The 288358-nt window shown below is 39.3% G+C and overlaps 5 protein-coding genes across 11 annotated transcripts in view; 3 read left to right on the top strand and 2 right to left on the bottom strand.

Moving 5' to 3' along the window:
• The window catches only part of METAP2 (methionyl aminopeptidase 2), a 17433-nt gene extending 5072 nt beyond the window's left edge, over window positions 1-12361 (bottom strand). Inside the window, exons 1-7 of the mRNA XM_039704045.1 lie at window positions 12130-12361; window positions 11281-11382; window positions 7838-7900; window positions 7347-7449; window positions 1977-2138; window positions 131-312; window positions 1-48 (exon numbers count right to left, since the gene is read on the bottom strand). The exon at window positions 1-48 is cut by the window's left edge and continues 47 nt beyond it. Of these exons, the coding sequence (XP_039559979.1) occupies window positions 1-48; window positions 131-312; window positions 1977-2138; window positions 7347-7449; window positions 7838-7900; window positions 11281-11382; window positions 12130-12286 (817 nt within the window). The 5' untranslated portion in view covers window positions 12287-12361. The remainder of the gene's footprint in view (window positions 49-130; window positions 313-1976; window positions 2139-7346; window positions 7450-7837; window positions 7901-11280; window positions 11383-12129) is intronic.
• A 42419-nt stretch (window positions 12362-54780) lies between these two features.
• VEZT (vezatin, adherens junctions transmembrane protein) lies at window positions 54781-107912 on the bottom strand. 5 transcript variants are annotated; one of them, XM_039704171.1, is made up of 12 exons: window positions 107765-107912; window positions 93710-93844; window positions 88440-88529; window positions 86122-86297; window positions 83511-83786; window positions 78008-78157; window positions 73846-73993; window positions 70715-71046; window positions 69903-70096; window positions 65700-65800; window positions 64357-64564; window positions 54781-60446 (listed from the first exon to the last, which is right to left on the bottom strand). In XM_039704171.1, exons 1-12 carry the CDS (start codon window positions 107798-107800, stop codon window positions 59866-59868), a joined length of 2427 nt encoding a protein of 808 aa, XP_039560105.1. In that variant the 5' UTR covers window positions 107801-107912; the 3' UTR covers window positions 54781-59865. The 5 variants fall into 5 exon arrangements, with proteins under 5 accessions (XP_039560105.1, XP_039560106.1, XP_039560107.1 ...); XM_039704172.1 differs by having other exon boundaries at window positions 78008-78145; XM_039704175.1 differs by lacking the exon at window positions 54781-60446 and adding an exon at window positions 60486-61231 and having other exon boundaries at window positions 78008-78145.
• Window positions 107913-107993: 81 nt separating this feature from the next.
• FGD6 (FYVE, RhoGEF and PH domain containing 6) lies at window positions 107994-180653 on the top strand. Its single transcript, XM_039704170.1, has 21 exons — window positions 107994-108251; window positions 117561-119979; window positions 137117-137264; window positions 139971-140038; window positions 140132-140162; window positions 148598-148749; window positions 149500-149656; window positions 150319-150406; window positions 155939-155989; window positions 159004-159062; window positions 159217-159288; window positions 159815-159883; window positions 161429-161512; window positions 162760-162839; window positions 166875-166977; window positions 167472-167618; window positions 168471-168573; window positions 170770-170897; window positions 172493-172621; window positions 174874-175022; window positions 177525-180653. The coding sequence occupies exons 1-21, from the start codon at window positions 108239-108241 to the stop codon at window positions 177559-177561; spliced, it is 4287 nt and encodes a 1428-aa protein (XP_039560104.1). The 5' UTR covers window positions 107994-108238; the 3' UTR covers window positions 177562-180653.
• Window positions 180654-194186: 13533 nt separating this feature from the next.
• On the top strand, window positions 194187-231643 carry NR2C1 (nuclear receptor subfamily 2 group C member 1). 3 transcript variants are annotated; one of them, XM_039704075.1, is made up of 15 exons: window positions 194189-194263; window positions 197104-197179; window positions 201530-201637; window positions 206013-206243; window positions 209636-209717; window positions 211616-211795; window positions 213886-214033; window positions 214133-214223; window positions 215864-216048; window positions 219374-219536; window positions 221513-221634; window positions 224706-224845; window positions 226677-226814; window positions 230452-230557; window positions 231087-231643. In XM_039704075.1, exons 2-15 carry the CDS (start codon window positions 197126-197128, stop codon window positions 231259-231261), a joined length of 1923 nt encoding a protein of 640 aa, XP_039560009.1. In that variant the 5' UTR covers window positions 194189-194263; window positions 197104-197125; the 3' UTR covers window positions 231262-231643. The 3 variants fall into 3 exon arrangements, with proteins under 3 accessions (XP_039560011.1, XP_039560009.1, XP_039560010.1); XM_039704077.1 differs by lacking the exons at window positions 230452-230557; window positions 231087-231643 and adding an exon at window positions 227140-230389 and having other exon boundaries at window positions 194187-194263; XM_039704076.1 differs by lacking the exon at window positions 206013-206243 and having other exon boundaries at window positions 194191-194263.
• A 10789-nt stretch (window positions 231644-242432) lies between these two features.
• NDUFA12 (NADH:ubiquinone oxidoreductase subunit A12) lies at window positions 242433-255045 on the top strand. The gene is made up of 4 exons (XM_039703907.1): window positions 242433-242590; window positions 245714-245796; window positions 246777-246864; window positions 254768-255045. Exons 1-4 carry the CDS (start codon window positions 242502-242504, stop codon window positions 254946-254948), a joined length of 441 nt encoding a protein of 146 aa, XP_039559841.1. The 5' UTR covers window positions 242433-242501; the 3' UTR covers window positions 254949-255045.
• Window positions 255046-288358: the final 33313 nt, after the last annotated feature.

Genomic DNA, 288358 nt, shown 5'->3' with positions numbered 1-288358 from the left:
CATATTTTGGATTGAATGTGACTGTAAAAGCACAGTCAATAATACGACCTGAAATCAGCAGAAGTTAGTTAGCTTCATAGTATTTGCACTGAAGAACATTCTCAGTTTTATTTAATAAATGAAAACTAACCACTAATATGTGTTCCAAAATCTATTTTGCAAATATCATTGTACTGCAGGACTGTTGGATCTCCAGCATTGGGAGTGTAGTGGGCAGCACAATTATTCAGAGAACACCCCGTAGGAAATGCAAGACCTGCATTTAAACCATTTTCCTTTATCAGCTTACGTGAGCAGTCTTCTAGTTTTTCACTGAAAGCAGAGGGGAGGGAGAAGAAAAAAAAGAACAGGATTAGTATTTCTTATGATGACTTCAAATAAATCAATGCAAGAATAAAACCTCAGAAAAATACTAAAATAAATGTTTTTATATCAAATCAAGCTATTTGTATGCAAAGTAGACAGACAACCCTAGGCTGAAAAACAGGCACAACACAACCATCTTCAGCTCTTTGTGTTGTTTCCTCTACCTTTTCTTGGGCAAAAATGAGTCTTTCCCTATTGTTTTTAATTTAAAATATTTATCCTTACAAGCTACATTAACCCATCCTTCCTGAACAGCAGAGGTTAGACAACCAAAGTTTAGGCAGATTACATGCATTCTTTAAATTTACTGTAATTTAAAAGGAAGTGGGAAAAAGGAGGTAAAGCCTCTTATTTATTAAAAAAACTAATTATAAAAGGATTATAAAAGGAACTTTTTAAAAAAAAAAGAGTGGTAACTATGATAAAATAAAACCTTGTGAGACCAGCATTTGTGTTTTGGTTTTGTCTAATCTCAAGATGCTAGCTGCTGCAAATCCACAAATACACATCCAACGGTGCATTCTCCTTCAGTGTCAGTGAATGAGGTAAACTGCAGCTCACTGCAGTGCACCAAACTAATTTTAAGAAAGCCAGAGAAATATGAAAAATGAGAGCATATTTTAATCAGCAAGGCCCCACAGTCCAAGGTACTTTAGGAAGAACAGTAAAGTTTTGAGAAAATGACTGCTTAGAACAGCCAAACTGTATAATCCACTAAGACAGATTTGTTTCACCCAGACTAGTGAGCTGCCTTTCTTCTACTTTCCCTCATGGCACATTATGTCTTTCTGTTATCCTTGCACAGTTACCTTGGGGATCAGCTCTCATTAGCTTTCTTACTATCCTACTCTTGTCAGCACAGTCCTCAGTCACACCAGGCTGAAAGCACCTGATTTTGGAAGCTAAACTGTTCTGGATCAGTGCAGTACTTGGACAGTAGATATTCAATCTAGATAAACTGAAGGACAGAAAAAGTAATAGTTGGAAGAGTCACAAAATAATTTCCAGGCTAATTCTTTCTTTAAACTTAAATCAAATTCACATTCATCTGAATCTATCTGCTCAGTTATTTCTTACTGAGAATAATAAAAAACCCCACTGTGTTTCCACCAGAAACATCAGTCAGTCAGTGAAGACTAAACAGAGTCCAAAGCCTCCTGCCCTGGACTGAATACACAGCCATGCTGGTTTTATGCCTCCTTGCCCAGTCCCCGGCACAGGCTGCACCTCACTGCCCACATGGCATTTCATGACATTTCTGGCAAGCAGCAGCTGCAATGCTGCCATTGCTGCTTCTCCCAGCACTGCTGCAGAGCAGCAAAGGCACTGAAATCTAAATGAAGCATATAATCAAAGTAAGTGAACATCACGGAAAGCTTAGTTAAAATTCAGTATAATCCCAGACCCTGTAAGGCTGCAGAAGCTAAAAATGCAAGAAGAAACTTAAAGGAAATAATTTGAACAACACTGGTTGTGTACCTCAAACACAAATCTCCCCAACACTCATTACACAGTGAATTAAGCACACAAAACTGAGACTAAATCTCTTCTCCTCTGGAAAATGAAGAAAAATCTACAGCAGAGGTCTTCCAGAAGATGTGTGTCCTCACCAGATTTCTATCATTGTCATTCCAGGTTTTATCCAGCTCATAACGTATTTCCTCACTTGTCTGTGTGCCTCTGCAGCCTCCCGAAAATCATTCCAGATTTCCTCACTGGCTTGGTCTAGTGCTTTCTTTTCTTCACTAGTTATTCTCCAAGCAGCAGTTCGCCTTGAAAATAAAGGAAATGTTTCAGACAAGTTACTGTAATCACAGCAGTCATTACAACTTCTGTCTAAAGCCTGAAAAGTGTTTATTAACCAGTCAGGTCCACATTCCCCTGTGTAAGAAAAGATCCTGATTTATACAATTTTCAGAATAAAGGAAGCCTATTTTAAAAAAAAATCTATCAATACCACAGACTAGCAGCTGTGAAAGGCAGTAACATCCTACCAAAGGCCCAGAGAAGCAGGGTGCTTGAAGTATTCCCAAGTTTTCAAAGACACAGAACAGGCACATAGAATTCATATTAATGCCTGCAATTCCACCTTAAGTTTTGCTGTGCAAAAAAACTGCAACAGGCTCTACTCGTGCAAAAAGTTTATTTTTTTCACAATCTTATTCATTCAGACAGTGTTGTTCCTGCACAGAGATGAACCTCAGCACTGCAGTGTGGCTGCTTGGCCCACAAACTGTTGCTGACACAGGCAAGAAGCATCTTCAAAATTTAAGAGCTTGCAGTTCCAGCATTATTTTCAGTCACGCTCAGAATATTTAGGTAATAACACCTAACACAGTGCATGGTAAGTATGACACATGCCAGAATGTTACTTTCTAAATGGGCTGGATGGTGAATTAACATTTGTTACGGGAGAGCACCACTCACTCTGGCTCTTTGGTAGGTTCATGGAACAAATACATAAATATTTTTTAATACAGGATTAAGTATAAGATTAGTTTTGAATATATTCTGAATTATGCAAAAATCCAATGCAACAAAGGATCCATGAAAGCACACAAACAAGAACATAATTAAAGTACTCCAACAACAGTCAGAACTTAGCTAGAAGACTACTCTGACTACAAAGTAGAGATAACCCTTTAAATGGTGAAGCTGCAGCCACATAATAGTGCAAAAAACCCTAGTGATGCCTCAAAGATCTCTGTACATGCTGTGCAAGACAAAAACTACTAAGAACAATACACAGCTACACAGGCTGGCATGTGGGTCTTCAAAGAAAATGCGTGGTGGACAAGATGGACCAAAGATGCTGAAATACATTGATTTTCAAATTTAGAAATTAATGCAAATTAGTTGATTCTAAGCAAACAACTGAGTACACAGAGTGTAAAGGATTAGGTTTTGAAATCCAAAGGTGTAGCTTTTTACCTGTTTCATAGGTACATAACTTAGCTCCACTTCGAGTTTTCCTTACAGCCAAAAAACAGGTACAAGTGAACCAAGAGACTATGCCCTTGAGTTTTTCTGCATTTTGAACTAAGAATATATACTTGCATGTAAATTTATAAGTATATATATTTATACTGAACATTTTGAAAGAGTTGAAAAGATAAAGGAGGATAATAGGCTATTCTATAAATCTTTCTCAGGATGATCAGAGGATATGAAATATTTTGTATTTCCATTTTGTATTTCCTTTTGTTTCCATTGAACTTTCTGCTCTTTTTCAGATAAAAGTGCAAAGTAGAAATCCCACATTTACTTTCTGAGCAGTTTCTTGCTCCAATAGCAAGCATCACACACACACACTACTCTTACAATTTGCCTCAATCTGGCAAATTCTGCCAAAAAAAGAAAGCAACGTGCTGTAAAACCTGGGCCCCTGCACTGCCACTAGGAAACTGGACTTCTGCCAGCACAGAAGTCATTGAAGATGGAAAAGGTGCACTGCAGAAAAACACCGGGGACAGAGACTCAAAGATCCTTTCAGACTGTTCTGGATTCCAGCAGCAAACACCCCTTGGTAGCAAGAATTGCTGACAGGGTCTGGGCAGCTGCTCTGCCATCTGTCACAGACTTGAGTGCCAACTCCAGCAAACTGGCAGGAAGCCATCCTCACTCTGTCTTACTGTATTTCAGCATATAGTCACTTCACACAAGGCAACTGGGGGACAGAACTGCCTCTACATGTAAAAACACTGTATCAGACTCCAAGTGTTTTGCTGAAAAAGCTGCACTCCTGCCACCTGGGAGCTCAGGAAGGGATGCAACAACAAGAATTTCTGCTAGGGCCTGAGCACTTCAGGACACATGAAAAATCAGTTGGGCAGATGAAGGCCTCACACCAAACATCAAGTCCTCCCACAGGTACATGAGCTAACAAGCTTTTTTTTTCCCCTCTAATGTGCTGCCTGTGACATGTCAGCTGAAGAAATGCAAGTCTTGCTCCAAGCCATTTGGTCCAGCTTTTCACTCCAGTTCAGAGCATGCAGTTTTCACCAGTACAAATTTTTACAGGATCACACAGTGATTTAGGTTATAGTGATCAAAGAAACCTAGAAAAGAATTTCCCCAATTATCTTCACCAGATAATCCAGTCATGCTGGAGGGAAGGTATGCCATCCAGAGAGACCATTATAGGCATGAGAGGTGGGCCTGTGTGAACCTCATGAAGTTCAACAAGGCCAAGTGCAAGGTTCTGCACCCTGGGTCAGGACAATCCCCTCACAAATACAGGCTGGGTGAACAATGGATAGAGAGCAGCTCTGAGGAGAAGGATTTGGGGATGTTGGTGGACAAGAAGCTCCACATGAGCTAGCAATGGGCACTCAGAGCCCAGAAAGCCAAATCATAGACTGGGTTGCATCAAAAGCAGCGTGGCCAGCAGGTGAAGGAAGGTGATTCTGCCCCTCTACTCCATTCTTGTGAGACTCCACCTGCAGAGATACACTGAGCTCTGGGGCACCCAAGGTAAGAAAGATGTGGAGCTCTTTCAGTGAGTGTAGAGGAGGGCCGTGAAGATGATCATGGCTGTAAGCACCACTCCTGTGGAGACAGGCTGAGAATAGGTGGGGCCCTGCAGCCTGGAGAAGGCTCTGGGGAGACCTCACAGCACCTTCCAGAACCTGAAAGGGAGAGCTTTTTAACAAGGTCATGTAATGACAAGACAAGGGGTAATGGCTATAAATTGAAAGATGGTAGGTTTAGGTTAGAAGCTAGGGAGAAATCCTTTACTGTGAAGGTATTAAGGCACTGGAACAGGCTGCCCAGAAGAGTTGTGGAAGGTGTCCCTGTCTATGGCAGGCAGGGGGGTTGGAACTAGCTCAACATTAAGGTACCTTCTGAAGCAAACCAGTCAGTGACACTCTAACAGCAAAGAGACAGAAACAAGTAGGCAGGGTCAAGAATTCCTTAATTCTACTTTAACAAAATTGGTGTATCATGAAATACTGCTTATTTATTTTCTGCCTTCCCAGTTGTATCATTTCAAATTCCCACGTCTGCAAGAAAAGAACACAAAAAAACCCTCCAAAAAACTGGAGATATAAAAATGTTAAACCTGTTAGTCTGTTGTCTATGGAAGTATTGATTAACTGCTTTTTTTTAAGGCTGAAATTTGAATGACGCCCACTTCTAGCTGAACTTCTCACACAAAAGACATAATTGTGGGTTGATGAGAAGTAACTTTAGAAAGCACATGACATTAACAGTTAAGAATAGAAGTGCAACACTTAAAAAAAAAATCAAAGGCAAAACCCTCCTGACCTCAGCATGAATAAGACATGGCACAAAAATGCTCCACCAATATATAAAACGAAGGAATTACTCAGAATATGAAATATCCTGGCATTAATGTCAGCTACTAATTTAAGTAGTGGCTTATATTAGGAATTACTAAAGTAGCATAGTAAGATTTGAATATTTAAATTAGGAAGAAAACTAAGCACATATTTGCTTAAGCACATTACATGAGGAAACTATTTCAGGTTCCTCAGAAGCACATATTCTTCCTCCATAGCAGAACATCAGGTACAGAAAAGACGCCCCACTTAAATCCTGTTATGAAAGGAGGTTTGTTTTCATGGCTTTTGTCCTTTTTCTTTTCAATAAATAGTAGTTAAACCAGAGAAAATATTTTAATCTTAATATGTATTAGAGGTGTAAAAATAGTGTGTTATTTGTTAATAAACTACATGCTTAAGTTGTTTATTATCTAATTTCCTGGCTTACTTAAATCATTCTTATGAACATGACCCAGGTTAAGTATTTCACTCTTCTACATTAAAGAATCACTCCTGGATCAGCCTGTCAGGACTATCCTGTGCAAGAACTTCATCAGCATGCTGATCTTGGAAACTGTGCTCAAACTAAAGTAATGAAAAAGAAGACGCTTCCTTGAAAGCAAATTTTCATCTCAAAAATGAAACCATATTATCTGAACACAATTTATAGGGGATACTGGAAGCATTACTTCCCTTACTTATTTTACTTACATTTCATGAGAAATAGGCATTAACTTTAAATAACCAATAAAAACAACATTCCAGAGAACTTTCATTCTGAAGTAAAAGTCATTGAAAACTAGACAATGCTTTCAGACATACAAATATCTACCTATTCTCTCCCTTTGGTTTAAACTATTTTTTCAGAGCTTTGATTCAATATTTCCTGGGAAGTTTAAATGTTTTCAGTAATACCTGGTATTTTCATTCAAGTTTGCACACAATTCAAGCTAATTCTGGGCCATGCATCCTGTGTCTCTCCCAGGTAAAATTCGACCTTTCACAACACCTAACATAGCAAAAAAATCAGGAAAACTCATTCAAGTTGGTATGTCCTAGTTTCTAACAATGCACAAAGAAATACTAGTCTCCTGTAAAAACATAAGGGTGCAGAGCTCTGTTCCAGTGAGCCACCAGAAGTTGTTGTTTTAGTGCAGTTGCACATTATTCCCACATCACTATGAGTTACAAAAACAGGTGAGGTCACAATAACCACATGTTAATTCCAAGAGAGAGAAGCAAGGACAGAATATACCACGTAGGCTTTTAAATGAAATGGAGATGAAATGTCTCTACCAAAAAATAAGTAACTAAAACTTGGCATCTCAATGGCCACAAAACTGCTGCATAATAGTATCTCATCTCCCTTAATCTTAAACCTTCACTTACTTCTAATTCAGACAAGGTTTTTCTTACAAGCTGCCTACTGAAAGTCTGTCAGCACCCTGGGTCTCAAGGGCCTCATGCCTCACAGCAATTCTGCTATACTGGCTACACCTTAATTAAAAAGGGTAGGGAAAGACAAACATTTCTGGCCTGAAGACTGGTATTCATTGAGTTCCTTGATAATCCAGTTAAAGAAAAAAAGGGCAAAACCCAAAGTACATTACTCATTTTGTCCATTTAGTTGCACATTAATATTTTTTTCAGCACATCAAAATGAAAGCATTTATGTCTTAAGCTTAAAACACTCACCCATCTTGTGTTGGTGGATATTCACATTCTTCTCCCTTTGGGAATACATTGCTGGGAAATAGCTCACATATTGGAATAGAAGGTGGATCTGTCTGGACCTTAGCTGTTGATATAAGAAAGTGTTACACGTGGGACTCTGGAAAGACCAACCAGCTTATTTCAACCATAAAAGTTAAACAGCAGAAGTTATTTAAGATTCCCTTAACGAGGATCTGGGCTTCTACCAAGACAACATTGTATCACAACGCCCTCATATGACTTTATTTAGCCAATGCCCATGGCCAATAAATGCCCTCAACGTACCAGAAAAAAGACAACTTGCCCAGACTTAGCCTACAAATACAACCTGCACCCCTAAATTTGTTTCAGCTGCAAGAACAGCACTTGCACACACTTAACATCAAGTCTGTATTTTTGTCTAAATTTGTTTCAGCTGCAAGAACAGCACTTGCACACACTACCAAGTCTGTACTTTTGTGCTTGATACCTACGTCCTTTCTTCTTTTTCTTCTTCTTCTTTTTCCCAGTTGCTCCATCTCCTTCACCCTCTCCATCTATAGGAAAGAAAGTGCTCAGCTGAACATAAAATAATCTTAAAAGAACCAAAGTTTGAATAAAACACAAAAACATCTGGACTATCTGGAAACAAATGGATTAAAAGACAACATCCAGAAGCCAACAAACCATCAGCATTTTCAGTCCCTACACCAAACACAAACCTACGAAAATAGTTTTGAAAGTTGACAACAAACATATCACCAAACAGAGGAAAAAAGAGCTCAGGTAAAGTGTTTTCAGGAAGTCCTACTTCATATTCCTCTGTTCTCAATTCAGGCAAATAGATGCCTGGAATTGTTTAAGGACACAAGACAACTGCATTAGACACAAATGCTAACAAAAAGCTAGAAACTACTGCTTCCACCCCATCCTCTGATGCCTCAGCTAAAAGAACTTGCTGCGTCTGGGAAGGTAAAGACCCCAAAGAAGTAAAGATGAGGCCAGGGTAAATTTAATCTTGAGATAACAGGGAAGGTCACAAACAACACTCTCAGCAAAATCACTGAATGTGTGAGATACAAGGGTGGTCAAACACTGAACAGTTTTCCCAGAGAGGTGGAAGATGCCCCATCCCTGGAAACAGTCAGGGTCAGGCTGAATGGAGCTTGAGCAATGTGATCTGCCTGAAGGTGTCCCAGCTCATTGCAGGGGCTTGGACCAATGACCTTTAAAGGTCCCTTCCAACCCAAAACTTTCTGTGAATCTATACCAGTGGGAGGTTTCCAGGGAGCACAGCAGGTAAGCACCAAGAATCAGCCACACCATTTACAGTCACATCTGGGAGGCAACAACAACCCTGCAGACTTCACATCTGGCTACATCAAATCCCTACTTACTTCATACTCAGTATTTCAGGTGCTATCAGCTACCTAAACCTTCTGGTCCTAAACACAAATTCTTTTCAAAGTAGACAAGTGCTACTCATCTACATATTGAACATTTTCAACTACAGCAAGAAGTAAAATTAAAAGAACTTCTGGAATCAAGCCAAAGCATTCCATTTTGAGTGTATTTATCCAGAAGCTTGTATTTAAAAACCAAACCAAAACACTGACCACCTGCTCCAGTCACTAGATTTCAAGCCTCTCATGATGGTCAATATAATCACCAATTTTATGCCACGATGAGTGCTGTAATTCTGCAGCTGGGGCAAATTTCAGTAGTGTCATTCCCGCCCCTCCCCAGCTCATTTTGGCATTAAGTATCTTAAGTTTCTGTAAAAAATTGCAAATATCAATACTTTGTATCTATAACATACTCCCAACCTACCAGATTCTTCATTAATCTGTATTTCATAGGCAACCAAAAATCCTTACCAGTGCATATAAATTTCCTTAAAATGTGATAATTTTATCACATTTGTTTTGACCTTGAGCAGTGTCCAAACCATTCATAAAGAAATTAATTACACATACTCCAGTTCATTCACCAAGAGATTTCTGGATTATTTTTTCAAAGGCTAGGCCTAAACTGAAGAGAAAAAAAAACCCCCAGCATTTCTAAAATATTGTTGTTGTTGCTATCTGCGTATTGTAGCTTCTTCATACCTCACTGCACGTGAAACTGCCAGCTGCGAGCCAAACTAACCCTGTCTGTGCTTCCATGTCCTTGAGGACTGCTGCAGACTGACTGTGCTGCCAGAACACAGCTACTGCATCTACCAACACTCTCTGTCTTCAGGTTACTTAGCTGCTAAGGAAAATATTGTCACCAGGAAAGCAATTTTAGATCTTTGCAAAACAGAAGTCCAACCCTGTACCATTTTGGTATAAGCCATTTAATAATGTAGCACAGTATCATGCAAAAATGTTACATATCAGCATATTTTAACATGGCAAGGGAAATCCAAAGAGCACTTCCTAATCTCTCCTAGAGTTCAAAAGTTATAGTCTCTTTTTTGAGGCCACCCAGTTACATGCTTATCAAGGGAAAAAAAAAAAAAGGAAAAAGGGAGTAGGTATTTTATTGATTTTAATCTAATGCAGCATGTCTTATAACAACAATTCTGAAACAACACAATTAAGATGGTGAATAGTGAGATCCAGGAGAGTTTTGAAGCTGTCTTCAAAACACTTCAATTAGTTATAATTTTTCTGCAAAACTATCAGTTTTACAAAAAACACATCCAAGTCTAATATGTGAAAAAAAAGAGATTATTAATTCAATCATAGCATTGTTTTATGCTTTCTAATACTGTAGTACAATTACTAATACTGTAAAAAGGATAAGAGAACACAGCATTTGATCTGCAACTATCATTGTTATTTCTCCTGAGATAAACTCTAACTATTCTAATATTCAAATATATATTCCAAGACTTCTTTCCATTGTATACAGTTTTCACTACCCTCCTCAATACTTCTGCCCAAGTTGCAATGATGGCAAAGCACATACTGCATTAATTTTAACTCCATAACATGAAAGACACCATAAAACAAACCACAAGAATACACTTCTATGCAAAGTACCTGCATTAAACTTGATGCTGCAGATTGGTAATGGTCAAAGTCAAATTAGTGATTTAATACAACTCAGCACTCTGAGTTAATTTTTTAAAACTTCCATACCCAATTCATTAAAATTACATTCCAGAAGGACAAATTCCAGCAAGTGGACTAAGAAGATTTCTAAGCAGACTGCTCAAAGTGTTGATCCAACTTTATATGCTAATTCAGGAAAATGAAACTGAATTACCACTTTAAGAAATGTGTTTTCTTAAACATCCATTTCTGTTGAGAATCATCCTTCAAACCAAAGGAAATACAGCACCTTTATTGGATCTTCCTACAGAAAAGATGGACTTGGTCTGGATTTCAATACAGACACTTTCAAGGTTCTGGCTTAGAAAATCAGCCACATAGCACAAGCAACATCCAAAGTGTGTGTCTTGCTTATGTATTAATCTCCCCCAGTTCAATTTTAAGGAAAAATTATAATTACAGACGAGCAAGTTTCAAGTCACTGGTAAAGACTGTAAAACCCATTAATTAAAATAGTCCCCTAAAATTTTCTCTGTATGTTTTAAGCCAAGAATAAGAGACATAATTTGGAACATAAACATGTACTGGCCATGGTAATGCAAGTGAGAATGATTTACAGCTTACATTATCTCAAACTAAACATTCCCCTTCAGTAGGTAGATCCTTGAAAACACAAACCTTTAACAAAGCCTGTATTGCTGTTATTTGTATATGTACACCTGTGTGACAGCAAAACCACTGACAAAAAAGTAGAAACTACAGACAGTTGCATCTCACCTCTCCAAAAAGAAACCCAACCAATATCAAACCAAGACATCTGTAAACAGTCTGTTAAAAGGGAGTCTCGGAAGAAGCTGAAACTGGAAATGTTAATAGAAAATGTAATTTATACTTGCCATCATCATCATCATCTTTTTCTTTCTCCTCCAGGGCTTGCTTGTCCAATTGTTTTGCTACATCATCAAGAGCACCTTCCATTTCTTTATCATTTTCTTGTCCTGTTTGTAAAGTTAAAGTATGACTTACTGTAAAACATTAGCTCCACGTTAGTAAACAGCCCCCAAAGCTTTATAAAAACATTACGCTGCACTCACCCTACAGACAGCAGAGCACCTAATGCCTTTTCTGTCTTAAAGCAGCCTCAAAGTGCAAGGCTGTAGGACAGTACAGTGACAGGTAATATTAATGAAACCTACATATAAAGGTAGATTAGCCCGACACTTCCGACTCCTTTTTTCTGCCAGGGTAACTAATTCTTCTTCCCAAAGCAGCAGCCTGCTCTTATGAGATAATATGGGCGTGAAGTAGATAATTATAAACGCACAGCACGATCATGGCTAACTGATGGCCTGCTAAAACAAACCCAAACCATCGCGCCTTCACGCTATTTGCCCAGACTTGCTCCAGCTCTCTCCGAGAACTTGGGAGGGGTGCAGAGCCTCCATCAGGCGGCATGACTTTCACAGCGGCACTCTTACACCTACCGCCCTCGGGGCATAGGAGAGCGTGAGGGAAGCGGCGGCTCCTCCTGCTCACACCGGAGCGGGGAGGACACGCCGGCCCCACCGAACGGCAGCAGCATCCCCGGGCACGGCCAGCCCCTGCGAGCCGCGGGGATCCATCCCCCTTACCCACACCGCTGCCAGGGGCCGGACAGCGGCCTCGGAGCGCCCCGCAGCCGCACGCCGGGACCCCGGAGCCACCCACACCGCGCCCGTTCCCGCAGCGCCGGCCCGAGGCCCTACCCGCGGGGCCCGCTCTGCCCTTCTTCTTCTTCTTGCGCTTCTTCTTGGCGCCATCCTCGGCGCCGAGCCCGGCCGCGCCGTCCCTGTCCTCGGGCTCGGGCGGCAGCTCGCCGTTCAGGTGCTGCTCCCGCTCCTCCGCCCGCCCCACGCCCGCCATGTCGCCGCGGCCGCGCCGCCTCGCGCACGCAGCGAGCCGGGGAGAGCGGCGGGGCCGGCGCCACGCTGGAGGGGCGGGGCCTCAGCCGCGCACGCGCGCTTCAGCCGCCGGAGTGCGCGCGAGGGCCCGTGAGGGGGCGGGGGCGGGGCCGGTCCCCGCTGCGCCGAGAGATAAAAAATGGAAGGAAGAAATCTTCCAAAACCAACCCTTTCCCTCAGGAGGAACAGCTGCTACGTTCCCTTACAACGTGAGATTGCTAGGGCTTTACCGTTGGAGGGCACTGAGGAAGCGTGACTAACACGAGAGATAACTGGTGTACAGAAAGAAAATAATACAAGGGGAAAAAAAAAATCACTTGTTTCAAGTGACATAGAGCAAAAAAGGGAAGATTCTAATACATTAAAAAAGACCTTGCCTTGTCCCATTTCTACTACTCTGTAGAAAACCGAAGCAAAATGCCAAATTTGCCAGCGTCCACAAATGAAGTATTAAGTCAGCCCAATCCTTAGAATTCATTTACAAAGTTTATATTTTTCACAGATTTTCTACTAGTATATCCTTGCTGACTGAAAAATACTTTTCCTCCTTGGTATACTTGAACAGAACATGGTATAAGATAGTGCCAGTACAATTTATAACATATAAAGGTTAAAAACAGGCCTTGTGTTGCATAGCTATGTTTTAAGATGCTGCTGCAGGCGGGTCTTTGCTGGGGGAAACTGGTAATGCCTGGTTCCTCATGGGGCACAAATTCTGCCCCCTTGGCCCCGCCGAGCCTGGCTGGTTCCATCTGCCCCTTCCCTGGCTCATTCCCATGGGCATCTCCTCACTCCTGACCTGGTACAATTCCAGCAAGAACACAGCTCAGAAGGACTAGGCTAATGCTCCAGTACTGGTCAGAGTCCATCCTGCTCCAGGCAAGTGTGATTTCCATCCACTGCTCTCACACTGACGATGGATGACACGAAAGCATGGGCACTAATGCTGCCTAGAACATTCAGGATTTATTGCTTTCCACTCTAGTGTTCTAATTAGGTAGAAGCAGAATCTACAGAGCTGGTTTGGTTTGGGGTTTTATTGTGGATGGTGGCAGGAGAAAGGGGGAGCATCAATGATCAAATTCCCTGAATTCTCCATTTTGAGTCATCTTACATCTTCCTGTTTTATTGTAGCTGGGCACTGTAATGGTCCCAGGATATCTGACAGCAGTGATTTTGTGGTTTGCTTTAATCCATTAGTCTCTCATACATCAGACTGCTCTACCCCTTGTTCTAACCCCTCTAGTGCCTTTGAAAGCTTGAAAAAGAGTGATTGTGCTCCTGTTCCATTCGATCTGGTGTGTGCCAAAACAGGTTGCCAGGCCGTGGATTTTGTTGACTCCAGAAGTGAAGTGACAGATAAAGGAGTCCATAAAGTCTGCAGAAGCCCAGGGAAGACAGAAGGAGAGATATTGGCCAGAGATAGATAAAATAAAAATACATCTCTTGCAGAAGCTGCAAACATGAGATCTGGAAATGCATCAGAGGGAAAAAAATCACAAGCAGAATAAATGTTTCTGTGGTCAGCTGAACTAACAAAGGCAGTTTTCTCAGAGCCTTGTTCCTTTCCTCCCCAGAATGACTCTGGCACCATTCACAGTCACTGTGATACCCCAGCAGAGAGGGAGAGATGGCTTGTGCCCCGTGGTTCAGCAGTTTGGCCTGTCTCTGTTTATGTGGGACGTTTCTTTGAGCTGCTATTGTCTACTCAGCTGATGATTTTAGAAAGTGTGTCCTGGTGTCACTATGTTTGGGTGTGTTATTCCACCAATTTTGTCTGAAAATGAACCTTTGCATAAACCTTTTTTCTTTAAAAAAGTAGGCTGAAAGTAAATTGTAGAGTGGTGGCACACTTAACTCAGTATAGAATATAATAAACCCCAGCAGAGAGACAGCAAACTGTGAGTGAGCTAGAAGCAGCAGGATTAACCAATTGTCTGTGCAGTTTGAGATGGTGTTATTGGTGGTGTTGCACCCAGGCTGTGTTCATCAGGCTCTCAGGGAAGAGGGCACATTGGACAAAGCAAAGGTAAGCATTTTCCAGGTTATGCTACTTCCAGACCCAGAATTAGCACCATATATAAGAAAATATGGATAACTAAGAGGGGAATAGCATGATAACCAATGTGCAAAAATAGGAATGCTGTATAAAAAAATATGCAAAGTGGGAGTAAGAAGCTGGCCTGACTGCACTGACAAAGCAAACATTAATGTGAACAGGCTGACAACTGGTTCCACATTCCCCACCTGGCTGCTTTTAAAAGGAACCAAGCTCATGGATGCAGGGAGTGAGACACATCTTGTAGAATGCCCTTACCAGCTCAGAGTTTTTTGTCCTTCCTCTATTATTGCCAGTCATTTTGTTAAATGCTGTTGCTAGCATTTAATACACATTATATGAATGGGTGCTATTTTTCCCAATTGCATGCTGTACTAGACAGCATGATAAGGTGAAAGGCTGTAGGCCAGGAGAGACCTGTGAGTACTGCTTTTAGCTGGAGGTTTTTGTTTTCTCACTCTTTGTTTTTTGTAACCAACCTCCCAAACAAAGGCAGGCAGTGCTGGGGAATTAAGGGAAGGGCTGAATGCAGTCCAAAACATTGAGCAGGATTTGAAACACTTTCCTGAAAGGCAACATAAAGAGTCACCTCCAATTATTTTTCCTCTAAGGAGTCTGCTCCAATTGCACTATTTTCTGAGCAAAGTTATGATCTTCAGAAAACGACTTATTTTTTTAGGGCATGTTGTGTTTTATTTCGTGTTTTGTTTTCAAATCGTTTGTAAGTGTCAAGAAATGGCATGGAATGGAGTGGGGGAGCTGTCTCTGACAGCTGTGGTTTAATGCTGGAAAGAGGGTGTGCAAGGACAACTAGGGAGCAAGTGGCCTATATCAGCCCCCAGAAGAGTTGAACAGCGGGATGTTATATTTGTTTCTGTTTGTATTTCTGGGACTGATGCCATTATTTATGTGTTTATGACACTTCAATACTCTTTTTCCTAGCTGAGGGCCAAAACTCATAGTCCTTACTCAGCTGTAAAAATTCACTGAAGTCAATGGGAAAATTTTTATGACTAGAGGTTTAATATTAGGTCTAAATGCTGGAAGTAAAAAGGAAAGTATTTCCTGCATGAGAGCAAATATGTCTTATGGACACTAGAAGGAAAGATATTCCTTGTGACCCATTGCTAAAGAAAAAGGATTCTTGTACTTCCTCAGCCATCTCTAAAATTTTCTTATGACCTAGATGAAGTAGTGAGATCAAAATGGCAAAATCAGACAAAAAATTCACATTTAACTTTGTCCACTATGGTCTTTTTCCACATTCCTTAGTGACTGTTTTTTTGGGTTTTTTTTCCTTTTGAACATCAGTTAGATTACAGCCTGTCAGCTGTAATCCAAACGTACTGCCTTGCCTCAGCTGCTGTCCCAGCATCTGTGTCCCTTGGAGGACAGGACAGGTTTCAAGAGATGTATGCTTCTTCTGAAAAGATGCAAATTTCACCTCTCTGAGTGGTGAAAGTCACCGTGAGAAGCACAGTCTGCTGTGTGTACTCAGCCTGGGACAAAGCAAATGCTTCTCAGTTGCATGCTGTGAAATATGAAAGTAAGTCAGCTTATGGCCTTCTTTAGAGCTTACTTTAAAAGCTGCTTTTAAACGACAAGATTCATGTGAACAAAACAAGTCAGTGCCTCAGGAAGGCTCCTTAAATGTCTGTGACAAGGAGCTGTAGCATTAGGCAGGTATGCAGAAACATACATTCAGACATGCTGCAGTGAGCATCTCCCTGACTGCACATCTCTGTGCCTGTGCCTAGTCTTGGTAAGGGATGAAAGGCTACAGGGAGCCAAGATCCTAGACTGCTCTTTTAAAATATTTTTTGGTGTTTATGATGGAGTCATAAAAATTATTTTTTATAATAAAAACATCTTTCTTGATGTACTCACTCAGCCATAACTGCAGAAGTAGTCTTCTTTTTCAGATAACAAACTGAGACATTGTATAGCCTCAGAAATAATTGTAGGTTGTATTTCCTGAAAACCCTAGTTTAGAGTGGTATGAATTTAATTATCAGAAAGTTATATTTTGAACTTGATATTTGTAATCAATTTTATATAATTTAATGCACTGATATATTAATGTATTCCCATTCACACAGTGAAGGTTCTTTTCTTATCAGAAGAAAATTTTCAAGACCTCACACAGAAAGTAATTTAGCGTGAAAAGCACTAACAATTTCCCTTCCACAGCCAGCTGACCTAGCAGCTTTCCTTGGGGTTGCTCCACCCCTTCTTCATTCTGGGGAATAATGGAAGTAATGTTTACAGCTGCAGTGCTGGAGGCAGTACCTGTATATTTCTTTCACCATGTATTTTCTTTTACATCCAGGATAGTCTTCTATTTCACCTTCACACCTCCTCCCGTCTTAAATTGGAAACAGTCACTCATTTTTCATTTTGTAGATGAAAACTAGAGTGAAAGAGAAAGGCAAGAAACCAGAACTGTTCTTGTATTTCACTGTAGATCTTCCCCCTGGCTTTGCTGCTAAGTAATGGTGTGACACCATTAGTGGTGGGAGCAAGGAAGTTTCTGTCAACTACTTTTTCAAGGAAAGCTCAAAATTACCCCCAAGGCAGATGTGGCCAGGACAGAGCAGAAGAGATGAGGGAAGCACAGGGCCAGAACTGGCACTCTGCCATGCAGAGAGAGGGAAGTGGGAAGGTGACAGTGTCCTACATCTAACCCTACCTCCTTGAGCTGTGATACCTAATGTTCATTTCTGCTGTCAGCATTTCAGGAGTTTAATATATTCAACTTAAAAACTTTAAACAGTTTGTTACATAATGCCACAGAATAGCTTTGTCCTACTGTTTTGGCTTGGACTGAACAATAGCACGTTGCTGGGTGCAGAGCTCTGTGGATTTCATGAAATTCATGTCTTCTGACTAATGCAGTGGGAGCCAGTGTTCACAGCATTCCTCTGGGTGTGACTCCCCAGGATAACTAGGTTCAGATCTCATAATATATTCTTTAAACTGATATGTTTGTTCCAAGGACAGACCTTGTTTTGCTGAACTTGCTTTGGAATTTCAGAAATTTACTCCAGATTGTTTCAGTTTATGAACGTGTTTGTATGCATTCAAAGAGTGAAAGAAGCTACCATTGAGACTGGAAAGGGTAACTGTTTTTGTTTTTGTTTGTTTGAGTTTAGAGGCTTGAAGACTAAGACTTTTCTTGGTAAACTTTCTTTGTATTTTAGATTTTAAAACAAAAAAAATTGTTAAGAAATTTTCCATGTTGGCAGGCCTCTAATTATAATAAATATGGCCCTCTCAAAACCATAGAAAATCACAGTTAACAAAAACCCAACAGAAAATAGGATAGATAGAGTCAGTAGCTACTGGAGGAAACGTTTTTAGACACTCAAAGTTTTATTACATCGAAAAGTTCTTTACATGTAACATCTAAGAAAGGAAAATTTTGGATTTGTTTTGATTTTTTATTTGATTATCATTCTCTGGAGCAAGAGTAAATAATTTTACATGGGAGAGGAGAAATCAATAACCATGTTAAATGACATTGCATTGCAGTTCAGCAGGGATCCTGGTTTGGCAGTGGCTGCACTAAATCTCCTCATGCTGCTCTGCACAGGTGTTTCTAACCATGATCTAGGAGTGTCTTTTTCCTTGGGAGGAAATGTGGCGCAGTCTCAGCTGTGCAGGGGCACACTGCCAGCCTGTTCAGATATGTTGTGGCACCAAAGATAACCAGTTTGTTTTCTGGGCTTTTCAACTGGTACTAGTCTCACTGAATAATACAGCTGGTTTTTTCTCCTCAGCCCAATTCAAGGCAGGAGTGTGATCTGTACAGAGAAGCATACCAAAAGGCATGAAGATGCTTTCTTAAAGAGTGCTACAACAAGAAAAGAAAAATATCCAGTGGGGCACACTGCCAGCCTGTTCAGATATGTTGTGGCACCAAAGATAACCAGTTTGTTTTCTGGGGTTTTCAACTGGTACTAGTCTCACTGAATAATACAGCTGGTTTTTTCTCCTCAGCCCAATTCAAGGCAGGAGTGTGATCTGTACAGAGAAGCATACCAAAAGGCATGAAGATGCTTTCTTAAAGAGTGCTACAACAAGAAAATTAAAATCCAGTTTTATGATGTGTCCATGTGTAAAACCACTATGAAGGGCTCAAACCCAAGGATCTGCCCAACATCTTTGATCCCACAGGCAGATGAGAGCTCACCACTGAACATATGGAGTAAGGCCGTGGCTGCCAGCATATTGCAGGAACTTGGACAGAAATTGCAGCTCCTTGCTGGGTATGAGACTGGTGACATGCTAACCTGTTGCTGGAGGGAGCTCAGTGAGGGGATTGATTACCATAATTACCCACAAAGTCACTAGTGTACAAAAGTGTGGGAACCAGGTGAAGCCAAGTCTCAGAGGAGGTTGAAAGTGGTGCACTTGAATCCAAATGTACAGAGTGTGAAATCACTGCCATCTGAATAGAACAATGAAAAAGAAGCTTTGCTTTACCAGCCTGCACTTCAAAGGAAAAAAGAAAACCTGAGACGGCACCAAACATGTCTCTCGGAAGTAAAGGTAAGGTCATGCTGTGTAAATGTGCTGTGTTGTAATGTTTGGCCTCCAAAGGGTAGAAAGCACTTTCTGTTAAGTCTATACTCTCAGCTAGTTGCTTAATCCAACATGCTCCACTTTATAGCTTGTTATACTGCAGTTCTCTGCATAGCAGTGTTTTAGGACATGATGAAATAACTTTGCAGCTGAAGCAAGCGGTACAAACACTTAGAAGAACAAAGCCAGTGAAACTGGGCAATGTTTCAAACCATTTATCAAAGCATTTTTAGTCTCCTCTTTCAAGGTGAGTGATAGAGTCATAACATATTGCGCCAGCAAAAATATTTGCATCCAGAGCATTTCATTCAGCAAGTGTAAATAATCCTCAGTGCAGAACCACAGGTTGGGGTCAAGCCCATTCTAGCTCTCTAGGTGCTACTTCCTCTTTAAAAATATACAAAACAAAAAAAAACCCCAAAACACTTTTGGGTTTATGTTTTTGAAAGCAGACTCGCCCTTTAATATATGATCCTAAGCACTGCAATCTGTTTTCTTCCCATCTAGCTCCTGCTGTGCAAACTGATGCCAGTCAGGCACCCATCAGAATCAGCTTCTCACTCTCATCTGACATCTGTGAAGAAAGAGGTAAGAGTTATATGGCTCTTAGCAGAGGTGGTTAGAATTATGCAATACCTGAATAGCTATTCTGAATGTCTGAGTTATGGATTAGCATACTTCAGACATTCAGAATAGCTATTCAGAATGTAACTGAAGTATGGATTAGCATAAGGGAGAAATTGTCAATCAACAATTCTCCTTGAGTTTTGGATATAATTTTTTAAAAAATATCCAGTCTTTCTCTGATTCTCTCTGATCATCTGCCAACAAGGTTTTCTACAGAGCCACTGCAATCCACTACTCTTTGCTAGTAGAACACAGGGTCACTAACTGCTTTCAGATATTATATTAAGCCTTTTCCTACTGGAAAACATCTGATCACATATATTTGACATAATTCCACTTTTGCTCTGAATGAGAGAGCTAATGGACTAACTAAAATGTTCTTCACAAGGTATTATATCTTAGTTTAGTTCTGCCTAAAACATGGACAGATTTGATGATCTGAAGGGAAAAACTGCTTACTCTGCACTGATCTTTTAATTTCTTTAAGGACATTGCCATGTAAAAAAAAAAAAAAAAGAAAAGCATTTGTTCATTTTCTTCCTAATGCTGGCCATGAAGTTGGTCAGGTGCCACTGGGGCTGCAGAACTGAAATTCCTTGGCTGGTGAAGGTTAAAAGTGCTGCAGAGACATCCAGCATCCACGCATGGAGGATCAGCTCCCTAACCAAATAAATGGGCACTGAACAAATGATATCATTTCTTCTGTTGTTTTCTGAAAATGTGGCATCCACCTTTTTCTGGCCGTAACAAATAATTTCTGAAATGCTCTGGTGTAGAGTTGCATGCTCTTGGCATCTCTGTTTTGAGCTATTAAGTTTGCAAGAGTATTGATTCCACTCCTAGCTCTTGTGCTCACAGGCAGCCTCTTACTCTTGTGTGTCAGCAGTCTCAAGATTGTACACACTTCTTTTCAGCACTCTGCCAGTGCATCTGCAAGTGCACTGTATAGTCTGGCAGCTGCTGGAGTTCTCTTAGTCCCAGATGAACACCTAAAGGTTTGAGACAACAGCTTCCACTAACCTGTCCATACCCTTTCTTGTCTCTGGGGAGCTCCCATTTGCTTGGTCTGTCATCACAGGCTTATTTTCTTGATTTGGTAAAGGGAATGACCAGCAGCAGGTCATAGATTTCTGTGTCTACAACTCTTACCCACTAAGATCTTGTTTCTGAATAATTTATTAAGTAAAATATACCTGCCATAGTGCAGCTGCAACCACAGTTCTCGTATAGGACAGGCTCTAGACTTCTTCATGCTGCTTATATTTAAGCCTTCTATCATAGTACAAGATAGCCTTAACACCCTGGAGGATCCCCATACAGAACTGGCCAAGTGTTTAAAATATATGGTAGCTTCCAAATACATCATCCATTCTCTGATTACCAACTAGAGTGCTTAAATAGTATAAAGGAATGGAGGAAGTATAGGATAGTTAAGATTTACATTGCCTGATCAACTCTCCAAGGAGCAAACATTGAAATTTATAAAGCAGGCTTGGTTTAAATGAAAAAAAATCTTTGCTGATAAGTAATTATTAATTACTTACAAGTTATTACAGTTAACTTGTATAATTTTGTATCTGCAGCACAGTTTCTGAATTTCTATTGTTATATCTTGCTATTTAACTGACAGTTCCTGTACACTGGCAAAATTATAAACATATTCAGATTTAATCTTACGTGGACAATCATCATTCATAATAATAGGTTTAGTAGTAAGTGGCTTTATAAAATCAAGCAGTTTTCCATGGTGAAGTGTATATGCTACAATGTATTGTATATATAGTACACTGGCATATTATTCCTCATTAAATGGGGTATTATCAGTGCTTGACTCCTTGGGGAACTGAGTAGCCTGAAGTCCAAAAGATTAGATGCTGCAGCAAAACATGGAGTTCATATTTTTTGGCTGGCCTCTGTATATCACTTTCCAATTGCTTTGTAATATGTTTGCAAAGCCAAGAAAAAGAAGAGCAACAAAAAAACTTACTGTTCAGGGCTTGCACAGGAAACATCATATTTTCTAATTATTTAAATAAGTGCTGTTGCCTTCCCACCTATGGGACATACCATTGCCTGTTTTAGAGAACTGTCTGAAATTTGTCATTTACCCTCATGGAATCTGGATCCTGGCCTGCAATTGTTATAAGAAGAGCACAGAGCTCATCCAAACACTGAGAACACCTGAGACTGTCTGTGGTGCAGCTGCTCTGGGATCTTCCATATTACCACATTCCCCAAAGCTCTGCAGTCAGCTGCTTTAATCATCTCGTTGAAGATAACTTATATGGCACAAATAGATCATGAGGTCTCCCTACAAGCAGAGTGTTCCCTTTTATAGGACCTGAGCATGTTTGCAAGGATTTGCAGGCCCTGTTGGCCCATCAGGTTGGAAGTAAAATGCTGCTTCTGATTAGTGCTATATGCTGATGCTGTCCTGTGTTACTGCCATGAGAGTTGGCTTAGTGTTCTTAAATATTTATGCTTAGCCTGGTCAGCAAAAAGTTATACTGAGCAATATTTTCTGGCAAAATTGGAACAGCAAGAAAGATTGGCTTGAAAAAATAATTCACTTTGATTTTTATCAGCTGATGTTTTACCTAATTAGCTTACCTCAAAATTGATCAGCTTCTGTGTTCATTTTTTCCTTTGGTGGTTTTGTTTCCCTAATACTACTGTGATGACCTGCACATTTTTATAATTGCTTCAGGACCAGATAAAAGTACTGGAAGCATGTGCCCATATATACATGTAGAACAGTGCACATAGAGTGGCTGATTGAAAAAGATGTCAGTCAAAGGCAGGGCTAAATACATGCCTCCTAGGTTTGGGTTAGTTTAGCCAGCCTCAAACTCTCTCTGCTTCCTTCTCAAGATCAGTTGGGGTACTGAAATAGATATAAATTTGGCTGTTACGTAAAGAAATTTTAAGATATTTAAATTATTGTTCTTTCTTAGAAGGATGAAGTAAGCAATAGCAATGAAGAGCTGCACAGCAGGTATATGGAATATAAGATGGTGAAGGTGAAGTAAAAAAATCCAATAGACTTTCAAAGTTGACTGCTCCTCACATCAAAGGATCTCTGCTATGTTCCTGTGTAGGTCGGTGTGATTATTTCTGGTGCCAGCTTAACCACAGGCAACTTACATGATCTTGGACATCTTACTAGATCCCCTTGTGTCTGAGACTAATGTATTGAATAATATTTACCATCAATGTTTACAAAGCTCCTCAGGATTCTCACATGAAACACAATTTAAAAGATTGCAAAATCATATGATTCCCTGTAGAGAGGTCTTAAGGAAGGGTAATTATGAAACGAAACAGAAATCTGCCACTTAAGGCTGATACTGCTTGTGGAGGGAGTTGGGTGATCAGCAAGTTGTGATTAGTCAAGTGGGTGGATTTTGTCCTGAGGGCTCTGCTCATCTTCCATTTCTCCCAACCTGGTTGTTCAAGGAATGACATGGCTGGGTTAGTGGCTTCTCTTAGCTCTCTGCACCTGGACCCAATACCCAGGATACAGAGCTGATAGAGAGCGTTAGCTCCTGTGTCCTCTGCAGAGGCATGTAACAGAAGCCATAAAAGTGGAGAATAAGAACTCCTTGACTCTCCTTTTAGCTGTCCTCTGAGCATCTTGCTGTTTGCCAAAGCTCTGTAAACTCCCATGGGGTGTTTCTATAGCAGCATATTTAGCCCTTATCCAGGTCTGATGATAATTGGAACTTGCACCTCTTTTGGACATGGCAGTATCTGCCTTCCTAGCAGGCAGGGAAGTGCACTATGAGCACTTCCTTGAAGTTGAAAATTAGTTCAGAGAGCATGAAACTATACAAGGATATGAACAATGTGAACAATAATGGACATGAGAGAGGTGACATGTTGTGCAACCTAACTTTTTCTGCAGCCTGGAGTCATATTTTAGTTGAGTGTCTAACAATGGGCTGGGTTTATTTTGGTTGATTGGTTTTCATCTACCCTCTTCACTCAAAACCATAAAACTGGGCACAGTCTTTGATGGCCAGAATTTTTCTCAAACAGATGAATAGTCCATGGAGAGTTTGGCATTGTAGAATATTGACTTGGGAAGAGGAAAAACACCACTTCTGTCTTGTGTGCAAGTCAGATGGAGATGAAGGACCATGGAGAAGAAACAAGGAGGTGAAGGACCTTGTCCCCTCTACAAGTCTCTTCTACTAGCCAAATGCAGCCCCAAAGCACTGTGTTATCTAAATTGCTAAGCTAGATGGAAATAACTTTGAAAATTGAACTTTCCATTTGTTGTAAGGAGAGGATGCTCTTTGGCTTACTAGAAAATTTAAACATGCAAAGGAGACCAGCAGGCAATTGGGAGCCAGCCTTCTGGGTGCCTGGAATACGTGTCATGAGCTGCAGATGGATTTTTCATAGGGGCAAGTTGAAGGCACACTTTTGTCTCCTTCACCACTTCCTAGTGCCTCACAATGCAGTGAGGCACAGTGCATTATACAGGTCATAAAAAGAGCAGATGAAATGCTATTTGTTCTATGTATTCTTCAATCATAATTATGATTTTTCACATTAAAAATAATTGGCATAACTTAACAGAGAAAGTGAAGCTACTGACCTAACCCTGAAAAGTTTACTTGTAACAAGGAACTGACATTGGTGGGTGACCACCACCAAATACTTGTAGTTGTTTGGCTCCTCTAGTTAAATGCATCTGACTTCTAGTTAAATGCATCTGACCTCTTCCAGCTCTTTTTTCTAGTCTGTTTTTAATAAGGGTAGAAATTAAGTCTGCAATTGTCTTTTTGAGATCTAAGTAGATACCTTTTAAAAAAAGCCATTTAAATAAGTGTTGCTCATAGTTTTATATTTTCATTTTGGTTCTGTTTCTTTCACTGGGTTTCATTAATTCTCCTAGGTTTGTGTTAAGCCATCTTGCTAAAACAATTGCAATGATTTGTTTGGATGCTTATCCTTCTATACAGCTTTCTTCATTTTAAGGGTGGATCTCCTATCTAAAAGGGTCTGTTGTTAAACTGCAGGATGAACACTGATATTTTCTATATCCTCTGTGTCAATTTCAAATGCAGCTGTAAAAACAGATCCCTTCTTGTGGGAAAGCAAGCACACAGGTGATTTCTTCTGAAGATTCAGGCCCACCAGACCTTCTAAATTGAACATCAGCATTTTTCTTCTGGATAATGTTATCAGCAGCCATATTATTCTTAATAAATATTAAATATAGAGACATAAAAATGTTCCCAAAATGGCCAGCTGAGGGCTCACACATGCGTGACATCTACATGCCATTTGACCTTATTTTTTCTCTCTTTAAATTTTACAATAGATTTTTTAGTGTTTTAGAACTCCTAGGAATTTACTAGAATTGGAAATGGGATTAATATCACAGCATTTAACCACAGTTCATTTTTAATTTGAATTACTAAACCAAGAATTTAACTCAACTCTAGTCTGTATCACAGGGATAAAATTGATACCTTCCTCACAGGCCTGTACCATGAGGAAAGTCAGATGAAGGAGCAGATATGTGAAGTGACTCTTGCTCTTTAATTAAGGACTTGTAGATCAAAGAGAGCTTCTTGGATTTTGTGGCTTCACTGAGCTACACCAGGAAAAACAGGTTTTGTATTTCTGCTTGCTTACAGCAGCAGCATAACAGTGATGCTTAATCAGGAAGGAGGTCTGGTGACTAATATAAATGAATGGTCAGAGAATGGAAATGGCCTTGGGATGGCAAGCATGCCCAGCCAGGTATAGCACAGGTAAGATTTATTGCTTTACTTTTCTTGCTGTTCTTAAATTTTGTTTTTCTTTTGTTTTCAATTTCACATCTTCTGTCCTCTCGAAGGTGTCTTAATTGCAGGGAACACGATGCTTGTATTTCTTTAGCACGTCACAGAATCAGAGAATTTTTTGGGTTAGAAGCAACCTTAAAAATTGAATTCCAACCCTCCTGTCATGGGCAGGGACACCTTTCACTAGACCAGATTGCTCAGCCCCCTATCCAGCCCAGTCTTGGACTCTTCCAGGAATGGGACATCCACAACTTCTCTTGTCAGCCTGTTCTTTACAAAGAATACTTTACAAACATCTCTCTTGACAGCACCTACATGAGTGGGTATCTTTATTTCTGTTTTACTCAAGTAGCATCTTGTCAAGAAGAAGGAAAAGCAAATTGCCTGGAACTGTTTTAATTCAGAATCTCAAGAGAGGTCCATCCTCCCAGCTGGAAGCATCTTGTAAATGTCTTTTCTGAGCTTGGAAAAATGAACAGGGAAAATGAACCATTCCTTATTTTGCTTTTGGGCATATTCACTAGCAGGCAGTTGTTTGCCTTACTTCAGGCCTCATCCATTTTCCACAGAAGTCTGTGCAAAGGCTCTCACTGCTTTTTAGTTACCACAGCTGGTCCTAACATGCTGCAAGAATTCCAGAAACAGAGGTAGAACATTTGTGACCCTGGTCAGTAAGTGTGCCTTCAGGCATGGAGTTTGTAAACAAACCCATTATTTACAGGGGTTGGATCAGTGATTTTTTAAATTCCTATTATCCACTACAGAGCTACTGGCACCCTGCCTAGCAGTTTATACAAGGCCTACACAAGGCCCTGTCAGAATGACAGGTATCCAAACCTCTGCCCAGTTTTTTACTTGGCTCATATTACCAGGCTGGCAGCTGATATAAAGGAATAATTTCAAATAAATGGCAATAAAATTCTGAAGAGCTGCCATGACTGTTTCATATAGGCAAATATTCTTACTTGGACTTGTTTGGGTTTTTTTTCCCTGTAAACTGACTTTTGTTTATTCTGTAAAATCTGCAGGCATATTCAAATCTTCATGATACTCCAAAATACCATGCTGCATCTACAGTTTTGGTTTTTACTAAGTCTGCAAAATTGAAGGCATATAATTATTGAAAGCGTTTGTGTTATCAAATACAAATTACAGAATGTTACAGATCATAGAATTTAACAAATATATCAAATTAATTTGATGTTTTCAGAAGCTTTATATAAATGTTAATGAGTCTAGTAAAGCTGTTAGTTTTTGAACACAATATTTGAATGGATAGGAGTGTCAGAGGCTGGGAAAGGCTGATGCAAACTGACTTTTGGATTAAATAGCAACAGTTCCAAGACCCCTGCTTGGTGTCACCAGGGCATTTTTCATGGTCCATGTGCACAGACAGTGCTAAAGGCCTTAGTGCCCACAATTTTAAGAAAGAACTTTGTATGCACTAAGATATTACTTTTTTACTGGGGTCTAAACACTGTCCAAATCCTTCCCACTGTAGTTAAAGGGAAAGCAAGGACTGGAGCTTCCCAATTCTGTCCATGTCTGACTCCACAGCCTCTGCCTCAGAAGTGTACCTGGCTTGAGAGGTAGGAGAGGTCAGGTCTTCCTGCTATGCAGCACACCTTCCAAAACATGCACTGTCTCACTACATTTACTTTAGGCAGAAGTCATCAGACAAAGGTCTGGGAGCTGTCTCTGTCCACAGTTCTTAAACTACAAGCTAACTTTGCAGGATTTAAATGAGCATGAGAGCACTAAAACTTGTTTATAGACTTCAGCCTTGAGTAATTGATAATTTCCTCACCTATAACCAACTGTCTTGGATCACTCCTTGAGACTTCAGTCTGCTTCTTCCATGCAAACATATATATGAAAGCTTATTGGAGTCAGATAATCCTTTTTGCCCTTTAAAGTTAATGAATTCATCACAGTGAGGATTGCAGGGTGCTTTGCAATTAGCTCCCACAAGTAGCAACATGAAGGTGTTGTGCTCCTCTCTGGCAGCGCTGCTGGGTGTGGCTCTTCCAGTTTGAAGGGTTGGTGTGTTGTAACTGCTACAGGACTGCATTTTGTGAAGGACCTTTAAAAACATTATTTTCACTGCAAACTCTGGAATTGATGAGCTTTCCCATAAATACACCTCCCAGGTTTATTTCCTTTTAAATGTGCTAACTGCCTTGCCACTGACTGATGACATTAAGAGCTTCTAGAGATTAAATATAAACTCCTGTGGATTTATGCCAGTGTCCACCTACTACAGGTCTGACCCAAAGGGACAGTTATTTTTATGCAGTTAGGTTCCTATTCCTGCCTTTTTTCAGTCTAGTTTCCTTGATTATTTAATTATTCTCTAGTCACAATTTTTGGTTAAGTCTTTACCACCCTACATCCAGTATATTTAGGTGCAGCCAGAACACTGCTGAATATTGTTTTTTCCTCTGAAAGCATGGTTAAATATTATCTGTAGTTTATCTAGAATTCTCTGACCTGCCAGAGAAAATACTAAGAATACTGGCTGCCCATTCAGAGGTAGCTATAATTTATTGTGATGTAGAAGGTGAGTACTAAATGAGGTTCCAAGAAATCCTGATTGATACCTTTCTGGTCTTCACTTTCATGCAGCTTGCTGTCTGTCCATTTAGGTTAAATATCCAGGCAAAACTCTACACCTTTATGACACAGGCTGTCTTATAGTTAGATTGAAACATGCTTTGTTGAAATAGATTTTTTGAGTTATTTGCCTGTCAGGAAAAATATATTTATGGAACAGTTGGAAAAGCAGGAGAAATCTATGAACCAAGTAGAACAAAAATAGAATTCTGTTTGTTTAGATTTTATTTCCATCTTCCTGTTATGCATGAAACCATTTAGCCTAGAAAAGGTAAAAGCATGCATTGCATATAGGAAGCATGTATGCATCTTATTAATTTGAAGAGGAATTTTGATTTACTCCTGAACTTCTGGGAAATTCAGTTTTTCAGTTATTAAATGACACCTTGTAAGTTGTCCACAATGTGTAACAATTCCTGAAGCTACTACTAACACCACTATATTTAGCCAAAAAATCTCCCAACTTCTCATTTGCATAGCTTTCTGCTTGTATGGGTAAGGAAACAGTATAAATGAGGGAAGATAAACTAGTAAATGAACATATTCAAAATCTAACCTATATTCTATTTGTTTGGAAACAAAAATTCAGACTATATTTCGTAAGCTAAACTTTAGTTTTCTGAAGATGGATATGGAAGGTGATGTTTGCTTACATCATAATATTGTCTGTAGTTAGTGACATTTTAAGTACTTGTAACTGTTATTTCATGATAGATTAGCTTCACACACCAAAAATGCTCTAAACTTTGTGATAAATCAGAATTTGTCTTTGTTCTATGCCTTTTGTTTTTTATTAATGATCTTCCCTTTGAATTTTAAACAGTGGTTCTTACTTATAGTCAGAAAGACTCTCTCAATTAATATTCTTCTATTCCAAAAATCAAATAATCTTTTTTTTTTTATAGCAATAAAATAGCTTTACTTATAGTCAGAAAGACTCTCTCAATTAATATTCTTCTATTCCAAGAATCAAATAATCTTTTTTTTTATAGCAATAAAATAGCTCTAGGGTTTTTTTCAGTTGTCAGCAATCCAAACAGTCAAAGATAATACACAGCAAAACTCATAAGCCAGCAAATATTTAATTGCCTTACAATAAAACCAGTGAGTAACCGTAACAGGAATGATAAATCTTCTCTTTAAATTTACACATAGCTGGTGATTGTCTTTCTTCAAGAGGTGGATTCTAAGATTAGTACCTTTGGTTTTGGAGTCCCATTAGTGTCTGCTTCCACATCTGTCTGTGAGGGTTCTGCAGCCCAAGGACTCTCCCACACTAGACATGGTCATGATTATGAAGAGCTGGGCAGTAGGCAACTTAATTCATACCCTGCTCTGGGCTGCACCTTTAGATACCAGCTAATCCTTTGAATTCCCTCTGTCCTAAGGAAGCATAGCATAATCAGAGATCATTAAAACCAGATATATTGCCATTAGCAGTCATTTAGTAGTTCTTTGCATCCATAGTTTCTATTAGCAGAAAATACTTTCCTTCAAAACTGCTATTATTTGGACAAACTATTGGAAAAAATGAAATTTAGAGGAGATTAGAGTTCATGATGAGAAAATTCTTCTGATTCTTGGCTACATAGCCCTTAAGTATGTTTAGCCACAGAATCTTTGCATTATTTCTTCTGAAAGGACTTATATAAGATGTAATTCATAGATGTAAATCTGAAAAATATTATTATTTGCAGGATTTTAATTACTAGTCACACTGTCACATGGTAGAATCTCTAACATTTTTAGAGAATACAGAATCTTGGCATGCAAACCAAGATTTTGTTAAAGAGAAGCAATAAATAGTTATACTTTCTGTGATTCTGTAATTGTGTGATTAATGGTCACTATTAGCTCTCCATTTTGTATCACAGAGTAGATGAATTACATTTATAAGTGCAAAACCACTGTCAGTTCCCAAATCGAGGCCTACTTTGTCACTGCTTTTGGCAGTGGTGGTGTATTTTGGGAATTGGCTGCATACACCTTCAGATAATGTCTGACCTTCCTCTGCAGCTCTTAAGGAAGGGCATAATTCAGCCTGCAGATGCTCTCTCAATTACCTCAGGTATGCAGAGATCACAAGGGAAGAGGAAAGAGAACAAGCTCCCAAGTAAGAAACTCCTCTCCTTATAGATCAGATGTTCCTCCTCACAGCATGTAGTAGGCACCATACTCATATCCTGTCAGGTGAATGAGTGGGACAAGGAGAAGAGGTAAAATAACTGTTATCTCCCTGGTCACTAACTGGTCCTTTTCTGACTGCTTACTTATGCCACACAGTAAGAATTCATACTTTTTTTTCATGACTTGTTTTTATCAGTACTTCATACGACATTCTAAAAGCAACATCAACAATGAAGCTGCAGTTGTGAAGGTTTGGAAAAATGCCCATATTAGATCTTTAAATAGTATTTTAGCAAATATTTATACAAAAAATTTATACAAATTTTTTTTTTGTATTATTAGCCATTATATCACATAATGTGGTAGTTGCCTCCAGAAAACTGTATTTGAGAGCACTGCTTCTCTAAACCAGCACTTGTGAAGACACAAGCCCTATATATCTTGTGCTTGATTGATGCTCTGCCCTTTCAAGTGCCACCACCTGACAAGTGTAATATATAGAAAATCTGAGCATCAGACTTGCTTTCTCAGAGTTTGTTTAGAGTCATAGTCATACTTCTTTGTTTGCCTTTTTAAAGATGTGTAAGGGCAGCCAGAAAAACAGAGGGAATATTGTTTACAGCATCTTTCCTGAGTCCTTTCCTTTACAAGTACAAGATGGTCTATATTTGATTTTAAATAATCTGCTAGTCTCAGATGAATGTCTTTTCATCCAATCCATTAAAGCAAAGAGGTTTGCAATACCCTTGCCAATCCTCTGAAACCTGACTTCACCCAGACATGGAACATCTTGCTAATGCAAGTTGTTTATCTGTTTCATTTTGCCATTAAACCTTCCCTTACTTACTGTTGTTTTCTCATGCAGGCTTTCTGTTTTACTGAATAGTAAAATCAAATCAGAGAAACTGCCTCTGGCTGGGCTCCATGTAAATAAAAGAAGGAATGTGCTGTATGCTGTTAATTCAGAGTGAGAAATCTAAACTAAGGCTGGACAATGATGGTTCCAATGCAAGCACTGCTGGTAAGAGTTTACAAGCAGTTCATTTCTGCATATAGTTAAGTACTTCACCTGTTCCTCCAAGCCATTACACCATTGCATGGGGTGAATTGTGTGTGGGTAAGAGCAGTAGGAGCTTTTCAAACTTAAACAATCCTCAACTGTCCTTCGTGTTGTGTCTGCAGTTTCTTTTAAGAGAACAAGGTGACATGATTTCTCACTGCCTCTTTGGTGGCTCAAGGTTCCCTTGTGTCTTTGAGGCAAGTCTGCTTTTATTGATACCTTTCCTATGGGTGAATAGCAGCAGTGGTATTTTACAAACTCCACAATCTCTAAAAATGAGCAAAATTAAAGGAACAAGAGAGGAGTGAACAAGAGCAGAGTGGCAGGTGTTTATTGATGATGTCTTCATTGGAGGTGTAAAGATAAGGCTCTGGATTTTGGCATTCCTCTGCCTGCTTTACAGGACCAAACAACCTACAGAATCCCCCCATTTTACAATGGACTTCTTAAACAAATCAGTCTTCACCACACTTGTAAAAGACAAACAATGCCGACACACGTAGCACATTCAGATGAATATAAAATGAGTATACTACAATCACTGCCTGAGATAAGAAGTACCTATTAGACCTTCAAATAATTAGGGAGTAACCTTTGAAGTCTGCTCTTGGCTGCTACCAAAGCCCGCCTGGTTAGCTCATCTAGTTAAAGCACATCCTTCTTTCTCCTGTTGGCTGGATTTCAGAGGCTGTTTTGGCAGAAGCCAGGAGATCTGCAGCACTCCTGGTTGCATCAGGCCTTAAGAAACACCTGAAATGCTGAGATGACTGCACACCTTAAATAATAGGGGATAACTGGGCCTAGGCCTCTCATTTATAGAGACAATTTTCTGCTCCTCTTCAATCTGTACCTGATTTATTTGTTAATCTAACTTGGTAACACTCTCTCTGATACTTTATCTTTCTCATGGCAGGGACAAACTGTGGGTGACATCCCAGGGTGCTTAATCTACTGTGCTTCACAGAATTATGGGAAAGGAAGGAAAGATGTGCAGCTGAAGTAATCATCAGATTCCCTATCTGCCACACCTGGAGTATGATCACCTCACTGACAATCAAATGTCCACTAAGGAGCAGATCAAAACAGTCTGTCTCATCTTCAAAAACAAACAAGGACACTTGTGAAGAAAAAACATAGCAGCTATGTGCAGGAAGAACAAAATCAGTAAGTATGCCTTGTGCTGGGGGGGTTTTACCAGATGGTAGATAGTTTTCCAACACATGTTAAAAAACTTTAAAGAGGTTTTTTAAAAAATAATTCTATGTTTATCTGATTGCTAAACTGTCTATAAAGTTGTCTCACCAGAAATATCTAACTGACACCAATTCCACATATGTGCTCTACAGGAAATTAGGAAATTCATATTTTAAAAAAATTCCAGAAGAGAACAAAAGTTTAGGAAAAAAAATCCTATTTCTGAAACCTAGATATTACTTGAATCCATATCTTTGAAGACTGAGTAATTGCCATTCCTAGCTTAGATTAATTCCTCACATCATTCTCTTTTCTGAAACAGCTGAGGGAGTAACCCTGAACAATTGCTTAAGGTAAAGCAGGGCCCTAAAACCTGAGAACCCTGTGGCAGAGTACCAGGAATCTCTGTGGCATTGTGGGGCCCAAAGATTTGTAACCACAAGAAACTTTTGCTTCAGTTGAGCAGGAATCTGTCATTTGGTAGCAGTGTGAAAAAGTATCTTTTTGTTGCTATTGAAACATTTTGGTTTCCAGGAATCAGCACTTTCTAATAAAACTGAGTGAAAAACATTCCACACGGAAGCATGCTGCTAGAAAATTTCAAACCAGATCATTTTCCTTGCAGTATAAACTTAGTGAGCAGTCACTTAATAAAATACACCATCCTCCTTTCACATGGCCAAGTACTAAAGAAATACACAACACATAGTGTATTTGTGTAGGTAAGTCTGTATGTAGAAGGACTGGAAATATGAGTAAGTTTGGAAAGGCAGAAAAGCAAAAGATAAGTAATATGATGAACACTTTAAAATAAGGAATGGGATTTTTTTGGTGTCAATGTTCCCTGAATGGGAACATTGTTACCTGAAAATTTCTCAATGGGGTTAACAGTAGAAGTGGTAGTAGAGACTGAACAGGCATTTTTATCATCTTGGCACACAAGGCACAACAATAAACATCAGTGACTTCTGTATTCAAATATTCCACCTGCCACTAGATATGAGTGGAGCTGCACTGAAATTTAAATGTTAAGAGGATTTGAGTCTGCATGCAGCTTCAGTACCAATTAAGGCATTCAAATTACTTCCTTCACTGTTCTTATTTTCCCAGTTCTTGAGAAATTAGTTACACAACAACTATCATTTCTGATTTGCCTTTTGAAAGTTAGCATAGAAGTGACCTGGCCTTCATTGAGTCATTGAGGGAATTCCCATACATTTCAGCACTAACAGGACTTTTAGCCTAAGAATCAAGGGCTAAATCTTAATTAAATATCTACCTTTAAGAGGAAGAAAGTAAGGATGTTTTCAGGTGTAAATTTTCATATTTTTCCTTTCTCCTGAAAGCCTGACTTTGGGAAGTAAGTGGAAAAAACAGTTTGTGTATTGCCTCCTCAACTCACAGTGCGGGTCCTGTTGGTCCAGTTGACCCCTGGCCACTAATGGTAGGAGCATAAGATTTTGAAAGCCTGGGTTCCAGAGGGTTATGGCAAATCCATAAGAAAGTTGCACAGGTTCTAACTACCTCCCCTGTGCTTGCAACTATGAAGTCCAGCTTTATAAATCAGAGGAGCTGTTAATTCTACAAAGAGTTAAATAGATTAGCAAAAAGAAATTGAGACATTTAGAAGCCCCTGTCTTCAAACTTACAATGTAAAATAACCATTGCTATCTGATCTGAAAAAGAAATTTGAGTTCATAAGGGCTTATTTAGAAGGAATGTTACTAGTTTAATTGGTCAAGCAAAATTTACCACCTACTTAATTCGATATAATTGTACTTCCCTTATTGCTTCTGGGTTGTCTGGATTCTCTTCGCCCCCTCCCACATGATGTCCTGCAGGTGCATTTACAGATCATAAGGATTCCTTATTAGAAAAGAGACCTGACATAGCTCCTGGCAGGTTTTTGGGATGTTAAAACTGTTACAGTCATTATTTAACTTTCAGTGCCACTTCTGTGGTCTGGTTACAAATGGGTGACTGCGTTTTAAGAGCATTTGAGCTGTCAGGAGAGCAGAATGCTCATCTCTCCTCTTCAGGAGTACTGACTGCTTGACCCAGCAGCATCCACTCTTCTTTACCTGTGAGCAGTTCAGGAATTTCAATGCATCAGGTCATTCTCATTCCACCTGCATGGGGCAAGAAGCACAAGCCAGTTGCCGCAGTAATAGAAAAGGAATATAATTTATATGATCTAGTAATCTATATGCACTTAACCCCATTTCTGCTTCATCTCTGGCAAAAAGATGTACAGCACACAACAGCATGTTTTAGTCTTTAAAAAATAAGAAACCTATTTTCCAACATTGAGAAGTACGCTTTGCAAATCAGGAAAAAGTGTAAGATGGAACATGCACTGCTGTTAGTTTAAGCACATACTTGGTTTTCATACATGATCTGGAAACACTAGAATTTTTTTTGTAAGAGATTAATTTCTAGGTGATTTATTCCATTGAAGTTTTGCATGCAAGGTGTACATTGCATGTTGTGAAATACATTACTGTTGTAACACTGTGAGGAGAGGATTCTCCAGATCTTGTTCACCCCTGTTGACAAGCTGTTTACCTCTCTTGCAAGCTGTCATTAGGCTACAAAAATGCAATCGTGTTTTGCATTGCACAGAACTGCATTAAATTGGATTTTGATAATCCCCACACCTTTCTGTAAACACCAGCACAAACACTGTTTTGCTTGGTTTTTTTTAATTACTTTCTCCCTGTAGGGGAGAGCACCCACTAATTGTTGTTTGGTTATTCTTTGCTCAATTCTTACTAACGGAACATTCACTGCTTCCTGTCTTTGCTCTGTACATTTTAGTACCAGCCATGGCAGTAGAACAGAGGTACTTTTAAATCCTGTCATCTTTGCTACAGCAAAATTAAGGTTGTTTTTATCACTCAGGAATAAGCTATTCCTGCAGAAAGAAAAATTTCTCTACATGACACCTATCTGTGATCAACCTCTCTGTCCACTGGGTGACACCAGCAGCCTATCTGACATCTGCTAGCTGTGCATAGCACCACAGAACACATATCTGCAGGAGATTTAACCACAGAGCTTTTTTCTTGGTAACACTAGCAATATTGTCTTTCCTCTCTGGTGGAAAAGTGAGCTAAATTAATAGGAAAACTGAAATGCAGGAAAAATACTAAAATATCTTCCAAACCAACTACATGTAGTTTACAAGGTTGAAGGAGACAAAGTGAGAAAATACTCCATAAAATACACAATGAACTGAGGGCCTGTTGTACAAACTCATTAAGAGGACATGCTTTAATATGAATGATCCACAGCTGATGAAAATTATTGTGAACAGCTCTGAGTCTTAGGCAACAAATTACTGAGATGCAGTTTGATTCTGTCCCATGTTACCGTTTTTGCATTCCCATATGGAAATAATTTATCAGTTTTGAAAGAAAGATCATGATAACATGCAATTTTTTCTGGCTGATAAACTGATTAATCCTTAGAACAGCTTACAAACTACTTTTTGATACAAAGACATTCTCATATATGGGCAACATTTTAGTTTGGTTTTGCTGTTGTTTTGTCACTTTTACTTTTCTTTTAGCTGTAATTCACTGCTACAAAGATTAGCCGCCAGTACATGCTCGATTTTAGTCCTCCTCTGATACAGATAGAAACAAAAGATGCATGAGGAGTAAAACCTAAAACCTAATTAGACTGTCATCGTGGTCTTAATTGTTTTAAAAGCTGAATGGTGAAAACAAGGTGGCTGGTTCTTTTGCTTCAACAAGAAACTAACTGTTGTTTAAGGAAGAATGGAGTTTGTTTTTAGAAGGAATGTGTTAATAGTCCTTCCTGTCAACACTCCTAATGTCTCGCATATGGTAAATAATCAGCCCGGGAGCCTGTTTCACCTGGTAACCCCTCCTATGGCCTTTCAGCTGATAGAGTGAACATTCCGTACAAAAGGAGCTCTTCTTGCTGTTTCCAGGGGGGTATTCAACCCATCTTCAAACAATTCCCAGACAGACTCACCCAGCTGTTGCTGTGCTTAGCTGGAACTGCTCTTGCCTACCAAGAGCAGTAGCAGTTCAGAACAGTTTCCCAGGACTGGCTTGTTGTTACACTTGACCAAAGCTGTACTGCAGGATACCGACTTTCTCTGAGGATAGGGGAACACTAAGAAAACATGCCTGAAGTAGCAGCTCCAGCTCTCCTTGTGTTATTGCATACAGTAGTGACTTGCAAATACCAGAAGAAAGATAAGAAGCTTCAAATGCAGCTCTGCCAGAAGTCACAAGTTGGGAAGGGTCACAGTCATTCCAGAGCAGCTCAAAAGCAAAGTAGTAAATAATACTCAGAAGTTCTGGATTCTAAAATAGGCTATGGTACTTTTCTGTTGGACAACAGCACAGCCTCTGCTGAAGATCTGAGACTGGCCCAATTGCAGTTTAAAAGTAATAGTCGTAAAAAATGAAGTCATTACATTTAGGGTAGACTAAAATTCCCCTTTTCTGTATTTCTGAAAAATTTTTCATATGCCAGAGATGACAAAATTGATTGATCAGTTGGTCATGCTTGATTGTCTGGAATGTTCAATGCTTTTTACAGACAGCTCCAGAAGCATTGTGCAATACCAACTAATTGATAATCAGTTGGTGTATGAAATTAGTAGTCTGCTAGTCACTAAGTGCAGAGTAATTTACATGGGGAAAAAGATTCAGAATTATTCATAAAGATGCAAAATGGATACAATAGCTTTTAATACTGAAGTAAGAGTCTAAAACTCATTCATTGACTAATTCCTGAAAACTTTTGATCATTCTTTGTAATGCAAGCACAATGTTAGTTAAAGGGTAAACAAAACATTCTTGAGATTCTGGTACACAGCACGTGACTCTTCATCCCATCTCAATAAGGGATGTAAATATAGAATGGCTGTTCATATAATGAAGGACTAAATAAGGTAGCTTACAAAAGAGGCTAAGATGAGATAAGAGAGCTTTATAAAGCAAAAATGTTGTGGCAAAGGAATAAGAAATAATTATTGATTGTTGCTGAACACACAGACTGATCAGACGCACCAAGGAAGAGATAAACAGCAGATTTTAAACAAAAGGATGTTCTTTTTCTTACAGCACATCATTAAATTGTGGAACTCTTTGCCACAGGATGTTGCAGAGGCCAAGAGTGTAAGTGTGTTCAAAATGAAATTAGATACATTCCTGAGGGCTGGCTCTGTTGGCAACTGTGAAAAGTCATGGTGCAGACACAATTTTTGGTTGAGGAAACCCCTCAATTGTTAATCCCCTGGTAATTGAAGTCCACTGAATTGTTAAATGCTTATGGCTGATATGGATCACAAAAAGAAGGCTCTTCTTTTAAATGTTATTCCATTCCTCCCCCAGTTACCAGGCACTCACAGGGACAGGATGGTGGACAAGTTAAATGAGCCTTTGGTGTAATCCTGCATGTCTGTTTTTATACCAATATGTGCAAGGTTTTTGCTTTAAATGGAGTAAAATTTTAGGATTAGGGAGGAAAGTGCACAGAGTTCATGAGAAGAAGGTTCTTTACCTCTGAAGTCATCCTTGGCAACATATATCAAACAATTTTGTATATATTTTAATTTTTAAAGCCTTGAAGGAAAACTAATGTTCCCAGGAGGGGAATGTTTCCCTCAAACTGTGTAAAATATTAAAAACCTACTTAATTTTACATACTTTCTTCTGGAGGCAGATAACTAATTTCCTCTGGTCCTTGGAATTTCCTCAGATGATCAGGGAAGAAACCCTTCAAAATGAAACACAATTGTGTCTGTGTCTAATAATTTAAAAGGCTACCCTTAGTACACTTAGGACAGAGTCTATCCTTAATTTCCTACTAAAATTATTGTTCAGCTAAATAAATACAAATAAGTTTGAGAGAAGGAATTCATGGCCTCAAAAAAAAAGAAAGAATTAGGTTCGAGTTTTAATGAACATGTTAAGCAAGAAGGAAATGCTGTATGATATTAAACATTTGCCTTTAGACAGCTTTCCATGTAGTCTCTTAGATGCCTAAAGGAAATGGTTTTACAGAAGCATCACAATAACGTAGTTGCTCCCAGGGGCAGTTGTTTCTCCTGATTGTGGCATGTACTTCCTGCCATATGGACAATCCCACTCTCTCCCCCTGCCCCCATCTAAAGATCTTCAGCCAGGACTTAATTCCAGTGCTTTCAGAATGTTAGGGAGCTGTGTGTTTGAGGGGTAGGAGGCAGAAGGGAACCAACATTTTATTTATAGAAAGTGCCTTTTCAAAAGCATTGTTTGTGTTAAAATAACCACCAAACATTCCTTCACTTTTCTTTACCATAGGATTTCATTCCTCTTTTTTTCCAAAGTATAGTTGTGTAGTTTACAATTCGATAATCATTTGCCATTTGTGAAGAAATGACAAGGATAACGTATGAACCCTACAGTAATAAAACGTGGTGTGCTTACATGCATACACAGTGCTGTTCCAGTTTAAGAATGAACTTAAGCCAAGGTACCCCTTTCCCCATCAGTGCCAAACTGCATGGAACCATGAGAGCTGGCCGAGGGGCACTGGCATTAAATGATTACATTTCTAGATGTATAATCACCTCTGGATATGACTGACTCATCTCTAGCAGCACAATCCTCAACAACTGTATTTTCCAGTTCTGGAACATGTCAAACTGACACCATGATGTGATAGAGAGGGGAAAGCAACCTGAAATCTAACCCATATCCATGGGTCTGGAAACATGTTCCCATGCTAGAAGAAAGCAACAAGGGCTGTGAAAGTTACTGACACTTAGTGTTTACTTAGTGTAAGCACAGATGGATTTGGTCCATTAGTCCAGATTCTCCATTTATCTCAAACAATGACAGAGGCCTCTCCAGCAAGCAGCAGAGTGCCTGGTTTGTGCCACTGGCAACCTGCTAAGTGTGAAAACCAACCACAAGCTCACCCAATGTGTGAGGAAACTGGAAGAGGAAAAATGAACAGGAAACAAAGCAGGAAGAGGAGAAAGCTGCATTTGCCATTAGTGGTGAAATCCCCACACACCTACAAACAGGCAGTCTGTGGGGGAATCAGCCATCCAAGCATAGATGCAAAGCCTGGGATGAAGAGTAGGGGAATGCATGGGTTTTCTCCCCCATGATACGAATATGTACCAGACTCCCATAAAAGGTCATGTGAAACCAGTCAGGCTTTAACTAATCCCAAACTTCCCCATCCTTAGCCAGTGTTCTAGCAGCAGCTTTGAGATGGGAAACCTAACAAAAATTTCATTAAATCCACTGGTAACAAACCTAACAAAAATTTCATTAAATCCACTGGTTTAATGCCATTAAACCATTTTTCATTGCTGTTCCTACATGAGTCTAAGTTGAAAATATGGAGACAGCATAGTGATAAGGCACAGTACACATTTATAACTGGTTGTACCAGCCAAGCTAATTTTTCAGCATGAGGAACTTCATAGGTAAGGTTTTCGTGACACTTTTCCCTTGAAAAATAGAGTACTGCCTTGAAAAAGGTGAGCGAAAATTACACCAATTCATTTTATTTCAGCTGATTCTCAGGACCCAGAACTCTTAAAAGGAAGGCTAGGTTCTGTAATTGCATTTGCCTTCCAGCCTTGCCAGCTTCTTAAGTGCACTCATTGTGAGACAGGCTGAATGCTTTGAGCTGATTCAGCAGCTTATCAATAGCATGGAAGGAATTTGTGCAGTGAATGTGGACTTTTCTGGATTGAAGGGTTGAATGGGAGTCTTCTGAGAATATAATTCAAAATAGTTTCTGACATTTTTTGCTGCAGATAATCAAGATGACAGTGTTTTTATTTATTTTCCTCTAGTAAAAGTAATGCTTAAGAAATAAGCCCATGATGTGGAATCATCTATTTATACAGGGAACCTAGCAATACACCCAGTATTGTACAGTTTTACGGTTCACAAAAGGTATCTTGAAAAGGCCAGTCAGGAACTTAGAGGAAAATCTATGCTGCTTCTACTCTTGGTTTCTTTGATTAAGAAAGGCATTTTGTTTATTTTGTGGTGATAGTGTGCTTGTTTGCTTATAACCATTACATTTTTCACTATCTCATTCCAATTATTCAGCCAAGCGGCTATTAATCAATAACAAATTTTTGTTACTGTCATCCTACTGAACAGGCAGTTTGGTTTTCAGTTAGGCCTTTAGTTTAGGCAAACCTGTAATGACAGTTCTTTACTTTCTCCACAGTCTAGAAATAATCTGAAGAGGTCATCAAGCCTTGCTGTTTTTACCAGTACAAAATCAACTGTCAGTGGCATTACAGAGACAAGAGATGGTACAGTCTTACAGTGCTGTAGACATCTACAAAACAGACATTTAGACTTGAATTGACTTTCTAGAGTCCTTCACAGCCCCTGAAGGAAAACAGGTACTTTTGCTGTGGAATTTGTCTCCTTCCAATGTACAGTGGGAATGGGTCAAATGAATGACATGCTGGAAATGCCCGTTTCTCTCCTGAGGGATTCAGTCTCAGGTGAGTTGAAATCCACTCTCCGGTTAAGCGTTTTGTAAAGATTCAGTGATAGAGAAGCCACAATGTCTCTACTAAAATATATCTGAATGCTTTATTCTCTCATTGCTTGGCAGTTTTTCCTATCTGGTTTTAGTTCCTATAGTTAAAACCCATTCTTTCTTGCTCTGTTTACATAGACATGGAGAACAGACTGTTCTCTCTCTTTCTGTAGAAGGTCATATTTTTATGTCCTTTTCTGTCTCCCATAACTGTACTCCCTTACTCAGTCTTCATTGTCTGTATGCTAAACAAGCCCAGGTTATGCAACCCTTCTTTATTGGTCATATCTTCTGCAGCTCTGGCCATTCCCCTCACTTTCCTGCAGATTCATGCTGGTTGATACACGTTTGGCCACTCCAGCATTGCTGAACTTAAAAGTTATACTTTTTATTTCCCAGGTTAGATTGCTATTTGCACATTCCACAATGATTAAAAGTTGTATGCCATCATCACCAGCATCATCAGCACAGATAATCTATAATGTGAAAAGGACAGCTCAACCATCTTGTTTGTACATTACCAGCCCAAGAAGGGTGGTACTACAAACCCAAAGAGATAACAAAGCTTTCATTAAATGTATTTCAGCTATAGTGATTAAATTTAAATAAGTTTCAGCATGAGCAAATCTTTTTTAACTGAACATCTGAATGTGCATGCACATCCACATATATATTTGTCCAGTTGCCTCTCTAAGGGGCAGTTTGAATTAACAGAATTGTTTTTATGATAAGAGCATGTGAAGTTTGGTAATTCACATTAAATATTCCTCGACAGAAGGAAATTAACCTCAAGAATAACTGTCTCGGTCAAAAAACGCTAGGGAAAGAGAACTTGTGATAACTTGAAGACAGCCTTAATTGACTCCTTTTGTCAAAATGATGGAGAAGGGCACATAAGAGGAAAAGTACGGGGTGGGCTGAACTCACAAAACCCCTACTGTGCATTGCTTAATGTCTGCATTTAATATCTCAAAGCTCCCATTCTCCCAAAGGTTAAAAGAAATCAGGATGGAGATATGTATGCTCATAAAACCAACCTACTGTTGCCAACAATAAAACACTTTTTATTTTGACTTCTTTTTTTTTAATGATCTGACATATTACTGCATAGAAGTTCAGAATTGCATTAGTATTAAAGTTCATCTTTGACCTTTCACCTTTTTATGTGGAAGAATTAGTCAGGGAGAAAAAAATATGCCTCTTTGCCCTGGCTTGCTTATTATGACTCTCTCAAGAATTTCAGTCTGGGGCTATTTGCCAGAACTATGTTTAGCTCTGAGGGGAGAAAAAAAAATCTCCCCCCCTCTCCAAAATGCCACCATCCAAATTTATCTCTCAGCTTTTACTAAAGACCTGGGGTTTAAAACACTCTGGGTTAAATTTATCCCAGTAGGAGTAAAAGCTTTGCTATGCCAGTTTATACTTACTGAGAAAAGTTGACCTTGAGAGCTGCTTGCTAATGAATCTTCTTATAAGTTCCTGGTGTTTTAGAGGTGAAGGAAGCCAGAAAGGTGTCCTGTAGAAGGTAAAACTTTTACTTATGCCTTAAAATGCCAGCCTGTGATAGTCATATGTTACAGAAGGCTGTAATAAAGGTGACAGGAGTTTAAACAACACTGGAAAACTTTGACTGGTAACATTTTTGTACCATGCAAGCAAAGCAAAGCTTCAAGCATACTTGAATTTTATGCTTGAAGGCACAAAATGATTGCTTGTGGTGAAAAGAATAATGAAATTCCTCAATGTCATAACATCACAGAATCAACCAGGTGAATTGTAATGGAAAGGGTTACATTCCTCTGACAGCAATGATGATTGCCAGAGGCAGCCTTCTCATTCATATTCACTTAGAAAAGTTTCAATGGAGTGTGCATTCATGCATCAGATAATTTTTGGAACAGAGGTACCTACCTCTTCTATCAGCCTCTTCATTTTGTACATTTATGGACCCCATGTACCAGAGAACAGCAGTGCTGCTTGCAAAGCACTCTGTAGGCAATCCCACAGTGGCAAAGGTTGCTTCCCTGCTTGTTATCATTTCTTTCATTAGCCACACTGTCAGAGCTCTGAATGCAACAGCACAACCAATGTGCACCCCACCATGTTTTGGCAGTAGGATAATGCCCATGGTTATGGATAATGCCAGCATGGGAGCAGTGTTGGGGCTTCCTCATCCATGTGGCAGTGAATGGCTCAGTTGGACAGCACTACACGTAAGGATCAAGCCAGAGTGCAAATCCCTGGTGTGTGAAGCAGGGGCAGCAGGCTGGGTTGGAAGTCGCTGGGGGTTTCTTGTCATGTTCTCTGTGCTCCCACCATAGGCAAGGAAAGAACATGCAGAACTGAGGGAGAATGATAAGAGGGATAGAGAACTAAGAGACTGGATGATCTGTGTAAGGAAAAACATGATAGGGAAGGGCAGGGAAGGGGAAGTTATAGGAAGCAGGATGAGGCATTATCAAAAAGGAAAAAAAGCAGGGAGATAAACATAGTACAAGATATGAGGAAGAGAATGAAATAGGAATAGGAAAATCAAGACAGAGTCAGGAAAGTTAGAATAAATGAGTAAGAATTTGCCTCAAGGGAAAGAACACAGACATAAAAGGGTCCATGTAGCCAGAGAATCAGTAGCTGAAGCCAAGTGCTAGTTGTCATTTCCACTTGCTGCCGTACACTCAAAACTATACCCCAAGGAGAGCTTATAGGATTCCCTTTGTTAGGATGCTGACACAGCTCCCAGCAGTGAATTCAAACAAGAGGACAGGGAAATGAGGACATTTGCTATAATGTGACATGTATTATGTTGATGTAACTGTTCATCACTTCCAAATCTGTGCTGCTCTGAGTGCTGCTCTCACACAGGTAAATAAAGCTCTTCACAGTAATGAGACTAATGCTTCTCAGCTGAAAGAAAAATGTTTCAGAGTTGAGTAAAACATTGCTATAATAATTTTTTCCTATAAAACTGAAACATGCTTTTTTCCCCCCTCTCAATTACCCATAAGTAAAAGCAGTGTTTTATGTTACATTCATTACTGGTTGTATTACAGATTAACACATACTGGTATGAGTGAAAGATGAAGGAAATTCAGTGGTCCTCTGGATTTCCTTCCAGTGAACACTACATCCATTGTTGCTTGAATATGCATTACCCTGAAGTATTAATGGAGTCCTGCAAGCTGAGCTTCCCTGAAGTAAGCCAGAGGTTTCCAGTTGTTTAACACCAGGAACATCCCACAACACAAGCAGCTTTGGATAGTACAACAGCTTAAATGACCCTTACAGTTTCAAATTCAATTCATCCAATTTTCTCTGAAACAAAGGCTCCTTTACACTGCCAGAACAATGACATGGGCCTTCATGTCAGCATGAATCTGGCCCAACTATGTCACTGACCAAGAAAAGTCTATTGCTCTCACCTTCCTTCTTGTATCTAGTATTTCAGCAGGCTTTTCCTCAAGCCCGAAGTCTGACTTATCTATCATCCATCTGACATATCATCCATATGTTATATCTATCCATATGACATATCATCCATATGTTATATCTATCCATATGTTATATATGTGGAACAGTCTTTGCCATATGTTGGAAAATTATTTATCTTATTTGAACTTGCTCTGGTAATTTTGAATCTGAGGACATAGACTAGTGCGTGATACTGTGACTAAAACCCAAAGAGAATAGAAACACTCTAAAAATCCAGAAGGCTGCCTCCTCTCATTTGTTGACATCTTACTACAATATACATAATTAACTCAGTTTGTTTAAGAATTCTAGCACAAAACAAAATTTGGCTTTTAACTCATCTGCTTTGTTGAGAATGTCATGATGTGAGAGTAATCTATAAATACCAGCTTCAGGAAATATTCAGATGATTGAGATATCAGGAAATTCACTTCAGAATCAAAGTCAAGTTCAAAACTGTGGAAATAAAAGTAGGGAAAATTTTCTGGATCTTTCTGAACAGCCCTGAATTAGCTTTAATTTTCTAGAGAGAAAAAAATTACTAAAGTTTCAGATTTTGCCCACATTTTGAAAACTTATGGCTTTGAATATCAAGCATAGTTAATTACTATAGGTTTATAATCACTTGTCCAAATAACCTTGGTCACCTTTTTTCTCTAGAAAAGTTTCCTAAGAAATGCAGTATTTAAACAGGAAAGTTAATTGCTACCTACAAAAGTGTAGAAGCAGGATATCCTACTTTACTCCTTCTTGGTAAAATGATAAAACAGCAACAACAACAAATTAAAGCAAAAAAAATTGTTAACATATGAAGAGAAAACCCAAACAAACAGTTGTTTTTTTCCTATGTATAAGGTACTTTCCTGTGTTCATCTTCAAATACATTGTATTATGACACATTTAAACTGAAATGTTACCAGGATGGATGGTGGGTTTTGATGGTCATTGAAACAGCATGCAAAATGTTGTTTTGTGCACTCCCGTATGCTCTTTGGAAATTTTGGAAGGATCAGAAGAATCTGAGTTTTTAATTTTAATTCTTAAATAAAATAAAATAAAATACTTTATAAAAAAAGTCGTGAAAGGTGAAAGCTGAAAGCCATAATAAAGTAAGTCAGGCTACCTAACAATCCTCTTTGTTTTTCAATCTATCATCTTCATTTAGACTAAGAGGTTGCTCTTGCCAATTCAGCTTTTTTTTTTGTTCTCTTCTTTGGCAGATGTACATCCAAGGAAAGCTGCTCTTTGCCAACTCTATTATCATTTGGTACAGCCAGTCTACTAAAGACCTTAAAAATAGCTAAGACAAAGAGTGATTATCACATGGGTTACTTCCAAGTGATTTCACGTTCAGGTATTTTACTTTCCATCAGCATTGGTTTTAATAATTTCATTCTGAGACCTTTGGCTTCTTTGTTTAATTTCTTATATATAAAGCACTGTGACTCAGAGCAGCAAGTACAGCCATCTCAGTATCAAAGTACTTGGACATTTTTGGTGTGTTTACAAGTTCTCCATCTTGTATATTCCTTCCTGTCCCATTCCACAGTTTGGACTGTCTAAACCCAGCTGCTGAGTCACAGAATCTTTACTGGTGGTTACTGTCAAGGGGAAAACAAGAAAAGAGAGGAAGGTCCTGGGCTCATCCCCTGTTTATTTGTGCATGTCTGACCAAGACTTACTTGTATTATGGGCTGTTATATACACATTTTGGCACTAGTCATAAAAATTTAATTACAATTAAAGGAGCAATTACTTTTGCCAGCTGTCTTCTAGCAATTAGCTTCTTCATTGCATTAATAGTACAGGGAAGCTTTAGAAACATGATCTAGAGAAATAGCAGGAGATGGTCAAATACCTCACATCCTTATCCTGAGCATACAGCTCCTGGAGGGAGCATTCCCAGGAGCTAAAGCATGTCCTGCAATAGCTGGCTCTCTCACAGAAGTTTTCAAAGCAGAAATAAAGACAGGCAGGAAAAGGAAATAATTGCAACTTTTGGCTTTTGGAAACCATATATTCATTTTCAATTTAAAGCTGATGCAAGCCAGTAATCAAACTGAAACTTCAAGAGTGCCTGGAATGAATGCAAAGGTCACTGTTTTCCACTCTTGGTTTAACCAATACATCATGCAGGTGATGATGATGATGGTGGTGTTGATCTATTAAGCTATTGTCAATAGCTAAGAAGCAGGTGATAACAGTGACAACAAAGAACACAGAATACAGGCCAAAATTAATTGAGCAGTCTTTTGCTGAGCTGCACTCAGCTAGCTTAGACTGGTCCTGGAATGTCTCTTTCTTTGACTTCTTTTTAACTTAACAAAACAATATATTTCATTTATATCAAACAATGGCACATATTATAGTTGCAGTCCATTCATCTCTGAAGGGAGCTTGTCACTTCATGTGCACACAAAACAATTACTGGAGCAGTAGGGAAGTCAGGGATTAAATATAACAGATAATTAACAGTAGCATTTTCAAATATATTAATTACTGGCCAGTCATGCTTTCTCTCCAAGTCAAGCATTCTTGATTGAAGTCTGGACAGATCAGCTTTAGGCTGGGTGTTTTTGCAAACACTTCTGTGAGTGATTGAAAAGGCTGCAGTGGTCTATGGAATTCCCTGTGCTAATTCTTCTCTACACTAAAATTTTCCTTAATATTTTCCAATGTGGTATCATCCCTAAATGCAACTTCAGAAGCAAACAGCAAATGTATGCAGTTGCACAGACAGGCATTTGCCTAATCTAAACCTACAGATGACCCATGACAATGTGATCAAAACCAGCATGGTTATTCTACATGTGTGTTTCTGCTTCTTGCTACCACAACACCATGACAAGAAATCCTTAAATGGACTGGGACACTCCATGGGGTTCTTTCATGCACAGGTGCAACTGTGGCACAGGAATAGTTTTAATGAAGGAGAGGGTGACGAAGAGTCTGTGTGAAAACCAAGGCTAGGTGACATAGCTATTTCCACATACTCTACCATAATTATAAAGATGGTGCTAAAGATGAGCATCCTTAAGTTTCCAAGAGTAGAAGCTTCTGGTATTTTCCCATCTTGACAGCTGATTTCCTAACCTCAAAAATTGCTAGATACTCAACACACAGGTGCATGTGCATGTTCTGTTCACTTTCTTTCTTTCAATACCTTGGGCCTACTGTACAGGACCTTTGAACTCTTTCCTCCTGCATACCATTCTGAGGGGAAGAGAGCCTTTTGAGAGCTCCAGGTTAGGGAAGATACTGCACTGCTAAAAGGAATTAGCACCAGTGAAACACTGAAATTCTTGCTTTTTACTGGGAGGATGAATAAGCACTGTCTGTCCATTTCTCTATCTGTTCATGGAGTGATTTCTTGTGAGAGAGCATTTTCTTGTTTGTAAATCAGCTGTTTCTTTAATGGAAGTAAGCAAACAGGTCCTAACCTGCATTCATTTTTTTCCTCTTAATTTACCTGTAAGATAAATTAAGCATGGAGATGGCACAGATAACTGATTAACTTGATGGCCATATTTCTAGGAAAAAATAACCTCTTTCAAATCTCTCCTCAAAATTTCCTTCCCTCAGCAAGTCCACCAATATCTTAACGAATGTAAGCAGAAACATCCATCCACAAGAGTTATGGGCTTCATAATTCAGTACATTTTTTGTGTCTTGTCCATTTGTTTATACCTTGAGAGTCCCATTCCAGGTTTCTTCTTTACTATATTATAAAAGTACAGACTATGCTGCAAAATTAAGCTTAATACAATAAAGTGGATTATATGTTGGGATCAATGAAACAATATAATAGAAGTCTGAATGACTGGCTTTTTAGGACTGGTCTGGATCCACCTCAGGCTGGCCCACTGCACTAAATCTGGTTACTTGATATTGTGTGAGTACTTCAAATATGAAGCAGCACAGTAGAAGGATGAGAAGAACAGGTTTTAATGAGAGAAAGAAGAAATACAGCAATACAACTGATACAAAAAGTACACAATATAACACAAGAGTCTAATAAATTAGCAGAAAACTTGAGAAACAGGAAGAAAGTTTCAGATGGCTGAAGAAAGAGGCTTGCTCAAAAAGATACAATCTTAAGTCTTCACAGATATATATACATTCTTGGCAGTATAGGAAACATACAGTCCTAACATAGAAAATATTGACTGAAGTGGTAGTATCAATTCCTGAAGAATATTTGCATATTGTACATTATGAAGTATACACAGGCAATTAGCATTCAAGAAGTCTCCAAGTAAAGGAAAACTTTAAAGGATGTTCCTTTACTTTCCTTTACAGACATCTCCTTCTAACAGCAGCAATTTGATCTGTTCAGTATTCCATATGAAAACAAACACACAAACCTGAAAATAGCAAACAGTAAGCAAGACCTTTTGCACAACAAATTATGCACCAGTTTGGAAGCAAGAGTCAAAAGAAAAGAAAAAATACTCCTGCCTCACCTCTTGCCTTTCATTATCAAATTATTTCCCTTTTTCCCAGTAACCTTTTAAGCCTGCCTTCCTGGGGATGTGAATTAGGTGACAGTGGGTCATACCTAAGTGGGAAGAGGGGTAAATAGCTGTTAACCCTAAAACCAAATCAGGGAATGTTTACAGGGAGAGGTGTGCATCAGCCACAACTCCTAACAGCAGCAGAACAGCCTTTGAGAAGTTCTGATACAAAAGTCTAAGCATTACCAGGGAAAGAAAAAGCTCCAGATAAAAGGAGTGACTCTGTCCTGTTGCTGCTCTTTTGGCACTTCTGAGGCCTACAAAGGAAGTCTGTGCTTAGGAGTCACACACAACAGATAGAATAAATCTCCTGCAGAGCACCTAAGCCCCATTCCTGGATTAAAGATCTACCTGCTCCCTGTTGCTGCTCTTTTGGCACTTCTGAGGCCTACAAAGGAAGTCTGTGCTTAGGAGTCACACACAATAGATAGAATAAATCTCCTGCAGAACACCTAAGAAGCCCCATTCCTGGATTAAAGATTGACCTGCTCCCAGTGTCCTCAACTGACACATTATTTTCTTTCCAAAGCCCCACCTACACAGGCATTTGGGTGATGCTAAAAGGAGTTTTACCAACAGTTGTCACAGCACAGAAGTCTCTGAAGGATGGGGAAGGTACAACGAGAAGCATATGACACACAGAAAAACATTCTTTCTTCAGTCATCACTTACTCAGAAGAGAGTAACAAGTGCTCATTACTAAAGTGCTTGTACCAAGGAGTCAGCAAAAAATACTGCAGAAACCATTGCCAGGATTGCTTAAAATTAATTCCATCTTCAGGATGAAAGTGGAATTATAAATAAAATTCTGTACAAAAAATCAAGCAAAGTGCTCATACAGCATTTTTGCATCCCTGTATAAGCATTCTCTATTCCATTCAATCATTACTAACTGGAGGATGGATAAGCCACATCCAGTCTACCTAGGCAACTGTCAGGGATACAGGATAAAGAGAAAAATGATACAGGAATTAGTGAGGCAGAATTTTAATACAGATGCTGAAGAAATAATAGCAGCCAAAAAGTCTTTAAAAGTGGTTATAGCATTACACTTGAGGTAAAGCTACTTCTAAAACTGGGGAAACCCAGGCACAAATTTTAAAATGGCCTAAAAATAATCCTAATGATGTACACTATTAAATATGTAAAGAAGACTTCAGGTTCTGTGTATCCAGAAAAAGAATGGAGGTAAATGAAAGTACAAAAAAGAGAAACAAATTAATTTGGGAAAATACCATAGGCAGGAAACCCTATCACAACAAAAGGTCAGCATCCAGGAATGTCTTCCTGCTACTGCCTACATCCAACCCAGAACTGGAGTTCTTGGAGCCCTAGCACAGCCAGCCCCTAGGCTTCATTCCTGCTTTAGGGACCTGCTGATCTAAACCTCCTTGAGGCTGATCGAATGAACCCTGTTTAAAGCAGCATCAGCAACGGGCAGGGCAGGTGCAGGGGAGACTCCAGAACCAAAGCACACAGGTTTGCAGTGCAGTGGAAGGAAGGAGACTGACTTCACACAGAACTTAAAGGAAGAGATGCACAGATTGATTACACACAGCACAGAAAGCAGCAAGTCTTTCTGTGGAAATGAAACATAGATAAAATAGAGGCTTTTTTAAAAAAAGCTGCTGAAGACTACCAGTCTGGTGAGTGTTTCCTGTCTCCACATGGACAAGAAACTGTGGATCCTTCCCAGTGTCTGCAAACTTCAGAATGTATCATGTGATTTCCCTCTGTAGCCCTGCCAGAAGTCTTTTGCTGCAGTTTGTTTTTTTGAACATTTCCTCTTACATTTTAGCTCTCATTTATTAGCCAATTAAGCAGCAGCTTATCAAGATTCTTTTCTTTCCCTTCCCTGTGGTTCCTTGACAGTCTATGCTGCCTTTAGGCCCTGTTTTGGGAAATGTTAAGACTTAGCAGGCAGGAGATGTTGAGGAACATGTATTGTTTACATGTTTAAGACAGGGCAAATGGCCATACAGACACTCACAGCAGCTCAGGTGCAAAGACTTGATAAGTGAAAGCAAGTGAAGCAGCTTTTCTATAAAAAATGTAAAATCAGGTTTGAAATACTTCCACAGTTTGCTTGGTAGAATACAATTATTTTGCCTTTGGATAACCAGAATTAAGTTTTTGTTTACCTTTCAAGTAAGTAACTGCGTAGTTTGTTATGAAAAAAAATGCAAACTCTTTGCTAGACAAGCCTTGCAGTGGGATATGTGGCAATACACATTTACATAATGAAGGGGTGTGCATGTGTGTATATATTTATATGTATATATATGTGTGTGTATATATATCTCTACATCTGTATGTATACACACACACATATATATATTTATAAAGCTTATTCAAACCCATTAAATTAAGAAATAATTTGTTTATGCTCCTCAATAAAAATTCAAAATGGTTCAATTCAGGGAGACTTAGTAATACTTGTATTCTGAAAACACATGCTCTTTACCAGTGGGAAGGTTTAAGCACAACTGCTAGATCCCAGTGCTTCCTGAGCTCAGGATCAGGCAGCTGGGGAGATAAAGCACATTGACATAGCAGCTGGACAGTACATGTTCAGCCCCTACTGCTGAAAGCAGCAAACTTGTTTAGGGGAAGGCAGACTCAGCCATAACTGTGCCACCCTCCTGTGAGAAAGAACAAGTAAGGCTCATGTAATGAGGAACATGTGTTTGAGGGTCAGTCTTGCTGAGGAGGCATTAGCATCTTACAATCATTAAGGAGGGAAGGAAATTCCTGGGAGTGAATGTTCTGAAGTCCAGGAAGAAATAGGAGGCCAGGTTGAAATGTAGGTCAGAGCTTCCTGGAAGGAATGTCAGGAGAGACATTGCACCAGCCCTAAGAACCCTTCTGTTTATGAGTTTATGACTGAGAATGCACAGCAGCACCTTGGTGTGGATTCCCTCTAGCCTATAATTTCATAAAGTTTAGACAAAGGCCTCAGAACTGAAGGAAAAAAGTGGCCAAATTCCTCAGCAGTTGGCAAGAGAATACTGGAGAAGAGCTGAAGGCAGCTAAGAGGGAAGAGAGAGAGAATCAGAGAAAAGGACAGACTTAGTGAAAGCTGGAGCTTTGAAAGACACCTGCAGAGTCATTGCACGTAGCTCAGCACTCCTGTGGTCACCCACCTCAGGAGAACCCTTTGCAGAAGTGGTCAAACCAGAAGAGCTTCTCCAGGCCCCATCTTTTGCAGTTTGGAGTTTGGCCACTAATGTTTAAATTGTGGATAACTTACCTGGTGCATTACAGATAGTCCCATAGGTGAGAAATAAACTATAAAATCCTCCCCAATTGGTTTGTGTGGCCTATGAAAAGTGGGAAGGAAAACGTTCATGAGTGGGATTGCATATGGCAGGGATGCTGCAACAGAGGAAGACAGACAATAAATCCAAAATGCTTGTGAAGCATCCTGTTCCTATTTAGGTTTCTCTCAGCTCTGTTCTGTGATCACTGCAAGCTTTGCAGACCTCAAGCACACAGGTGCCTGCAGACCACCCGTGAACATCCACGCTGGGACATGAAAAGTTTGGACTGCAATGTCATACTGAGCAGTGCAGGAACAGCCAACATGAACTTGTTTAAATTTCACCAGCTGTGCCTTTGGATGAAAGATCTGCCGGACAGTTTGTACATTTCTGGCTTTCATCCCATAATACAGTTGGAGCCTATTATTATTATTGTTATTATTATTGAAACACAGATATCAAACATTATAAATAGCCTGCATTTATGGTGCTTCTATTGAGATCAAATGCATGTCAGTAATGGCTATTGAAGATATTATCAAACATTATAAATAGCCTGCATTTATGGTGCTTCTATTGAGATCAAATGTATGATTCTCTGTCAGTAATGGCTATGGAAGATACTAAGCAGTGACATTTTTCTTTTTGTTTGTTTAGGAATGGACCTTTCTTTAATAGCACAAAATAACGGAAAGGATTGGTCACTCTCTCTTTTGGAAATCTGAGATTATTTTCACTTCTCATCCATGCAGCTGGAAGGTCAGGAAGCAATATTTAAATATTAAGATTTGAGCACAAATCAAGCCAACTTATGACACTTATTTTCGGACCTTGTTATAGAATTGCAGTTATTTTTAAAATGTAACTTTAAAATGTTTTTCAGTAAGCCAGAATTATTTATAAGAGTCAATATGCATCAAAAGTGTGGTATAAATTTGAGCTGCTATACATTATTTCTGTTTTGGCTATATGCTCCCCATTATGGTGCCTGCCTTCTGTTTCAGTTCTCAAGTGAGAAAGTCAGTACACAACTCTAGATCTAGTTATTTCTGTTACAAACACATGTAAAAAGAATTTGTGTGCTATTTTAAAATCTGAACCTAAGTGGTGGTAAAGGGAGAAGACCATGTGTGTCAAAGGGTCCAGAAGGGTGAAATGAGTAAGTAGAGAAAAACATGCACAATAATTTCAGTTTTACTGGCAGTATCATAAACAGTTCCTAGAAACTTTGGGGAATAAGACACAAATGGTCTTTGGGCAGCCTAGGCCTCTAGGACAAAAGAAATAAAAATTAGTGAGGAAAATAATGAGTGGCATCATCCTCAGTAGGATTGAGGAAGCCAGCTGCAAGTTAAAGCACTGATGCAGTTCCAGTCCTATCCATGTCCTAGATCACTGAGTGCTTACAAAAGCCAGCCTAGAGGAGGGACTGGGATTTCATGGCCATGAAGTGATTTAAGCTGTCATAAAACTGCATCCTCTAAAGCAAACGTTAAACTGAAGGTCCATGAGACCTTTAAGATTTAAAGCTGAGAAGGTACAAGGGTCAAAATATGCTGATCACATGAAAGTATTCAAGTTTTGGTCCCATTCAACCCTTTTACAATAAGCCACTTTGTAACAGAGAAACCTTTTCCTTGTAAATTGTAGTCTTTTTCAGAATCCTGTGTCCGATACAGGAAGTGTAACATGGGCTAACAGCGCTCACCCTGTTGAGCCAAGTTCTGCTCTGATTAGCTGCCAATAACCTGAGCCACAGCACTGTGAAAGGGAAGGCAGCACATCAAGAACAGTTTCATATCCAGCTGCAGCTCAAGCCACATTGCTTTATCCACCTAGAAAAGAAAGTTCATGGGAGGTAGATTTCACCCCTTGCTATGACTGTGTCTTCCCACACACTACCATTACCTCTTATCTGATTTCTGCACAAATTTCCAAGTCAAATAAATCAAATGTATTTTTTAGCACTTAAAATCCCAGGTGGCAAAATAAACACATATACAGGAGGGAATTAAACATAAATGAGAACATGAATAAAGCACACCACCAAGCATTTTCAAAATTAGCCTTTGGTTGAGAGGCCTTTGGTTTGAGCTCTGATATCCATATATCCACTGCCATGTTTCTTGTTTGATAATATATTTTGCATCAGAGACCAAAAAAGCTCTGAAAAGTCAAATTGAAATTTAAACAAGTGTTGTTTGGCATCTTTAGTTTGTGTTAGACCAGGTGGCAGCTGTTGGGAGATCATTTTGTTTTAACAACTTTTTGTTTTGTTAGCAAAGAAAAACATTGTCCAGCCAAATCCTGCTGACAGTGAATAAATATTTCTCCTCCATCAGACCAAATATTTTCATTTTCCATCCTAACAGCTAAAGCTAAAAGATCTAAAAGGATTTTTCCTTCTATATGGAATCAAATATATTTGAATGGTTTGGTGTTTTATGGGAGGTGATTACTACTCTGTACTCTGCACTGCTGAGGTTAGTTGGGAGTACTGCACCACACTTTGGTCATTATACATCCAAAACTGGAGAGATTTGTAAGGAAAGCAAACAAAAGGCAGAAAACATTATTTCTGCAGAAGAACTGAGAAAAGTAGAACATCAAAGAATTTTGTTGAGAAATCTTCTCGTGTGTACAAGACAGTAATGATGACATGAAGATGATCACATACTGGCACTGGAACTAGGAATAATTGATCAAACATGAGGCTGAGCAAATCTATGGAGAAGGATTCCATCAGAACCTGTTAAGCTGACATCCACCATCACTGGGTCAAGAAGTCCCTGAGCCACAAATTGCTGAGGAATAGCCTGGAGAAGTATCACAACACAATAGTCTTCCCTCAGCATCTGTTTAGTCCCTGTCACAGACAAGATCCCAAAGCAGCCTGGGCCTTTACACTGACCAAGTGCCATTCTCACACTCTGCTCAGACGAGATAGTATGAAACCTGTTAATTCTGAAAAGCAATTAGCCCTGGGAACAAGCCACTTGCAGAACTACAGCAGTCATTCACAAAGAAGTTTAAAGTTCATGGGCAGTTTAGTGTACTTGTCCTCTTGTTTGTTAAAAAAAAATAGGAAAAAAAGAAGAAAGGGATAACCTACAAGATTACAGAATTCAGTGTGGGCAAACAACTCCACATAGTCCACCGTATAAATTAATGAGAAAGTTGCAGATTTTGCACTTCTGAAAAAACAGTTTCCAGTATTGTAACAAACAGTCACATGGAGACAGGTGTGCTCAGGACAAAGTCTGAAATCTCAGTAAAACTGGCTAATCTATCAGATTCCATCTTGCATTTAAAAATCTGAGGGCAAGATCCAGTGATATCCAGCAATCCTTTTCTGGGAGTAAAACTGTCTCATTTCTATGACTGATGGCAGAAGCCCTGACATTTGCAAATCTTGCCTGTAGTTGACAGAGGCACATGTAATTGCATTTGAAAGATGCTCTATTATCTGTAACTCTACATTTGCTTCACAGAATCACAGAATAATGAGGTTGGAAGAGACCTCTAAGATCATCAAGTCCAACCTATGCCCTGACATCTCAACTAGACTATAGCACCAAGTGCCATGTCCAGTCTTTTTTTAAACACATCCAGAGATGGTGATTCCACCACCTCCCTGGGAAGACAATTCCAGTGCTTTATTATTCTTTCAGTGAAAAATTTTTTCCTAATATCTAACCTATACCTTCCCTGACGTAGCTTGAGACTGTGTCCCCTTGTTCTGTCAGTTGCTGCCCGGTGGAAGAGACCGACCCCCACCTGTCTACAACCTCCCTTCAGGAAGTTGTAGAGAGCAATAAGGTCACCTCTAAGCCTCCTCTTCTCCAGGCTAAACAACCCCAGTTCCTTCAAACGTTCCTCGTAGGGCTTGTTTTCCAAGCCCCTCACCAGCCTCGTTGCTCTCCTCTGGACACGCTCAAGCATTCCATGACACAACCATTTAATTTCTGTTTTGAATACATACACTTACCAAAAGGGACAAGTTACCTACTTATCACAGATCTTTGCCTAGATTGAAGCCTTTACCTAGATCTTTAGCTGTAAAATGAAGTGATATAAAAAGATGTAGTGTTAAACTGCAATCCAAACCAAGAAGTAAATATTGTCTTTGGAGTGCTTTCCAGGTAGAAGGAGAGAAGAAATTATTTAACCCTATATAATTACTTGTTTCTTTACTTCACAGAACTACTAATTGGAAATGGGATAGGGAAAATGCATTTATTATTAGCTCTGCTCTTCACAAAGGATTTTGGTTGCTGATATTCTTTGTCATAACCCATAATTTAGTATGGACTTTCTACTAAATGTTTCAGAAAGTTACAAAGCTCTAAGAAGAAGAAGCAAATGTTCTGTTTTCACAAAAATCCCTATCTCGGGTAATGAGCCAAAGAACACAGAACTGAACTCAGACCTTGACATGCTCAATATATTAAGACAACTCATTAGAGCTAATGCACACTTCAGTGTGTTCATAAACATTATTTTAAAGGCAGTAATAAATTATGCAAAGAAATCTGTCAGGTTTGTAAAGAAACCTGCAGCATGTATATACAGTCATTTCAAATGACATAATTATGAGGAAATCTGGATCATAACAGAGCGTATGACATACACAGATGGAACCTGGTTATCAAATCAAGAGAAGTCAGGCTTTGTGTGCTGTACACTGTTAGCAGTATTTTTCTTCAGGGAGAATATTAAATAGATCAAAATAAATGACCTGATGGCTGTTTTATACAGAGGTGATGAGAGGCAGAGAAAACAAGTGAGTCCAGGTGTTCATATGGGCAACTTCTAAGACTGCATTAAGTAAGATCATAGAAATCAGTTAAATTGCTTGTAGAAAATCTATTTGTTCAAAGTAGGATCAGGACTTCCTCCAAAAAGTCATCGTTTGATCACAGCCATGTCTAATGTCAAGGCTGTAATTTCACACTACACCATCTTTGCCAATAATGTAAATGTGGGCAATCCTGAGTCTCAGGCCAGCAACACATGCTAATACAGCTGTTTTGAAGTCACTGCTGTTACTGCATCACTGCAATAAGAATGGTGAAAATCAAAAAAGCCTAAAAAGGGTAAATATTTCACCTGGGTGGACTCATGAACTGGTTTATAACATGGACACAAAACCCCGTGTTGACACATCTGCTGGATGAAAATGGAACAACTCATGATGGACAGGGCTTTTTTGGCCAGTTTCACTACCAAGACCAGCATATAATAAAACGGGGCCCCAAGAGAGCCACCAAAGTAGATCCTCCAGGATTTTTACTAAGAACTACAGCAAAGGAATAGAGATAGCAGCTTTTATAAATGTGAGATCTGTCACTGATTCCAGTACTAATGAAACTCAGGCTACTACTGACTTCATCTGAAACTGTGAGCACAGTGATAATTAATATCCTAAATCTGATTATATTTCCAGGTTGGTATCATAGCCATACGTACTGTAAACTACGATTTGGATCCCACAGAAAAAGATCAGGAGTACCCTTTCTGGGATACATAACATCAGATCATGAGATGATCTGATCATGGTGGATGAGTTAATGGAAAAATATTGATGGAAGATACATTTAGGCTGTCAGAACAATTAGCTAGGAACAAAAAATATCTGGGCACTTTGTGAGGATCTCAAGTCAAGAATGAGGAAGACTTCTTCAGAAGCATGAACAATGCTTCAAACACAATCTATCCAAAGCAGCTGTTCTAGACTTGGTAAAAAAAAAATTGCTTACCAAAGAGAAAATAAGTGTTTCATCATCTTAGCCTAATCTTTAGTTATAGAAGAATATACTCTACCACTAAGAGGAGGCTTATCTTCTGAATACACTATGAAAATCATCTTATTTCTTTTTCTACAACCTCCTTAAGACAGCAACCACTCAGCTTCCAGTCACTTACACAAAATAAAGGACACAGAACACAGTGTTACTGGTCAATGAAAAACGGCAACACATTCTCTTCCCAGAACCTGTGTGTGAGGGAGAAGACAGGCATTATACAGTGAAAGAACACTGTAAGTCATACTCCCTTCTCTATCAATTTCCCTCTTTACCATCTGTGAAAAAGTCCACATATTTCACAGTGTTCATGCAAAATCACTAATACAGGCCAGGGAGTTGAAAGAAAACCCTTGTTTTCTGATGTATCGTCAAGAGTTCCACCCTAACCTGCTGACCGGCGTTACCTTCCCCGCTCTCCATGACACCATCCTAGGAAAGATATTGCTCTGCACCACCAGCATCTAAAAAGCCCTTTACTCTACAGAATCTGCAAAGCTCAATTAATACTCTAAGTAACTGATGCAGTGTTTTGTCCTAGAAGTGTATCTGGGTCCAAGCAGAGTATTCCACACAAAGAAGTGGTGCTCTCGCCATTAGAGACACGGGAGCTTTGCTTCATTTTGTGTCTGAGAGCAAAGGGAAGAGAGGGCAATGAAACCATTAACCAGCTCCTCTGTGAGGTTAGCATCGGTTTCCTGCTCCTTGTAACACCACTACAGAGAAAAGAGCAACTGGTATAACCTCATACCAAACATCCAGACTTCATCATCAGTTAACTAAGTTACAGGAAACAAAATACACAACTATGTAATTCTCTCATGGATTCTTAATCCCACAGGTTAAAGTTGTGATCTAAGGAAAAGTGAGAGAACATTAGTGAAAAGCAAGTATGGTGTTCAAACAAAACAATGCATGTTGTTAAGCTCTCTTTAAGAAAATTACTTCAGGACATAAGCAAAAATGTACAATTGGTCATTATATCAAATCAAACAATTACATTAAGGTTCCGTTTACAAAAGGTTAACAAACAATTAATAGCTGGCTTAATAAATAGGTGTTTACTTCTCATCTCTGTCAATCCAATAGATAGCTTCTAGCTTTCTATAGTACTTTCCACTGGTGTGCTTATAACCTTCCCTAAAATTTACTTACAACATATTTCTCTAACATGGATTACAATTTATGGACATCATTTATTAACCCTTCATAAAATTCTAAATAAACCTTAATATGAAGTATGACTAACTTTATACTATTTCAGCCCCATACCCCAGGACACATGAAATACTAGCTCTTTCAAGTTTTTATTTAAAATTCTACATTTTAGCTGGGTGCCACATCACTAGTTGCAGAATCACAAATACCTATCATGGCTTAGCCAACACACTGCAGACACAAGAAGTGAAACAAAAGTGGTGGGGGAAGATCACAGGGAACAGTTCAGGTTCTTCCAAAAGAAATGTCCTGACTGTTTTTGTTGGAACAAACATGGATACCATGACAAAAGAATCAGAGAGCAAAAAAATGAAGTCTGTTGTAAATGAAAACATTGTTTTTCCTTCTTTTTAGAAATGACAAACTACAATATGTCATAATATAAATAAATAAAACAGAAAACACAAAGTTAAATTCCAACCCCTGTCACTAGGATCTTAAAAAGGGACAGCCATCTATTTCTTGGATGCAGCCCAAACTTCTCTTACCTGCAAATTTTCAATATACTTAGAAGTCTTATTTAGTGTATCAGTCTTAGGGAACATGATGTATTATATTTAGGTCTCCTTTTTTTCCCATCCAGTATTTTCACCTTCAACCCCCCACCTTTGTTCTTTTTCATCAAACTGCCTGCTGTTAGTTTAATAAAGTTCAGCTCAGACTTATACTTTTCCTTCACTTTCAGAGCCTCTCTCTTCATTTTCACAGTTCTCCACAAGGTCTTCATTCTCCTGTGTCTTTTCTTCTTCCTCCTCCTCCTCCTCCCCATCATCTCCAAAAGTCTCTTCCTGCATTGTAGTAAAAGTGAAAGATCTGGCAGCAACTTGCGCAGCCAGACCAGATGTGAAGTTAAAATCTGTTGATATGTGGAGCTGGGCCAGCCTATCCTTGATTTTTGAATGTAATGCATCCTTAGAGGGAGGCTGTGAAGCCTCTACTCCATCCACACTGCTTGGCTTGAGCTCTTCAGCATCCCCTTCACACTGATAATACATTCTTTCTTCAGCCCCCGTAGAAACATCTGTACCTGCAACACTGTCTTTGTTTTTCTCCATCTCAGGATCTTCATACAAATATTCTGTCCTGCTTTTATCAGCAGCATTCACTTCGGGATTAGAGTCTTTTTCTTCAGATTTATCACAACTTTGGCTGCAGTCCTGCTTTTCTGTATCTGAATTCATATGTGATTCCACATTATTTAGTAGCTTCAATGGTTCTACAGGAGACAAGGGTTTCACTGCAGCTTAAAAAGGGGGAAAAAATTAAATGATAACTAAAAGCAAGCTGCTATATATAAATAATTTATTTGCCTGAAAAGATGCAAGATTATAAGGGTTAAAATTACTTTAAAAAATCCCAAAACAACAGAAACACAACCCACACCAAAACGTAAAAAGTGTTTTCTAATCACAAAGCTGAAGTGAATTGTGATGGCTACTTGTAACTCTTCCTTAAAATCTGTGACGTGAAGAGACAGCACAAAATTGATGATGTTTAAAGCCAGCATCAAACACAGAGGATGTATTCAGTGTTAAAGCAAAACCCAAGTAAAACTACTGTAGTGCATACAGATTTAACTGTCTTCTTGTGAACAACAGTTTACCTAATCCACTAAAGACAGCTGGTATATGAAAAAGTCCTTATAGGCGATATCTTATCTCATAGAGCACAACATACAAACACAACACATATCCACACAGTCAGGTCAGGTGTCCTCACAAATAAAGTGTGGTTAATTTAGCCTCTCTTGAAGTTAGTAGCAGCAGCGAGTCCCATTGCCAGCAACGGGATGCTTGCCATGAAGTCTCTCCTCCCAGTGTTAAGGGTTAGTGTAACTCGGTACAATCACTCCTTGAAGAACAGGCGGCTTTCATTTTAAGAAAATGATAGAATGTCCATTTCCAAGTAACAGATTCCCTAAAGTAACTGCAGCAGCTCCATTATAGCAGCAGCACGAACATAAATGAGAGCGGCAACAGCAGATTCCCAAGTTGCATTTCCCTTTCTAATTCCATTCTGACTTTACCCCTGCAAGCAGAGATGAAAATAACTCTGGGAAATACACAAACTTTTCACGGGAAGCAAAATTGACGGTATTAGGATTTTTCAACCGCATCCTATTTCAGTAATATTAACTTTAGCTAGGTGAAGGCTGGCACATTGTTATGGTTGTCACATTGATAACTATTGTCAACAGCACACTGAAAGACTGTGGCACTGAATGGGTATTGTACTGTTTGCTTCAAAACCTTATATATCAAAAGAGCACTGCACCAGACTCATCTCAGTTGTTTATGGAGTAGTTCTTTCCCCGTCTTGTAAAAAATATGTTGCTACTTATTTCTGCACATTTGCTTGAAGAGACAGGAATATGCACAGTAATCTTATCATTTGCAAGCACACTTCTTGCCCACTTCCTCCAAAGAATACTTTGAAAGGCAAAATTTCTCAAAAAAAAAAAAAAAGATACTTGAGATTGGTAGCTGGCCAATTTGTGGAGTTGACAAATTAATAACCAGGGTGAAATGAATCAGTTTTGAGAGCATGGCTTTCCAAATCTGATAAACAGCTATATAACAACTGTTGTGTGGACAAGGTGGGAGAAGGGGAAACAGCTGGATACAACACAACCACCGACAGAATGAACTTTTTTGCAGGGGAGTGGTTAGGGAAAGGCTAGAAGTGATTTTGCAGCAGAAGAAAGTTGTTTTACAGTGTTTGACAAATCAAAATGAAGCTACTAAAAACTTAGCAGACCTTTTAAAAGCACTTCTATGTAGTGGCTCAACAGAAGGCCAAAGGACCAGAAACATAAGCTCACCTACACTCCCATAAACTACCTACTACCCAAACTGTAAGAAGTATTACCATGGTACTGGGCCTTGGAAAACCTGCTTTAGTCTAGTGCTCTGCTAAGATGATATTTTTTTCTTCTGGAATTCAACCTATCACCTCCAATTGACTTCATGCTGTGCTCTTAAGACATATCAGCTTGTTTGGAGCTGACCTCTTATGTGGAGACCCTCACCCCTCCTTAAACAAACCAAAAACCCCCATGTCCTTGTTAGGACAAGTCAGAATGGCTAGCTGGGTGCCTTCACTAACAGATTAAAGCCTTTGGATATTTCAGGATCTTTTTCCACGATAATCACGAGTTAGGAAAACACAGGATTTATGGAATTTGATTGTCCTGTAAAAGCAAGATTCAAGAGGACTATAGAAAAGTGGTATAATGGCCATCCATTGGCTTGGGCCAATGGAGACAAGAATATGAACCTTTCTGGGTTTCAATCTTCAGGATAAGGCAAGTCAGAAATGTGGAAAGTGCAGATCACATAAATGTCTCTTTAAGGACTGACTTATGTATGGATAAATTGCACCATGATATCATATTTACTGACTTGTGTTTATTTTGAAGAAATATTGAAGAATTTCCTTAAAAACCAGTAGATGTTATATCAGGTGTACGTATCAGTCTGTCAGATCAGACACACACAGTCTGAGCCAACAGAAGACAATATTAACTGCATTCTTGAACTGCCCTCATGTTTTCCACGAGTGTACAGGATGGAAATAATCGATGATTACTCCTATGCAGCTGGAGAAAATCATACTTTCTTTCCTCCTCACCCTTTTATCTCTAATCCTAAACCAATGTAATAGGAAAGGAAAAGGAACTAACATGAGCCACAAAGGCTTTCTGGTGAAGAGTTACTGCAAACTACAGGAGTGAGATGTCTCTTTCCAGCTATGGCCACAGATGGCCTGAGGATATGCTGAAATGTATTACCTGCTCAGGCCAAGTATTACCTGCTTAGGTAAGGAAATGTCCTAGGCAGGTTCTCCTGACAAAAACTCTTTCTGTAAGAGTTTCACTGGGTCTGTGAAGACTTATACTGGAGGTAGGATCACTTCTTCCTCTAACAGTTAGGAAATGAAGACTTGAAGAAATTTATGTGAAGAGTTGTATGATGTCTTATCTAACAGAAATACAGAAATCCTACTCCTGAGCAAACTCTGGTGCCAATTTGATGTCTCGGGTTTCTAACACAACTAGAAGAGAAATCATTACCAATGGTCAAGTGATCTCTTTTACCACAGTTGTAGCTTAATGGAAATAAAGAAGAAAATTGCTAAAACCAGATATTTTTGATAGTTTGATATCAAAAGAGACACTCTCACAAATAGGTATGGTCTGTTACTTTGTGCTCCTAGTAAATTACTGAAAATTTGCAATCCATGGTCATTTTTCTGGTAGACACTGTCAGAGGCAGAATCCTTGGATATGGTGCCAGACTTGAGGGTTATTTTGCGTAACATAGAACATGGAACTTTTTAGAAAGGTTTTCCTAATGTGTGTTTAAGAGGAAGAAATGAAAATAAGAAAAAGAAACTCCTGCCAATTTTAAAGAGAGTAGATCAAATAGCTCAAGCAGTGAGAGGAATCAAGTTTTAACAGACAAGCTGTCTTCTTAAGGCAAGAGAAATTTTCATATCCTGCTTTCAAGTGCAAGTGAATGGAGATATCCAGCAGTCTTCAGAATTAGTAAAGGCTAATTTGAAAGAACTCTTCTTCTTAGGTGGTTTGTGGGGTGTTTTGTTTTTGGTTTTTTTTTTGTGGTGGTTTTTTTTTGTTTTTGTGAACATATTCTGTATTCACTCCTCATGGAAACAAAAGCCAGTTTTATTATTTTATTTCTCTAATATTTCAAAGTCTAGCTCTTCAGTTTAACCTACATACTTTTGTATGTCCAGGATAATTTTTCTGCTGGTTTCTTTAAATTCTGAAAAGTAATTTACTTATGCACCCTGATAAAAAGTAGTATGTACTGGAAAGCCATGAAAGAAAGTCAGTTCAATCTGCATGGTTTATATCCTGACAGCTTTCTTTATGTCTTAATATTTTTGTGTGTTTAATATTTTAGCTCAGGGTTTTGTTTAAAGCCAAATTCTCACTTCTATGAGTTCATTTCAATATATAGTAAAATGATTGCTAAAATATAAAAAGATGGAATGGCAACTAAGACCACACAGCTCTATCAAAGACACTACTACAGCTAAGCACTGTCTGAATTCCAACATAGTCACAAATTCATTGCAAACAGACACTCATGTTTTTTAAAGAAGGAATTAATTTTCAAAAAAATGCTTACCATGTTCACTGAATAGTAGCTGTTTCCACTTCTGTCTTTCAATTTCTGAAGCTTTGAATCCCAGTACAGATTTCAATTCTTGTAACACCCTCTTGGATTCCTGTCTCTCTCGCTCTTGCCTCTCTCTTTCTTCTTGGGAGAAGCAGTAAAAATCTTCTCTTTTGTATTCATTATCTGTATCTGAATAATCAACATATGCTTCCAGTTCCTAAAGAAAGAAAGGAAGAAACTCTTGATCTTCACTGTCATGTGCACTCAATCCTACAATCTGATTCATAATCAAGTGATGTCAACACAAACCAACCACAGTAATAGGATGGAGCCCTGTTTGAGCAGAGCCAGTGCACCTGACCCTGCTCTTGGTGGTACCTGTATGATTTTGGAGCAAGTCCACTCACTAACAAGATTTACCTTCATACACAAATAGGATCAAGTGATATACCTTGAAAATGGGAGACCATTTCTCTGTAATTACAGGTGGAAATAAGCAATGCTGATGTGAGTTTATTTTTTTTTTTAAATTTATACTGTGACCAGTTCTTGGTAGTCATGCATCTTGTAATTTAACTTACATAAATCCTTATTAAGAGGATATAGAGAATAGCAAACTTCTCTTCCAATTTTAAATGTATTGGATTACAAGCATAAAAAAAACAGAGCAGCATTTTTATTATAACAAATTTTCAATAAAGTAATTAGTCCCAGCTTTTTGATATGGAAAAACAGCTAGAGAGAATATATGTGGGGGAGAACAAGGGAGGGACAGAGCAGAGCATGGGTGTTCACTGTGCTTTCAGGATGCATCTGCCATTCAGTTCTGGGATGGAGGAGGCCCACCTCTCTAAGACAGCCCAACCATCACCCAGGAGTTCCTCAAACCACACAAAATTATTCAGTGTTACAGTAAAAAGATATCAAAAAATGCAGAGACTAAGCAAACTGAAGGCAGGATGATTTGTGCTTGAGTTGTCACTTTTGCAGCTGTGTCAGTTTATCTAGCAAAACTAGGACTATTTCATATACTGCCTTTTAGCAACTCTCACTTTTTATTACTCTGACTTGTGTTGCTGCTCTCCTTTGGTCACTCATTTCTAATCATATATGTGAGAAATGAATACTAGTGCTCTTTTTTCCAGGATGGGGAATAGCTCCCCATGGAACAGCAAACGGAATGTACACAATTTTTTTCCACAAGTCCAATTTTGAAGTGGTACTGGCCACTTGTTTGTCTCAGCAAGACAACAAGGTCACTGCACAAGCAACTGAAAAAAAGAATGGATACAGCAAATAATCCCCAATTGTTATTTTAAATGTATTTTAAATAATCCTTTTTTTTTTTTTACCTGCTCTTCAGGGATTGGATCTTTGTTTTCTATGTATATGGCAGGCTGTGTTAAAGGTACTGTAGTATGCTGTTGGTTGTCACAGGAAACTTCAATTTTGCCTTTAGGGGAAAAAAGAAAAGGGATTTAAAAGAAATAAAATTGAGTATTGAATGTTTCTGACTCAGGCAGGGCCCAGGTATTTTCATAAGCAGGATTTGCATACATGAAAAAAATGGTGAGAAGGCTTGTTAGGTTACACTGAAACACTGTTAGACAGCACTTAAGTAACTTGGCTGTTTTTGTAGAAGCTGGATCCAATGGAACTTGTCCTGAAACACTTCAACTACCAAATCTCAGAAATTTTATAGACTTTGAAAACCTGCAGATGGCAAGCAAAATCAATAAAACCAGAGAAGAGACTTTCTTCGGAAGTTTAAAAAAAATTATAGGTAAAACAGCTTCAAATGACTGGAAAATATTGGAAGAAATAATTAAGGAAAGTTACAGGAAGGTATTTGCAAGGTAGCAAAGAGACTAATAACAGCCAGTGTGGATTTGTTGAAAATAGAAGATGTTAATTTTGCAATGCAGTAATAGGTCTCGCGTATAGAGAGAACCAAAGACATCCTGCATTTTGTTCACAGAAAGACTTTTCATGACATCTTTATAAGGAAAATGCAAAGGCCAAGAAAAGTTGCAATTAGGTGCATAGAACAGCCTCTTGGATCATCACAGCATGATTACCATTTTCAGACTGGAATACATTGAGTGAGGATTTGTCTCAAGTCCAATACTCTCCAATACTGCCAATGGGTGAAAGAGAGGTGTTGCATCTCATTAAATCTGCTGATTTGGGGATAATCTGCAAGAACACTGAAGGGCAGCACTAGAATAAAAAATAATATTGGAAAATCAGAGATACAACCCTGGCAGAAATGGATTTCCGACCCAGCAGTTTGGTGACAATGGCTGCAAACTTCTGTGCTTTGGAATAGCCAAATGCACAAATGCATCACAACTGACTGGGGAGCACCACTGAGAAAGAGGTGAGGAGCCTCACCACAACTCTACCCCACTGCAAGCAAAAAGCCAAACTACAAACTAGCACATACAAGCAACAGCACTGACTGTTAGACACATGAAATAACATTTCTACTGTGGCACTGATGGGGCTGTGGATGGAACATACTGCCCAGTCTGGGGCCCCTTCATTCAGGAACACAGTGGGCCAACTAGAGGGAACGTAGAGGAAAACACTGGAAATTATAAAGAGGACTAAATAAAGTACAGTCATCAGGGAAGAGCTGAAGCATAGGGAGTCATGTTGAGAAGACAGAAAGAAGATAATATAATATCTGAGAATGTAAGAACCATCAAGAGGAAATGGATTTCCATTGTGGGTGGATCAGAAGTACTGCTTTTAAATTGCAGCAAGAGGTACTTCTATTCAGTAAAAACATTCTACTGGTAATGGAATTAAGTGCTGGAGTAGATGCCTGGAAATGCTGTAAAATGTCTCTAAAGAGTTTTTTAGGAAGAGGTAAACAGCATTTACTCACAAATACTAATTTACCCTTGAGAAGGGAAATGGGTTGCCAAGCTCCACCTAACCCTATATGCCATTTCTAATCTATACACTGAACATTTAGGGATGGTGAGATTCCAGCAGAGTACCACAGCCTTGCTCTTATAAATATGTAAAAAAGTTGTGTACATTTGCAAAGATGGTTTAAAAGGAAAAAGGATAGAATTTAAACAGTTTGAGGGCCATTGTTTCAAAGATCACTAATACAATGCTGTAACTAGCCATAAAGAGTACTCCATTCTGTAATATTAGCAGTAGATTACTACATGCTTAAACTGTTGAATCTTTAAGTGATACATTTTATTAGTGATGAAAAAATGTGAAAGAATAAAGAAAAGAAGCTGAAAGTTCTAGGAAATTAGCAAAGATGTATATGTAGATGAATGATAGGTAGGTCCATTGTTGCCCAAGGAATTTAAATAGAGGTGATCTCCCTTAAGTGTGCTAAAGCTCCACTTGTTCTGAGGCTCTGCTCTGTACCTGACAGGATCAGTGAGTAAGTAAAGGCACTGATTCTAGAAATACACCAAATCATGTAAAGGAAGAAGCCAAAGTGCATTCCCTGAAGGAATGGTATGCTAACATATAAGATACATGTTGGTGTCACCACCAGCAACAGGCTGACAGGAGGCTGTGAGTGTCCAGTCTCTCTGGAGACTGAAAGGCTTTGCTTTGGCTGTTAAATGTACCTGTAAGAAACCAGCTCTGACATATAATGATTCAGGGCAAGAAGCATGTACTGCTTGTTGAAGGGGACTCACCTCTTTATACAGATGAACTGGCTGAACTAGTTAGTTGAACTAAACATCTATTGCAGCAGAAGTGCTCAGCATCCACTTGGACAAAATGTTCTAAGCCCATGGGGTTCTTGAAACAGCTCTTGTCAAAAGATTGATTTCGTTTTGGATAGTAATGCATAAATGTAAAAGCTGTGCTGAGCTGTTATATTTATTCAGCAGGAAGGTATCTTCTCCAAAGAGTTTTCAGAAAGTATTGGAAAAAAAAGAGAATTTATTGAAGTAATTTACATAACATGACTGACAGACCAGCTGTTAAAATCTGTAGGAAGACAGCAAAAAAGACTGAACTTGATTTCATGTACAGCTTGACAGGGTCAACTCACAGAAGCTGGATGGCTTAGAAATATAGAAGGAAAGTCAAATGTTGTCAGATAAAAATAGTTTTCAATGACCAAAATAATTTAAAGTAGCTCCTGTGGATTAGTTCAGTAAACTTGTTGCAAAATAGAAGTTCAATCCCAGCACATTTCCAGGAAAGCCAGTGGGCTAAAGTGAAGGATTATTTTAATTTTTATTTCCCACGCAATCCCTTCCTTCTAGATCACACACAAGGTTATTTTTGCACTGAACTTTAAAAGGAAGCAAGTTATAATAAAAACACCTGCTGTGAAATTTATACACAAAGTAAAAATAAAACTAAAATAACTAAAAATACTATGGTGTGTAGTCTAGAAAGAACTTTTAAGGAAAGGGGAAAAAGATCAGTGGAACTGCAGGTTGTGGAGGGTGTCAACAAAACGCAACAGGTCAACACATGCAAATATATCAGGCTACATCTAACATCCTCACAGGCTGTTTTACACAGCACTGAGGGGGAAGCTGTAAGACTGCACTATCAGGCAAAGTACAGGAGTTGGTTTATACCATGTCTGGACCTGCACAGAGCCTCCAAGAAGCCTCCCAGTGCTCCCAGTTCTGATGTAAACATGACCAAGCTTGGCCTGCCTGCCTCTAGGCCCACAGCAATATTTATCCATCTACTGGATATGCCACCCATACATCATTAAGAGCATAGTGCACTTCAGATTTGGATTTCTGCAGGTAACTTGCTGATACCCCAAGTTCCCCCTGACAATTTTCCTAGTGCAGTCTCCATTACCAGCATTTTTCAGATGCTGGGCTGTGCCTTCCTAGGACAGTAAAAATGCTCCTGGAAAAAAGAAAGATTAAAAATTACAGATTCAATTCTATGTCAGGAGAGCCTAAGTTCACTTCAGTTATTTAAGCTGGTTATGCTTCACAAGAACAGCATGGGCAGTACAGACACTAATGAGAGGGACAAGAAACAAAACGCTGGGATATGCTGCTCACAAAGACTTTTAAGAACACCAAAGGTCAGCTCACTCTCTTTGAGAGAGGAGGTAAATGGATATTGTATGCTCAACATGTCCTCCATGATTTGAAATGTTCCAGGAAATATGATTGTCAAAAAAGTCTCATGACAATGTTATTATAATTTCAATTAATGGCATCATTTTAAGGCAGTAAATAAATGAAGATCTTGAGGGCGATTCATTAAAATCCTACTCCTTCACAGGTGATTCACCCATCAAAGGCAAAAAGCCATGATCAGTCCACACCTGAAAATGTAACCATCCGAATCCACGGGTCTAACAGACTGAGTTAACATGGTTGCATTTTTTGCTGAAACAAAAGCTTCAAGGCCATCACAATGGAAAAGTCTGATGTAAGGACACAGTTTTTCAAAGTGTATGGTTTTAAGACCTTCTTTAGCTAAAATTCTGATATACAGGCTGAACACTGTCACTGATTCATTTGACCATTTCATCTCTGAAGTGTATCCCATTAGCTGATAAATTAATCTCTCACATTTACCTTTTTTATTTGGTTTTCTTCCACTCATTTTTTCCACCTGAGAAATGGCTTCTTCCCAGCAGCTGTTGCTTGCCTGGATATGAGGCTGAATAAACTTTAGTTTTTGTTCCAGAACCTGATGGGCTTCTGTTGTCAACTCGGGTGTCTCCTTAGTGCTAACAAGCTTTTCAAGCTCATCCTCAAGAATTATTACCCTAAGTAATGAGGAGACAAACAGCAGTAAGTATAAATAAATATTTCACCATTCTTTCCATTATTTAATATAATATACTGTTATTTCCTTCAAGTTTTAAGAACCCAACTCAGTCAATTCCTCAAAGATACCCCAACATTTTAAAATTAAAATATTTTTTCCTACATCAAGATACACTGTTTATCTGCAATTGTTATAGTAATTCTTATATGTAAGATTAAAGGAGCAGGACAGTCTCAGCTGTTTCTCCAAGGCAGTGACAAATCTTTAAGGATATTTACTAGTTAGTTACTATGAGCTGAATGTTCTTATAAAGCATTTGACATGTGGAAAAATCAATGGACGATAATTATGTTTTCATATTTTTTATAAGGGAGTCACAAAAGCAAAGCAAAATCTTAGTGCTGCTTATCTTCAAGTTTTCACCAGATACTCAAAGAGTACCCAGGAAAAATATCAGATTCCATAGTAAACCAAGGATCTTTGAGGCCATACTATGTAAATATATGGCTACGACTGCAAAGACTTTTTTGCTTGTACTTGGGGATACAAGCTGACAACCCAAAGAACTCCAAGTCCAAAGCCTTCTGCATGCTCTGTCATTCACGTGTAAACGTACTCATTGAGCAGGGCCTTGAGATGCAGCTGCAAGCTGCGCACCGCTGTCTGCAGGCTGTTCAGCTCCCTGCACTGCTGCTTGCTCCGGGCCGGCCACTGCAGGCCCGCCTGGTGCTGGGTTTCGAAGTAGCGGTAGAACTCGTAGCTCCTGCGGAGCTCCGCCAGGCAGGCGGCGTGCGTGTGAGGGAGGCCCTGGCTCACGTCGCGCAGCATGTGGTGAGGCAGCCGCTCCGGGGACACCGAGGGCTCGGGGCACGCGTTGGCCGGGGACAGCAGCAGCGCCAGCCTCCTGAAAAATTCTGAACTCTGCCCTACCCACAGCTGAAAGAGGACCTGCAAAACAGGGTAGGGTTAGCTCTGTGCACCTGGGAAGGCAGTCAGCTTCCAAAGTAAATGTACAGATACACCATGGGAAAACATTCCTTGGCCGGCAACAGGAACTTTGAAAAACTGCAAAAATCCGCTGACTGTTTTTGAAGGGTATTCCAGAGCACGTGAGGTTCAGATCTTGTGAACCTTAGGTGACTGTTAATTCCTTGATGAGGGATATTAAACGCAATTATGCTCGTAAAGTTGTCAGAGTCCCAAACCTCATATTCCGTCGGCCAGTTTCATTATTTGCTATAATCTCCACATACCCTACAGCTCGTAAAGGGCTGCCAAAATTCCAGCGGCAGCGAAGACATTTTTCCCTTTATAAGGCCAAGCTGTCATTTCTACAATCTAATAACTACTGCATTGCCCCACACCCAACCTTGAAACATGAGCTTAATTGCATTTTATTCAACAAAAAAATATTCTACATCTGAAGAAAGTTGAGCTGCTAACTTATTTCTTTTTTCAGCCAAAGTAAGAAATTCCACCAATACTACTAAGGAAGGAAAGACTTTTAAGAAATGGATTGATTCACAATGTTATATATGGTACAAAAGAGGCCAGTCCATCTGGGAGCAAGGCAGTCCAAGATTTCAATTTCTTGAGAACTTCCACTTCCAATGAAATGAAAAGAACTGTTTTCTTAGTTTAGAGAAGTTTGCTCAGTAGACCATGACAGTACAGCAGCACCTTTTATGTCTAAAATGAAAAGGAAAGGTTATGATACTTCTCTCTGCAATAATGGCCCTTATTAAAAGGGATCAGCTGTAGGTGATTATGAGGCACAGACTGAAAATTGTTCACAAGCATTCCAGACCAAGGAAGACAAAACACTGATTCATCATGTCAAAAAAACTGAGAAAGTATTCAAAATGAAAAAAGAAATCTCAATTTACAAAAGATGCTCATGAGAAAAAAGAATACATGAATGACATGAAATTAATTTGGGGTACACATGCAAGACTGATTTGGCTGGGTGCAAAAATACAAAGCAAACAAATGAGCAGCAATCACTCAAGTGTCTCTGAATGTGTGGTGCCCTGGATAAAAAATCAAAAGCTCATGCTGTAATAAGCACAAAAGAAGACCAATCTCTTCTACCAGACATAAATCACAGGCAGTAAAAAAGTAGCACACAGAAATAGTGGACTTCAGGAACTGATAGTAATAATCAAGAACCTACCTGAAAAAAGCACAACGAAAAGAGAAAAGGAAATTCCAGATGTATTTATGGTTACAAGCAGCTTGCTCTGTCATTAACTACTGATGCTCTTTGCTGACACAAAATATCCACCTGTCCTCAGCTTAAACTGGGAATTTTTTCTTAAGTGAAAAATTTTCACTCTTTAAATTGCTTTACGTCAAGGACAAGGTAGCAAAAAGACACATGCTACATTTGTCATATGGCTTAGCATGACCTGCATTTTAATAGAAAGACAAATTCTCCCAAAGGGGAGGAAAAACCCCTGAGGTCTGCACATACATCCAAGGCTCACCACACAAATGTGTCCCAAGGTTATCAAAGTATGTTATACCTACACAGGAATCTGCTTAGGACTGATGTATGTTAATTTAGCTTGGTTCAGCTATACCACACCCAGCCTACATTGCTGGCTGTTATGAGTTATCATAAATTGAGATTTACTAGTTTTTGTGAGCTTAAGTGTATCCAGAAAGCATCCTAACCAGTTTAACTAAAACAGAGTTCAGTTAAATTACTGCAAGTTGCAGGTAAACAAAGGCTTAGTTTACAAGCTTGGGCACCTCTGACTGGCTTCTTGTGCTTAGAAAGAAGTGGGTAAATGAGCAGGCTTACATGATTGCTATTAGAACTTCAGCTAATGAAATGCAAGAAAAAAAAATCCCAAAAGCTGCTATTTATTGTAGCTCTTAGCTTAAAGCTAATTAGACAAAGCCTCAAAGCTTAGTAATCACTATTACTGGTAGCATTTACTGTCAGAACAAAAGAAGTCAAGGTCTATAAATGAAGAGAATAAAAATACAACAAAAGCCAACCCCAGAGAAACACAGAAGTCATATAATAATGGAATTTTCCATTAAAAAGACAATGCTAAAGGGGAACTGCCCTGGCAGAGGGTCATTAGAGTATAGAAGGCTTGCAAATTAGATCTTCCTTCCAATTTGACTCATGCAAATAAAAAAACCCCTAACATCTCAAAATAGATAAAAAGGCCATTATATGGTTGTCACTCTGTTCAGTTAGAAGTTTTGCAAAGATCAAAGAACCACACTGGCTCATGGCAGCAGGGGTCCAAGCTTATGATTTCTGCTCCTCAGTGTGACTAAATGCAGCTACTCCCTTTGGCATTTACAACTAATTTGTGATTTTTGATGTCTCTCTTTTTATTCACATCAAGAGATTAGATAAAAAATGAATTAAGTACCAATCCAGAAATTATTTTATTCAGCTGGGATCAGGTGAAATCAGAGAGCAAAAAATGATGTTTAAGGGGATTGATCAAGCTGATTATAGAACACTGGCTTGAACTTCCATGATTTGCAGAAAAGTATCCTAATGTTGTATTGAGTAACTTCTCTTTCTCTACATGCACAAAGAAATCAGGTGGATGCTGATAAGTGTAGAAACACAGAATAAGAGCCCAACTGGTTGCACCTTACCCTCAATTCGGTGTGTTGCTACAGGCTAGGATGTACAAGCCACAGGACTTCAAGACAACAGAAAGATTTTGACCAGGAGCCTGCATGGATGCATTAAGCCCTTCTAGGAGAGCTTACCTTGAGTGCAGGCAGGCTGAAGCCATCAGTCAGATTGTGTGCCTCCTCTTCAGAGACCTGCTCTTCACTCAGTCCCAGACCCAGCTCCTTAAAGGGGACCACACAGATGTAGCTGGTCACGTTGTCGCTCTCCGAGTTCAGAGGGTAAGTTTAGCTGGAGTTAAGGTGGTAAACAAAGCCACTTTTGCATTAAACACACAGAAAAGGAAAGAAATACTTAATAAGGTTTCTCATTCCAGGCAATTTTTATGAAATCACATACTTGCATCCCAAATCCACCTGAATCCTGTTTCACAATCCTTATTTGAAGCACAAGTTTTAAAGGCTCTTTGAAGGATGGGAGATAAGAAACTGACAAAATACAAACATATAAAAAGAAACAAAGTAGATTGATGAAAAATCCCTGCATCCCTTTTGCATGAGTGAAACAGCTTATTTTCAAATATTGAGTTTCCAAGACATAGTTCATGTCAATCTTAAACCAGAAATTGACAGAGGAAAGAGAACAATTGTGCAATTTTAAGTTTTAAAGGTAGCCTGTACTAAGGTAGCCTAGACTGAACTCAGGATGTGAATTCACTGAGAGGTCTGTCTGTGGATGGACTGTTCAGAGGTCTTTACAGTAAAAGGTCTTTAACATTTCAGAGAGCTCTGTGAAGAACAGGAGCTCCCTGACTGTGTCATACCATTAACTTTATTGATTACATCACTGTAAAGACATTATGATTTTGGCAGGATGAGTGACAAACTGGTATCTATCAACACCACTCAGCACAATTAAAATCTGTCGGAAAAGAAATATTTCTAGTCATCAAAAATGCTTAAAAAGTAGGAAGCAAGCCAAATATAACTGATACCAGAAAAGAGAAAAAAAATTCATAGACTAGGGCAGCATTTATTTTAAAATAGCACTAATTCTAGGATAACCTCAGGCTGGGGAGGAACAGTTCCAGATTTTTGCATGTTTTCTGATAGTTACCCAGTCACAAAATAGTAAAATTCATTTAAAACAGAAATGTTAACTTATGTCCATAAGTACAAAATCACATCTGTTCCACAGAAATATGTATATATTTGTAAAGCATTAATGAAAAGTATGGTCTTAATTTAATATATTTGTTTTTCATTTATAGTTTGATCTAGAAACTGAATGCTCTCATCTCTTGCACATAAAGCCAATTAGAAGCACTTGTCTCTTGTCCATCTGATGTTTTTTCTGGGGGAAGCTACAAGTTCCATCCGCTTTCACTTTCACCCCCAAATCTTCCATGTGCTAAATTTTCATAGGATTGAACTTGCAAAACTGATTTGCTCAAGAGACTTTTACCAGTTAAGCAGAAGAACATTGTAGGAAAAAGTAATATTCTGTGTAAAGCAAAGTGTCCAGGATCTAAAAAACCACATTTCTCCCTGCTTTATTCCTAATGTCTTGAAAGGAAGAAGCCTATTAAGTGTTCAAACAAAACCCTGCAACGTAAATTAATTAGGATCAGAATATTACTGTTGTCACCATCTGCTGCCTCACATAAATGGTGTCTACTCTAAATTAACCTGACAGCATGCCCAGAAGAGGGAGCACATAGGATGAGGATGGTAACTCCATCAGAAATTGAAAAGTCAGGTCAAAATCCTTCAGGACCACTATCTTAGAAACTACTTGTACTCCTGGTTAGCCTTTTCCTGCAACATGGCATTTCCAACAGTATGAACACCACAAAAAGCAGTTTGGACACACAAGGATTCCTAAGCCATGCTAAAAAGAAATTCCAGGCAACATCTCAGATGTGAGGTTTGACCAAGGAGCCACTTACCCGTGCTGTGTCTCAGCCAGGGACTCCCCATGGCCTCCTGCACCTCCTGCCTTGCCCTCCTCTACTGCACCCTTCCACTCCCATTTCTATCTGACAGATGAAAGCAGAGAACTGACCCCATGCCCCCATTAGCTTCCTAAGGATCAAACATTTAGGAAGTTTAAACACATACACACCATCATATACAGGAACACACTTCCTTCGTGCACTTTGATCTTGTAGTATTTTTAGCCCTACTGAATTTTGTTAAAGCCAAAATACTAAAGCCTAACTATCTTAGATTAGTTAAATTTTTCTATGTCTCTCTTCATTCATCTGTTTAACTTACATGCCCTATTAGCTTGAAAGAAGAGAAGGCAATGCTACTTAATAATGAACTGTGAAATCCAGAATAAAATACCTGCACAGTGAATGTAACCTCTTATCATGTTAGACACTCTTATTTACCTATAGAAAAGCAAGAATGCTAATGTATCCCCGTATGTAACAATTTAACATTCATACTTTAGTCTTCAAAAGCACGTTCCCATCTGAAGGCCTAACAGGAGAGCCTCACAGGATTCCTGGGAAATCCAAGCTGCTCTTCTACAAATTCTCACCTGCTCTCCAGGGGTGAGCTAACTGATGAACTGGCTGGTCAAGGAAGAAACATTGTGCTGAAAAATGCCCAAGTGTCTCAGATATTTCAGTGTGGCAATTTAGGCTTTTACAATGTCAAACAAACCTTTTGTTTAGCTTACTTGTTTTCTTGCATGAACTTTCCCTCTCCCTAGTTAAAGTTATGGGTTTTTCTAACAGTTCATGATGCAATAACTAAACCTTTACAGAGCAGAAGCAACAAGTTTTTACAAGATTTACTACAGGAAAACTGCAAAAGTTCCTGTGCCCAATGCATCTCAAAGACAAAGAAGGCATTTTATATGCATTCCATTCTAATAGGGTAAGACATCACTCAGTTTAAAATACTACTATCCAATGTCTGGTTTTATCACTAACAAAAAAATAACACTATTTATGCCTTGACAACAAAGAACCACAACCTCACAACAAAGTCCAAGCTTTTAAAGTTTATGTGGTCCAATGCCCAAGTCCTACCTATCAAAATACTTCAGACCATTCTGCATCAGCTGAGGATGAGTTTATTAACATCAGCCAATAACATAAGCTACAAGATTTCCTCCATCCAGCTTGTACATAGCTACATCAGATTCCCATGATGCAGAACCCACAAGGCTCTTAAGAATAAAAGTTTAAGCAGCTAGCATGCCAAGGGAAGCACTGCCTGAGTCACCACAGAATTCAATGGAGGACAGTGCAGAGAGCTTTTGAACTGGTCTGCACGACATCCTGTAAGTACTTAACCCAAAGTGCCTAATTTATAGTTTAGGCTTTCAGCCATTGCATCCTGCTATAACCTTAGATTCTGAATTAAAAGACAAATACTCTTTTCTGTGGCATTTTGTTCTGTGATTTTGAGCAATGCACTCTTGCTGACATGAACAAATCAGAGTAAGAATGGTGTGAGAAAATGCTGAGATGTTTCTGCTAGTACCCAACCATCTCTCCACACAAAATGCAAGCAATATGACTTTCCCTCTCATTAAGTCACTGGTCTACCAAGTTTGACACAACTGCCTGGTATAAGGCCAAAATTTGACTGCATATTTTCTCTTCTACATGGGAACGAATTTTAATCAGGGCAAAATTATTTAACTGTACTCATTGAAGGCAGCTATCTAACTAAAAAAGGGTACATTAGCCACAAGCAAATACTGCTAAACTTCTAGTTCTACTGAATAGAAGTGAGAATGATAACATATCAAGTTTATCCAATTTGTATCACCATGAATAAAGCTGTGACCTAAAATTTTTAATTCTCTGTCACAGGTTCATCAGACTGATCTCCTTCTACCATACTTAAGACATACATTAAAAGAAAAGCTTAATTTGCTGCAGTTAATTTGGTAGGAGAAAACCAACTTACCTTTGAACACAGGGATGTTGAATGAAAGGCCATATTGTTCAGAGAAGAAGAATTATAAAACAAAATCTTGAAGGACTCTGAAACGCATCATCAGCACTTACACCAAAGCATGGGTGTCAATAATGATACAATGTTTTCAGTGCATTGAATCTTATCTCATCACACTGCACAGTACACAAAAACGCAAATTTTAAGCACGTTCCAAACCAAACACAAGCCCAAATTTACTAAGCTACCTTTTCTTTCCCTTGTTTAGATATGTAATTAGATACTGTATATTTCTAGACATCCTGACTCTCAACATTGGCCCAAGTGCAAGTAGGCAACCCGGACTGCCTGAGCTGGTGTGTTTTTACAGGAAGGATATTTTTTCAGCATGTACAGAGTGGCCAGTCTTGCAGCTCGGAAGTTGGCTCTGACGGAGCGGTACACGGCTTTGCGCAGGCCGATCAGGTGCTGGCTAGGATGCTGTCCAGCTTTATTAAATGGGCAAGCGGCACTGACCCTGTCAAGCAAACTTGAAAAGTAAAATGTGATACAACTGTACAGATGTCCTAAAGTATTTTTAAAGAACAGTACATCAGTTTTCCTATTTCATTATTTAGAAAGCTTTTTCAAATCACTCAGTAACTATGAGACTAAACTGTGATCTTATAAATGATATATTTAATCAAAATTTCAGACAACAGTCAGGATTCCTCAGTAAATAGCCTGAATTTATTCCCATCTGTGCCGTGGCAAAACTCCTGAACACATTTATTTTCTCTAAAATTTTCCAAAATGGCACAGTAATGGCAGACATGCCATAACATTATCTCAATCAGGATACAAAACTATTACAAGCCCACTGCCAGCTTTGAAAGGTTTAATTAACATGTATTTAACATATACCTCTTTATATACAAATCTATTTTTTCAATAATTTTTGCAGAAAAAAGGTGTCAACACATAGCTTTCCATACAAAACACTATATTTTTTTGACCTAGGTGAAGAAAAATATTATTTGAGAGGGCGACATAGATTTTATCATCATGCAATGAATGGCAGCTGTGTTTGTGAGAGTCTTGACAGGTAAACACATGACATGGATACACCACACAAGCATGTCAGAAAATACATTTGGTGTCTGACTATTCAGGTGAATATACCATTTAAAAGAAACAATGCCATTTGCCTATTAGAATATAACTCAGATTGGCTTTAGCACTTTAAGAAACCACCTCATCTGGAAATAAAATGAATTGTGATCTGGGTGAAGATTGAACAGATCTGTGGAACTTTAAGCTCCAGCTGTATCTTTTCATACACAACCTGCTGTCAAACCTGTGACTGAGACTCTGGAAACAGCTCTACTTGCTGGGACTGTTTTTAGTAGAATCAGCTCGGGAATGAACATGGTCTGGACCACAGGACAATCAGTTGTGGCTAATTGTTTGGGGACTGGAAGCCTGCTTCTGCTCTCACCCTTCCCAGGGCAGAGTGAAGAGGTGATGTCATGTGCAGCCACTAAAAAGGGGAAAGCACACAGGGTACCTGGTAAGCCTGAGGTGGGCTGTGGCATTGGTAACTATTTCTGTAGTCCATCTGACAAAAAAGCTGACCAAGTCAGCAGACTGACACTGCCAGGAAAAGGTCAGTCCTACTCCGTGTGCTTCACTGGACCATGCTGCACATTGGCTGGGAGGGGAAATAGCTTATGGCCTTCACTATCAGATATGAAAACCAGAGCAGCCCACCCAGTGAGCAAGGCTGGAACCATATATCAGCATGTTCAACACCATTAACACAAGGAGATTCATGCCAAATATTGCCATATATTGAATATGCTAGCTGAAATACAATATCAAATATCTGCATACCATTTTAAATTATGTGTTATTAAAGTGGTTTATATAACATCTCATAAATGACTTTACAATCTGAAATAATAAAAACCAAACTGTGTTTATTCCCATTTCTAAATGTAAATTTAAAATGCTAGCCTTGCTGTATCTTTCACAAGGGAACAAGCGTGTAATGCAGTACATGCCAATCTCTAACCTTTCCCTAGCTTTTGGAAGTAACAACTGGAAGTGTTTATGTATAAACTCTCACATTAGTTTGTAGACCTAAGCCCATGTGAATTGTCAGAAGAAAGCTCAAAGAAAAGGAGCAAATTTCTTCTACCATAAAATAGAGACAGGGATCTATGTTCTACTACAGTGATGCAGACTTTTCCAACTCCTATAGAGAACAAATATAGCATAACTCATGCACAGCATGTACTGCCAGTATTCAGCAAAACAATCTGCTTTCCTTCTGGAATGGATTGCTTCAGTGCTTTTTATTAAAAAATCCTTCCTTATTTGACTAATTTAAATAGAATCTATTGTATGTTTTTCTGTCAGGTATGTCATACCCCTAAATTCCTAGTGTTTCATTTATCTTCACAGATCACAGAATCGTTTGGGTTGGAAGGGAACATGAAGATCCTCTAATTCCAAACCCCCTGCCAAGGGCAGGGACACATTTCACCAGGCTCCTCAAAGCTCCATACAGCCTGGCCCTGAACACTTCCAGGGATGGGTAAGTCACCACTTCTCTGAACAATCTGTTCCTGTGTCCCACCACCCTCACAGTCAAGAATTTTTGTCCTAATATGTAATCTAAACCTGTCCTATTTCAATTTAAAGCCATTCCCCCTTGTCCTGTCACCACACACCCTTGTAAAAAGTTTATCTTCTATGTATTTTAATTGGACTTAAATGTTATCAGCTTTGCATATCAGCCACAAGTAGCAAGAAGCAAAGAAACTTGGTGGGTGAATTTCCCCTTTCCTACAGTTCCAAACCCATTTTACTGTATAGAACAACATATTTCTACATTAATTTTACAAGCCAAATCTTAAATTTGCTTTCAACTTTTAACAAGTTTATATAAACACATTAATAAAAATCTATTACTGCACTCCACCATGAAAGCAGTTCTCTAAAGATGCTAATATATATCCATATGTATTAAGTTCACAGAGCTTAATTCAAGTTTAAAATACAGTAAAAAGGGAGCATTTCGGAAAAGAAGTTAATTATTTTGGTGACAAGCAAGGGCATAAATGCTGCTTACTGCTGCAGTCTTTCATTGTGTATTCCTTCAGTTCTTGTTTTATGATGTACGAAACAATGGGCATACTTTCATTACTCTCCAGAAATTCCAGGCTGCAACCTGTGATCAGGCTTCATTTGGCTAATTGCAAATGAAGCAATTAGAAAGAAATACTGCCCTTCTGCCTGAGTACAGCACTGCCCTACCTTTGCTACATAATTTCTGTAATCCAAGCCACCCAGGTGAGGTCTCGGCCATCTCTGCATCACAGAGCTGGTACCACACAGAGATTCCAACAGAGCATTAAACACTTCCAAAGGCCATGCTGGAATCAGAATATCAAGTTGTCTTTGAGAGCAGCTAATGTAAGAGAAGCCTGACAGGACTACAGAACAGTTAAGATGGCAAGGGATCACTGGAGGCCATCTAATCCAAGCTCCCTGCTCAAGTTCTTCCTGATCTAATTCCTGTTCGAGTTCCTGTGGCTGCAGTCAGTTTTACTGGGAGGGGAACGAAAGCAAAAGGATGTTTGACTATCTGAGTACAGCAGGCACCACCACACAGTAATAAATCACCTAACCTATAGAGAACTGACCAAAACCTCATCAGTAATAATCTACCACTTAGATTAGTGACAGTAAGAGACAGTCCAGTATCAATTAATAAGGGGCAATTAGGGTAGAATAAAGCAAAGCCATAGATATTTCAATGGATGTGTAAATAAGCCTATGAGAACAGCAACGGATTGTGTCATGGGGAGGAAAACCAGCAGAGGATCACGAGGAACTTCAGGCCAAAGCTGCAGACCTAGACTTGCCCTGTCAGAGTTTGGCTAAGTACAACCAGTCAAAGCCTGAACTTGGCACTATTTAAATAACAGCTTCAGTATCTTTCCACTCACAATATGGTCAATGCCTATGCTGAATCAGCAGTACCTTAAAACAGCTGCACATGTAACACTGACCAGGATGCTGTACCTCATTGAAATCTCCTTCCTTCAAAGATGTAAAATAACACAAGAGGATATTCAGTAACTTTTCAAATACAACCATTTCTACTGCCATGAAACTCCTTTTGAAAAAGCACTAAGATTTGATAACCTTACTACAGCAGAAAATACTGAACTTTGTTCTGGTGGTTTACTGTAGAAAATTCTAGGGAAAAAAAAAGGGGAAAACTAGTATTTTGGATCATACTCAAAGAGGTACCCAAAGCAAAGAATTTCACATTGCCCTGTGCAGCAGCATCTCTTGCATATGTGGATGCAGGAAAGGACACTCTGGAGTTAGAAGTTCCTCTAGGCTAAACCAACCCAAAACTTTTACAGCACTGACTTCTTTACACTGTACAGTTGTTCCAGTGAGGATGCTGGCACAGTCAAACTTCTCCCACTCCATCCATATACCCAAGTCTTTTGAAAAGCTTGCCAAAGTTTCAACTAAAGAAGCTATTAGATCAAGTATCAGCTTAAAGACCAGTCTGTTTTTTGTTAATCTGTTATCTGAGATATGTAGTAAAAGAACAAGGCAGCAGCAATTTAGACATTGACCACAAGTTCGTTTGCTTAAACTTAGGCAAAATTCCAAATGTTTTTCTCATCTGTAATTTGGACAAGCCTGAACAATAATTTCTTTTAAGAACCCGTTTGCAAAGATAAGGCTGCCTATTGCTCAAGTATATGCTTCTTCAGCAAAATCCAGACCAAAACAAAAACCACATAGCTAGGCAGACTGAAGACATGCTTATGCATTCCAAAGGAGAATGAAACATTTCTTCAGTGAAATACACTGAAGGTATCTCAAGCTAAAAAATTAATCCAGAATTTTAAGTCTAAAGTTGCACACTTGCATGTAAGAACATGTGTCTGAATGTAGAATAGTTGGTCTGGCACAGATAAACATCTTGTTGCCCACAAGGGAACTTCTGAATTTTTTTTTGGAAAGAAGTTGACTGTATTTCAGGTGTTGGTGCTTCCCACCTTCTTTAGCCTTAAGCAGAATTGGCACACATGGATTCATCACAGGTGGTTACAATGTGAAAGCATCCACAGCAATGAGAGTACACAGAAACAGGCCTGTGGGCTTTGGAATCACTGCATACACTGAACACTTTCTGATGTCCTTTCACACAGCAAATCAGCAAAACTTATCAAATAACTACAAGAGCTAAATAATCAGAAACACTTTTGCATCCCTTAAGTGGAAGAGAGGCAAATTCAACAGTAAATAATTTAAGAATCTAAATGTTTCAACAACTGTATGCAAGAAAAAAAGACTAATGTTAACTTTACTTGAGGTGGGAAATGATGTTTGATGGTTTTTGCTGATTACTGTGTTCTCACTACTTCAGACATATTTGTTAAATAAAAATAGAATGGTTTTCATGTCATCCTGTTTTGTAAAATATGAATGATCACTTGCAGATCAGTTTATTTACATGAATTTGGTAATGTAAGATAAAAAATTCTAAATGTCTCTCCAAAATAGTTAACTTAGTTCAAAGTCCATTTGTTTATATATTTCATTGCTAGCAATGCGGAACATTTCAAAGGCACATGAGTTTTGTGAGACTTAATTCACCTTCAGGATGCGGGGTTTTAACACTGAGTTGTTAGAATTCATACTTTTAGTATGAATAGTAATTATACTACTTCATGTGAATTAAAACCTTTAAGTATTATGTTTTTCAGTAATTCCACGTGTTATGGGAGACAATGTAACAAGACAATTTTAGACGACAGCTGGTTTGTATGGATCTGTGCAGTAAGTAAAGCGAAATACAGACTCACAGGGTAAATCCTCTGGAAATCACTTCAGTCTCTTGAATGAGTCGTAGTGCTTTCCTCACGAGATTAGTAAAGGCCCGGCTGTTGGCCACTGTTTCTTCCAGCTGGACAGAGCATTTCCGCAGGGACATTTGCAGCCTGGCTGTCCTCCACGTGCCCCACGCCCTAGAGGCTGCATAGAGGAGCAGCAGGGGCCCGCACAGCAGCCATGACGATCCCTTCCACCACGAAGGAAACATGAGCAGCGCACTTACAAAGGCAAGGAGCAGCGAGACATCCCTGCAGAGAGACAGCACCACCAACCACACCTTACTGAGGGCAAACGGCTGGGAAAATTACCAACTTTTCAGTTACATTTGAGATTACACGATCTTACTTGTGGGGCTTTTATGTAGGTCCTGAAGGGAGCTGTAAACACTGAAAACTACCCCTTGTGACAGGTTTGGATGAATATGTACATGATATTACTTGGCTGGTAAACTGTAAGGAAACCTTTCTTCAGCTTTTTTACAGCATGAGTAGGAGAGTAATGTACCACTTTGAAAGGTTAGTTTCTCTTACACACTTACATGACTTTAAAAAAATAGAAAAGAAAATAAAAAAAAAAGAAAAAAACTGACTACTCAGCATTATAAACCAGGGTGTGTAGGAACTGTAATATCTGTACTTCCAGGTTCAAGAGTACAGTAGGGAAGGGCATGTTTCTTTTGGTAGCAAATTCCTCAATTAGTGCCAGCTGTATTTTTTCTAGAGGCTGACTCATTTAACTTGAACTCCAATGCACCACTAGTTTCTAACACAATTTTATAAAGATGGCTTGAATAGGCTTTTAAAAAAGTTTGGCACCTTTTGAAAATCCTTAAAGAATAGATTTCGTAGTATCTCAGTTACTTCTCAAAGATATTTTAAAACCCTATAAAGTTGTTACTTTCCGCTATAAAAATTCAACATAAATAAGTAACTGCTAGAAATACACCGTGTTTCATATATATCATTACACGGTTTTGTAAAATAATCACACTCTTCAGAGAGGTGGATGGGATACCAGCTTCAAGGTGCATTACAACTATACTTTTCCAGAATATTTTCAATGAATTTTTTTTTTTCCTTTACCCCTTAGAGCTGTGTATCCCACATTTAGGTTTGGAAGTATAGACTTGGAATATTTTTCCATTTCTAAAATAAGACACAATCTCTGGGTTTCTGTTTCCTGGACAGTTTTGTGGTCAAATTTCAACCAGCTTTACAAGTGTTAACTCTTTAAGGCTATTGGCTACTGATAGGTTTCAGTAAAAATCCAGGGTTAAAATATGCTAAATATGTAAGTACCTCTGAAAGGGACAGACACACAGTCTCTAACTTCCTTAGTACATTAAAAAATAAAGTCCCACAATTAAAATAAATCAAATCACAACAATTAAAGACTAGAAGGGATTTAACAGCTCACTTTGTTCATTTTCAGCTTCTGGTGGCTTAACCCAGATCAGCATGGACAGACCAAAGATGAAAATGGAGACTCCACAACCCATGTCATGGCTATTCCAACTCCTAAGTATCCTCAGAGTTCAAAAGACTTCCCTCAAGTCCCAGTTCGAATCACTGGGAGATTAATTGCATTATTCCTCCTCTTATGCTTCCCTTTTTTGAACAGAACAAATGATGAGTGATCTCCACCTTCTACATATCATAACCATCCCATAGATATCAGATCCTTTCCTGGAGTAGTACTGCATACCCAATTATTCATCACTTGGTGTTTCTTAACTTGACTTTTCCTTCCCAAGTGTAGCATTAAACTTTTATCTTTATTGAATTTTCTATCATTTTCAGGGTATTTCTCCAAGCTACTGTTGACCTCTGGTCTATGAAAACAGAAACTTGATGTCATCTGGAAGGTGAACAATATTCACAAATTTTGTAAGTGTACTTTATCAGCTGAAAGTTAAAGAAACTGAATAATGCTAAGACCAGAAACATCTGGTTCAAAAGTTCTCTTGTTTGACAGAGAGCATCAATATTGACACAACTTAAACAGTTGAGGTGTAACTGTGTAATTTTGTCTACTTTTTTAGTGTATGTATGGGAAAATAGCACTGGCCCATATTATGTGATATTTTTTCCTACTGATTACCACATTTCCAAGCAAGACACTGTCAGAACAACCACTGGCATTGTTATTTTTTAAATACAGGTGGTAGCTGTTCAGATACTGCTGCCTCACACACAACATATTTTATAAAGACCACACACCAAAATAAACACTTTTCAATTCAGTCTTCACACTCATGTCTCATTATCAAAATCACCTCTATATAGTTTCAGAAATTAATGAATTAATCAACTATGTTAGTTCCTCCTTCTAGAATATATTAGTCAGGGAGTATTCATTCATATTCATGTAGTTACCTCAGATTAAAATTCACTCTTTCAATAAAATGCCCAATGGAAAAAACATGCTTATTTAAAAATCTGGGGACTAGTCTAGTAGAATAAAGACCCAAGGATGTGAGAAAAAATATAGTTACTTTAATGTTGCATTTTATATCAAGAATGCACAATATAATTTTTGCTTGTTTCTCAGTGACTATAATGGTAGATATCCTCAATACAATACCAAATATTAGGAGTTGCTAGGGAGCGTAGCGTTGGAAGCTGTCTGTTTTCCTGTTGCTTACACTGCCCTGCAGACAGGATACTGGGGTCAAGGAATTCAATCAGTTCCACATCCTCCTGCAGCAGAACTTCCTGTTGCAGGATGGTACGGAGCGTGTCAAATCGAAATCCAACATCCTTACCACACACAAATGGGCAGGAGAAAAAACAGGCATCAGTAAAGAATATGCAAATTCTTAAAATTAAGTTAGCAGAACAAGGCAAACACCCACACACCCTACACTTTACTAACAACAATCTGTTCCCAGAGCAGGGAAATGTTTCAGATATATCACAAGTAGCTACTTTTTTATTAAACTTGTTTTGCTTTTAAAGCTCACACACTACCTAACAGTTCGGGCTAGCAGGATGCATCACTGACTTTGTGATCTGACCCAAAGAGTAACAATAACTGGAAACACGCCACAGATTATGCCAATGTATTTGCATAAGAATAAGAGAGGTACTGGATCTATTAGAAAAGCATTAAAAAAACTGAAAATACTTTTTTTAAAAAAAATGCTACGGCATCATTTATATCATTAACAAACAAACAAAACTTAAAGAGAGAAAGAGAGCTATTGCTAATTAGTCAACTGACGTCACTTGAGGACACTTAATAACAGTGCACGGGATTGACGCCCCGAGCCAAGGCAGTGGAGAACCCTCCTGCAGGATTCTGTACCTTTCCCAAGGGAACTCCATCCAAACATGAAACAGCATGGGGCTCGGAAGACCTCCCACCTGCTAAACCTCAGGCAAGCTTTGGGGAGTTACATAGTTGCAAATTTGATGCTATTAGCATTTGCTACTTTTGCCCCAACTATAGCTCTTGAAAACAAATATGGAGCTCTTGAAGACAAATAGAGCCATCAGAGAAGCCTCCTGAAATTTTTATTTGTATACTGCACCAAACCATAATTACTTCAAGTTAAGAATGTCATAACAAAACCCAACAAACACTGAACATGTGCATCCCTGAATTTAGCTAATTACAGGAGAGAAAAGAGAATATTTCTGAAAAGTCTCTAATAGAAACTTTTAACACAAGTGTGACATTTCACAGTACAAAATCTGTTCCATTCTGTCAGTGACAGAATGAGATTCTTTATGAAACCGTAAGATAGCTAGTTTAGAAATTTAATTCCATGCACAGATGTCACCTCAGATAACTTTCATTCTACTTTCAATGGAAAACATTTGTCTCAGGACTGTGTGCAAGAGGAAACTCTGCCCTCCTCCGACGCATCCTGTGTCATTTCAATACTCTACTGGAGTATGCAACAGGACAAACATGTTTTCCATGTTCTTCAGTTATGCCTCCATCTCAAGAAAGTAACACTAAAAATTGCTGTTAAGATAATACCCTCGATTCATAGGGGAAGAGGAAGGAAGCAAAAACTCAATCAAAGATCACTAATGAGAGATTTTCAGAGGAAATTATGTCCTCCTGAGATAAAGAAGAACTGACATACAGCAGAACTCTGTAAGAAATGGAAAATTCTAACTACTCATGTTGCTCAGCATTTTCTTTTGAAGCTCCATTTGAAGCCATCATCCCTACATCATAGTAGAAAAAAACAAACCAGAATTCTAGATTCTGGAACGGTCTGAAGTGACGTTTGCAAGCTATACTAGGAGCATGAAGGAGCTGGGTACAAGTAAAAGCAGATCTGAGACAAGCCCAGACTGGAAAGTGGTGCTGCAGAGAAAGAGCAAACAAAGTTTGCTCTGCCTTTCCCAAAAGCAGAAGCCCTGTAGAGAGCAGTGTAGAAACAAAGAGGGCAGGATGGGTCCAGGGGCAGTAGAGCTGCTCTGTGGTGGTGCTGTGCCTGAGCTAACAAGCTGAAGCAGAGGGTGAAGCAATATGCAGCTGAAGCTCTAGAACCTTCTGTCTTAGTGGTCTCTACGAGGCACTAGGCTGCAACACATGGACTTTTTCAGTCAGCACCTCCCCACTGCCTTCCACCAGAGGGGTAGCAACACTGCAATTAAACTCATTTCAGCTTTCAATAATTTCTTAAATTTCTCACATATTTTATTATCTTCCACATTTTGAACATCTTTAACCTGGCTACTGATACTGTTCCTGTGCTTTTGTGCCCAATTTGGCACAGTAACTGAAAACCAGAATTAGTACCATCTAAAGAATAAATAATACTCTTAGAGCCAAAACAAACAATACAGACCAAAGAAGTTATTCAAAGGATGACATATAGAGGAGAGGAAGACCTGTGGATTAGGAAAGGAAATGGAAAAATAAAAAAAGTGATCACTTACCAGTCGGTGAAGTATGTCATCGTTTTTCTTATACAGTGGAAAAGGAAACCAGCTTCTAAAAAACTCAACTAGTTTTGACAGGATGCCTTGCTGAAAGGAACAGAAATTATTCCAATTAAAAAAAAAACAAACCAAAAACCAAAGCCAAAGTTAAATAAATAACAGCAGACAAATCCTTTACTTCTGCATTTGATTTTCTTGTTAATTCAGACCCAAGTACCTGTAAGGAAGTTTCACTTACTGTGTCTGGCCTAACTTCAGAGTACTCTAAGAGAACATCTGCTTCCCGTCAGTTTGCTTGTGGACGGGAGAATAAAATAAAACCTTCAGTAATCCCACCTATTTGGAGCATAATGGATTGTTATGTTGTTCTGTTAAAAATAACTACAGCTAAGATTATATTGATCTCAAGTTGGCAGCTACTGCATTGATATGAAAGACCTTTTCTCTCCTGGGGGATAGAAGCCCAAAGGCCAAATAACTGACAGGCTGAAGAGAAGTGAAAGACCAGAACAGGGACAACATCTCCTCATCAGCCAACTGCATCCTGAGCACAACTCCAGAGGAGCTGTAAACAGAGACAGGAAGAGTGATGGTAAAAGGAGGAAATGCCCCAAAAACTCCCTGTCCACACCAGTGTGTACCAGCAGGTACTTTGTCTCTATGTTGCTTCCCACAAAACCTAAATCCACACTTTTGTCTGAGCTGTAAATGTAATTTCAGATGCCACTAATAGAGGGACTCCCTCTCAGTCATCACACATTCTACTCATGTATCTTCCTAAAACAAAATGCATGACAGATTATAATTGAATAGATGCATGGTTTTGCTTTAGTCTGCAGCCATTCAGAACAAAAAAGCACAGCTTTTGACATACCATTCTATCTACCTTCCTCAGACTGAACTGACAGGAAGTATTTTTCAAAATATTTAGTTATATATATATTTCATTAATTCTGAGGCCCTGTCTCAATCTTCAGACTGCTGACATGTAATACAATCAGGTAAAATGTGTCAAAAAAAATTAATTGTGAAGTGCTTACATTTTGTGGCATACTGTTTCAAAATAATTAAAAAAAAACCCCACGCAGATTCTAATAGCTCCATCTATAAAATGTGACAGCTTCTGTTTCTCCCTCTTGTTTGGTTTTTTTTTTCCCATTTTTTGTTCCCTTCTTGTTTGTATTTTTCTTGGTTTTCCCCCTGACTACAAGTGGGAAATAGAGCAACAGGAGCTCAGAGTTCTGTAGTTAACCTGTGATCAGCCTGGCACCCTTCTGGAAGGCAGTGCCACCAGTCTGGTGCAGCAAGGCAGGGCACAACAGCCTTAACATCAGGAACTGTTCCCTAAAGCCTTTATGCTTCAACAATTTTTGAAATAACTTACTTTGGTGCCCATTTAAGTAATCCAACTCAAGTTTTTCTTTACAAATGTCTCATCTTTCTGTGTACATTTAGATTTTGAGATCTATGCCACAAGGAAGTGTTTTTAGGTCAGTGAAGAGGCACACCAGTAACAGGGATCTGATAATGAGAGCTCTTCCCGAAACACTGACATCATTGTGGCTTAGTAGGAGGAGCTATCCCAGCAATTCACACTTGAGACTATGGAATAAATCCAAGTGATTGTATTTGCATGTTGCTCAAGGGCAATGACATAAGTCAGAAGAATATCACTAACTGCAGCACAAGATCATCCTTCAAATTTCTTGCAGAGCAGTGCAAAAGGAAATAAAATTTTCTAATTACAATCTGTAGAAAATTGAAATTAAATGAACAAAGGTTTTGCTCTGCATTTGAATTTCAGACAGGTATTTCACTGAAAAGTACTTTTCCCTGTACATGGAAAGCAGGGTACAGAAAGAGTAATCCGTTTAATTTAAGAATATGCTTCTTGAGTCCTATAATTTTCAACTGCTTCGCCTTTGTAAGTCTTTGGATTTTTATAATGAACATTTAAAGAGCTATACCAAGGATAGTTTTGCACTGCTACCACCTTACTAAACTAGACTGTGGAGTTACTGAAAAAAAATCTAGCATGCTACATAAACAATCTTTTAGTTTATTCTCCATGGTTTAGTTTGAAAATAAAGATCTGAGCTTGCATAAACACTCAACAGGCAAGTCAGTGCTTGAAAATACAAAACAAGACAACCCACTGTCTTGGCTGTGACCCAATACAGTACAGCACACATTGAATAATTCACATCCTTGGAATAGTGTCTCACAATCTGCATTCCCATTGGGAGTGTTACTGACAAGTAAAACTACCTTCACCAACACACAAGTCAGGTCATGTTGCCAATGCTTCCAGAGTATTCTTACAGCTTCAGAACAACACTCAGTCAAACTCTCTGTAAACTAAATAACAAAGATGCATAACTCCTAACATTTAAAAATATTAGCATAGTACATGCACATTTTAGGTAAATTAATTTGAATCTAAAAAATAATTCTAAGGACTATTTCTCTTTTGTAGAGAAATTCTTCTTTAGAAGATAATGCTACATGCTGAATACCACGCATTAAGTGTGTGGGCAGACCTAGGCAAAGGCAAAGGACTGGTCCCTCTGCCATTCCACATCAGATCACCTGCACAGCTACTTAGGGCTAGCCCCAGCACAACTCTTCGAAGTTGCCTCCAGCACCAGCTCTCTTCTAATGACAAAATATCATCATATCTAAGGTGGGACACGGTATGAGAGTATAATCAATTTAAACATTCAGATATGCACAGCAGTCTAGGAAAATAGCTGAGAAAGGAAAGATGTAAATGGGAAGTGATAAATTCTGTAAAGATCAAGCAAAATTACCCAAATGGGATTTAATTTCAGAAAAGAAGTCTCGGAGCTCTTACTAGCACTGCTTTTGAGTATCAAGTGATCATGGACCGGGACCATAGCTGTAACTCTCTCCAGAGATTGGCACAGCAAGGAACACTGCACCTACAATTCCTATGCTAAATCACATCTCCATAATCCTTCAGATGGGAGCTTGGCATTTCATCAGCCCCTAGAACACAACCTTAAAACACCTTTACAGCTTTTTAACTCACAGTTCATTAAGACCATAATCCAATTAAAAAAAGGCGAAAAAACCACCACCAAAACTACATGTCCCAAGAAGTATTTAAGATGTACTTCAAATACAGCTGGTGCCTCTGAGTTTCCTTAGGCCTGAACCACACGCTCTGCTTGGCAGGACAGCAAGACACAACAGAAATATTTCTGTCAGTCGCTAGGAACCTCTTTTTCTTCTCAGATTTGTTTTTTCAGTCTCTGAAGATCCCAAAGCAGACCTTTGCTGTGCCAAATTCTTGCTGCGTGTCACCTGCTTTCAGCTGCACAGGGTTCCCACTTGACTGAACACGAGAGGAGGAGACAATCTCAACTCAAAGCCAAAGCAATACTCCCAACTTTTACATTTTTATTTTAATGAAGTGTTTAAGGCATTTGAAAACTTGCTTTTCAGAACAGAAGGAAAGTGATATACACATCCTGGGAATCACTCAGTGTGGAACAGCATCTGCTCCCTGTAATCATAGTTACAACAAGTCTCAAGGAAGATCATTTTATATTATGACTGTGGGTAGGTACATATTCAGAAGACAGAAACCATTTATTTTCCAGATATTTTATCATTTCAGTAGACCAGGCCAGTGAAGGCCAAGAGAAGGGAAATAGTAACAGTCTCATGTAAAACTGAGGAAATGACTGGATAGGAATGCAAATTATTTGTCTGTATGTCATAAAAAATTGCAACAAAGCCTCAGATCCTCCTAAATCCAGTCTACTTTTCTAAATGTGTGGCCAGCTGTCTCTCCCTCATTTTCTTTCCTGTTAAGAAACCCTACCAAAATGGGACACAGAAATCAAATGACAAAAACAGACTTTCTGACATCAAATTACAAAAGAGAAGTGTTAACTCTTCCCAACTGGTACTGGAATTGCAGCAGGAAGAACCTCTGACAATTTATTACTAAAAATTACACATAGGTTTCTTCCTCATTTCTACTAAATATCCTTGTCTAGACAGAGATGAGACAATGTGAACATCACTTAGTGTTTGTAAGAAATGGACAGCCCATTTTCATACACCCACTCCCTTCAAGTTGCAAGGCAAACCATGAAAAATTACTTCTACATCTGACACAATACTGGATGAATTGCTGCCAACACAATAAAACTAAGTGTAAAATGCTTGAGGGGAAGGGAGGGGAAAAAAACAGAATACCTGAGGTTTTTAAAAGCAGTATATCTTAATACTTTTGAGGTTCTTAACCCCACAGCACTTTTGTATAAAATTCAGTGAAAATTATATACACAAACACAGTAGCATACTGATTTTCTGACTGCCACAAAAGTAACTATGCAAAATAATGTAGCTGACAGTCCATGCATTACTTCATAGTAACCAAGAGAGTGTCAACCAATGAAGTGTCATCCTATTTTTAATTAACTGTGAACAAATGTTAAAATTTAATAAATAAATAAATAAATAAATAAACGAACACTTAATCAAAGTCTTCCTACACTAAGTCAGAATAGGGATCTTCAGTGTAAGCATACCACAAACCAGCCATTAACTTTAAAGAGAAAACATATTTTCAGGAGATGTCTTGAGGGTTATGGTGAGTGCCAGCTGAGAATTTTGAAAAGCAAAAGTGGTAGACCTAATATTTCCATGAATACTTTTAGAGGTAGCTCAAAATAAAGAAAATGGTGATCTAAATCCTGATTTAAATTCAGCCTTGCTTTGTAACCAGTGATAGAAGCAATCACTATTAGAAATGCAATAGCTATCCACATCAAATATCTCATTCACATTGGTTACTGCATTTCTACTTCCCAGAAATCCTCTTTCTTAATATGTTTTGTCAAAGACAAAGCTATACTTAGCAACTGAATGCCTGGGAAGTGCTGGAAACTATAAATATTCTGTTCTAGAAAATTACAGGTTCTATTCCCAGAATGTCATGCTCAGCTAACATAATAAGATCCACTACATAAGATAATTTTGAACACTCAAAAATTATTTATCAAAGCTTCTTGCTTCCCCAGCTTACGTAAGTGCAAAGAAACACTCCAAACTACACTGATTAACCACAACTTCAAGATATGATAACGGGCTGAGGTTCATTGTCTGGGAGTTTTTGCCTTTGTGTTTTTAAATACAGGAAGTGATTTCTCTCTGTTCTGATTTCTCCTATTTGTGAAGCAATGCAGTTCTCTTGTGAGAAGATAAATACTCAGCAACAGGAGAGTGCTCACCTTCTGGGCAGCACGCAGAGTCTGCTCCCTTTGGCTTTCTGCAGCTGCACATTGCTCTGCCTTCTGTGACACCGAGGAACATACTTCAAAATCTGTGTGTCCCAAATCCTGCAGATATTGGTACAGTGGGGAATTCTGAAAAGGGAGTTATAAAAAGAAAAAGGAGAAATAAAAACAGTGTTAAAAATCATTCCGTGTTTCCCACAAAACGCAACTGTGAACTCAGCAACCACACAGCAAGTAAATAATGGATTGAGAAATGGAAAAAAAAAAATTAGAAGAAGGCTTCTGCTCTGTCCAAAGATGGTACTAGTATTCTGGCTTAAAAAAAATAAATTCCACAGTGCACAAACAAAAACCAACTCAACTTTAAAAATTGCTGCAAAACTAATGACTTACAGTCCTTAATAAAAGAGAAAAAGTATGGAATTCTGACCACCAGAGAATAGTGATATTTAGAATGATCAGATATTTATCTATATATCTGTGAAATATCTTCTTGTTATCTGCACTAGGTATCTAGATTTACTTAACTCTTATTTTTTCAGCTTACAACTACAAATATGGCAGTATCTAGGACACATTTGATAAAAGCAATACCTAGGATAACTCCAGTTCTCCAGTTCAGGACACATAAAGAGACTTAATTTTTAAGAGAAGCTCTCGGCAATCAGTCTGATACAGCCCAGTTAGACAGGGATTAATTTTGACCTCTGAAAAATTTTTTTAACAAGAGTATGCAAACACCAGCCAACTGTATAGAAAGAGCACCAACATCTAAAGTTAACATACTATCAACCAAAATACTGTATATAAAATGTAAAAACCTTACAGTAAATAATGCACAGTGGAGGCCTGCAGAAACAACCACCTACAGAACACCTACCACTAATTGTTTCACTGACTATCATTAACTTGCTGGTGCAAGTTGTGAAGGGGCCCACCTAACTCTGACTATGTATCAACACAGCCAAATCTAAAATGACTGCTTGCCATGAAATAAAACTTGGAAGCCTTCATGCATACCAGCTGAATAAATTAACTTGCTACCTTCAGGAATTTTGTTAACCCTATTTTTAATCCCTCTTATCTATTTAAGACATGCAAAATCATACTTGTGTTTACTCTGTTTCAGTTACTCACAACAGATTCAGCATCCAGTCATTACATGAAACTTAAATATTCATACCAACTCACAGGTACAGACAATCACACTCACCCACGATAACAATGATTGTGCAAAACACTAGGATAGGATAATGACTCATTTCCTTGTAAGAATATTTCCAGTGTGATGACACAATCCTGTGTTTTCTCCAAGTACCCCTCTTCCATGGTTGAGCACTTTTTCAAAATGCATCCAACTCTAATTAAACTGTGCCGTTCTGGACCAGCTGCTTCTCTCTAAGTAGAACATGCTATTTTACCAGAACTCCTTAATTAAAATGGAGAACACCTAACAGACTAGAATACTTGTTCTATTTAAGACCCCGTGAAATTCACTTAATAACTTCAAGACAGAACTGAGAATATGCACGGATATGCATAACCTTGTCTTCTTAAAATGGCTTTCATACAGAGCCAGGCTGTGCACTGCCAACACCTGGAACAACCTGCACACCTCCACACAAGAATTTCTAGGGTACCATGGAATTTTCCCCATTTAGATGAAGACACAAAGCAGTGGGTGAACAGAGATGTTTACTTCAAAAATCATAGTTATAAGGCTCGCTCCAGGCAGAACTTCAAGGAAATAATATCTAGGCTCTTGGCAAACCTGACCATCATCTTGACCATACATGCCATGAGCAAGGCCAGCCATCACTGTTCTTGTACTTTATTGGCACTCACCAACATACAGACAGCTGGCAAAATAACCCAAAAATAACAAGCAGTTTTTCTACTATTATCTCAGGCTGCACCTTTCTTTGGGGTCCATGATGAGATTAATTTTTTTAAAAGTTGATCAAGAAAACTGTATTGCCATTTAGATTAGTTCCATTTCCTCACAAAAATGGATGAAGGAAGGCAGAATGAGAGGTAGAGACAGACAGAGATTATCCACTGAAAACTGAATTATTTAAAATTTGGAAAGCTATCACTAGTAAGTGCAATATGGCATAGATGTAAGAATGCCCAATTCTTCTGGTTGCCTAGCTACGTTACAACCTTCCATCTAACTGTAATTAGATTTTCTACTCTACAGAAACATTAAAAAATACATAATCTCTCCAAACGTTAATGAAATTTCATACTTCAGCCCCTAGCTAGGAAGAATAATTTTATTTGTTCTTGTAATTAAGGTAGAATATTGGCACCTTACTAGTTTTACATTAATCCCTTCTGATTACCTCTTAGAAAGCTTTTACATGATCTCGTAATGGGTAAATTTACACTTTTTTATCCCTGTTCAGAACTGGAAATCAGTTTTCTGACCATTAGCTTTGGAAATAAAAATTAATTGAAATTTAATGTGAATATTATTCCTTTAGTTAGATAAGGGGTCTTGTCTTTCAGTTGGGTCTTCTCTTTCAGTTTCTCAGAATGTACTCAGGCTACAAAATCTTCCTCTAACAGATTTCTTTGGCTCCATATGCTTTGTCTCTTCCATTCTTTCTAAAATATTATAAGCAGAACTTACTTGCATATTGGAAGAATCCTGTATTTTTATAAACTTAAATGACCAAGAACTATGCTGTGACTAAAATTCCTTATGTAAGTAAAACCACCATTGTTCTCCTTTCTGAATCCATTAGAAGAATGCAAGATGTGGGTAAAGAAAGCAATGAATAAGAATTGGGTTGAGGCTCTTCTGAAATTATATTATTAGGAATCTTAACAAACTAATCAGAAACACCATCCATTAAGATTGAGGTCTCTTGTGTAGCACAGGCACCTTCACATTTTACTTAGAAAAATCTGAAGATTACACTCCTATTAGAAATACTACAGATGGCATAAATACATTAGTCTATGCTAACATAAACCCACACGATTTATTTATTTATTGTATTTCATTTCCTACTAGCCTGACACTTGCAAAGCTGTGTGGTCTGCATAACTCATAGTTGCCTATGATCAAAAGAAGAAAAAATGGAGGATGTTTCTACCAATCTAGAGATAATATCTCCCATGACATGTAAGTAATGTCTAGAAAATCCATTAAAGCAATTTTTAAAAGTCGAAGGGTAGATTTTATGTGTGGCCATTCATACAGAATTTCCAATATTATCAAGGAATAGAAAATTATTAATTATGCTACTATACAATTGCAATGTGATACCATTAAAATATCCTATTTTGTATACTGTGTTTCAGTACAAGAGACAGAAGTACTACACTTAATGCTTACAAAGCATGTTTCATCCTCACAAAGCTCTAAAAGCAATAATTAAATCTCATAATGTGTCTTATGTATCACAAATTATAGCTCTAAGTTTTTAGCTTAGATCCTTACTCAAACCTCTCACTCCTAAAAGCCTTCTTTTCCATAAAAAAGATTGCAGACCTGCACATGTTCTTGAACATGCACTTCTAAATGTGAGAAAAGTTCCTCAGTTTCAACTCATCCTATTGTTGTTCATCAGCACTGTCAGCTCAGCTGCTTTCACCTGCAAATATCATGATAATATCAAAAAATACACTTCTTGGTTGGGGAAAATAGGAGGCCTCTGCCTTGTTTCCTCAAAACGTCTTTGCCCAGAATTCATACATTCCTTTTTACAATGGTCCAACACTAAAAAGAAAAAAAAAGAACATCAGCTTTTACATTTCTGCATGTGATATAAGTAGCACACTTTTATTTCAATAAATTCAGGATACACCAGAAAGTTTATCCTTGCAAGCAGTAATAGGTGGTAATTAAAAAAAAAATTAGACCTGTGAGAAAGCTTTTACATTAGAATGCAAGTACACCAGAAAGTTTATCCTTGCAAGCAGTAATAGGTGGTAATTAAAAAAAAAAAATTAGACCTGTGAGAAAGTTTTACATTAGAATGCAAGGGACAAGTTTGTTTCAGTGGATGGCACAGAGAGGGAATTTTAAATACAAAATATCATCCTCCTATTAATACAGCATATTATTCTAGAGGAATCTATTCCAAGTACTTTTGAATTTTTACTTTTAACCACTCTCAACTTAGATAATAACTAGAATCATTAGTATTACTACCTTTTGACAGTCGGGTTTGTTTATTTATTTCTAGTTGTCTCTGGCAGAATGACATGGTAATGAATAATGTAAAAAGTAGAAAGGAAATTTAAAAAAATAATTAAGCTTATTCTAATGTTACCATCATACTATCAGTTACTGGTAGGAAATATTATCTAAAGTAATTGATACCAAAACAAGGTTTTCCAGCAATATGCTGTATTTATTTCAAAAGCTTCCTCCAAGCTGCTACTGCTTCTTATAAGTCACTTTCTGAGACACAGGAGACAGGGATTACATTTATGGCCAGTGCATTTTTAAAAATTATGTTAATTGTCCAAAATGAGTGCTGGAAATGAAACAGTTCCAGAACAGAGAGAAGACTAAAAGCCATTCTTCTTTGGTGTACTTTATACAGATTATATATGAAAAAACTTGTTAACAAGTGAAGTGAGATAGTCAGAAACAGCTGATGTACTGAGTAGGAACATGGTTTTTCAAAGTTTGAAGAAACAGTTTTCTATAGACTCAGCAGAGTCTAGAGAAAACAGCAACAAAAAAACCACTTATCTTTTCATGACTTTTCTAATTTGCTATAGTGATACTGCAAAGTCATTCAATTGTAACTATTTACAGTACAATACAGATTTATCTAAGCTCCTGTTAACAGAATCAAGAAAGAAAATCCTTTCCTCTTCATTCACAACTGCATGAGCATATTTATTTTAGATCCATACTGCTAAAAATTATTTCACTCACAAACATATATTTAATTAGAACTCCATTTTTCATTGCTGAAAGTGGTTGAGACTAATTCTAAACCCAAGATATATTTTTCAGGATTAAAGAACAGTCCACTAAATTACTGTGGGTCTTTAACAGTTCCCCAGTGCTTATTTTAATAGAGCATTGAGCTGGGTTAGGAAAAAACATCATCTAAAGTGAAGACTAAGCATTGTGTCTGCAATTATAAGACAGTAAAAATTTTTAAAAAATCAAAATCAAGGCAAACACTGAAATATAATCAAACATAACATCGCTTACTACTACGTGATGGAAAGGCTGTATTAATAGAAAATTCCCTAGCCTCAGAAAACACTTTGCTTTTGATAGATAAATACTCAAATACTTACATCTATTACAGCCTTGCAAGCACAGATACCACACTTAAATATTTGAGGCATTTTGTGTGTATTCTGAGAAAAACCTTTGCAAGCACATATCAGAGACTAAGACGCTCTTAGCTTTTATAGCCTTGTTAGAATAGCAGCTGAAAGTCAAAACCACACCCAATTATTTTTGCTGATGCATCATGAAGTAAATGACTCAGGATTTCTCCAATAAAGACACGGGCTTCCCTCACTCATGTTCTTTACTATGACACCATTTGCCACTTAGTAGCTAATTAAACAGATTAACCTTATAAGTAGTATTTAATGACTTTGAAAAAAGGCTTAAAGATCTCCTCTTAAAATATGGATGTTGTTCAAAGCTGAGGTTTCCACAACGTCAAAAATACTATGGAAGCTTAAGCCATTTCCAAAATAACTACAATTATGAATTATCAGTTTAAAATCCCAAAAGATTAAACATTTCTACCAGAATAAGAGCAAAGGCTAAGGTATGCTGAACAGGTGGCTAAACTCAGAACAAATTACCAGTATGGAAATCTTCCCCTCTCTCAAAACAGATCTGAAGAAGTTGAGCTAACACTCACAGACAGCGCGATCTTTGTCTCCTGGAAGAGCGTATTCCATTTTTCTCTTTGGTACTGCTGCCATGCACCTGACAGAATGTCGCCCACCTCCCCGTTTCTTTCTGCTTGTCCCTCCAGGATGATCCGAGATGAGGATGAGAAGAAGCTGTCAGTGTAACTGCACCTGTGTCCCTGCACAGAGGCATTTTCCTCACAGCATCAGCGGATGCAGTTTGAAACTTCCCAGGATCATGCGATTTCTCCTGACTAATGTGGCTTTCTAACTGGGAGGAGGGAGATGAAGATGACAGATTGCTAAAGGCTTTTAAAAAGATGCTGCTTGAAAGAATTATTGCACATTGATCTCATATTCAGCCATTAATAAGACTTTCCAAGCACTGGTGTTTAAAAGCCTTGGTCATATTCTCCTGGCTGGTAACCACCTCCCTCCTGAGCCCGGCTGACAAAGAGCCAGGCGCTGCTGACACGGCTGGTATTAGACAATGACTTCAAGGCAGCCAAAGAGGCATTTAGATTTCCTATTCTGCTCTCACTGCCACAGCAGCACAGACCTTGGTTCTCCAGCACTACTGTATCATCTGCTTTACAAGTAGGCTCTGACAACTACTTTAAAGCTATTAATCTATTACTGTTCCCAGATATTTTTTGATGCACAATATCTTGGCCAGTGTCAGAACTCGGTATGAGGGGGTGGCATGGGGCTGGGTCAGGGGAAGTTTGGGTTGGATATCAGGAGGGAATTTTTCACCTTGGGGGTGGCTGGGTACTGGAGCAGGCTTCTCAGAAAGGGGGCCATGGCATCAGGCCTGTATGAATTCAGGAAGTATTTGGAAAACGCTCTCAGAACTGTGATATGATTTTTGGGGTGTCCTGCATGGGGCCTGGAGTTGGGCTCAATGACCCAGCTGGGTCCCTTCCAACTCAGCATATTCTGTGATTCCATTATATGTACCTATTTTGCATAGACTCATGTGTCCTCAAGAGTTTGGGAAGTTTTACAGCCTGTGTATATTTCTGTATCACTGTATCTCTGACGTGGGAATTCTCTTTCCTTTGCATTGTACAGCAGGTGGCTGCACTTTACTGCTATCCTGGAAAAGCATTAGAAAAAAACCATTACATACTAGACAAAGCACTGAAATTCACCGAGAGCTCTGCACTGTTTACCCATTCAAAAGTGGACCTGCAAATGCAGGTGAAAAGCTGAGCAGGTCCTTTTTGACAGTGATAAAAAATACTGGAAAAACTGCAAGTAAAAGTGGTAAGCATGACTTTCCCTGAAGGACAAGGTAAGAAGCCAGCCAACTCTGCACCTGGAGTTTTGGGTGGGAAGTCACTCATCAGATTAGGCTGACGATACAGCAAGGCTGCTTTGCTTTATACCAGTCACTAACTCACAGATTTGCTCTTTCATTTACATTCAAAACTCAATTAATTAAACTAATGCATCTGACTAGTAAACTAGTGAAATATTTCTGACACATTTTTGAAACCTCTTTAAAACATTAGCTCCAAATAATCAACTTATCTACTACAGATCACATCAATTCTTACTCCTAATGACAACATGTGGCCACAGCTCTCTTCACAGAGAACAGCAGGCACAACAACACACTGTGCAAACGTCTTTATTGAAGAGAAAGGCATTCCAGAAACAAAAGACAGTCACATTATGAAGATTAAAAGAAAACTATACTGAGCAATTCTTTCTATACCAGTGTCTCAAGAAAGTTGATTCATGACCTGAAGCTATAAGAGTACTGCAGTATTAACTCTCTGTGCATGACTCCAGAGCAACTCATACAGAGGAGGATTAAAAAATAGACCTCAAAATTTACTCTGAATTATCATGTACTTTCATCTTAAAATTTTCTATTAAAAACAGTAACGCCAATATAGATTTACACACTATATGGTCCATGTAACACTTTAATCTATCTCTTCTGATATCCAGAAATGCTTGATGAGTTGACTTGGCCTCGGCAACAACCAGACTGTTCTTTACATAGTTTTAAGCTTGCACTTTATTTTATTTTCTCTGTGTATCACCTGCTCCCAGTCATGTGATGAAAAGGAGCACAGTGTGTCCTCCCCTTCAACTGAGCAAATTGCTGAGAAGTAAAATATCTGAAACAGCCCACTGGTCACCAGCCCAAGTGCTGGTACAGTACACTGCAATCCTCAGCACAGCCATCTCCCCAGGCTGCTCTCACATGGTCACTGTCATCTGCCATTGCCAGTGAGTACCACTTTAGAACACTGATGTTCTAATTTATACAGCTGAGTGGTGAGATGGAACAGGAAATAATCTGATAGGAAAAAAACTAGGACGGATTTTTTTTTCCTTAGCCAAGTCAGTTTGTCTAATCAGTCTCCTGAGCTATTGTGCAGCATCACCCACAAATCCAGGTGCCAGCATAAAGAAGAGGATGGGAATAAACTGTAAAAGAGGAGTGAAGCCCAAACACCTCTTCTGCCAACAGCCCACACTTCAGGCAGACAAAGCACAGTCCCAAAACCAGCTCATTAGAATGACAAGTGAACTGTGGCTTTGACGGAGTGTGTATTTAGAACTAGCTTTATATGAATGCATATGTAAAAAATAAGAGTACTACATCTCTAGTTCACCCAATATTCAGTGACAAAAATCCTTCTAAGAGAGCATTACTGACAGTACTGTTGAAGGTGCGTGAATGCTGGTTTTCAGCTTCTTTTTCCTAATGTGTGTTTGAGACATTATTTTTTAGAATTCAGCATTACAAGTCTGATGCTTGACAAAAAAACCCCATTATTTTCCAAGTCCTAAAGTTTTCAGGTTTTTGAAAGAAAGTGACTTAAAATTCTCATCACAACAATAAGTTTCTGAAGTTAGATTCCCTGGGGTTTTCATTTGTTTTTTTGTTTAATTTTTTAAACAAAATTATTTTAGAACAGTTTATTTAGGTGAAAAAAGCATTTGTGAAAACACGTGACTGAGTGTTTTGATAAAAGCTCAACCTTTTAAACATATGATTTGCAAGGGCTCAGATAAGGATTTGAACATTTAGTGATGCACCAGTATTCTAAGAAATACCATATTTTTGACATGTTTTACTATTGTAGGCATGTGGAGAACACATCAGCTAAAGGCTGTTCTGTATGCAGTGTATCATGCTGGGAAATGGTGCTGCTTCTTCCTAGGATCTCTTTGCAATCCAGAAATCTGTGGATCAGAACATTACATGCAGCCATCCTCTGTGCCCCTCAGCACAGCAGCATCTTGGTTTGATGCCTACAGAAGCAGTGATTTGTATGGCATTGCTCAATCTGGGACTTCTACTGGGCCAAACAATCCCAAATTTAAAAGTCTGGAGTTACAGTAATGATCAGATCCTCTAGATCTAGAATAAAACATTAGGTTCCACAGTGATACAACCATCATGACACACAGTCAGCTATTCTTTAACATGTTTTCTACTAGTACTGAAATAGCTAATGAATAGCAATATTAAGTAAATAATATGGACAAAACTGGTTGTAGGAATGGCACAAGACTCATGAATTAATTAAAACAATGTCTCAAGTGTGAAAATATTTCTTTCCTAATTAAAATTTTTAAAAATGGAGATTTTATGCCAATGAAATTAATTCAGTACTGCACAATTGTACATGTACATAATTCTGACACAAAGCCTTGTATTTCAAACACTACATATGCAAAAGCCCTTAAAAAATCTAAGGTGGTGGCAGTTTGATATTGTGTGCGTCAAATTCTGTATTTGTGTGCTCTGAGTAAGTTTCTTCTAAATACACAGAATTAAAACAAAAAACCTACAACCCCTCTACCAGAACTGCTCTGACACAGTAAGGATCACGTTCTGGGGTTTCAGCAATGGTCTGGGTGAAGCTGAAGGAAGGAGCATCTCACACATGAGGCGAGCCTGCGAGAGCTGGGACTGGTGAGCCTGGAGAACCTTCAGGGTGGGTCTCATATCCAAGAAAGACTGGAGAAATGGGCACTTTTCAGTGGTGCCCAGTAACAGGACCAGAGGCAATGGGCACAAACTGAAACACAAGAGGTTCCCTTTGAACATCAAGCAATTTTTTTGGTGTGAGAGTGACTGAGTTGCCCAGAGAGGTGGTGAGATCTCTCTCTACCCTTGAAGGTGACCGTCTGACCATGGCCCCAGGCCACTGATTCTACATGACCCTACTTGAGCAAGGTAGACCAGATGACCTCCAGAGGTCCCTTTCAATCTCAAACATTCTGTGGTTCTGCAAACACAGCTTGAATATCTATCCAAAGGTTAACAAAAAAAACCCAAAAAACCAAGCTTGCACAAACTCATTAAAATATAGGACAAATTACACAGCTGAAAACAGAAATTGGAAGCTGAAAATGCAGTATTTGGATCACCTTCATCCCAGTGTTCTGAAAGAATGGGCACAGGAGATAAAAGATGCAGCAGAAAGGATTTTTAATAAATCTATAAACTCAAAAGCAGAAAAAATCCAAGCATAGTGCCTATATTTAAAAGGAGAAAAAGCAATCAAGAATATGTCACATCTATGAATTTGATCAAAAGCCAGCATGCTACTGAGAATAATTATTCTTTCTTGCAAAATTCAAAGACAAAGAAGAAAACAAATGATCATCAAAGAAGATATCACATTGGTGCACCAGAGGTAGGTTGTACCAAACTTACTTGACATCTTTATTCGACAAGACAGCTAATTTTTACAGATAAAGAAAATGCAGGAAGTTTATGTCAACTTTTTACACTATGCTGTATAGTTATGGACTTTTGATACCGTGCCATACCAGTTAGGATAAAAAAGATGGGAAAGGAACCAAGTATGTTGATGGCAGAGATAACAGTAGTCTACACTGACTGGAAAGCCATTGGATCAGAAGGTTACTAATGGAGTTCATAAAGAATGAGTCTTTGGTCAAAGCTTTTGCATTTTTAAAAGCTTTGATATTTACCATAATTAAACTTATATCAAAAACCTTGCTAATGACATTTCCTGATAAGACCCAGTAGCATCATATATGCAGAAAAGGGTTGAAATATAATAGAAAATGAACGGGAAGACCTTAAGTGGGTATTGGTAATGGCATGCAATTTAACAGCAGACAACAACAGCAAGCCCTTACACAGAGGGACTAATAAAAACAAAACTCTGGAAGTTTTGGTAAAATCAAGGACACATACGAGTGGTTACCCTCTCATATTATATCTGAGTCAAACTCTACTCCCAGGGAAGCAGCACCAGGACAAGAGGGCACAGCCTCAAGCTGCACCAGGGGAGGTTCAGGTTGGACATCAGGAGAAATTCCTTAACAGAAACAGGACTTAAGCACTACTGCCCAGGTAGCTGGTGGAGTCACTATCCCTGGAGATGTTCAAGAAACAACAGGCCCATGGTCCTAGCTGATAAGGTGGTGATCAGTCAAAGGCTGGACTTGATCTCAGAGGTCTTTTCCAACCTAAATGTTTCTGTGATTTTGTAAATTCTAGAGACAGATAACTATATAAGACAATGGAAAATATTAGCTGATGTGCAAGGAGGAATGAAGTGGCCATGAATAAATTTCCAGTCAGAAATTAGGTGGCAGTTATAAATCATCTAAGTCCTGACACAGTCCCTCCACTGGCCTAATGATGCAGAAATTTAGCTAGTTTGAACAAGAAGCTTCTTTAATTCATACATTAAAAAAATAAAAAAAGAAGGAGATCACATTGTCCACACAACAATAAAAAAGCCTAACACAATTTCAGTCTCATACAAATACACAAAACGCTGGAAATTTGCAGAGGATTCCAAGATACACTGTGACTGCAGCATGATGGTCTTCCAGGTTTTGTAAAAAAACCTATCTCAAGCAACTTAACATCAATCTGTTATCTCATGACCTCCCTTAATAAATTCAGATAGACACTAATAAAGAACACAATTTATAGTTCCTCCATTGTTTAGTACAATCTGCTCTACACTGCCACGGTTTTTAATTTGTCATGCTGCTGGCTAGGCAAGCCCGGGCCCAATGTATCAGGGCACCTCTCTGTTTCTTGAGTTCTGTTCCTCCCCACTGTGCTTGTAGTATTTTAATTAGAAGAGCAACTGCTTGTAACAAATGCAAGAACTGAAGTGCTGGGACTGTTGAGTCAGTGAATAAAAATTGCTGGCTGCTGCAGACACTAATTTATAAATTGGATAGAATATGGCAGCATTTAGTGGACAGAGTAACTGCCCATCACTCACTATTGTTCAGTCCTGATGATCTGCAGTGGCATTTGAACTTGATGGAAAACACTGCTCTCCCACAGCAGGAATGTGGTGTTTGTGCTTCTTTGCCTTCACAGATAAATTAATGTAAAATATACTTGGATATGAGAAAAATTATTGGAAGCTCAAAATATTTATCAGCAGGCCATCAACTGTTTGATGCTGCAAAATTTTTAATGTGGACACCTGTTATTGATGTCTTCAGGGCCAGCTGGACAGAGCTATGACCCAAAAGGACATGCAAAAAATAGCCTGGGCATAACCATCATATGGAACACATGACATATACCCCATTTGCTTCCCCTCATCCTTTTGGGTATGAGGCACATGAAAGACCACTTCTTTCCTAATTGCACTTCTGTTAGCACATCACCACCCCTTATAACATCCATTGGTATCTTGCTGAAAGGAGCTCCTTATGCACAGAGAAAGCAGCTGCTCACAGGTATAACATCCATTGGTATCTTGCTGAAAGGAGCTGTTCCCAGCAACTAAGCTCTAAATGCTAAAAGCCTTCTTGCAGCAGTGATTGCTGAAGAACATGGGAAGTGACCTACTGAGGTGCAGAAAAAATGTAGCTGTTTACCAGAAATGGCAAATAATTAACAGGGAGAGTTAGGGGCCCAAGAAAACAAAAATTAAAAATACAAATATGTTGTAGCATTAACTACCCCAATACCTTTTGGCTCCTTGCCAATTCCCATCTCTGGCTCATGTGTGTGAAGTAGGCTCCTAATCCTCTGGGGAGCGTTCATTTTAGAATAGCAGGAACCCTGCTGAGTACTCGTGAAGATAATTTTGGTGTGTATTTCACAGTACCCATTTTTATGAGTTGGCAGCCCACCCAGTTTGTAGTCCAGCCAATCAGCCAACCCAAACAGCCTGTACTTGTCCTGCTGCTTCTTTTCTGATTTTATTATGATGTACCACAATATATGACAGATCTGTTACTGTGTCACTCAGCGTACCTGTGTGTATGGATGTACACATGCACACACTTGGTACAGTAAATGTATCCAAGAGCCTTTATTCGTGAGGGAAATCCTTGCCCAAGACACAAGGATAATAATGAAGAGCATACACAAGGAGATCTTTCACTCTCTGTGCAGCAGAATTTTTTCAATCAAAACAGTAGTTGCTGCATGAACTGAAGAACTGTGAAACTGTAAAACAAGTACTACTTTTAATGAAGATAGAAATTACGAGGGCAGGCATTATACTTATAAAATAAATTATCACCACAGATTTATAGTATGAAAGAAAGCAATTTAATGTATCAGCAACATAAACAATAACTCTTATCGTTAGGATCCAAGGCTGATCGTGGATAAACACAAAACTTTGTGGTATGGACCAAAGACTAAAGACATACTGCTTACACAGCTGAGAAAACAATAACTGCTTATGTAAGGAGTGTTTTGCATCCTGGTTGAAGGAGAAACCTGATTGCTATTATAATAATAACTAATTTCAAAGACAGCCTTTCTCTAGAACCACTTTGTACACCTGCAACACCAGGTGCGCCCTCCATTAAGATACTGTTACACTGACCTGCTGCAAACAGACCCGATTTTGTTACCAAACCGCAACAGCTGATATATTTAGCCACTGTTATTTCAACAAGGCCAAGATGATATTGTAGCTCTAACAAGAGGTGGTACAGCTAGGCAGGGTTTATGCATATCCAGTAATAACACAAACACTACGGCGATGAAGCGGTTCCAGTGCTGGCCGCACAGCTGCGGAAGGACGCCTTTAACGCGAGTGACCCCGGCTCAGAAGCAGAATTTTTTAGCTGTTGCCTCGCTCTGCGCTGACCCCGCAGTTCGGCCCGGCGCCCGCCGCCCCCGGGAGCCGCGGACGCAACGAGGGGCGAAGACACCCGGGCCCGGCCCGCGCCGGGTCGCCCCGCGCCCACCTCAAACACCACTTCTTCGTCGAACTCCGGTGTCATCCTTGCCCGCCATGCCACCCCCTCCTCGCGGGCACGCTGGGAAAGCGAGTCCGCCGTGCCGCCGACCGCCTAGCCCCGCCCCGCTGGGCGCCGCTTGGCGCCGGGAAGAACTACAGCTCCCAGAAAGCATAGCGAGAGCCCGATTTTGGGCGCTCTGTGGGCGGGGCTGACAGGGCGGGGCAGCGGGGACGGGGCGGGGCGAAGGCCCGGCAGGGGTGGCCAGTAGGGGGCGCGGGCGGGCGCTGTGTGAGGGCGCTCCGTGTGCCGCGGCCGCGGGGTGGGATGCGGCGGTGGCGGGCGGGGGGAGCTGCTCCTGCTCCGGCTGCTCCTCCGGCTGGGTGGCGGCGCGGGGGAACAATGGGCTCCTTCTCCTCGGCCCTCAGAGGGGCCGTGGCGTAAGGGACGAGGGGAAGCGCGGCTCCGCGCCTGGGGAGCACCATGAGCTCCGCCGGTGAGTGCCCGGGGAAACTTTGGGGAGCGGCGGTTTCCGCCCAGCCGGCGGCAGGCGGGGAGTCCGCGTGCCCCCGCGGCCGGACAGCCTCGCCTCGCTCGCCCCGCGGCGGCGGGACGCGGGGCTGAGGGGCTCTTGCCGCCGGACGGGAGCCGGAGCCGCCGGCGCGCTCCCTGTCCCGGCTGCGCCCTCGGCTCGCTCCGGGGGCAGCGCGGGGAGCGGTCGGAGCGGTGAGGGGCGCGCCCGGCTCGGGGCACTGCCCTCCCGGGGCACTGCCCTCCCGGGGTCCGCTGCGGGCTCCCCGCACCCCTCGGCACGTCCTGCCCGGGCTGGGGCTGAGCCGGTCCGCGCTCGCCGTCCCGAGCGGGTCCCTGCGCCGGGCTGAGCTCCCGGCGGGGAAACCTGCGGGGCCGGGCTGTGGCAGGAGAGCAGCGCCGGGGCTGGGCTGCCGCTCCGTCCGACTCCGCGGAGCTGCGAGGGTCTGCCCGCTGCGGCTCTGCTCCGGGATGTACCTGCCTTGGCCGGGGTCTTGCTCGCAGGAGCCCCTCGGGGCTGCTGGAAAGCGCTCGCTTCTGGCCTTTGCAGCTGCGGGTTGGAACTGACCTACTTCAGTGCTTTCCTTACCTTTCCTCCCCCGTTTCTTGACCGCTGCCAGTTTAACGACTAAAAGAGCTCCAAGGCAAATTCTTGGTTCAGAACAAGAGCACCCCGTGTTTAAGGGAATTGCTGCCGTTTATATTAGCTTGCACGGTGGTGTGCTAACTTAGCGCTTTTGTTCAGACATCTGTTAGAATAGTGGATTTCTTTCTTATCTGCCTGAAGACAAGAACAGGAGTCGTTTCTGCATTGAAAACATGTCGTGTAAATTATGATGTATTGGATGGAAACACAGCTAATTGTAGGGTTACACGGGAAGCAGCAAAGTGCTTCCTGTAGGATTGGGGTGGTTGTGGGTGTTCTAAAGAAAAGGCAATACACAGTTATCAAGCAAAAATATCAACCCAATTCTCAGTGTTTGCCTCTCAGGTATATCAACTTGTTACTGACTCAAGCATTAATTAAGTTATCCGAGCCCTCATAACTAAACAAAATTTACTGGAAAATGAAAAGCGATTTAATGCATCTTTCTGCTTCATTTCAAACATTTCCATTTTTTAATATGTTTGGCAGAACTAATTTTGTTTAGATTTTGAAAAGCATGTAATAAAGCAGGTTATCTCTGCTTACCCGGCTGCATTGTATGTTCCCGTTTTCAGCAGTGCCACTGGTTGTGCAGTTCACACTGATCTTTTAAGAGTTAAACAGCTGTGCACATAAATGTTAGGGGGTGCTCAAGAGCTGGGCTGTTAAAATTTGATACGGTACTAAGTTTCAGAAAGTTGGGTTGATTTTCAGTAGTGTACAGTGATTTCAGGACTTTTAGATCTTAGGTGGTGTGACTAAATCAGTTTTAAGTGTACAGTGTGGTGGTGTTTATGGGGAAGGTGAGGACAAAGGGGTTCTGGTGAACAAAGTAAGCAAAAGCTAAAAGGGATACTGAGGAATATCAGAAGAGAAAGTGGGACAGTTTCATGGCAAATCTAAATTTCGGCAAGTTTTTCAAGAGTGAGGCATAAAGAGTACTGGGGCAGAAAGAGGGAAGATGAGGGGTATTTAAGAGGGGATGAAGAGTATTTTGTGTGTGATGTATTATGTGAAGATAAAATGCATGGGGAACAGGTGAAACAAGATTAGAGATTCATGATCCTGCTGACAGCATCATGACAGCTTTTGACATTTCAGTTAAGGAGTTCCTAGGCATGGCATGAAAAGGCTGAAGACTGCCACAAGACAGTTCTGAAGGTTTACTGTCCCTCTCTTGTTATTGCTGCAGAACTTAGTGCCTGTAATATGTAGGCATTCTTTATAAAGCTATTGTTTATATAAAAACTTAACAACTCTTGTATTTGAATTTTGATCTATAGAATCTATTTCCTACATTGGAATTATTTGATTGTGAATTCAGTTCTTACTCTGGTTTGTGCTGTGTAGGGCAGTTTTCTGACAACGGGTTGGTATAAAGCATTTCTGTAAAAAAGTTACTGTGTTTGAAGGCTTCAGGTGGAACTTGAACTGCTAGAAATCTTTCCTTCAGTTTGACTTGAAGGGCCTAAGTGCCTCTCTTGGGTCTTCTTTTAATGTACCTTTAGGACAAAGCAACATGGTACACCATCATCTGTATTGCTTTAATTTTTTTAAAGTAGCATTTGCAGGTGTATGCTTGATAGGCAGGGCTTTCTCTAAGAGAAATACTGAGCTGCTTGAGGGGATTGTGGTGTGGGGAGAAACCTCAAACACAGCTTCTCCCCAAAGACAGAACTTCCAAAAGGTCTGAGATTGGTAACCCAGCCTTAACCTTGCTCCAGCTTACCTTCTGCCTTTCTAAATAATGCAGTGCATAGTCAATGTCTCGCTGTGTATCTTTTCTATTTCCTCTACAGAATTGTTTCAGTTACATCTCAGTCCAGAACTCCATGATGGAGTTCTGCCACAGCTGTTGCTTACAAATTTTAAAATATATATGGAAGTCTGGAATTGTTGCAGCTAAGGAACTATTGCACTTTTTAAAACTACTTCTATATAATTTGAAGGTTATCTCATTGTAGTGATCAACCCATATGCTGGTTTCAGTCTTCCCTTGCAGCTCTACTCCTGCCATTGCCTTCTCATGCATTGCACAAGATATATTTATATACACACTACATACATATGCCAATGAATGTCCATTTACTCGTTTTCTGCCTGAAAGTATTATGCTGGCTTCAAGTATGTGCTTTGCCTTTAAAAGGAGAAAACAAAAGCTCAGAGTTATGAGTTTGACATTTATTATTTCTTGCTGAAGAAACAGTCCTTATATGTGAATCTATAGAGCTTATTTAATGTGGGCAGAATGTATAGCTTAGGCTTGAAATTGGATTTGACAACAACAATGAGAAAAATGTATTTTAATGTCAGAAATGTAGTTCAAATGGAAAAAACATAGCAGGAACAGAATAAACAAAATCAACATGACTTTTCCAATCAAACTTCATTGCTTTCAAGGATTGAAAAAAAATGAGGCCTGCAGCGTTTAATGTCCCTTTAACCCTCGAACGTGTCAAGTCTCATTAGAGTTACTCAGCTCTGTCTCTGCATGTGATCTTAAAAGGTTGTTTATTCATCTCTTGTCCTTGCTCTGAAGTTATCCCTAACTTTCCTGGTTTATTTCAATAAGTCAGTGAACAGCCTAAGATTTTGAAGTGGATGTTTTCCTTTTGCAGTTTAATTAGGATGTTTTCTAAAACTAGTGGCTTGGAAACCACTAGTTTTCCCTTGTACTTTAAAAACTACATGTGTTATCTTCCGGGATGTTATGACTCAGTCCTTTTTTTGTTTCTTTTGAGCATTGTGGCACCTGAGAAAATCAGAGCCTCTCCATAATGAGAAAATAAATAAACATTTGCAGGAAATAAACTAATGATCTCACAATACTTTTTTGAGGTGTTTACCTAATGAAACTTTCTTTTTGTAACTGAAAACAAAGTAATTGACCTGAAAAGCCTTGTAGTGAGTCTTTAAAATTTAGGCTGCTGGAGAACAGGGGTTTTAGAATACTTTATCTGTTTCTTTTTGCAGTGTATTGAGTGCCAGTGCAATAATCTCTCAGCATATCCCAAACATAAGCAGTATCTTTCTCCCTGCATGTTCTTTAAAAGCCAGACTGGCTTTCTTGTTTCAAGACGGTGAGTTGTAGTGTTTTGTGCCCAAAATAGTCTCAGGAACATCAAACTGGCTGTTGGAGCAAGCTCTTCCTTCATGTGAGAAAAAGCAGCACATTGATCTCTTGGTAGGTACCCTCTGGGCATCCCATTATTTTCATATGTAGCCTACAGATGTGATTTGCTCTATCTGAGAATACAGTGCACATGTAAACAAGGTGCCACAAGAAAGCCAATGCTTATGTTTGCTCTGGGCCAGCTGCTCCGTGGTAGCTGTTTGAAGCCCTTTTCTTTTCCTAGTGTGTGTGTGAAATAGATTTGTCAAGTAGTATGTGAAATGTCTGTAACCTTATAGGTGAAAAGGAATAAACTGCCATATAAATTGTGTGGTAAGATAGGAGTATTCATATGACCAGCTTCTATAAAGTAGCTGATCTCTTAAATTCACACCTTTGCTTACCCTGTAGTAATTTGATTGTGTACCCTTTTCTTAAGCTTAGGCTGAGTTGCTGTCAAAATCTCATGCCACGCTGATTTATTGTTTTACTTTCTTCCTGCTGTTTTGTGGTTCAGAAGGGACATTGCTTTAGGGTAGGTTGCAGGATCTTGCCCAGGTGACTTGAGATAGTCCCATGGGGCATCCTGAATACCATGAGGGGAGCCTCTGTTCATGTGAAGCATTGTAAGCAAAGGAATATCAAATAATATCAGCTTGATAGTGCCTAGAACCATTTGTCCCCTTTTCATGGACAGGTGCAAGTTAACATGACTTGTTCCTTTCTTTTGTTGTTCCTAAATATGAAAGTTGTTAGCATGATCTCAAAGGAATTGGCATAAAAATTACCTGGGAAAAGCACTCCTTTAGCAACAGAAGGGTTTATTGCAGAAGGGGTAGTTCCATTTGATCGTTTGCCTCAGTTCACCTTCATATATCATTGTTTCTCCTTGTTGCTATGTAGGGCAGAGAAGAGAACAAGAGATAAGATTTTGAGAAGGATTTAAAACTGTGTAATAATAATACTTAAGATTGCATTATCTTATTGGCTTTTCTCTTCATTGTCATGATAGAGCATAGACACACAAGTGTTTTTAAGTGAGGTCCTCTGTTGTCAAATTCTGTCATCTGAAGAACAGAAATGGGCAGCACTTTGGGGTCAAAGGATTGAGAGTAGAAGTTGTTTCAGGATGTTCTCATCGTCCTCTGAAACAAATCAAAGGCAGAACAGGAGCACTTAGCAGTCAGGCAATAACAGGTGTTGGTCACAGAGGAGATCAGCAGGATGAGAACGGGTGTTGCTTTTTCCTCAGCATGCTGAAGGATGTAATTCACCAGAGGATGAATGTCTGTTTCTCTGCTGTGACCTGAAGCCAGGCAAAGAGCACGTGCATTGATCTGCACAGGTAGTGCTAATGGCAATTTGTTGTTAGAAAAAGAATGTCCTTTAAATCTACTTTTTCTAAGGGGGTTAGGTGTTGGTATTTTTAAGCACTTTTTTTTCTTCAGCACTGAGCATGGTATTGGCTGTTCCTGCATGAGCAGCAGATTTCCTGTTGGTGATGGCAGTATTGCTAGGCATTTTATTTATAGATTTCTTCCTTTGCATAGTCAAACAGGTTGGAGGCTATATCTTTGACAGTTTCTCTGGCTCCTAAACGTTTCATCTGTTTATGCAAATCAAATTTTATATTTCTACTCAGATTTGCATTTATTACTGGAATCCCTGGATGCAGGGATTCTCTTTGAGAAATGAGGTGGGAGTGGGGAAAATCGTAGTGATTCTCTAATTTCCTGAGTATGACAGGCTAGAGAATCCAATGTCTAGTCCAAAGTTCCCTCTGGAAATTCTACACATGTCAGAAAGTGAATTTAGGTTGCCTGTAAGTGTTTGTGGCTCCACCACAATACTAGGTGAGATATTTCTGTAGTTAATTATCCTTTAGGTTTCATAAGAATTTTAGAGCTTTGTTTCTAGTTTGAACATGTCAAACCTCAGTGGTCAGCTATGGAATCTCATCAGGGGTTAGGTGGGTTTTTTTTGGTTCTGAGGTTTTTTTTGTGATTCAAGAGCCATCTGTTACCCAAAACCTTTCACATGTGTGTAAGTATATATTCTATTACCATTTAGTTTTTAAATTCTTGGTTAAATTAACCAGGATGAGCTTCCTTGGGATTTGAAACATAATTTTTTAGACCTTGGATGCTTCTGTAGTTATTTCTGAGGTTGCTGGAAGGTGACATTGCATTTCACTAACAGTCTGGTAGGTGCTATGTACAGAAATATATTCAACTCCCTTCATCTTTTATGCTTAGCAGATTATTTACTGCTTAGGTTCAGACCTGCGTGGAGCTCTCGTAAAATAACTATGTACAATGATTTCCAAACTCTCTTCAATTTTTTTTCTCTCCTAAGCATAACCGACCGTCTCTGTCCTTAGGTGAATAGCTAGTTCCACATGGCACCAGGAAAAAGCCCACTGTCCAAACAACTAACTACCCCATGCATTTGCTCTATAACATTTCCTTGATTATATTTATTGGTTTTTTACCTTGCTTTTGCTTGCCATTTAGCAAAAGTCATTCTCATATGACTTCCAGTCATTCCTTACACCTTTATATATAACAGTTGCCTCCTACTTAGATTTTTTTTCTATTCTGGATGGAAAATTGTCCCTTTTAGAGCACTGATACGTAGAAATGTGTTTTTCATCCAACAGTGAATTGCATTAGTTTATAAGCAACTGAAGTTTAATTCTCAATTTCTAATGTCAATCTACTATACTTTCACCCTTGTCAGCTGCTGTAATTTTTTTCTGAGTAGTTCATTGCTTGTATTCTTCAGAAACTTAAAGATACTTTGTTGAGGAAAACTACTGGTATGCATTCCCTTCCTGGAGTCTTTCCTCTCACATCACATTTATGTTTGAAAGGGCTCTTCACCACATTCCTTTCTGATGGAGCACTTGACTGCAGATCTGTATTGATACCGAGACTGTAATGTGCCTGTTAATACATTGGGCCATATCTACTCTAGATGTAATGTGCAATCAGTTTAAAGCAGACAGTGGTGTCTTTATTATCCCACACAATTTGCTGGTCTCTTCTGTCTGTGAATGCTTTTTAACGTTGAAGTAATTTGAAAAATTCTAGTAGGCTTCAGAAATCACGTTGAATTGCACTTATTATCAGGAGTGAATTTTTCTGCTCTGTTCATTATCCAGGTTTCTTCCACTGACTTACAAACTGGTCTGTTTGTTTTGCTTTTCTTTACATTTTCATGGTTTTGTTTTAATAAAACCATGGAAGTTTTTGATAGTTTATATTCAGGTAATGGTGTCACATCATAACTTCGGGGTGTGCTCCCTAATAAATACTAGTTAAAAGCCGTGCAGAGTAATCTGGTTTGGTGGTATCCAAAATCTTAGGCACTCCCACAATAGAGAGAGAAACTTGCAAGGTTTATGAACTTCAGTTTGTGTGTGGGAAAAATAATCCACAGGATACTGCTTACCTAGCCAGTGTTTAATCTCCTGTATCTTTGTCAGTCTGTTTCTCTCACTGGGGCATCAGGAAGGGTTCCAAAGCAGCCTGTCTCTCTCCTGTTTCCAGGGAGCTTTAATAACTTGGTAAATATTACTGAACATGGCCCAGGTTACTACTGTGTTGTGTTCTATGACAATCTGGGCATGCCTTCTTTGTTTTTATGCTCTGGAACACCTGCTCCTTTATTGCCATCACTTCATATTCCAATTGCATAAACTGTTGACTTGTCTGCAAGTGAGTGTACAGCTCTTTTGCTGTTCAGGATCAGTAGTCACCCACCTAAAGAGTTAATTTTATTTTTTTCCTAGCAAATTGTTGATTCATCTCTCTGTGGGAAATTTCCCTTTAGAGGAGTTGCAGAAGGTGGGGATAGCCTTGGCAGTAAGTGGTACTTGGGTCACTGTTGACAATGGCTATAGGAAGTTGTACCTTTGGGAAGAAATTCTGGATTCCCTCTTGTAAAACTTCTTAAAAATTGTTTCTTCCATGAGACACATCAGAGACTCTGCCATCAGAGGTTTATCTCTTCACTAATATAATGGGAGCAAGGACAGGCATTCCAAGTGTGGGTACAGGCAGTCTGGGTACCATTTAGTGATTAATGTCCTGGAAAAACATGGTTTTACTGTTTCTGGCTCTCTCGTAGAGCAGTGCCTTGCTGTTTAGGAAATAGTTACAACTGAGGGCATCTGCCCCCTTTTTTAATTTTATTTTTTACCTATATAGATTTCCTTCAAGCAAACAAATCCCCACAAAACAAACCTAAACTTTGAAACTTCATTCTAATCTAAACTAGAGATTAAGATACAGTGCATATCTGTAGTAATAATGGTGGTAAAACACAACCAAACACCAAACCCACATTTCAAAGAGAACAATAAATCAATGCCCTACCCTATCTATTTGCATGTGAAACATTAACCAACATGTTTTCTTGAGGGTGTTATTTAACATGTATATGAATTACTGAGAGTATATTAAAATATTGATCAAAATAGGGGTAGTAAATACAGAGGTGATACATAAACAGCACGAGATACTAGTTTACTTTATAAATTTGCACATATCAAAAAACGCTCAAAGCTCTTAGAAATCTGAAAATGTTCCAGCATATGGAAATGAATTGGTCATAAATAATCTCCTGAAATATTCAAATGTTTCAGACATACTTAAAAAAAAAGCAACCACAACACAAAGCCAACAAAAAACCACTCAAACAACAGGATCAAAACTCCACAATCTCAAAGTTCCTCATGAGCTCCTTCTCCTGAGTGCTGTACACTCCCTGGGGTTTGTCATCTTGTTGTGCCAAATGGGTCATAATTCATAATAGTGGTGACTGTTTCTAGTTCACAGAAGTTGGGAAGAGTAGTTTTGTACAAGGCACAGAAATAGTGTTTTACAATAAAAAGGTACTGCCTTGCTACAAATTACTGCATTAAATTCATACCACAGACTAACTGAACTGTTGGTAGTGATATGCCAGTTTTGCAACTGGTACAGAAATTCATCTCAGTATTGTCTGAAGAGGAGAGGAAGGGAACGAGGAATTTTAGGTTACCCTTTTCTCAAAGTAGTGGAGGAAGGGACAGAACTGTCCTGGTTGCTATTCTGGCTGTCCTATTGTCTTTGTGGTTTATTATATGTGTGGCACTTAACATACTTGCAGCATTTTTAAATGGTATTACAGTTAAAACTGCAGAACCAGGCAAATCTGCTCTGCTTTTCTTGGCATCAGTCTTTAGCATGTGAGGGAGTACGTGTACTAATATTACGTTAAACTGTTTGTTTATGAAAAGACTTTGAAAACTTCCCTACCACTCCTTGATGTGTCTATTAAAACAAAGGCAGGCAACTAGTAAAGAAGTGGTGTAGGGAAGGAGGGCATGCTTTTAAGAGAAAAATGTATTCATTCACACATTGAGTTCCTGTAGATCACAAATGTTAGAAAGCTTTTAATGCTACTGCATTGCAGGTGAAGTTGTTCTTTGGGCAGTGGTGACTAAAGTCTTTGTTTTCCATCCTTCCTAGAAATTAAGAAGCCACCAGTGGCCCCCAAACCAAAATTTGTCCTAGGACACAAGGCAGCGCCTCCCCCTGTTGCACCGAAGCCTGATATTGTACTTTCTGGTGGGATACAAGCAGCAAGGAAAACCAAGCCAGCAATTGCACCCAAACCAAAGGTTCTCAAGAGCTCCTCCATCCCAGAAGTTAAACCTCCATTGTCTACACGAAAAAGCACAAAAAGCTTTGAGGAGCACAGGGAAGATTCTTCTCAAACTCTAGACCATTTGAACTATAAAAATGAAACCTCAGAAGGAAGTACTGGAAATACAGCATATATTCTACCTGTGTCACCTTGCAAATTTGAATGCTTTCATAAACTTGGAAATGGAGAGAGCACCTGTAAAACTCAGATAATTCTCGAGCACTTTGACACCTTAGAAAACATCAAGCTTGGTGAAAGAAATGCTCTGTCTCTGGGGGATAGTCACAATGAAAAATTGGCAAGTAGAAGTCAGGTGGTTTTGAAAGCCAGCATTTTGGAAGAGAAACTTAAGGATGTCCTAACTCATGGTGTGTTTCCTAACAGCAGTCCTGTGAGGCACAGGTATGCAGACAAATTTGACAAAGGGAATGGCAGCAGTTCCAAGAATGATGTTAAAATAGAGTTTATGGAACTTGTACAATCTTCGTCATCTTCTGAGGTAATTAAAGGGAAGCAACAAAATGCTGATGGTAAGATTGTTGCTGATGAGTTTCAGATGCCTGAAATTTGTCCTAGTTTGATTGAAAATAGTCACAGTTGTTCTTCCCCATTGGACAAGGAAACTCTAGAGAATGAAAATTTAAGCAGCAATAGGATGTTTTCAGGTGAAGTAGGGATGAAAGCAGATGCTGATAAAGCCTCCCCTGAAATATCTTCAGTTCTGAGCTTCAAAGTGCTTCCTATCCCTAAGCCAAGAAAGCCACGTGCTGCATGTCTAGTCCGTCAGGATGGCATAGACAGCACAGGAGAAGGAACAAAGGAACCATCTAATTCAGAGAAAGATTCTTATGGTGTTGTGGACCAAAGCTTTAAAAAGCCAGCAAGAATTAATGTCCTTGGTCAAAGTGTTTGTTATAATAATAATGCAGAAGTGTTTCATCCTGAAAAATGTGAGGTAACTCAAAGCAATGCAGAAAAAATGTCTCAGGTAAAGGAGCCTGCTGTCAAAGAGTCAGCTTCACAAAGTCTTTTGCCTCAGTTTTCACATGGAAGTCCTGATTTGGGGAGACATGTTGAATCTTCTTTAAATGCAGACCATAACTTCATGGAGGAGATAACAGATGACACCAGTATGCTAGATGCTGTGGACAGAAGGACTGACTTTGTCAGGTGTGATACCCTGTCCATGAGTTTGCCAAAGCAGCTCAAATTGGCAAGCAGTCAGCATTCACCTGCTGCCAGCAGCCTCCGTGTTTCCCCACAAAACTTGGAAAACAAAGAAGTTAAAACAAAGGATGAGAGTTCCCCAAAAGTTATTCCTAAGAAACCACAGAGGCATGGCCTTCCAGCTGCTGGCCTGCTGAAAAAAGCTGCTTCAGCAGAGCTTGTGGACAAAAGTTCTTACACCTCCAGTGAAGACAAATCAAACAGCCTTCTAGAAGGATCTCACTTTGCACATCCACGAGCCAAGGAGCAGGATGCACTTTCGTCTTGTGACATACCCAAACGTTCTTCTGAAAAACCCGTCTGGAAGTTACCTCATCCTATTCTTCCGTTTTCAGGAAATTCTGAATCATTGAAAACTGCCACCAGTTTCAGCCACTTGACTGTTGTGACGAAGCCTAGGGCCAAGTCTCTCTCTGCTGTGGACATGGACAGGACAGACAAGCCCTGCAAAGACCATCAGAAGAAAAATAGTTTGAAAAAGCTTCTGAACATGAAACTGTCGGTTTGCTTAAAGAAAAGTGACTTCCAAAAATTTCTGTCTAAAGGCAGCCAGTCAGTGGAGAGTGCTATTGCCAACCTTTCCAATGGGAATGGGTATGGAAACAACAGCAGTAATATAGGGTCTGTGGGCAGTGAAAGGAAAACTAAATCTGCCAAGGCACATTCCGTAGAAATAAGTAGTCCGTCATTACAGAAGAAGAGGCAGAGAAACAGAAGTCAGCCCGAGATGCGAAATAACCAAAGGCTGGAGTCTTTTGAAAGACATGGACTTGTGGGAGAGAATTTGTCCCAAATGCCTTTGAATTCTGTAACCAGCACTTGTGACCCGGAGTATGAGAATGTGCGTCACTATGAGGAAATACCTGAGTATGAGAACTTGCCTTTTGCTATGGGTGCTAGGAGAAATCTCTGCTCTGAATGGCAGAACTCCAGCAGCGTGGAAGACCAGAGCACTGACTTCTATGAAGTTGAGGAGCCTTGTGAAGCTACAAGCAGGCGTTGGAGACTTGACAGGTAAAATGACGAGAAAAGGGAAGTTAAACTGAGTAAAGCTGCATTGTAACTCTGTTGGTTGTATATATGTTTAAATGATAACTTGAGAGGCTGTACCTCTTCCATTAAATGTCAGCAGGACAGGTGTTCCTGTATATCTTTCTGTAGGTTTTTGTTGTTTAAAAACTCCTTGCACTTGGCAGTGAGTCAAAAGGAAAGAGAGGCTGTACCTCTTCCATTAAATGTCAGCAGGACAGGTGTTCCTGTATATCTTTCGGTAGGTTTTTGTTGTTTTAAAAACTCCTTGGACTTGGCAGTGAGTCAAAAGGAAAAGTAAGCTAGTTATTCCTCATATATTCCTCAAAATTTGGGAAACCTTTCCAGGTTTAATTAAAGCAAATCAAATACAGTCATTATTTGTATTCAAGAATACTTCAATGGGGAGGAATGAACCTTGCCAGTCTCACGATGAACTGGAATAACTATCCAAAGAGTGCATAGTTGCTGGGTTTGTAGGGGGGGTGAATATATTTTTAGATCTGTTGATAGAGCTGGGAAGAGCAGACAAGCTTTTGGTTATGCAAATTCTGTATCAGGTCTGGAAAGCTTTTTCGGGTATAGCAGAATCTACTGCCTCTCTAAATACAGTGAGTCTTCTGAATCTGTCTGTGCTCCCAGCAAAGGTGGTAGTGGTGCACAATTTCTGTGTGACTCATAGAACATTAGCGTGATGGGGTTTGGTAACTCTGCAGGTTGCTGCTGTGTTTCTTTAGCTCAGGAGGTAGTGGAGACAGATAGTGTCAGCAGATTCAAACAGGGATTGGACAGGCTCATAAATATGAGGAAACAGCCTCCATTTGCCCCAGGGAGGTTTAGAACTGATATTAAGAAAAATTTATCCACTGAAAGGATAGGTTAGGCACTGGAATAGACTACCAAAGGAAGTGGTGAAATCACTGTCCCTGGAAGTGTTCAAGAAATGTGTGTGACACTTGGGGACACAGTTTAGTGATGAACATGGCAGTGCTGGTTTAGCAGTTGGGCTGAGTGATCTTTGAGGTGTTTTCCAACCTTAATGATTTTGTGATTCTACATCCAAAATGGCTGCTAAATTGAATAGGCAGGAATAGTTCTTTTAATATTTGTATTGCTGTGATTGATGCTGGGAAGAGAAATGGGCCACAGGGAGTGGCCAGACTCGTGTGTTCTCCCTAAACAGCATCACTTAGTGTGCCTGTCAGTGTGGTAACAGGTAAAGCATCGCTTTGTCCCTACATGGTGTCGTGCAATTTCTTAACTTCAGCTGGTCAGTTTATCTCGCAGATCCTAAAGCTTTATCTCAAACCAGCAATAAGGATTTGAATTAAAAATGCCGCCTGTATATTTCAAAGTCCCCAGCAAACTTCTTCACACTATTGAGAACATATGTATAATGACAAGAATAAAAAAAATAGCTTCTAGATAGTCACATTTAACTTCATTTTTCACTGAGAGTTACTAAGCTTTGTTTCTTTGGATATGTGTATAGGAAACACATGTTCCAAAGAATCTGTGTTCTTATATAGGAAGAGACAAATATTTTAAGGGGCATCCTATGTTAATTGTTTTATAGCTAATATTATCAACATGGGTCTGTTTGTTGGGAAGGATGAAACCTTATAATGGAAAATAGGATTTCTAGTTACAGGCTAGGTACTGGTACATTCATTCAAGTGGTTGTTGAGTATATTTATAGTTTACAGCAGGGTGTTTCTTAGTTTTGTCTTTGGTATACTTTAATTTCCTGACAGAGTGTATGCTTTTTGTGTAAGTCTAATCTTTGAGTATCTTTCAAGGATTTTGACCACGCTCTCTTGGTATTTCCTCAATTTGGTGTACCTAAGAAGGGTGAGGGTACACCCTTCTTAGGTACACAAACTTGCATAAGGATGCATTTCATGTGTTTATGTGACTCATTTTGATTTGTGTTGTTTTGTTCTGAATGCAAGTGAATAGCTGTCTGCTTTAGGAAAAGGATAGTTTTGCTGTATGAAGCATAGTAGATGTGAGATTGCAGTTGCTCCTGAAGTGAAATTCTGTAGTTTCCTTATCTGACTAAATGTGTAAGATTTATTGTTATTCCCTGTCCACACAAACCTTCCCCAGTACCAATGGTGATATAAGGGTTTAAGTGGTCTCTCTGGCACAAGTACATCTGAAGCTGCTCCCTAAGCTGGATGTCCTTGGCTGGGTTTGTATTGTTTTTCTTTAAAAAGCACCCATAGAAAACAAGAACTAGAGCCATTTATGTGCTTCTTTTAAATCAAATTAAATAGTTGGAAGCTACCTTAGGAAACAAGTAATGCATGTAGTTACTTCAACAGATTTTAGAGAATAAAGAAATCCCTAGGGAAAAAAAGGGGACACAAGAGTACAGTAGTCTCCTGACCTGATCAGTGCTGCTGGGAGAGCAGGGATGAATATTCGTTTTGGCTCTGCCTTGGGAGGTGCAAGGGTCCTCGCCCAGACAGGCCAGGCAGGCAACTTCTCCAGTTCTCCCATCCAGTATTATCTCAAATCCTTTGAAGCTTCCTTATCAATGTTGTCTTACCCTTTCTGCATAGCTCTGTAAGAGCTTTTTATCATTTCCTGCGCCAGGCTGTATTATAGAACCAGTTAGAGAAACAGTGCTGCTGTTGTTACTGAAATAATTGCCTCTTGCATTTTCCCCAGCCTGTCAGAACATGCACTCAGCTCTTTTTCAGATTGTGGCACACAAATTCCTGTAATGCACTGCTAATGGGGATCTCAAAGCAAATTATGTAATGATTAAAACCAATGTATAAATGAGATTGTTCTTCTGAGAAATTCAGACCAGTAGCCCACCCTTCTAGTCATAATAGCACATTGAGTATATGAAGTCTGAATGCCAGTCTTGCCATTACCAGAAGAGTTCAATGGTGTCTTCAGCTCATGCTACGTTTCTTTCTGGAGGAAGAAATAAAATTTTGATAATGTACTCAATGCTTTGGTGGTTACAGCGGAATTTCCTCACAATCCCATCTGGTGAAACCAGTGTGCTTTAATGGAGAATGGTAATGGCTTTTGATGCTCTTATCTGAACTTCATATGTCACATTTAATTCAGCTATGTTTTGTTTGCTTGAGCCTTCCCAAGGGAATTACATGCAAGTGGCAGGCCTGGGTAATTAATGGTAGGTAGCAATTGTCAGGATTTCATTCCTGAGATATTTGATGTCAACCTCCTTTCTACTGAAAAGAGAAGGCTTGGCTTTGAAAGGAAGAGAGTCAGGGTCCTGATCTGGTGTATGAACCACTGAGGTGGAACAGGTGCTGCTGCTGAGAGTCAGAATGGATTAGGTTGTTGTTAAGTAGTTCAGGGGAATATTCTCAATAAAGTAAATAATGTCAGTAGCTTGGGAGCAGATAGTCTATATTTTGTTTCCACTATACAAAAAACAAGTCTTTCAAAGTGGTGTTTAAGGATTGTTTTTTTTTTGGTCTAGCCTACCTGTTTAACTGCCAATTTAAAATGGATAATTTAGACGAATGTGCATTTATGAGTACTCTATAAACAAAGTGAGTGAAGACTAGATGCTTTGAGATAGAAAGTGTGCTGTTAAGTGTAAAAAAAGTTTTAAATATCGTTATCCAGTCAGATAACACAGGAAATGCAGCTCTCTGGGATTGCTGAGTTTTGTGGGGTTTTTTTGTATGTTTGGGTTTTTGGTTTGTTTGTTTGTTTTGGGTTTTGTTTGTGGCCTTCCTTTTGGTATTACATTTTCCTATGCAAGACAGTTGTATTTTAGGTTGAGTGAGTCTACTCCTTCAGCTTTCAGGGAATAGCATGCTGTATTTACTGGCTACTTTTGACAGTGTTCCTTGAAGATTTTGCAAATGTACATGACTGCTAATTTATTTATCACTGTGTCATTGTCTTTCCAGCTAGGGCTTATCTTTGGAAAGGCCTGGAGAGGGGGGAGTACCATGTGACAACAATCCTTTATGATTTCAGTGCTGGTTTAATCAAATATTACTACATATTTTACCCACATCTACTGATTTAGAATAATCCATTGGTTTTCCAGAAATGAGCATGTCAATGCAAAATACAAGTTTAGTTTTCTGTACTCAATTCTGCTTTGGGGACTGAGTCCCCAGAGGTCAATTAAGTGTCCATGAAAATCTTCATGGAATATTGAATTTCATACTGAAATCTGCGTGGTTAAGCACTTTGCTTTGATACATATTCCTCTTTGATGTTGTGGTGGGGGTTTTTTGTATGTTTTGTGGGGGGTTTTTGTGTCTTTTTTGTTTGGTTTTTTTTTTTTTTTTGTAATTGCAAAATTCTCATTCAGAAACATTAAATAATAAAAGACGGCAAGATCTAAATAGCATCTAGAATATTGCAAGTTCAAATTCTTATGGTGAGATTTGAATGCACAAAAATACGTCTTAGGTATTGGATGTGTTACACCCGTGTCTTCTTTTTATTGAATTTTTTTGGAATGATATAACTTGCTGTTAAGTAGAGGCCCTATATGTAGAGATATATATTTTTAATTTTTCATCAGTTTCTCAAAGATTATTTTCTGATCTGAAGAAGGTTGGTTCCTTCGTCTGCATCAGCTCTGCAGTTTTGCCTCCTCTTCCAGTCCCCCGTGTGTCTAGTTGGCTTCTGCCTTCCTTGGATGTACAAAAAATTCTTTCTCTGCCATTGCCCTTCAGGTTTTAATGAAATAGCTTTGATAATGGCTATTTAGGTTTCCTTTCAGGCTTCATTATCCTTGGTCATGTGTTATCACTGGCTTTCTTTTTGTGTTGTGCTTCCTTGAGCCTGCCTTTCGTTTCCCCTCGGTCCTTTGTGGCCTCTGGCGGCTCGGAGGGTTTGTCACTCGGCGGTGTCCGCTCGCGGTGCCCAGGCTGACTGCACAGCCTCTCTGGCAGCCCCAGCCCCTGAGCTGGGAACAGATGGAATTGACAAAGCAATTCGTGCCTATCACATAAAAGGAATAAGCCGTTTTGCTGACTTGTCACTTTTTGCTCTTCTAGACCACGAAAAAACAAATTCTGTAATTGGTAGGCATGTCTAATCAGAGGTAGGCATGGAAATATTGGTGAGAAGTGGTAGTAGTACAGCTGCTTGGGAATATTGATGTTTGACATAAGGACTTAGGGGAAAATGCAAGTGCTGGGATCCTTGGGTCTGGAATTCCTCTATTTTGTATTGTCAAGTTAATTATTTTGTACCACAAGGGTGGCATGTCAAGCTATGTGGAAGGCTTGCGGTTATTTTTTTTTACTCAGGAGAGCATATGGACTGTTTTGGGTTTTCTTTTCTTTCTTTCCAAGAAACTTTATGTGAGTCAGTGTCTCCATGGTCTGCTTTTCCAGTAAGAGAAGTTTTCCTTAGCATTGGAGTGTCATTCAGTTATACAGCTTTGCAGTGTAGTCTGCTATGCAACCTGAAATAAAATGCATATACTGTAAGGAGAAAATAGGCACTCTGGCAAAATACTAAAATCTTCTTAAGCAAACTGGTAGAACTATGATGATACTTTCTCCCCTTGCTTCTCCCTCTTTTAAAATTTTTAAAATATCAGAATAAATAGAAACTTCATTAGAATCATGACACATTTGCATGACGATATGTTTCTGAGATGTGCTGATTTAATCTGTTTTGACAGTGAGAGAGATTCTGAGGTCTGGTTGTCTCCATCTTCAATAAGGGAGAGAAAGAAGTTGGAGAACTACATTTTTCCAATACTGTTATTCTGGTGTACAGTTCAGTCAGGAAAATATTTAAAATGTCTTATGACATTGAAGTAATTGTGAAGATCCCCAAGGTGGTAGTGAAAAACAATTTTTGTCTTTGATATTTTTTTAATCCCTCTTTTTAAGGGCTCCCTCTTGATTTTGGTAAAAGAAAGACATGGGGGAAGAAGGCTGGCACAGCCAGGGAAACTTCTGACAGAGTTGGAGGTGCAATAGCAAAAGTCTTGTAAGTGACCAGGTGGTATTAAAAGTGCTGCATAAAAACAGGTGTGGTTTCAATTCTCGATGTTATCTTTTTATTTCGCGTAGGTAGGGCTGGGTGTGCTTGTGAGTGTGAGAGGCAGTAAGATGGTGTCAGTGGTGATGAGGCAGGCAGTGCTGTGAGCACTGCCCAGCTGCTGGGTGAATCCTCATCTGCTCTCCAAAAATTTGGTGGCTACTTTGGTCAGTCTTGTCCAGTCTAGAAAATTACACCATATTAACCTTGATGCTCATGCAATCCACATTAAAAATGGCATTGAAAGAGCCATTTTGACGGTAAACTGTGCTATCCTTTGTTTCCCACTGCAGAAATGCTCATGACAGATAGCAAAAATGTCCAGACTTCTGTTGCCATTGCTGCCCCGGTACAATAGAAGGATGTCCTTGTCCTTCCGATGACGTTGGCCTGGGCTCAGCTGGAGGGTGGCTCGTGGGCCGTGGGGGAGCCCGAAGGAAGCACCAAGCTGCTGCGTCCCGTGGGCTCCTTCCCAGCCCCTGGTCGTGGCTAACCGGAACCCGAGTGTCACGCACTTTCGGAAATTAATCGGCAGGGCTTTATCTTTTTCTTTCCTCTTTTATTCCGTGTTTGTGTTTTTCCTAATTTTGGCATTTTTCATATGCATTTCCTTTTCTTAAAGGCGGAGGAAGCTAAGTTAACGCTGCATATTTGTCACCGATGGTGGCCTTTCTCCCCCGCCTCCACCGTGTGCGCTCTGTCTCCTTTTGCCAACCGTGATACAAATTAGCAAAATGTAGCTCTAGAGAATACATCAGATGCAGAGTGGAGAGTCAAATGTGATATGAGAATTGATGAAAGACCCATTTATATGTTCAACAGCAGCCTTTTCCTGTGGGTTATTTTCAGCATCAGCTCAGGAAATGTGCTTGCGGAGCTCTGTGGCACAGTGATATTCCAACTGCATTCTAATGTAATAGTACGTGTAAAACAGGAAGATTTTTAGGTGGCACAAAATAAGTGTGTAAAGAAAGTGATCAAAATATAAACTTAGTTTTTTATCTAAATGCCAACAGTGATATTAATATGCCACATTTACCCAGCATTTCTATTTGACCTAGTTAAAGATGTTTTAGTGAATACATTTACAAAACTGTGCAGCTGTGTTGTTTCAATGCACTAGATAAAATATAGGTAAAGAAATGCTGGTTTTATTTTAGATGCTAGAATCCAGTAAGTTTTATTTAGAAACATAAGGTTTATGCAAGTTTTAATTTTTCTTTGAAATATCTTTGTGCTTATGAAAAGCTACTACTCAAGCAGAATACTAAAGAATTCTTTAAGATGCATATAAATAAATATGCATCATTTTTTACCAAATCTACCATTTTGAAAGTTGCAACCTGAGCCTTATGGCTCAGTGATTTCAACTGCTCCGAGTTCACTTGGTTTTTTTGTTGTGGTTTTTTCCCAGTGGTGTTTGTGGGGGTGAGCTGTTCTGTACAGATTTTTAGATAAGATGAAAAATTTATAAAGAGTGTCCAAATCCCATTCTTCTAATTTGTGCAAGAGATTAGAGGAAGAAATAGCACAAGTCTAATCTTGCAAGCAGCTCAGTTATTCTTTACTTTTAGTCTGTTGCTCTTGACTAAACTATTTCATCCCCTCTTTTCTGACATAATGTCCAGGAAGCTGCATCAGCTCCCGTGCATGCAGAGTTGTGTGTTTAGGAACTAAGCCACTCCATTTTTGTTTCAGATCTAGGTCACTGCCTTTTGAGTAATCTGTTACTCAGCTTTCTTTTGTCATCTTCTCGATATCTGGTATGTAAAAATCTCAAGTGCAATAGGATGTGCATTATTTTTAAATTGAGTGAGCAACTGTTTGAAGAGAGATATTGGAGCCCTGATTCAGGAATAGTCATGCAAAAATCATAAAACTAATGCTGAGTCAATAGAGGAGATATTGGGTAGGGCCTTGCATTAACTCTGACTATGGTGAGCAGAAGTAGCTGTGCGTTGAAATGTCATTGTAGCTCTGGCAGGGTCAATTTTATTTGAAATGAATATTAACAGGGAGTTTTGTTCTCACTTGGTCAGAGTTTTCCCTTTCCTATTTGATACATTTGTTTTGACCTTTTTTTGTTACAATTACATTATAGTTTTCCAGAAGTCTATTTAGTGTGTGCTAGAGTTCTCTTGTGGTTTTTCCTTTTTTTTGTGTGTGTGACTGGAAAACGAAGTGTTGTTTTTATTCTGATCCTGCTGTCCTTTCCCAGTCTACTTCATCCCACTAGGGTCTGTTTTGTGAATTGAGGGAAGTTAGAATAAGAGGTCCTGATTGTGAATGAGTGCCATATTTTTCTGGTCCTTTTTCATATTGTTTTTGCCAGGAGCTTCTTCCAAAGGTCTTTCCCATGAGCATTGCAACTCTTCCTATGAAAAAAGAATTAATGATAGGGGAAGGCAAAAAGCTCTAAATTCTGCTGTAAATCTCTGTAAGGAGATAATTTGAGAGCTGTTCACACCTTTTTTAAACTGTGATTTCTAAAGTCATGCTGCAAAGTATGCTCATGACTGTAAATTCTCTTTACCTGCCCTGGGAGACAGGTAGTCCCTCACAGCATTTGGTGGTGATGGGAAGCAAGAGTGCAGGGACCCCTTTCCATTTACGTGCCAAGGGTTTAAGTCCTTAAGTTTTGCTGCGGTATTTCACTTTACAGTACCAGGGCTCAATACTGTCCCATTGTACCCTCCTAGATCATATTCTGCTACATTGGCATCATCTCTTTTTTGGCACCTTTGCTGGGTGGGTAAGATAAGTAAGACTCCTGGCCTAGGCTGCATTTCACTCTCATTTTTTGCTTCGTGGTCCAATATGCCCAAAGCAGAATGGAAAAGCAAAGGGACATGAAGACAACAGTGAGGGAGGAGATATTTTAGCTCTAATGATAGACAGTCACTGTTGTTCAGAAGGTCTGAAGTTCAGGTGACAGTGCTGAATTTATGACAGGTTAGGCTCCAGGTGCATCCAGAGTGATATTGAAATTAATCTTTATTCTTTCTAGACTGGCTTGTGAAAGGAGATGTGCTGGTGTTGATTTCTTCAGGCTGGTTGTAGAAGGAAGGTATTGCAGCAGAATGTAACTCATTCAAAAGGTGCAGTAATTGATGCCTTTACTAATCTTGCTGATCAATTATCCCATTATATATTTTCTTAAGCATTCCATAGAAGCCCACTTGTGATCTTGGGTAGTATTCATGATTATTTGTCAATCTGTCCTGCTTGTCCCGATGTCAGCTGTGCCTGGCTGTTCAGAAGCTGAGCTGTCCCACTGTGGGCACCAGTTTTCTTGCAGACTTTTAAAGTGAGACCTCTCTCTTTTTTATCCTCTTCTTTTTTAATGTGGCTTTGCTGTGGTGAGTGTAGAAACATCTGAAGCATGCATGTGTGTTTATGTTGAACTTTCCAGGGAACCGAGGAATTGTCAACAAACGGTCTCACTGAGGATGACTTTGGTGAGCACGGGAGGCTGCCTGTGGTGAGCCATCCTTGGGTGCTTCTGGCCTTAGGAGCTCACGTTTGCAAGTTGCAGCTAAATAAGGAGATCATTTGAGATTTGTTTGCATTGTTTTTTAAATTGTGCTTTTTAAAATTGTGCCATGGAAATATGGGCATGACTTTATTGATCACAGTGTGCCTGAAGTAGGCAGAATTACTGACAGAATGGAATGCACCTTTTTTTTTTTTTTTGGCTTAGAATGTGAGTCAGCTGTATTTTTCTTTCATCTCATTGAGGAAAGTAGTATGTGCTGTGTTGACCTGAGGATAACAAATGCTAAACCAAATGCTGCTGGCTGCAAATGCTGGGATAACCTGGTTCAAGCAAGTCAGGTGCAGAAGTTTGCAACTGCAATGTGCTCAGCCAAGTATAGAAGGAGCTGCCAGTGGCAGGAGCTAACAGCCCAAATGTCGTGGCAGCTCTCACAGTGTTTGTGATATCCTCCTTGACCAAAAGTCCCCAGTGTAACCAGTGAGTGCCAGAGGTAAGGACTGGGACAAAGAAGGTAGTTCTTGGTGTTTGTCCTGACAAGAGCAAACTCCTGGCATTTCCACATGGCCTCTCAGCAGCCAGCCCATTGCCCAGGAGGCAGCAGACATTTCCAAGTGGAAATGACTCTGAAAATACATTTCAAATAGATTGTATTGAGCTTTTCTTTTTGATAGTGTATTTTTGTCATCAAGATCCTGGCTTTTTGTAAAAAAAAATGCACACTAATGAGTGCATAGAGTACATATGATATTGTTTAAAATAATTCTGTTTCAATTATTGAAGTCTTTAAATTGATATTTGAAAAAGGAACCTGGAGTGCAGGAAGTATTTTCAGTTGTAGTTGCTCAGCTGGATGCTAGTAGTTTCTGTTTTCTAGCTGTGATTCTTGAGGAGTGTTTATAGTTGTAATTGAATCCTTAAAATTCCCTAACCAGCCTGGAGAGAGTATAGTACAACAGTGCTAAACAATGCAAATAGTCATGGATTCATTGGTTTAGTTTGTTTGCCCCTTATTTTGTGGTGTTTTTTATTTTAAAGACCATTGTAGAAGTCTGTTTCATTCCTTGTCATGCCACCTGTGGCAGGATCACTCACAGAAGGACTTGTGAATCTCACAGGCATGATCTATTTAGGTAGTCTTAAAAGATACAAAGAAAAAGAAGATCAAAATCCATTGTCATGTTCCTTGGGATCACACCAATAAAAATTCATGTCTGGTTGCCTTTTTTCTTGTTATTAGTCATAATAATAAGAACTTACTAATATAATTGACTTCTTACTGCAGAAGAACAAATGCATAACGTTAGTGCTGTTGTGTAAAATCATATTTGAGAGGGCACCGTGCTATCTTGCTCTCTTGCTGTGAAAAAGCACCATTTTTGGCAGAGAAGTTGAAGCCCAAGCAGCTTGGCTGCAATAAGGCAACCAGTCTCCAGAGCTGGCAGCCACATCAGCACTGCGAGAGAGGCAGCAGCATCCAGCAGCCTTTCTCACTGTCCACCACCCCTAGAGAAGAGAGATGTGATCTCAGCCTCGGCTTTTTCCACCTGTGAGTCTGTCATTAAAGCAGAGAGGTGACTGATGCTGTAAAGTAATCCCCCTGGCCTGGGCTGCATTTCATCTTCATTTGCTGCTTCATGGTCCAGTGTGCCTGAAGGAGAAATGAAAAGCAGGAGGACATGACAACGACAGGGGATGGGATATTTTTAGCTCTAATGGTAAAAGCCACTGTTGTTCATAGACTCTGATGTTCAAATGAGAGGTGAATATTAAGCTCCAGTTAAGCTCCAGGTGCATCTAGAGTGATATGAAATTAATCTTGTGCTTTCTACACTGGTTTGCTCGTGTTGACTTCTTCAGGCTGGTTGTGGGTGGGAGGTATTGCAGCAAAATGTAACTCATCCAAAAAGTGCTGTAATTTTACTAATCTTGCTGATCACTAATCTCTTCATGTGTTTTCTTAAACCTTCCACAGGAGCTCATGCATGATCTTGGTTGGCATCCTTTATTATCTTAGTGCTTTGCCAAGTATGCTTGCTTTCTAGAACTGATTTTCTTTTTCCAAAAACCTGCAGTAATTAAATAATAAAGACACTGGACTGTCTTTAAAAAGAAGCATTAAATAAAAGCAGAAGAAATTCACAAAACAAAACAAAAGGGTTATTAACCAAGCATTGATTTCACTTTTGCTTTGACTTTCCAGGAGCATCTTCTGTTGTTTGAGCACCCAAATCAGGGAATTACTTCCTAAATTGTTTTGGGATGTTAATTTCAGTTCTCTATTTACAGATATTCCTCGAAAGAGATTCTGATTTTAGATAGGACCAAACGAACATTACAATATTAGAACATTTTGTTTCTTCAGGTATTTTACTTCAGGCATTTTTCCAGAAGTGTACAACAAGAATTCATGGAGGGAAACAGTTGGTGAGGCATGCTTACAGCTACTGGGAGTATGAGGGGCTACGAAAAAAATGAAAATGTTATCAGCTATTGCCTACACAGAGATCCAGTGTGCTTTTAGGTCTTAAAAAACTAGCAGCTGAATATGCTTTAATAACTAAAATTGATTGCAGGGAATGGTGATGTTTAAAACTAAAAATGGATAAGCACTAATAATAGTTGCTTGCTGTCTGGGGAAAAATGAGGTGCAAGCAGCTGTGAAAAGATGGTGAAATGCTGTAATGATACTGAAAGGATTTGAGATGAAATATTACAATAGGGCATGTTAAGTTGCCCTCTGAAGTTCTGGTATGTATTTTTTAGTTCAGTAGGAACTTCAGTTTGTGTAAGTTTGCCTGCATGTTGAAAGGTTGCTTTAAAAATAAACAAACAAACATAAACACCCACAAAAACATGCAATAAAATACTGGAGAAAGAGGCAGAAGGATAAAGCAGAGTATACCGGAGACTCGTTTTAAAACAACAAAAGGATGAGAAGTGAAGAGTTTAGCAGAGTGCTGTGTGCAAGGCTCTGTTCATTCAGCATTCCCACGTATTTTATTACTTACTGAAAGTAGGAAAAAAGATCTAAAAATAATGAAGATCACAAGGAAATGTGTGTAAAGCAGTAGCGTGGATGAATCTATTTTAGCAAATACTTTGGAGCTGTGGAAACTTGCTTCTTAGTAGTTATGGTGATGCTAACACTTGAAGTCATTCCAATATACTATAAAATACTTAATGTTGGAGCATTCCATGGCAGAGAATCTTTCTGAATGATCTCAGTCAACCTTAGAGTACTATTTGCCTTCTAAAGGAGTTGGAAACTGAGACTGGAATGTTAATTGTGACCTCAGGCTATAGTGCCCTACGGAGGGTCCAAATCAACAGTGTCTGAAAGTGAAGCCACAGGTATATTTGAAGCTTCTATTTTAAGACAAACTCATCTGAACTAGTCTTGGTCATCTCTTGAAGACAATAAGTGGTTTTTATGCTGAGTCCCAGTGGTAATAGTCTGATGGCAATTATAAAATTTTGACAGTTTATCTTGCTGTATGTCTTGCTAGGTCCAACATGTTTTATTTCATTAGTATTTTACTATTGCAGTAGGAAAATACAGCACAGCATAAATGCATCATCCCACAAGCCGCTCATTCCAAGGCAAACGACTGATTCCTTCATTTTATGTGTGAAATAAAAAAGCCCCACATCTATATTTAGATAACTTGCTCATGAGATATGGCAAGATGTTCTTACTCAGTGCACAGCACAGTGAGTTGGCAGGGCTGGTGTTTCACATGACTGATAATGCAGAAGTTTCTAAGGGTATTGCTGTGGGTAGGACAAAGAATCGTGATGAAGAGGGAACAAGATAGAGACAGTTCACAGTATCCCTAGAATACCTATCAGAAGAGCCACTTAAAATAAGCCTTACTGCATGCCTATGGTATTTTGAAAAAAGGGCATTAATATGTGCTAGAAAAGACTCTGTTTATTTAAAGATTTACTACAATTTCCAAAGGCAGTTAAAGTGCAAGGGATTTCACTTTATCCAGAGATAACTTTAAGAGAACCATACATACACTTATGTCATAGATGACTTCAGAGGTAAAAGTACAGAAAAGAGTAATCAGTCAGTACAGATCTGCTTTCTGTTTCACCAGAAAAGCCACAGCATTACCATGAAAGGTTAAGGTGTAATGTTTGAGGGGAATTGCATGTTCTTCAGCACCTGGCTGATAAACACAAATGAACACAGTAACTCTGTCCCCATTTTTTATGAAGAGGACACAACTGCAGATATCACCACGAAGGTATCTACCCCTGGCTCCAGTATTGCATCCTATCCCTGGACTGATGGCTTCTTTGATTCTGGAAAATAGCTGAGTGTGAACTGACTCTTGATCATTAATCATCTAATCATCCAATGTGTTCTTTCTTTAAAAAGCAAAGGGAAAAAGTATTAAAAATACCACTAAAAAACCCCTCAACAAGATGTATCATGTGGAAGAACCGGAGTGCTGTGAACTGAGCAAATACAGGATATCATCTAATCATCCAATGTGTTCTTTCTTCAAAAAGCAAAGAAGGGAAAAAGTATTAAAAATACCACCAAAAAAACCCCCAACAAGATGTATCATGTGGAAGAACCGGAGTGCTGTGAACTGAGCAAATACAGGATAAAAGTGGAGTAGATACTGTATGTAAGATTTTATACATGGTTCTCTCAGCTGTCATAGCTTCCTGTACATGAGTAGTATGGGCATATGCACCACAAGGGCCAGAAAAGGAGCTTGCTGCTTAAACATTGTGATTTCTAGGAAGGAAAAAAATGTATACAGTGAGTGGCTGTCATTTGTGGACACTTACTACACATCCTAAATTATCACTAGTTAATTATTAAAATTTTAAAGTTTTTTTTTACTGAAACTTTCTATTAAAAAAGCTGATTAATCTTGTGTTTAGAAAATGCTTCACACAGCACAAGCCAGCTAGTTTGTTCTTCATCCTTCAGTGGTGAGGGGGATTGTGTTTGTGCCAGTAAAACACAGCTTCACCTGGAAGTTTTCTTATTTCTGACTTCCAAAAGGGTAGATTTTCTAAAATTTCTAAGTTTTGGCATAGCTGCCATGAAAAGTTTAAATGAAAAATGACAACAAAGTCTGTGAGTGGGCATCCAGTAGAATATGCTCAGGCAAAAGAATGGTGATGTCACAGGTGTGAAAACAATGTTTTCTTGATGAGAAGGAATCTCAGTTAAAGGAAATGAAAATGGCAATTAAAATAAATATTAAGGATAGGAAAAAGGGCAATAAAATGTCTATTAACAAAAATAGACATGAATGAATAATGAACTAAAAAGTGTATTCCAGTGTGGTCAGAGATAAAGCACTTAATATATTTTGCAGTAGGGGAAGAAATAGCCTTGGTCAGAGATAGATTCAGTGACAGATGTGGATAGTAAGGCTGAGTAATTTAGTAAAGGAAGGAACAGCAGTAATTTCTGTTCCAGGTTTTGACTAAAGCTGGGGCATATATCTACCTCATGTCATGCTACTGATGTAATAAAGATGTTTGTGTTTGTCATAAAAAAAGAATATGAGATGGCATCTGCTAAAATAAATATTCTCAGCTGACTGTGATTTATACAAACTAGACAAGGAGTTTTCTGAATTCAGAAGTTAATGAATAACTGCAGAAATCCTAGTTTCCTGCTAGCATGATTCCAGGAAAAGCTCCAGTAAAAAGCTGCTTTTTGGCCTTCCTGAAACTTCTGGAGATGCTGTGGGAGCTGTCCCTGGCATACCATATGCTGTTGTCATCAGCACTCATCTCTCTGGTGGCTGCTATCACCCTGCATGAAGCTGATAATTTCCAAACCCAATTAAAGGGGTGTCTCTGCACCCAGGGTGCTGCAGTCTTGGCTCAGGACCTTGTTGAACTCCGTAATGACCTTACAGTCGCCTTCCTTCCCCCGCCCCATTTGGTTCTGGGAGACAGTAACTGCTTGGGAGTTTCCCAAGTCCTTCCTGTGTTGCCGTAATAGAACCAAGTTATTTTAATCTTCTCTGTGTCTTCATGGCTGACCAAGGTCTGTCCACAGGCCAGCTAATCTTTATCTCCAAGTACATTTCTATTTGTGATCAGCATTTTTGTGTTGGTTTGTTTGTTTTTAACTGTATCTTGAGCATTGTGTAATAATGCTCAAACACTTTGCTGCAGCAGAATCCCCTTCCTTGACCTGCTGGGTTCTCTTGCTGAGGGTGCCCTCAGTCCCTCTGTTTAACAGTGCCAGCCCCAATACTGAACCCAGGCCCTGAGGAATACTTCTGCTTTTCAGGTTGCTAGCAGACACCTCCCACGGGATCCACGGCGACAGGTTTTCTTTCTGGTAGCAATCACAGATAGAGCTGGCAAGTCTGACTAGTTACCCTCCATCTCTGCTTTCCTCTGACTTAAAGCAAGGAGAAAAACAATCATAACTATACCTTGCCTCGGGAGGCAGGGGCCAGGTATATGAAGTGTGTAGCCCTGGCAGTTGTTGACTGTATAAAATTAGGTGTTGGTCAATCCAGTGAGATCTCAGCTGGCTGCAGCAGCTCGTGAACAAGGTTTCCTGGATTTGCTTTTTGTTGTGCAGGATAGCTAATCAGTTTTGGTTCATGTCAAAATAAATCTGTGGCATCCCAGCATCTTTTTTCAGACCTTGAACACAGATTATGTAATTTTTAGATAGCTTTAAGGTAATTGAAAATTATTAGATATTTTTAAGGATTAAAAGTAGGAACCCAGAGATTTGGTGTGTTTCCATGTAACCTTCCAAAAACTTAAGGCTGTTTCCTCTAGTCTGTTTTCCTATCTATCTTTCCCTACCCCCTATTTTATTTTCTTCTAGAATTGCATTTCTTAAATCTCTACTGAAGTTGTCAAGGCTAGTTAGAGGAAGGAGATTTTGTGCCTGTCTCATGCAATTCCTGTATTGCAAACATGGCTGAAGCTAATAAAAAGAGACCTCTACAGTGATTGTACAGCAGCAGAACAAGGTTGTTTTATAGCTTTGACAGCTCTCCAGAAGTGTCTGTTTCTGGGGGATGGGTGTTCTTAATCCCAAAAGATTCTGCTTTCTTGCTTTTATGAAGAATTGAGGGACAGGATGGTTATGATATTGCTGTCACTGATGCAGTTGTTTAGCACATACAGGCCTGTTTCCCAATGCATGTATACATGCATCTAGAATTTCACAAGGAAAGCTCCAGTGTGAGTACCATATCTGGAACAAGACCTGCTGCTGGGGGATAGAGGATAGCAAAATGGCTATGATCTTTCTTTATCCTGCACACAGTACAAATGTTGCTCTTTACATGGACACAGCAATAAGGGAATAGATTTATCAAGCTTCGTTGTTAGGCAAACTCTGATGGACATGAATAATATAAATACTCCAAAGGTATGTGGCTTTTGCTTGCTGTCAATGAGCATTGTATCAATACTAGCATATTGACATAAAATGTTGCAGAGTTATGAGTCCACTGTGGAAAAGCCTCCAACTGTTATAATCTTCAGACTACCCACTACTGTTTTCAGGTGTCTGATACCAAGTAGATAATTTATTGGGGTGAAATAGAAAGCTCTTTACATAAATGAAGTATGATGTATATATTTTAATATTAGGTCCTTAGGAGAACACCATGATCATCCCAATGTGGTAATGGGAGATCTTCAGTCAGATGAAGAAGATATCATGAACAGTTCTGATGAAGATGATGACACAAATTCTGATTCCAGTAAAGGGGAGACTGATGTTCAAGAAGATAAACAGGTATCTTTTTATCTTTATCTTCTGAAGCTATTTCTAACTCTTGCAGTATTTCATTAGTTATAAAGTGTTGGGATATTTTCAAATGTAAACCACTTGTTGTGGTTGAGGTCTGACCTGCTGTTACCTTCTGTGAGTGCTAGCTTGGAGGGATTTTCCTTATTTTAATTTTGTTTCTTCTTCAAATGAGGAGCAGGAAGACAATGTTAACTACTCTGAATGAAATGAAGTCATGAGGATCCCGTCCCTCCCTTTGGGGGATACCCATGCTCTTGCTTCTCAGCCCTGGACGCCCTGGAACCAGCCTGCCTGCAGACCAGTGCCTCTCCTCAGCACCAGTCCCGGCAGCTGTTTCCTTTGATAGTAGTTATATCTGCTTCCTTTCTTTAAAAATAATTAAAAACCAAACCAAAACAAAAACAAAGCCCCAACAAGACAAACAGAAAAAGCCAATGAAACTTTTTAATGCTGGAAGAGAACACTTGGCATGTTGGCCTGAATATTGTTAAACCAAATGAGAGGACTAAATTGGGAAAGGGAAAGAGTCAAGGGAAAACCCTGTTCCTGTGAAACTAAACAAGACTTTACCTGTACAGAAGCTAACTTACCTTGCGTGCCTCTACAAATGCCCTCAGCCTTTCACAAGGGAGTTTTACGGGAAAGTGTCCCCATTAGGAGGGTTCTCAGGCAGGTTTTATGGTGTAATTCATTGCTTGCTGTGAGGCATCTGCTGCCGCTTGCTTCAGCTGCCTGCGGCACGTGCGGCCGGCAGCTGGGAATTCACAACCAACTTCCTCAGAGCAGAGCAGCTGCAGGGGAGAATGAAGCAGTCTCTGCATCGGTCATCAGCTGGGCTTGTTTTATTTTTCCTTACTGCAAGCATCTGGCTGTTTTGATGCTTGATATCTGTTAGGGGACTTACAGGGCTTCTTTCCAGTGTTGTGCCGGAGAGCCTTATTTGTATCCCTTTGGTTCCCCCATTAGAGATTCTCAGAGCCAGAGTATCTTTGAGCAAATGCAAAGTGGCTCTTTCAGCACCAGCTGGTATGTGAAAAGTCTTTTAAATGGGGTTGAAAACAGACCGTGATATTTCATTTTGTAATTGTTTAGCAGTAGCATCTTGTCCTCAAAATACTAATTTTCATCTAATTTGCAACTGACACATCTACAGTGATGGCAGATACCTTGCTCTGCATAATTGACTTACTTGTGAATTCAGTCTTGCAGGGAGTGTGTCAGCCATGCTTTCTAAATAGGCACAGAGGCCTGAGAATAGGTGTTACAGTCTCTCCTGAATGTGATTGACCCACACTGGATAGATCTCAGTGTTCTTTGGAAATAAGTTTAATTTCATATGTAAAATTCCAGATCTGTGTGCAGATGTCTGTCTATATAGTATATAAAATAAATAATGTCTTTTGCACATATCTGGTGCTATACAAAATTATTTAATTTAGAAATTAATTTTATTGTGGTAATTAGGTGTAGTGTCATTTAAATTCCAATGGAAAAATTAAATTTAGATTTATTTTTTTATTTTGAATATAACTATATGATTAAAACCAATCTATGAGTACTGTCTGTTCCATGGTTTGTTTTCCAGCACTTGGGACTAATTTATATGTTTCAAGAAGAACTAAATCTTCAGAGAAATCTTGTAACATTAGTGGTTATGAACCAAAGTTTTGTGGATAAAATGCCACTGATGCCTGATTTTCTAGATAAATTGTTCAGTGCCCATATTGTACTACCACACTCAATACAGCCTTTCCAGGACTTACACACTTGAGCTGTGTATCCTGTTATGTTTTAGGGCTCCTCAGCCTCTCTTTCTTTGCAGCCCATTAAAATGAAAGCCTGACTGTGCAATAGATGTGGTGACAGCTGGCAGCAGAGAAGCATATGGCAAACCATGAGAGCTGTTTTGGAGAAAGGTGTTCCATCTGAGGGAAATCATACATGGAAGTTATGCTGCGTAGCAAACACATTTGCATCCCAGTGCCTGCTCCATTTGCTTTGTTATACCTATTACCTCTATCTGAGATTGAACAGTGCCACTGGTTTTTTGGAAGCCAAATGTGCATGTGAGACCCAAAATCATCTCCACAGTGTTTCAGGCAGATGACAAGGCTTACATATCTGCATCTTTGGAGTACAGTTGTTCTGTATTCCAGCAGCTCCATTAGTTGTCAGAAACTGGCTATTCTCTTCAATGTGATTTTTTTCTTTTTTTTTTTTTTCCTCCTGTCGTCTTGTTTTTCACTAAAGAAAATGTGTATGTCTTTTAAGATGCTCCTGAAACACATTTGAGATCACTGCAAATATTACTGTGGCTCTATTAATCAGTAAAAAAGACTCAAGTAAGATAGAAATACTACCTGTACTTTAGTACTTTTGCTAAACCAGTAATTGTTGTTTGCTAGAACTTCATTCATTATGGGCTTCAGTGCTTCCTGTAATAATTAAAAGAAAAGGCTGAAAGGCTGCTCCTAGCTAATATTGTTGTTTCCAGATAGAGGCTAAATTGATTTTCTCATAGATCCTGAAAACCAGAAGGTGTCAAAGCCAAGAGATTTCAAAGCACTATGAAGTGTTTTTCTTAGAAGTAACTATCAAATAATTACATTGAATTTAAGGAACTAATAGCTGGAAATGATCTTTATGACAGTTTTAGTAGGTGCTTAGTGTAACATGTGATTTTATTTGCAGGGTAAGGCAGCTGGAAAGAAAACAAAGGTTTACCACATTGCCAAGGAGATCATGAGCTCAGAGAAGGTGTAAGTGTCAATGCTATACTTAATAACTACTCAATTTATTTTAATTGGGCAATTAAAATGTAACTGTTTGCTTTTTTCTTGCTTTTCTGATAGGTTTGTGGATGTGCTAAAGCTCTTACACATTGTAAGTACTTAAAAATAAAGCAGTTTCCTCTTCTATTTGTTTAATCTATTAAAGTTTTATATTTAGGCTTTATGGTAGTGACTGTGCCTTTTTTCTGCTGCATCTACGTATTCAAAATATAAAAAATAATCTAATTAAGCTGTACTTTAATGTTTCATATTTTACATAATAGATGAATATTTTGGTCGTTCCTTCTGGATCTCCTTAATAATTTATGCAGTTTCCAGCTGAGTGTGGGTATTGAATACTGAAAATTTAATATATATCAATTTATGTTAATCAGAATCATATTTATAAGCCAGCTTGTACTGGCTTATAAATATGTACATGGCACCAAAAATAAAGATTTTTGTTAGAAGAACTCCTTAAATGGTGGAGGGGGGCAGGAACAATTTATTTTAGACATGGTACATTAAAATGGTACACTCTTGAGTAATCCAATTAATAGCTAATAGCTCTAATGGTGCATCCATCACCATGGCAGTGTGTTTTAGTGAGGCTGCAGCTCCCTGACAGACATTTGCTTTCTGGTAACACCTGTGATTGTAGTACCTGCAATGTGCTGTACACAGCCAGGAGTAAGTATTTAATCTGTGTTTGTGCAGATCAGTCATCTGTAAAACATGCGGTGTTGAAGGTGATAATAGGAAATTAATGAAGACTTTTTTTTTTCTCTATTTTGTGTGTTTTCTGTCAAGTTTGAAATGATATGTGTTTGTACCATTTTGTCACTCTATTAAGTGCAAACATAGTGGTTTTTTCCTTGGGCAATAGAAGTGGTTATATTGCAAACAGATGCATTGGTCTGCCTCAGTCCCCTGAGAAGTGTGTTCTGTGAAACTGGGAACAAAGACTCTTATAGATGGTTGTATACAGTCCTGTAATACAGGGATTTTTTTTCAGGGAACAAAAAGCTCACCACATCTTTTGCTGATTCCCCTTTTGCTTTCCTTCTGGTAACTGTTTTTCTGATTCTGTTCGAGCTTGGCTTTTATTAGCTGGCTCAGTCAGTTACAGCCAATATAGAATTTATATTCAACATGGTTTCTAATGCAGAACTCAAACTTAAATAGCGGTAAAAGAAAGAGAGTTGTCCTAGGCAAGTTTTAAGCTATGTAATTTTAAATTATCATATTTTTCAGACATTTAAATTATTTGTTAAAGGTGTCTTTGCTTTTCAGTGTACCATATTTTTAGGCAATATGTGCAGTACTGGAAGAAAGCTATTGGTAAGGAGGATGCAGGCAAGCAGAAGAATAATGTGAAAAAGGGAAGAGTAGAAGGCTTAGGAAGTTCTGGGGATAAATTTAAAGCTGTCCCCACAGTGTAGATGTGCAGTGGTGTAGGATGTGTTTGCTTTTCCTTTAATGGATAATTTGCAACTCTGTTCATGACAGTCTACTGGTTTCTAGCTGCCAAATAAAAACTATTGGAAATGTTTTTGTTGGCTAGCAATGACAATCAACATGTATTCAGCCTGGCCTAACAGGGAGGATGCTAGGTTGGGAGTTTAGGAAATACTTTGTCCTTAATTTGTCAGTTGGGCTGCAGCAGGAACCTTGGTGAGTGTCCTTGTCAGAGAGGGCACTGGTTTTGAGGCTCTGTGTGTGGGCATTCTTCATTAAATAAAAACTGCCATAGCTGAGAAAGGTTGCAGACACCCAGATTTTTGTTTCCACAGAGTGGTATGCCTGAGGATTTGTTTGTTTTTCGCACACAGTATTAAATCAGTTGATTTAATAATACATGGATAATATTTTAATGTTGATAAAATGATCCTTTTGATTTCATGTGCACTGACCACTTTGGTTTACTACCTGCCAGTCAAGCAACCTCCGACAAATTTCTGAATTAGAACTTAGATTCTCCCTAGACTGGGCTCTTTTACCCAGAGTAAAGATTTGGCTTATGGAGGGATGCTCCATACCTTCTGAGCCATCTATTAGTGGTTTTCCACGTGAAATTTCATGACCAATTCCATTAGCAATGATCTGAAATGAATAATACTCTCTTCAGCATATTTTACCAATGTCAGCTAAATGCATCACATGGCGCCAAGAAAAAGGAGTGTTGATGTAAGAAAAAGCTCTTTAATTTGCTTCATCTTAGAGCCTTTGAAGTGGAATCTAAAGCAGTCGAGGAGGTAGGAATGTGACTGCAAACTAGTTACAAGTACCACTGAAATTTTTTAGCTTTTTTTTCTATTATGTTGACAAAGTCAAGTTAGGTGGAGCAACTCTTCCAAGATACCAGAGTGCCAGCCTGTGTGGACCCTGTGGCACACTACAAGTACATCTAACTGCTTCTGTTGAAGACACACTGCAAAATTATATAAACACTTGGTGATACTTCTGTAAATACTAAACAAGCTGGTCATAACAGAGATAAGGGACTCACCTGGCTTTGCACACAGTCTCAAACAGACCCAGCAAATGGGGTTGCTTGATGATGTAATCAAACATTAGATGTAATCTTGAATTCTCTGTATTTCTGTTACTGTGTTAGTGCTCTTTTAGGGTGAGATTCCAGTAAAATACTTTTAGAAACTCCTGAAAACAGAGGAGCTTAAATCAAACTAGCTCTTCTGTATGCATGTTTATGAGATGGTTCATGCATTGCCTCCTGAGAGTGAACCAGGGTTGAGAATGTGGGAGAAGTACTATTTTTTTCTAAGGACACTTGCAGAAAAAAGAAACCGTGAACTGGGTGTAAAACACAAGGTGACATAAGAGAAACAAGCTTATCACTTCTTTCTGAGTTGCCCTGTGCCTAAAAAACACCCAGTGTTCCTGGAAAAAGGAGTAAGGCAGGATTGGTGCCCTTTGTTCTTCTTTGTTATGGGATTCTTTGGAGATGGTTTGCTTTGCATGAGTGAGAGGACCTCCTCAGCAGCGTCCTCTACTGTGAGGCTAAGCTGTCTGGTTTATTTGTTGTCTTTTTTTTTTTTTTTTTTTGGTACATTTTTGTTCTGAATTTTGTTCTTTTGTCAAAACTCTCCACTCTTTTTGTTTTTCCACTCTTTTTGATTCTGCTTCCTCCCTGCTGCTGTTGTATATGCAGCAAGGCTTCTAGTCCAGCAGAGGAACTTGGTTTTGTGAGGTTACTCCTTCCAATGCAAGGCTTAGTGTGTAACTTTTTGCTGTGTGAAAAGAAAAGCTTAGTCCTGTGGGCTTTTGCCTGAGCCTTTAAATCTGTGCTCCTGACTTAGACCCCTGTTCTCTCCATATTTGGACTCTGAGCCCAAGTAGGAGCCTGTCAGCAGGCACCTCTTAGCATTTCTGCAGCCACAAGATCAAGCTCTTATTGCAGAAGGCAGATAAGAGGTGAAGCATAGTTTTCTATTGTGTGTCCTTCCAGAGACACAAGCGTGAAAATTCTGGTTTAATGTTACCATTTTTCAGAAGAAAATGGCAAAATTCTGTATACAAAAACTACATATAGTTTTATATATATATAGATATAAACTGATGTCTGTTGTAGCCAAGCCTTTTGAAAAATAATTTGTGGTAGATTTGGAAGAAGAATGTAATGGAAAATAAAATAGCTATGGCCTTTGGAGCAAAGTTCTGACCTCGGGTCCTGGCTTACAACTGACGTACTGTTAGACCATGAAAAATTCTCTCAACATCCAACTCCTTTTCCTCCATCTGCAAAATTTCAATATTTGACCAGTCTGAGGTGAATATGTTGATAAATGTTTGGTCTCTGAAGTACTTTAGAATTGCTAAGACACTTGACAATGAGTTGGAACTACTGAGGTGAATATGTTGATAAATGTTTGGTCTCTGAAGTACTTCAGAATTGTAAGACACTTGACAATGAGTTGGAATTGTAGTCCTGTTACTAAGAAGACTAATAAAATAGTTTTAGTTTAGAAGGAAATATTGTTCTACTACCCAGCCTATTGCCTGAAATAGCATTCTGGGAATATGCCACAGTCAAAGCATTGATTATTGTAAAAAATCAAATACATTATTTTGTTAAAGGCTTATAAATTATTTTATTACCTGAGACAAAAGGTGTGGAATTGTGTGGCAGCTTTCCAAAAGTAATGGCATATGTTTGAAAAATATGATCCACACTGACTCATAGTCTTGATGAACTATAGTTGCTGTAGTTTAACTTAGCAGTTTATGGCAAATTGTCTGACTCTAGCTAGGAGTGCCTATTTATATTTTAAATGATCTATTTGTGAAATCTTCTGTAGCTGTATTGCTAAGCAGTCATGTTTACAGTTTGTCACATCTAGCAGCCTGGCTGTTGTGAAACTTCCTCCTCTTCCCTCCTCCTTCGCCATAGGACGTCTGTATGTGTGTGTATTCCTTGAAAAGCACCCAAATGAAAACATGCTTCTTTTCCTTAAATTAAACTGATATTTGAGCTGTCTGCAGGTGGGGAGTTGTTCTTCAGTGTTATGTTCTGGTGGGAGAACAGATCTAAGATGAATATTGGTTGAAGCGTGAGGAATAGAATATGTGACTATGTTTAGATTATGTAATACTTTCTCTTCCTGTTAAATTGGCAAGAAATTTTAATTTCCCCCATCTGAAATTATCTTCATTCAACTGTTAGGTACCTGAAGGTGCACTTGACCCAGTCAGCAGCTGACAAGATTTTAGTGCTCAGTACCACTTTTGCTTTACAGCTAAAATTGTCCTTAGCTCCTTAGACTCACACAGGCAGTTCACTGCAGGCTGGGAATCCGCTGATGGGAAGAACTGAGGGATTGTGAGTCAGGGCCTTTGCAGAGGGGAAGTGCCTGGGCTGATTGCAGATGATTCAGAACAGGGTCAGAATTATCAGACATCACAGCCTCTTTGCTTGTTTAAGGAAGCTGGAGTGAAGGAGTGGTGTGAGGAAACAAAAGCAGTCATGATGGTAACCTCCTCAAATATTGTTTAAAAACTCCACAGCTATAAGGGGAGTGTATACCAACAGGATAAATAGAATTTCCTACACATTTTCAAGTTGGAAGTGTTTTATCAGACAAGAATTCAGCAACAGTATGTGCTCAGAAGCCTTTAATATGCCTAGACTGGGTTTTCATGTGGATAAGTACCCAGTGGGAGGCTGTCTTAGCCTAGCATAGACTAAAACTGTTTCTGGTTTGGAAAGAAAGTTCTTTCCAAGGATGGCAAGGTGTGCTGTTCTCTTGAAGGAGCTGTGTGAAAACAATTACCTTTACCTAATCAGTAAAAAGTGATATCAGAAGATTGTTATTGGACCAGAATATAAAGAATATTATGTAAAACTAGAAACTGTAAACCAGCATTTCAGAAAATGTACAGTAGCCTCCCCACTTCTGAAAGGGAAAAAAAAAGTCCTGGTAAGAAGCTGGGGTGATTGATTATAACTAGCATAATATTTTGGGTTTTGTCATGCAGCATATGAACCACGTCTAGAGTTGCAAATGTTTTTCAGTGAAATAAGCACGTTAATTTCAAAGTGTGGCAAGTTGGTTTTTGGAATTTTTTTTATTTTCTTTTTTAGGGATTTTTTTTTGATGAGTAAGATTTCAGTATTTGAAAGATACTTTTTTAATTAGAAAATCTGTCTTTAACATTAACTTTGTAAAGGATTGCTGCATTGCTTCAAACAGAATAATTTCTAGGACAACCTAGGTGATTGCCTTTGAACAGGCTGATGAAAGCAGTGCTCTTCAGCAGTTTTAAATAGGACAATGTGCTAAATATGTTTGTAATATAAATCACATCATGCAGGCATGTACAGATATCAGAGCAATGTATATATTATTTGCAAGAGCAATTCTGCTTTTATTTAGCAGTGAACTGATTTAGATTTAGAGGGAGCTAGGTGCTGGTACTTTACTTTTACTGCAGTTTCTAATTTCTAAGTCATTCACCTACTTGCATTAAAAGTTGTCATCTGAATGCTTTCCACCCCTTGAGGTGAATTTCAGCGTTTAGTTTGTAAATTAGCTATTTTATATTTGGTAATTAAAACAGACCTGATCTATGTTTTGTCCTTTTGGATATGAAATCACTTTCTCAGAAGGCCAGTACCTTCAAGTGTAAACACTGGTAATTCCAGCCTTGTTACATTTGTTTTTCTTTTCCCACCCCCAATCCCCAGGCATGTGCTCTCTGCATTCAACTCTTGAGTTTATCTCAAGATGAACTTGGCATGACAGTTACTTCACACCCACTGCCAGGTTAAAAATAAATCTTAATATGATTACAGTGACAAATGCATAGTCAGTAATGAAGATAATTTAAAAAATATAACAGAAAGAACATTGAAATTTATCTCTTGTTGTTTCACAGGCTTTCGACATTTGAAAGGTTCACATTATCTTTTTTCCCTGTATTTCCTCTCTGCAGCACTTCCTCAGTTTACTCAGTTGTGGAAGGGGATACAGGGGGTGATGAAGTAAAGTTTTGGTTGGCTGTTTCAATGATAGAGCCTTTCATGGCATAATCTATAAACCATAATGAAGCTGATGGACTTTGGGTGAAGCGAGTTGAAAAACCAAATCTGTGTTTGGAAAACGCCCTGCAGACTCTTTGAATGCTGTATCTGGAAGTTAAATAAATGCTCTTAACTACAGCTGACGTTCCTGTGTTATCTAGTGGTGCCTAAACCTGGCTCCCTGCTCTCCTTTTGTTGTTTGGTCAGGGGAAAGCCTGGATTGTTGATTACAGTACAGACAAAGCTGCTTTGCTTTTCATCAAGTCCCTTTATGACATTCAAACAAAATTCTTGTCTCATCCTATGGCAAAATACATAGAGTACATTGTGTGTGCATACAATTGGGGGCGGGGGAAGAATATTATCATAATATGATGATGCATTTTGCATGAAGCTCTCCAGAATGCCTCATTTGAGCTTTTGCCATTGTAATTCCATGTATCATTTCAGTGTTAAGCAATGCCCCAGGGTCAGAAAAACCTATAAGATGCAGCTGGTAGTTAACCTATGTGTCACTAGTCTGCACAGAGGATGTAGACCAGAACATTTCCATATGAATAACGCCATCTGTTTTTTAACTCCCTTTCATTTAGTTCTCAGCCTTCCCCAGTTACAGCCAGTGCCCTGTATCTCATTTCAGTTTCTTGTCAGAACTGCCCAGTCACAGCCTTTGTGACCCAGAGGGTCAAAAAGCAAGAAAGCGTGTCTGGAGCTCACGTTGCCAGAGCTGACGTAATGAAGAGGGAGAGCAGGGGAAAGTTGAGGCTTCAGTTTGAGAGACCCTAAATAGTGCCAGATGCTGGACTGATGGGATAGCTAATAAGAGCTGTAGTAGTAGATGTACAGATGGGGAAAAGGGGATAATTTTTTTTTTTTCCTCAACCTGAGGACCCTACAGGTTTCCAAAGATAGGCATGGACTCCATGCACACTTAAAATATAACTTATTACTGTGCTTAGAACATTTTGTTGGTTACTTTTTTCCAAGATACCTGGAGATCATGCATGTGATATTAGGTTTCATTAACCACAAACCCCAAAAGAGCTGTTTAATTCTCTTTTTGCCCAAATGTAAGTGATTACTATTGTCACAGTAATACATAACACTACCTAATTTATATTTTCTTTTTTGTCAGTTAAGACAGTGTTGTTTTTCAAGTGAAATGCTAGATTGCTGAACTTTTTGAAAGGTTTGTTTGTTTGTGAATAGGGAAAATTCCCTGAATTATGGATACTGAGTATCTGTCTTGGCAATGCTGATTTGTGTGGGATCACGATTTTAAATTTGAATAGTTTAATGAGGACCAATGAGCCTCAGCTGTGTCCTGTTGGGAGCTGGTTATAGCATAAAAATGCTGTAAGATCCTTCAAGAGTAAGTAGGATGCTCCTCCTCCCTTGTAAATGTCTCAAAGGTACCAGTCAGTGTTGGCTTTGATCATTGCCAACATTTGAAATCTTGTGATTCCCATGTTGTTATGGTATCTTATCATTAGATGTTAATTTCCCTGTATATAGAAGAGCTGCTACATACAGTAATTTTTTTACCCTAGTTTTTGCCCTCCAAAATGGCATTTGTAGATGTGTTATGAGCACTAGGATGGTTTTTAAGTAAGGTGATTGTATTACTATGATTGTATTAGCTGATATGATAATTTTATTTTTTGACTTGCAGATACAAGCCTTGTTTAGCCCACCTTAGTGTCCTTTAAAGTAATTCTAACACATTTCTTAAGGGCTTGTTGTAAAAATAATGAACAACTTCTATATTATGCATACAGGACCAAGAAAGTAAAGTTCCAGTGTCAAACCAAAAGGATTAAGGCAGTCCCAGGGGAGTAAATGGAAGCTGCAGGAAAACAGCCCAGATGGTACCTGCCTTGCCTTTGGTAATAGGGAGCAGTGCCTGGGATGTCTGTGATGAGAACTCGTGGAGCACTCTGTGTTGGTGCTTTGAGGGCTGTTCACTCATGGCAAGGGGGGTTTCTGTCCTCTTTGTACTCCGGCAGGATTTCAGGGATGCTGTGGCACATGCCTCCAGGCAACTTGGAAAGCCAGTGATTGAGGACAGAATCCTGAATCAGATCCTCTACTACCTACCTCAGCTCTACGAACTCAATCGGGACCTCCTGAGGGAATTGGAAGAGCGATTATCTCACTGGTGACTATCAATAAAGGGATTCCACTCCTTTGATGTTGAAATTTATCTGGGGGGCTTATGTGACTTCATGTGATCATGGTTTGACTCTTGTTTGTGTTTCTTGTGCCTTCTTGAATGTACTTTGAATGTATAGGAGATTATTTTTCATTTAGATGTGCTTTTGTGCCATTTAGATGCATCCCAAAAGGTCCAGAAGGCATGCCAATACATTTTTGTAGCAACCACAGTTTTTATTTGAAATTTCATTTTTAATTGAAGTTTCTGGGCCCTGCCATGAGCATGATAAGTGCACTGATTTAATCAGGGAAAAAGGAGGCTGTTCTGAAGACTGGTTTGCATTTTAGAGGTTTAGATCTACTTATCAGGCACAGCACTGATTGACAGCCACAGTCCCCTTGAACACTATCCTCAGTTACCACTGGTGGGTGGAGCTATACAAAACCCACTGACAAAGGCACTGCAGTGGGTAAGGACTATTCTCACCTTGAACTAAAGCGTTGGAACAGTTCAAGACCATTTTTAAAAGACTGTATATTAAGTGGTTGTCATCTAACACTAGTGTGTTGATGTGTGCCTAGTAAGGTGTTTCAGAATAGCAACTGAGATGATTACCTATCTGCTGTAAACTTTTTGTTCAGAACACAAACTAGCACATCTTACTCTGAAAAAAAGAGATGTTTTGCTGTAGGGTTAAGATTATGCTATTTTTAGCTAAAATTGCATCTTTTTTGTTGTTGTTGTTGTTTCTAGGCTTGAGCATCAAAGAATTGCTGATATATTTGTTAAAAAGGGTCCCTACCTAAAGATGTATTCAACTTACATCAAAGAATTTGATAAAAATGTTGCATTATTAGATGAACAGTGTAAGAAGAATGCAGGATTTGCATCAGTAGTCAAAGACTTCGAGGTATTGTATTCTTTTTTAAGCTGTATCCTGTTTTGTGACTTTTTAGCAGTTGCAGTCCTTCACTGGGCTTTAGAAACTGTCCTTAATTTGTTTATGTTTTGGTGATGGGGTTTTTTCCTGCAGTCTTGTCTTAAAACAGGAAGAAGACAAGAGGCCTTTTGACTTACTTAATGTTTCAGATTCAGATTATTTTGAATGCAAACTCAAGATAATTAGCATTCTTGAAGCATGGATCTTTTAATTCTGTGTTGTCTTTAGAGGTGTGGTTTAATTAAAATTTCTGCAAGTGAGCACTCCTGTCTTCTCTGCCTTTTTGTCCTAATGAACACTGATAGCGATCACAAAGGAGCATGTTGCCCTTGCTGTCCTGTTTCCTTTATTTCTGGGAAGCCTCACCTCTCTTCCTCCTAGGTCAAAGCCCCCGTTTTGAATCTACAGAATATGAGTGCTTACTAGTGTCTTTCACACACAGGTAACTTCACATGCAGTCTTCCACATGGAAATGCTTGCTCTGTAGTGTGGTGCTTAACACTGTGGCAGTATCACTTTTCAAAGATAAAAAGCTTATCCAGTATAATCAGTAGTTGTTTGGAGGCATGTTTTCTTTTGCTGGAACCTTTGACTGCTGTGGAATTGTTATTTGTTTTGGGTGTTTCTTTCAGATGAGCCCCCGCTGTGCTAGTCTGGCCCTCAAGCACTATCTGCTCAAGCCAGTTCAGAGGATTCCCCAATACAGGCTTCTGTTGACAGGTACAGTCAAGCTTTTTCTGCAGGCTTCAGAAGCCAGTCTTCACATGCCCCAGGACACCTGTTTTCAGGCAGTTGTATCCATCTGTAAAGTGTGTTTATCTGACTTCAGATATGGGAGGCTTTTTTAAAACATGTCACAGTATGTGAAGCTCTTTTTAAAACATGGCATGGGTTTAGAGGCTTTTCTTGCTAATATTAATTGTGGTGAGATACACGAGCAAAAGTCCTTACGTTTCCAGCACTGTGGTGTGTTTTGATGGTAGATTCAGCAGTACATAGAAAACATGAAACCTGTGATGGTTTTTACTTGAATCTGTGGTAATAGAAGCCTGTAATTTCCTCAGAGGGTTGGAATGCTCCTCTTCTGCTTTGGATTTTGCTTTTTTGGTTTTTTGGGGTGATGGGGGTTTAACAAATGAAAAAGGCTGTATGGAGAATTGGAGCAAGGAGAAGAAAGATATCTATGCAACTGTGAACTTTTGTAAGTAGCTTCTCCGTTTCTTCCCCACCCAGGTGTTTTGTCTGTAAAATCGATTCTCTTTTAAAGGCAAAACACATGTTTTTAGTGCACACCAGTAAGTGCTTAAGACTTGCTAGCAGAGCCAGCTGAGGAGCTGATTTGTAGCTGGGAAATCTGGGCTCTGTACCCTGTTCTGGCACTGGTGTGTTTGGGTGGCCTTGAGCAAGTCATGTCCATGATGCAGTGGGGCTTTTTGTCTGGAAAGGGAGGGCAATGACAGAGGCCTGCTTTGTGAAGTATTTTGAGATGTGTTTGTTGTTAGAGGGGGATGGCTCCTGTAAGGATTTGGAAATACTTAAGGCATTGTTTTTGAGAGCCGTTGCTTCTTGATGAGCAATTTAAAAATAACCTCTGTTTATGTAGTAACTGCAAAATAAAATGCTCCGTGACCTTTTTTTTCTGGCTCTGTAGCAGCTCATTGGCATTTCCCCAGCATGTACTTAGACTAGTGATGCTGTGGCAAATTTAAGTGTTATAGAGCAGTTTCCAAGTTATTAACATTGACTTTTTCATTTTAATTATCTCATTAAACTCAAGGTGTTGAAAAAAGGGGGAGAACTCTTATAAAATGGAATACTCTGTATGTGAAAACCTTAATACTTAATTGATGATACTTAATTGATGAAATCAACCCATAAAATGGCATTTGGGGAGTTGCTTTATTTTAAAAGGATACTCATTTAGGGAATGGTATAGTTTGTTATACACTTCAAAGTCAGTGGAGCCTTGGGTAAGTTGAAAGGTTTTAATTGAAACAGAGTTTAGTTCAATAGAGGATCAGGATGGAGCAAATGCCATTGTCATTATACACAGTAGAGTGAGAGATGTCAGGGATGGATGGCATTGAAACAAAACTCACATGTTGAAGGGGAATTCCTTGCGATGATGAGCTGTCATTGTGGCTGGGACAGAATGTTTTAGACCTGAAAAAAGCCTCATCCTGTGCTGATGGGGGTCCCCAGTCTGCAGACCTTACTTATTGTGGCTGCCCGGCTTTAAATACACCTGCAAATGCTGCTGAAAGGAATGGGATAGTCATGCTGGTGGCAAATTTAGAAACATAATTTTCTCTTGTTCTGTGTGAACAATAAAAGAGATCAGGCCAAGAATTTAATTATGCTGGAGCTGGAGAGTGATATTTTGGATCTGTTTCATTTTCAGCCTGTTCAGTCATTCATGCATGCATGTTGCCCTTGAGTTCTGACTCTTCCATGTCTCTGTGGATGACCCATCTGCTTAGTTACCTTCCAACAGCTCTGTGTGATACTGAGCAATGCCTCTATAAACTTGTGCTATATGAACATCTGGAGGACATGCAAAACATTTGTATCTTTTGTTGCAGTGCGTGAGATATAGCAATGGAGCAACTGCCTAGGCTGGAGGTGGGGGGGATCTGTGGAGAAGAGGGTGAGAGCAGCAGAATGAAAATAATCCAGGAAATGAAGCTGTCAGGCCTGAGTCAGCAGGGATTTCTTCCTATTTAGATGTTCTGTGTCAGTGGGACAGCTTTGTACTGGTAACCTGCTGCTACTCGGTCACATCACAAGATTGTTGCGGTGCTTTGAAGTGGAGTTACTTCTGTGCTAACAAAAGCAGGAGCAGGTGGACTCATAAAGCAGCCAAGGAGATGAACAGTTCAGCACTGTTTCTGTTTAATTATACAGCTTCTCTAGTCCAGTAAGCTGACTTCCACTTCTTCATATAGTAGCCCTGAGTGCTGTACAGTAAATATTAGATAGCTCATGGGGGAGGCTAATCAAAGACCTCTGATTTCTAAGAGAAATGAAGGAGGTGATTCTCTTCTCCCGAAAACCTCTAATTTGAGTAGATTACTTGAGACTGTGCAATATGAACAGGCTCTTGATTGTCATAGGATAAGCCTCTCTCCTCTTTTTCACAGCATAAGGTTGGCAGAGAGTGTCTTTTATTATCCTTGACTGGGTTATAGTGAGGGGAGGCTGAGTGGGATGAAAAATTAGCCTTTTTGCACTCTGCAGTTTTGCAGGTTGGAAATAGCGTTGTCAGACTCAAGGCCAATTACATGTTGTGGAATAATTGCTTTGAGTTTAAATGAATTACGTTAGACAACCCTAGACAAAAAGTAGTTAATGACGCAGAAGATAATTTTAAGCAGAAGAAGTGATAGCCACTTCCCCCAGCAAGTGGGAAGAGAGAACTGGGAGCTGCTGTCAGGTAGAAGTAAGCAAACAGAAATTTTCATCACAAAACAGTACTAGTGTGATTTTATGTTTATTTTTGCTGTGCTTTGGGGTATCCAGCAGAATTAAGAATGTCTGAAGGTACAGTTAAGGTCTTTCTAGTCTGAACAATGAAAGCTCATTTCAGAAGGGATTTTTTTTTTTTTCAAAGACATTAGATGCCATTTTAGTTCAATATCTGACTTCTGTATTTATTTCATCTAGGAGTACTTTTGCAAAAATTCTACTGCAACATTTTTCATGTCTGTGAAATCAGCTTGTCTGTATGGTTTATGCCAGTACCTCCAGAAGGCTGTTGCAAGCACAGAATTTCCAGTGTGTATTCATAGAAGAGACTAAAAATATCTGTTCTGATGCTTCTCTGAAGCTGAGTTTTAGCTGTGAACTGAGGTCCACTTACCCGATAAAGGGAGTACTAAGATGAAAATTACCTATTTATCACTTTCAGGATTTTACAGTTGTTTTATTGGCTGCTGCAGTTTTGTAAGACAAAGGCTGCCTTCCGTTTTAAATACATAATTTTCAATGAATGCAGTTATGTTAAAATCTTGATTTTACCTCTTTTAGTCACCAATTATAGTATTTAAAATGCTAGAAAGTGCACATCCAAAAATGGGTTTGAGTGGTGGTGTTTTGGGAAACATGTTATAAAGCATGAATATGCCAAGAAATAATTAGTTCCCATCTTGGGTCTCTCGTTTTATGTTTCCACTGCAATTACTTTGGATGTTAAATTGGACGCCTTCATGTACCAGGGACAGTGTCTTAGAGTGCCAGCTGTACATTTGTAGATGAGGAAATTATACCCACCTTACCTCTTGTTCCCAGCCTGTAGAGGTGAGTGTGTGGTTTGGGAGCCTTATTTCTGTATGAGCTGTAGGGACTCATTTTTTATACTGGGAGATTCCCATTGGAGTCTTTTGTGCTGGCTCCAATGAAGATCAAGTTGCAATTGTAAAGCTTTAATTTGTTGGCTTAATGGTGGAGTCTAAAGAGTGCTCTGCCTCAGCAATATGGCACAGCTCCAACTTGAGAGACCACCCATCCACAGGCAGGGCAGGAGAGGGCAACTGGTGTTGTATCTGTGACAGGTTCCTTCAGGTTAAACCAAATTAAACCCAGTGTGAACTCTTCCCAGTTCCTTTCAAAATACCTCCTGTTAAATTTTTTCCTCCCCCTCATATGAGCCTCTTACCAGAACAACCCAAGGTGAAGCAAGATTAACTTTTTTTTTAAATGGAGTATATGACCACCTAAACACTGCATTGGAATGGCTGGTAGCTACTACAGCACAAGATTTTGAAGGACATGAAGGATACAATATTGATGGACTACAGCAGACAAAGTTTTGGTCCAGGTCAGACTTGTCTTAAAAGATCACATGCTAACCAAAGCCTGCTAATGATCCAGCAGAACTCTGACTAGAGCAGAAAGCTGTGAGTGTTCCCATGGCCCAGCCAATCATGCTTCCCAGAGCTCCCTCCCTGCCTCCCAGCCGGTTCTTCTTCCTGCGCCCCAACCTGCTCTTCATGCTTCTCCCTTGGATCCTCCCTTAGGTCTCTGCCAAACAATAAAATGTCAGTGCCAAATGTTTCTCTTCCTGTAGTTCTGTTTTTCTCAAAGCTTTCATTAACTGTGACAAGTTCTCTCACTTTTTGTAACAATTCTACTGCAGAAACATGTTTCATAATTTCCTTTTAATTTTGTGCATAAGGAAAAGATTACAATACACTGAATGGTCTCTGAGGGGCAACCATGAAGCAAGACATCTTATGAAGGCAGGAACAATTGGCTCCTGATCCTTTTTGAATGAAAGAATGAATTTGGGTAGGGCAAGCATATGGGAGTTGAATTGTTTCACTCCTACATGAAGCTTGTACAACTGAGAAGCTAAAATGGAGTGCTTTCTACATTACATGTAATTAGTTTTCATTAGATCTGCCAGAATATTAATATTTCATTTAAAAGGTAATTATAAATCAGTATTTTTTGCTTTTATCAATCTAATGTGTATCTCTTGGAATGTTTCTCTTTTGGTTTCTTTTCATTTTAAGAAGTTCAGAGCTAATAGAGAGTATATGATTGACGTTTTACTGAGGATATATATTAATCGTTGACAGGGTATTGCACTTTTTGATGAACTAGACACTCAGCCAGGGAATGGAAAGTCGAGGGGGATGTTTTCATGTATAGTCATACATTTGGAGTTAATTTTAGCAAAATAAAATAGATTTTAAAACTACCAAGACTTTAATGGATCGAGGGTGCCATCTCGTGGTTGAACTACATGTGTCATTGAAAACTGAAAATGCCAGTTTGAACATTGAGGGAAGTATATTGGTTTTATTACCGGAAAATGTTAATCATCATCAGATCTTCTGTAGTGGACTACTTTTTTTATTAGCTCCTATAGATTAGTTTTGGTGTTCAGACAAATATCTATAATCTTCAAAAGTTTTTTACATCAGCTTAAATGTAAATGATTGCAAGTATGTACCAATTTTTCAATTGCTTGATTTTTTTTCTGGAATAATGTATACAACATATCACTTTTCACTGGAGAAGACCACTGTTTCAGTAACCTGTCTCTTTGCTGATATACTTTCATTATGGAAATGCTAGTTTTCACTTTGCTATTACCTTGACAGATTTAAAAGATGAAGTAGTAGATCTTTGTCAATTAAGTAGTAGATCTGAACAGCAGATTTCCAGGAAAAAGATGGGGCTTACTACTTTTTGGTGTTGTTTATTTATTTAACAAAACTATCTCTATATTATTTTTTCTTTATACAGATTATTTAAAGAATCTTTTAGAAGAATCTGCAGACTATAGGGATACTCAAGGTAAATGTCTCTTTGAAGAAATATCAGCATATGTATCAATGTTTCAAGATTTTAAATGCAAAATGCTAAGTCAGTAATAGAAATATTTTCTATTTAGTTCTAAGTTTCTCAGCAGAGACACTAAAAGATTGCAAGCTTGTGTTTCAGAAAAGTTTGGAGCTGTCAGTCATATCAGCTCATGCTTGAATTGAAACCAAGAGATAAGAGTGAAGTTCCACAGGCAGTTTAAACAGATATTTTAGGCACTGCCATTGAAAGAGACAGTCTCTTGCATCTGTAGACATTTAATAGGCAGCATGCTCTCTCTATCTATGAGCCTTTCTGGCCTCCTCCTCTCTCTTTATGCCAGGAAAAGCATCCATGTGGCAGAAGTGAGCAAGACCAAGGAGCTGCCATGGGTAATATTTTACCTGAGCAGTTCTGCAGTTTGAGTTGTCAGAAACTGCACAAACACACATTACCTACACAGGTTTTTGCCTGCATGTGAGGAGAAAGGAAATCAGAGGAAATGAGAAGTCATTGGTGATGAGAACTGGACCACACATTTCATAGTAGTGCAGGATTGAGGTGGTTTAACTCGAGCACATCAATGCACTGCACATTCAGGCTGTTTCCATTTCAGAGTATGCCTCAGCAGTACAAAAAACGCTCCCAGTCAATGTCTCCATTTCATTTGCATGAGATCCTGTCACATTTGTGCAAGTCCATTACCTTTAGAAGAGTTGTGCAGATGTAGTTGATTGAACTGCAATAAATTATCAACTTCAATGCACTGAGCCAAGTTTGCTTTGTCTGCTGGTTTAACACCATGAAATATATGAGTAAATATATTTCTTAGGACATTTAGACATATTTGAATATGTTGGAGATACAAGCCAAAAATATTTTAACTTCTGGCTCTTCAAGAGATAGAAAAGTTCATCTTGCACTTCTTATGGCTGTGAACAGAATAACACTGCATATTAAACAGCTGACCACTTGAAAAGAGAGCAACCTAAATATATAGTTCACTTTTTTTGTGATTTCTTGAGCTTCTCTGGTTTTTGTAGTTGTATTTTTCACAGTGTTTTTCTCTCCCTTCTTATATCAAAGAAAGAAGATTAAGCTAAGTTATAACAATGACTAAGTGTTAATTTGACATTTGACATATTTGGTAGTCCATCTTAGAATTTGGGTGAAAAATGAAAGTCTAATCTTTAGTCACTAAGATCTTTCTTGTAATAATTAAGTTTATCTTCTAACTTTGCTTAGTTGTTTAATTTCACTGCAGAGCCTGGGAGTGAAGGGTAGGAGTGGAGAGGGAGACTAGGTTTGGTTGTAATTAGTACTCTTGGAAAAAAAAAAATAGCACAATTCTTCTTGCTGACCTTCATTTGAATACATTACTTCAGCTAAGTGGTATAAGTGGAATGCTCTTCCCTGCCAAAAAGCAGTTTGTTTATGGACTTTGACCCTATAGATTATTTTATGTTGTTGTTTAGATTCATTTAGTCCTGACTGTATAAATAGTCCTGAGATCCTGGAACTTCCCCTTCTCTAGCCAGCAAATTTTATAATTTTCTCTAAAATTCTTCAATCTTTCTTGAAGTCAATAAATAAAATTTTAAGGTTTTAATATATATAGTAACTGAGAGGTGAAGGAAAGTATAACAGAGAGAATCAGGTGCTCATTCCTGTCTTTGTAAATTTAGCTACATTTCCCTTCATCTTTTTTCATGTGGGTGGGAGCTGGGGAGGGTTCTGCCTGAAGCAGCTCCAGCATTACCTAGAAAGGGACCACCAGCTACATTTCAACAGGCTTGCTTGGTTCCATGACATCTGTATCTCAATTTAAATTTTAATCAAATGCTTGATATGTGCTGTGTATCTCAGCTGTTTGACTCTGCTGGCATCGCCTTGGTTTGTGACAATCTTTTACAAAAATTCTCCTTCAAGTGGCTTAGGAGGAGCTTTTTGTTCATGTCTGTTTAGTTTCTTATATGGCTTCATGAGCTTCTGAATCTTTTAGTTCAGAAAGCTCTGTCTTTTAACATACTTCCTTTTTGAATATGAGTCAACAATAAGGAAAGTGTATGCATTCTACAGTACTAATACTCTAATGATTAGCTAGGAAAAAACCCCAAGGCCTTGGTTTTACCTGGTTTGGTAGGCTTCTCTGTGGACTTTTAGTCAAATTTATTTCTTTCTTTGAAGTGCTTGACTTTAATTCAGTTACTCAGAAGGTGCTAAATACTTTAGAGACTACATTTCAGCGCAACAGTTGTTCTAGCTTTCTGTTAAGTGTCATGTTTCTAACTTAAGTAAATTGCAGGTTTTTGGATACGATCCTTGTATGGGATGAATTCTTGGACTTGGACTGAACACTTACTGTGTTCACATAATAATTTTATATAAATGCTTTTTGCACTTACACCTTAGAATATTTTACAGTTGAGTTACTGGTTATTAAATATCAGTATTTAATAAAATTGCTCATATTTGGTAACTTTTTCCCAGATATTTATTTTTCTTTTGGTATTACAAGTTCAAAATTTAGAAATTTGAACTTTGCTGTTATTTTGAGCAGCAGCAAAACTAAGAGCAGAAGACAGAAATGACAAAGATTTATATAATTTTTCTAGGTAGTCTCCCATGAATGGCAGTGATGGCATTTGGGTAAAATGGCACAAACTTAGTCCCTATAGAGTCTCTGTTAAAATGTTGTTAACTTTCCTGCTGTAAATATAGTAACTAATGTGTTGTGTGAGAAACTGGAATTTAGCTTTGCCTATGTTTTGAGCAACTTTAAGAAATAATTGACACTGTTGGTTGAAGCAATGACTTGCTAGGGCATACTTACTAAACCATGATCCAAAGGCTCTGGGATTTTTGGCAAGTGCTCCTGAATGCAGTGTCTGTACAATAAGATCCTTCAGTCTTGGAATGATGTGGAAATGCAGTATGGTATCTGTGCTTTACAGGATACCAATGCTGACTGGTCTGTATAACCAAAACATCATTCCTTCATCTTTCAGATGCTTTAGCTGTTGTTATAGAAGTTGCAAACCATGCCAATGACATTATGAAGCAGGGAGTAAGTATTTTGCCATATGAAGCTGATTGATTACAGCTTTTTCTCTTTCTCTCTGTATCTCTATCTCTCTCTTTCTCTCTCTCTTTTTTTTTCCTTAAAAAAAAATCATGAATGCAAGGGCAAGTACTTACCTTCTGCTTTTTTCCCCTCACAGGATAACTTTCAGAAACTCATGCAGATCCAATATAGTTTAAATGGACACCATGAGATTGTGCAGCCAGGAAGGGTAAGTGCCCCACATGGCATTCAGCAGATTGCAGTGAAAGTGAAGATGATATTCAAGCAAAGACTGATGCTGGAATACACAAAGAAGAAATTTGTCCATTGCTTCATTATTAGGTTCTACCAGTCAAATGAATACTGGTGCTCCTTATGTGGGCTTTTTTTAGATGCTTATCTGACAAAAACTTAGAATTTTTAGAATATGATTCCTTGCCAGATCTTGCAGGCAGGTTTTTGTCCTCAAGCTTAACCCTCTATTTTTCATGGTTTCACGTGCAGCATGGAAAACTAATGCAGTATTCCACACTCACTTTTAGAGAAACATACGGATAAACAGCTTTTCTCAGAAAGGGAACCCTGAATCCCAAAACTTGTGCAGCACTTCTAGTGCAGTAATAATAATAATAATTATAATAATTATAATAATTATAATAATAACAACAATAATAATATTTATAAAAAAGTCAGCTCATCTGCATGGCTTGTGCCCTAAAAAGCTAGGTTTTGCATTTCTTGTTTTAATTTACTAGGTCTTTTTGAAAGAGGGAACACTGATGAAGCTATCACGCAAGGTCATGCAGCCAAGAATGTTTTTTCTGGTAAGATGCTATGTATGTTGCTATGTACCTGATCCTAGTGTAATTTTTAGTGGTTAAAACATTACACTGTAAATATAACTGATAACTGCAGGTAGTAGAAAAAATTACCAATTGTTGCTGTTCTATTCAGTTAGTTCTAATGTACAGATATTATCTGTGGCACTAATTTTAATGGAAAATCACTAAAGCATAATATTTTGAACAATGCTCATTTAAAATCTGAGAGCTTTCATGAGAAGACTTTATCTGTGGTACTGTGGAAGGTGGCACAGTTACTCCATCCCTCTTAGCTGTACCGGATTTTAAAACCTACAACTCTTGTCACTGCTTCTGCACCGTTCCCTCCCTCCTTTCCTTCCTCCCGTCTCCCTCCTCCTCTCTCCTTCCCCTCGCAGGAGCCCACGTGCATCCTGAGCAGAGCACTGGGTGGAAGTTAAGTACTGGGTTCTTTTCCTGTCTCTGCTACTGCTTTGTTTTGAAACTTCTGTGCATCTCTGAAGTTTCTGTTTCCACTTGAACCTTTTGTTTATCTCTTCTATTTAGACAGTAAAGCAGCTGCTATCCTGTAATTTATGGCATTATTGGCCCACAGTCCTGGCTGAATTCTGTCTTGTAGTTACCCTGATATGAAGACATATTTTCCTAGGCAGTCCTGGAGTGTGTATTATACCAGTTACCAAAATACCCTCAAAAATGTGGTGCTATCTCAAGCTTCACAAACTAGATATTGCTGATTTCAGTGTCTCTATTTTGGATTTTCTCTGTTTTGTTTTATGGGGCAAGGGCTTTGTTTGGTTTGGGGCTTTTCATAGATATAAATGGTACAGGCTAGCATTCATACCATTAGATGCAGTGATTTTTCCATTTATCATATTGTGAAGATTTAGTAATCATTTGAAAAATTTGGCTATTTTGCGAAGAATCACATAGGAAAAACTTAAGAGACACTTCAGGTTTTGGTATTTGTTTATGTGTAGTAAATGAAGTTTAGATCCATGTGTTGAACAGCACAGAAAATAAAAAAAACCCTTGGTTACTGTTCAGTAAGTGCACTCAACGAGTCCAAGTCTGGAAGAACAGGAAATAAACAGTAGATGCACTTTAAACTGTAAAATTCACAAGGTATGGTTAAGTTTGTCCTTAAAAATTGCTAATCTATTCTGCTATCTCCTAGTTCCTGGATTGCTTTGATTTGTTTGAATGGTTAATTCTAGTATCCTTTTAAAGTAGTTTGCTATACTGTATACCTGTGCACATGAGAAACATTTTTGTCCCTTTTGACAGCCTGTTATTTGACATTCGTGCACTGTTTACTCATGTGCCAAATGTATATTTACACAAGGAGGATATAAATAGATATCTATTGTTCTCTAAATTCATACATAAAAATGTTTCTTGGATTCTAAGTGGAATAATAGGAAGTAGAGGATACTCTTCTGGACAGTTATCTCAGTGCTGTAGGAATTCTGTACTTCCAGTAAAATCCATCTGAAATTATCTGTCTTTTAACAAACTTTAGTCATTAAAAAGCATTCTGTATTACAGTTCAATGACGCCCTGTTGTACACTACTCCAGTTCAGTCAGGGATGTATAAACTCAACAACATGCTGTCGTTGGCTGGAATGAAGGTGAGTCACTTGTAAAAGTGAGCCTTTCTCCAAATCTGCCTAAACTCAGGCCTTCACATTTTGAAAATGCAACTGTGTTTACTGTTGGCAAGAGATATTAAATATGCTTATATTGTTCCAGAGCAATCCTACAGGCTTAACCTTTTTGCATAATGTGGCCTGTGGGATTGCTATCTAGGTTTCCCTAAATATTCTCTTACCACAGGATCATCTTGGCTGCATTTCACTGCAGACAGTATGTCCTAGTCTGGAATAGTCTGCCTACTAATTTTTTGTATTGTATTTTGTTTAGACTACCTCACTTTTGTCTTTTAACTGCTTTTTCATTGCTGACACCCAGAGATTAGGTATCTTTGCCTGATAAAATCCTGGTGGATCAGCTCTCTCTGGTTTATAGATTTGCTAACTGTGAGGGAAGATACGACCTTTCTTCCTGAGCCCCTGTGAAAAGCATCAAAGTTAAGCCTTGAGCCCTGCTGGGTAATGATAAGGGACATGCATGCAATATAATGACTCAGTCACTGACATGACTACAAATCATTGCCTTGGGAATCATTGTCTCCAGTCCTGTCCAAAAAAATCACCAAGTCAAGTTGCAGTGTAGATCTGGTACTCAAATCCAAAGTTTTGTAGGTAGAGCTACAAAATCTCTTTTTCCAGCAGATGTCTTGCAGTGGCTCAGACCCACTCTTGATTTTTAATCCCCCTTAAGTTTGAAATTTGGTGGCTCAGAAGGATCAACAGGGTAGTGCAGCCCATGCCCACTCTGGGGTACACCAGTGGGCTACGTCTCATCCTGCAGTGCCTTTTTTGTCCAGTTGCAGGAGGTGCTCGAGGCAACATGACTGGGCCTGTGTGGAAGGTGTCTGACAGCTCTTGAGCTTCATTCCCCTGTACATCTCCAGTGCTTGTTTGAGGGCCAGTGAAACAAAAGGATGGGCTACATGTAATCTTAGTGTAGCTGGGCCCTCTGGACTGGTGTATGATTTCCTAACAGCTCTTGAGCTTCATTCCCCTGTACATCTCCAGTGCTTGTTTGAGGGCCAGTAAATAAAAGGATGGGCTGCATGTAATCTTAGTGTAGCTGGACCCTCTGGACTGGTGTATGATTTCCTGTTTCTGAGTATTTTCTCTTCAGTGTTCCCCTTCTGCAATAAAAATGTAAGAGATTTTCCAGGAATTAAAGTTAAAGCAATGACAAAAGTACCATTTCAGTTTGAATAAGAAGTTTTCTCTTTTGGCTGAAGGTTAAGAAGCCAACCCAGGAAGCATATCAGAATGAACTGAACATTGAAAGCGTAGAGAGATCCTTCATTCTTTCAGCAAGGTAAATCTTTCAAATAAACAATAATTTTAAAACTGTGTGTTTTCAAACAGGCCACACAAGCTTTTTAAAGCTTGTTTTGCACTTAATGTAATGAACAGTTACTCTTGGCTACAGTGATTACAGAATAGAGGGAATCAGTAAATCAGAGTGAATAAAACCATTGTTTGGTTCCTCTTTTTCACCTTAGCTACACCTTCAGAAACTTCCAAGTAAATTGAAATACTGTCCTTGCATGGCCTTTCCTTGAGAGGGTTTTAATTTACTTCATTTTAAGCTTTGCTTTTCAGTTCTTCTAAAATTACTGATATGCTCTATGTTACCAAATTCTCTAAGTAACAGCAAAAGGATATATGGTCACTGAGCCAGCTCTGGTCACCTTCACTGAGATGCCTTTAGCAAGGGCCTGGTTTTGTGATTGTTGTTTTTATAGTGCTTGAGTTGAAGTTTTATGTGTTCTGACATTTGTGACAGTGCTGATACCGATGAAGAAAGACACGTTTTCTCTTTTATTTAGCAAAGCTGAGCAAGAGCAGACTGCTGCTTTTTGTGTGACCTTGTAAATACTGACATGAGAATGCACAAAGATAGCAGTATCTGTAGCTGAGGGGTAGACCAAGGTTAACATTGTCAAAGAAGCCAAAGGAAGTAGCTCAACTGTCAGAGCAGTAGTTATTTATAACAGCACACTTGAAATGGGTAATTCTGTATTTCTTCAATGAATTTAAAAGTTTCCTATAGGTCTTCTGCACACTGAGGAAAAATAATGCATTCCACAGTGTAGGGTAGGGTTCTGCTCCAGTGTAACATGAACAGCTCTGTGCTACTTAGGTGCCTTGGTGACTGGATGTCACACAGACACACAAAGGCATTCAGGGCATGACAGCAGGCAATGAGGATTTATCTCTGCTTGACTTGAAACAGTGTTTCACTTTTATTTCAGTTGTTCTAAAAAAATGTAAAAGAATAATTGGAACTTCTGAAAATGTTATCATCTCAGCATACAAGCTACCTATTTTCTACAAAACAAGATAGACTAGTCTTTCTGATGAACTGATTAAATGGTAGATTAAAAGCAGCTCCTGGGAAAGATGTGCTGGTCCATAGGGGAAAACCCCTATATATAACATGGTCATCAAATTTGGCATAGTTTGTGACATACTTTTGTCTTAACCTTGAAATTGGTGGAATTAACCTCATGTTGCCAACTGACACTGTTACAATTTGGTTATTTTTGTTTTAGTGTTGATGTTGCATCTTTGGGAGCATTCAGCTCTGTTATTTTTATACTTGCTGGGAGCCCTGCTTGTGCAGGTGCCCTAAGTTGGACAGCAGGGACAGAGAGGTTGCATTTGCATGGCATGAAGGAGGTGCTGGAGGCTCCAGATGTAAATGACAGTTTTCAGATTGTTTTCTGTCTGTCACCAGAATTGGGCCTGTTGTGTTGTAGGAGGGAAGCAATTGAAAAACACTGCCAGCAGCAGGTGCTTGCATATATTTTCCCCAATCAGCTATGTTTTTCCTATTGATAAATATTCTAAATGTGAAGAGAATTCACATCTTGTCAGCCCAGGCTACATCTTCCTTTGCATGATGCCTCATTCTAACAGCTTGTCAGGTCCTATATGGTAAAAAAAATACCTTAATTTCAAAACTGTTCAAATTAGTCTTAAAGACACTGGAGACAAATTTCACTTCCAGGGTTTTTTTTTTCCAAATAATAAGCATTATGTGGAGTCTACACCAAAGAAGAGGTTCTGAAATGATCCTGGGAGCAGAGACAAGGAAGTGAAAAATTAAGCTGGTGAAAAATTGCTAGTAATAAAAAGAGGCAAGTTAATACAAATATAGATTAATGCCTAGCAAGAGTCTATCACTTCAGGTTTAGTCTTACTGACTGCATTAGTATTGTGTTTTAGCTAGTCTAGGCTGAGGTTTCAGTTTTCCTGGGATATCTGTAGGAATGTGAATTGGTTTTCATAGTACAATGCAGTGTTGTACTAGAAATCTCTTCATCAGAAAAGCAAGTTAGTGCATCTGCATGATACAGCACTGGACAGAAGTAAAGCTTTGGTCCTGGCAACAACACTCATGGCAGCCTGACGTGGTCTGGCCCCTGAATAAGGCTGGTGAAGAGCTACCCCAGGCAGACAGAGCTGCATCCCTTCCCATCCTACCTAAGGATGGTCAGGCAAGACTGGCTCAGCTGGGAGAGGTGCCCTAAGGCTCTGATCCTGGAAACAAGAGGGACACATTTCCCCAGTGCCCTCCTGGGGCCACTGAGCTGTTTAGCTCCAGTGAGCAGCTGGATGTGTGCCCCCAGCACATGCATTTGTCAGTGGGAGCCATTGCAGGGGTTTTCTGTAATCCATTTGAGGCTTTTCACTGTGATGTTAAATCTCAAATAAATAAAAATAATAATGTTTTAAAAAGCCAAGAAGCAATTTTAGTAGACTAAATCACTTTTTTAAGGATGCAGCAAATAGTGGCCCTGCAGCAGGGAAAGCAGTACAGCTGGGCAGCTCTGGGGGAGGGCTGGAGTGACAGCAGAAGAAAGTGCTGATTTTGCTGCAGCACACCATTGCATCAATTCCACTGCCAGTGGCACCACCTTTGCTCTCCCATTCTGAAGGATTGTAAACAATCCTAAATCTAAACAATCCTAAAGGCTTCCACTAGCAAACCTATGAAGCATGAGGTTCCTGGTAAAATATTAGGGTGTAGTTCATTGTGCAAGCCACTGCATACAGAGCACTCCCCACATGATGAGGATGATGGTAGTGCATAATCTCCAAAACCTGTGCCATCTTTCAAGTTAATTAACTAATACAGTTACAGGAATCTAATTAAATTTAACCAGATTTTGAAAAAGCCAAAGGAGTTGATTAGAGTTCTGAATATTCTGTAGTTAATGCAGACCAGTTGTGCTTTCTGGATGAGGAAGCAAAGGTAAATAGAATGAACAAAATGTTCCAGTCAGAATGTGAGATGTTGGGACAGACATTAATACATTGCTTTGACCTTGCATGTATCTTATTTCCTCTCCTTTTGTTCTGATTTTGTTGCTGTGTGTGCTAGATGTTTTTTCTTTTGCTTGTGCCTCACAGGCTTCCTGTGTGTTTACTTTAGCAGATTTGTCCTCTCTGATCTGTATAGTACTCAGTTTCATCCCATTCAAATCCCCCATTCAAAATATTTTTCTTAAAGTTCCAAAGATGATAAAAGCTTCCAAATTCACCTACAAAACCATTAAATAATAATTGGCATTAGATACCTTATCTGTGTAAGTCATTGCTTACCTCTTCCCTAACTTTCCTTTCTATATATTTGTGTTCAATTCCTCGGCTTAAACAAATTAATTCCTTGCACTTCATTAGTGATTCACTACCAGCTATGGGATAGAGATGGACTAAACTTACCTGTCTGTCTCTTTGAGTTAGCTCATCCAATGGAAACTTTTTGGAAAAAAAGTTATTATTTGAAAGTAGCACGACCTGGTAGGAGCAAATAGTTAGGAGCACAAGGCAGGAGAAGAGTCAGTGTGGTTTTATCTGACAGAGGCTTGGAGTTGTACAGGGTTAGGTATAACAAGCTGCACTCTGAGATAGAAGGAAGTGGGGACAAAAAAGGCTTGCTGAAATTTCAGGTTGCCTTCAACATGGAAGGCCCATGCCTTTGTTCTAGGAGCATAATTTAAACAAGTATTATTCAGGCTATTCAAGGGTCTGGGGAGGAGGGGGTAGCAATGACAGACAAGCCTTGAAAGAATCACAGGAATTTTGGATGGAGGAAAGGGAAGGAGGGAATCCACGTGACAACAGACAAAGAAATCTTCTTTAGTATTAGTCAACATAAATAACTAACACCATGCCAAAGGTTAAAAAATAATGCCAGGTTGCAGCAGGAGTTGTAGATATTTTATAAACTGAAGTTGCAAGACAGTTACTCCAATGTGCACTAAGACTGGAATTCTAATCAACACTTTCTTCTTAGAATGTTAATAATAATAAATTGCTTTTGTGGGTTTTTCTCTAACAGTTCTGCTACAGAAAGAGATGAGTGGTTAGAAGCTATCTCCAAGTCGATTGACGAATATACAAAAAAGAGAATCACATTTAATCCGAGCAAAAGTCTTGAAGAGGTACATCCCACCATTATTGTTGGTTTGTTCCCTTTTTGAATATAAAGTTTCCTGACAGGTGCTTAGAGAAACAAGAGGTATTCCATGACAAATAATAAAGCAGGATGGTAAATAATTGAACAGATGGTAGAACAGAATATTTCATAGTGTTATCTACTTCATAAATTTAAAATTATTTTCTTCCAAAAAAACCCATCAATGTTCACAGCTCTCTGTAGCCTTGTGCACAGAAAGATGAAATGAAAAGGTTTATTTTAAAATAAAGCAGCTGTTGATCCAAGTAGGCTGGTAAAGCTTGAAAGTCATTAAATGCATCTCTGTTGTCAGGCTTGCATTATAATGGTCACTGATGAAATAGTAGATAACATTTGAGACCACGACAGTTTATCAGAGACAGCTTTCCAACACCATTAGCACTGTCTTATAATTACTGATGAATATTGGTTGTATTTCTCCTCACTGAATGTCGTGCTATTGTGCCTATGTTCTCTCAGGCAGATGCAGAGAAACAGGAAGAGGACAGTCCTCTGGGATCAAAGGCTCCCATCTGGATCCCTGACACGAGAGCCACGATGTGCATGATCTGTACGAGTGAATTCACGCTGACATGGAGGAGGCACCACTGCAGGGCGTGTGGGAAGGTTGGGTGATTTTGAGGTTACCTTTTCAGTTGGTCATTCAGGTTCCTTGTGGAACCTTCAGGTGGAGCCTTATCACCCCAACCACTCTTCTAAGCAACCCTGTACTGTGACACAATTTTGTGGGTTGGAACCAACATGTTGGGGTTGGTGGTTTGGGGACTGGGGTTTGGGTTTTTTTGACAGGTGTTATGACAGACCAAATTCAAACTTCAACATGCTACATGTTAGTTATTTTGCATTCTGGAGTGCTATTTATGGTTATTTTGCAATTACATAATACCCACAAATGTTAGCTGAAATGAAGTGTCTTCTAATTTTCATAAGATAAATAATGGTTTTTGATTTTAAGTTAGTACCAACCTTCTTTTATATTTACACTTACGAAAGCTATATCTAATAAACTTTATCTTTCTTCTTTTAATCCAGTGGGAATACAAAATTAGAATGCAATGCAGTTGAGAATCTGCATTGTAAAGAAATCATCAAGAGAGCAATAGCTTTTTTACGATTTCAAAAACTTTATGCTTGAAACAGTTCAATAACACAGTAAGCTTGTTCTATTTTAATGGATGATTAACGTTGGCTTATTGACTCCTAATTCACTGATTTTTAAATTTAATTTTTAATTTTTATCATTTAAATTTTTATCATTTAGAGGAGGAAAAGACAGCATGTTGGGCATAAAGACAAGGGGAAAAGCCAAGATCTTAAAACATTTGCACTGTAAAATAATGCCTGTTTGAAGTTTTTATGGGCTTAAAAGTGCTGAAGTGAATATCTTTGGGTATTTGGTGATTTACAGGGGCACATCATGTACAATAATGCTTTTATCTGTTTCTACCTTGTTTCCAGATTGTCTGTCAAGCTTGTTCATCAAACAAACATGGCTTAGACTATATGAAAAACCAGCCAGCTAGAGTATGTGATCATTGCTTCAGGGAGCTACAAAAGCAAGGTAAAGAAAACCTTCACAAACTGTGTCTTACTTTTGTGGCCTTTATACCATGGTATGCGTGTGCCTCATCTTTACTGCTAGGTTTGAGTACTTAATTCTGCTTGTGCCTGAAAAATGATAGGCACATTCTAAGATTCTGAGATTCTAAGCCGAGTACTTAATTCTGCTTGTGCCTGAAAAATGATAGGCACCTGAGATTCTAAGCTAAACAAGCTTCTGTGGAGCAAGTTAGGAAATGAATTTGCAGTACATTGGCTCTTTCTTCCAGAAACATGTGTGTCTTTACCCTGTGGTAATGACATGTAACTTATGTTGCTTTGCTTTTGAGGTAACAAGTGATAGATTGCTTTTCATTAATCACAGGGTACAAGTGTACATTAGAGTCCTACCACTTTATCCTGACCTCCCAGGGCTTCATGTGTACTTTTACACTCTGTAACTTGTATGTCTGTAAACCATTTTTGCCAGCTAAGCTGCTGAGATGGCTAAAGTTCTGGAGTTCTGTAGAGACAAAGGCCCTAATCTTTCTGAAGCTGAGTCTCTTCAGTTCTATAAACTGACCTCAAGCCACTTTCAAACCTCAGCTCATATAGAATTCAAGAATTTTACATATCTGCACCTCATTTCTGAAAACAAACTCCTAACCATTGCCTACTGAAAACTGGCAATACAGAATTCAAAATAAAACACCACAGCTAGAGCAGTTTTCACTGGAACACTTTCAGAGAATGTGGTGCCTAGTGGAAGACAATGGCTGGATAGCCTAATGGTAATAACATTTGCTTAGAGAGGAGGTCCAGGCTCAGTGTCCTCATCCTGAGAAAACTCTAGTACATCTCTTTGAAGAAGTTTCTTATCATTTTCTGCAGAAACAAGCGTAAAATCAATGGAAGCACTTCCCAGTGAGATGGGAATCCAGTCCCATCTCACAAGACTTGCTGTGAACTAAGTGAAATACTCAAGTATAAAGTACACAAATGAGCTGTAGACAGACTGAAAGCTTTCTGGTCCCCTTCCCTCAACAGAGGCTCCAGTGTGACACAAGCTCTCTGGGGTATCAGGAAATCTGTGGTGCCCGGTGAAATGCTAAAGCTCTGGATCCCAGGGGGTGACATTTCTAATGGGGGTGCAGAAAGCAGCATGGATAATCCAGTCCAGTGTGACACAAGCTCTCTGGGGTATCAGGAAATCTGTGGTGAAATGATAAAGCTCTGGATCCCGGGGAGTGACATTTCTAATGGGAGTGTAGAAAGCAGCATGGATAATCCAGAAATGACAGTGGGAGCCTGCAGTGATGGGAAGGGCTCTGTCTGAAGCACCTGCAGGTGTCTGTGCTGGGCACTAGAGGCTGCTGTGCTGCAGGCCATTGCAGCTGCCTGAAGCTGGGAAGAGGGCTGGGGAGCAGGTGCACTGCAGCTGGCAGCCACATTGTTCTTCTGCTCTTCTCATTATCTCAGAGCCTCACCGAGTTCAGGGCCAACTCTAGAAGTAGACTTTATGAAACCACTCATTCCTAGTGCAGCTGTATCTGCTCTTCTCATTATCTCAGAGCCTCACCGAGTTCAGGGCCAACTCTAGTGAAACCACTCATTCCAAGTGCAGCTGTAAAAAAAAGTGGTGGCTGTTGCTAGAAAAAGGCGTTTTGAAGAGGTGAAGTGTTGCATAAGTCTTCCAAGAGAGATAAGTAACTGCCTGTGGCAGTGGAGAAAGACAGCACATACTGGGAAATGGGAATGTCCAGAAGTGTATGTGTGCTGGAAGAGGAACATCACTCTTGAAAAAGGTTGAGAAGTTAACAGGTGTAGAGAATTGAAAGATAAAGTACAGAAAACATAGAGGACAGCTGCAAAAATTTGCTGAGATTTTGAAGACTTAATTTTCACCCTCTTTATGAGCAAAGGAAGTTCAACATCCAGAAAACAGACTTTGAAACAAACAAGACCAATTTGTTTAGTTTTAAACTTCTTGTGGTTTTTTCAGTATGATTGTGATTTGGGGGATTCTAACTCATGGTGTTTATGACAACACTAAAAAGTTAATTCAGTGCTGAATTTAACATGATTAGGTGTTACTGTTGTAACCCTGTAATCTGAATAAAAATGCCATCTGCTCTTAAGAAGAAGAGTCCAAGATATTAATTGCTTGTGTTTAGTCATCTGTGACATGAAATCAATATATTAATTCTGTGCATTTTAGATAACCAGTGCACTCCCAAGAGCGGATCCCCAGTCAACCATAAATCTCCATCAAGTGCCTTGTCAACGGTATTGCAAAGTATTCCCTCTGGAAGAAAGCAGAAAAAAATTCCTGCAGCCCTCAAAGAAGTAAGCATTGGTCAAAAGTGGTACCTTCTTGGTATTATATCATCAGTATTAAGAGAGGGGGAAAAATCCTTATTTTAACCATCTTACCTAGAATCAAGAGTCAAAATATGTCTCTGAGGTTTGGGCCTTAGTTTTAAATAGGCAGGGATATGAACAATGAAGCACTGTGTAAACTGCATAAACACCTGTGAGACTGTGATTCAGAGCTATAGTTAAAATTGTAATTTCTTTCTTGCTTCTCTGTGTTTTCCCCGAATTGTGATTTATCACTGTACCAACAGTCAATGACAAGATTCCTACACCAACTCAGCTCTTGGTTTATGATTAGGAAGGGTAGAGTAACCATACTTACTGTAGGTCTTGGGAATGGGAGGAAGTGATTTTTCAGCAGGTTTGCTGATGACACCAAGCCGTGTGTTGCAGTCCACACACCAGAGGGAAGAGATTCCATCCAGAGGAACCTGGATAGGCATGAGAGATGGGTCTATGTGAACATCACAAAAGTCAACAAGTCCAAGCCAAAGGTCCTGCATGTTTGTCAGGGAAATCCCAAGCACAAATACAGGCTGAGTGGAGAAGGGATTGATGCCAGCCTTGGACAGAAAGAGCTGGGGCTGTTTGTGGGTTAAAAGATCGACATAAATTGACAATTTGCCCTTGCAGCCCAGAAAACCAGCTGTGTCCTGGGCTGCATCCAAAGCAGCGTGGCCAGCAGGGTGAGGGAGGAGATTCTGCCCCTCTGCTCTGCTCTGGTGAGACCCCACCTGCAGTATAACTGTAGGGTCCCCAGTGTAAGAAGGACATAGACCTGCTGGAATGGGTGCAGAGGAGGGCTACTAAGTTAAGGGGGTGCTGAAGCACCTCTCCTAACAGAACAGGCTGAGAGACTTGGGATTGTTCAGTCTGGAGAAGAGAAGGCTCCAGGGAGATTTTGGAGCATCCTTCCAGTACCAGAAAAGGGGCCTACAAGAAAGCTGGAGAGAGACTTTTTACAAGGGCATCATGTAGTGCTAGGACAAGGGGGACCCTTCATAAGTTGAAGGAGGGTGGGTTTAAATTAGATACCAGGAAGAAATTCTTTACTATAAAGGTGGTGAGGAAATGGAACGGGTTACCCAAAAAGAGGCTGTGTATGGACTCTCCATCCCTGGAAGTGTTCAAGACCAGACTAGATGGGGCTTTAAGCCATCTAAGCTCTAAGGGAAGGTGTCCCTTCCCATGACAGAGGAGTTGAAATGACATAATCTTTAAGATCTCTTCAAAGCCAAACCACTCTGATTCCATGATTCTTCTTACATAGGAGTCTGTGTTCTCCAGCTATATGTTTTCCTCAGCATTTCAGCTCTCTCTTGTCCTGTTGTATCCAACTTGAGTTCCAACCTTCATTTACTAGAAACCTCTCTTCCAGACCAGATAGATGGTAGCAGGCAAAGTAATTTTTCTTTCATCCACCTGAGTTAGTTAGCAACATTAACCTGAGATCGGGTAAGAATTTCAGTCTCTGACAGGCAGGGCTCTGGAAATTTGTTAAAAAAAAAATCTGTGCTGTGAAATCTTATTAGGGTTTGTTGATTCTTTTTTTTTTTCCTCTTCAGGTTTCAGCAAATACAGAAGATTCTACAATGAGTGGCTACCTACACAGATCTAAGGGCAGTAAGAAACCATGGAAACACCTGTGGTTTGTTATAAAAAATAAGGTGCTATACACATATGCTGCCAGTGAGGTAAGAGAACACATATTAGAAACTAAATATCCAATGATAAACATTGTAACAAAGTTGTTTATTCTTATGATCTAGAAAAAAGAGTTATAAAATTAGATCACCTTACACTATTTGGTCTGACTGTGATGCAGTATTTTGAAGAGGCCTAGTGAGCTCGATATCACAATACATTAATATAGCTATGTTGTCTCTGATTCTAGATCTAGCTTTGAGTACCTCTTCATTGCACACCATTGCTCAGTTGTAGGTATTTTCTGAGTCAATTGAATACATGGGAGATCTCTTTGCATGCATCACAGTACTAGTGGCAAAGGCAACATTATAAAAGTATCTTGAACGATCTTGTTCTGCAGTTCCATAAGGTATTTTGAATGCTTACAGAAGGAGTAAACTAAATCTCTTCTCCTGAAACTGTTTTCTTCAGCCTGGAGTTGTTATTTGATGTAAAAGAAATGCATCTTATGTAATGGCATTTGCTTTTTTATTTACAATGTGTAGTCCTATTGCAATGTGGAATAACCTCTAACATAAGTATATATGTATGGTACATATATATGGTATCCCAACATGTGCTGAGGATGTATTTTATTGCATCTTAGAATGTTTTCTAACATATATGGATGTATGGATCTTGGGCTTCAGGTTTTTGTATTGTTTGTTATAGTTTACTACTAGCTTTCAAGACCAAAATATTCAAAGCATCTGTTTTAAGGTATTGCTATCCCTCACTTTCTTTCAAAATGTAAAGCTCAATCTATCCTGGCCATGTAAAAGAATTATCCTTCTTCACTCCACACCACCCCTACTCTAGTTATTTCCTGGTTTGTGCTCAGATTTGTTCCTGGATTGTTCCTGCCAACCTTTATTTGAGAACTTCTGAATTATGTCTAAAACCTGTGATGTTGTTTCCACTACAGCATTGGCAGTACTAAAAATAAAACCCAACCCAGGTAGATCTAAAAACAGCTTGTAGAAAACAATTACTTTTGCATCAATTAGAAAATAATTTCAGAGCATTGTGTCTCTTATGGCCTTTGCAAAGGAAACTTTGGCAGAGGTAAATAAGGAGCAAAGTCTGTGACAGTCACATTAAATTTTCTTTTGCTTTGTTCCTCTGAGATACCAACCTTACAGAGTAGCTTCAGTTTGCAGTTCACAATCACAAAATTAACTCTTTCCTATTTTCTTCAACTGAGGAATATCCATCCTTAGTTTTCATCTTGGTGAGCCATTGCAGGAGACATTATTTAGAGAGTCTAAAGGGAAGGTGTGGTGTTGCCTTGGCCACTTAAGCTACTTATATTTGTTCCAAGTGATAGAAAGATCAATGGTAAAGAAATCACCTATTAGTGGTATGAAGACCTGAGACAGTAAAACAGATTGTTCAGTCTTATGTGACTCTTTTCCAATATCAAGAAATGCTGCTGTCACAGGACACTTCTGTTTCACTGTAGAGGCAATTACCAAAGTCTTCACCTGATGTGTCAGTGTTTATGTAAATTTGGGAGATGCTAGCTTTATTTTTTCTTCTGTTCATAAGCATTGCAGGACCTTGTCCTCAATGCCTTCCACAATTTTGGAACTTGCACAGGATAGAAATACTGCTTTTTTTCTTTCCAAGTATTCTGTGTATTGCATTCATTAATAAAAAGACGAGAGTATTAAAAAAAAAGTAACTGAGGTAAATGGGGAAGTCTCTTTTCTAGTCAACAATTAGTGAACACTCAGCAACATGTTTTCCCCTATCCTTTAATTTCCAGCAAAAGATAGTGAGATAAGTTTAGCCATTTGAAGTTTGGATTTTGACTTCAGTGCTTGGGAGCACCGTTTGCCTCTGTAGCTCCTCCTTTTAGCATACTGAGTGCAGTTAAGAGCATCCCACTTCACTTCTGAGCTTGCTGGAGAGAGCCCTGGGCTTGATGGGCCTCTGCTCTGCTGCCAGGTGGTGGCTGATCTGTTGATACAAGAAGTCCTTGCCAGGCAGAATGATGGCACCATGCAGTGAAAGCCAAGGTAGATGCTATCAGGGAAATGAAAAGAGGATCAGTGATGTCAAAGTCTGTGAGGTTTTATTTCCTGTCCCCTGACTCATGCCTGGAGAATATAAAAAGCAGCATTCTGTGCGTGTATGTTTATAACAATTTATTGTATTGCCTGCTGCAGTGGTATGGTGTATGAAATCTAAATGCATGCCTCAGTATGTCTTATAAGCTCTAATTTTGTATTTTTTCCTTTTTTTCCCTATTACATAGGATGTGGCAGCATTAGAGAGCCAGCCTTTACTTGGATTCACCGTCAGTGAAGTAAAAGGTGAAAACTCAGAGTCTAGAGTGTTCCATTTACTGCACAAAAACACTTTATTTTACATATTCAAGGCAGATGATCCCCATTCAGCTCAAAAGTAAGAAACTATTTGAATTCATTTCTGTTACATATTTCTAGAAAATTCAGAAGTAGTGAATGTTAATATTCGCAGATTAAGCATATATATAAAAGATCTATGTTATATCATAAGTAAATGAAAGTTTTAAATTACTTAAACACAAGGTTCTGGTTTCATTAGGGCTTCTGAAATGAAGGAAGCAGACTCTCTTCTGCAAAAGACCGAGTGTAGAATGAGAAAGTCAAAGACAGAATAAGAAACCTTTCTTTTTCCTTGTCCATTCCTCTCACCCTGGTCTACTCAGGTGAAAATTGAATGTTACCTTTGGATAAATCCAGAAGATGTTTTTAATAATTAACTGATATGCTTCTTTTTTGATTTCACCTGTTCATATTAGTTAATCAATATATGGCAGTGAAAAATAAAGCGACATTAAACTTGGGGGCCAAGGTTTGAAGTGTGTGAGCTGATCCCCATGGGCACCTTGGCATGCACTCAGACCAGGAGCTGGCATTCAAAGAGCATTCAAGATGTTTCATTTCAAGTCCTGTGTGAACTTGGAGTCATACTTATCAAGCTATGTATTATGTCAGCTTCATGTAAAATAACCTGGAAGCTTGGTCATTAACCAGTAGGAAACATTAATAACATGATATATAAAGTAAACTAGGAACAAGCAGAGAAGGAATACATGTAAGCTATCTTTCTTACATGCCTCTCTTATCTGACTGGTTTCACTGCAGTTTCCCCAAAGGAATTTTACATTATTAAATAGATTTGATGCATTTACAAGTCCATTATTAGTACTTAGACATTCAAATAGATGCAGGTTTCATTTTCTGCAAATAGGAACATTCTAAAAACAAAGAAGGTATCCAATACAAAGAAAATTTTCAACAGCTGAGAACGTGCTTAATGACACTTCTCTACAAAAGAAAATCTGGAAGTCTTTATTTGATTTTTGGGAGTATTTTGTGCAGATGTGCATAAATGTTTCTTTGTTAATTAAGATGCTATCCTGTTGTTTCCCCTGTGTCCTCATTTGTACTATATAAAACGAACAAAAAACCCCCCAGGCATTCAATAGGTTTATTTTTCTACTCAGACAATGGCTTTTCTCATCAGAAGAAAGCTTGAAATTGAACATAGTGTATTTTAGGAATAACATTAAGTACTTTGAATTTCAAGCTTTCTCCAAGTATTTAATATCCCTAGGAGATTTATGCTGAACCATCAGAATAAATGCTGCTTTTACAGCATTAAAAGGAAAAACAAAAACATGCTGTTGGTCTGTTTGCATCAGTGGACACTATTTTCTCCTGATAGTACCAAAGAAATACCTGATCTCTTTGTCTAAGTACAGTAATAAATTTTAACAGATGGTTACATTTCAATGTGGTTTTAAGTTCCAGTTCTGTGTTCAGTGCTTAAGCTGTTTATGAATTTATTTCTTTTTTGCATTTGTATTCTACTTAAGATGGTTTTAATGTATACACAACAGTAGAAAATACAAAAAATATTACTAAAAAATAAGATAGATGTTTGAGCTGTGTGCAGACATGCGTGAGCACTAATACATGATTAATATGTTCATGCCAAAAGCTTGAATTCAAAGAACATGCACACAGTTACAAAATTAAATGCTCAGGGCAAAGAAGAGCCAGCATCTGTGACTATGTTTAGATACCCTGTGAATACCAAGACAGTTTGAATTTCCATGATAAAGATAATTACAGTCTTTGTTTCATTCAGTTCTTCCAAGATTTGCACTCAGGAAAAAAATGCTCATTATGTGGGCCTCTTACTTTTACATACAAACAGTTCATCCCTCACTCAGAAAACAGAACTATTTGGTTCTGTAGCATTGGAGTGCTTCAGGAACATTAATTTTTGCATTCTTGAGAAGCTGAGGATGTTTATTACCCTCCTAACAAGTAGGAAAAGAAACCATGGCTATAGGGAATAAAAGTATATGAATATTAACTTTGAATTTCCTGTCTGAGAAACCTTGGATCAGCTGTTAGGGACTTCCCCCTGTGCCCTCTTGCCCTTCCCTGCCTTTCCATGTGCCATGTGCCCTCCTCCCTCAGCCCCCCAGTCCTGGCCTTTTACCTGCTGCAGAAGCAGAGAGCAGGGTTATGCCCATGGCTGCCTCAGGTACAGCCTTGTCCTGATTCCTCCCAGATCACGTTTGCAGTGAAAAAGAGAAGGGAGTATTGGGGATTTTAAAAGGTATGCAGAACCTTGGCATGGCCTACTTTTTGAGCATTTGATTTCCCAGCTTCACCTATGCTTTGTGCATGTTATTTCAGTATAGGAGAGGTACAAAAAAAAGCTTCTATGGGATGGCCTGGACCAGGCAGCTGTGTGTGTTTGGACTCATTGGATAGGTTTTGGTGTTTGCACTCACAGACCAACTGGATGTATGATGTTCCTTCTTGTGTGAATCTGCAGCTCGTGACAGGATTGAGATTTATTCTTTTATCAGCTACTTCCTAACAGTGTTTAATTTTCCAACAGGTGGATAGAAGCTTTTCAAGAAGGCACTGTATTATAGCAGTGTCAGCATTGTGTCTGCAAGTTTAAAGGAAAATATCTAAGGATGGTGATAAAACACCTACAGCAACTGTTCAAAGAAACAGAATCCTGCCATCGCAACCTATACAAAATTGTATATTTGTCAGGATTAGGAGTTGTTGCATTTTTAGTGTAAAATAATATTTTTCTAAAGAATTGTATGTATTTCTGTGTTGATACAAAATGTGTTATTTATTAAATTCCAGTGTTTACTTAAATGGGCAGAATTATTTCTGCATTGAAGTCCAAAGTGTCCTCAGAATGGCAGATTGTTGGTCAACAGATTCATAAACTTTGTGCTTTATTAAAAAAAAACACCCACAAACCAGACTTGTTGCAGTTGTACATTTCCTCGTGATTTGTGTATAGGTTCTTGAGTTGCTGATGTTCACTTTGCAATTTAGCAAGAACAGATTGGTATAGGAATTTCACAGATTTGGGATCTTTGTTGACTATGTAAGCTCCTTTGTGAGAAGTTGTCTGATATTGATGCTCCTTTCCTTGAATGGCAGTTGAAATCTTGCATACCAGTACATTAAAACAGTACAACAAATTCTGTGTCACAAAAACAAAATACGGTTCAATTATTAAAAAACAGAAAAGGGAAAAATATTTTAAAAAACAGTTTGCAATTACAGGGATAAGGCACTAGAGCTGTTACAGTACTACAGATGCCAAGGAGACTAAGTGAGTTATTTTCCAGCAATTGCAAGATGAATTGTCTTTTTATGTTTCCAGTAATAATTCAAACAGAGTAAAAATACATTTTTGATAATCAAAAATGAGATATCTTATTTGTTTCAAAACTTCATGTCAAATGAGTTCTGTACACAGTATGAAACACTGTATTGTATAAATTATTGTTCAAAGAACAGTAAACAAATATGTGCACCCTTCTCTCTGAAAATTTTAAAACTATTTTATGTTTAAATATTATGTTTAAACTGGAATTGCCATACCAAGACAGCAGAGCTTTTTTAGTGCAGAAGGCATTGAAAATGCATACCATTCTTTGAAATACCTTTTGTTTACAATATGATTTGTTCTGTTTGACACTTTAAAATAGAATTCAGCTTTTGGTGTTTGGGTTTTGGGATTTTTTTCTTAAAGAAAATCATTGGTATACCTCATTAGGAAATACTTACTGATTCTGGTGCATTTATTCTATTTAACTTCTAAAAAATGTTAACACTGTAATAGTATAAATGGAACTAGAACTATGAAACCCACATGAAAGGAAGCCATTTTTATGTCAAATGCAATGCATATGTAATCAGTTAATTTTACTGTATGAAATACTTGTTATAGTCCCCTGAATCAAGCTACTTGTGGTGACAAAAATGAGAGCAATTAACTTTTAATTTATTGTTTGAATTCCACGTTAATATCTATTCTGTGGCCTCACAGCAGAAAGAAAAGAGATGGTAGAATAGTTAATATTCATCACAAAAAGGCCAAGCATGAAAATGCAAACCAAAATTCTCTTATTCCCTCAATATATTTCAAGGTCAGGTCCAAGATACTAACAGAGCTCTGAAGAAGCTTCATTTCCAAGAGCTTCTCTAAAGTTAGTAGTGGGCTTGGAAATTGAATTCTTAATATTAATTATACAAGAAATGTCATTGACTTCCAGCATTTCAGTAGAGTACCTTATGAATCGGACTTAAGGCTGCAGATCTGACATCCCTCAGGAATGCAAGAGATTTGACCAGATAGTGTTGGAAATGCAGTAGGAGTCTTATCAAAGCCTTTATGCTCTTTTATTTTTATACAAATGTGCTAAATGAATACTTTTCTCTTGTTATATTCACAGGGCTTTTACTTAATTTTCAAAACAACTGCTGACTGAAGCTAAGTAAATTATTACCATGTCTCTTCAGGGTGATTTCTGACATATTTTCTACTGTATCCAAAACAAAACTGGTATCAATATAACATGGATGTGATGTGTCTCTTCCAGTTTATAGTATCAAAGGGAAGAGCTTCTTCATATTTTCATAGGGCCTGCACACCAATGAAGGTGGTAAGTCATGAAGCAGGAAATGAATCAGAAATTCGGCTAGAAGCAAGCTAGTTTAATTTCAGTGTATGCTTTGATATTTTCCCTGCTGCAGAACAGAGCAATAAAAGTCAAAAACACACTGAGTAAGGTGCCCAAGTTCTGCTTCATGTGGTGTCAAACTACCTCTAGAGAATTTGGTGCAGAGGGAGAAAATAGTTTAAAGTGTTCTGTGGAAATCAGAGGACTTCTTCCAGAAGTGGTTGATCAATCAAAAAATTTGTGACATAAATTGGAACAGAGCCTTATAAAAAGTAGTATACATATTGCAGTCACATTCTGTGTGAAATAAATTGTCTTTCTAAACGTGTTTGAATATTTCTTTTCCTCGCTCCTGCATTAGTGCTTTGTGTCATATGAAGAACCCACAACACAAGCATTTTCATAACATTTTCAGATGGTTGCTTTTCAAACTTGCCCTATTTCCCCAGATCACCTCTCAATTTGATTCATTACCATCAAAAGTAAAATATTCACGTCTTGATTTGGCTAAACACTAAAACAAGATCAGAAGTTTTTAGACACTTGCTACCTCTTCTTATAAAAATCTATAGTTTGTAATCAACTTAAGATTGGTTAGTAGAACATGAGACAAACACTAGCATTGAATATTAGTTCTAACATTTTTATTCATAGATAAATTAAAGCTTCTAGGATCTTGAATTCTCATTAACTTAAAACTGTGTGCCCAAAGGACTTAAAACAATCTAAGCGGCTGTGGAACATATTTTACTAAATATTTTGTGCATGGAAACTCAATTACTCAACGATGTTTATTACATCATAAAGTAAAGAGATGTCTGGAAAGACACATTCAGTGCATTTGTTTCCTGTAACTGCTGTCCCCTATTTACCATCCAAATAGGATTTTATTTGGAGCAGTCCTAAATCATACTGTCTAAATGGAAGAATAGAATTTTTATTTTGTAATTTAGTTTAAAAAAACAGTTTAAAGTTGTAAATATTCCTGTGGATATTCATCATTTTTGTATAAATAAATTCACATTATTTGAGTCTGCATCTTTTCTTTTAATACTTTCAGGTATTATGTAATTTGTGTGTTCAATGATTTTCAAACAGCAGAATTTGTTGCTGTTACCTGCACATCACTCTTACTTTAAAAATCATCCCAGAGAATTAAAGGGGTTAAGTCTGTGTGAAGGTCAGATGAAGGGTGTTACATTAATAAATCCTTTTGCAAAAATGTAGTTCTGCTGTGTCAGTCAAAGTATGCCTGAATCACAGCTTCTGTTGGCCTTGGGTCCTGCACGTGGGTCAGAACAGCCCCAGCAGGCTTGGGGCAGGCAGAGTGTCTGGGAAAGGACCTGGGGGTGCTGCTCAACAGCAGCTGAAACTGAGCCAGCAGTGCCAAGAAGGCAATGGCATCCTGGCCTGGGTCAGCAGTGCTGTGGCCAGCAGGGCCAGCGCAGTGACTGTCCCCGTGCACTCGGCACTGGTGAGGCCACACCTCAAATGCCACATTCAGTTCTGGGCCCCTCACTGCAAGGAAGGCTCTAAGGTGCTGGAGCATGTCCAGAGAAGGGCAAGGGAGCTGGGGAAGGGCGGCTGAGGGAGCTGGGGGTGTCCAGTCTGCAGAAAAGGAGCCTTGGGAAGACCTTGCTGATCTCTTCAGCACCTGAAAGGAGGCTGTAGCCACGTGCTCAGCTTCTTCTCTCAAATAACAAGGAACAGGACAAGAGGAAATGGCTCCAAGTTGCAACAGGGGAGGTTTAGATTAAATACTAGGAAAAACTCTTCATCCGAAGGGTTGCCAAGCGCTGGCACAGACTGCCCTGGGAAGCAGAGGACTCACCATCCCTGGGGGTATTCAAAAGGTGGGCACATGTGGCACTTTGGGACATGGTTTAAGTGGTGGACTTAGAAGTTGCTGGGCTAAAAGTTTGGCTCAATGATTATCTTAGAGGTCTTTTCCAACCTAAATGATTCTTTAATTCTATAAGTATTTTAGCAGAGCATGTAAGGGAGAGATTTTTCTGTCAGGTTAGTTATGCTGCTTCCTTATATATGTTTGAAAGCAGTTTTTTGAAAATTTGCAGTAATAGCAGAAAAGGTTTTGCTTCTCTGTGTGTTGTTGATAGGGATGTATCTCTTGCAATCCTGTCTGACACAGCTACAGAGGCAAGTATGAATTGGGTCACTTGCTAAAAAAAACCAACAAAGTATGTTTTACAGGTTACAGTGACATTTCTGCTGTACAGAGGATATCAGAATACTTGGCTTAAATAAGATTTGGTGCAAATTACTTGGCATTTGTTAAATCAAACTGTGCTAAGCCCCGTCATTTAGAAACTAGATGTGCAGCTCAAGCTAGTTTGGGAAGTGACAAGTGCTATAAATTGAGAGTGCTGCAACATTTGACACTTAAAGGAATTGCTTAGCAAGTTAATTTTTCTGACTTAAAAATTCTTCACTGAGTTAATTTGCATTTGATGTTTGGGAACGTCTTTGATCAAAAAGCAAAATACTATGCTTGCAAATACTGACTGAACTAGTGATCTTGAGCTAGGGTTGATAGATACAAGTGCAGCTGTGGGACTGGGAGTGGAAAGAAAAGAGTAAAGGAATTTATAAGATAAGAGCATGCATAATTTTATTAATGTTAACACATAAATTTACTTGTATTCTTTGGCGTTTTTTTCCTATCGCTGCTCAGATGTTGATGCTTATGTCATTTGATTCAGTAGAAATTGCATTAAATTTTTTAAATTATTTTCAGATCATGAAATTGCACATACAGCCCCGGTGACCTAAATGATCTTGAAGTTGCTGCTGATCTCTGACCACAGCTTGACCATCTTCATTGAACAGGTAAAAGAGGAACAAGGGAAAGGCTGTATTTTAAGTACAAAACTCTTACTTAAAATCAAGGTAATTTAAAATAATTAGCATAAACTAAGTAAGTAGCTAACACAACTTTGGTCCAAACAGACGTTGAGCCAGAGCCAGAGCAGCAGCTGTGGCACTGGCCCAGCAGGAGCAGGCACTCATTGGCAGCCAGGCCATTGCCTACCCAAGAGCTGTCCAGGGCACTGCTGACATTTAAGGATGGAACTTGCGTCTGCCATGCAGGCAAAGCGCAGCTCTTTCAGACTCAGCTGGCTGAGCTGCTACAGTGACTGTGCAGGGCACTGTGTGTGCCTCCATCATGCCGCACGTTTCAAACCCAACCTGCCAGAGCTGCCCGTGGCTCTGCCTCAGCCAGGAGAGCCCACCAAGCTCCCCAAAGCTGTGCCGGGCACCTGTGATGTTCAGCGCTGCCTGGTCCCATTTCTCTGCAGGGAACTGCAGTGGGGGTTTGGAGATCTGTGCTCTCCACTCGATGGGCAGAACACAAGAACTGTGTTCAGTTTTGGACCCCTCACACTAAAAGGAGCATCCAGAGAAGGTCAATAAGGCTCATGAAGGGTCTTGAAAACATGCTTAATGAGGAAGGCTTGAGGGAGCTGGGTTTGTTTAGTCTCAGGAGGAGGAGGAGGCTTAGGGAGCCCCCCATGGCTCTCTCACAACTACCTGTAACAAGGCTAGAGTGAGGGGACGGACTGGTCTCTTCTACCGTGCCTATAGTGAGAAAGCCAAAGTGGCTTTAAGCGGTCCCAGCAGAGATTTCCAGATTAGAAAAAATTCTGGTTTCCGCTCGGGTGATGGGGCACTGGAACAGGCTGCCCAGGGGCGTCGGAGTCACCATGCCTGGAGGTGTCTGAAGAGGCGCCTGGATCTGGCGGTGGGTGGGTGGCGTGCTTTAGGTGTTACGGTGGCAGCAGCGCTGCCTGCACTGGGCGATCTCCAAGCTCTGTTCCAACCGCGGTGACCGTGTGCCCGCACGGCCCTGCCCGCTCGGCTGCGGGCCCGCTCCGCTCCCGGGCGGCCCCGCGCCCCCCGACCTTTCACCTACAGGAACCGCTTGCGTGTCCCGCCGCCCCGCATCCGGGCGGCGCCGCTTCCCGCGGGAGCCGGGCAGAGGAGCCGCGGGGGGAGGCGGCGGCGGGCGATGGCGATGCCCCCTCACGCTGGGCCCCGGCCCGCGCAGCCATTTTGTGCGGAGCGCCGCGGCGGGGGCGGGCACGGCGCTGGCTCCGCGAACCGGCGGGCAGGGGAGATGCGAGGGCTGAGGGGCACGGAGGGACCCCGGCGTTGCGTTGCAGCTTGGCCTCGATGCATCTCCCGAGTCCCGCGCCTCAGCATTCCCGGGGGTGACCCTGAGCTCCCCCGAGCCCCCCAGGCACTCTCTGCCTGCCGGCGGCATCACCCGCTCCTCTTGTGTATCCCTGGAGGCTCTCTGGGTTTATTCGGGTTAAGGTGGAATGTCCTGAGCAACACCCGGTATTGTTTTCTTTGGGTCAGATGACCCTGTCTCTGTTCCTGTCGCTGGGTAGAGTATTTCTTCTAAGCTGCGGACTTGGTGGAGTCTTTATTTTTTCTTTGTTGCCGTGTATTGCTTTAAGTGTAAGAAGCACGGCCTCATTCCCCAGGATGCGCTTACATTTGCAGGTTGTGGAGGGAATAGAGGAGATGCCTTGTGTTGTGCAGGTGTATTTACGCAACAGAAGAGGGAAAAAAAAGTCTTGATAGGGTTTCACCACACACTGAGTGTGTGGATATGATTCTTGAAAAACCAAGTTAGGCATTCATTCTTACGTGAAATCTCTGATTTGAAGCTCCTGGTGTCAGCAGAATGGACTTGGAAAAGTGCTGTAGCAGGAAGAGCTGCATCCACACTTGTCATGGAAAAATAAGATGGGGAAAAAATAAAGGTAGTTTTCTGTAGGACAGCTTCCTGGTTTTGGAATCAGCATTATATAAGTAGAAATAGAAGTTTCTCATCAGTGGGAAAGCATCACAATTTCTGTGCCAGTTCAGACAGTATTCATCTGGTGACTCTTTATAATTTTGTATGGGTTTTTCTGTAAGTTATTGTTCTGAATATAATTCTGTGACTGTTTTCCCCACCCCCTTTAGTCCATGATTGGCAGCTGTGGCATGAGATAGCCAGCAGAGCATTTAGCCCATGGCTTGTTGCTTGCTGTACAACTTTACTCAGGGCCAGTTGTTCAAGTCAAGTCTTAAGGTCTGTGAAATGTTTGCCTGCTTCCGTCTGTAGCTCTTTCTCCAGAGATCCTGCTGAAGCTGTCTTATCACAGGACTAAGTATCTGCATGTGATGGTGGTCAGCTGTGTGTGTGCACGTGTGTGATAGTGCAGGGAAGGTAACTGAGGTCACCCGGAGGGCTGTGCAGTCCTCAGCTGCTTCTGTGCTTCCTGTGCACTGCTCTGAATGGTCTTGCTAAGTCTGCTGCATTCTGCAACAAATCCAGATGCTTGTTACAGGAAGAAGCTCACAGTAGATAAATTAGCTAGCTTTAACTCTTCTCCTCAATTATTATTAATATTTCTGGTTTTCTTACTGGTTGTATTTTCTTGTTAAACATACTCTTGAAGGGAACAAGTTTCACAGGAGTTCTGATATCTTTAAGAATAGTTATATCCCAGGTGGGATAGGAGGGTTTTTTGTTTGGGGTTTTCATGGTTCTGGTGCTTTTTTAAAGCCTGCCTTAATTTTTCAGTTTAAGGTTCTTAACCTGTGAAGAGAAAGCCCTAAGCAGCATGTGTAACTCTGAAGCTGACATTGTTTTGGGGGAAAAGGGCTTGAACTGGATGACCTCCAGAAGTACCTTTCAACATTAATTATTTCATGATTATATTGTTATTAAAGGTCAGGGGGAGCAGACAGGTGTGCAGGGAACCAAAACTAAACAAAACCCCACTGATATTGTAGTGTGCAGTTACATAGCTCACCTGTGAAATACAGCTACAGAATGCTTATAGCTAATGTGGTAGTCCAGTGAAAAGTGACTTTGATCCATAAGGTGAAATCTCATATTTGCAATAGTAAGATTAGTTTGTTCCCTATGCTTATACTCAATTTTTGCTTTAATTTATTGTGTGCTTATTATATTCTGTAATTAAAGTTTGTGCGGACAGTGAATTTGCTGGAGTTTCCTCGGAGTGAAGGAAAGCAGTCTCCCTGAAGGAAGTAATTTCTGGCTAATGTTTGGGTCAAAAAAACCTGAAAAAAAGCAGTACCTCCAGTTTAAATAAGTAGTTTAACAGTATGTAAGGACTGGAGTGGTGTCACATCTTAACTTGTCCATGCTTGTTCTGCTGCTGGACAAAGTGGCTCTCAGCTGGCAGGTGCTGCAGCTGGTACAGGGCGTGTGTCTGTCTGTCTGTCTGTCCTGCTTCAGCAGCCGTCCTGGCTTAAGCACCTTTGCTAACCTGAGTTATTTTGGCTGATGGAGATCAGGGAGCCTGTGGTGGGTTTAGCATCCCCTGTGGAGCAGCAGTAATCTGCTGGGGAGGGTTACCCACAGCTCTCTGCTGCTTGTCACACACAGGCTGCAGTGGGCACCAGCAGTGACCATCAGGGGAAACTGACCTGTAACTGCTTTACTTTCTGGCAAAGTTTTTACTACTTTTTTTTTTTCCCTCCTCGGTGGTGTTTCAAGCTGCTTTTAGAACTTCAAACTTGTGCCTGTACATTACTGGGATAAAGTAACCTGCTGCAAAATAGAATTATAAATTCTATAAATTATATAAAACTGCAAAGGTACAGTTAATTAAATTCTTCTCCTGTGTATGCAAACCTGTCCATATTTTTACCCTTCAGTCATCAGCTTTTAATTCCAGAGATCACTGCATTACTTGCCAAAATCTTAAATCAGCAAAAGATTTATTTTTTCTAAAACCAAACTCCTTAAAATTCCAGTTCTCTGAGACCAGAAGATGGCTTGTGCTGCCTGAGTCCCATGTATCTGATGATGCAGTGCTGCATCATTGTAAGATTTTGTAAGGAAATACGTTCCTTCCTGAAGATCATGGTCTAAGAACTGCCTTTCTGTATCAATATTTAGATTCATTTTGTTGACTTTGCCAGGCCTTCTCTAAAAGGCTGTTTACATTTGTTTAACTTAAATTGCTTTTGTTCAACTTGGTAGTAAGCCAGGCTGGACTAAGCTCAGTATTTGAGTGCCTTTGTCAGAAGTTAAAGTGGAAACTTGAAAAATATAAACCACCAAAGAACTAAAGCCAAACCCTCTGCTATTGTCATATGAGCCCTCATAAACAGTTATTTAATTCCAAATAAGTTGAGGTTACTGTTTATAATTTAGCAGTAACTTTGTGGTGTGACAACTACCCTATTTAGTGTGGTAATGTGTTTCCTTTGAAATCTTAGCAGGACAATGTGTCAACATGATTCTTAATTTGATTTAATGTGAAGATTTTTTTTCAGAGTGCCTTTAGTGTTTATAGGAATTGAAAAAATCCCAAACTAAACAAAAAAAAATTGACAAAAAATTGACAAACACACACTCACACCCTCTTAACAAAATCTAACCCTGTGTAGTTGATAATGAAGGAAAAAATACAGGGAATCACAAAATTACTTGAATTGGAAGGGAACATAAAGATCATTCAGTTCCAACCACTCTGCCATGGGCAGGGATGCCATGCTCTACATTAGTTTGCTCAGAGCCCCATCAAACCTGCCCTTGAATGTTTCCAGGGATGGGGCATTCACAGCTTCACTGGACAACCTGTTCCTGTCCCTCACCCTCACAGTAAAGAATTTAATATCTAACCTAACCTGCTCTCTTTCAGTTTGAAGCCATTCCCCCTTGGCCTGTCACTACATACCCTTGTAAGAAGTCCCTCTCCATCTTTCTTGTAGGGTCCCTTCAGGTACTGGAAGGCTGCAGCTGGGTCACCCTAAGCCTTCTCTTTTCCAAGCTGAGCAATTCCAATTCTGTCAGACTTCCATCATAAGAGAAGTGTGCCATCCCTCTCATCATCTCAGTGCCCTCTGGACTCCCTCCAACAGCTCCATGTCCTTCCTGTGCTGGGACCCCCGAGCTGGATGCAGCCCTGCAGGTGGGGTCTCACAGGAGCAGAGGGCCAGAATCCCTTCCCACAACTTGCTGACCACGTGTTTTTGGATGCAGCCCCAGGACATGTTTGGTTTTCTGGGCTGCCAGTCCACATTGTTGTGTCCAGCCTCTCAACCAAGAGAGCCCTCAAGACCTTGGCAGGGCTGCTCTTGATAGTTCATCCCCCAGAACATTTTACATGGGACAGTGTGAACAGTGATTTACTGGAAGGATGTGTGAGAAGCTCAGTTTGTTGTATGAGGGTTTTGCTTCTTTGTTTGGGTTTTTGTTTTGTTTTTCCTTTTAGTCTGAAGGAAGCTTCCATGGATATGCAGATGTGCAAGTTTGTAAGGGTTGTCATATTAGTAGTATTGTTGGGGAGATTTGCTGATTGCTGTAGAGTATCTTCATGTATCAACTACCTCATCTGTGGCTGTAGTTCAGTTTGAATACTCCAAATGGTCATCTTGCATAACACCTCAATGGGCAATTTGGCATTATGGATAAACTGGTGTAACATTGTGGGCTTTTTCCAAAAAGAAGTGGTCTTGATTCTGGTTCTACTTGCTTTTCCTGTGTTGTGTGTAACAATTGTTAGGTGCAGGGTGAATAAAGTCAGAAGATGAGTTTACAGCTATACAACCATGAAGGCAAATGCAGAGTGGAACAAAGCCAGCAGCGGGGCTACCTCTCATGAGATACTGTAATTGTACCATGGAGAAGGTATTGCTCCAAGTGTTTGGAAAGAAGGGTTTGCCCTTGCTGTGACATGTTAGGGTGATCTGTGGCAGCTGCAGTGTACCTGGCTGAACCTAATCCAGTGAATGGGGAAGTCTTCAGTCAGGTGAGCTTCCTGGTCCTGGCTCATGGTGCAGCATCAGCTCTGGTGTAGGGAATTAGTTTGGGGTTTTTTTCTCATTTTTTTCCTTTTGCAGGCTTCAGGTAGAGATGCAGGCCATGGCTGACAGTACACAGGGCAGGTTACCTGATGAAGTGGCTATCTCCTTACCTAGCTCTGGCATGTAGCCAGTGCTCCTGTGAGCAGAGTCCACTTGCAGACAGGCCTTGCCTTTGCTCCTCCTTTTTCCAGTTGGTTGTGGGACTAGTGAGCTAAGTCAGCTCGCCTGTAGCTGATGGGGCAGGTTCTAGAGATACCATGATGAAAGAAGCAGAAGCCAAGGCCTAGAAGTGGGACTATCCCTTTGGTGGCCCATATTGTAAAAAGGATTTGTTAGTCAACTGAAAATGTATCCTAGTGATTCTGTTTTCTCATGTTTCCTCCCAGTGTAGCACTTGCTTACAAGAAAAGGTAGTGAGAGCACTGATTTTAAATTAATTGCACAGGCATGCCTGCAAATGCATCTCTTTCTGTATTGCTCTGTGCATTTTAATTACTCCCTTATGCTTTTGCAAGCATCTCATTTTCCCTTGTTTGCCTGCAGGTCCAGCTGCTTCAGTTTTGTGTTGTTACTTACCCCTTATATATGCACTGTCTAAATCTTGGTCTCATGTGAATTTAAAAAACAGTATCTAACTGGGTGTCAAGGGTTACATAAATATTCCTCAGTACAATAATAAAGAGACTATTACTCCTTTAAATCTGCCAACTGTTCCACCCTCTTGAACAGTGTGGTTTATAGAATAGCTCAAGAATATAATAGCTCATTTAGCTTGCTGTGTCCTATTACTCCTTTAAATCTGCCAACTGTTCCACCCTCTTGAACAGTGTGGTTTATAGAACAATAATTCAAGAATAGCTCATTTAGCTTGCTGTGTTCATTGAGCTTTTCCTGTATGAAGCACTGAACACAGTAGCATCATTTGTTTCACAAATGTGTTTGAATTCCTTGGTTTAATTTATTATCTGTAAAGCATTGTAGAAAACTGCTCTAACATATAAAGAAATCTTGGAGGGGTCTTTAACTTATTTAAGCACTAACTCAGGCACATTTAATCATAGAGGAATTGTTAAGTGCATTCTATTTCATGTGTAGGAGTTTATTAAACAACTTTAGCACAGGCTATGCTGAATTCTTAATTAGTATATGATTAGTTTGCTAATGGAAGCGAGGACTAGTTTCCATTTTGAGGTACAGAGTACCTGTAAGCCCTATGTCGTGACCTGAGCTAAAATCCTTAGTTGACTTTGAGGTATATTGGAATCATTCACTACTGAGGCAGTATGACTAGAGAAAGCGATTTTCCTCTTTCAGTTGGTTTTCTGTTATATTACCTTCTTGAGCTTTCCTAAAAAGTCATGTTGACCTTCCTGTATTTCACTGTGTCGTGGTTTAACCCCAGGCAGCCACTTGCTCGCTCGCCCACCAGTGGGAGTGGGGAGAGAATTGGAAAGATAAAAGCTGGAAAACTTATGGGTTGAGATAAGGACAGTTCTATAGGGAAAGCCAAAGCCACACAGACAAGCAAAGTGAAACAAGTAATAATTCACTTATCCAGTTGACAGGCAGGTGTTCAGCCATCTCCAGGGCAGGTTGCTGGCTGAATATCCGATGTGATGGCAGGGCCCTGTCATGCACAGTGCCTACTTGGGAAGGTAAATGCCATTGCTCCGTCTCCTCCTTCCTCTTCCCATTTTGTATACTGAGCATGATGTCACATGGTATAGAATATTCCTGTGGTCACCTGTCCTGGCTGTGTCTGCCACCCAACTCCCATGTACCTCCAACTTCCTCACCAGTGTGGCAGCACAAAAAGCAGAAAAGCTCTTGGCTGTGTGTAAGCACTGCAAGAAATAACAAAAACATCTCTGTATTATCAGCCCTGTGTTCATGACAAATCCAAAACAGCCCCATACCACCTACTGCAATGAAAGTTAGCTTTCCCCCAGCCAAAATCAGCACACGGATAAAAGAGCAAAAAGTAAAGTTCACAGTAACTTCTGCAGTCATAACTAGTTAGTGTACTTGTACCTCTAACGTATCTAGAACATACTTGTGTAACTTCATTAATTTAACATGTTGATTTCATTTAGGAAAGACCCCTGTATTAAGACACATTCCATACATTGTAATTAGAAGAATCATCATTCATCATCATTATAGAGTCAGACTGGTTTAACAGTGCCAGCAGGGTAAATGAAACTACTAAAATTTTACAGACATTGTTTTTGTACCAGTAAAACTGGTCAGGGGTATGTGGTACTTTTTTTCAAAGTAAATTGAAGATCTTTGGAATGGACAGAATTTTCTCACATTGGGATTTCATGCTATTGTGGTTTGTTCTTACTCATTTAAAGGACATTACATCAGTATCAAGGCACTTGATAGTGGACCAGCTATACCAACTGTGTAATATAATAAAATGAGAGGTGCTGTCTTTTATATCAAATTGAGCATTGAAATCTAAATAAATATACTTCCTGGTACTACTTTTAAAGTCCTTAGTTTACAAAGGTATAATATTTAAAAATACTATTAATAGGAGCCTCCTACTAGGACAATTGAAGTTGTGTAACCTTTGTCCCCGGAGAAGGTTAAGTTAAATGGTGATGTCTTCTGGGTATAACTTTGCTGTAGTAGTGGAGAGGTCAGTGCTTCTGAGTACCAGCCCTCAAAATTGCTGTCTGCTCTCATGGGAATGTTTCCTGACCCATTTCAGTTGAAGTAAGCCTGAAATACTTTAAAAAGTAAGTATTTCATAAATTATTTTGACTAAAACCTTGAGAAAACTCTGGCACATAAAAGCTGAGGAGGAAGTAGAGACGAGGGGTTTAATTGGAGCAAGCTAATGAAAGTTTCCCAGTGCCATGGTGGCCTAGAGAGTGCTTGTCTTAAGGAGCAGTGGGACACCATTGGGCTTGATGATGCCAGATTCAGCACCACCCTGCTTGTACTGATGATAGTGATGCATTTAAAAATAATTCAGTCTTGTCAAGAAGGCTCACTAACTCATTTACTAGGGACATAAACTAGCAATATGTAACTTACAGACAAAAAGATTTGGTAGCATTTTGAGCCTGAAGATGGAACAGAAAAGTGATAAATACATTTTAATGCATTTAAGAGGAAGTCTAATGCCTGCCTTCTGTCAAAATGCCTGCTTTTAGATGCTGCTTCTAGTGGATGGGGGATTGAGCTTTTGTAAGGAAAGGAGACAGATATATAATTCTGTTTATTATTTTTTCAAATGTTTTTGAAACAGCTTCATTTTTTATTTAATTATGTGGCAAGTAATGCTGTCAAACACTCAAGGAATAAATTGAGTACAAGTGTAGTGATCATCCTTGTAAAGCAGGTCTAATCAGTATTAAGTACAGATGCTGATATTTGTGTTACTCTGTACCTAGAGTCAGCAGAAGCAAAACTTTTCTGTACTATCTTCTGAGCAGAGGATTTTTCCCTGTTCCCAGAAATAAGAAAATAAACAAAATGATCATCATAGACTAGGGGTATACCAAGCTGCCAAACTATAATGTATTGTACATTTGCAGAGACAGCAGTCTAATGATATTGACAGTCTTAATATTGTTAATTTGACATAGTTGTCAACAACACATCTTTTTAAAGGAAAATTTTAGAAAGGTTATGTTTGTTTTGTAGGTTTACAGTGTCAGATTATAATGGTAGAAAGTTGTAGAAGGAAGTAAGAGAACCTGTGACAATGTCAGTGGCTAAATGGCCATGGGACAAAGCACTTCTTACCACTTCAGTTTTCAGGAATTTTGTGGTAAAAGTAAAGGCAAGGATCTTCGTCTGATGTGAAAAAGGGAAACCAGTAGGGCAGTTGAGTAATACTTGTTGTAGGCAGCTGTAGGCTTGCTGGTTGAAACAGCAGCAATTGAAAATACTTTTTGCAGGAGTATTCAAAGTGAGATAGAAATGAGGTAAAAATTATTTGGGCAATGTTTGTAAACACAGCGTAATGTTTGTGTGTTGGCAGGAGCCTTGGTTCTCCTTTCTTTCTTGTAGTCATAATATAACTAATATGTTACAGTTGTTTTAACTCTTGGACATTATAAAGCAGTTCCTGGTAAACACAGCGTAATGTTTGTGTGTTGGCAGGAGCCTTGGTTCTCCTTTCTCTCTTGTAGTCAAAATATAACTAATATTGTTACAGTTGTTTTTACTCTTGAACATTATAAAGCAGTTCCTAGAAGCTTTTCTATGTTGTGGTGTCTGGTCTTGTCGAATTCCAGGTTTCCTCCTTTCAATGTTTTAGATAACTTTAGAAAGGAGGCAAAAATGTGATTATCGGTCTTAAACATCTGAATAAAATCTGTTTTATTGTGATTTGTCTCATTCATTTTGAAAGGAGAAGAGAGTGTTCTAAGAAAAAACCTGACAATTAATTGACTCCATCTGCTTCTTTCCTATACTAGCAATAAACATTTCTCATATGTGGGCTGCCGTGTCCTTTGAGTGTGTGTGGTGTGGTTTGACAAGCATGGAAAAGAGCATTTCTGAAAGCAAGAAGATTCACATTAGATGAGAACACCTTGAAGATCACTTCTGATATTGAAGATCAAAACCCAGGCTGATGATACTTACAATCATTAAGATTGAATTCAGCTATTAACCCAGCACCCCTGTGGTTACCACTAGGCCTGGTGCTGTACACTTCTAGGGCTGGCAATTCCAACACTTCCCTGGGCAGTCTGTGCCAATGCCTCACTACTCTTTCAGTGAAGAAATTTTTCCTAGTATCTAATCTAAACCTCTCCTTGTACAACTTCACTCCTTTCAGGTGCTTGTAGAGATCAGGAAGTTTCTGCTGTGTCTCCTTTTCTCCAAGCTGAACATCCCTACCCCCTTCAGCCACTCCTCAGCCAAGTTATGCTCCAGCTTCATTGCCCTTCTCTGGAAGTGCTTCAGCACCTCAGAGTCTTTCTTGCATGTGGCATTTGAGGTGTGGCCTCACCAGTGCTGGGTACAGGGGGATGGTCATTGCCTTGGTCCTGCTGGTGCTGATCAGCATTGCTGATCCAGGCCAGGATGCTGTTGGCCTTCTTGACTACCTGGGCACATGCTGGCTTGTATTCATCTGCTGTTGAGCAGCATCCCCAGGCCTCAGCCCATTGATCCAGCCTGGCCAGATGCCTCTGCAGAGCCTTCCTGCCTTCCAGCAGGTCAGCACTCCTGCCCAGCTTAGTGATATCTGCCAACTTGGCGAGGGTGCCCTCAATCTCCTCATCTAGATCTTTGATAAGGATGCTAGAGAGGGCTGATCCCAGTACTGAGTCCTGGGGAACACCACTGGTGTTTGACCACCACTCTGGGCCCAGCCCAGCCAGTTTTCTACCCAGGGAACCCTGGTCAAGCCATGAGCTGCCAGTTTGTTCAGGAGAGTGCTGGGGCAGATGGTGTCAGAGGCTTTGCTAAGCTCTGGGTAGACAACATCCATGGCCTTTCCTTCATCCCCCAAGTAATTTTCTTTGCTGGGAAAGGAAGGTTATGAGGTGTTTAAGGAACATTTCTCAATTTCAGGTAGCTTTGAATTTAGAATATATTTAATATTTCATGTGAAACAATTCAGCCACTGAGAATGTTGGCTGGAGTAACTCAGGAAAATAAGCTTTTAAAAACATGAAAAACGTGCTGAGTTTTAAAATTTACATAATAGAAGAAAAACAGCTGAAGCAGTTTTTTTCTGCTTAATTCCTTGCAGGGATATGTAAGGAGTGATGTAGCATACCTGATGTGAAGTCTAACACAGATACCTTAGGTAAGCAAAATAAGAACTACAAAGCCTTTTACAGCTGTCCCAAAGTTAGCTGAGGATTTGTGGATAGTGATGACCTGTCCTGCTCCCCTGTCCCCAGAGCAAGATGAACAGCCTAACACATAGCTGCTCCTGAGAGGGGGGACCTTGCTTCTTGCTCACGTGCCTGTGGGCTTGTCTGACTCCAGAGTGACCTGTGTCAGCCAGCTGGCTGGTCCAAAAGCAATGGGTACAGTTTCATGGTGCAGTTCAACTGAATTACCTACTTCCCATCAATAACAAATGGAATGGAGGTTTGCCTTCTCCTTGAATCTTCCTTCTTTTCCTCCCTCTCTTGACTTATAACAACATATTCTTCCTCCTGGCTGCAATAGAATGAATCTGACTGCAAAAGAAATTAAGTTCTTTGTGCTCACCTATTTGATGTTTGGTGCATTTCTGCTAGCTGAGTTTTCTCTCCTTTTAGTGAGTTGAATTTTCCTGCTGTGGAATCAGGACCACTGCAGCTTGGTCAGGGTGAGCAGGACCTCCTTCCTGGGAGAGCTGTAAATTCTGTTCAAACTGCTTTTGAAATTACTCCTTGACTCAGCAAATAAGAAAGAAGTTTCTGATAGTTCAGTTGCTTGAACTGATTTCTCAGGCATTATGTGTATGCTAGCACATGAAGAGATGAAATTCTAAGCCAAAAATGGAAGATGGGATAGGAATGCCTATTTCAGCTCTCCATATCTGCAACATGATCTACAACATGAGATGTTGTCTAAGAGTTTATACTTGAAATATTGAAGCTGATTTTTTTCACTGTTATACATGCTCTTCAGAGCAAAGTTACATGGTTTATTGGAGGTGATTTCCATTAAGATATTTTAGTACAGAGTACTGGTGTTACAAATACTGGTTTCATCAGTGCCCTTTGGTTTAGAGATCGCTGAGTTAAATAAAGCAACAACACACAAAAGAACCTACTTCTGAGTGTTTATGCAAATTGAAAGTGCAAGTGTCCAAATATAAAACACCATGTGAGTAATATATAAATTCTTGTCAATAATAGTGAATACATTCCTTTTCCATTGTGTGCATGCAAGCCATGCTCAAACTCAGGTGATTTGTGTAGCTTTGACAGCTGGTTCTGCATCCATAAGTTGAACCACTTTGTGCTTGTTCCAGACAGCATGAAGAGGCAGGACAGGTTCAACCTTTTCTCCAGGTTCCTCTTCATCATAAGAGTTCAGTCTTGATTGTGTACTTGATGTCCTTTGTTCATGCAAGTGCAGTTCAGATGAGTCTCTTTTAGATAAGTTTGAATACATATGTATTCCTACACTGCTTTGCTCCAAGGTGAAACACGTCAGTTTAAATCACTTTCAGTCTCCAAGCTAAGCTGTTTTACTTAGCTCACATCTTGACTGTGAGGGCAGATTTAACCAGCTGATGCCAATTAATACCTCAAAGTGATTCTTTGTTATTGTGTAATGAAGTAGCACTCATTTCTGGCACTCTGTGTCAACAGTACAATATTTTATTGCTAGTATTTTATTTAAAAGAAGAAAACATTGATAAGACACTGCTTGCCTTGAAAATTCCAAGCGCTCTTTGAATAGTGATTGTGCTGCAGCTCACTGGATGCACAAGTGGGCTAACAGAGTGCTCCTGCAAGGATGCTGACACCTAGATCTTCCTAGGAGATACTGCTTTTCAGCATAAGCTTCAGTATCATATCTCTCTATGCATGCCTGTTATCTTTTGTCATAATTTAACTAATAATGCAGCATGCTAGTGAGTGATTAAGAATGATCTACAGTGCACAAATATTTCTGTGTTTCCCCTTTCACACATTAATTAGGTTTTAGTATACCAGGAACTCCAAGGCCTGCAGTTCTTGCTCTAGTCAAAAAATGTTTCTCTTTCAAATTTTAAGAACAGAATTAGTTTGAGTTAAATCTGAGTTAAAAGTGAGTTAATTTTTTTATTTGCATGGCTCATTGGGGTGGTTTCGAGTTTCATTGAGGAGTAGGTAATTCCTAGGAGTTCCAGGAAAGTTAAAGAATGAAAAACAGTATTAGTGTAAGAGTAGTGTCTTTGTTCATACAAGAGGTAGATATTGCAGAGTTTTTAATTCACTTTTGTCAGTAAAATTGTTTATATAGTGCTTTATAATTTGTAAATGTTCCTTTTAAGTACTGACTAGTGAATATTTGTATATCAATAATATAATACATAACGTATGCCTCGACAAGTAAACAAGGCATGCATCTGAATCCTTTGTACTGCATTAATGTAGCAGTGTCTGTTAAACCCCATGAAGTTCTCATGAAGTTTTGGGCTTGTGCTGTAGCTGCAGTATTGATAACGAAACAGCATCCTGGTTTTTTTAACACTTATCTTCTGTGTCCCAAGTACTGCTGCCTCTTAGTTACAAAATTGACCTTCAAGCACTCCTGTTAATACTAAAAAATCTGTATGAGTCCAGAAGTTAGATTTGCCCTTCTTGATTTGCATTAACAAAAGCTGTCTGTGTTCCAGTTCTTTAAGATGTTAAACATGGACCTGCTGATGTCATGGTCAGTAATAGACTTCTGTTCTCACAGTGATTTTATTATATTGTTGCTTGTTGGAAAAGCAGAAGAGGAAAATAGGAAGTCTCTGTGAGTTATTTAAATAAAACAATACAAAGTTTTCAAATAGCAAATTATTTCTTTTTATAGTATAAGCAAAACTTTAAATTCTGCAGGGATGTCATCTTCATAAAACTGTGAACGCACTTACATGAACTATATTTTCCCCAGAATATTTTTACTTTTGAAGCTACAGATGTTAAGCATCTTCTTTCCTTTCTTTGACAGGAAATTCTGGTGATTAAAGATCATGGCAACCATAGAGGAACTGGCCCATCAAATTTTTGAACAGCAAATGGGAGAGGTACATAAATTTTGAGTCCTATTTAAGAGAAATTGAATAATAAAATGCACAGGCTGATACGTAGAAGCCCAAATCACAAAAGAAAATTTTTGGTACAGACAAGGCTTCTGGACACTTCCCTCAGAAGGCAGAAGAACCTGTTATGTCCATTTTAAAGTTACACTGCAAACCCTTTTGTGCCAAAGCTCGCCCCACAGAAATTAAGAACAATCTATCAGTGTTTCCAGTAAGTCACTAGCCTTTCAGCTTGTGCAGCCTGCAGTGGTTTTCAGAGAGCCATCTGGTTGTGTAATTGCTTTACTCACTTTTAGTTTAAAAAGTCAGGACACAGCTTTTACTTTACAACTATGCAATTACTTCATTTGTCTTTTTTTTTTTCCCACTGGTAAAGTTTTGCCATGTTCTTCACTTTCAGATATATGTGCTTGTTATGTATCAAAAGATCGAGCTCCTGTTTCTGCAGATTTCTAGTTTTGCTTCTCTGACATAGACTTATTTCTCAAGTAATTTTATTTCCTCTCAGCATTGATTTCAGATGGAAAGGTTGGAGTGGGGGATGGGATGGTTAATTCTACTCTGAATAAATTCTTGCAGCTTTTATTTTTGCAGCACCTGAGTGTTGCTAAGGCTGTCTCAAAAGGACATAAGTGGTTTATGGGATGTGTGGTGTTTGCTTGTTATTACTTGTCCTCTTTATTAGGTGAGAACACGTGTTCAATGCAGTTTTGTTTTGGAACTATAATTCTTTGTTGAGGTCTAAATAGGGCTGTATTTCCTGTTTAAATCTGTTTGGTTTTGACAGTACAAGGCTAGTCAAAGCTAGCTGAAGTGTACATTCCACTCAGGGGATGGTGTGATGAGGGTGTTTAGCCTCTGGGGGTTGTTTCTCAATTCCTTAATGTGATTCTAGGAGACACTGAGCTGACTTAGTATCTCAGTACCATGGGAGAGAGAGGGTCCTTTTTCTGTTTCTTTCCTTATTAATTTCACCACCACCAGCAAGCTAATAATCCAGCCAAAACAAGTGGAAGGTTTTCTGCTGGGTTAGTGTAGAGTAGGGTCTGGGAGGCTCCAATGACTACCAGAGCCAGCACAAAGAAATGGCTGGTAGCCAAAGGAAGGCAGGGGAGAAAACAGGGACAGTGAAGGTGCAGTGCTGCAGAGAGCTGTAGCTGTTCTTGTTCATGGTGAAATCACAGCTCTACAGTTTTCATGGCTGTTGTTTTGTCAGCAGTGTAGATTAGGATTTGTCCTTTGGCAAGGTATTACTGTGTCTGAGACGGTCACACCGTATTTGGCAGCAGTGCAGCTCAACCATTCCCCAGTCCTCACTTAGCCTCTTATTCTCATGCTATGCTAGTCCTGTTCATGTAAGCTCTGTGTGTCATCATCTGGTGGACAAAACTAGGAAAAAAATTAATGACAGCATGGGGGGAGGAAGGTCATCTCCCTGTTGGTTGTGATCAGTGTCCTTATTATGTACAAGGTGCGGCCCACGGCACATGGTTGGAAGGACTGAAAAGCATCCCCGAGGGCAGTGCAAACTGGGACTCCTTAACCCAAAATTATTGTCAAAGGTGCATGCCATGCATGAATGTGCTGCCTGAAAGGTGGAATCAGCAAGGAAAGCAGTCTCACAGGAGCCTCCATGCAATAACTTACAGCCTGTAGGTAGGCAGGAATGTAATTGCTTGGTGGCATTCCTAATCACTGAAAAATCATAGTTTAAGAGAGCTTCAGCAGTATTTTTGCTGGCATTTATAATACTATTGAATGTTGAAGTAGTTTTAATTGAATTTAGAAGAAAAATTTACATGAGTAGAACCTGAAAGGAAAAAGACCTGAAAGGAAGAAGTGTTCCACTATTGAAGAGAATGGAAATGCTTCTGTGTCTCATTGAAATAATGATCAGCAGAGTTTTGTACATAGATTTTGATTTTTTATAATATTAATTGTTGTTGTTCATGAAGCATTTTAAATCACAAAATTACAACAACAATTTGACAATGGTGTTCACAAATGTGCTTTTGTTAATTTAGGACTTTGTGCATGAAAGGAAAGCATTGAAGCAATATATAACCCTGTCTATATGGAGCATTGTGCAGTGACTGTCGTTGCTCACATTCTGCCATCTGCTAGTCATCTTTTTCTCAGTGCAAGATAATTTCTATTTCTATATCAAGACCACATTTCTTGAATCATGTAGAGAAGCTACCTGCCAAGAGCATTCTTCTTTCTTTAATTTCTGCCTGGGTGCACTAAGTATATGGTTGTTCATTTCCACAGTCCTGCCAGTTTGCTGTAACAGAGGAAGGCTATATCGTTGTTGAAACAGTCTGTAACACACATAAAAAGTACAATTTTTAACAAATTTTGCGGTTACTCTTATCAATATTAACTGAAATAAAAAACCTTGTATTCTGTATAGAAGTAAAACTGTCAAGCCGACATTTTGTGGGGTTAAAAAGTAGTTGTACATGTGGATCATGACATCTTAAGGGAGCAAATGTAAAGCAGTTCTATAATATATAGCTTATTTTTTAAAGCAAAGGTAAATGCACATAAAACTTTAATCACTTCTGAATCATCATGTGTACTGTCAATTTGAGTGGCTGATGCAGAACTTCAGTGTTTGAAAGTACCGCTTTTGAACTGAAAATGCTGCAGGTTAATGAACAGGGTTTTTTGTCCTTTACTTAAGTAAAGAAGCAGATGAATTGTTTAAAAGTACTTGTACTCAGAAAAATTGGCTATTTTTAGAAAGCAGTGTCCAGAAATGGCTCAGCAGTAGTCTGACAAGCATTTCTTTTGGTGGTGCTGGCAGTTTAAGTAATCTCCCCAGCAGATTAGCCTCACTCATTTGCTCTGATGCATCTGCTTCTGAGCATTGTGGAGACTGGATTGAAGAAGATCTGGGAAGACCTGTGCTAAGAATAGCCTTTGTTTGCTGGGCTGCTTTTCAGCCTGCATCGGTGTCCTGTTCCAGATCACAGAATGACTACCCAGCCAGCTTTACCTACCACACTGAGGGGAGAGGAGCAAGTCGATTATGAGACTGCTACCAAAAGCAGCAACTTTTTTGGCAAAATTTCAAAATCAACGTAGGCTGATGGGAGCTTGTATTTCTGCTAGAAGGGGAAGTCTTACCCTCCACCCCATCCCTCTGTCATACTGACCTCGAGCTGCATGCTGTGGCCTGCTTTTGTCTGCTGGTACAAGCATTTAGATGATGGTATGGTTGCAAGATTAGGAAGCTGATCCAGGAGGAACAAAAAGCCTCACAAACTGTTATGAAGCAGTACCTTTACTGCAATATACATATATATTCTCTGTATTAATTGGGAGGGGCAGAAGGACAATCAGGTGCAGAGGAGTATTTGTATAATGATGTGATACTGGGAATTACTGGTAATAGAGATTTGCAGGATGTTACAGGCAGTTTTGTGAATAGCCAAAAAGTTTTGGAGTTACCTGGGAATTTAAGACAAAAATTTCAATTTGAAGGTGTCTGTAAACTCTGTGAAAATAAGTTCTCTTAGTAGTGCAAAAAATCTGGCCTTTCTGATTGACCCTCTACAAATAGCAGCTGTCCTTTATTTTTTTTTTTTTGACAGATAATGTAATGAATAACAGAATACTTTCCACCATATGACATTGGCTGTAGGCTGTGAAGAATTTTTAAAATACTGGTAATTGTTGAAACTCTTCCATGAATTGTGTTTGAGAGCATTCATGCAGAGATTTTAATATAAGATACACTGTTTGCAATTATTAGTTTTCCCTACCTTTGTTAATAGTTCCCCAGTATAGAATTCTTTAATGGAAAATCAGAATTGAAACTGCTGATTGCTGTGGTTCCATACAAAAACCCCTTCTGTCACTTCAAGTGAGTCATTAAAGTGAATTTATTGCAACATAGCACAGCTATGGTGGTAGGTATTGTGTCTCATGAACATCATCAGTAGTAAATATTCAGTTCAGTTGACATACATGGACTTGTCAACAGTTAATTGCTTTACTTAAAGTGTTTGTAAATTTCACATTGGAAAGTATTTCAAAATGCATGGACTTGTCAACAGTTAATTGCTTTACTTAAAGTGTTTTAAATTTCACTTTGGAAGGTATTTAGAAATAGGTTTAAATCAGAATTTTCTAATTAGAAAAATTAAGGTGTTGACTTAGATTATAGGCATTTGCATTTTTTTATAGAATAAGAGTGACAGACTTTCCGTGGCCATGTTCAGAGAAATTGGAAGTTGATGAAACCTGCAGGTTTAATCCATTAAGGTAGTGGATCCATTAAAATAATATATCTGTTGTCAGTCCATTACATTTGTCTCTTCTTCCTAGGTTACACATTCCCAGGAAGGCGGTACACAAACACTAATGGATGGGACACCACAACGAATACAGATTGTCCCTGCAGATTCGGGCCTCTCTTTATCACAACGCATACAGGTATGCTGCATCTGGTGCATTTTAAAAGCAGAGATCAGCTGTTTGCTTCTGCCAGTTTCCACATGCAGTTCTGTTTTGTTTTCATCTGGTTGTTTGCTTTAATGTAAATATTCAGCCCCACATGGCAGAGACCCTTTCTGTATAAATGGGAACAAAACATCATTCTAGTCTTTCCTCTCTTTGTCCTCTTTTTCTTTTTCCCTTGTAAGAATTTTAACATTACAAAAATCCTAAATCACTGAACAGAAAAATACTTTTTGCAAGTGAAGCCATTCCTTGAAAGTTGAATATTTTGTCTATTTGGTAGTTCAACTAAGTTGCAGGATTTCTACATTTTTGGAGCAGAACTGGGGAGGGAAATACTGCATTGTATCTTTGAAGTAATGAAAAAGTGCAGAGAAACTTAATGTCTGAGAACAATACTGATTTTTGGTTGTCCCAACCCACGTTGTATGTCTTGGTATTATAATCCATAACCTGGCCAAGTAATAACCTCTAGTTGAAGTGAGGGTAGTGAAGTTTTTGTTAATGTAGGTACTTAAATCAACACAGAAATGTGTTTATGGAGACGTAGGAACATTTGGGGAATGGAATTTTAAGTTTTATGCCTTAGAAGTCAGTGCAAGTCAGTTTTCCTTTTTTTAATTTTCAATGTAGAGAAAAATATTAACTGCAGAATAAATGTAAAAAATATTCTCAGATACATGTTGTTCATACAAAAGCACACATTTAAGTGAGCCAGCTGCTAGTATAATCTTGGCTGCTTTTTCTTTTACCAGCTTCACTGTAAACATTGTCCTCTGTTTTTCTCCTGTTTTGGTGCTTTATGTTCAAGCTTTCAACCTTCCAAGGCTCTTCACACCACTCTCCCATACATTATAGGGCTTTTTTAGATTTATTATCCCCCAGCCTGTCTGTTACCAATCCGGTAGGTCTTCATTCTTTCAGCTGCCTCTGCTCCGTCTCTACACTATGTGCACAGATGTACTTTTTATTAATTAATTTGTGCTCATCCATTAAACACCATTTTGTCTTCAAAAAGGACAGTAAGCTGTCAGCAACTTTGGTTGTTGTCTCTTGATGTGTGTGGAACAACACTCAGTCAAAACACTCATCCTTCCTGCAAGAGACATCTACAAACATATCACTAACTTAGTAATAAAAATTTTGCTCGGAGAAGAATTTATGTGGAGAGCAAAGTAGTTTGTAGGAATAAATGTATCTCTGTGAAATGTCTGCCATAAATGCTACATTGAATAATTTTTAGTATATATTTTCAATCAATATTTTTTCCTCTGTTATTATTAAATGCACCTAATTATCTGAAACAATGAAATAGAAAATCTTCAGTAGAAGGTTCTTTAAAACATGTTTCATTAGTCACTCTTCTTAAGGAATGCTAGCATTTCTTCTGGGAGAAAAGTTAAATATTATATTTGTTCAACAAGCATTCTGCACAAAATTGCACCTGTTATAAACAGATGTATTAGTTGTCTGTGTTTAGACATTTTCTTTTTTGTAACATAGGAACACACAGTTACTGAGATGTTTAATTTATTGAAATGATGTTCAAATGGAAATCGAAACTTGATAACAAACAAGGTTTTAAAGCAATAAAGGAAAATAATATCTTCCATTATCATCAGAGTGCTTATATGAAATTCATGAGGGTAGTGTATTTTTTATGCAGTCAATCTTGAATTTATATATTATTTTATAATATTATTCTTCTAGCAATATTGAGTTTCAGATTATTAAGAGAGATAATGTGTTGTCACTGATTCATGGTCAAAAGATAAGTGTTTTTCCTCTTCCCTCTGACTATTTTTTCTCTTACCTTGACATTTGGGTATTGCAGGTTGTGCTATGGTGAGCTGCTCCACTTTTCAGTATCCCCATTGAATGTAGGTGGAGGTTTTGCAGGTGTATGGCTATAAGAGGTCAGCTGCAGCCAAGAACATGCTTAACTGTTTAAACTGCTTTCTCTTATGCCTCTGTCAGTTGTCAGATGCTTGTCAGGTGCAGAAATCACTTGTGCAGGTTGAATGGCTTTGTAAGGATATTAATGTAGCACTGTACCTACTATGTAATGCATTAAAAACTGCCTGGACATCCTTCTAGAATTGCAGAAACCCGTTTGAAGACTGGGACTCTATTTGTTAAATAGAAGGTGAAGTGAATTGGGTGAAGTATCAGTGGTTCTTCTGCCTACTGTCCTACCATATTTATCTACAAGTACTGTATGTTCTTTTAATTACACAGCTGGGCTGCAGTAGGAAAAAACATAACTTATTATATATGTCCCAAAAATAATTTCAGCTGTAGTTGAAGTTTCTGTCTTTACTGTTTGGGACATGCTGGTTTTGAGTATACATTTTATTAACCTAACTAGATGGAGTATGTACATTTTTTGGGGTACTCACAGTTGTGCTTTTTAGATTTGATAGGGAGACAGATTTTAGTTAAGAGTATCTTTCAAAGAGCAGGTCTGGAAATTCAAAAGGAGCACAGAGTTCTGTTTGGCTTTTGCACCCTGTTGAGCATAATATACATTGGATTTCTCCTAATCCTGATACAATAGATGCTTGGAAAGAAGGGGAGTGGAATATCAGCTACTTTGGAAATAGCCAAAAATTACACAGGAGGAATAAAGACTGTAAATGAAGGAAAGTGAACAAAGAAAAGGAAATTAAGGAATGAAAGAAGTGAGAAGGGCAAGGAAGTTGGCCTTCTAAAAGAATATAGAACTAACATAAAGGAACTTAAAGAAGAAATAATGGTCTGCTGTAGCCATATGTGGTCCCAGACATGAGGATATATGAAAGAACTGAACAGAAAATTTATCATGTCAATAATTATTGTCATGGTTTAGCATTGTCTTCTCATCCTACACCCAAAATCCCATGATAATTTTTGTTCTTTAGCATTTAGAATTTTATCATTTTACCTGCACTTTTATCTTAGATATGCTTTTAATCATATTTTGCAGAGAAAAAGATTGAATTTTGATCCATTAAAATGTTAAGAGCACAAGGCCACCTGAAGGAAACACATTAGTTTTGTGCAATGGAATTCATGGTTTCTGAATATTTGAAAGTGGCAATACTGTGTTATAACTGCTGAAATTGGTTACTCATCACTGCTTATCTTTTTAAAATGTAAACTATATACAGGTATTGAGCATTTAGAGAAAGTAATAAGCCTGTTGTGAAGGTGCAAGAGCAAGGCTGATAAAAAATTCATGTGAAATTATGCCTCGTTCAGTTTCTTTGTACCATGGTTCTCCACGTAGGAAATACAATTAATATTGGCACCCCAGTTACAGGGAAGAAGTTATGGTAAATATTAGACAACTAAATAAATGTCATCTGTAATAAAAATAAAATTAATATCTGTAATATGAGTGTTAGGTATGTGTAGCTAAACATAAATGATTGTCTGCAGTTTAGAAAACAAGTTAATAGGAGCTATTTTATTGATCTGTAATTCAAAATAGTTTGCAGGAAACAGTCTTTGTAGAATAATTCTCCTTAGTCTCCAGAATAAACCAGGCATTTTTCCGTATACACATTTTTAAGGAGATATGCAGTGAGATTTCTAAAGTGAGATTTATAATGGAATATATATAGAATCTTGATTATTTTCTCTGAGGATTATAATCTTCTAACAAAGTTGCAGAAAGTAGAGGATTATTTAATAAAATTCTGCTGTATTTGTGCTTGAAAATAGGGATAAAATGGAAAAAAACCCATCCTGTAGATCTGTTCTTTTTCCTTAAAAAAAATAAAAAAGGCGGGGAAGGAGATTCTGTTTCACTAATTTATTTAGAAATGTATGTGTAAAAAAAGTTCCCCACAAAGTGAAGTCTAAAATGTATATGCAGGTGCGACAATATAGTTGCTATTCCTGCTGTTTGCTGCTTACTTTTTCACTTGGACATGTCCGTTTGTGGTTGTAAGAAGTTTTTTGTTAAGTAACCAAACCTTGGAGGTGCTGCAGACACTGCATGTAGAGAGCAGTGAATTCAAGAATTAAGATTTCTTATAACCCGATGGGTCTTAGGGCTCAGCTACAGACATGCCTTGAGTTCTGGAAGTTAGAATTGCCAAGAGTTTCAGTAGTGTTGTTAAAACATTTGTCAGTTGCAGAAATTGAGTATGAACTCAGGTTTTGACTTCAAATGCCCTTGACTGAAATGTGTTTCAAATACAGTGAAAATCTAAGTTTTTGCCTGAGTTTAATTTGCTCTTGTGTGAAGGAGGGGAAGATGATCCTGCTTCTCAAGTGTGAAAGGCAAAATCCCATTTTCTTCAAGTGCCCGGATTGGGTCCAAAAAGTTAAATCACCATAACAATTGAGATAAATGTATTATTAGATTGTCACAGATCAGCAGACGGGCCAGAAGATTCAGATTGTTACATCACTTGATCAGAGCTCAGCAGGCAAGCAGTTCATCTTAACAAATCATGATGGCTCTACCCCAAGCAAGGTGATCCTTGCCAGACAAGATTCCACTCCAGGAAAAGTTATCCTAGCAACTCCAGATGCTGCAGGTGTCAACCAACTGTTTTTTGCATCCCCTGATATATCTGCACAACACATCCAGGTAGATAATCCACTTTATTTGATATTTTTCATTCAAATGGGATAAGAAAAGATGTTTATTTCCAAATAACTCTGTGTGGGTTCTCCCTTTTGTTTTTTTTTAAAGTATAATTTTCCTTGCACTACGACTCACTGTGGATACTTAAAAATTATGAAAAAGCATTTTTAAGTAAATTTCTTGCTTTTAAAATTTATATGTTGGCTCATGACATTAGGAAGAATACAATTATTTTTATTGTCATTTCCAGATTCTGCCATGCCAACAGTCCTTTATTTCTGCTTGTTAACTGTCCATCTGTTTTCATGTATTGTTGAAAAACATTCACTTTTCTCCATTGTCCTTCTTGCTTAACATTTCCCTTTGCTCATTTTCCTTTTTGCTCACTGTTACAGCTGCCATTCAGCTGTGTGCATTGTAGTCCACAGCAGTGCTCAGGCTATTTAGTGGGGCAATACATTACTTCATGGGGGTGAGGAAATAACACTAATGATTTTGGGTTTACTAATATGATATTGTAACTAGGCAGGGTTGTAACTCCCTTAGCTGGCCCCCAGTGCACCTTACTCCCATGCACATTATATGTGCCACTTCCATGGTTGCCACCCTCCAACTTCCAAGCTTTCTGTCCCACATCCTCAGCCCCCACAGGCAGGGATGGGATGGCACTGATGTGAAGAATGTCAAAAACATGCAAGAAGAGTTGGGAGATGTGACCTCTTTCGGCATGAAGGAGGAGGAGGTTACTGCACTCCAGCCAAAGCACAGTTACTGCATGTGTTCCACCCAGACACATTTATGCTACAATAAAGTGGTAAGCCAGACTACATTCAGATAGCTGCAGTCCATTTAGTCCCATATCAAACACTTAAACATTGTGACCATAAACAGCTGCTTAAGGAAAAATGTTAAAAGATGGCCAAGGAAATAATGATCTTTTTGAGCATATCCTTTTATTTCCATTAGCTAATGATACAGAGGAACCTCCTGATTTGGAGACTGCAGTTAGACCATCATGTTTGATAGCTGCTATTAAAGTTAAACTACCTTTTTTTGTTATTTATATAGACCATGTAAGCTTTATTCTGTATAATAGCCTATGGGGTGCCAAGAATATGATAGATTATTTCACCATCTGAGAGAATTGTCTAATTAGGTGTCTCTTGCAGTAAAAGATACTATTAAAGATTTGTGTGGGGGTTTATAGATCACTACAAAATCCTCTTTTAAGCAATTTTTTTTCAGCTGCAGACCCTTAAACTGTTCAGTTTGTGCTCTTCTGTGAACCAGTCCACTGACTGACTACCCACATGTTGTGTAAGGTTGAAAGAATCTCTGTATTATATAATACTACTGGCTTTGAAATTCACAGTTCTTTGCAAATGGACACCTGGGTCCTTGCTCCAAATTTGATTACTGTGACTAGGGGACCAGTAGCAAAAGCCAATCCTATTGAGAGGCATTGAAGCATGCTTAGTGTTATCATACACTTTTTAGGAAAGCCTCAAGAACATATAAACTAGTGGGATATGAGTAGTCCACATAAAAATTATTTTCAAAGACAGCTTAAGGGATGAGAAGTGTGCCACACTGGTTTATAAGGCAAAATTCAGGAAAAGAGGAAATCTGTAAAAAAAATTGAAAGCTGTAGTTGTGATTGTATCATTTGGACAAAGTAGGTCATTTTGAGAAGCAACAGGGTATTCTGTCACTCCAGTTAAATTGTTTTGTTGTCCACTGATATGTATGGGTAGAGATTTCCTTTGTCCATTTAAAAGTTCATGAAATACAGAGTACCATTCATTTGCTGTTCACCTGCATCCCTTTGGGATCTTTTGTATTTTCTCAAATGATCTTTTCATCTCCAATGTCACCTGTTTTCCTCTTCTTCTTCTTCTTCTGTAGCCTTCACTTGAAATGCCCATTTGTTTGTTCTGCCAAAAACCTCTCTGTAATTGCATCTTATCTTTACATTGTCTCATTTGGCAAGACCCTTTATCCCATCATTTTAACTTCAGTGGCTCTTTTTCATATCAATAATAAGTTTTTATTTTTCATGGTCAAGGTTAGTTAATAAGTTCTCTGAGTCTTGGGTTTTTATCTCCTCATGGGCCGATTCTGTAGTCCTTCCTTATGTGGAACTTCCCATTTCAGTGCAGCTTTAATTTATAGAAGGACTTAGAATTTATATTTTCTATAATATCATGAAAATACATGATGTTAATACTTGAAATTTGGAAGGATCAATAGGTTAATATTCTCTTAACTCATCATCTTATTTTTCTTAAAAAGTTGGTGTTTTTTTGAAGAAAACATACGAGATGAATCTCAGAGACTGTATTGGTATCAAGGCTAACTAGAAAGAAGTATGCTTGTTAAACTTTCCTACATACATCGTCTGTACTGTATTCCAAACTCTAAAAAGCACAATTTCTAAATTTTCTCTGTGGAAGAGAGAGTACTTTCTGTTTTGGTTGGTTCCCTTTTTATCAGAGGTCCTGTTCTGAACCTGCAAAGCAAGAATGAAGAGTCTGGCTTCCCTTTAAGGCACAGTAGAAGTTAAAAACTCTTCAAGCTTCTAAACTATATTCTCTTTTGAATGAGAAGAACATTTTTTTCTTTTCTATGTCAAGATGATGTTTGGTTGTTACTTATGATTTATGTGTTCCTTTTTACATGGAATTTTTGCTGTGTTTTGTTTATGTTGTGGTGGGATAGTTTTCAAAGATTAAGTGAAATGTTCTAGTGCCTGCCCTGTAGTACTGGGATTCTAAAATTATGTGCTTAACAAAGCTTTACAGGTGCCAAAGACAAATGACTGAGACAAGAGAAGAATATTTTAAAAATGTCAAACTGTCACTGAAAGCCAAGCTATATACCAGTCAGAAGTTAAAGGTTGTGTCCAGAGTACATTTACTTTTGGTCCATGTTTATGTGTATTATAAAAAAAGAAGTTAATAAACCTCTGTATAGGTCTAGTAGCCTTTGCAAGGATTTTTTTTTGTTCCATCTGTTTAAGTGCTTCCATCTCTTTTGTACTATTGATAAGCCATTAGTATATAAATATAAAATTGAACAAATAGTAAGAGTATGCAGATGCTAAAAGTTTTTCAAATTGTCCGTCCATTTTGCAGAAGTATTATTTAGAGAAATGAAATCTTGAATTCTTCTCAAAAGCATTATAAATAAAACTTGTTCCCTCCTAAAAGGGAGCACAGTGGCATGGCAGGTAGTGACTTTGTGTCTCTGAAGACCATTAGATGGAATCAAGAAAAAAAGGTACTTTGTAGATTTAGTGCCCTATCTTAGACAAAATAACAAAAGCATGAGATATATTTTACTATTTCTAGATGGTAAGAAAATTAAAAATTAAATTCTTTCACACTTTGTTTCAGATATTAACGGACAACTCCCCCAGTGAACAGGGCCTAAATAAAGTGTTTGATCTGTGTGTTGTGTGTGGAGACAAAGCATCAGGTATTTGGTTTTTCTCTTTCTTTTTTTTAAGGTGGTGCAATTTTATAAAAGCAGTTTAAAATTCTTCTGAAGCTGTGTAACAGTTTGCATGCATATACGTGTATAAATTTCTATACATGCAGTGGAGAATTTCACTCAGTGGTACTCTAGTATCCATGGATAGAATTTATTGTTGTTTTACATAGAATCATAGAATATACTGAGTTGGAAGGGAAACTCAGGGGTCAATGAAGTCCAGCTCTTGGCCCTGCACAGGACACCCCAAGAGTCACAACCTGTGCCAGACAGAGCGCATTGTCCACACCCTTCTTGAGCTCTGTCAGGCTGGTGCTGTGACCACTTCTCTGGGGAGCCTGTGCCAGTGCCCAGCCACTCTCTGGGTGAAGAACCTTTTTCCTCACATATAGCCTAAAATCTCCCTGACCAGCTTCATGCCATTCCCTTGGGTCCTGGCACCAGAGGGAGAAGGTCAGTGCCTGCTCATCCATTTCCCCTTGTGAGGAACCTGCAGACCACTATGAGCTCTCCCTTTAGCAGGGAGCAAACCTGCTAGAAAGTAAAATGTATTAATTTATTTTTTTTTAATTGGAAAAGTTTAACATAAAAAATACAGTTGCTAGAGCTCTAAATACTTGTCAGATCTCACCCATCTCAAGGAAATTTCTGCCAAACTTAAGGCAAAGATCTGATTGGTGTGTTCTGATTGTTAAAACTTCTCTGACTCCCCAGTGGAGGGCTGGAGTCTCCCTTGAGGGGCTGGAGTTCCAAGGAGGTTTTCCTCCTGTGCTGGCCTTGGAATATTGGGCAGTGGTAATGACTTTGGGGAGAGTGCCATGTTCCTCTGAGCAGCTGCAGGTTTTGGGGAGCCTCCCATGTGACAAGCACTGTCATGGAAACTGCTTTGCAGGCACTTCCAAGCTGCAATCCAGAATGAATATTCATAACCCAGCTGCCACTAAAATGTTTCAGACAATATTCTTTTAATACATATGATGCCTTTGAAATTTCACATTTTAGTAGTGGTAAAAAGGTTGTGATAAAGGAATCTAGAAAACCTGTCAGAATTTCTAGAAACTTCAGGAAAGAACCTTGAAGTTTTTTCTCCTAAATTAGGTCATATTTTGATTTGTTTTGTAATGTGCCATAGGTATTTCAAGGATAAATTAAAATTGTTGCAACTGCTAAGCATGCCTTCATCAATTCTTTTTCTTAATGTTTATATTTTATGCAAAATCAAAATAATTTACTTCTAAAAATAATTGTAAAACTTACTTTTTGTAGTATATCTTAGAAATTTTTATATTAGTTCAGCAAGAAGACTTGCAGAACTGGTCTTCAAAAAAAAATGGTACTTATTCTAGATTATTCTTTCATTGATGTTTTACTGCAAGAAGCACAGACATACCATTACCCTGTGAGGGAAATGAAAATAAAGCTTTGAAGTGATTGCCTTATGCTGTCAAATGCCATGTTTGCACTTTCCATGGTTGCGTTAGATTTAAAGCATACAGTTTCAACAGCTGAAATTGTAATAAGAAATCACTGGAAAATTACTAGAGAAATCTGTAAATTAATTTTTTTTTTTTGCTATGTTCTCACTAGCCTGTTTTCTTAGCCTTTTTTAACATTGCTGTCAACAGATAGGGAAATAATTTAAGAAGCAATTTGCCTGTTTGTAAAATCCTGTTTAAGTGGTTTGAACTAGAAAAATGGTTCACTTACTTTTTTATGTTGTTTTATTGCCCCAATATATTTTAAGATCTGCAACCCGTGAGGAAAACCAAGTGTTCTTTTTCTGGGTAAAATAGCTAATGCTTTGTCTTTAATAAATGTCAAGTCTAAAACATTCATATGATACTGTAAAATTAATGTCATATTTTCTGTTACTTTGTAACTAGGGCGTCATTATGGAGCAGTAACCTGTGAGGGATGCAAAGGGTTCTTTAAGAGGAGTATACGGAAGAATTTGGTTTATTCCTGCCGAGGAACGAAGGACTGCGTCATCAACAAACACCACCGGAATCGCTGTCAGTACTGTAGGCTGCAGAGATGCATTGCCTTTGGGATGAAACAAGACTGTAAGTCTGAATAAGAGCAATCTACTTCACCTGGCAGCTGCTTCCTGCTGCAAAAGATATGCTTTGTGTAGTTGCAAATGGTTATCTTGGTTATATATTTTAAAATCGTTGTATCTTCTTCCTTTATAGCAAGTTTGGTGTATCAGAAATATTAAATGCTTTCAGGTGTTTGCTTTAAAAGCTTAATAAACTCCATCTCATGTGATGAAAGTGAATGAATTCACTTGAATGAATTCACTAAATTCCTACATGGCAAATATCAAACATGTCTGCATTTTTTTTTTGTGCAGTTCAGGTTTTTTATATGTAAAATAAGGTACTCAACTTTTTGAACTCTATCTTCCTTTCAGTTTTTCCACAACTGAGGTTGCTATTCACTTTTGGCAAAGCTCTGCAGAGACAGTTATTCACAAGGCAGAGATCCACAGTGATCTAAAGTTCAGTTCTTACCAATTCCCGCAGATTCAAAGTTCCTTTCTAGCTTTCCATACATTAGATGTAGTGGTAGTGCAATATCACAGCAGTATCAGAATACTAAATACACAGAAAATCACACAAAACTCAAATTCTTCAGACCTAATACTGTGACAGATTCCGAGTTCCTTTCTAGCTTTCCATACATTAGATGTAGTGGTAGTGCAATATCAGCAGTATCAGAACACCAAATATACAGAAAATCACACAAAACATAAATTCTTCAGACCTAATACTGTGACCCTGTTGTAGTACATACAGTATTGGTCTTGTTCTCTGTCATCCTGCACTTATTTTACTGACCCTCTTGAACTTCTGTGAACATTTTCCTCCTTACAGCCCTGCTTCTGCCAGCAGAAATCAGTAACACAGAGGAAATTAATTCAGAAAGGGAGGAAAAGCTGGGGAGTGAAAGTGGATCTTTACCCTCTAGTTCAGCTGGCAGGAAGTAAGAAAAGGCCCCTCCACAGAAGACATCTTAAGCAGAACAAAATCACTGGGCTTAGGGATCAGAAGGCAGGAAAATAATCTCTTGTCACAGGGGAATACTGAGTGGGAGAGAGGATTGTTGGTGATAAGAAGTCTCATTCCTCAGTGGGGTGGGGAAAGGAAAGGAAAGAAAACCTAATATGGTCTTGGACTGTAGCTCCCTCAGTGAGGGTTATTTGTTCCTTGAAGAAGCCTTGGCCTTTTCTCAGCAAAGTGAGACCCTGCTACTAAGCACAGCATTTCCAAAGGAGGATTAAATACTTGCCTCCATCACCACCCTTCAAAGCACTATTTATGGGTTGCAGGCTGACTTCAATAGCATTGTCAATACTTAACATTACAACATTTGGGGTTTAAGATACTTTTCAGGGTAAACAATGGAATATCATCACAGTCAACTGCTATCTTGAAAATTTTTAATTTTTTATCTGAAGTTACACATTTTTCACATTTCCACATTTTCCCCATAGGGGGTAATACTATAAGTTTAATTTGAATGTTCAAAGCAAGGTGATACATCTATAGGCTAAAGCTCCAGTTCATTCCACCTTGTTTCACTGAGTCATTCAAATTAAAAAATCCACTTCTTTGAAGTCATTAACTTGTGGGCCAGGGTCTTGCCCAGATTTATCTTAAATGGTCTAAACTCAACTTTGTGAATGTACCTTTCCCTCTGTATTGTCTGAGGTCCTAACTCAAGAAGCTTCTTTAAATGAATGAAGTTACAGGAGTTCAACACAGACCCAAAATCCATGGAAAAATGTACATGAGTCCTTTACAAAGGAAGTGAGAATGTGAGATAGTGAAACTGAGAGAATGAGAAGCTTTAAGCTGCCACTTTGAGTCAAATTAAAAATGAGGGATGTCTCCCTTAATTTTAACTTAAAAATGTTGCATATGTTCCATGTCAGACTTTGACTACTACATCATTTCTCTTAGAACTCATCGAGTTGGCGTGCTGGTTTCTTCCAACTTGTTAGCTTGTTGGTTATGGGATATGTTTAATATATATATATTAGCTATTTTTTCAGGATTATCATTAAAAACAAATATTAAATAAAGAAAAAAAGTATTATTTCTTATTCTGTAATTCAGGATGATTTAATAGTTGGGTATTATTTCTGTAGCTGTACAGTGTGAGAGGAAACCAATTGAAGTGTCAAGAGAAAAATCTTCCAACTGTGCAGCTTCTACAGAAAAGATCTACATTCGGAAAGATCTTCGTAGTCCATTAGCTGCAACCCCAACTTTTGTAACAGACAATGAAACAGCAAGGTATGTAAATTGTATTCAAAAGTGGCTATCTTTGTCTTCTGAAAAAAAAATTGAATTTTAAAATTAATCAAAATTAAAACTTGTGCTGTTTTCTGTCAGATCAACGGGTTTACTGGAATCAGGAATGTTTGTTAACATTCATCCATCTGCAATAAAAAGTGAACCTACTGTGCTGATGACTCCAGATAAGGTATGTGATGATATGACTGATATAAGTAGAGCTAATTGCTGTAATTGTATATGTAAGGAGAGAAAGGTGTTCTATTTGGTTAAATTAATTTTTAAAACACTCCTTTACAACATTCACCACTGTTACAAACGCCTTCTCTTTACAAGAATCCTCTTAGCCTCACACAGTAAAAAACCACAACAAAGTAAATGCCCTTCCTTCTCATTTTTAGGAGCATTAAGGGCATTATTATTTTAATTTTTATTTTGGGATAATCCTGACACTTGGCTCACTCTTTTGTACAAATAAAGTGAGGTGTTCCCAAAACTTCTCATGGCTCTGTCACATGGCTCTTGGATTTTTTTTCTCCTGAATCACTATTTTTTTAGCAAAGCTGATAAGACCTATCTCATCAACAATTTTATTTATGAGCTGGTTTTCCTTTGTTTCCATTTTGTTCCACTTACTGATCCACTAAGGCCATGTGGTAGCTTTTTCAGGTATGCACAGTAGGAAGCATTTGTGTTTTTCTAGCTGATACTAAATTACCTCGTGTGGGAGAGTGGCTTGTAAGAGAATGGAGACAGTGTTGCAGGTAGTCTTGCCCCTGATAAGCTGCAGCTGTGTAAGAGAGGTGACAGACCAGCATTGAAGAAGAATCATGGTCTGCTGATGGGTATTGACCACTCACAGAGGAGTAAAAGGGCAGGCAGGTGTTATGCATGTGAGAAAAAAGGTATAAAGAGTTCGGAGGAGAGAGGTGTTGTTGGCACTAGCAGGTTGAGCTGTGAGAGGAAGGTGTCTGTATTGCTTGTGGGCTTGTTAGAGAGAGAAGGTATGAAGGCTTTAATGAACTGCAGATGCTTACTACTATATTTGGTGCTAGTCTTTTGAGTCCTCTGTCCATCAGGGGAAGATTTTAGATAACAAGGGCCTGACGCTGGTGTCAGTTGTGTGACCACCGTCAGATCGGTGCCCTGTTTTAGGGCTGAGTGACAACAAACCCTGTGTGAGGAGTGGCCAACAACACCCTCATGCTGTTTTTATGCATCTTGCTTTGCTTGCTCTGTGGTGTTAGCAGCAGCATGCTTGTCTGTAATAATGTACTTTTTTTTGCTGGGACAGAGTGGGACACATCTTATTGCCTCTCTGAGCTGCTAGCCAGTACTGGATCACTTTTTTTCTTTGCAGTTTAACAAAGACGTAAACACCAAAAAGGCTACAGCATAATTATTTTTATGCTTGTTTATAAAGATGACTTTTCATGCATTCCTTCTCATTCTTCTAACTTTTTACTACTGACTCATTTACATGTTGAAGGAAGATGCTAAAAATACAATCTAGAGCAGTCTTATATTCCTGGTGATAGACTAGTGCATAGAGATGTGAAATCTTTCTGCACCTGCTTACCATCAGTAGTATTCTCTCTGAAAGAAATAGATAGCTATTACTTTTACAAGTAAATGTCAAAATAGTCCATATTTTAGATACAGTGTAATGTTTGATTGCTGTATTGTGGTTACCCATGTATTAAAAACACTTTTCTTACAAGTATTTCTTTGTGTATGCTCTATTCTTCATTTATGTGAAAGCTGGTCTCTTCTCTTGCAGGTTAACTGCTGCCAATTATCTGAGAATTAAAAGCTGTTCTTTACCCTTAGGTAGAAGCATGTCAAGGAGATTTAAGTACACTGGCAAATGTGGTGACTTCACTAGCAAATCTCAGTAAATGTAAAGATGTGTCACAAAGCAGTACAGAGCTATCCATGATCGAAAATTTGAGTAATGGAGATGCATCATTATCTGAGCTCAAGCAAGAAGAACAATCTAGTAGTGATGTTACAAGGTAAGGCATGTTACACTTAAAAATACTTCATTTTCGAGAGAAAGACTGTCAATTCAGACCAGGCAATTAGTTAAATCATCACAATGCAGGAAATTTTTCTGCTTTAAAAGCAATAGTGATATCAGCATAAGCTCATGTAGAAGGTAAATATTGTAAGATTCTTCCAAGTGAAATGAAAAGAAAGTTCCATTAGGGAAAGAAATCCTTTTAGTTGTTTGTACTTGAAATTAATTTCAGTATAAATGTTACAGCTGATTTTCTTACTTTTTGATTGGCCATACTAAGGTAGACCTTCATTAGGTCTTGTACTATAGTCTTAGTACTTTGCATCATCCTGGAAAACTTGTTCTTAAGAGATCTCATCTGTGTTAAGTGCCTGTAACTATTAATCACCTTAAAAGCTTGAAAAACATATTCCTCCTATGCAAGAGAAGTTACAGAATTCTCACTACCAATATTAATACATTCACTGAATATCTTACAAACTCATGTTTTGCACTGGTTTTAACTGAGCCCTTGTGATGAGCATATGTGTAAGATGTATATACTGAGCATTCAGTTTTTCCATCAATCACAATCCTGTTCTTCCTTGGTTGTTATCTCATGCAAGCTTCTGACTGCTGTCCCAGCAATATTCTTTTACACACCACCTACATTTTACATTCTGTTCTGAAAGTCAGTGTGGAGTAAATTGGTTAAGGGGAAAAAGGTGGGCGTGTAGTGGCTGAAATATCTGATTTCCCCTGTGGTCTCTACTGCTTTGTGTAATTGCAAGCAGATTACTTTTTTTTTGCTCCTTTCTTTATATACTGCTTAGAAAGTCATTCTGATTCTTATAGATGCTGATTTGGGCCTTTGCTGTGTCCTCCTAGGTAAATGTTAGAGTATGCCATGTAAGCAGTATTGTTGCATGTGCTGATAGCCATCATTCAGTACTATGGCTGTTCAAAGAGATGTAGTAATCTTCCATTTGCTGTGACTTCCATTTGCTTATTTTTACCAACTTCAGAGTTTCTGTTCAGTTCTAAAAGTCTGTCTATGAAAAAGCATCTGGTTCTATCAGCCAGAGAGCTTGAAAGAGCTCTGACTTGATGTACTCTTGTCAACTAGGTTACCTAATAGCTGTACATTGGGGAGGTTCAAGTAAACATTGCTGTGACAGGAAAGCTGTTATTCCAAGAGAAAGTAAAAAATTTCTCTGAATTACTGAGTTCCCTGTCAGACCCTATGCCAGCATGATCTAACAAATGCAGCTGTTTATGGAGGAAGAAGAGTTTAAGGGACTTCAGAGAGCACATTTAATCCATCCATGCTTTTTATCTATTTTATTCATTGCTTGCAGTAGTTATAATTTCAGTTTTGCTGGCACAGACTACAGCTTTTGCTGCAGGCACTCCTTTGCTTTTATATTGTAATCTTATGTGCCTTGTCCTCTAATGCTTCATGGTATTATTTCTTTACAGTTTATCTGCAGTCTTATATATCTGTTGATGATTGAGTCTGACAAAAAGAGAACCAAAATTATCTGTAGCAAAGGATATCAATGCCATGTATTTTAATCTTGATTATGCCTTGTTTTCTCACTTTGTGTGCTAGATTTCCATAGCTCCCAGGCAAGCTTTGTTCTGGATTCTCCTTTTTGTGGTGTTTTACCTTACAGACATTGCTCATGTTGGGGCTTTGTATAGGAAAGGACTCATTACTGAGCCACAAGGAAGCAAAGCTGCTGCTGACTTCTGCTGGCTTACTACTGGCACTTTGAGATAGGAGGGAGAACAGTTCTTTGAAAACAACATTGAAGAGTGACTTGGGAGGAAAGTGTCATGGGTAACAAGTGTACATGCCCACACTATTTTTCTAGCACTCTTCACCCTGTGCTAGAATAAATACAGGATAGTGACAGGTGCATATGACATTTACCTTTTGGGGAAAGGGGAAGTCTTGTTCTTCTCCTAAATTTCTGTTCCTGCCACATGAAGAACCCTACAGAGATCCTGTTGTTTCTTTAAAAGCAGCTGTCAGTGAGCTGCTGTGTTTGCCTATCTACCTAAGACTGCAAAGTGAATTGTGGAAGACCTGAAACTCAGTTCTTCTAGCAGGAGTCCATAGTAGTTTCTAGAGCTGAGCCTTCCCTTTGTGCATACCAGAGACAGAAGATGGCCCAGGTGTGTCTGTACAGTCCTCTTGTGTGTGCCCCAGTCACCCTGATGTGCATACATCAAGGTGCACAGGCTAGTGAGGACCAAAAATTAGTTTGTTTACCATCCCAAGCCTTGAGGCAGTGTCAGCAGCTCTTTCACAGTAATATTTCATTTGGTTGTGTGTAGTTATGTTAAACAGCTCCTTTTTTTCTTTTTTTTTTTCTTTTTTTTTTTTTTAGCATGATATTAAATTCATGTAGCTAAAGAGTGTGGGGGTAGAGAAGCTGGCCAAGTTCTATCCCAGATTTTGGCATTAAATCAGTGATTTTAGATTCCGTGGTAATAAACATATCTATAAATTGAGAATGAGCTCTATGTACAATCTGATAATCAGCTTCTGTAAAGTTTTCTGGCCTCAGTTCATAAGTTTTTCATGCAATACTGTATAGAAATGTTGCTGTTCCCAGGATATGTCATATGTCTGTAGGCAGTGATCAAGTTTGTATTTGTGATTGAAGGTGTGTCATTTGTAGTTCTCAGGTGTATTTATGAGCAGAAAAACAACACGTGTTATCAAGCAGACAAATATTGAGCAATACATCTATGCTTGTCCTGACATCTGCCCTCTAGCATTTGTGCTTGTGAAAGCCAAGAGTCACTGCCATGCAGTAGAGGGTACTAAGGGTTGTATTGAAACCATGGGAGTGCTTTCTCTTACATATTTTGAAGCAGTCTTTTCCAATTAAGTTGAAAAATCTAACTCATTACTTAACAAAAAAGAATCTTACTCTGTTTGTGCTTCATAGCAGTAAAAGACTGAAAAATTTATACATGAGCTAAGTGACTTTAACAGCAGTCTGGTGATCATGTCCTCAAAACACTCATGTCAGTGCTCTCAGTGAACATCACTAAAGAGATCTTGAAAAGCAAACTGTGATTCAGCAGCACAACCAATATGTCAAAACTGTGAATTTGTTGGCAACTAGTGTAAACAGGCTCTGCTGCTAATTTTTGTTTCAGAGTTCAATGGAATGTCAGGAAAAGCATGCTACTGACTTTTATTTTCCAAACCTCATTCTTTGAAGCAGACTTCTACATACAGATTTCAGACTTGTGCAGGTTCCTCTTAAATTGAAACGGTCTCTAAAGTGAAATTTTCTTTTTGTTTGTTTGTTATCTTACAGGGCATTTGATACTCTTGCAAAAGCATTAAATCCAGGAGAGAGTGCAGCATGCCAGAACTCTGAAAGTGTTGACACCAGTGCACAGCTGCTTGGTGGAGAAACCAGCATGAACATCGTTGAAATAGAGGGGCCACTTCTCAGTGATGCACATGTAGCATTTAGGGTACTGAATACTTTCTACTGTTGACTGTTTACAACTGTTTTGGCATAGTGATGTACAATAATGATCTGGCTAAGCTTTATTTTGAATTTCTTAGAGGAGTATTTGTTCAGGTATTGGCATTAATTTCCAAGTAATGAACTGCTTTTGTTCACTGGTTAATTCTTTATTTGGGAGAAAGTTCTGCACTCTGCAGTGGTTTAGCTGCACTGCTTATTTTATAGCTTCTTACCTTAAAAATACTGGGTAAGCCATACAAAATGATTTACAAAGACAAAGTTTTTGCCTGAAGCAAAGTCAGCATCCACATTCTCATTTGGGAGAAAGTTCTGCACTCTGCAGTGGTTTAGCTGCACTGCTTATTTTATAGTTTCTTACCTTAAAAATACAGGGTAAGCCATACAAAATGATTTGCAAAGAAAAGTTTTTGCATGAAACAAAGTCAGCATCCACATTCTGAGTTGTTAATGGGTGGATCTGATGCAATATGCAACTGGATTTTGAGACCTTTAAGTGTATTTGTCAGTTTCTTGTTTGTGTAGATACTCTATTTTAGCATGGTAGTAATTGACTTAAATACAGTTGCTGTGTTAGTTAGCCATATATTTTCTGGATTTATTTTTCATTTTACAAGCTTGCAGGAATTCCTTGAATTCCTTATATTTTTTTTTATCACCTTATTTATCATGGACAAATCAAAAAGCTTGGTCATCTGAAAACTTATTAACAGGCGTCTGGTTAAACTTTACCCCTCTTACCAGGATCTGTTTTGATCATTCAAATGAATATCTCTAATGCAAATGTCAGCTTTTTTTTTTTTAATTGCATTATCCAAAACATTATATTAAAAAAATATCAATTTCTGAAGACAGAATTACTAGGAATTCCTTGAATTCCTTATATTTTTTTTTATCACCTTATTTTTCATGGACAAATCAAAAAGCTTGGTCATCTGAAAAGTTGTTAACAGGCGTCTGGTTGAACTTCACCCCTCTTACCAGCATCTCTTTTGATCATTCAAATGAATATCTCTAATGCAAATGTCAGCTTTTTTTTTTTTAAATTGCATTAGCCAAAACATTATATTAAAAAAATATTAATTTCTGAAGACAGAATTACTGGACAAATCAAAAAGCTTGGTCATCTGAAAACTTATTAACAGGCGTCTGGTTAAACTTTACCCCTCTTACCAGGATCTGTTTTGATCATTCAAATGAATATCTCTAATGCAAATGTCAGCTTTTTTTTTTTTAATTGCATTATCCAAAACATTATATTAAAAAAATATCAATTTCTGAAGACAGAATTACTATCTTCAGACAGTATTACAATATTCTAAGCTATTTTGGGTGGAATCTCTTTCTTCACATATGCAGGTAACATCACTGATTTTACTTACTGACCTTGTGAACATCCTTTCTGATATATGTTGGTTATATTTTTTGGACTTGGGAGCAGCTGTGTATTGGGTATTTTGCACAAACGTCGAAAGATTTCTCTTGTATTTCTTTGTAAAATATTAATTAAAAGTAAAAAAAAAAAGTTTTGTGAAAGGGAATTCTCTCTCTCTCACACACACTCTCTTTCTCTCCAGGAGTTGTCACTCCTCTGATGTTAGCAAGTTCATTCCAGTTACAATGATTCTTCTCTCTTATTCTTTGAGAATGTTTCAGAAGTTGAGTTTTGAGATTTTCCATCTCCAGTTGTCCCAGACATGAATGTCTGTCTGCAAATCAAACTTTGTCTTTTTTGTTGCTGTGTAGTTCTTTAACTCACAGAGTGTAATGGTGTGGCTAATAATGCAAAAGGGAGTCATTCCATTTTGTTGGGATTATACCTTTTTATTTAAAGAACAATTTTATTATTTCACTTAACAGCAACTCAAAGGACTGATTTCTTCCTAAACATATTATGAAGAAAGTAAAATAACTATCTTACACTTTCTTCTTTCTTTTTTTCTTCCTACTTTTGTTTTGCAGCTCACCATGCCTTCTCCTATGCCTGATTATCTCAATGTTCACTATATCTGCGAGTCTGCCTCCAGGTTGCTTTTCTTGTCCATGCACTGGGCACGTTCCATTCCATCTTTCCAAGCTTTGGGGTAAGTGTTCTGTTTATTCACTTACATTGTGCATATGTGCTTTGGAATTTTTGAGTTTTGCTGTCTTCTTCAGGGACTTGTAAAAAAATAAAACTACAAATTAAAATTGTTATAAACCTTAATTGTAAAATAAATTTTCTGAATTAAAACTACTCTCACTTTGAGTCCAAATTCAGGACTTTGGTTGGGTTTTGTAAGAAAAAGGAGTGGATTTAAAACAATTGAATGCCTACCCACTGCTGCTTCTCAAATATATTTTGAGAAACTAGGAATTTCTATCAGCTTCTTAATAGCTACAGCTCTTGTGCTACATCCTGATGCGTATCAGGCAATCACCAAAAAGAAGCTCCTGTCTGAATCCACAAAATCTATCCTTATAAGGTGATTTACTCCTTGCTTTTAATAACCTACACGAAGAAAATTATTAGCTAGATTCAGCAGACATTCAGAATAAAGTTGTCTAATTTCAAAAGATTTTCCAAAAATAAATGGCTTCTGTAACTAAAAGGTAATTCTAACTGTTCTTTTTAGAGTTTGTTTAGAGTCCTGCTTCTCCATAAGAATTCATTGTATCACTTAAGTTCAGTTTTGTAGTCCATTGCTGATCATCATGAAAAATTATGTCCAAACTGCATGGGAAAAACTGATTTATATAATATTCAGAAGTAATTTTATGAAGATGCAGCAAACAAATAAAGATACTGTATCAGCTCTGACACAAATGGTGAATAAATCATGATAGTTTGTTCTCATTTGCAGTGTTTCTGTTTAATTTATATCAAAACAGCCTGTGACTGTGGCAGCAAAGAGAATTCCTTTTTAAAATGAAGGATTGTCCCCTTTTCCAGGAAAGCTGTCAAAGCAGGATGATCTGTGATTACCATTTATGTTTACTCAGATGCTTCAACCAAATGATTCTACAGTTTTTAAGAAAAGATACTGTATTGTGTGTAATTAAGCCTGTGTGTTGGAGAAGGAGAAAGGAATATTGTATCAAGTTAAAGAATAGTAGGGGTAAAAAAATAGGTAAATATGATGTTTTATTCTGGTAGAAATTTTTGACCTGCAGAATTACAAAAGGCATAGCAAATAAACATAGTATGTTATGTCAAAAATTTTTTGTTACAGAGAGACAACTGCAAATTAGTACAAATTGGTATTCTAACAAAAAATGGAAATTGCTTCTTAAAAATAAAATGTAGTACAGAAGGCCTCTCTCCAAAAAGATTTAGTGAGAAAAATCTGCACCTGCTCTTTTTATCTGTTATTTCACAATATATTTTTCTGGTTAAAAAATATGGAGGAGTAAGCTGCCATAAGAGTGATAATATTCACCTGTAATAGCATTTATAGACCCAGTCAAGATCATGGGCAACAGTATGTAAATAACATAAATTCAGGTTTTCTTTGAAGCATCTAAAATGCAACCTGTTTTCAATTGGAGGTTTATTTGAAATTAATGCAGCCTTTATAATTGGAGTACATTATATCCTATAATTTTGACTTTCAGAAGGGTGACTCATTTCACTTTTAAACTGAAGAGAAATTCATGGAGCATGATGAGTAATGGTTTTATAAGGAAGATGGATAATTGTACCCAGGTTGTTTCTTCCTCAGGCAACATTCTCCTTTAGTCACAGCAGGATAGTTGCCTTTGACCTAATGATGAAGTTAATGATGCCAGATATTGATTAGCTCATCTTCCTGCAGGGCCATCTTTGTTTGCAAGAGAGTTTCCTACTGAAACCTTCACCAAGCTGCTTACAGCCTCTTAGTTTTGTGAGGCTGTGTAAGGAAACTTAAGAACTGGTTCTGGTGTAACTTTGATCAGCCATAAAGATGCTGTAGATGATGTGTTTATCTACACACACACAGGAGTAGCCAGTACACCCTGTTTTCAGTGGTGCTCAGCACAGTCCCTTTGATTGTGTTAAAGGAGATGAACAAAGATGTGACAAATACGTGCAGAAGCTGCATGTACAGTATCCTATCTACCATAACAAGAACTTGATCCAAATGAAAATATTGCTCTCAGTAAGCTCTGTAATCCAGTTAAGGACAAGTCTGTGTTCACCAGTCATTTGACATCTTAGTATTGCACTAAATCATCAGAACTGTTCCTGAAGATAATATCTGAATTCTTCAAAAATCTGTTCCTCTGTATTTTTGTAGTTGAAATCCTAGCTTTAACATGCTTTTCTTCTTAGATAGATCTTGTACTTCTTTTAAATTTCTATTATTTGTATTCACTGCCTAAAACTGTGAAACGTTGTACCTGAATTTGACTCCTCTCTGGTGGGATTTACTTTTTAAGGTACTGAGCTCTTGTTAAGCTCTGTGAGTTAGAGATGCTTGGCATAACTGAAAGTTGGGTTACTAATACAAAAGTGGCTGAATATGAATTGATGTATTTTATTTTAAGCTGCAGCAAATAAATCCTTATGACTGGTATTTATACTTTGAAGTCTGTATTTCAAACCTTATTCCAAACTTGAAAGGGATGCAGAAAGTAGCAGTCAGGAAGCTCAGAAGCTTGATCACACATGTTCCATTTCATCTGTATCTTCAATTAAAAAATTATACCAACCTGTCAGTTTTCAAGTGAAAAAAACCCGTGAGTCTGTTCTGCATCCACAATACAGGAACAGTGCTGTCTTTCTTTTTGTCCATGCATATAAATGTTGTCCCAAATCCTAAGAAAACTAGCATGATGGAGTACACTGTGGCAGTTATCATTTACTGTAACTTCAGCTTGCTTTTGTTATAGAAATCGATCTCCTTTTAGGTCATTTAAACAAAAATGTATTGCTTTACAAAAGTCACTTTAAACAAGGTGTTTTAATTCTAGCATGCAAAGAAAAATTATAAACAAAAATGTATTGCTTTACAAAAGTCACTTTATTAAACAAGGTGTTTTAATTCTAACATGCAAAGAAAAATTACGCAGAACTTCATTTTGGTGTTGGTTGTAATGATTGAATTAGATTAATGTTTTATGAAGTGTTATTCAAATTTTTTAAAAGTGAATGCAAATGGCCCTGGTTATATTAAATTATTGTGCTTTTTAATAGACAGGATAACAGCATATCATTAGTAAAAGCCTGCTGGAATGAACTTTTTACGCTTGGTCTAGCACAATGCTCACAAGTTATGAATGTGGCAACGATCTTAGCTGCTTTTGTTAATCACCTTCAAGGCAGTTTACAGCAAGGTAAGGTGTATACTGTGCACATGCCAGACTTGGGGAATTACTTGATATTTTTTAAGTTTTGAAATGTGCAGAAGCTCTTTATTTATCCTTCAGTTGTTATTGTAAATTTACGGTTTAAAGAATTGCATGTTGGTATTGAAACAAAATTATACTAGCAACTACAGTCCACAAGATAGAATTTTTTAGCAATTTTGCAAAAGTCACCTATGATAATATTTAACTCCAAATAAAAAAAAAACAACACTTTTGTGTGTGTGTGTGTATTATATTGTTTAATAGTATCCTCTTGTCTGTTAATATCATCAGCCCAAATTAGGAATATTTTGGGCAGCATCAATGTTAAGAACACAAGAGTACTATGAATATGATTCCTCTGTATGAAAGATACAAAGTCAAGAATGACCCACCTGTCCTTGTTCTTCATAGCTGTAACACAAAGCAGCTGAATGCCAGCTTGGTGATACAGTTCCTTTAGATAACTTGGCTTGTTGACTTCTGTATATCAGTTTTAGTCTACATGGAAGTCTTCAACAGATCTCTAATAAGTACACTTTGTTCCTTGCTAATCCTATGTCCTGCATCTTTGGCATATTTTTCATTCAAATGAAAGACATATCAGTTGGCCTCTTTAATTCTGTTCTGAGCTGGAAGGGAGTTTTAGCTAAAAGCTTTGTTGTCCTTGTGGATACTCACAAGGTTATCATCACTAAAAGCTATCCAGTCAATAATAGTATAGTCTTCATGTGTTCATAGTCATAACACATTATTCATAAGTTAGGTGCTCATGGAAGAATCAAAGCATTTTCAGATTTAACTGAATTTTTGAGTTGTTTGCTGTTAGGGGTATGAAAATTCACTGTTGTTGATGCTATGCAAATGCAGATTGGTAAACTAGAAAAAAACAGCCTACCAGACTATAGATGTTTTCATCTTCTTTTATGATAAGGTAATTAAAGAATTATTTCCAAGGGGTTTTCGTGATTTAAAAACATCCACAAGATCCTCCTGTAAATAACAATAGCTTAAAACAAACTGATCAAATCATGAGATGTACTGGATCAGCTAAAGATACTAACAAATCTGTGATTGTCTCTAGCAGATAAAAATGGAATCTGGAAATTTTTGGTCTATGTAATATTTAAAGTATGTTTACCCAGAAAGGATATTGTAGTAATTTGTCATGTTTTTATCATTATTACAAATACGTATTTCTACCATTTAAATTGGGAGTCCAGGTTGACTGCAAGAACCAGTTATGAAGTCTGCCAGCTGCAGTATCTCAAGAGATACCAAGTTTGTGGAGTCTAGGGACTCTAGGTTGATGGGTTATGGAGGGGATGGAGTTTTCAGGCTGCTTTGCTATTGCTGACTCAAGGGGAGCAGCTCTGCACCAGCCACATTCCCCTCAGTGTCAGTCAGGGAAGGTGTGTGGTACACCTTTCCCAGCAGTGACATGGTCTCTGACTGAACAACCCACGAAGCTGGACACTGTCCTTCCATGTGGCACATGAGCCTTAGGCACAGGTCAGCACTAGCAGTGTATGCTTTACTTAGAAGTAGTCTCTTCCTTCCTTGATCATTTCAAGCTCTAGTCCATGTCTGATAACTGGAAGCATTAGCAGGAAGATCCTAATTGGAAGAGGTGAAAAAATAGAGTTAATACTCTGTAATTGCTGGTGTCAAGATTATTCAAACCTAACAGGAATTTATAGATGGCATAGATTTCCCATTGTTTGAATCTAATAAAATAATTATTTTTGAAATTCCAGTGTGACCACATTTTTGCATGTGTGTTAACTTGGGAATTTTTGTTATGTGTGTCTTGATTTAGAGAAATTGCCAACAGACAGAGGAAGGCTAGTAATGGAGCATGTCTTCAAATTGCAAGAGTTTTGTAACAGCATGGTTAAACTGTGTCTAGATGGATATGAATATGCATATTTGAAAGCAATTGTCCTCTTCAGTCCTGGTATGTAATTATTCCAAATGTAACATTTTAATCTGTGCTGTTTGTTGCCACATACCTGTTTCATTATATGCATTATATTACTGCCTCATTTGTTGAGGAATCTTGGAAGGTTTGTAAAGAGTGTAGGAAGAGGAGGGTTAATCTTCTAATGTAAACAACTGAATGTTGCTTTGGGGACATTTTTTTCAGGGGGGGACTTTGATTCTTTTTATTTGTAGATTTTATTTCTTGGCAGTGCCACTCATGCTTTTCGTTGTTTTGGTTTTGGGGTTTTTTTTCTTTTCATTTATTTATTTATTACTTTTAATTCTGTGCCTCCTTTCAGGGATACATTTTCTGAAGACCTGCAGTTTGATTTTCTGAAGTGTTGCTCTTGCACATCCAGATGAGATAGTTTTTCATATATTAAAATCCCAACTTCAGTCTATCTGGGCATCAGTTCTCACATTCAGAATTACAGAAACATCACCTCTCCCCCACAGAGACAATGCATATAGCATTTCTGGCAAATGAGCACCACAAACATTCACTTATGTTATTATTTCTGTCTTCTAAACAAGTATTTACCTAATGTACTCTCAGCAGCATTACTAGACAGACATTAGACAGTGGAGATAATATAACTTTATTTCCCTTCTGGGTGATTAGTTTACAATAGGGAGGAAAGAGTCCTCTGGTTATGGTAGATACTTACTGGGTAATTGCATTGTGTCCCTTATGCCTGGATGTAGAAAGTTACAAAATTAATTTTCTTACTTGGAAGTTGCAGAATTAACTTTTCACAAAAGGTATTTAGATATTTTATCAGCATCCTGCAGGCCTTAGGTTCATCATTCATAATTGGGATTTAATACAAAGCCAAATAAAGACTTTTATCAAAAGAAAATGTGCAAATCTCAAGTACTTCCTCTGTCTCCAAGAGTTTTTCACTCTCACATTTAGAAAGTAAGTCTTTGGTTACTCCATTTCGCATTAGAAGGTGTTAAAAGCACCAGCAGCTTCCTTCATCCTTGTTGCTCTGCCTTTTGAAGATGTTGATGTCCTGTAAAAAGGATTAGAGCAGATGTTAAAATGCTTACAGAATCTTAATGACCCCTGTCAGTAGTGTAGGACATGGAGGAGATCTGGGTAGTTGGTTCTTTAGACTTATTAGATCCAAGAAGAACTTTCTTTTTGCATTCACTTGCAGTTCACCCTTACATAGAAAAACTAGTTGAGGTGAGAAAATCTTTTAGAATTTGGACACTTCTAAAATGTAAATTTTAAGCAGGTTTTCTAATATATAGAATTAGTATATTATGAGGTTCTTGCTTTGCAGTTTCCCTCAGATTTGCATGATATTTTTTACTAGGTATATACTACTATGTAGTATCTACCTAGTAAAAGATATATGTAGTATCTATCTCGTAAAAGTGGCAGCATTATCAGGAATTCATGGTATTCATCAAAGAGCACAAACAAAACCCTGCATCTCTTCCATTGCTACCTATATATATAAAACTTTATATTGCAGTAATGGAAGACTTCTGAGATGAAAGACATTCATGCAAATAAAAGGTGGTATAAGTAGAGTCAGAATCCTTGAGAAAAGATGACAAATATCCAGAGGGATTCCTATTGTGATATTTTTTCTATTGTGGATCACTAAGGAAAATCAGATCCTGGGTGTTTTACTCTAAGACATAATCCTGCTGTCAGTCCTTCTGACCAGGAGAGTCTTGCATGGTTTTATGTGTTTGCTTGTATAGCTCACAGTATCACTGAGACAGTTTCAGTTTCCTGATAAGCAGGACTCGCCATTAAACCCACTTGGTTTAAACACAGTACTAAACATGCTTGAAAATCTTGGCAGTTTTCCTTTTCTGCTGAGGATTGAACAGTTGCAAATACACCATTATTACAGAAGAGACATTCTCTAAGTGGATGGTAGGAGGGTGTCTGCTGGTTTAATTTTAATAAATAAGACTTGCAGGAGATACAATTCTCCTCCAAGTGTTCTTAACGCAAACAATCCTTTTCATGGCATTCCTCTACAAAAACTGGTAGAGGTTATGTCAAGGAAGAAACAAAATTATGGGAGACTACCTCAAGTCCATTTTTTTGGAATTATGTCCACTAGGATTTATGATAGAATCCTCTATCATAAATAGAGGCCTGTGTGGAAAGGTTCCTTCTTGAGGAACCTTACACTTGCAAAGTAGTATTTACCTATTAGTTTAGTCTGAAGTTCATCTCCTTCCAGTTATATTTGACAACACAAAAGGTAGAAGGAAAAATACCTTGGGAAAATACTCTAGTTCAGTCACATGATTGAGAGAAATTTTCTTTAGCTGATGTTTTCAAATTCACATTACTAATGACTAGTTGCTTTAATGGCAATGTGTTGTCAGAACTCTTGATCCTTGAGCCGTATAACAAAATCTTTGTACATGTGAAAGTCATGCTTGGTACCTTGAACAGAAGGGATGTCCTGGCAATGACTCACAGGCCAGAAATTTAAAATGGCATGGGTTTTACTGCTGTACAGCAGGATGGGGCTGGGCTGTGCATGCAGCAGAGCCCTAAGGTAAGAACATCTCCTTTAGTAGGCCCTGGTGATTCAGCTGTGCCAAGCCAGCTGTTTGATGGCCACAAGACAGCCTTGGGCAGAGAGATTAGTACAAAGGGTGTGACAAGAAGACTTGGCATCTTTCTAAATGGCTGCAAGTGTACAAGCAGTCTTCTTCAAACTGTTCCAGAAGTTGACTTCTTGCTGTGTTCCTGACATGGCTCTAAAAGCAGCAGCACAAAGTGATGCATTTTGCACATCAACTCTAACTCTTCATCTACGTGATTTGTCATGCTAGTGACAGTAAAATTTTTACATTCAGATAGATGGATAATAAAATGACAGACCATGTAGAGAGTTCAGAATTACTGCATAATAATTTCCAAGAGTGACTTGGCAGTTAGGTTGATGTCCTTTCATTTTAGCAACACTTATATTTCAAGTAAGTTCAAGTCACTGCTAAAAAATATAATTAGCACATTTGAAATTTTTGCACCAGATAGGTTTGTATGTAGCAGACTGTTCTTTCTCAAGTATGTGAATTAAAAAAGCATTTGGACAGTGCTCTCAGGCACACAGTGTGATTCTTAGAGTGTCATGTGCAGGCCCAGGAGTTGAACTTGATACTGATAGGTCCCTTCTAACTCAGCATATTCTATGGTTCACTACTGTTTTCTACAAGTCTTAGGTAGTTCACAGCTTTTTATTCTGCTTCTTCCACTGATCTTAATTTTATACTTCACATTTCACCCAAATATTATTTGTGCATCCAATGTTCCAGGAAGTGTCAGTGTGTTGAAACAATCCAGTGTTTTACTGCTACACAGAGAACAGAGCTATCATCAAGATTAACATAAACATTGCAAGCACTGAATTTATTTGAACTCTTTCATATGTCTGATTTTATTATGGAAAGTTAAGTAAAATATAAATGTAAAGAAAGAAAAATATAAGCAGGTAAAGTAGTGTCTACCACTAAAGCTGAAGTTACTGCAGCTACCACTTAATTATATCAGTATATTGGCAACTGGATAGTCTGTATGGATGTTCTGTAGAACAGGTGCAACAAAGAAGTTTTTTTTTTTTCAGATCACCCAGGTCTAGAAAATGTGGTACAGATTGAGAAATTTCAAGAGAAAGCTTACATGGAGTTCCAGGACTATGTAACAAAGGCGTATCCGGATGATACTTACAGGTCTGTAAACTAAGATGCTTACTTGATTAATTGTCTTTTCAGAGTCTGAAAACTGATTTGTACAGTCTTTCATGTAATAGATACATACGTTTTCTTCTTACTTCATTACAATTAAGGAATTACCTTTAGAGCACTTGAAATATTATGCATATGGTCATACATATTATGTGTAGTATTTTTCATCTCATTATTAATTTCTAAAATTAAATATCCAAAATAAATATTAGTAACATTCAATTTGAATTGCATCCGTTTGGAATAGTTCCTCATTTAGTCTTAAATCCAAACATACATAGTACCTGTAGTTCACAGGCATTTGTACATTTTCTGTACTGTTCAAGGCATGACTAAACATAAATTTAATGCTATACTGATTTAAATAGTTAAGCCTTTCATAAACTCAATATAGCAAACTTTGACCAGTAGTGTCCCTTGTCATATTTTTTCTATTCTTTTGCTGATAATATCATAGAGAACAACACCAGAATCTGTGATCTAAGTAACACTTCCCACCAAATTTGTTTTCCAGACTATCTAGACTTCTTCTCCGATTGCCCGCTCTTAGGCTGATGAGTGCTGCCATCACTGAAGAGCTGTTCTTTGCAGGACTGATTGGAAATGTTCAGATTGACAGCATCATCCCATACATTCTGCGAATGGAGACAGCAGACTACAACTCTCAGATCATAGGGCATGGTGTGTAAAAGTAGCAGTCCAGGATTCTCTACCATGGCAGTCATGGTGATGTAAATGCATACCCTGTCTCCAAGAGATGGTCATAAGCCTTCCAATGCACCTTTCCAAAGAAGGCTCATATTCCTCCTTTCCAGTACACTTGGGAAATGTGGTGGAGTGTATTAGGATATAGGATCCCTTCCTGTTCTTCATCTGTCTTCAAGGACTTGTAAATTAACTTGATATCTGAAGAAGGTCAAGAATTGTCCCTCCTATTTTTGTAGGTAGACGGACTTGGAATATTTGTTTATGAAGTTCAGGCTTATGAGGAAACGGAAGAAGCTTTGATTAAACTAAGGTATCTCAACTTAGTTTGATGTTTTAGACAAATAAATTAACTTTCCTCTCTGAGTTTTGTTTTCAGTGTTTTGCTGCTAGTTATTTTTCACATATCAAATGGAAAATACATAATCAAACATCCTGAAAGGCCAGTTTTCATGCAGACAAGACCCAGCTTAGTTTTGGCTGTTGTTTTGAAGAGTGATTTGTTTCCTGCTGAATTAAACACTGGATACCATACCCCAAGTGCAGGGAAATAGAGGACGTTCACATTTAAAAATATTCTGGTGTTAACATTGATGCAGCTGATCAAAAGACAAGGAGCAAAGAGTCAGTAGTGACTGTTTTGTAGGTGCAACAGAATACTATATTCTAACAATAATGTGGTAGACATCAGCTGTTTCATACTATGAAAAACTAACAGAGAAGTGTATACTGCAGGCATTCAAAGACAGCATACTCCTGCTTTTTCTGGTCTCTGAGCTTTTTCACACTACCCCTCCCTCCTTCATACTCAGTGCTCAGTGATGCAGGCATTCTAGATGCCTCTTGGCTTTTGTCCATGACTTTTATTTTTTGTTATGGTTAGCCCTTAGGTATGCAATTCTCTTTTCCAACCAGTCCTCTATGATTGCTTTTCAAATTTGAGTTTGTCAAATCCAATGCCCTTCCATATGGGAACACAGCCTCTGCTGCTTTTCCTTTCATCATTAGAAATGGGCCTATAGATACTCCATGCATGGTGCCTGAATCACACTCCACAGCTCCATCTAAGGATGAGTTTAAATGCTCTTCTCTCTTGAGGATGTGACTCATGGGACAAGTAACCCTGTCAGTGTGGTTGCTTCTTGCTTCCTTTTGCAACAGAAGTAATGCACCCCTGGCATGTTTATTTCCTGCTGCTTAAAATGAGAGAAGTATCCTAGTGAAAATGGTCTTCTTTAGATATCAGTATTTAGGATTTCCTGAATCCTGAGTCAAGGCCGAGTTTGATTTAGCATGACCCCTTTCTTTCTCTGGCAGAACTGAGTGAGGAAGAGCCTGACCCAAACAAGAAACACATGCCTGCACTAAAAATTGCCAGAAGATCAGATTAAATGGAGGCCTTTGCCCCCTCTGCAGTGGCAGTTCCAAGGCCACCCTAACACCAAGAGACTACAAGATCAGGGTTGGGTTATAAAGTTCTTGAGTTCTGTATTTTTTTCTCAACATCTGAGGATCACTACCAGACAACTTGAGAACTGCCTCTGACACTGAATTTCCATGTTCTTCTCAGTTCTTCTAACTGAGCCGCTTGGATCTTTCTCTATCCAAGCTCCATAATTGGAGACTGTATCACAGAATCACAGAATCAGATGATGATTGAGCTTGAAAGAGGCCTTAAAAATCACCTAGTTCCAGCCACCTCTGTGGACAGGGACATCTTCCACTAAACCAGGGTGCTCAGAGCCCCAGTCAACCTTGCACTGAAGGTGCAACCTTGCACTTCCAGGGATGGGGCATTCACAGCTTCTCTGGACAACCTGTTGCAGTCTCTTACCACCCCTACAGTAACACATTTCTTAATATCTAATCTAACCTGCTCTCTTTCAGTTTGAAGCCATTCTCCTTTGGCCTGTCACTACATGCTCTTTATCACACCACTCAGCTTGGTGTCATCAGCAAATCTGCGGAGGGTGCACTCGACTTCTTCATCTATGTCATTAATGAAGATGACACTTCTTGATACGGACCCCACATGTCACTAATGTCCCTTGGGATTCTGAGCCACTGAACACTATGCTCTGGTTAGCGGACCCCACATGTCACTAATGTCCCTTGGGATTCTGAGCCACTGAACACTACCCTCTAGTTGTGACTATCCATCTACTTTCTTACTCATCTAACAGTCCACCCATCAAATCCATCTCTCCAGCTCAGAAAGAATGTTGTGGAGGACCATACCTCACAATTGGTCATATCGAATCCCACAGATCAAAGCACTTAGCACTGAGGACCCCTGATAGCATGGAACAGTGTGTGTGGGCCTTTGCTGTGCCTTTTCTGTGTTGGAACTGGCCACGGCAGCTCATGAGCACTTCGCATGTTACACCTTTTGAAGGTTGTAGGGTTCTAGTTCTTTATCTGTGTTTCCTGGAGAGCTGTATGAAAATGACTGTCCTGTGCCTCAGGAGGTGTGCATCTCATCAGCAGAGTTTATGGAAATACAAAGGACTGTTGCTGCCAACCTGCTGTGCTTGTTCTCTCCCCATGGGTTAGAGGCCCATTTTTGATTTGTAGGTCCAAATTGCAGATGGGAGGTTGATCATTCTCCAGTTCAGCTCTCCTCAGAAATTCTGACCCTGCTTTCTAGTCCCTTGCTATCCCTAACCCACTTCTGGCCCTAGCAGGCAAGGAGATTTACAGTCCTCTATGTTAAAAGTTTAAAGGAAACTGACAATATATTACTCCTGAATATATTGGGGGTAGTTTTCCATGCATTCCACTACTCTTGGAAGAGTTTTACTCTAATATTCTCCAGATTTATGAAAACCAGGTAATAGCAAGATGGAAATAAAAACCTGCTTTCCTTTGTAATGCAGTACGCTATGCAAATCTCTCTCACATCCTTGAAGAAATTTTTCACTCCATAGCTTGAGCTTCAGGTGTAATAGGGAGTTCTTTGTTTAGATCTGACAAAAAGGTTCAGCTGATGCAGCCTTTCATGTGGTACTCCAGCTTTGGAAACAGCTGAGAAAATATCAGTGTATCTACAGGTGTAAATTTTTAGTAATTGGATCTCTTAGTTCAGCCATCTTTACTGCTTGAAGGGACCTTGAAAGATCTTTCATTCCAACCTTTCATGGGAACAGGACCCCAGAAGAAACTATCTAGTACCTGTCCAATCACATCTTGCAGTGATTGATTGCTCTCAGCACAAGAAATGTCTATTAAATCAAGATTTTCAAGACTTCTTAAGGAGAGTGGCCTTGCACCAATGTGAGCCACTCCCTTAATATTCTAGGGTGGATTTCTTCTGAGCCCATGGATTTCTGTGGGTTGAGCCCTTGCAAGAAGCTGCAGACCAGCTGTGCACCTCCATGGTGACACATGCACTGCTGTAGATACTGGATCTGGTGCTCTGTGGTCCAGCTGTGCTGGTAAAGATGGAAGTACAGAAGATACTGAGAAGCTCTGCCTTATCAGCATGACTAGTGAGTAGCTTCCCTGCCTAATTAGGTAATGGCTCTGTATCTTCCCTGTGCTTTTGCTTACTACTCACATATGTGTAGAAACCTTGTTATTCTTGACATCTTTGGCCAATTTTAGTTCTATGTGAGCCTTAGCATTCTTGACCACATTTCTGTGTGCCCTGGAAAGGTTTTTACAGTCCTTGATGGGTATTCAGCTGCTTTTCCTTAGCTAGTATGTGTATTTTCTTTCTTTCTTTTTTTTTCTTTTTTTTCCTTTTTTTAAATTTCAACTGGAGCACTGTTTTGGAGAGGGTGTCCTCAGAACCTGATTTTCTGTGGATTCCTGTCCTTGTTTTCTCTTTGTGCCCTAGTCTGTTTGAATGCCAGGTAACTTCAGTTACACATGGACTGCAACTACCATGGACTGCTGGGTCAAGACTAAGTGCTTAGGATGTGTTAACTCATAAGCACAGAAACCTTGGTCATGTTTCACATGAGGTTGTTTAAATTCAGGTGTTTGTATATTGTGGGGGCCAAAAAAACCCCTGCATTTTATGATGTTGGATACCTCTAACATTTGGACCTCTAAAGAGCCAAAGTGCATACATACCACACATAGCAAACAGCTCTGGCTACTGGTAAGTGACCTTTTCCCCCCCAAAGTTTTACATTTTTCTGATAATAAATTTTCAAGATTGATGTAAAGGCAGAGTGCAGCTCATCTATGCTGCCTGCCAAGTAATCTGTCTTGTCTTTATGATGATCTAAAATATGCATCCCATACAGGAGGTTGTTGTTTCAGTGTTACTGACTTTGCTCAGCAAGATCTTCATTAATTATTTCAGATTATTTCATTAATCATTCTTAAACTATGAATTCATCATTTTGATAAGTAATGAGGCATAATGGGGTTTTCTCAGGAATGGAAGCTTTAAAACAGGTAAATACAGGAATCAACATGGTTTTTCCTTATTCATCCATGTTAATCATTACAGTGCTCTAAGAAGAATGCATCAGCTCATGGAAAAACCAAACTGTGAAGTTCTGGGTTTGTTCTTTCAGTTACTTTAAGATAACTGCTTCTAAATTAAATGAAATATATCAAGTTACCTTCAACTGAGACCCTCAGTGTTTCTAACAGTTATTTTTTATGATTGCATGATCTCACATTACCACCTGTGTGATTTATTGTCATTTCTAGTCTTATGAATGATTATTCCTTGGTACTGAATGAGAGACTGACTAATATTACTGGGTTCTGTCAGTACCACTGTCAATACAATAACAAAAATGTGACTATTGAAGCTTAATCCACCATGGATATTAAACTATTTCATTGTTTTTCTGATTTCATTTCAACCTTAAATTACTTGTCAACTTTTTGATCTTTACAAGCCTTGAAAGTTTTCAGAACCCATCAGGATTTAACCAAATTGTGACCTTTACCCACCAAAAACTCTTTGCCAATGAAAGGAGAAGTTTAGTTTCAACAGCTTTAAATTTTCAATGTTGACAGCAAGAAAAATAATTTTAATATAAATCACATGAAAGGAAAAACAGTTTTATATGTTTTAGAATCCTATAACTTACAGAAAATAGTACTGTTACACATAATAAGCTTACTAGTTCAAATATTTTTCATGAAACTGTATGTTGCACACATGTATGTGGGTTTAGGTTGCTTGTTTCATACTGCTAAAGTTCCTAGTGCAGATAATTGTTATATTTTAAACTTTTTTCAAGAGTTCCTTCATTTGCAATACCTTTCGTAGTTACAAACCTATCTGTCCATACATTTATTCTTGTTGTGTGATCTTCAGGGTCAGTGAAAGTCAGTCTGTTGTTTTTGAAACTTGTCCTGTGCATTTTGTTCAGCCTTTGTGGTTTGCTAGTACATCAGTTTCAGTGTAAGCAATACAGTATCACTGTATCTGTCTTGCTGTTGTATTTAAAAAATCACTTTAAATGTCTTGAAACCCGGCTAAATTAGAAAACTCTATTTTGGATGTATTTTTAAAAATAAATTGTACATTTCTATTATAGAGAACAATTGCAATATCCTATTATTTGTTAGTGTTTTTTACAGATTGTATGGACCTAGAACACTGTATATGATTACAAATAGTTTGTGGATCTTTCACATTTTTATTATACAGTGGAGTATTCTCAGTTATATTCAGTCTCTGGGATTTGTGGTAGCTGCAATATCTTGCTGTTTGCTAACCTTTTTGCAATTAACCCTTTGTTTCCATGCTTACTACTTTCTGGTCTATGCATTTGACAATTAATAATTTATTGTAAAATTTAATTTACTAGTGTTTTGGTTTATAAAATGCTGTATGGAAATATGTATTGTAATGAACCCTGGTCATGGATCTTTATGTCATATAATGCAATAATGGATATTTGGAAATTAGTATTTGATTCATTATGGATCAGTTTTAGGTTGAAAGTTACAGTATGGTTGAACAAAGCATTTTTTCTTTTGAAAGAAACAGACTTCAGATGTTCAAGTAAACTTATCTCAATTTTAAATACTACTGGATAAATAATGAATTTATTGATGCTTAAAATTGCGAAATCAGCACAAGCTTTGGTTCTGTTTCAGAACTGATTTCTCAATGATAATTTTAAAAGTGTAAGGTTTTTAGTTGTCACCTTCTATTATAAATGAATGTGGCATTTGCATGTCCAGATAACCCAGAACATTATCCCAAATGAAAAACTAATTGCCATTCTTTCAATGTTTAAATTCTGAAATGTTTTTATCATTAAGTAAATTAACTGACACACTGAAGAGAAAATGTAAGGTGCACTGGTAAAAGATAAAGTTTGGATAATGCAATGAGTTTACTAATTATGAGAGCTGGAAATAAGCATTTAGAGTCTCTTTCTCAAGAAATTTTACTCCAGCTTCTATCTTGCCTCTGTTTTGAAGACTTAACCTTTCTTGGTACTTAGAATCACAGAATGGTTTGGGTTAGAATGTTGGAAAGAGTCTTAAATATCCTGTAGATCTAACCCCTGCCATGGGCAGGGACATCTCCCACTAGACCAGATTGCTCAAAGCCCCATCCAGCCTGGCCTCGAAGACTTCCAGGGATGGGGCATCCACAGCTTCTCTGGACAACCTGTTCCAATGTCCACTACACTTATCATACAGAATTTCGTAAAATCATAGAACCATTAAGGTTGGAAAAGACCTCTTGGACCATTGAGTCCAACTGTTTCATCCTTGTGTCCAATCTAAATCTGCCCTCCTGCAGTTTCAAACCATTGCCCCTTGTCCTATCACTACAGGCCCCAATGTCTTTCTCCATCTCTCTTGTAGGCCTCCTTTAATTATTAAAAGTTCACTAGAAGCTCTCCTCAGAGCCTTCTCTAGGCTGAACAACCCCAGTTCTCTGTCTGTCTTCATGGGAGAGGGGCTTAAGCCCTCTGACCATTTTTGTGGCCCTCTTTTGGATCCTCTGACTTCTACAGGGCCCTGTTCCCAGTCAGTCTGCTAATGAACTGCTCTTTCTTCTGCTAGTAACTTTCCACAGCCTTTTGGCCACTTCTGTGGCATTTGACTTTTTCTGTCAACAAACATCCCTAGCACCCAGGCTTGCCTTAGCTCCTAATACCTCTGTCAAATAACTCCAAAGAATATTTCTATTTAATCATAGAGTCCATCTATGATGAGCTGCTTTGTTTTTCTTCCCATGTGTACCAAGTCTTGTGTTAATACATGCTGTGGATGGCCTTACCCTTGCCCTGATACACAATGGCTAATAGAGAATACAATTTTCTCTTAGGTGAATCTTTATGAGAAGAAGTCAGGGTTGTGCATTTGGCTTGAATGTAAGAGCCAGTTGTGCCCTCAGAGGCACTGTGTTGCAGGTGCAAGTCATTTGGACTGCTGGAGCATCACCACCTTCAAGTATCAATATCTGGATGCTTAAGGTGTTCATGGCTGTTGATACTGGTTGAACAAATGCATTTCCTGATTACTTTTTAAATAACTGGGTCTTGTAGTAATGCTTGCCCAAATATATTTTCAAGTTAACTCTGCTTGGATTAAGGGGCGATGGTGAGGTGCTGATCAGGAGACAGGAATATTTGTGTTCTGTGTGAAATGGTAGGGGAAGAGTGATGTTATGGGAATGCTTTTAGCTAAACTGTGGTGGATTTGCCTGTGACAACACAGAAACCAGAAGGAACTGCTCCACTGTGGGTTCTTCTGAGCTAATACAGTGCATTTCACTCAGCAGAAGTGTCTGCTGGACATCCAGAGACCCAAACTGCCATGCTCTGAACCTCCTGGCAATGCCAACTCCCCAGACAAGAAAGTTGGTTGGCAAGAGACATGTGGGCAGCCAACACCTGTGGCTCTGGTCCTTTGCAGACCTGCACTCCAGTCCCTTCCCATAAGCTGTTCATGAGGTGTCTGAGCTCCTTTGTGATTACTTCAGTTCCCCTCCATCCCAGGGTTTTGCCAGGGAGCAAACTGAACAGCCACGTAGTTTGGCTAATGAAGGCTCCCCGAGGAACAGCTCCAAAAGGAATTTTCTTTCACTCTGTAACCAGGAGAATTTTGCCACTGGAAAATCAAAGATGAAGGTAGAGTTACTGCTGGAGAAATAACCCAGACACTTCCCACAAAGGAGCAGGTGTTTTCTAAAAGTGCCAGTAAATTTATTATTCTAGGGCTTTGGAGAGCGAAACTGTTCTCACAGTTTACATATTGAAATGTTTTTGAAAATGGTAAAGTATGTGCTTTTTTGGTAACATTTCACTTAGTTCCAGACTATGATGTTATCTTCTAATTTTTTCAATCAATAAGACCCAAGTGAAAAAAACTTCTTCCAGTGTGTTTTTGGGAAATATATATGGATGATAAGACTAAAAAAATGTTTTAGTGAAAGCATTAGAGATTTCACTGTTTAGACTAAAGTGAGAGACACTATGGTTAGAGACTGGATTAGATTATTATTGGACACTGAATTGTGGAGATTTGTGTTGTGGATTGGACTTTGCTTCTGGAATTCTGCAGTTTCAGAAGGATGGGGCAGGAACAAGAGCATAGTATGCACTTATTTCTTAGTCTTTCTTACGTTGGATTTTTCTCTTAATTAAGAAAAGGATTTCCATTTTTTGTTGCCAATGGATGTTCCACAGTTGTGAACCACTGCATAGTAAATTGACATGCCTTTCCATACTAAGAGCAGAGGAAATGGCAGTGGAATAGGCAAATGTAATAAAACAAGTTCTTCTAACGTAAAATGTAAACACTAAATTATTCTGTAGATCAGTTGACTTTTGCACTTTCTGAGAATATATGAACTTCAGATTTTCAAGATCCGTTGTACCACTGAATAAAGCTCTTTAAAACTCAGCTGTGTAGGATTCAGTGAGATGGTTTAGGTGTGCTAACAAAATGAAGGGAAGCTACATGTGATCCTTTGAGTCATTCAGAAAACAGATTTGTTTATTTTTGAAAAAAAAGTTGTTTGTTATGCCCTGTTAGGAAAGAAGCCAGTTACTTGTGTTCAGACTTGAGAGGGGTTTTTTTTAGGCTTGAAAAAGAGTCCTGGTGTTATTTTGTGACATGTACTTGAACTAGAGGAGAAAAAACAAGGCAGCATTAAATATATTTAGCAAGAGTTTTTGAGGCAGTGAGGTTCAGCGTGCTAATTTTAGGGTAAAAAAAAGCAACATCTAACAAGAGTCTTAAGTTTAAAAACGCTGGGAATTAAATATTTCCTATGGGTGCATGAGTTTGACAAGCACCTTGAGTGACAAGACAGCATTTCAGTGCTGTCTCCTAAAGATGTCCCAGTAAATCCTTAGGAAGACATACTTGCATTTGCATTCCACTGTATTTAACTGTGACATTTGCACCAAGTTCGGGGAGAATTTTTGAACACAGTAGTCAGATTCTCTTTTTCATGCACAGTGACACATTAGCAGAAGCAGTTTGAGCAGATGTGATGGGACTTCAGCAGTTATGAGGTAATGAAATCCTCAGTGGAGATTTCACTTGACTAAAGTAATGGAGAAAATAATACAAAAAAACATTAAATGCAATTCAAAAAAGATGCTGTAAAATGTTCCTGCTACTAAGAAAGTATTCCCCACAAAATCTTCTGTAGCATCAAAGTCACATTAAGAAGCTGATCCATTCTTCCAGCTTTGTGTCACAATGCCTTGTCCTCCACAGAGGACACTGTCTCAGACAAAGAACCATGGTGCCACATAGGTCAGTGAAGTGATCCAGATAATTTTAATTATTTTTGGGGAAAATCCACAACAAAAAACTACATTATTTCACTGCCAGCAGAGAATATGCTCATGGAATTATACTTGCAGTCAGTGAAAACTATCCCAGTTATATTAATCAGGAATAGGCTTAGAAACTGGCATAAGTGTTGAACCTATGTTCAATGTTTCCAAAGTTGGCTTCCTAATTTAAACTATACTTCTTTCATGTTTTACACTCAATCATCAGTAGTTTATATCAAAAGAATGTTTTTTGTGGATGAAGTTAAAGACAGTGAGTGAATTCTGACTGTAAATGTTCCTCCCTGGTTTTATGCCTGCTAATGTACACTTACCTGACCAAATTTTAATACATTTAATAAATTTTCTAAGACTTTGGACTGTGGAAATGCAAATGACCTGCCACAAGTATACTGAAGCCTAAGACTTGTCACAAAAGAGATGCTGTCATTCGAGCACAGACCACAGGACCTGCAGGGCCTATGTTTTGTGTTTGAAAACAAAACCACTTGTGTTAAAACTACTAAGTTTTGAGTGGAAACTCAGACCACTAGACTTTACATTGAAATGGATATATTTCCACACTGTGAACTTGGCTAACACAGGTTTTTCTCATTCTCCTTTCAAGTTTAGCACTACCTACTGAATCTTTCACTGCAGCTCCTCTGCTTTGTCCCTTCCCAAAGCCCAGTTCTGACAGTGACAGTGACCAGCAGCTCGGCGTCTCTGTGTTTGACAGCTGGTCTCTGCTCATCAGCCAGCACAGGGTGCAGCACAGATGATGTGTTTGCCAGGTGCTTTTCCAAGTCCTGCCTGCTCTGACAAAGTATAATGGGTCTGTTTTGCCTGCCCTGTGTAGCAGTAGCCTGGTGAAGGTCAGGAACAGCATTTCTGCACCTTGCCTGCTCGGCCTTGTAGCAACAGTAGTGAGGTTCTGCCAACATCCACAGGGCAACCAAAGGTCTTTCCTGGGGCTGGTGCAGAACCAGGAGAAGGCACTGGGACAAGATGGAGAGTTGGAGGGTACACATGGATGAGATGATAGGTACACATTCCTTGGTGGCTGCCAGGGTTGGGAAAAGCCAGGAGACAAGACTGATCAGCTCTCCTCTGGCCATGGCCCACAGTTTGCACACAGTCAGATGTCACCCGCCCTGCCCCTTGATTCCTGGACTCCTCACTGCCAAGTCTTGGTAACTTTTCTTACCGCACATCTGTGACCTCTGTGAAATAAGGGACTGTCAGCAGACATTTCTATTATAAAGAGGCTTCCCTCCCTATCCTTAAGTTCTTTGTATCTTGCCGACTTCACGTGTAAGCAGTAGGCGATAGTGACACTGCAGACGGGGGCGGAGCCGCAGTGGCCCACGGCAGCCCCTTCCCGGCCCGTGCGCAAGGCCCGCCGCCGGATCTCGCTGCCGGTTCCGTTTCCGTCGCTGCCGCCGCGGGCGGCGGGGCGGGAGGCGGGGCGGCGGGAGGCGGCGGCCCGCCCCACCATGGCGGAGTACGTGCAGGTGCTGAGGCGGGCGCTGAAGCACATCGGCGGCCACGGCGGCGCCCGCGGCGCCATCCTGCAGCTGCTCAGGTAACGCGGCACCGGCGGCGGGGCCTCCCCGCTGCGCCGCCGCCGCCCGCGGGCCGGGCGGGCCGCGGGAGGAGCCCGCTGCGCTCCGCCGAGGGCGGCGTGTCCCGCCGGCAGCGGGCGCTGGGCTCAGAGCGGTCCCCGCAGGGCCCGCGGCCGCTTTCTCTTCTCGAGCACCTTGCGGGGCTCCTGGGCGCCGCTGGGCTGCCGGTGTTGCCGGGCCGGTTGTCCGGGTGTCCAGCCGCAGTCCTGCTGCCACAGCCGTGTCTGTGCTGCCGCTGCGCTCAGTGCTTCTGTGTACGCCACCGTGCCCTTTGCTCTGGGTCACCTCCGGCTGGCAGCCGCTTTCTCGAGCAGTACAAATCTGGAAGCCGTGGGTGTGCTGAAATCCCGTGGTCTAAAGCAAGAGAATTCCTTCATCTGCCTTACTGGCTCTTCTCATTCGCTTCAGACTGCAGATCACATCTGCTCTTTGGCAGTGGGTTGTCACCGCTGACCTTTGCTCAGCTTTGGATGCCCTCCAGCCCCAGCAGCATTTAGTGCAAAATAAGCTGCAGACTTTGTTTCCATTCGTGTCTGAGTACTTTATTCCCCAACTACAGAACCTTGCACTTGTCCACGTTAAACTTTCTCCTGTTTTTTCTCTCACTCCCATCTCAACTCTTTCTTGTGACAAGTATTTTGAATTGTGATACCATATGCTTGAAGCTGCTCCCAAATAGGAGTGCCAGGTTTACCAAGGTACTATTTTTTCATTCAGATCCTTGATGAAATGGAGGGTGGAAGTCTAAATGTGTGTGATCCAAATTCAGCATGTCAGTAACCTTTGTTTATAGTTATATAACTATAATATATAGTTAGTTTATATAGTTAGTCCTGGAGAAGTATTAGGACGCATCCAGTCAATGTTTTAGGCCTGACCACATGCTAAAACGCCTTTTTAAAATAAATACTGGGAAGTCAGGGATATGGGATAAGGGTGATTTGCAAATGTAAAATATCCTGCTATATATTAAGGGCTTTCTTATCTTAGAACAAACAAGCCAAGTTTTCTGAGCCTTCCTGATGGCTTTCCCCTGCCCATACACATCATTATGGCCCTTTTTCTGTTACTTCTTGTGGCTTAAATTGATCTGTTTTGAGGAGTTGAACATAGCATTTTACACAGGTGCTGATCAGGCCTCATCAGTATTTTCATATTGTGGCTTTGGTCCCTGTTGAGCAGTAAGACAATACATGGTTTCCCTGGCTACTGCTTTGCTGCTATTATAATTACTGTTTTCTGTCACACACCTACCCCCCTCCCTCCCCCAGCCTGTTTCCTCCACTTTGTTTTTCTTCTCAGGCCGTAGCCATTACTCTGACAGTTCTCAAGAAGAAATGGAGCTGGGGAAATGAAGGTGTGGAAGACTTTGAGTGTTAGGTGTCATCAGAGTGCCTCCTCCTAAGCACAGCTTAATAAATATCTCCTCAGAGATCTTTTGTGAATCTGAGATTTCGGGCTGTGTTGACACCTTTCTACCACACAGAAAAGAGGGCAGACAAGACTGGAGGCAGTGCTGTCCTTCTTTTCCTCCAGAAAGCTGAAGTTAGGTGTGCTAGGTGGGGAGGCACGGCCAGTCCTCATAACCACACCAACCACAAACAGCTGCTGCTTCCTGCTCACCTTTCAAGCCATTAAATCATCTCTCCCAGCTCAAGGAATGGGTTTGGTGTTTGAAGGAAGAGTTATCAAGGTGTTCTTTTTTGAAACAGTTGATTTTAAGAAGTAATCACTGGTAACTAGAAAAAAAAATTCACCTAAGTCAGGAGATTCACTGAATTTCCTTGCTTTTCTCTGTATGTTGTCCACTGAAGCAGCTGCCGAAGATTTATGTGCTATGAAGTCAAATTACTATGAGCCTTTGTGGCTAGAAACATTCTCCTTACTTAAAATTCAAAATTGGTTCAAAAATATTCTCAGGAAGCCATAAATATGTTTTAGTGTCTGATATTGGTATTCAGGGCATGCAGTCAGGACAAGGGCATAACAACACTTGCAAGACAGGGAGGGGAAAAAGGGAGAGCAGCAGTGGAATGGCTCTTCTTTTTCTGAAGCTGGGAACTCAGGCTTCTGTAGTTGAGCCAGAGATCTTTGAATGTTTCAGATGCATGTGTGAGAGAATTTCTCCCACAGAGGTTTAAAATGAGGACTTGCTGGAATGATTGTCACTTTCAGGCACCCTGGGAGAAAAGACAACAAAAAACCTTAATCTGAGCACATTCCTCCTCTCACTTGGGATTGAGTTGAGAGTGTCCATAATACTACAAACAACTGTCCTTTGAGAGGAAACTTTTCCCTGTCTAATGCTCTCTGGCATGAATGTCAGTGAAAAAAAAAAGCAAAATTGCAAATATATAGGTAGAAGAGCACTTTGATTAATTTTAAGGTTTTATCACTAGAATGTAAATCATAGGCTCAGTTTAATGATTGATTTCTACAATAATGTTAAAATATGTTCTCTATAAAGAGTTGAAACTCGTATATACATTATCTGGGTCAGTGTAAGTCCCACAGAGTTGCAGGGTGAATGCATGGATCTTTAACCATTATACAAAAGCAAGAAAGTAACAATTATAATTTATGGTTAGGATGTATTGGCTTGGCAACCAGCTTCAATGGCCTAAAATATTATTGCTTTTCCCCTGTTGGAGGTTGCTGCCCACACAGACGTGAGATCTCTTGTGCTGCTTTCCAGTGCTGACCACTTCCAGTGGCAATTCAGGCTGAAATAGTAGCTGCTGGTAGCTGAGAAGGATGGTAACATTTCCTACTAACTGGATTAGCATGTGCCTCTGGGACTCCCACAGTATTTAAGGTTTTGTGGGTGTTAAAGTGTTACATTGTAGAGTTACTTTATCTTCTAATATAATGAGCTGTTAAATAAGTGAGAGTCCCTGAAAGTCTTTTTGTACAGTTTTTATCATCCTGTCAGTGATTGTTTTGCAATCCATAAGCTTGAATAGTTTTTTTCAAAAAAATCTTTGCATATATGTGTACAGATTTTTACTAACCCTGAAGGAACCTCTGTCACAATTTCATTCTGAGAGGACGCCAACTGAAACTGTTGTTTTGATAATTTACAGGGTCAATGATTTGAAGACTGGTAATCTGATAGGAATTGACAAATATGGAAACAAATACTATGAAGACAAAAGAAACTTCTTTGGTACGTGTGCTGATGTGAACACCTCCCAGCCAGCTGTGCAGCTCCCACATAGCTTGTGTGCTTTCTGCTAGTGAAATGCAACTTGTTGCCTGCATGACTTCCCTGCACTTGTCTTAGACTTACAGAAATGCCTTGACAGCTTCTATTTCTCTGTTGCATCTGTTGTTTCTCTCTTTGCAAAATTCATCTGCAAACAATCAATCTGAAACAATGAATATGGGATAAATATAAGCCAGTCATATGGTCTCCGTGTAGGTAAAGCTGTATGATAATGTGATTGCCAGCTGAATTTGGTCCTTGGCTGGTAGTTTAACAGGTGGGGAAAGAAGGAGAACTACATTTAAAACTGCCTCACAGCTTTACTCACTTGCATGATAACTTCAGGGCAAAGAGCACAGGCTGGCTTAAACTTACTATTACCTTGAGTAATGGGATTTTAAATGAAGCTTCTAGAGTACTTAAAAGGCAGCACCTAAAGCAACCCAGGTGATGCATAAGCAATTGACACAGTGGTCAGGCCAAGCTAACTGCTGACTCTGGGTTAACTTGGAGTATAACCAGGGAAAGCACTTGCTGGTTAACATTGCTTGGTAGTTTTGTGTAGCTGAAATTTAGTTTAGTCTTAGGTTATCAGTGGCAATATCCTTTTGGAAAAGACTCCTCATACATAACAGAGGAAAAAAAACCCTCAAACCTGTTGCTCTGCCTGAAAATTTTGTATATTCCTCTTTCCTATTATTTGTACAATAGCCAATATTTCCTTCCTTATGAGGGTGTTAGATTCAGTCATCTCAAACTACAGTAACAGTGGAAATACAGAAAACTTGGAAAATAGAAGCTGTGCTGGTTTAAAAATAAGTGCCCATTATGGTAGATACTATCAATCAAAATGTTTTTCCTTGGTTTTCCTGAATTTCTCCTTTATAAGCAAATAATTTATTCTTTTGTGCTAATATGATATTTCTGTTTGTTTACTTAAGGTCGGCACAGATGGGTTGTATATACTGATGAAATGAATGGCAAAAATACCTTTTGGGAAGTTGATGGAAGCATGGTGCCCCCTGAATGGTAAACTATTTAGCTTAATAATGTGGACAGATACCATTTGTGTAATTGCTTTATATTTTCTTATATTACAAAGCAGAAGATGAAACAAAAAAGGTTTCATGGTCATAGCTGCCTTGTCTATGACCAGAGGATTTCAGACTTGTCGCTTCTAATATTGAGCTGCATTCATGTTTATTGCTCACTGTCCTGGCAGAGGCACTCGCTGCTTTTTGGACTGAGAAAAGCATTTTGCCAGCCAGATTGAGCAGGTCAAGACAGTCTTCTAATTTTCTATATTACTTGTGATTCCCTGTTAATGGTTTGGCAAAGCCTTGGGCCACCAGAAGTAAAATATTTGTTATTGCCATCATAAGCAAGAACCAAAGGAACATATGGCAGTGGTGGAACAACGCTCCTTAACCCACAGCCACTAACAGCATAATTGTTTCAATTTATATACACTGATGTGGTAGTAAACATTAAAGTGCCAGGATGCTCCATATGTTGACTGCTACTTGACTATAATTTTTATTGTGGTTTTGTTTTCTGTTCATGGATTTCAGTAATAATTCTGTACAGTCTTGAGTTCCAGAAGGTCTCTGGCCACAGCTGTTGACCCTTTTTTCTTTTCCTAGTAAAGTAACAGTGTATACTGGTAAAAACAATCTCTGTGTAATTTTTAAGGAACAGGAATAGCACTTCAGCCACAAAGCAGCAAAAGGTGACATCAAGCGAGAAGCATTTGGGTAGACTGAGCAAACACTGCTTTTTATTACTCCTGTGACAAATGCTCTGTGCAAAGGCTGGGATTGATTATAAAATCTCCTGAACTGTGGCTCTCGCTGGAACATTTGAGGAATGTGTGGGTAGACTCTCTAGCTGGTCAATTCTGTTTCAAGCTCTCCCAGCCTTGTATTATGTTTGATGTGGTTAATGCTTTTTTCTGTCTTATTTGGTAAGAACTGAATGGCATTGTTTTTGGAAGTGACATTAGAATCTCCAGCACCAGGATGTTTGTGTCTTGCTCTCTGCATAACTCTGGTTCTGGTTGTTATCCACTATTAGACTGTGCTGGGATTTAAGATTTTCTTTATTTTGAGGCACAAGTTTTGTTTCACACTGGTTTTGGTTTTTATTTTGGTTTTTTTCCTTTGTTTATGGGATATTTGTTGCCTCATTACAGACCTCAGTAAAGGGTTTCTTCCTGAGAAAAGTGATGTTTCAAGAGTTAAGTAGCTTGTTTACTTCACAGAAATTAATGAGTTAGAAAAACTTGTTTTCCTATCTCTGTGGAAAAAATTCCTTTAAAAGAAGCAGTAAAGATTTCATTATTTTCCAGACTGGTGAGTGTAATGAGGCACAAAAATGGTGAACAGTCTTGTGTTCCAAAGTATTTTTGTCAGGAAACCTAGTTGTGCAGTACCAGTCAGGTTTGTGGATTTGGGCTTTTTTTGGAGCAGGGGGGATAAGGAGGGGGATGGTGTTTCTTGCTAATAAATTTATATTCCCCATGATAAGATATGTTTATTCTTATGTAGGAATCCTAGCTTTGTGACACATCTAAATCACTGATGTGTATTTCCATACAGCTTAGAGTCATCTTTAAAAAACATTTTGACTGGAAATAAATGCTGTCTTATAAGACTTTTTAAAAAATTTAATCTGGTGCTATACTGCTTTAAGTTTTTAACATGGCATAGACTTCTGAATTGAGACTGACAATATTTTGTACAAGCTGCTGTCAATGTAACACTGGAGTTGTGCAACAGGTAATGAATGAGTGGTTATTTTGGACTCAGAAATTTGCTGGAAATAAATTAAACAGTGTGAAATTACTTATATTAACAAAGAAAGTAATCCATAGTATAATAGGATGATGTATGTTCACCATCCTTTGCTCAGCTGGGAAGTATTTAACTACTGCTGCTAGAGGTGGGTGTGATCTGAATGCTTCTTCTAAACACTGATGGTTTTGCTCTGGAATTCAGTTAATTTAGCTCAGCTCAGTTTTGTGGGTATGCTGTTGTTTCCTTTCTTGCAGTAAGTTCTGTGCCCTCAGGATTGTAGAATGTGAATGATTGTTCAAGTACAATCAAGTGAAGCTCATGTATGATGAACTGGAAAAGTGCATTTTGGTATGTTAAAAAGTTCTGGAAACAACTGGAAGAAAATACTACTCTTTACCTTTTCTCAGATACTAGAGAAAAAGAAAAAGCAGCAAGAAAATCACTTTATATGTAAATAACATTGTAATACCATTTTAGGAGCTACTGAGTATTTTCAGTGTTCTGAAATAATTGATGTAATGTCTTTTGACAATGGATGTACTGAAATTGTACAGTCTAAAGGAAATCAGAGTGTTGTTTTGACATATGTCTACTCTCCAGGGAATCGAGACTGTTGCTTTTAAAAAATGTTTCCACACTAGAATATGTAGGCTTGTGATGTATTCTGATTAATTGTTATTTCATTTCTTTTTTACTCTGTTTTTTTTTGTTTTGTTTTGGTTTTGTTTTTTTTTTTGTCTCCAACATCCAGATGTTGGTATCTACTTTGTTGGAAACAAGTTAATTAGATTTTTTTTTTTAATTCTTTTTTTTTTTTCTTTTTTTTTTTTTTTTTTTTTTGTTTTGTTTTTGGCTTTTTTTTGTCTCCAACATCCAAGTGTTGGTATCTACTTTGTTGGAGACAAGTTAATTAGATTTTTAAAAAAAAATTCTTTAATATGTGCCTTGGGAATGATGAATATTAATCTTCTTGCAATGCTTTACAAGATATTTTGACTTTTTTTTCCCTACACAAATTAATCTTTTTGACTTTTAGACAGTGAGAGAAACCAAATCCTTATTTTGTCTCTTAGTAGTCAGTGTTGTTTGCAGGAACTCAGTGCTTCCATTTTTGAGCACACTGATCGGGTGTGCTGTGTGCACATATAAACAATGGAAGTTAAATCCGTTTATAGCAGTGCCTGTGGGGACTCTGTTTAGTGTTTTCATGGGTGTCTCCATTGCAGCATCACTAATCCTTGCCCTATGTTTAAGCTATTTGTTTATTGGATTTCTGGTGTATTGTACTTTGGTTTGCATTTTGGCCAAATACTTTGAACAAACAAATTGACAACTGGTACAAGGGTACATACTAATTAAATTGCTCTTTCAGTATGATCCTGTGGGGAAAGAAGTGCTGCAATTTGAGAATAGTTTTTCCTTTTGTAAGGACACTTCATTTTGCCAGGACTGTCCTGTATATTTGTGGTGTCTGTCCTGTACTTTGAGGTTTATTTCCTGATGATGCAAATCTGACATCTTTGGAAGGAGCTCCAGGAGTGTTTACTTCATACAGTGAAGTATTGCAAATTTACCTTCAGTTTAACAGTCTGCATCCTCTTTAGTTGATCTGACAGGGAGAAATGTAGCACCTCAAGCTTTAAGTGCCAGCACACAAGAAAATGTAAGGAAATTTGCAATTCTCCTGTAAAAATGCTGCTTTTCAATTTTGCCTTCAAGGAAAACAAAACAGAAAGATTGAACAGAAAAAGAAGGGATTGAAAAAATTTTCATCCTTCTAGTAGCTTCACAATAAAGCTGTAGGGTTTTATAGCTTAATTAAATGCTAATTTGGTGTTTTCAGGTAAATTGGATGCCATCTCATTGCTGTGGTGTAGAAACTTGCAAGAGAAATTAAAGTTATCTCCCGTGGTAAACAAATAAACACATTTTATATTCCTTTTTCCTTCTCTGCCCTATGACCTGAACCCACATCTTCATTTCTCTTGTCTCACTGCAGCATAGTTACCGTGTGGCAAAAAGTGGATGTTAGCAAGTTGGCAAACATGGTGAGCTGGCACAGGCTGTGCCTGAACCTTGCAGATGCACATATGGTAGTGGCTGCTGAGTTTGTGTAGCATCAGTTTGTGTTTGACAGCTTGTACATCATATAATTGGCTCCAGTCCCTTGTAGCTTCAGTTTGAAATCTACTTGCTTTTAAATATTTGTTAAAACTTTGGAAAAATTCTACATAGTCTTGAGAGCTTTTGAAGATACTTTGAGGTGTCTTTTATCCATTTATGCAAGAGAAAGTGCAAAGGCTTTGCTGGCCTCAGTCTGCTTCCTAGTGACTGTTCACTGATTCAGGAAGCTGCTTCAGCCTCTTCAGGGCTGCTTGCATCTCCTGATTTTTCTGTACTCTGTGCAAGTTGTCTGCTTCATTGTGGGCTTTCAGTCATTAATGGCTTTTGAATCTTTTTTTTTTCCACAATAGATTTATAGGCAGTGTTTGTATAGAAATCTGGCCATCTGCAGGGTGTCATATCTCTTTATTCATGCTGTTCAATCTAGCACGTGAAAAGCTTTTCTTGGGCATCTGGGGGTAGAGTCTGAGATTTCAGAGCTTCAAACAATTCTTTGAGGCAGGTGTCAAGGGGAAAGTCTTCCCAAAGTTCTCAGGATTTTAAGTGGAAAGTGGGAGCTTTTGTTTGAGAGAACAGACTCTGCAAATCAAAATGCTTTTGTAAGTCACATGTTGTGCTTCTAAGCGGAATATTTTGTGACCAGGTTAAGCCCTGAAACTCCTAAATATAATTCGTAGATTGCCAGTACAGTTGCAGGTATTGGAAAACATGAAGAGATTTCAAAAGTTTGTTTAGACAATCTTGTCAGTGAGCAATTTATATTTTTACTTTGCAGTGAGAAAATGTGATTCAAGGATTGGTTTTGCTGATCTATTTTAATTTGAGCCTGGTTTCATGTTGATGTTATAGAAATCCAGAAAATCTTAAACCCAAAGACACTAATTACTCAAAAATGCTGTATTTTAAAAGATTTTATTGATTTAGTCTTTAGGAGCTGCAAAGCAATAGTTTAAATGACAGGTAAAGCTACTCTGTTAAATGCTATTGTGAAACTTTTCTGATGTTTCAGGGAATGACAAGTACACTTGTAAGGACAGAAGTGCCAGACTTCACACAGGCTTGGAATGTAGCTGATTTTAGCTGAGCTTTAATACAGTTCTAGTGCTGTGCTTGCTTCAGACTGCCTTCCAGGGCCTTTGCAATGGGATTTCTGTCTGACAAGTTTTTGTCCATCCTGGTGGTGTGCATGGCTCTTGGGGAGCATGGGGATGGAGAGGGTGATGAGAGGTGCAATCCAGTAGGGATCTGTGTGCGGGATCCTTATCCTCTGTTAGCAGAGGCATCACGAGGTGAACATGTGTGTGCTCTAAGTTGCCTGTGTCATGGTTTAACCCCAGCCAGACACCCCATGGTTAACCCCATGGTTTAACCCCAGCCAGACACCAAGCCCCAGGCAGCTGCTTGTTCAGTCCCCCTCCAGTGGGACTGGGGAGAGAATTGGGAGGGAAAAGGCTGGAAAACTCACAGGCTGAGGTAAGCACAGTTCAACTGGGAAAGCAAAAGTTGCACACAGGCAAAGCAAAGCAAGAAATCATTCACTGCTTCCCATGGGCAGGCAGGTGTTCAGCCATCTCCAGGAGAGCAGGGCTCAATCACACATAATGGTGACTTGGGGACATAAATATCATCAGTCTAGACATGCCCTTCTACCTCCTTCTTCCCCCTACCTTATATCCTGAGCATGACGCCACGTGGTACAGAATATTCCTTTGGACACTTGGGGTCACCTGTCCTGGCTGTCTCTTCCCAGTGTCCCATACAGATCTCTAGTCTCCCTGACAGAATGGCAGTACAAAAAGCAGAAAAGGCCTTGGCTCTGTGTAAGCCCTGCTCAGCAATAACAAAAACATCTCTGTGTTACCAACCCTGTGTTCAACACAAATCCAGAACACAGCCCCATACCAGCCACTGTGAGGAAAATAAACTCTACCCCAGCCCAAAGCAGCACAGTCACATAAGAGTTCAATTTACTTTATTCATATCCCTTGCACATTGCAGTAAGAGCCTTAATTCTTATTTTTAAAAAGAAAATTAACTCTACCCTGGCCAAAGCCAGCATATGTTACAGTAAGCAATTTTGAAAAGCTGGAGCTCCTCTGGAGTGATACTGCAAAGCATTTTGAAATGCAGTCCTTGAGTCTGTATAAGCAGAATGGACTGTTCCTTTGCCCTCTCTGTTTCTGTGTTAGCGGTGGAGAGCTTGTTGGGTGTGAGCACAGGATCCCTCCTCTGTCAAGTTAGCTTTTTGCAGTGTTTCTGCCAACCTTGATGCAGGCTGTCGTGAGCCACGTGATCCCTGAGGTGCTGTGAAGCACAGCAGCACACAGAATTATTCTGACAGGTGTGAATCGGGCAAGAGAGTTCGCCCAAGGTGAGAGCTTTGTGTGCCCAGGGCGTTTCAGAGGCTGGTTTAAAACACCAGGGTTAAAATTGAGCAAGATCTGATCCTGTATCATCAGCCCACATAGTGATTAGTAGTGCTATGGGCCCACCTTTCTCCAGACAGAAATCGTTAGCCATTTACCTTTTTTTTTTAGTAAAAGCAGTGTGAAATGTACACTTTGAATGAGACCAGATTTACAAAGGAGAGCAGAGAGAGGAAGAGCATTATACACGTGTATAACTTCCAAACTCCAAAGTGGGTCATTTTTCCCACAAAAATTGTTCTTTGCCTCTAAACACAGTTTTTTCTTCTTAGTTTTAAACAATCATATGGTTCCAGTTTCCTGGCAGCCCTTAGTCCTACAATGTGTGGCTTTAGTTTGGGGGTTTCGTTTGGTTTTTATTTCTAGAAAAAGAACTTCAGGCTGACATTTTTTTTAAGTGAAATTTTTGTACTAAAGTTATAGCCAAAGTTGTGATTTTTATTTCTTTTTTTTTTTAATACATGTCAAGAAGCAATTTGAAAAGATTACCAACCTTCTGTAGAGCTCTTTGGATGTACAATATACCTGTCTATTACTCACCACTTTTATCATGGTTTTATTTTACTGTATAAATGAAGTGTGCTGGATTTGTTGCTAAGGGCTGAAGATGTAATTTTTAGGTTTTCTAATAGAACTAGAAAAGAGGACTTCATATTTTTAGGTCAAGTCTTGGCAAAAGCTGATTAGCAGAAATCTCCTTAATTCTACCTAAGTAAAAAAATACATAAGCTTGCAAAAAATGTCATAACCTCACTTTTGTCATCACTACACACAGTATGAAGTACCTGCAAACCGACAGATTAAATTAAAATTTAATTCATATTTGAAAGTTGCTTCAGGCACTGAAATAGGAAAGGGATGCAATCAATTCAGTTGGTCCCTGCTGCAGTGTTTCAGTAAATTGTTAGGGAAAATGCTTTGCTTGATCATTACTGTTGCTTGCGCAGACAAAGATTGACATTTAGTTCATAGGTAAAGGCTAATCACTGGAATCACTCTGTAATTACCCTATTACTGATTGGTATTAATCATTGTGTTGTGCAGACAGTACATATTTATGTGCTTGTTTTAGGTGTTCTTATGTTGTTAATCTGTATCCGAAGTGGCAGCCTCATGTATGCTTTGAAAACGGCATTGAAATTGTTGTGCAGCATAGTCTTCTGGTAATTGAAAACAAAACAAATAACCATAACCTAACAAAGAAAAAGCCCAGGCAACAAAGACAAACATCATGGTTTTGTCTTTTGTAGTGCGTGCCTTAACCTGGCTGCCTGGTGAAGGCTGTACAAACGAGTGACAACAAACTCTGCCCAAATACTGAGTGTACAAAAGAACAGGAAATTTGAACTAGGTGTGCTTTCAGCTGCTTCGAGGCAGAACTGTTACTTATCAGTTATGCTTGTGAAACTAATTAAAATCAATATCCTGTAGTCTCATTCAAAGTCATACTGGATTAAAATAATTTTTTTCCCTTCTCAGAATAAATACTTAGGGTCTCTTCAGAGGAGGACCCTTGGGAGTCAGGAGATAGGCTTGGTAGACATCCTGTGATGTTCCTTAATAACAATATGTCTTTTTCCTCTTAAGGCATCGCTGGCTGCACGCAATGACGGATGACCCTCCAACTACTCATCCACCAGTTGCTCGTAAATTTATCTGGGAGAACCATAAATTCAATGTGAGTGGCACTCCTGAGCAGTATGTGCCTTACTCTACTACTCGCAAGAAGATACACGAGTGGATCCCACCTAAACCAGCCAGCAAATAGCAACAGCAACAACGTGACTTGTCTCAGCTTGGGCTTTCAGTGTGAATTGTATTTTCACTGGTTTTGTTCGGAATAAAAGCCTCCTGTAGTAATCATAGTTTAGTTTATTGGATTGGGGGCAGAGAAACAACTGAGAAAATTTTGGGAATAGGACAGAATACGTGACAAGTCTTAATCTCATCAAGATATTGTGCTTTTTCTCATATTGTCAGTGTCCTGTCTTCACATAAGCAGCTCTCTAACTCTTTTTAGCGTAATAACCGTTCCTGTGATGGTTACTCATATTTGTGTCATTCAGCAGAATACAAATACACATTTGAAATACAAATTTCTCATCTTTAACATCATCCTTTTGCTGTCTCTGCATGGCAGATAATGCACTCTTCATGTACTATTTTGGCAAGCCAACTCTTTAAAATTTTATAAGACAAGATAGAATAGTTTGACTGGTCAGGATTATAGTTTTCATTCATGAATGTTCCTATGTATGTGCATGAGTATGCAAAACACACTGCTCTGTTCCAGTATGGGATGAAACATAATATAAAACTTGTAAGGCTACATGATCAAATGACATCTCACCCATAAGGGAACTCAGCCATAAGAAGAGGGTGCTCTGTCACAAAGATCTCTTTTGCTGTGCAGGTGCATTACAAGATATTCTTGTAAGGGTTTGAGATGGACTGTTGCTCTCCTGTGTCAAGATTCTCAAAGGTCTTGGGAAGTTCAATATTGCACACCTTTTTAGGAGGTAGAGAAGTAAAATGTGCCAGCAACCAGTCTCAAAAATGTGAAGCTGGCAAGTTCACATTTGAAAGTGAGGGCTGTGGCTTTTTTCTGTATCTTGCTAATGGTTGACTTTTGTTCTAGTCTGCATATGTGCTTTAGAAAATCTTGCCCACTCCACAAGGCTTCTGTACCTGATTCCCTACTCTGTGGATAACTGATGGGAGGTGTGCCCACCCAGCCTCTCTCATTCCAGCATCTCAGCTGGTTGGGGAAGAAAAGAGAAACGTCATGGGTTGAGAAAAATGGGAAGAGTGCTTGCCAGTTACCATCAAGAGCAAAAGGGACTTTAATTTATTGCCAATTAAAACTGCATTTATTGCCAATTAAAACTGCAATTAAAACAAAGTCAAAAACTGTAAAACACCAGCCTCCCTTCCTAGTACTTCACACCTTCACTTCTGACTCGTGCCTCCTCCTCAGGGGATGGTGGTCAGTCTGTAACAGCTGTTGTGGGCTCTGCTGTTCCTGTCCCCTGCTTCAGCCTGGATCCTCTTCATGAGCTGCAGTTCTTTCAGATAAAGCCTGTATGGGTTTTCCACAGCCTGAGGGTGCTGTTGGGAAATGCCTGCTTGCTGCTGTGGATTCCTCCTGGGGCTGCCAGGAATCTCAGCTGTGGCAGCACCTCCTCACCTTCCTCCTGCTTTCAACTTGGTGTTCAGGTGACTGCTGCCCACCTCTTCCCCCTTCCATCCTCTGCCTGTGCAATATTTGTTTGCCCCACCTCAAATCCTCTTTCCCAGAGGTGCCCTGTTTGGCAGCCAGACTGAGCCGTGCCCTGTGGTGCGTTGGCTGCATCCAGCACAGGGCAGCCCTGGCCTCTCCCCACAGAGAGCCCACTGCCAGCCCCTTGGCAATTACACTCAGTGTAATGACTTACAGAAATGGTTGTTAAAGATGACTGAGAAGGGGGCTGGATGTATTACATGCTTGCAGTTGCGTGTCAGGAAGGAAAAACCTGTGCTCCCCAATAGTCTCCACAGTGGCTGCACCACTGACTCCACACTGGCTGATTTTCCTTTGCATGCCCACCTGACTGGGTTTCTAAACCCTCAGTTGTATCCTTCCTTATTAAATCAAATTCTGGATTAATTCATTGTTTAAAGGTGGAGTTTTTTGCTTTAATTTCTTTAAATTAGTTCTAGTCTTTAAATTAGTAGGAAGTAGCACCAACATCTTCTAACCTATCTAATTAGAAAAGGATAATGTTTAATTTACTTTAATTCAGCAAAAGCACTGGGCACAGCTGAAAAGCAATTTGAACCATACTGAGTAGCATAAGTGGAAAGGACTTGTTTAACATTTTTATCTTGATGGATTATGTGACCTTAAGAACAAAGTTTGCCCCGGCACCAATGGAGAGCTTCATCACTAACACTCATCTCTGCAAGCCCTGTGGGCTCAAACACAGGTACAGCAATTAACTTTTAATTATTTTTTTTGTCTCTATTTCTCCTTAATGTGTTTTTTTACCAATTTCATTCCTCTTCCTTCTTTGTCCTGTGGCTTTTTGGACTGCATCCTAAACACACACCAGGAGGTACATTTGGGAATGAGATTCTGTACTTAGGGGATAGGCAGTAACTCTTCCTACACATTCCATGCTAAAAGAACAGATCTCAGCCTCTTTGTCATTTGTTGTCATCTGGAACAGAAATGTAGAGGTAACAAACAGTTTTGAACAACTGTGTGTGCAGCAATGCTACATAGAAAGAGAAAAATGAGCATGTCCTCCTGGCCTGCAAGCAAGTCTAGGACTAAGTAGCTTAGTTTAGAAATATCATCAATCTCATTTCTGGAGAGGACAGAAACCTGCTCATCCTGCTTTAACCAGCAAATACTGGATTTTAAACGCAAACTTTCAGTGACATCTCTTGTAGCATTGCTGCTCCAAGGTAGATTGCACAAGGCACATACAGGAAATAAAGCATAGGCAGAAAATTCAGTGGTCTTCCACTGGACTTTCTGCAAATGCTTCTGCAATTCAGTCTTTTTATCAGCAACCTCATTCAGTTACAGAAGTTCACCTTTGCTCATGACATCTGCCTCAGTATTCAGGTTCAGTTGCTTTCTGGTCTAAATGACATTTTGAATGCCAAGCTGGTCAAGTGTCACAGCAGTGTTTTCAACCAAGTGCAGCCAAAGCACTGACAGAAATATTCCTCTTGCACTAAATGTGAGTTTTAAAAGAAACAAATTTCTGATATGGGAACAGACTCATTAAGAATAATACAGGTACCTCTGCCAGGAGCAGCAGCTGAAACCCACTTTTTATTTTGAAATTTTGCCTGTAGCAGTAGCTTTCCACATCCCCAGGGTCCTGAGCAGCCCTTTGCCTGCAGGCTTTTGCTATGCCCCCAGCAGGCCCAGCCCAGCCCCGTGCGTTGGCACGGTGCCCTTCCCTCCATGGGCACTGCATCCTGCCTCGCTGCTGCCTCTCTGCCCTCTCAGCTGAAACTGCCCAGGACATGTTGGAGCAGAGAACAGTGGTGAAAGGAGCTTCAGGAGACCATCTCATAACCATTCCAGTTACAGCAAGAGGAGAAATCTTTGACAGGCAGGGACATCCTAAGGCATTTAAAGATGCCGAAAGGAGAGGGCAGGAGGCCTTGTCACTTCCTGCCCAACTAGTGCCATACTACTGAGTCCTGCACACTGTGCCCAGCTGGCTCATTGAGGGCACACTGAGGGCATTCAGATACTCACCAACTCATATTTCTATGTCAACTAACCTTAGGCTTCAGTTTTTAGGATGTTTCCTGCTAAAGTTGGTGTTGGGAAGCAGTCTTGATTGGAATTACAGGGGCAATTATTTTGGATAGAGCTGGAAGTCATCAGCCCCAAAAACCTGAAGTAAACGTTTTCCACAGCTGTGATGCATTCAGAGTGAAACCTTTGATTTAACTAATTCCTTGGGGCCTATTATTCTGATGGCAGCTGGTGGGGAGGGAGGGAGTAGATCCTTGCTTTGCTTAGAGGTTAAAAAACCTGCAGATCTAAAGGCTCTGCTTTCACATGGTGCTTACAAGGAGTGTACAAAAGTGGGAACTTCAAGGTGTGGGCGAAAGTGGCAGCCTGTAAATGGCACTCCAGGTTCCTCACGCAAATCCCGCAGTGGATGCTGGATTGCACCAAGGGGAAGCTTATCTCACTGAAAGATATCAGAGCAGCCCATGGCAGTGGGGAAGGGCCCAGCAGGTTTTCAGTCCTGGAGACCTGCTGGGCTTTGAACACCACCCTCTGCTTGCCAGGCAGAGCAAGGCTCTCATGCCAGAGCTGATGCTGACTTACCTCCAGCATGGAGCCAGGAAGGGGAGTGCTCTGCTGTGTGCCCCATACCCAGCTGCCAGCAGGACTGTGCTCAATCTGCAGAAGAAATCAGAGCTGCCAGAGACTTCTCTTTGCTGAAGGGCCAAAACCAGGTCTGGCTATTTCCTTATGTTTTTTAATCACTGGAACCCATGCAATGTCACTTGCCATGCTGATGAATTTTGCAGGTGGTCTTAGCTTTGTTCACAGGCAACAAACATAAAAGGCAGAATTCAACCAGGATCTTGAGGGGAAAAAAGCATTGTTTTCGAAATATACATATGTAATAATCATCTATGGGAGGGCTTGGTTTTTTGAAAAAGCACTTAAAACTTAGATTTATACATCTCCTCTCTGCTTACAGCTTCTGACTAATGATTTCTTTGGTTTTAAGAAATATACATATGTAATAATCATCTATGGGAGGGTTTGGTTTTTTTAAAAAGCACTTTAAGACTTAGATTTATATATCTCCTCTCTGCTTACAGGTTCTGACTAATGATTTCTTTGGTTTTAGATATTATCAGTGTACAAAAAAATTAGAACACGAATAAATGTACTCCAGTCAAGATCTGTATACACAAATAGGCATGGGTACATAGGTAGGAAAAGAAATACCACATTTAGCATCAAGATTATATTTAGGTAGAAATTGCATTACAAAGTTTCCAACAAAGAATGCTAAACTTTCTCAAAATCAAATTATGTAGATGTGTAATGCTAGTTTAAAACTCATATTCAAATCAAAATTTCTCGCTCATTAATTAAAATCATTAATTTCTTCATTTAATTGTGTTTATCCTGCACTATAAACCAGACAAGGTAGAAGAGATTAAGCAAGACTTTTTGATTTTGTGCATGAGTGAAAATAAAAGTTAGTGGCTAATTTTTGCCTGGGAATTTAGAGCAGGAGCAATAATCATTGGACAGCTTCCCAAATTGCTTCTAAAATCAAAATGGTTTTGGAATTTGTTCCCATTAAGAAGCATATGCAGAAAACTGAAATTTTATGAGCCTAGCTTTTTCTTTATGTAAATTATACCAAAACTACATTATTATTTTTAGTGTAATTTAATCTCTGAAACAACAAGGGGGTTACAAAATCAATTTTAATGATTTGTAGTATTGTTAGCATCACTTAAATCACAGTTCAAAATATTTTTATTTTTCATTGATTTATACTTCTAGAAATCATATCTATTTCATTCTCTTTGTCTATGATGTAATTCCTTTCCCATTCCTCTAATGGACTACTCAATTTTTCCCTGTGATATTTAAATATTAGTTTTAGGGCAAGTGGTTGTAGGACTGTTTTAAATCCTTCATAGCCCAAAGGATTTTTAGTTAATGGAATAACAATCTATCAAAACACAGCCTGAATGTAACAGATGAAGTCTCACATGGTTGAGCATTTAGACACAGGCCTATTAATAGTTTGTTTTTTGAGGGTAATCATCCATAAAAATCCGCTGAGGCAAAATCAAATTCGGCAATATGTGTGTAGCATTTTCCTTGTGTCTGGCAATGGACAGAGAAATCAAGAAAACCATAGCATGTTTTCATTTGAAGCAGCTGTATTTAAAAAAAAACCATAGGATTTATTTGCCTTGGATGTTGGGGAATTCATGGATCTGCTTTACTTTCCAAAAAAAAAAAAAAATAGGCATGAGCCTCAGACACACTTCACTAGCCTGCAACACAGCAGCAAGATCACTGCTGGCACAGGGATGACATTTTTGTTATTTGGCATATCTTCACTTGACCTTCACCATCTTCAGTCTGACCTTCACATCTGTCTGGGACCCAGCCTAGGAGGGCTTGGTGCACTCAGCACAAAGCCACCCTGAGACAGAGACCTCTCTGCCGCTGACAGGGGACATCCCCTCTGAGCCTCGTCACCATGAGTCTCAATCAGCTGCCAACTCTTGGCAGTGCTCTTGGCCTTCTGGGTATACAAAGCTTAATTTCTGGATGTCTGTGCCCCAGGGAGCCCATTAATAATGTGAATCCAAAGCAGAAGAGCTAGTCTGGAAATAGAAACGGAGGCCAACAAGGGATTTGCACTACCTTTCTTCTGTTTCATGGACAGGGCAAGATGCTGGGGGTAGCACCTGGAAGTCATGGGGGTTCCCTACCACCAAAATCTACCTGGCTTTCCTTTAGCTCCTGCTATTTAGTTTGCATTCCTCTCCAGTGGAATCTGGCTTCGTTTTTATAAATAACATTTTTCAATTTGTGTCTCTCTGTCCTGGAGTGTTGTTGCTGTCAATACTGACAGCAAAATTTAATTTGTGTTTTATCAGCTTGAAATTCTTTCCAACAGACTTCAAATGATAGACTTCAGATAATTTCTGATTGATTTTTTTCTGGTTGATCTTTTCCTTCAAAAAATTCCTTACACATCTGTTAGTCTTTGAGTTTTTAAAGCTTGAATTAGCCATTGAAGTTTAGGATTTGAGAAGCAGCAACAGAAGCAGATATTTCCAGGATCACCACAAACTGCAGCAAATAGCAACATGTCTTTTGACACATTTTAAAGTACAGAACTTGAGAGGGCAAAAATTAATTCAACACCCAACTATCACTTGCTGTAACCAATTATGAGAGCTGAATGAAGAATTAAATTGACGATGGATATTTTTGTTGCACTCATCAAAGCGGGTTGCAAAACTTGCAGTCAGTCTCAGGCAGGTGCATGCTGCATGCGTGGGTGCTCCGGGCTGGGGCCCAGCGCTGGCTGCAGGCAGGGCTGGGCCTGCCCCAAAAAGGCTGCTCAGGAGACAGCAGCACCGGGCCCTGCTCAGCTCCAAGGCTGCCTGCTCTGCTCCTCTGCAGTTCTCTGTGGTTGTTTACATCTGTAACAACAAAACAGAGGCACAGAGGTTAATCCCAAATCTATCATCCAGCTTTGCCCAGTGACTGGGGAATTGTGTTACCCATTGTGCTGGATCTGCACGTGCTGCCCCTGCTGTGGCTCACACAAGTCCACAGCAACCACTCCCCCACAAAGCACGGAGATGGGAAGTGGATACCTGCCTCTGTTTACCCTTCACCCCCAACAAATCTGTCCTCCTGGCAAGGTGCCAGCCCCTCACTTGGATCCAAACAATTGTTAGAACATCTATCAACTCTGTGCTAATAACAGCCTTCCTCCTCAGACTGGAAAGCTTCTCCGAAGCACAGTCCTCTCTGCTGCTTGCCACTCACCACTGCAGCTTACAAAAGAAAGGACAGCAAGTAACTGCTGTGCAACTCACCCCCATGTCAGCCACCTTAGAGCTACGGGGGGCTGGCAGTAGCCCTGCCACCTACTCACCCATCCTATGGCTGCAGGCTTGTGTCTGGCAGCTGAAGAAAAGCACAAACTGGTTTTCAAAAAGCAAACATCAAAAACAGTGAATATGTCCATCATGGTGAAGCACTGACTGGATGATCCAAACCAGCCTGTGAGGGCGGTGATGTATCTGCAAAAGAAAAGCAGTGAGCAGCAATTAATCTGTGTCGTAGGACTCCTCTACATGTAGTAAACTTTGTTTCTTTTAAAGCCCAAGTGGGTTCTTATCTCTACTTGTAGCTGCTATTAATCAGGATTGTAATTGTTGTTTGTACTCAGCAACAGGGAAATGCAAGCCATGATCGACTATCCATTTGTCTAACTCCACACTGGCCAAAATGAACACCCTCATGTCACAGCCCATGTTTCCACATATAATTACCTTTGTGCTCTGCAATTAACAAAATAGCATTTGTTACAGAAAGATATTAAGGCAAAAAACCCATTTGTATCACCCACTGTAAGCTGCCTAGAATCAGTGTTGAAAAGCTGCCTTAGACTAGTACCTGTGTATTATTATTCCTACATTTTCAGAGGGCTTTCAGAGAAGAAGACATCAGCAGGAATTTAGATAATTTCTGAGCTTGTCAGTGTTAACAAGGAGCCGTGAATGAATTTGTAGGACTGTCTTGTCCTCCTTTCTGTCCTCCCCTTTCTGTCCATGCCCTCTGCCTCATTTAAAAACATTTAAATAAGAATTATAAATTAAAATAAACTGTTCTAAGAAAGAGAGTAACTCCTAAATAGGGTTAATAAACACATGTTCATTTATATAGGCATGTTATACAGGGATATTTGTGCTTATCACATGAGTTTGCTTAAGCCTGTAATTGTCTCTTGGTAGCTATTTAGCTTTTATGTATTTTAAGTCTATAGGGGACCCATTCTCACCTCCAGCATTGCCTGAAATTCCCGCTTCTCTTATTTTAATCCCCAAAAGTCATGCCACAGTAGGTCAAGAAAGCCCAGGCCCATGGGTTGCATAAATGTTTTGTCTTTGCATTTTACTGAAGCCTCTAAGAGCACTGAAGAGCTTTTCACTCGCTGTGCTGGGTTGTTCAGTTTTCGCTGGGAAGCCCCGTGGTGTTGAGAGCACTGTAGCAATAGCTGGTGAGATCCAAGAGCAAACTTTCCCTTGCAGCTTGGTTTCTTCCCAGCAGGACACACTGCTGTTACAGCAATGACTGTAGCAGGCAGTGGGAGGCCAGCAGTGTAAACAGATTTTGTAGTTGAGGGCAAAGCAGGGGGAAGCTCTCTGCAGGTAATAGTTTTGCTTCTCTTGGACAATTGATGAGCTTGTGTTATTACTCAGAGGTGCATCTGCACATCTTTCTTGCTTCCCTTCAATTTCCTGCAGGCTATTGGCCACCTTCCATCCTGTGTTGCCTCATTCCAGGGGCTGCCACTGCATCTTTGCATGCTGCCTCCTGTCCATCTCCCCTCAGCCACAGCCAAGTGGTTTTGTGCCACCCCTGACTTCCTGCACCAGGATCTGCTGTCCCTTCTCACACCATCTGCCTCTCCCCTTTCCTCTAATCCTGCAAGGCTGCCCCTTCTGCATGTTAATGATGCTGTGCTCATCACCAGTGGAGCTGAGTGCTTAATGCAAATGCATCAGTACAGTGGCCAGTATAATTAAAGATGGTCTTTCATTTTCATCCCCCAGGAACCTTCCTAACAGGAAGGTTCCGTGATTACTTACCAGTATGAATGAGCCAGAGGTGTAAGATTTCCATTTTGTCTTCCTAGCATGTCATTCCTGGCAGTTTCCCAGCTGTGACTCTTTTGTTAGGAAAAGAGACTGGAAATGTCTCCCCTTATTCTTCTAGTCTGACAGATGTCCATGAATTGAGAAAAGTAGACCTAAGAGCTTGATTTGTTTGGTTGGTTTTTTTTAAAAGTTGTTGTTTGACAATTTAATCCCTCCTTTTAGAAATCACCGACTTGCATTTATTTTATTCAAAGTTGAGTAAGCTGTCTCATTTGGCTCAAGCCTATCTCTCAAAGCACCCTCTCTGGCTCTGTGGAACCCTCTCGCCTCGCTCACGTGTTTCCTAAGGAGGCATCTTTACCAATCTGTGCCTAATTTCTAATCGAATTTGGCTGGCTCCAGCTTTCAGCCACTGGATCCTGTTTTCTTTCTTTGCAAGCTGTGAGAAGTGATGACTGCCCGGTATTTTCTGCCTAGGAAAGCACTTACACACTGTAAGCAAGTCACTTCTCACTTTTCTTGTTGACAAGCTAAACAGATGGAACCCTCCATCTCTCCATGAAAAGCAGTTTGCCCTTGTAATTTTTTTTTTGGTGGTTCTCTGCACTCTCTATTTTTCATCAGTCTTTTCAGAATGAGGACTACCTATCATACCAATCCTGTACAAAAAGTGTAAAATTCATCCTTCTCCTCCTGCTTGCTTTACTCCCATTAAGCCTCCAGCACTTAGTCAAGGACATGGTAGATATTTTTGTTTGTTTGCTGAAGGATTGCACAGGGAACTCAGATTATTCTGAAGGCAGTGGGTGAACAGGTCCATCCAAGAAGCTTTTCTGTGGTGTGGCACCTGGCAGCAGCCCTGGGCTCCTCTAGTTCCAGTGCTGAGTCCTGCTCACCACGTGCTCTGGACCTACCTCGTACCCTGGCATTCCCATTGCACCCACTGGTTGCAGCCCCAGCTCCACTCTCAGACACCTCCCTCGCAGCAGCCCTGGGCTCCTCTAGTTCCAGTGCTGAGTCCTGCTCACCACGTGCTCTGGACCTACCTCGTACCCTGGCATTCCCATTGCACCCATATCCTGCTGGTTGCAGCCCCAGCCCCACTCTCAGACACCTCCCTCTAAGCAAAGAGCTCCTGAATTACATATTAGCAAACACTGAGAGGGAGGACAACCTGGAGCATGTCCTTGAAATATAGAGGGAAGAGCTAAATAAAACTATACTCATGGGAACTGTTGTTTCTAAACAATTTAGCAAGAGATTTTCTGACATGGTATAGTGCTAACTTTTCATTAGGTTTTACACAGTACAAAATTAACCCCCTTGCAATCACCTAGGTGTGTTACATCTCCACAGGTATCTGTACAGACCTGTAATCTGAAATGATGAAACGAGATTTCTTTGGCAAATCTCAGAAAAACCACCACAATTGACATTCTGTGCCTATTTTTCATTCTTGGAGTACTGTCACTCTTTGTTGTCTCTACCAGCATGTCTTTTCTACACTCCCTGTCCCTGCTAGGGAGTGTCACTGCTATTTATCTTAGTCAAGGCTTTTCAACACTTTATATACTAGCACAGCATAAGTATTCTTTCAGTCTCCTGGAATTCCCCCAGTGCCTTCAAAATCAAGGTCAGTGGAAAAGAATCCTCAGCCAACTATGCTATTACTCCTGAGGTTCATGGGCATCTAAACATGCCAGGTTATCCTTCATGTTCATCCTACACATCTTCCTCAGCTCCTGACAACCAAAGAATAAATTCTCTCTAATTTATATGAATTATAGGAATTCTATTTTTTTTCCAAATAAAAAAGAAAAATATTAAGCTGTTCTGTATTATTAGCACTTTCACACTCAGTTCTGAACCAGCCACTCTCCCAAGATGTTTGGCTCTCTGTGGACTTCTATACTTACCTTAGCCTCACAGTTGGCATGCAGACCTGAGTAGGTTTGCCTGGCCTTTAGAGGCAATGGTGAGAAGGATAAGTACTTGCACACCTCATTTTTCCACTCAGGGGAACCTGTGAACTAGGAAATCTATTCTCTTAGAGGTGCAATAAGGCTGGTGACTTCTGTGGGGAAGAACAGGCCATGGAGCAAAAAGTGTTCCCCACCCCTCTCTGAGGATTGTTAATAATTTCAGCTTATAACCTGCTCACAGGCTTTCAAATGATTGATGACTCATATGCAAGCGCTTTTTATTGGGGTAGGTATAGTCAGGGGACTGTTAAGGAAAGATAGAAACTCCTACTTTGCTCTTAGTCTCTTGCTGTTCTCAGTTTTCTCCATTTCTGCAGACTCAAGAGCAATGCTGGGACTACATTCCCTGATCAGCAGTGATACTGTATGTCACACTGATCACCATCAGTTTAAAATCATACAAAAAATGGGAAATCAGAATTAAAATAAAATCAAAGCCAGGTATCTCATCAGATTCTGCTTTCTGTGACTTTTCCTGTGATGTTGGGTGTCCCAGCTGGTCAGTTGGCATGGGGTGTGAGCCAGTGGGGCAGCAGGCAGTGAGCACTGGAAGCAGGCGGGAATTCAGGGTGTGCAGAGGAAACAGGGCATGTGATCTGTTCCTGGGAGAAAAAAACCAGAGCTATTTTGGTGGGTGCATATGGCTATGTGGTTTTCTCTAGTTCCAGCTCTTGTGCAACAGTGTTTGTATTTACCTACATTTAACAGCTGACCTTTTGAAAATAATAAGCCAAACCATGAGGCAAAAGGTTGCCTCATCATTGTGAGTTCTTCATGCTGCCCAAGATCCCACCTATTTTTTCTAAGCAGAAAGTAATGGCCTTCTAGGGCTTGACTGTCACTGCAATAGGCATATGGCCTTTCTCTGCCCTTTTCCTGCCAGACTACAAGAGCTGAATCAGTTTAATACATGCTGCCACAGACAATTTCTATTTTGCATTTGTTCAAAACAAGACGTCATAGTTGTGTAGAGTAAGTGCTAAAATAAAAATAAAAAATTTTTGTATTAAGACACATTATATATTGAACTTGAGCTTCCACCATTTGATTTACAATTCAACAGCCAAAATATATAACACCAACCTCTGTGATGGGAATTGATTTCCATTTGATGGGTTTTATGGAGCAGTAATTCCACCATTTGATTTACAATTCAACAGCCAAAATATATAACACCAACCTCTGTGATGGGAATTGATTTCCATATGATGGGTTTTATGGAGCAGTAAACATTCAGTAAACATTACACTACTTGGGTAATTCAACACAGCCATCCAGGGTGTTCCCTTTTGCTCTGCACAGCCCATGTACTGCTCACAGCACACCATGTTAACAGATAAGAGAATGCCAGCTAAATAAAAGTAATCTTTTCAGTGTCTCCCTTTTGTGGGTTCTAGTGCTTGCAGTCTTCAATCTGGTCACTGTCTACATTGTTGAGCTTTAAATGGAGATCATCTTGACAAAAGCCCTTTTATGTCTGAGAGTTTCCATTTTTGTGTTGAAATACCAGTTGTCACCCTCAGACTTCATCTATTTTTTCATTCTAAGAGACAGCAGACAAACTTTGATCTAACACTGGGCACTGAAGTTACATTTTCTCTGTGCTGTGTATGCTAAAGATAATTTTGAAAAACTGTCAGTAAATGCCTGACAACTTTATTTCTACTTGGTAATTAAAGGGCCTGTTTTGTTTTCCAAATGGCTCTGGAAAAAGTCACACCTTTTTTTTGCCAAATTTATGCCTTATTACTCCTGCTGTTTAAAGTAGTTTTTGTTCTGTAAGAAGGAAACCAGCTGCAGTTATTGGATGGGAAAGGAGTATTGAGTGGAGCGGATATTCCTCTACTAATTTTAAATAAATTTATTTCATTTCTCATGAAAGGAGCCTGCTTATAGGCAAGGCAGAGGTAAGCAACTTTCCAGCAGTTGAGCTAGGCAATAAGCATCTCATGTGTGAATGAAAGCCACCAAAGGTACCAACTGGGAAAGGCAGAGATATATTTCTCTATTTGTTCTGAATTGCCATGTTCTCAAATCCTTGCTGCTATAAAAAGCAGGTCATTATTATGATTTTGAAGTGAACTGTGGTGCTTTCAATGCCCCATGTTATATCATATTTACAGTTTGGTGTGGATTTGCTGTGGGGCTGTTGAGAGCTGTGCCCTGTGTGATAAGCTGTAATGAGAGAGGATCTGCTCCTCTCAATACCCTTCACGTGGAGAAGACACTGCTAGTGGATTGGGAAGGAATGCAGTGAATGACACTTCCAATTGCATTTCTTCTCCAGAGGCAGTGGAAAGCAATGCTAAGAAAGACTGAAAGTCATTTCAGATCAGTCTTGCCCTGTATGGAGTCAGTGCAAGAAAGCATTTCAACACACAGTAAATTTTAATCACCTTAAGAAAGTGATTAAAGATATTATTTAATGCTGTGCTGAGTCAGGACTAATACCTGTTCATTTAAATAAAATCAAAAATTCTGTATGCTCAGACAGAATGCAAAAGTGAAAGCAAACCCCAGTTTGATAAAAGATCTACAGGCCAGGCAGCTTTCCAGAGGGCAGGCATTCTCAAATGTCACTGCAGTTCAAGATGGAAAATATTTCCTGGATGCACCAGCTCTGTATCTGAGTTAGCCAGCTCTGGGAAAAGCTGGACTTGTTTTTTTGCAGCAGCTGGGGGGAAAATTACTATATCTATGGAGCAGGTTAAATCAAATGCAAACATACTTTTGTATCTTTTAGACAGTTTACAGACTTGAACCAGAATGGCAGCTACTGAAATTGCTACAGATGCAGCTCAGTGTGCTGAGTTCAGTGAAGTTACACACAGCTAATCTTCTAAGTAGCAGGGTAGCTATCCACCATCACTCCATGAAAATGCTGGAGGGGAGCATAAGGTCTGGCTGAGCTTGTTTCTTCAGCCACAGGATAATGTATTTCCATTAACTCTGCTCTGCTCTGCTCTACCTGACTGGGATATTTTATTCCTTTCACTAGATTTTTGCTCCTTAAGCTTACTCATGTGCTTTAAAATACATGCTTCTCTGGTTCTCTTGGTCTGTATTTGCTTTACTAATAACTGCTGGATACTGATACTAATGCCATCACTGAAATAAGCTTAATCTCTTGAGTACTGGATCATGTTGAAATAGAGAATGAATTCATGTTTGCTACTATTGTTTTTTTCTGGGAAAAAATATCTTTCTAATATCAACTTTTTATGTGCCAGTTGAGTTCTTTTACTAAGATCTATCTTTCTGTTCTCTCTATCTGTTGTTTAAAATAGATAAAAATAACAACACCATAGCCAATTAATAAGATACAATATTTTCATATTTGTTTTTCCTACTAATGATCTTGAAGTACAGGTTTTATTTGCAAGGTGCAGCTTGTTTAACAAAGCCAAATTCTGTTCAGATAAAAATACCCCCATGTAAAATTTTCAGCTCCCCTGCAACAGCCTATGGAGCCAGAAAAGGCAGTTTCATAGTCTTTACTGGCATGATGCACTTGATTCTTGATTATTAGGTAATTTGTTAACTCTTCTAATTCAAATACGCAAAAAGGTGAGTAAGCAATAAACCATTTCAAATCAATCCATCTGGCAGTAGGTAAAATAGCTATAATGAACAGTATGTTTACAGAGCACATTTCCTACTCAGTCTTAGTCATTTGCAGGATTCAGGCCACGGATGTCACAGGTTGTCTAAGAAGCATTAGATGTGAGGAGATGACTGGATGTGAAAGGGGACATGGAGGATAATTTATGATGATGGATGTTTGCTGTTTATGCACACTTCATTAGCTAAGTCAGTCCAGCTGGCACTGCTGGGATTTCTCTGCTTTCCCTGCTGCTGCTGGCCATTGGCTCCGAGTTCATAGGTGAGGAACACAAACATATGCTTGTGAATGTATGAGTTTTTTAATGATGATGTTGTGGTTTAACCCCAGCTGGCAACTGAGCCCTGCTCAGCTGCTCGCTCGCTCACCCCGGTGAGATCAGGGAGAGAATCAGAAGGTAACAGCTTGAAAAACTCATGAGCTGACATAAAAACAGTTTAATAGGGAAAGCAAAAGCCACATACGTGAGCAAAGGGAAAAAGGAATTCATTCACTGCTTCCCGTGGGCTGGCAGGTGTTCAGCCTTACAGGAGAGCAGGGCTCCATCACACAGAACAGTGACTTGGAAGATGAATGCCATCCCTCTGAATGTCCCCTGCTTCCTCCTTCTTGCCCCAGACTGATATACTGAGCACAATGCCATATGGTGTGGAAAATCCCTGTGTCCAGCTGGGGTCAGCTGTCCCAGCTGTGCTCCCTCCCAAGTCCTTGCGCACCCCCAGCCCTCTCTCTGGTGGGGTGAGAAGCAGAAAAGGCCTTGATGCTGTGTGATCATTGATCAACAATAGCTGCAACATCCCTGTGTTACCAGCACTGTTCCCAGCCCTATACCAGCTGCTATGGAGAAAATTAACTCTATTTCAGCCAAACACAGCCAAACACAGATGATTGAGGAAGGCATGAGGTGTCTCTAATGGAGCTCTTTGATTTCCCTACTCTCTATAGAGGCTGAAAGGGATATATTGTGTTTCCCTCTTCTGCAGGCACAGCAAACACACAATCTATTGAGTTTCTGGTTCAAATACGGTAATTTTATTTTGACTTGAGATATTCTGGGATCTAACAAGATCCTGAATTCACTCCCAACATGAGAAGCTTTGTATTTGTCTCAGCCAATGCTATCAGTGTAATGTCTTGGTATGATGAATCTGGATTGCCTTCAATGGGAACACAAGTCTTACTAAATAATAGCAGGATTTGGCATTGTGTTGAAAAATTATTAGGTAAATCATTAGTAGCAGCAAAAGCAACTGAATAGCTATCTGAAAAGTGAAAACATGAAGTGCTTTTCAATGATTCTGAACGCAACAGCTAAAATCACACCAGGCCAACAGTTACACCACAATTGTGGTAACACAATGTTTAGCAAGGATGAGCCAATCCTTTTGCTTTTTGAACAAGGAATAACACCAAATTTTTACAGTTACAATCAAATTCCTTGAGTGAATATAGATGGACGTGTTCACAGAGGCAGCAACAAGATCATGTACCTCCCAGATTTTAATGACAAAGGACAGATCATTTTCTTACATTTAGTACAAAGGAAGTAACTGGGTTGATGCTCACATTTAATTTTGTATTTGTGCATATAGTGTTATTTTATTTCTATTATGGGCCTTGTGAGCAGACAGCTACTTCCTTTCTTCTGTGAGCTGTCTCACTGCTTTAAATTGACATCTCCTGGAGGAGAGAGACAGCATGTGACAAGTGTACAGAATCCAAGATTGATAAGGGTATGCTTTTATTCATTTTAATAACTAAGAGGAGTGAAGATTGACAGTTCGATCACTCATTAATAAAGACTGACTTTATTCTCATTCATAAAACGGCTAGTCAGATTTTAAAACATTATTATTATTATTATTATTATTATTATTATTATTATTATTGTTATTATTATTACTTTCCCCTCACGTGAAAGTTTTAAAAAATCACTGTCAACAAACAGAGTCTGAATTAGTCTGAAAACTACCCCAAAATTACTGATCTGTTTCAGTTGTTGGGGTTTTTTTGGAAATATCTTTTCTGCTTACAGACTGATAAGAGGCAGGACTTAAGCAAATGCTCACTGTAGTTAAAGATGTTGCTAAACCTTAGCAGAACCACAGGACTAATACATCATTCCAGACAAGAGAGGATCAAACTATGTTATGTAAATTTTAATTTGCTGTGGATGGAGGTCTCTGGCTCACCTTGACTGAATCAAAACATTAATGAAGAGATTAATGCTGGAGTCCACTGTGAAGGACCTGACAGAGCCCACCCAAGCCTTGTCCCATTGGGCACTGAGGGAAGTCAGTGCTGACTTTTGTAGGCACCAGGGTGTAGCTTGTGTGAGAACAGCCTGGACACTCCTGTGGTGGGATGGGCAGGACCAGCTCATGAAAGAGAAAACCACCACATAAACCCAGCCTCAAGATGTGTGCAGGGTAAAGGAGGCAATCACGCAACCAGTAAAGTCTTTTTCTCTATTAGAACTATTCCTCTTTCAATTCCTTTGAAGACCTCTTCAAGCTTTCCTTCCCAATGCAAGGTTTAGTTAGATTTGAACAGTTTCACACCCATTTCTTTCCTTGATTGCACTGTCAAATGAGATTGATGTGTCAGTTTTTCTTATTGTCTGTTCATGTTCTACAATAAGATGTCAATCTCCCAGACTTAAGAAGCTCATACGGTTTTTCTTGGCAGTGAGTCACATTTTCTATGGTTTGGCTGTGAAAATCGTTGTTCTCATTCTTCTGTTGACTGGCTAGGTGAAGGGCAGATAAAGACAATCTCGTTATTTAAAAAAAACCCACCTCTTGCTTCAGCCGACTGGGTGGAGAGATGGTTTTGTTCCCATAGCAACATTTTGCATCCAAACCTGCAGAAACGAGGCTGGCTACAGGCATTTCAAACATGCTGCCTTTAAAGAGCAGGTTGTACTCTATAATGTGTTTTCATTTTTACATCTGACAGTATTACACAGTAAACACCAGAGAAAAAAAAAATCTTTGCATCCACATATGTGAAACTGGAGCCTGGTGATATTTGGTGTGCTCCAGGGCACCTCTTGAACTGCTCTGGTAAAATGCTCTGTACTATCAATTGTCTGGACACCAGAACTTTAAGTAAACCAGTCAGCCCAAAGCTCAGATGCCACTTTTGTAAGAGTTCTTTTATTTTCAGTGGAGTCAACATCACTGAGCAAGATGTTTGGAGGGAGCTGGCTGATGGGCTGAGGAAGAATAAAACAAGCAGGAGGTTGTACCTCAGAGAGGTGGGGCAGCACTAGGGGATGGGCGGTTGGATTCTTGCAGATAGGATGAAGGAAAAAAAAGTCTTTCCCAATATAAGGAGCTGCTGAAGGATGACATGACTGGACAAAGATTGGAGGATAAAAGTAATTTATGTCCTGGTTTTTTTTCACCCTGTAAATGTTGATCATACAGTAGCAGGGGTAATTTTTGTGGGAATTGGACTTCAATGACAGAGGGACAAGACAAGGAATGTATTTTGCTTCAGGACTTTTGGTTCATTTGTGAAAAACTGGAAAATAAGGACACGACAGAAGAAATTTGGAGCAGTCTTTAGGGAAGATGATTCAAACTGGCCCTACCTCTTTGGCTGCCATCCAGCTGTGTTTCTCCAGACAGAACCTCTCAATCAGCACAAGTCTTGTTCAGGCAGAACTGGAAGATTTCATGTGTTTATCCAGGATTCACTTTGGCAAATTAACAGCTCAGTGGGACAGTACGTGTCAGAAGCACAGTGGTTTGGTCCAGGAAAAAATGATTAATTCCTCCAGAAGGACAAAAATGCCAACAAAATGCACACATAGAGGAATTGTTAGAGTATTTTAAGAATGGTATATTAGTGATACTTTAATGAGAAACTGCATCACCTTTTCTTCATGTTTGGCTTTGGGCACTGATAAGCAAAGTATGACATTAAAAATAACAAAAAGTTGGTGTTATTGGCAAATTCCTTAGTGGGAATGCGTTGAGAGCACTGTAATGTAGCACCATGCAGCTGGTAATGTAATACTGTAAAATTACCCAAATATGAGAAGGCAGCACACTGTTGCCTAAAGATTTTTGGAGGGAAGGAAATGCAGACAGATTGATTTGAGAAGTTTTGTGGAAGGAAGACACCAAAAATATGAGTGAAGGTCAGAGGAAATAAGAAGCAGGTGTACTCATGCTGAATGCTGGTTATCCAGACTCCAGTCTCCAGACTTCATCTGAGCTGTCCAGCACGGGGTGGAATTCCCAGCAATCATATTCTGATTAAGTGGCATTATTGCATGTGGCTAAAGCTATTTGAAGAGCAAACTAATGTGGCTTTGTCAAAACAAGCTTGAAAATAATTGTACAATTCTTGCTTGTCATAATTTCTATTAGAGGGTTTTTGGAGGAGGAAGTGTGTTTTTGTACAAGGTCTGCTCTTGCAGACAGTGGATCAATTCCACCAAATCACACATTGGTCTGTGTTCAGACTTCCTCTGAAGATGTCTGGTATTGAACACCATGATAAGTGGGCTAACACTGTAAGAGAAAAGGGGCACACAAACTGATGTAAGACTGAGTGGACTGAGGAGGAACATCAAGTTACAGCAGCAGAGGGGCAGGAGAACGTGGGTGCCAAAGGCTGTGTATAGTCATAACAACTGATAAAAACCAGCAAAAAACACCACAAACCCCAAAACCACAGTGATGGGATGAAAGAGTGGAAACACAAGCAGTCCTGAGGCCCTGAAATGATGTTATCTCAGACAAGACAAGACAAGTCAGTAGATTTAATTGTTTGCTGCTGTTTGGCCAGATGGCCTGGAGTTGTATCACCCCCACTCGCCACATTTCTCGATAGGTCTGGATTCCAAACTTTTCACCTATCTTAAAATACTTATGTTTTCAAAATAAAGTGATGTACTTACATTTTTACAGCTCCAGAAAAAAAATGCAGAGGTCAGCAGTGCAAGGAGACAGAGGTGTTATGAGAAAGTTATTTAAAAACATGCACTGAGGTGAGTTATCTAACACAGATAACACACCACATGTCTTTGGACATCAGGACCCATCTCCAGGGCAAATGCTCAGCCCTGAATTGAGAAGATGGAAGCTCTGGCCTTGAGATGGGAACCAGACTTCCACAAGCTGTTGTTAGGTATCCCAAGGAGGTTGTTCTCTGAAAAATCTCTTTCTGTTGCTGACTTTGGGTAGTTTCTGGCTTATCAGGAGATGAAGCCTGCTCCAAAGTATTGAATCCTACTATATGGATAAAAAGCCAAGGTACCAAGCACTGATGTTTGGAGTACTATAAGAAGCCCATATATATAATTTTAGTATTGCAACACCTAAATATCAGGATTTCAACACTTTTTAAATCACACCCTGAGATTTTCTTCAGAAAACAAGATATTTCAGAGCACATATATTTTCCTGAGTGTAACTACAAAGAAAACAAGCTAAATGCCCAGAGAAGATTCCCCTGTGTCTGTGGTCTAGAATTATTGCTGATGTTCTTATTCTTTGTTACTAACCCATTTCACTTATTAGTAAACTAGTAGTTGTATCAAGCTTACACAATCCAACCTCATGCAAGCAGGACATGTGCAGTTCAGTGAGGAATATCTGGAAGAAAGGAAATCTGTTTGAGGGTCTGTCACAGCTGGGGTGACAGCAGGTACATGAAGAGGGATGTGTCTCAGCATTTTACACTGGGTAGTGGCCAAGAAGAGTTAATGCTTGTAGCAGGCAGTATTCTTGGAAACACTGCTGCTTTCTGGGCATAGTCATCTGCAGTGACTCTGAAAACATCCTATGTACCTGTAATATGGACAGGGCTCTTCGTTTTCAGGAGACAAAAGAAAGGGAAGAAGCAACCTGAGAGAATAGAAGCACTACTGAAGTCTGTACAATCAGACCTGAGAGAGCAGAACCTAACAACCAGCATCAGGAGACACAAATGCACATGCTAAAATGAGTACAGCAAATCTTAGCCCATAGCTGACACTGACCATAACCAAGATAACAAATTGCTAGTCATGCACATTGCACTCAAGTAACAACCCCACCGTCTGAGCACCTTAAGGCAACATTGTGCTGGGTGACACCATATACCACAAGATCAAAAGCAGCAACATTTGTCTCAGCATCAGAAACATGATGGCCAAAATTTGATGGCCAAGTACTCTTGGCTTGCTGCTCTCCATGGCACAACGTTACAAACTTAATACTAATCTGGCAGTGAATATTCTTTTGCTTCAGCTAAACTGCTCCTGTCAAACTAAGTTCAAGTGTAAGTGTGATGACAGTTTTCCCTAACTTGTCTGCTCTTTATTTGTTAACTATCTTGCTAGAAATTAATTTCTGTGGGTTTCTATAGGCTCACAGGACTGAGGTTTCATGAAAAATTACTTGAATAATGTACCAGGACACAGAGAAAACTTGAAATAATGAGTTGCCCTAAGATAAGTCACATCCTTCCGACTCTGAAATGTGTGGTCCTGTCCTCCCGAGACACAGCACAACCTGCTGCTCCGCGTTTGGCCGCTCGGCACTCGGGCTCACCCGGGGTGTGTGCAGGTGTACCATGCCACGATTCACCTCCACACACCCGGCAGCGGGAGCTCCGGATTCCTGCATTTAACGTTATTACAGAAAGGCTGTAATAATTAACAATAAATACCTTTCGAGATCGGATTCTATTTTAACTTGAGAACAGCTTGTCACTCTGACGGTGCACTACAGCTTTCAGGAAAAGTAAATTGCTGCTGAAATGTGTGTAATTTGCTTCGGGTGAGACTTGCTTCGTTACGAGAAGCCGGAGCACCGTGGGATTCGAGCACCAAAAGCAGCGTGGTCCAAGAGCTTCCCACGGCCGAACGCGGCTGGGGCGGTGCAGCCATCCAGCACCGCGGACCCCCCGGCCATCCAGCCCGCCTTCTCCCGGCTCCCCAGCGGGAGCAGCCCCAGCCCGGCCCTGCTGTGACCGGACCGGCCAACGCGGCTGAGGGGCGAGCGCGCCGCTTTCCGCGGGGGGCTCTCCGCGGTGCTCCGGCCGCCCCCGCGGCGTGACAAGGAGCCGCCCGGAGCCGGGTGCTCGCTGCGCGCCCCTCCCGGGCGGCCGGGAGCTTCCCCCGCCGCTATTGTTCCTGCACGGCCGCAGAGGATCCCTTGGCTGCGGGATCTCGGGCGCGGATGGACTTGGGCGAAGGGAACAGCTCTCCATCCACACTAGGCAGCGGCGCTGCTGGTGCTGCGTGCAGGCGAACGCGAGGCGCTCATGACTGCCGAAGGCACTGCTAAAAGGTGTAGAAAAATAACCCGAAGCTGTTAGCCGAGGAGAGCGTGGTACCCAACCAGACCCCACTTTGGAACTGAAACCAAAGGCTATTAAAGTCAGGAGGGATCCTTCCCTTTTAGGTAGACTTGGGCTGCATCCTGAAACAGGCTGTAACAGGATAGTGCCAGTGTAGAAAGCACGCTATCAAAAGAGTGAATCACGTAACTGCTCAGGCTGCTTGTCCCGCTGTTGTTCCTGTCTTGCTCCCATTTTGTGTGATCTTTCCGAATTTTGTTGTTACATCCTTAGGCCCATTAGCCTAAGTGTGCTGTAGCTCAGACGACTGGAGTAGAAAGACATCTCTCCAAATTCATGTGAAAAGACGTAGGAAATCTCTTCCACCACTTCCTGGTGAAGGAGGTGGTTGGAGCCTGGGATCCTCTTCAGCTGTTCTGAGCCACAGATCCAGGTTGCAAAGGCTGTGCTTGATTTGGCAGAGCTGGGGCAACACAGATTAAGCAAGATGATTTCTCTTTGTTTTGGGAGGAACCCTCTGCTTAGCTGGACTCCCTAAGCCTGATATTGCTAATCTCTTTTACAAATAGCAGTATTTTACACTTAGTGTTAATTCTTGTGTGTTTGTTGTATGGTTTGGACAAGCTGGTTAAGAGAAAGCTGATTAATTCTATCCTCTCATAGTGAATAATGTGGAACAAATGCTTTATTTGAATTTTATCTTCTTCTACTGCCTATCACAGTCCTTTGCTACGAGGAGAGGAAATGCAGAGAGGTGGTCAAGATTTGAAATTAAGGGTTTATTAAAGGGCAAAATTACCTTGGGAATTGTGGATACAAGGTATTAGAGCCTTGTTTCTTTTTCATACCTCATTCTGTGGCTGCTCAAGGGCTGAATTGGGTTTTGAGGGTTGGTTTATGCTGTCATCCTGTTTTGTGCTGCATGTTTGTGAGCTGTCCATCACAGACTGACCTCCATGTGAATTATGAGCCACTTGTACTAAATTCCTCTGCTGTACACAACTAGAGCACTGCCAAGAGATGTTAAACTAAGCTAACTTTAGCTTAAAGTGATACAATTTGTAATTTCTAATTTTTAGGCAACACCTTAGCACTAATGAAGGCTGCATAACAAATCATCTGAGAAAGGAAATCTCCTTGTAGACAAATGGAGCAAGAAATAAAAAGAAAATGCAGCTCTCACTTTGAATCAGGAGTGCTCTGATTCTACTTTAGGCATTGTCACTGAGTTCATAGTCCTTAGCATGTCTTGGAAAACAGTACTCAATGTGGGGAACCAACAGTAAAATTAATTTCATGTTATGGCTCTCTAGGATGGAGTATGAAACTTCAGAGTTGAGTGCTTTGTCTCCTTTTTATTCTCTGCTGTTCCAGAGGATTTCTTATGATCTTCATCTTAACATCCCCTTTTTTGCTTTTATATCTGGCAGAAAAGGAGCATAAAACACAGAGAAATTTTTGGTTTTCTGCTGTTCTCCCATCATGTAATATAATAATAATAATTATTATTATTATTTTATGGCCAGCAAGAGGAAGCTTAACATTTGAGACCCCTCTGTTTGGCTGTCCCTAAATGCAGTTAATGTTTCAGTGATTGCTTCAAAAGTAAGTAAGTAAATAAATAAAAGCTGGGCCATTGCGTTGGAAAGCCCAAGCTTTGCATGGGATTTAGTATAGGTCAAAAACTTTGTGTTAAATCTGCATTTTCCATTTGGTTCAGGTTTTCCAAGGCCATCTGTGCTTATAAAGGAGCAATAAGTAAAAGAGTTGTTTTGGGTGCCTCATTAACATAACAAAAACCTGGGGTTTGTGGCTGGAGACATGAAATGACAATGTCCTTTCCCTTTCTGTTTGAGATGTACTGAATTTCAAGTGTAGTGAAAGTGGGTGGAATCAGTGAAATGTTGGTGCCTCCGGGGAGCTGCTCTTGAGTTGTGTGGGTGGGGTGGGCTTTCCCTAGGCTGAGCTTTGGCTCCCCAGGTGAGCTGATCTCCCTGAGGAGCCTGTCCCCTGAAATGGGATGAAGTCCTTCAGGCGCTGGTGACTGGAGGCCAGCAGTGGTATGCAGAGGCTGGCAGTCCTGGGGCTTCAAGAGTGCCACAGCGATGCTCTGTGCAGCACCCTCTGCGCTTTTGCTCCCGGTCCAGAAGCACATCTTAGGCAGACAGCCCTCCCTGTGTTCCCCAGGTCCCTGCCACGGTCTGTGAGGAAAGCAGAGCAGCCCAGGCTGAGTGAAATCCGGCACCGTTTGCATGGGGGCTGTGCAGCGTGGCACAGAGAGCACCATGGACAGGGAAGGACGGCAGTAGCAATGCTCTGCTAGCCTGCTGCTTTCAGCCTTCTCTGCTTTCAACATTCTGAGCTCAACAGCTCTTCCCAAGTGCCTGCCTCTGCTGGCCACCCCTTCTGGCTCCTCCAGCTACTTGTGTCCAACCTGTTCTTCAGAAAGGGAGCACTTCCTAAAATCCTTGGGGTGCTAGTGAAGTTATTGATTACTAATTATCCTGACACTATATTTGAGATGCTTTATAGGAGTTTGATCATTACAGAGTCCCCCCCTTTCCTTGTCTCTACACACGCTCTTTTTTCAGACTTCAGAAATGTGATAGCTGTGTGTACAGATCCTCCTGGCCACCACTGCTTCTCTGGCTCTTCAAGCTGTTCAAAATAGTTAGAGATGACATAGATAGCAGAGACATGTCCAAGTACTTTCTTGCTTGTATGAACCCTCTTGTGTAATATCTAGGTGCTGCAGCTGGATGTGTAGCTAATGTCACCTGAGCCTGGTCCGCCTGATTTCATTCCACAGGAAAGATATGATTATTTTTCTTGCATATGCCCCTCTTTTCACTTAGTTTCTTATTAGTAAGAAAGTGCTAATGCATATGTAAGCAGGAGGGAAATCCCTGAGGTTGTTTTCCTGTTTTTGTGCACCTCCTTCTTCCTGGTCATTCAAGTACAGTAGACAGGAATTGTGGTTAATGGAGACAAGCTGTCTATTAGGTATTGCAGGAATGCAGTAACAGAGAGGACACACTACATTTCCAGGTAACAGATGGAAAGCCAGTTCTCCAGACCTCAACAGTCTTGTCTCTTTGGATTTGTTCCTCTCAGTTTCTCTTGCCAGATGACCTACCTGTCTTAATTGACCATATGAGGAGTTAATTTATTCAGTCTCAGCAGTCTGTCACCAGATCACTGAAGTACATATTACGTATAAATTCTCGCTTATGTCTGTTTATATTATCTCTCTTGTTTATCTTCACTAGGGTATACAAATTCACATGTCAATTACATAGATAGCAAGTGTCATTTTCATTGCCAGTGTTATTTCTTCAGGAAAGATGTACCTACACTTGGAAATTAATGAAAATCAAGTACATCAACAAGAAATAAATATTTAGGAACAACAAAAAGAAGAAATTAGTAAGAGCAGAATATACTGAAAATCCAAGCTGGGCTAAACAAAGTCTGTAATGAAGATGAAATTGTGTGCTACTTCTGTTTTTATTATCTGTCATTTAATACTCTTAGGTGGGTTTGATCTCCGTTACTCAATAATCTGTAACTACTCTTATTTCTTATAGGGAGGGAAAGGAAACAGTCTCAGCCTGTCTAATGTTCTGTTTAATTCATAATGTAGTGAGGAGGGACAAATATACCTTGTCAGGTACAGAACAGTGCTTGCTATAAAATTTATTCATCAGGTGTTAATGAAAGCTTTATTTTTAGCAAGTTGTCATTGTCTGGTCTTTACAACTTGTTGGGCAAAACCTGGGACAATTGGTGCTAATGGGGGAGCGTGGCATTGTGGCTCTGCTGGGAAAGAAACTTGCCCTTTTGTAATATTTATCTGCTCAGAAATTGCCTTTAAATAGTGTATAATACTGTCGGTCAAAGACTAAATTTCAGGGTTGAGGTAATACAGAGATTTTCCTTTTCAGCTATTTTAGAGGCTCTACTATTTTGACTACCCTCAGGGAATATGAAATGTGTTAGCAGTTAAATCCATGACAACAGATAACTTACTTGAGCATTAGATTTAGCAGAGTTAACGTGCAGTCAATTTAGCTGGCTAAGACACAGACCACCCTGGCACGAGGGAGCACTGAATAAATCCTGGCTCCAAACACAGCAGAGTGCCACTTCAAACAGGGGGCTCTCCCCTGCGGGAGAAGCAGGACAGACAGACAGACAGAGATTTCTTCTACACTTGGGCATGCTGTGACGGGCGTGAGTTGAAGTGGATTTTAGTGAATTTGCAGTGAGTTTAGGTGCCTGCAGGTGTTTAAGTGCCTAAAAAATCTCATGATGTGCATGAGGATTTCAGTGGGAGATCAGCATCGGTTTTGAAGGACTAGAGAGATTTCCTTTACCTCAAGCACTCCTCTTTGCTAAGGAGTCCATCTTTCCCATCACTGCTTCTGCTGTGGTTTTTTATTGTGATTCAGCTGATTAGCAGCAGGATTCATCTCTTCCAACAGTGTCTATGATGCAAAACCAGATCAAAATCGGGTCAAAATTTTCCAGTGCTTGAAAGTGGCAAGGATATAAAGGGGACCAAGGCAATGAAGCTGAGACTACAGGCTGTGCAGTGATGTGTGCTGTGGCAGACAATAGATGATGGAAAGGTATTTAATTATACTCAGCAACGTAAAATAGGATGTTTAAAAGATAGGGTGAATTTTTCTGCAGTTTTCAAGGTCTTAAGTTGGAAGTGTCATTGTGATATAAAGAAATGTCAATGGGTTATCTCAGATATATCTACCATCTACTTAAAATCTGTCCTAAGATTTATTTTCTTAAGATTCTAGAGTAAATTTCTTTAAGAGTGGGTAATAATGAATCAAAATGTAATGGAAAGTCAATGGGGTTTATGTATCAAAGTCCCTGGGTTCACTTTCTAAAATGGCATGTAAATGGCTGATGTGCTTTCAACTGTCTTTTATTTTTATCTCCCACCTCTGTTGATAAGCAGAGAGGACAGCAAGGCATAATTGACATGGGGAGGAAGAACAGAAAGTGGCTGATTGTTCAACCTGTGTCAGCAAAAGAGCTGGGGCCACCAAATGAAACCATCAGGCCCCTCAAGTTCAGAGCAGAGGAAAGGGCTCTGCATTTACCTGTGAGATTGCTGGCCACGGGGTGTTGGGGAGACCACGAGTTTCCATGGATTCAAATTCACACAGAATATGCCCCTGAGGATAAAATGAACACTGCTGGCTCAAAACCCCCTTGACCTGCAGATCTCCAGCAGCTGGGAAGTATTCTGGGGAGCAGCATTCCATGGTATTCTAGTCATGGGAGTCTTCCCAAGACATCCACTGTTGGCCACTGTTCCAGCCAAGATACAGGCATGGATTCAATATAAACCACTATGTTCCTTACCATCTAGCAACACAGAACTGAGCTTTGTTTTCTGCTGAGCTTGCTTCTTGCTTGTGAGATTGAACGTGTTAGTCATAGCCTTGATTAAGCATGTCGCCTGAGAAAAGTTTTGTGAGTCTGTGTTGTCTTAGAGAATATGTGCATAATTGGAGATTGCAGTTATGAGAAAAGAAATGGAGGAAGGCTAAGATATCTTAAACATGTTGACTTCACTAAACTAAACCCACAAAGATTTGATTTAAGTAATTTCTTTTGTTCAAGATCGCCCTTCAGGGCAGGGGTGGGTCAGGATGGCTGGTTGCACATTTGTTGAAAGCTTGCCCATGCCAGGATGAACATTTCCATTTTCTCTTGTTCTGAGGTGAAGACAAAGCACTTTCTAGCACAAAAGACACAGATAAGGGCCAGTTAACATCTTTTCCTCTAGATGTTCCCCACTGCTGGAATGCTGTCCTACCAACCAGACAATTGATCTTAACTTCAAGAAACATATGAAAGAAACAGGCATGGGAAAAAAGGGGAGAGATGAGCTGATTGAAGAGTAAGTAAAATTTCCAAAAGGCTTTGATAGTCTCCAGTTGTAAGGTAAAAAATTACTAAAGTTCCCATTTTCTGCCCTGCTACAACATCTGTGCATATCTTGACAGGCCTGATGAGGCTTCAGGACCTTTAAAATCAGGACACGGGCTCTCTGGTTGCTGTTTTCCTGCTTCTGAGCAATTAGTCTTAAGCCACTATATTTAATGTAGTTGAACTTGACCTTGAATGCCAGAAACCATCATAAAAGAAAATGCTTCATTAGCCCATATTGTTCTTCTAAAAACTGTTTTGAAATAGAAAATAAGGTTTTTATTTAAAAAAAAACCAAAACAACAAACAAAACCCAGAAAATATATTTCTGAGAAAAATATTATTCCAATGAAAAAGTAACCTCTATTTGAAAAAAAAAAAAAAAAAAAGGCAAGCTTAAATTTCTTTATTCTTCTTTATGGGAAATCAAAATATTTTCCAGGAGAAAAAGAAATCATTTTCCCCCTGCAGCAATACAGAATTAATGCTTGATAGTTTGATTCAGATATGCTACTTTTTATCTTTTTATTTGTAAATTAGTTAGTTTATTGGATTTGGGGTTTTCTTCTTGTCGTTTTCGTGGTTTGTTTGTTTGTTTTATTATTGTTCATCTTGGCATTTGCTAGCATACAATTATTTGTACCAGTAGTCTAATTTGCAAGTCTCCTAGTAGTTCTCCGTTCTTTTCAGGTGTTCTAAAAACAGTTTTGTTACATGTTCTCATTGTCTTTTTCAGCTTATTTCTGGACAGATGAATAAACACACTTTTTAATGCATTTCAATTATCTTACTTTTTGTCAAGATGTACTTTCAGGTAACACAATTAATTAAAACTCCATTAACTGTTTAAAAAGGATGTATCCCCTGGTGGCAAACCTTTGGTACTGGCCTACTTGAGTTAATGAGTGTGAATGGATGTATGATAAATATTGATTTGCTCAAAAATAAAGGACATTTTTAATATTTTTATTTGCTTTTTTTGATTAAGCCTGAAGAAATATACTTTCCATTGCTTTTTTGCCTCTTAGATTCAATCTGTTTGGATCTTCCTGAGAGTTAGAGGCTGTTTTACAAATAGCGTGGCCAGCAGGCCCAGGGCAGTGATTGTCCCTCTGTTGTGGGCATTGGTGAGGGCACACCTCAAATCCTGGGTCCAGTTCTGAGCTCCTCACTGCAAGGTGCTGAGTGCCCAGACAAGGCAACAGAGCTGGTGAAAGGCCAGGAGAGTGAGTCTTGTGAGGAATGCCTGAGGGAGCTGGGCATGTTTGGCCTGCAGAAAAGGAGGCTCAAGAAGGAATCTCATCACTCTCTGCAACCATCTAAAGGAGGCTGTAGCCAGGTGGGGTCAGCCTCTTCTCCCAGGCAGCCAGCGACAGGACAAGAAGACAGAGCCTCAAGCTGCACCAGAGGATGTTCAGGTTGGATATCATGAAGAACTTCTTCATTGAAAGTGTTGTCTAATATTGGAATGGACTGCCCAGGGAAGTGGTGGAGTCACCCTCCCTGGAGGTGTTCAACAAACGACTGGACGTGGCACTAGTGGTATAGTTAAGTTGGCATGGAGGTGTTTAGTCAAAGGTTAGATTCAATGATCTTTTCTTTTTTCTGTTCCCTTCTCTGATGTTGAAAGCAGGGCTGGTTGTCAAGGCTTTCAGTGCCACTTGCTGCTGCCAAGTCAACTATTTGTCTGGGCAAACTGTGCTTTTGTGACTTGCAGGAGGGCAGCTGAGCACAGGACTGAATGAATGAGGGAAAGGAGCAGGGAGAGGGTCCTTCTGAAGGGTGGTGAGTGTTATATTACATGAGTAAATTTCAAATTTTTTAATTACTGGGGAAAAGTCTAGCCAGAGAGCTTTCTAGGCTGTAATTCTGAGTGCTGTCATTGCAGAAATTGTGTAGAATGAGTCGAGGGTGTAAAGAATAAAATATCCCTAGCCTTGGGTGATAATAAAAGCCTCTGTTTTCTGATAGTTATTTATCATTCATTCTTTTAATGTGTGATTCAAGAGGGGTTTTTTATGCAAGAAAGAATAATTTTTAACTTAATCCTACAACAGGTGACTTGTTTCAACTACTGTTTTCAGATTCTAAAAAGTAGGAGTGCAGATTTAGCAAGCAAGAATGTGTATCTCCATATATAATACTCGGGTAATTCATGCATGTTGAGACAAAAATAACAGATTTGTATCCTAATACACTGACATACCGTTCTAGGGGAGGGACTGAGTAGTCAAGGCTTTTGTACTTGGCGCCTCAGCTACCAGACTACAGAAATTGAATAACTGAAAAAAAAGGTGAAGTTACTTTTATTCAGTTCTGTCTTCCTTTATTGGTGGAGAATAAAGGAATCTGAAGTCCCTGGTAATGGATAGTAATCTAATGTAAATCCCCAGGCAAGTTAAGTTAATGTATTCTCGGCATGGTGCCTGGAGTAGGATGGGAGGGAGGAATGGGAAGGGATGAATCAGCTCTGATGTTTTGCAAGATCCTGCCTTCTAGTTCAATATTGTCTTGTTTTCTTTGCCTAAATTTATTCCTGACAGGTGGTGACAGAATGTTTTCATTAAAGAAATGTTTCCTAGAATTGCAGAAATCATATAAATTCTGTGACAAACTAGCATTCAGACTTACGAGTGACCATATTTTCTTTGCTGGCTCTTAAAAGGTTAGGAATTCCACACTGGTGCCTAAAATCCCTTTTTTCCCTGGGCCCCATTATCCAGCAGTGCAAGGCAGAGAGCACAGAAATGCAACTCCTGCTGCTGACCCATGCAGAGAGGGAGAGCAGCTGCCTGCAGGTGTCCTGGGCAGCTGCAGTCAGGTTGAACCTTGTCCCTGACACCGCAGTCGCCCTGACCCCAGGGGGGCTCAGAGCAGTGCCAGCATGTGTCCTGACCTGCTTTTGTACTGCTTGATGTTGAGTTATGGATCCCCTATGACATTCTTCTGCTAGAGCCTCTCAGAGATGGGTGTACAGTTTTAGAACTGCTGTCAAGAGAGGGCAAGCTGGTGCTTTGACAAGCTGGGCAGAGGAAACAGTGCTTTAAGAATGCTGCTGTAAGAATAACACACATTATTAGCACTTGCAGAGGGTGCTTGTGCCTCCTGTGTGCACAGCTGGTGGAGCCAGAGTAGATCCCGATGCTCAGGGATCTACAAACCCACGACTCTTTGGGTGGGGGGTAGCTGTGCCTCACTTCATATGTCCTCAAGAGCTGCTGGCTCGAGTTTATTGGAACCTGCCCTGCCTGCTCTGGTTTCCCAGGTGTGGTTCCTCAGTGAATTTGGATGAGACATCACTTCAAACTGTGACACTGTGGGGACAGATGAAAAAAGATTGTCTGTGCCTGAGAGGTCAACCAGAGAGCTCCTGTTTCCAGCTCTAGGTCCAGGGACTGTGTGTGGACCAGGTTTCCATGGGTGAGGTGGGACAGGGGAGAGGAAGAGGAGCTGCCTGATGAATCAAGTGCCGGTGTCATTATTGTCAGCAATGCTGAGCACACTGGAGATGGTTTTGGAATGCTGATTCTGGTGTGCTGATCCGCCACCTCCAGAATAGTCTGCCTGTAACAAGGGCTCAGGTGTTGAGGCTGGGTTTTCTGTTCTCTGTGATAACTATATTTAGACAGAATACAATTTAGAAATGGAAGACACAAATCACTGAATCAAAGGGAGTCATGGCATTGAATCAAATGAAGAAAAAGTAATAATTTCCCCAGTCACTTCATTTGTTTTTTGCTTCTGGGGTCCATTTTGATTTAATAAGCACATTTTCTTACTCAGCACTGCTTCTGTAGGAATTTTTAAAGTATGTGTGTGTTCTTAGTATTTTTGCTGTGCTTAAGATCAGCACTGTTAACCTTACTGATTTTAATGGTTCAGTCCCCTGGGCCTGTACAGTGGTCCTGCTGCTCCACAGGACAGATTTTGGCAAGCAGCTTTAGAGATGCTAACGAGAGCAGTGGAATAGTACAGGTACTCACCTCGTGGCTGAGTGTGCATTAAAAAGCCCTTGCCTTGATAGAACTTAATGCTTGGAGGACTCCTCATCTTCAGAGTGCTTATAAGAATTAATGAATCCTCATGACACCCCCATGAAGTGATGTAAATATGTATTATCACTATAGTACATGGGAGGGCAAGAGAGAAAATTTTCTTGTGCGAAGATTGCCAGAGAAACCAAGGGGAAAACCTATAGTTTTAAATGACTGTTTTATCCTAGCTAACTGGAAATTGCCTTTCTAAGTTGCTGTGTTGTAAAAGCATACACTTGTGTAGGCACATGCATCAGTGCTCTCCTGAACAAAGAGATGTTCCTTAACTAGTGCTTGGGAAATGAGTGCAGCTTTGAAATAGCTGAATGATTCTGCAGGGGAAAGCTGTGAAAATTTTATACCTATCACTGAGCTTACTAAGGGTTTTTTTATAGCTTGTTTAGCAATTTTAGACTTTTCTCATGTGAGTTCTCCTTCCCCATAACTCAGTTTGAAAAGAAGGATGGAGGAGAGGGAAAGGGACAGCACCTTCAGAACACACAAGGAGTGGGCCTTGGGTCTCTGGGCAATAGCTGGGAGGCGAGAGTAGCTGAAGAGGAGTGCTTTGGCGCTGAGGATGCCTGACAGAGCTATGGTGTAAAAATTCTTCAGAACACACAAGGAGTGGGCCTTGGGTCTCTGGGCAATAGCTGGGAGGAGAGAGTAGCTGAAGAGGGGTGCTTTGGGGCTGAGGATGCTGACAGAGTTATGGTGTAAAAATTTAGCCATTGGATGAAGCATTGCTGGGACCTTCAGGGACTCTTCTGCTAGTTCTGCTGGAGCATCCTTTCCTGGTCACTGTAACATTGGATGAAGCATTGCTGGGACCTTCAGGGACTCTTCTGCTAGAGCATCCTTTCCTGGTCTCTGTAGGTCCTGGTCTTTGTCCTCTCCTATGGCTTGTTATTGTCACACTTCGCAGCCAATGCCATTTCAGTGTAATTCTACCCTTGGTGCATCCACCTCCTCCCATCTGTATTTGTTCTCTGCTCCTAGCAGCTCCTTGGCAACCTGCCACATGAGATATAATCTGCAGCCTCATGTAGAGAATTACTGTACTCTGACCTCCCCTGTGTTGTAAACTACTTCTGCTTCATAGGGCTTAATCCTGCCAAGAGCTAAACTCACTTCAACCAGGCACCCCTATGGAAGCTGCCTTCCCACAGGTGGATTAGTGGTTTAGAGCAGTGCATGTGTGGAAATATATTGACCACTAAAGGGTAGAAATCAGGATGATGAATTAAGTTTTTCAAGTGAAGTCAGTAAACTAATTCTGGCTCAATAAAGTAACTTGCTTTTTGGAGGGGAGGATCCTCTTTCATGAATAAAAGCTAAGGTAAAAATGAATACCTAGTCAGGATTACTAATGCAA

This window comes from Passer montanus, unplaced genomic scaffold, assembly GCF_014805655.1.
Source record: "Passer montanus isolate IOZ18808 unplaced genomic scaffold, ASM1480565v1 scaffold17, whole genome shotgun sequence".
NCBI classification, from domain to species: Eukaryota; Metazoa; Chordata; class Aves; order Passeriformes; family Passeridae; genus Passer; species Passer montanus.
This window is presented reverse-complemented; position numbering and strand designations above follow the sequence as displayed.

What these genes read in the sequence shown, in the direction of transcription:
- VEZT (XM_039704171.1), bottom strand. Translation starts at nt 107,800, where the DNA reads ATGACACCGGAGTTCGACGAAGAAGTGGTGTTTGAG. An exon ending in CTCTGCGTGCTGCCCAGAAG is followed by an intron (nt 88,530 to 93,709) that starts GTGAGCACTCTC and finishes TGTTCCTTTCAG; the next exon opens with CAAGGCATCCTGTCAAAACT. An exon ending in AAGAAAACCAAATAAAAAAG is followed by an intron (nt 65,801 to 69,902) that starts GTAAATGTGAGA and finishes TTTCCCCTAAAG; the next exon opens with GCAAAATTGAAGTTTCCTGT.
- FGD6 (XM_039704170.1), top strand. An exon ending in AGCCAAGAATGTTTTTTCTG is followed by an intron (nt 159,884 to 161,428) that starts GTAAGATGCTAT and finishes TCTGTATTACAG; the next exon opens with TTCAATGACGCCCTGTTGTA. An exon ending in ACTGCAGGGCGTGTGGGAAG is followed by an intron (nt 167,619 to 168,470) that starts GTTGGGTGATTT and finishes CCTTGTTTCCAG; the next exon opens with ATTGTCTGTCAAGCTTGTTC.
- NR2C1 (XM_039704075.1), top strand. Translation starts at nt 197,126, where the DNA reads ATGGCAACCATAGAGGAACTGGCCCATCAAATTTTTGAACAGCAAATG. An exon ending in TGCTGATGACTCCAGATAAG is followed by an intron (nt 214,224 to 215,863) that starts GTATGTGATGAT and finishes CTTTACCCTTAG; the next exon opens with GTAGAAGCATGTCAAGGAGA. An exon ending in ATGCACATGTAGCATTTAGG is followed by an intron (nt 219,537 to 221,512) that starts GTACTGAATACT and finishes TTTGTTTTGCAG; the next exon opens with CTCACCATGCCTTCTCCTAT.
- NDUFA12 (XM_039703907.1), top strand. Translation starts at nt 242,502, where the DNA reads ATGGCGGAGTACGTGCAGGTGCTGAGGCGGGCGCTGAAGCACATCGGC. An exon ending in AGACAAAAGAAACTTCTTTG is followed by an intron (nt 245,797 to 246,776) that starts GTACGTGTGCTG and finishes TGTTTACTTAAG; the next exon opens with GTCGGCACAGATGGGTTGTA. An exon ending in AGCATGGTGCCCCCTGAATG is followed by an intron (nt 246,865 to 254,767) that starts GTAAACTATTTA and finishes TTTCCTCTTAAG; the next exon opens with GCATCGCTGGCTGCACGCAA.